The sequence below is a fragment of the Lytechinus pictus genome, unplaced genomic scaffold (assembly GCF_037042905.1).
Source record: "Lytechinus pictus isolate F3 Inbred unplaced genomic scaffold, Lp3.0 scaffold_19, whole genome shotgun sequence".
NCBI lineage: Eukaryota > Metazoa > Echinodermata > Echinoidea > Temnopleuroida > Toxopneustidae > Lytechinus > Lytechinus pictus.
Window position 1 is genome coordinate 18025977 of NW_026974140.1, and position 288358 is coordinate 18314334.

General features: G+C 35.3%; 11 protein-coding genes and 2 non-coding genes across 22 annotated transcripts; 6 read left to right on the forward strand and 7 right to left on the reverse strand.

Annotated features, from left to right (window-relative positions):
* Positions 1-1049: 1049 nt before the first annotated feature.
* On the forward strand, positions 1050-4123 carry LOC135157766 (medium-chain acyl-CoA ligase ACSF2, mitochondrial-like). The gene is made up of 5 exons (XM_064114605.1): positions 1050-1120; positions 1734-1874; positions 2191-2302; positions 2781-2818; positions 4018-4123. The coding sequence occupies exons 1-5, from the start codon at positions 1050-1052 to the stop codon at positions 4121-4123; spliced, it is 468 nt and encodes a 155-aa protein (XP_063970675.1).
* Positions 4124-5367: 1244 nt separating this feature from the next.
* Positions 5368-16255, reverse strand: LOC129260767 (histone H4). Its single transcript, XM_064114611.1, has 2 exons — positions 13142-16255; positions 5368-12518 (listed from the first exon to the last, which is right to left on the reverse strand). Exon 2 carries the CDS (start codon positions 10966-10968, stop codon positions 10657-10659), a length of 312 nt encoding a protein of 103 aa, XP_063970681.1. The 5' UTR covers positions 10969-12518; positions 13142-16255; the 3' UTR covers positions 5368-10656.
* Positions 5368-32109, reverse strand: LOC129260769 (sodium- and chloride-dependent glycine transporter 1-like). Of its 2 annotated transcripts, none has more exons than XM_064114608.1 (14): positions 31449-32109; positions 25812-26064; positions 24891-25022; positions 24020-24254; positions 21967-22099; positions 21015-21149; positions 20549-20652; positions 19949-20073; positions 19116-19228; positions 18487-18627; positions 17823-17922; positions 17279-17379; positions 16655-16828; positions 5368-9907 (listed from the first exon to the last, which is right to left on the reverse strand). In XM_064114608.1, exons 1-14 carry the CDS (start codon positions 31491-31493, stop codon positions 9764-9766), a joined length of 1935 nt encoding a protein of 644 aa, XP_063970678.1. In that variant the 5' UTR covers positions 31494-32109; the 3' UTR covers positions 5368-9763. The 2 variants fall into 2 exon arrangements, with proteins under 2 accessions (XP_063970678.1, XP_063970680.1); XM_064114610.1 differs by lacking the exon at positions 31449-32109 and adding an exon at positions 28035-28102.
* LOC129260766 (histone H3, embryonic) lies at positions 11660-12430 on the forward strand. Its single transcript, XM_054898736.2, has one exon. It carries the CDS (start codon positions 11780-11782, stop codon positions 12188-12190), a length of 411 nt encoding a protein of 136 aa, XP_054754711.1. The 5' UTR covers positions 11660-11779; the 3' UTR covers positions 12191-12430.
* Positions 32110-63745: 31636 nt separating the features above from the next.
* On the reverse strand, positions 63746-163576 carry LOC129260765 (rho GTPase-activating protein 26-like). 7 transcript variants are annotated; one of them, XM_064114480.1, is made up of 30 exons: positions 163274-163576; positions 129218-129313; positions 119987-120048; positions 117952-118023; positions 116879-116980; positions 107763-107873; positions 105293-105335; positions 103869-103930; positions 102024-102086; positions 100948-101011; positions 100429-100526; positions 99610-99647; positions 98272-98328; positions 97513-97591; positions 96507-96546; positions 95923-95985; positions 95296-95370; positions 94762-94849; positions 94293-94351; positions 93729-93834; positions 92948-93107; positions 92196-92439; positions 84873-84992; positions 80390-80443; positions 77780-77863; positions 74461-74503; positions 72822-72890; positions 70639-70710; positions 69268-69353; positions 63746-68226 (listed from the first exon to the last, which is right to left on the reverse strand). In XM_064114480.1, exons 1-30 carry the CDS (start codon positions 163425-163427, stop codon positions 68135-68137), a joined length of 2556 nt encoding a protein of 851 aa, XP_063970550.1. In that variant the 5' UTR covers positions 163428-163576; the 3' UTR covers positions 63746-68134. The 7 variants fall into 7 exon arrangements, with proteins under 7 accessions (XP_063970550.1, XP_063970548.1, XP_063970551.1 ...); XM_064114478.1 differs by having other exon boundaries at positions 91635-92439; XM_064114481.1 differs by lacking the exon at positions 80390-80443.
* Positions 163577-166330: 2754 nt separating this feature from the next.
* Positions 166331-166402, reverse strand: TRNAW-CCA (transfer RNA tryptophan (anticodon CCA)). The gene has a single exon. It is a non-coding gene; the product is annotated as a tRNA-Trp (tRNA).
* A 390-nt stretch (positions 166403-166792) lies between these two features.
* TRNAW-CCA (transfer RNA tryptophan (anticodon CCA)) lies at positions 166793-166864 on the reverse strand. Its single transcript has one exon. It is a non-coding gene; the product is annotated as a tRNA-Trp (tRNA).
* Positions 166865-171048: 4184 nt separating this feature from the next.
* LOC129260764 (thioredoxin domain-containing protein 9-like) lies at positions 171049-181889 on the forward strand. 2 transcript variants are annotated; one of them, XM_054898725.2, is made up of 4 exons: positions 171049-171136; positions 176234-176415; positions 177159-177436; positions 178527-181889. In XM_054898725.2, exons 2-4 carry the CDS (start codon positions 176242-176244, stop codon positions 178747-178749), a joined length of 675 nt encoding a protein of 224 aa, XP_054754700.1. In that variant the 5' UTR covers positions 171049-171136; positions 176234-176241; the 3' UTR covers positions 178750-181889. The 2 variants fall into 2 exon arrangements, with proteins under 2 accessions (XP_054754700.1, XP_063970701.1); XM_064114631.1 differs by lacking the exon at positions 171049-171136 and adding an exon at positions 171338-171545 and having other exon boundaries at positions 176145-176415; positions 178527-180208.
* A 6306-nt stretch (positions 181890-188195) lies between these two features.
* LOC129260762 (protein cramped-like) lies at positions 188196-209821 on the reverse strand. The gene is made up of 19 exons (XM_054898724.2): positions 209329-209821; positions 208643-208941; positions 207323-207444; positions 205551-205643; positions 204184-204244; positions 202510-202630; positions 201993-202078; positions 199655-199766; positions 199310-199391; positions 198337-199047; positions 197823-197966; positions 197061-197405; positions 196735-196806; positions 195941-196193; positions 194180-194325; positions 193254-193785; positions 192574-192731; positions 191350-191511; positions 188196-189897 (listed from the first exon to the last, which is right to left on the reverse strand). The coding sequence occupies exons 1-19, from the start codon at positions 209388-209390 to the stop codon at positions 189703-189705; spliced, it is 3756 nt and encodes a 1251-aa protein (XP_054754699.2). The 5' UTR covers positions 209391-209821; the 3' UTR covers positions 188196-189702.
* Positions 209822-212410: 2589 nt separating this feature from the next.
* On the forward strand, positions 212411-229409 carry LOC129260761 (skin secretory protein xP2-like). 2 transcript variants are annotated; one of them, XM_054898722.2, is made up of 4 exons: positions 212411-212782; positions 218936-219009; positions 223241-223638; positions 224887-229409. In XM_054898722.2, the coding sequence occupies exons 2-4, from the start codon at positions 218960-218962 to the stop codon at positions 225036-225038; spliced, it is 600 nt and encodes a 199-aa protein (XP_054754697.2). In that variant the 5' UTR covers positions 212411-212782; positions 218936-218959; the 3' UTR covers positions 225039-229409. The 2 variants fall into 2 exon arrangements, with proteins under 2 accessions (XP_054754697.2, XP_054754698.2); XM_054898723.2 differs by having other exon boundaries at positions 212663-212816.
* A 2329-nt stretch (positions 229410-231738) lies between these two features.
* LOC129260760 (zinc finger protein ZXDC-like) lies at positions 231739-249693 on the forward strand. Its single transcript, XM_064114236.1, has 10 exons — positions 231739-231878; positions 236053-236153; positions 236629-236719; positions 237815-237903; positions 240297-240370; positions 241568-241651; positions 242423-242469; positions 244222-244305; positions 245239-245394; positions 245722-249693. Exons 1-10 carry the CDS (start codon positions 231753-231755, stop codon positions 246811-246813), a joined length of 1944 nt encoding a protein of 647 aa, XP_063970306.1. The 5' UTR covers positions 231739-231752; the 3' UTR covers positions 246814-249693.
* Positions 249694-251916: 2223 nt separating this feature from the next.
* Positions 251917-257104, reverse strand: LOC129260759 (translation initiation factor IF-3, mitochondrial-like). Its single transcript, XM_064114237.1, has 4 exons — positions 256729-257104; positions 255255-255986; positions 254777-254935; positions 251917-253816 (listed from the first exon to the last, which is right to left on the reverse strand). Exons 2-4 carry the CDS (start codon positions 255870-255872, stop codon positions 253637-253639), a joined length of 957 nt encoding a protein of 318 aa, XP_063970307.1. The 5' UTR covers positions 255873-255986; positions 256729-257104; the 3' UTR covers positions 251917-253636.
* Positions 257105-266648: 9544 nt separating this feature from the next.
* Positions 266649-273136, forward strand: LOC129260758 (uncharacterized). The gene has a single exon (XM_054898719.2). It carries the CDS (start codon positions 268116-268118, stop codon positions 271950-271952), a length of 3837 nt encoding a protein of 1278 aa, XP_054754694.2. The 5' UTR covers positions 266649-268115; the 3' UTR covers positions 271953-273136.
* The last annotated feature ends 15222 nt before the right edge of the window (positions 273137-288358 follow it).

Here is a 288358-nt window from a genome sequence, read left to right on the forward strand (position 1 = left end):
TTAGTTCGCCGTTTCCAAAACTCGGCCTTTTAGAAGATTTGCCTCATCAGCCAAACGTTCATGTGCCCATTTATGATATCATGCTATATTCAGTTGTACAAAATGTAGAAATAATGGCTCATTCGATATCATAAAATTTATCATATTTTGTTTAACCAGATTGCATACGGAATGACTGAGATGGGTGGTATAATGTGCTGTAGTCGACCAGATGATCCTGATGAAATGAGATACTCGACGATTGGACGTCCATTCCCTTGGTGCGAGGTAATGTCTGTCATCAAGGCTAAATAATACTCAGCCAATTAATGGCCAAATTTCTTATTCACGATAATAGTTCAGTAAATATGTCCAAACACAAACGCAACGAATTAGTGGTCAAAACTCTTCTTCAGGATGATACATTTTTGTGACGCATTCTGTTATGGCATGGACCTACTAGGTAGATATTAAGTGTAGTACATGTTTCTTCAGTTTTTCGCCGAGTGTTTGTTGCATTTGAACAAATGAAATATTTTTTTCAACATTTGCGTATTGAATTTCTGGAATAACTATCCATCCCTCTTCATTCCTGGTGCGTATAGTGTTTTGTTGTTTTATATTTACTCTTCTATGATAAATTTCATGCTACAATATAACCCGAGAAATCATATCTGTTGCTTTATCACTTGGGTATAAGAGCTATATAACAACGCCTGATTTAGGTGGGGACCTTTCCAGCCCGTATCCCTTACAATATTTTATTATCCATTAAATAACTTGTTATTCATCCTTTATTTTTTTTAAACTACCCCCCCCCCCCCGAGTAGCAGTCAGGGAAAATAAAAACATGCAGAAATAGCCTTTTTGTAGGCGTACTTGTCATATAAATGTATTTCATATCTAATTCTGAGTATGCCCATGTCCATACAAAATGTTATGAACATAACGCAGCATGGTCTAAAATGTTCATATTTGACGTTCATATAGGTGAAATAACGAATCCCTCAAATGGGGAGATAGTTCCTACTGGAGAGGCGGGAGAGTTTTGCGGTAGATCACTGAGCATTATGACTGAATACTGGCAGGATGACAGGAAGACGAAAGAAACTATCGAATCTACAAGATGGCTTCATTCTGGGTGAGATTCATCTTTCTTTAATATCTTATAAGGAATGAAAAAATGGAGTGTTATTTGGTAGATAATGGTTGAATTCCAGGAATACTTTATATTGTAATAACGTCATCTGGTCATAGGATCTGTTTAAGGCCTTTATAATTATTTACTGGGCCCAGATAATTTTTTTCGAACTGACGGAAAATAAAGAGATTAGAGATAATTAGATAGATAGATAGATAGATAGATAGATAGATAGATAGATAGATAGATAGATAGATAGATAGATAGATAGATAGATAGATAGATATATAGATAGATAGATAGATAGATAGATAGATAGATAGATAGGTAGGTAGATAGATAGATAGATAGATAGATAGATAGATAGATAGATAGATAGATAGATAGATAGATAGATAGATAGAAAGATAGATAGCTAGCTAGCTAGCTAGCTAGATAGTTAGTTAGATGGATAGATAGATAGATAGATAGGTAGGTAGATAGATAGATAGATAATATTGGTTGGTTGGTCGGTGTATAAGGGACTATGTTGACGACCAGACTTGATTACTTGATAATGAACTGCATGAGTCCCCCCCCCCTTTTTTTTTTCCTTTTTAATCTAAATCTCCAGTGATCTTGCTAAAATGAACGAAGATGGTTACATCAGTATAGTGGGTCGTATTAAAGACATGATCAATAGAGGAGGAGAAAACATCTTTGCTGTTCATATTGAAGATCACCTTCACAAACACCCTAAAGTTGAAGACGTTCAGGTACGGCAAAGTTATTTTTTATCGTTATATATTTCATTATGTATTATGTATATCATTTTTATGAGTTTGTTTTTTTCATTTAGTAATGGCTTACAATAACGACCCCTTTTTCTACTTTAAGTCTGAATAATTCAATATTTAAAAAATTACTGGACTTTTTATGTTTGTCTTTGGGCGCATTGCCCTTTAAGCAATTCCTAAATCGACGTAATAACTTTGTTATTTATTTCTTTATTTGGTCCGATTCTTCATCACAATCAAAATCTTGATAATATTTATATACATATGATATTTTCATTGATTCGTCGATATTCGGGTCATTGGGGTACCAGATGAGAGATTAATGGAAGAGGTGAACGCATGTGTCAAACTGAAAGCTGGTGTTACATGTACTGGAGAAGAGATAAGAGATTTCTGCAAAGGACAGGTTTGTGATTTTAATTAATGTATGTCTTAGACAGGACTAATGCAAGATTTCATTTAGCATGTTTACATATCAAATTCACTAATATTGAATCATTTATCAATATCATGATTACAGTTATAAATCTATAAACATGATAAATATGCTATTTGAAATTTCATTGTTTTCAAGAGACTTATTTTGGTCTACATTTTTACATTACTCTTAAAAAAATAAGAATAAAAACCATGGGTTGCGTATTGATGTAATTATCCTCACTATTCAATTCAATTCAATTCAATTCAATTTATTTTCATTCTTCACCATAATACAAATAATTACATGATAAATCAATGCAATTCAAATAAAAGCATGAACAAAATTCAACATTGAATAAATAATATACATATACCATTGTCAGTTTGATTGGTTTCTTGCTATTATTGTCGATCATTTATTATTCTCGTTTTAAAGATTTTTGTAAACCTATTTTTTCACACAGCTGGCCCGTTATGAGGTTCGGGTTCCTCGCTATGTCGAATTCGTCCCGGTTTACTGACGGATGGTCTATTATCACTTGGTCTAAGTATCAGATGGGCTAACAACATTCGGGCTAAACCCACTTAGTCCAATTCCCTTTTGGTCTAATGACCACTTGGTCTAATAGCCAATTAGTCTAATGACCACTTGGTCTAATAGCCACTTGGTCTAATGACCACTTGGTCTAATTTCCAATTGGTCTAATGACCACTTGGTCTAATAGCCACTTGGTCTAATGCCCAGTTGGGCTAATCGTCACTTGGTCTAATTTTCATTTGGTCTTATTGCCATTTCGTCTACTGTATTTTATTGTCACTTGGTCTAATTGCATTTGGTCTAATACCAGTTCGTCTAATAGTCGGATGGTCTAATACTAGTTGGTCTAATACCAGTTGGTCTAATCCTCACTTGGTCCATTATTCATTTGGTCAATATTGCAGTTGGTCTAATGTGCAGTTGGTCTAATCCTCACTTGGTCCATTATTCAGTTGGTCTAATGTGCAGTTGGTTGATGAGCGACTATCTCATCATCGATAGTCCTTCACGGTGAGTTTTTGCGCCCACCAGCCCTACCCCGGCTCTACCCCTCCGGATCCTGGCGATATGTATAACTGATGCATGGTATTTATCCATTACGTACTATATTTCCTAATTCTAAATAAATAAAAAAATAATGAATGATGCTATATTATAATAAATGGACATTAGACCAAGTGTGAATTAGACCAAATGAAAATAAGACCAAGTGACGATTAGCTCAACTGGTCATTAGACCAATTGGCCATTAGACCAAGTGGTCATTAGACCATTTGGCTATTAGACCAAGTGGTCATTAGACCAATTGGATATTAGACCAAGTGGAAATTAGACTAAATGGAAATTAGACCAAACGGTCATTAGACTACGTGGCAATTAGACAAAATGATAATTAGACCAAGTGGAAATTAGCCGAAGTGGAAATTAGACCAAGTGGTGTTAGACCAACTGGAAATTAGACTAAATTATTTTAGCCCAACTGCTCATTAGACGAATTGGATATTAGACCAAGTGGAAATTAGACGAATTGGATATTAGACCAAGTGGGAAATAGACGAATTGGATATTAGACGAACTGGTTGTAGACGAAATGAGTTAAAACTATGTGAAGTTGGACGAACTGATAAGTAGACCATGTGGTATTAGACCATCCGATAATTCACCTTCGTCCCCAGCTTCCCATACACCATGTCCAACAAAGTTCAGAAATACAAACTCCGTGAAGAAATGGCGAAGAGACTCAAGTTAGACAACATTGATTCATCCTAGTCATGTAGATGTCTCTGGCTGATGTACTTTGTTCATTGGCAAAACTTTTGTACATTTGAAAATAATATAAATGTCTTCGCATTGGTTACAGCGTGCCCCCTTCCCCATTGACTTTGGCTGTCTGCCATTTTGGTAAGAGGGTTGGTTCAAAGATCCACCGGGGGAGGGCCCAAAGTCGCCATCACTTTTGGAAGCACTTTCCAATGGATTTTTATATAACAAAAAAAAAAGATACAGAAAAAAGGGTATTCAAGCGGGACTGGATCGGCGCCTGTATATGGGAAAGCAAGGTGGATATATTGTCGGTGCATTTTCAAAGATATATTTCTTTTCCCATTATACACAATTTCCCTTCATTCTTGTAGGCGTATATTATTTCCTAAAATCTATGATGTGGTATATAATGAAAGGTCACATCCCATGTAAAAGATGAACGATGATATGTCTTGTTTTGACAATCCTATTCGACTTTCTGTGAGTTTCAAGACATTTGCTCCGGCGACATTGCTCCACTGTGAATTATACATACTAATGGAATCGTCAACTTCAACCATTGATTTAACACCATACCCTATCCTAAACCTAACGCTAAACCTTAAATAAAACCCTATTGCAGCCTTAACCATATATCTAAGACGAAATAAAGCCCGGAGAAATTATCGCTGGAGCAAATGTCGTGTCACCATTCTGGTTGATTAATGCGTATGGATACGGTTTCATTTAACAAAGAATCACGCGTAATTAAATGCTCTATTGAATTTACCTGCTGATTTTGTGAAGGGAGACAAGGAAAAAAAATCAGGGAAATAAGTTAAAGGATGAAAGAACGAGTAAAGATTCAGTAGTGACCAAGACAGTAGGAGAGGGAAGAGCAAGATAAGAGGAGAGAAACGAGGAGAAAGAGAGAGAGAGATGGGAGGGGTCGGCAAGGGAGGGAGGGGAAGAATATCAAAATTATTTTTATCATGAATAAAATCAAACAAAACTAGCAGCAACATCACCACTATCACCAACACCACCTGTTGTACCTCCACCATCTTCATTCTCCATCTTCATCATCACCGTCATTACCAACCACCACTACCACCAGAACTATCACCCCATTCTTCACTATCATCATTATCATCATCTCGACCATCTCGACTTTCATTATCTTCGTCATCACAATCACTGTTATTATCACCATCATCATTTCTTTTTCATATTTGAAAATTGAATTTAAAAAAATGCACTCAACAAAGACATCATTTATTATTTTGTTTTAATGTACCAATGAGTCAAGATTGATGACTAACTGTGTAAATACATTTATTTACAAAGATCTATATACACGGGGATATCACTTCATATGCTTCCATTTGATTTAAAAAGCGAAAGCAAACATAGGGACACCAATATCATAACTATTACCATTCACAAACAGTAAACTCATAACAATAAAACATCCATACTGAAACTTTTACATAACCGTGTCTACCCTGGAAGACCATGCTTCATTAAACGTGACATACGAATTTGGTTTCAGCTAAGTTTATTTCGATAAAAGTGAAGAGGGGGTGAATCTCTATACATAACTTTAACAATAACAATCAATGAGTCAGAAAAGCGTCTTTGATATTTTAGCTGCTACATTTCCAGTTAAAAGAAAAAGCGGGCATTCAATGCGAGGATATGACGTGAGCCACGTACTAGTAGTACCTGATAAATGCATTCCAATAATGCTTATGCAGAGAAGTATAACATTGTAAAGAGATACTTGACGGGACAACCTACATAAGAACAATAACTTGAAGAATAAATAAACAAAATTTCAGCATATTTCAAAAGAGAGAACTGATGTATCTTCAGCCATGGTGAACCAGATTATTTCAGTTAACATGGTTAACATGTGATTCAGCTTGGTCGTTGAACTCGAATCTTTGTTGTTGTTGTTTCTATATTATATATTTTCCGTATCATATATTTTCCGTATGAATAACACAAGTTATTCAGCTGCGACGGTTCAGATTATTCCTACTCCATTCTACAAAAATCTTATCACCGTAAAACATGCAAATATATTCTATCTTTGACCTTACTTTTCAGTCAATATTATTTACATCACACATTTTACGTTCTAAAAAGGAAAACATGAGAAAAAAGATAAATTTTAAAATGTCCACGAACTCGGTCTTTGTTACTTGACAAGAAAGGAAATATTAAATGGATGTAAAATCACATGAAGCATGACTTCTAACATTTACAACCAATAGATTAGCGAATTCCTTACCATGAACATGATGAAATTAACATCATATAAAGAGGTTAAAACCGCAAGATTCGAATTTTCTCTTAAAATAGCTTTTATAGAGTATGTAGTTAGAACTGAAAAGGTTATATAAAACCATATTTTCAAAAAAAAAAAAACATTTTGGACTATTCTTTCTCAATATTGCGCTCCATATTTACATATTTACAATACAAAAAGAGTATCCAAAAAATAAAGTAAATCAAAACATTGTGATACATTGTAAACATCACAAACAGATAACCTCCTATATTCATATTTAAATAAACCTCAAATACCAATTCATAAAATTCCATCCAAAAGATAATGAACAATTATTATTTTAAGCTTCGTGACTGGACGACCCAGGTGAGGGATCTATTAATCTTTCACCCAATGAGCAACATAAGTAAATATTCATTTGATATGAATGATATCAACCAAGTAAAGTCAATTAATGTATACAGGCACATGGGGTCTTAATATACAAGTGGAATGTGTAGTAAAAGAAGAGAAAAAATAACTTCGCACACCATATAGTATCAATTGACACACAGCACACTACTTCAAAGATTACAAGCAGTTTGTAAAAATCTTTTCAAAATAGAAAATATTCTTTCTACCAATTACAAAAAAAAAACCCCAAAACATTTGAGATGAACATATAGGCCCGTATTCTGAAGGGTTCAATTTAAAGTGTGGTCTAAAGTTGTGGTTTAACTGTAAATAGCCAATTGTGCCACGAATCTCTCAACATTAATCAAATTAATCATAACTCTATGGTAATAATGACTCAAATGGTCTTCACCAGTGAAGCATGGGGAAAGCAAAAACAAGAAACAAACGTTATATACAAAATTTTGATATTTTCAACTTCCCATAACTTTAGCATAGTTAGTCCATGGCCTAACTTCAGAGTACGGGCCATAATCTTTGTGCCTTTCATTAATTGTTGAAATTTTTACTTTTGGAACTGAGTACCTGGACCCCCCCCCCTACATAGCTTGATTGTTTATAAGACCATACGCTGATCAGTGAAAGTGCTATATACATCGTAGAGATAATATAATTCACACAAACACATCGCATGCATTAAAATGCTCAAATCTGAATATGTAGCACATATACCCTGTTCCAAACATTCATATTTGCAACCTTTTTTTTAAATATCATAAAAAGTAATAAACTATAACACAATTTGTAAAATATATACTGTACATGTTACACTGTATCACCTTGTATTCCTATAAATGTTGAAGCTACTTTAGCAATGAAAATCCGCATCAAGGAATAACCGTATATTTATATCATTTAATCATCTTGAAGGATTTGCATGAACGAGATACATGTACGTGTAGAAATATTGTAGTATCCATTTTGCAAATATTCTTCTATGCTTTGAGTATAATCATCTACAAATACATTTAAACAACAAATATCCAGTTAAGCAGGTGTACAGAGCTTTTACAAGCTAGCTTAAATAATTCGGATTGTCCCTAATTCAAAAGAAATAGTTTCCAGCAGCAATGCATGGTGATAAATATAATTTCAAAATTAGAAGAAAAAAAAAACAGATTTACAGTATACCAGACACATTAATCAAGAAGACTTTGAAGTCTTATTAATAAACAAATATTGAGAAAGCTTGATCATCTCTGTATACATAATTTGCTCTTTATCTGGTACCACTTTGATTTATACTGTATTTCAGATACTCGTAAATATATAAGTGTCCAGCACATGTTTGGCAGTTCAGATAGTTTGACCCCAAAGTGAAAGAATAATTCAAGTCAATTCAATTATAAAGGACTTAAAGTTTGCAAGCTTTATTGCACATAACTAATAAAAAATGTCGAAATATGATCCTATATTTTATAAACCAATAGTTTCATACAATCATATCAATTTTATATTTTAGGAGAGAATAATGGGAAAATGAGCAGTAAGGGGCATGTAGGGGGGAATGAAAGGAGAGATTATAGTGTACATAACATTATATCATTTTGTACTTCTGAAATGACAGGATATGTTGAGAAAGATGAGTATGTTAGTATATATCACATTATATTACTTATACATATATTATCAGGGAAGGGGTGGGCATGTAATGTTATAGTGCACATCATATTACATTATTGTTTCTGGGTATATAAATATATCTGTACCCTGATGAACCATATCAAGATTGATTTCATATATTCATACATAACATAATAAATTCATTTGTGTAGTATATATATACTACATATTGACAGCATATTTGAGAGATCAAACTAGTATAATAGATTTCACCTCTCAGTAATATTCTCAAACTATTTTATTAATCTCTCTCTGTGTCATATTATCTCTAAAGAGCTCTTACAAGGTGGCTTAATATTCAAGGGTAAATTGTAATTCTACAAAAATATATTCTTGGACTTCAAAGTCTCAACTTTCAGACTCATCTGCTCAGTCTATTGTAAAGTCTATATTCAGCGAAAGCTTTTAACTTGCAGTCAAGGTATTCATTATTTGCAGCTTACATTTACATGGGTCTAGCTCCTATAAAGCTGCATTTATTTGACCCTGTTAGGCTGTTATTAATATTTCACCTTTAAAGCATTCTAAAAAATATATATATGTACCTTATATGATTGTGAAGTTAACTTTAATACTGATGCTTTATCTACCAGTGTTCCATTGGTAAGCTGAAAGTAAGTAATCCTTTATGCTGAATTATGGAGATCTTCCTTCCATCTTTTTTTAGTTTGTTTTTCTATATTTTTTCCTCATTTTTTCTTTATTTTTCATAGCAGGAATTCTGCATTTTTCATGAATTTGGATGCATTCAAGAGTAGATCACAAAGTCTTATGTTGAAAACAAATATATATTGACAGAATGCAGAGGGGTGTTGAGTTCTGGTATAGCCTACACTATTTCCCGATCCTGCTGGTACCATGGGGGTCCTATCCCCAATAATGATTGTCAAGTAGTGAAAAAATAAGAGGGGAAAATAAGATAAAAGGAATAAAAGAGAAGAAAAAAAATGGACTTGGGTGTCCTTGACATCCCAAAGGATCCTTAAAATCTTAAAATGCCAGACACCTTCCGTGCCCTAATAACAATATTTTAAATACAATTATGCCAATATCCAGTCAATAGACAGATTTGATCAACATCCCCCCCCCCCAAAAAAAAAAAAAATAATAATAATAATGATAAATAAATTCAGCAAACAACAAACATAACATTCTCTTGGCAGCACTTGTAGTTTAATATTCATTTTGTAGGTTTTTATTTTTAGATCCTTGGTTTTCATAAAGGGAGTGGTGTTTTACACCCATTATATTCCCAATCGAATGCACCCCTTAAACTGAATGGTATGTTCCACACCTCAGACGAATGTATTGTTGGTTTCATCGAGCGTGCCGTGGCCGTTCTGAGAGCGGCTTGGCAGAGGTGGGAAACCGGCTTCTTTGCGATGAAGATTGAGAACGGGCCCAAAGTCAACGGCGGGACGAGATGCCATTCGTAATTTCTGCATTGGAAAACAATGATATAATAGGGAGTGAGTATTTCTTGGCAGTTTCTTTATGAAAACTGATGGTTAAATTGCTGGTGTGATAACACCTACAAATTTTATAATACCAAGCCTGTTTATTTTTTTTGTAAAAATAACAATCACATTTTTTATTTCATACTTCATGTACATGCAATGGGAATAAAATAACAAAATTTCGTTTCCGACATTGCCTTGATAAAACACACACACACATCTCGAAACAGTACACGTTCACTTGAAAAATCATTTTGGGCGATTTGCGGGGTCAGGGACAATCCTCAGAAGGGGTGGTGGTTGGTTAAGAAAGGTGATTTGATTTGAAATAAAACGAAAAAGGTCTTCATTCCGAAATGAAGGTGATTTTTTTACTGGAATTAACTCAAATTTATTTTCTCTATAAACTCAAATTCCACGGTGTTGGAAAATGAACAGACATTTTATAAGAACATTCGGGATAAAATTCTTCAGACTTTTTTTGCCTTGCAACTTTTTGTTTGTAATGCAACATGTAATGGTTAATGTCAAGTCGATTCCTCGTCTACCATTTGCTGGAAAATGGGTTTTTGAGTTTGTTATCTATTTTCTTTTGGAAAGGGGATTTGACTTTGAATAACACAAAAAAATACAATCATTGATGACAGAGAAATAACCATTTGATTCTTTCTTGAGTATTTGGTGGCTCTAAAAAGAGCCGTTTTGCCGTTGGTCAGCAGAAGTGTAACTTCTTAACCTCCGAATCCGTAGAGGGTACGTCCCTGCCTCTTCAGGGCGTAGACGACGTCCATGGCGGTGACGGTCTTCCTCTTGGCGTGCTCGCAGTAGGTGACGGCATCGCGGATGACATTCTCAAGGAAAACCTTGAGGACACCACGGGTCTCTTCGTAGATGAGACCGCTGATACGCTTGACACCACCACGGCGGGCAAGACGACGGATGGCTGGCTTGGTGATTCCTTGGATGTTATCACGCAAGACCTTGCGATGACGCTTGGCGCCTCCCTTTCCGAGTCCCTTTCCTCCTTTGCCACGTCCAGACATGTTTAGTTTCTTGTTTGAGATTCAAACTGATACTCAATTCTGCTGTTCGTGCGGTATATATAGCCTTTATGCGCACGTGAGTGACCACTCGACTAATTCCTTTGTTCCGCGAATACAGCAACCCGTCACAAAACCAACCAATTTCCAATTTCCCGCCGACAGCGAAACGCTACTCATGCATAATACATGAGAAAGAGAACCCGTTTACGGCGTGCGCGGGGGCGTGCGTTAGATTCTATATTGCCCCCAAATTACTCGAATGTTCAAAATCAGAATATACCACCGATTACATACGGTGTATTTGATAATTAAGTTATGCTGTAAGTATAAATAATGATGATAATTAATATCTAATCATAAATATTTGAAATAAAAATAATCTATGAGAGATATGTTATGGCCGTACTCCTTTCATGAATAATGCATGATTCCTACGGTTGCCACACATGATGGTAAAATGATAAATTCTTCATATAACTATTCGTTTATTAATAAATCAGTTACAAAATCGTGTTATTTGCGCAGGTGTTTACTTGTGGCAGAGATTGCGTTCATATTTTAAAGTTAATATCAAAGAAAATTCTCCAAAATAAGCAAAATAAGATTCAAATTTTCGTGTTGGAAGCGAACAGATGGACCGCATGACTAATGCGTAATGCATGAGGGCAGCGATTCGTAGAGGAAGCGACCAATGAGGAGTGATCGAACGTCTATTCACTGGTATAAGCCAATCAGCGAGAAGCAGTCTGGAGGTATAAATACGTCGCGGTTACTTTGAAAATTTATCAGTTAACTATCTGAAGAATCAACAATGGCCCGTACCAAGCAGACCGCTCGCAAATCTACCGGAGGAAAGGCTCCACGCAAGCAGCTCGCCACCAAGGCAGCTCGCAAGTCCGCCCCAGCCACTGGCGGAGTCAAGAAGCCCCATCGTTACAGGCCTGGAACCGTCGCTCTCCGTGAGATCCGTCGCTACCAGAAGAGCACCGAGCTTCTCATCCGAAAGCTCCCCTTCCAGCGTCTGGTCCGTGAGATCGCTCAGGACTTCAAGACCGAGCTCCGCTTCCAGAGCTCCGCCGTCATGGCTCTCCAGGAGGCCAGCGAAGCTTACTTGGTCGGTCTCTTCGAGGACACCAACCTTTGCGCCATCCACGCCAAGCGTGTCACCATCATGCCAAAGGACATCCAGCTTGCCCGCCGTATCCGTGGCGAGCGTGCTTAAGTTGTCTTTTCTTTGACTGACAATAATAAACGGCTCTTTTCAGAGCCACCAAAAGCTCAAGAAAGAATCAAATGATCGATCTTCTTCTGTCTTTGTGTTTTTATATCCTTTTTCCCACTGTAATTATCCGTTCATTTTAACACCCCTAACCTAATGAAATTCTTTATTCCCGCCAAAATTCTAATGTGGTGTGATAATATAAGCGAGCGCAAATGACTCCTTAGGTGTTGTTCAGAATTTGATATGTGACGAATTGTCACAAATGTGCCAAATAACTTCCAATGATAATCATTAATCTACTTTAGTTCACAACTTCATTGTAATTATCCTTTACCATAACTCAGAGAGCTCCAGCCCGCGTAGCGGGCTGGAGCCCAGACGCTCAGTGTGCAAACGGGCATTCAGGTGAGAGTACCGTGAAGTTTGGTCAAAATAATTTTGATAATACATAATTAAAACAGAAATTAAGCACTTACCACGATTGTATGGATGATAGTCTAACGAGTGGCAGTTTCCTGACATCGAGGCACAGACTGGAACCTCAAAAAACGATCAGTTCTGTCGCGGTGGCTCTCCTTCTTTCAAAATTCATAGCAAAATGGCCGTTCGAGAGGGTGTAGGGCGCATGCGCGAATTTGACAAAGTCTATATGCGCTAGTGCTATACTAGCCTCGGTCTCGATCGGCCATTTTGTGTTGAATTCTGAAAGAGGAGAGCTACCGCGACAGAACTGATCGTTTTTTGAGGTTCCAGTCTGTGCCTCGATGTCAGGAAACTGCCACTCGTTAGACTATCATCCATACAATCGTGGTAAGTGCTTAATTTCTGTTTTAATTATGTATTATCAAAATTATTTTGACCAAACTTCACGGTACTCTCACCTGAATGCCCGTTTGCACACTGAGCGTCTGGGCTCCAGCCCGCTACGCGGGCTGGAGCTCTCTGGGTTACCTTTACCAAAGCTTTTAATAGACTAGACCAAAAGCTTCGGTCTCTTATGTTGGTTGTTCCGCTTAACTCTGTTGGCTCCACTCGCCAAATACAGAGACCGAAGTTCTAGCTTGATCTGTACAGCCTACAGGGACTCAATGGCCATATGTTTATGTATTAAGTTCGGATAAAACAGGGAAGTGAAGTTGCACGACAGCCTAAGTAAGTCACTGTTTTTTCCCCGTTTTGGTGCATTTCAGGCCAAAACGGAATGATAATCTTTATTTTGGTACAGTTCTTTTTATATATGTTTATGAAATAAAGACAAATCGATGAGCCCCGTCCGGGGGATTGTGCATTGTTAACCCCCTAATGGCAGCTGCACGATAGCGAGCCGCCTGTGTACGAGGAAAAATTTTAAGAAAAATTAAAATGTTAAAAAACTCGAAACAGACGGCTGCCAGCTGTCTAGCTTTAGACAGGCTTTAAATATACTGTCTACTATTCTGTTGTTTTTCTCGTTAACTGCATTACTGACTAAACCTTGAACATCACAAGCTTCACAGCACATTCATGTAGATACATATTAAAAACAACATCTGACTAAACCTTGAACATCACAAGCTTCACAGCACATTCATGTAGATACATAATATTGAAAACAACATGACTAAACCTTGAACATCACAGGCTTCACAGCACATTAATGCAGATAACATGTATTAAAAAAACATCTCCAAATTTGTACCGTGCACACTGAACATAACATTAAAATTCCATCTAACACATACTCATAAAAGCACCCCTGGGGCATAACATCATTAGTGACATGAACATATGGTAGCAAACCTTAATAAAGGTCAGTCAGTCTTGAAGATGCAGATGAATGATGATTTAAATAAAGTGTGACATTTCAAAGGTAGATGGCACTATGGCTCATTTAACCAAGCTTTAGACAGCATCACAGGCTTTTAATATATTGTCTATAATTCTGTCCCTTTTGTCATTATCTGCATCACATACTGACTAAACCTTGAACATCACAGGTTTCACAGCGCATTCATGTAGATACATTTATATAAAAAAACCTCTTGAAATATGCATTGTGCACACTGAACATAATATCAACATTCCATCTAGAGCATACTTGTAATACCACCCCTGGGGCATAACACACTAACATTAATGACATACACGTATGGCAGCAAATCTTAATGAAGACTAATAAGAACAAGTAGAACGCCTCTGGCAGTCTCGCCTGCATTACGCGATTCGATATAGCAGCAGTGCTGACTTTGAAAACAGCTATAGAATAATTTATTATTCACAAAAGAAAACACTCGTATGAAAATAGAATACTATGTCAATTGACCCAACATGACCTTTGACCATGATCATGTCAGCTAAGACGTGTGCAAAACAATACTTGAGTACCCTAATGTCTATGTTTCATGAACTACATGTGTAGATCCAAAAACTTTTTAGTTATGATGCCAATTCAACAAATACCCTCAACTTGGCCAAAGTTAATTGACCTTAAATGACCTTTGATCTTGGTCATGTGACCTGAATCACACACAGGATATTCAGGGCTTTATTTGTTGATTATTTGTCTAGCACTAGAATTGTGATATATTGTAATCTTTTAATAATATCCATGTACATTTTGACTTTGTAAATATGATATGAGTCTTCGGACTTTTGTCATGTACCATTTTCACAATAAAACCAGAATTGAATTGAAAATTGAATTGGATACATGATTACTCTTATGAAGGATTTCATGAACTAGATATATAAACTTTTGAAGTTATGATGACAATTCCACAAATATCTCCAATATTATCAGAGTTTGTTGACCCTAAATGACCTTTGACCTTGGTCATGTGACCTGAAACTCACACAGGATGTTCAGGGATACTTAATTTCTCTTATGTCTATAGTTTCCTGAACCACATCCATAAACTTTCAAAGTTACGGTGGTAATTCAACAAATATTCACAAACATGGCCAAAGTTCATCAACCCTGAATGACCTTTGATCTTGGTTATGTGACCTGAAACTCAGGCAGGATGTTCAGTAACACTTCATTACCCTTATGCCCAAGTTTCACGAACTAGACGACATTTCAAAAACTTAACCTTGGTTAAGATTTCGATATTGATTCCCCCAACATGGTCTAAGTTCATTTACCCTAAATGACCTTTGACCTTGGTCATGTGACCAGAAACTCAGGAAGGATATTGAGTAATACTTGATTACCCTTATGTCCAAGTTTCATGAACTAGGTCCATATACTTTCTAAGTTATGATGACATTTTAAAAACTTAACCTTGGTTAAGATTTCAATGTTGACGACGCTGCCGTCGGAAAAGCGGTGCCTATAGTCTCGCTCTGCTATGCAGGCGAGACAAAAAGGTATGACCAAAATTTTGGAAGATTATGGGTGTGCTCTATGTTGATTTTCAAATTTAAACAGCGACATGAATCAAAATTGAAAACCCAATTACAAAATGCATACAATGAGAAACAAACGTGTGTTGAATGTCCGACTTTCCAGTTGCAAAAGTAAACAACTTTCAGATTGCGATTGGGAGGGAAAATTTAAACACTGAAAAAGGTGCGTTTGGGAACATGATCAGCTGAGACTTTACGACCTTCAACATCTTGAATGCAACATTGAACAGGATTGAGTTTTGAAATGTGTTTAAATTTGCTCACGCAGTGGAAGCCTACACAAGCTGGTGCCAGAATTTACCTTTCTTGTTGGAGGGTCAAACTGCGCAAGATGCGAAATTGAGAGTGGAAAATTTTGAATACGATCGAAGTATAATCAGCTTTATATCTTCGACACTGTACAGTGCACTGCTGATGGTGTTTGTGTTTTGTAGTTTGGATTTCAATCATGATTATGTTGCTGTTTAAATTTAAAAAATGACATTGAACACAACACTCTCTCCACAGCATATTTTCTTAAGTATTCATTTGTTTCTACATTTCAACACTGACACACACCTCTTTGAATTATGTTTCAAAGTTTACATTCACACTTATCTTGTTCCATTAAATGTTCTTCTTCTGGACAATGTCACAAAACATTCACCTCAATCATAACACAAAACAATCTGATTCCTCATCAAAGACAATTACTGCTGTACAAGATGACAGACACATACATCAAGGACTTTCTTGCATAAATATGGAACATCAATTGGTTGTGGCCAATCAATTACTAGATGACATAAAATATTAACCCTTTCAGAACCTGTAAGCAATCACAATACAGGAAAGAATCCTGAAAAATGTCAAAAGGTAGCAAGTGACAAAATAATATTTCTCTTTAAAAAGTATGTTATTTCCATGGACATCAACAAATTACTGTGATGTATTGCCCAACATATCACCTACCAGGACGGGTTTCATGCATGGAATTTTGCCACGAAGAGGAGGAAGTGCGTCGCTTGCTACCTTTTAGCATTTATTCTCTGCACAAGTATCCACATAGTGTATACAAATGATAAGAAAAGGACTTACCTCCTTGATAGTGGATGCATCTTGTTTCCAGATGAACCAGATAGCATAGACAATGATAGGAACCAATGAAACAATAGTCATCATCCATCCCATAGCCTCAGCCCAGCTAGGATAGGTGTAATGACTGCCATATTTACTGGGTTCGTACATCACCAATGAAAAGATTATCACCACCTGTAAATAAAGGAATACATCTTATATTATAACATCAATATCATTGATTAGAGGGAAAATACATCAATGAAATGTAAAGAGAAATGTTAATACCATGACCAGTGGCTAAGGATAATTATAAAGAAAGTAATTCTTATCAAAACATTGTAGACTTTGAACACTACAACAATTTTTGAATAACGGATTCAAATTTGAGATTAATGATATTTTATCAAAATGATCATATGCTTTGAACATTCAATATAAAATTAGTGATTCATTTAATCCGATTTCTTTGTCGGTTCAATGATCACAACAAAATGCTTTCTTTTTTCTTTCTAATGCTCACGATTCAAGCTCAGACACAATTAAGAATTACTACACCACAATTTTTACAAGATTTTTTTCCAATAAAAATAGTCTCAATCAATTATGATCTATAAATATTGCAGTATTATTATTAGAACTTACTAATAAGAAAACAGGGGAGATGTATTTCCAGCAGGCCTTCCAGTAAATATTAGGACGGAATCCAAGCATAGCTTCAATATTATCAAGATATTTGTCTGCACCTGGAAAGGGATAAATAAGAAAGGTGTCTTTTAATGAATAAAACTATTCAAATAAACGTATACATTCATCCTAAAAATAAATATAATTTCACAACTATCAAGTGAGCAAAGTGAGCAAAGTAAACAAAATTATACATGTGAAGAATGTGGAATAATATTAAACAATTTTGACCTGGTATGATGCAGACCAAACATGACAAATATTAATTGTGATAAATTTCAATTTTCTGTTATCAATTTTCATTCTTTAATCAATTGCTTCCATTCATTCACATATTTGTTAAGATATTTTTTTTCATTATTTACTGTTTCTAAACATTTTATCTAATTTCATTGGAATTGAACTGTTTTTATATATTTATTCACATTTTCATTGATTTTTTTTGTAATGGGGAGGGGGAGGGGACAGATCAAATATTCTTCATATCTCTTTTATAACTTACCATAGAACCAAGTGATGACGACAGTCTCAAACATTCCAATGAAGACGAGTGAGAGACCGCCTGAGAAATCATTCATGAGATTAACAAGGTACATCCCTCCCTATCAACAATAAACATATATATAGTTATTGATTTATTATATAAAAATATTAGACATGTTATACTTCAATTGTAATAGACTATGATAAATCATCACTTCTATATAAATGTGAGAAATTATACATGTACAACTACAACAGCTTTGGCAACTCTTGTACTTAAATATGTTGTAAAAGAAATGTCATACATTTATCTACATGTATCTATCTACCTACCTTTCTATCATTATCATGCACCACTTACTAAACTACTGCCTGGAGGCATGCACCCACACACATGGTTGTTCATGGTACAGAACAGAACAGATTGTAATAATTGTTTGAACAAGACATGTGACTCATAAAACAGACAGAAACCCTAAAGGGAGTCAGAAAAAAAAATCCCCTTCGAAAGGGCAGGAACAGAAGAAGTGAGATGGAAATATACTGAGAGATAGAGAGTGGGGGAGGGAGAGGGGGAAGGGGGAGAGGGGAAGCCATACAAAGACAGAGAGGAAGATTGAGAGACATACAGACAGAGGGAGAAAGAGAGGGAGGAGAAAATAAAACGCATTTTTAAAACTCACCTCACAAACTAAAGGTAATCCAAGAAGGAAGCATATGATTGACATTGTAAGAGTTATACACCACTTGTACTTTCTAAAATTTTTGTTGTATTTTTCAAGCTCATCGGCCAATCCTGTGTTTACAGTCTCAAACTGGCAGAACTGTAGTGGAAAGAAAAAAAAAATCAAAATATGAGCAGGCATTCAAGAACAAACTTCCTTTCTAACCCTCTCTAAGACCCCCCCTGTCATCTATTGTCTAATGACATAATGCTTGTTATTTATCATCAAGCTGAGAAAAAAAGGCATTGCTTGAAAAACTAACATTTGAGCAATAGTTTACTGATACTACAGGTAAATTTACTGATAAATTCATATAATATCTTATTCCTCTGTTCCCCCAAAACAAGCACGGTCTCAATCAAATCAGGTTCACAATAGCTGACCTAGTATTTTTATTGATTTTTCCTCATGATTTGTATTCACAAACACAGCTGTTCTGCCAACTTGGAATAAAGACATACATGGAAAACCACTGAGAATACCCATCATGTGTCTATGACACAGCTCTGCTACAACAAAATGAAACTAAAGGCTTAAATCAAAATGATTTTTAAAATGTCATAAGAGTTTGATATTAATTATTTTACCTGACTTCCGAGTCCTAACATGAAGAGCATAGTGAAGAAAAGAATAGACCAAAGAGGTGAAATGGGCATTCTAGCGATGGCCTCTGGGTAGGCTACAAATGCAAGACCAGGACCTGTATGACAAAAGAAGAATGAATAAGATCACTCATTAAATAACATTACAGCAGTAGAAAGATACATCATTTGAATAAAAATATTTTAGCAGTAGTAAAGATACATCGTTTTAACCTCAATTGATTGAAATGGGAAATAAGAAACTGTTAAAAATGAAAGTATTTTGTGATGTCATTCATAAAAGACATATGCTCAAAAGAGGTTTCAATTGTTCCATGTAACAAAACCATGGACGATGCTGATAAATGTAATTACGAGAGTACGCTAAGTAAAGTACCCCCCCCCCATATAAGAGATCCCTGCCAAAAGACTAAAACATAGTGCAATGAATATGACAAAAGTTAATATTTTGTGGTTTTGTCCAATAAGTTTTGATTCCATGCACTTTAAGCTTTACCAAGTACCAAAAAAAAATTAAAAAGAGATATCTACACATATGTACTGTACTTTAACATAAGTATCTTTCCTTTGATGACAAAAAAAAAAACACAATAAAATATCAAATCAGCCTATTAATGACTCCCAAGACACCTCTCTCAATCCATTTCAACTTAACATGCATATACTTTCATTTAAAAAAATGAATAAAGGACATATAACTTTAGTAATTTGAAGGAGGTAATCTCATGACACAAGCTCTAATTATTCAACTTTAAGAATGGGATGACCCTAAGACGTTTATTTTTATTTTTTCAATTATCAGGGAAGTTTGTCCATACCTGAAGTAACTATATCTTCAACTGAAACACCTGCTTGATTGGCCATAAAACCAAGTACTGAAAATATTACAAAACCAGCAAATATACTGGTTAAGCAATTGATGACAGATACTATTAAAGCATCCCTGTTAGAAAAAAGAGAAAAGAAAAATCATTGACTTCAAAGATACCATAGATTGCAGCTCGAGGTGATCTGAGTATATTATGAAGAGACAACTGGCAACTTTGGCACAATGAAGACATAGGAAATTATTAGCATATAACTTAAAAATCATTTTCAAATAATGGCTTAGATTTTTTACTTTTCAAACGTAATTCCTGTGGATATTACTGTATATTTCCAAATCATTATTTTCCATCTACTACTCACAAGTTCATTATTCATACCATCAAGATTAAGAAGAATTCAAAGGTTGTCTAATCACTTTATAATTCAAACACTGCAATAGAATTGTACAAGACCCATACATTCCAAACTCATCAGACCAATAATAGACGGAAATCTCTTTCCATCTTAGCCAGGCTACATTTGTTTATGTGTATTCTTAATCTGATTATCTGTATATTTAATACATAGTAAATTTACGAGAAATACTATACCTGTAACAATTATTTTTCCATTTGTTATAACTTGATAGAGTATGAAGAGAACCAAAAGCCACACCTAAAGAAAAGAAGATTTGGGTTGCTGCATCTTGCCAAACCTGTATTTGTTGAAAAGACATTGGGAATTATCAGCATACACAGAAGTTGAAAACATGGCATAAACTGAATGAATTGGTTTTTACTGGCTTGGAACATTACTGTAATCAGGAGTGTTGTGCACAAGGCCAGAAAGCTGAAGCCAAGGCCGGGGCCAGACTATCCAAGAACAGCTCAAAATCATGGTATTTTCATTTGAAATCTTCATGACATTGAATTTTAAGAACCTAGAAGTAGTGTTATCTCCACTTAAAATCTCTCCTTCATGAGCATATCTTTACTGATGTTGGTAATAAAAACCCAAAGTTAATCTACTCCAAACAGATGATGAAAATGCTACATAAGTATGTGAAATAGAAAATACCTGTGGCTTTGCAAGTTTGACGATGTCTGGTTTCATGTAAAATATGATCCCATCAACAGCGCCCTCAAGGGTGACTCCACGGATAAAAAGAATGAAGAGGACAAGGTAGGGGAAGGTACTCGTCAGGTATACCACCTGGTGAAGACAAAAATACAAAATAGCTGATAAACCTCTTAACAATACTCTCTTGGACAATCAATCAATGATCCTACTGAGGTTGAAGAAACTAATCAAAATACATTATACCTTGCTGAAGGTATGATGAGAATAACAATACATGAAAACCATGTAAACTTGTGTATTTTTAGATACATGTATATCAAGTTACACACATGTGTAACTTGATGGTAATCCTTTCCTGTATTTGATGCATTAGTAATGACAATCAAAGTGAGATCTTCAGCTTGACTCTAGCAGGCATCAATGTTTCAATTAACAAAGTCAAAGGCACCATTATATTAATGTAGCTTGTCAGTACTGAAAAATGTTCATTCTTAGAAAGTCACAATAGTAACACAGTCAGAAACCATTGCTTTTCTGTGTCAATCAAAACCAAGACTTCACACTGAAACTTACAATTTTGCCTGTAGCCTGTGCAATTTTCAAACAACACCCCCAGATGATTTTTTTTTAACTGGGTACTAAAAGTTAGCCAACTGGATACTTACATCATCATGTGTACAGGATCCGCAAGATAATATAACTTTCAAAGATAAATATCTACTACATACATACAACTCCCATAAAGGAATTGTTTTAGAACTCCAGCCAGTCATGACTTGGGTGGGTTTTTTTTTCTTGATTGGCCTTTTTTTTAAGGCGGGGCAGCCCTTGCAGTGATTCCTCATTTTGAGGGCAGCAAAGCAGTTGAGGTGGGCCTTCAAGGTAACACTTTAGGTTAATGCAAGCCCTATGTTAGAGAGGGTAGGATAGTTGATGTACTATAACCTACCTTTCCGGAGGTCTTGATACCCTTAATGAGACAGAGGAACGTGATGACCCATGCAGCCAACAAACAGAGAGCAAGCTTCCACTTGACATCACCAAGATCATGAACACCACTACTGATACCCAATACATGGTTGCTAAAATTAAACAATAAAGACATTTCACTTCAATCATAACATTTTTGGACTACTGGCATTCTTAACTTGAACTTAATAGAATAACAGGTATAGCATACCTAACAAGTGGAATGCCTCTGGCCGTCTCACCTGCATCACGCGATTCAATATAGCAGCAGTGCTGATTTTGAAAACTACTATAACTCGCACAAGATGTTCAGTGATACTTGGTTACTCTTATTTCCACGTTTTATGAACTAGACCAATACACTTATAGAGATATGATGGCAATTCAACAAATACCCCCAACGTGGCCAAAGTTCTTTGACCTTACATGACCTTTGACCTTGATCATGTGACCTGAAACTCGCACAGGATGTTCAGTGACACTTGATTACTATTATGTCCAAGTTTTATGAACTAGACCAACACACTTTCAAATTTATGGCTGTAATTCAACAAATACCCCAATTTGGCCAAAGTTCATTGACCCTAAATGACCTTTGACCTTGATCATGTGACCTGAAACTTGCACAGGATGTTCAGTAATACTTGATTACTATTATGTCCAAGTTTCATGAATCAGATCCATAAACTTTCAAAGTTATGATGGTAATTCAACAGATACCCCCAATTCGGCCAAAGTTCATTGACCCTAAATGACCTTTGACCTTGGTCATGTGACGTGAAACTCATGCAGGATGTTCAGTGATACTTGATTAACCTTATGTATAAGTTTCATGAACTAGGTCCATATATTTTCTAAGTTATGATGACATTTCAAAAACTTAACCTTAGGTTAAGATTTTGATGTTGATTCCCCCAACATGGTCTAAGTTCATTGACCCTAAATGACCTTTGACCTTGGTCATGTGACATGAAACTCAGGCAGGATGTTCAGTAATACTTGATTAACCTTATGGCCAAGTTTCATGAACTAGGTCCATATACTTTCTAAGTTATGCTGTCATTTCAAAAACTTAACCTCAGGTTAAGATTTGGTGTTGACGCCGCCGTCGCCGCCGCCGCCGCCGCCGCCGCCGCCGCCGCCGTCGCCGTCGGAAAAGCGGCGCCTATAGTCTCACTCTGCTATGCAGGTGAGACAAAAAGCAATTAGCATACAGTTTGGGACATAATTATTAGACCACTTTCCTACTAGGCTCCCATACTGTTAGGTCTTATAATTATTTCCCAAGCTTTATGTTAAAACTTTAAATCTCCAAATTTAAAACTGTTGAGTTCAGAAAAAAGCTCCATTCTAAAATTTTGGTGATTGTCTGAAAAAAAGGTCTTATAATTCCTGCGAACTCTTTCAAGGCTTTCTTATAAAGACTTTTCTGAGCTTTCTTGGGTTTTAAAAGCCCAACAGTATGCTGAAATTCGAAGTGGATTGTTTGAACTTGGGGTCAAATTACTGTACCATATTACACACATTTACTACACAGTATAGTCAAATGTGCTGACGAGAGTTAACAAGCCTTTTTTCTCTAGATGAGCATGAGCTCCCCCCGAGGAAAACAAAATGTTCAAGGCCTTCTGCTGACACGGTAATTTGCTTTGCTTGAATCAAGGGCAACTCATGATCATCAGTCCAAATCTTTCTTAGTTCTACCCTTTCTTTGGTACTGTACCTTATCTTGCTCTCTCTCTCTTTCTATCATTTTTTATATTTTTGTTTCTTCCTATCTGCCTCTATTTCCAACCCAGTATTTTTCTGTTTTTTATTGTTTAATTCCTCTGAGGTAGTACAGACATTGTTTCTTGGGCAGTACCATGGGGAGAACAGTATGTGAATATGGTTCCAGTATATATGCTCCGGTGACAACAATTGCTCTGATGGAAAATTTGCACGTGAAGCCAAACATAAATCATATCCTCCAAAACTAACTAAACCCTAATCCTCAGTTTTACTCATTTAATTATGAAGCAAACATGACTTACTAGAAATATTCCTCACTGGGTGGTTTAGGGTTTAGCAGGGTTGTGAGGTTGAAAGTTGAGTTATCATCCTTTATTCTCTCACTGGTGCAGTTATCTGTGTTCCAACCATGTCCACAGCTTGCCCACGGTAGGACAGACGTCAAAGAGGAGAAGAGATAGAAGATGGTGTAGGCCAGGATCACTTGGTAGTAGATCGATACCAAGAAACAGATGATCAACATTCCGTAACCAATACCTGCAATGGTGTTCATAACAGATCAAAATTAACTTTCAGTTGGGTTTCTTCTGCTTTCTTTACTTTCACTGTATAAAGTTAAGCTAAGAACAATCTTAAAACAAATAACAAATCATATTTGAGCTTTATTTATTGTTAATCCCCTGATGTGAGCATATCTAATTTTTTTTTTAATAATAGTACTCTTGACGAGGATAAGAAAAAAGAACAGGGAAGGGGGGAACCAAAGACATGAAAAAACAAGTGGAAGAGAGTAAAAGGGTTGGTTGAGCATTAGTCTGCTGTGCAAACACTTCACTCGAGTTAAGGGTCTGAATGTGCAGCCTACTCATGCCTTGTGTACTGAAGGCCCTCTCGCTCAGCAAGATTTGCATGTGCTAGTCTTTGCATGGAGACGCACTTGTTGATCAAAGTTTCAATCAGGGTCTGTGCCTGCAGACTAGTTGAGGATGCACTGGAATTGTGCATAATGGAGGGAAGGGTAAGAGCGATTGCTGTTAAGGTGAGGCCAACCCTACAAACCCCCGTTCAAGGGGGGGATCGGACTACTAACTGCACTCTTTGCAAACCAGTAGCCAGATTAGAAGAGCTTTAATCAATAAAGGTGACACTTTCCATTTGAGGACATCAACCTACCTTTGAACATGGGGCAGATCTTCCAGATTCCAAGACATCCTACACTAGTGAACTGACCAAAGCTCATCTCAAGGAGGAACAATGGAAGGCCAGCCAGGACCAACATCAGGATGTAAGGAATCAAGAAAGCACCTGAAATAAAAACAGGAATCAAAGTGTTGAATTATATAAGTGTTAAATAATATCTTTTACTCCTACACTACTTGGTCATGTTGAATAAAAGCTACCAGCATGTTAACTACCATATTGATTTTTTTCTTTAAAACATAGAAAATACACAAAAATAAAATATGTACATAATATAGAAAACATCTCAGTATCGTTATTGCTGTCCCTATACATGTTTGTACATATATTGTACCAATGCTGATCAAAGGAGGATCTACAAATATATCATAATGGCATTTAAAACGTCTCCATGTGACATGAATGGTTTCCACTTATCAATACATCTGTTTCTGACTACCCAGTGATTAGTCTCAGACTAAGAGCTTGTCTAATTAAAACTGCTCCAGTTCGCCCACTCACACCAGCACTCACTGTTTACAATGTCTGGTAATCAGAGGAATGATCAGATTCATAGCAGTTTGGAGTCAAAATTGAAATACAACAGAAATCGCAGAGCTGTAAGGTTTTTATGTACAAGTTTATGAAAAATGGTGGAATTTTTAGAAGCTTTAGTATCTAATGAAATTGCACTCTGCTATATTAACATGCAAAAATTTGGCACTGCATTACACTTCTTATGGACTGGTACTGTAATCGAAATGAGGCAAGACAATTATTAACAAACAAAATTCTTTCATTAATAATTGAATCATTAGATATTTATCAATCATTATTTTACAAATTATTTAATTAATCAATACAGTTAAGTGGGAAATGTAAAAATTTGTACTCTTTGAAAGAAGCAACACTTACCACCTCCATTTTTGAAGCAAAGAAAAGGAAACCTCCAAACATTTCCAATACCAACAGCATAGCTCACACAGGAGAGGAGGAAGTCAATCTTACTTCCCCATTTCCCTCGAGCTTGGTCATCTTCGTTGTCATATGGCTCGATGTCTTGAGCGGCTGATACATCATTCAAACTCACATACTTTCCATCAGGACCATTCTTGAAGTTTGGTTTCTCAATCAGAGGATCTGGAGATGCTCCACCATCGAGAGCACTCTATGGATTCAAAAAGGAAAACATGGAGAATGGAAATATAATCATCAGTAGGCATATAACAATTATTTGTAAGACAATGGTGATGTCTTTAACTGGCAACCTGTTATTGGTTCCCAAATCATATTCCTTTAAATCATTTTTTAAAATACCCATAAGCTAAAGTGGAAATCTGAACTTTTAAGATCTGATTCAATTCGTGTTAATGTATTGCTGTATAGATGAGATTAACCAGGATTGACCAGGCCAGTATGGCCAAAAAAGGCCTACTTTTTATCTGATTAAAAATGTTACATTTTTACGCCCCTTCATTTTTTTTTGAAGGTCAAGTCCACCCCAGAAAATGTAGATTTGAATAAATAGAGAAAAATAAAACTAGCATAACGCTGAAAATTTCATCAAAAAATCGGGTTCAAGATGAGAAAGTTATGACATTTTAAATTTTTTGTTATTTTCACAAAACAGTGATATGCAAATTAGACAGTCGATGATGTCCCTCACTCACTATTTCTTTTGTTTTTTAATTGTTCGAACTTCGAAGTATACAACTTACACACACACACACGCTGCATCTGGCACTATTGTTAAAAATCAAGTCTTGGGAAAATATCTGACCATGTCTTGGATAAATTGATGCATGTAGAATATTTATCAAATACAGATCAAATTTCTACAACCATCAACAAACAATGTCACACACACCCACAAATAACCATATATATAAAGTCTCTTAGCTGAATTCCAATAATGAGAAAACAATTACAGCAGCATTCATTAATAGTATGTAACAAGATCTATTTAAAACTCATTGGTCGAGACATCCTACATGGAACATTAATCAGACATGAAAATTGGGTATGAAAAAAAAAGCTGAAAGGGTTTTGGAAATGTCGTTGACAAGACGGTGGGCAAAGCCCACCGGGCGAGCGGCTTGCCGCTCGCTGCTAACGGGTGGGGTCCAGGGGCAACGCCCCGGTGGGGGTCCAGGGGGCAAGATGTCGTATGCGCTACTGCTAAAAAAAAAACTTACCTCGGTAAATATTGTAGTCCCACATGTAGACTTTCATGGTGCTGCCATGAAAATCTACATATGGGACTACATGGGACTGCAAATATTTACCGAGTTTAAATTAAAATCAGAGTCGGGAAAGAGATGAATATTCTTAATTTTTCTGATAGTTTTCAACTAAATCAAAGTAATTTCAAGGAATTATGGAAAAAAGAAGACCATTTCATAGATTTAAAGATGTGAAATGTGAAATTTTAGCAATTTTTTTTTTCTCTTTTTTTTTAATTCTTTTTAAGGAGCGCGGTAGGAGCGCCGGCGCGATCGCGCTCCTCAAAAATGAAGGTCTGAAAAACGCGGAAATCCGCGGAAACGCGGAGAATTTTCATGCCTGATTAATACATAAAGGGGAAATGTTTTTATCATCAACCATCAAGGCGCGGCTTTCATTCATATGAAAATAATCTCAATACTACTTATTGAATGTGAAAACAAAAATCACCACGGATCGGGTTTTGGACGCGAGCCAGCAATACGATTTGCCTTGATAGAAAAAGAAAGACGGCTTGTCTTTCCGATCCGACCCCGGGAGAATGCGAGCGAGACGAAACGGCATATTTCATATCGATTCTCGTGTTATTTCTTTGCCTTCCCCATTTCCCTCTCTCTGAATCATCGACCATGGGCAAAGATATCAAACGATTCACTTCCGGGTTGCATGAAACCCCTCTCAATCACATTTGTCGTGATTGGTAGATTTGTTCTCATTTTATTAACATTTGTCAAACACGCATAGTCGCGCGCGTAGAATATTTGATAGCGCTCTTATAATCAGATAAATTGAACAGTTACCGTTTTAACCATTTCAAACGAAAATAATAAAAAAATCACGAAGTTCATTCGAACTCGTGTAGAGCCAATATTGGTATTGAGAATTAACCTCTAATGGAAATGAGAAAGTGTTTACCAAGGAGTTGTTTGATCAGCGTTTGATTGCGTAGGCGATTCGGATAGCTTCATGCGCACACCGTCTCTTGAATATCGACCAGGGGCCTATTTACCGCATGATGACCTATCACATGCCTACACTTGCATTCATATCTGGGACATTTTCAATATGCATTGTTTCACAATCAAATTACCAAAGAAAATTTGTTGCAATCCACGACTGTCTGTTTCGGACCGGGCAACTGCCCGGTACACAGATCCCATATGCAACTAGAACCCTTTGTCGGAAATAGGCCTCTGTAATTATCAAAAATGTAATTATACAGAATAGAAATATAAAATTATGCATAGATTACCAGTACAGTGGTATCACATAACAACAACAACAGAAAAAAATACATCTACATGTAGTAGACGACATCACTTGAACTTTTACATTTTAATAGTCTATTTGCATTAATATACCAGACTTCCGAATATGACGTTTGTTTGATTAAAAATTGTCTGATTACAGCTTTTACGTCAACGAACACTTATCTTATTAAAATATTTGTCTAACTTTAGCATTTATATAACGCTAATCATATCGTTGGAAATACAATCGGCATTTGGTTGTTTTAATTTCGTGAACAGCTGTGAGCATGAACGAGGGAAAAAAATCAATTCCTCCTCCTTTTTTGACATCATGATAGTTTCCGTAAAACAGCTTGTATTTCAATATTAGTATTATTTTTCAAGTTCAGCAATCCCTGTAATAATTTTTTTTTAAATATCTATTACAGTACCCATCAATGGTGTCCAATCTTAATCAATTCTGCGGTAAAGCAGTAATCATTTCACCAAGCTACATGTATATAATCAAGCCAAATCGGAAATATCCTATACCACGGTAACACGACTGCTTGATTTTTGAAGCAATTTTAAAACGTGAAAATAAATCGCTAATTAAGCACCTGGGTCAAATTTCTACCGCTAGTCCGAAAAACATGGATACCCACAATGTGGTTTGTATTATTTCAATTCAATCTCACCCAAAGCATTCGCCACCATGAGTGGTATATTTGAACAACTTTGTTTAGTGGTCGGCCGTGGAATAATTACATCAAGCACTAAATTTGACCAGAAATCATATCAGTGCAAGAAAAGGGAAAATTTGTTTTTCATGATAATTCAATTTCCTGTATAAATAAATTGAGATACCAGCATCATTTATTTTTCCATTATTATCAGTTCAACGAATCCTTCTAAAATACACATATAGTGTACGTTTAAAGGAGAATGAAACCCTTGAAACCAGCTGAATCCACATCAAAGAGAAAAATCAAAGAAACATATTGTTGAAAGTTTGAGGAAGATTGAATGAATAATAAGAAAGTTATGAGCATTTGAATGTCGAGATCACTACTGCCATGTAGATCCTCTAATTGGCAATGCGACCAAGATCTGTGATGTCACACACGTACAACTCCCTCATTACTTTAGTACTTATTTCACTTATATTCTCACTTTTATAGAGTCTATCACAAGGTGAGGTGTTCTCTTTATGAGAGGACAAGTACAGAGGTTTCACATTATATCATTGATGAATCGTTTGTCATATGATTAGAATGAGCAAAAAGAGATGTTTTGGGGTATATTTTCAGTGTCCAAAAGGGGAGAGTTGTTCATCTGTGACATCATAGATCTTGGTCGCATTGCCAATGGGAGAATCTCCATAGCATTAGTGATCTCGACATTCAAATGCTCATAACTCTTCTATTGCTAGTCCTATTTTACTCAAACTTTTGTTGATCTTATTCTTTGATTTTTCTGCTTTCACAAAAGCTAACTTGCTCCAAGAGTTTCATTCTCCTTTAAAGACTAATTGAAAAATCAAATATAGTGAAACAGCTTTCTCGCATCTAAAATGGCATTTGGTTTATGGCTTTCTGTTGGTCGATGATTCCAAATAATACCCTGGATTAATCAATTAAACAAATTAGTCATAAATCTGTTTCTATTAATGGTTGGTATTTATGGCCTGATTCTGTACTGTACTAAAAAAAAATTCGTACATCTACTGACATGCCTACATAAAGTATAATGCAACATCTGGCGACATGCTTTCATTGAATAAACCATTTGTATTGTATTTGCTATAAATTGAAATTAATACCATTTGCCGATGGTACATACCGACATCCTTTCTTAAACTATCAATTAACGAAAAACTGAAAGATATACATTAATCAAGGTGTCATGATGGTTTTAATTGCAATAATATTATCTTTGAATACCGAAAAACACAAAATTTTATTTATTTCGGAAGTAAAACATTACATTTTTTTAAACAAACATTTTAGGAAACATGACATGGACTGACAATATACCAACAAGTGTTAAATTGTGTATAGTAGCGTTAGTAAAACTTCGAACACTTTTACCAAAAAGTGTATTTGATTTTTTTTTTTTTTTTTGATGTCTGGGCAAATAGTTAAATATCAAAGTTAAAATATACATTTTATTCGATTACAAAGGCAGATAAAATCTGCTTTCTAAATCCATATACACAGCTTAAAACTTTAAAAAAAATCTTAAAATATCTTTCAATCAAATACATCTCAATTTTACTTTTCGAAACGTAATCATATTTTTGTAAAATTTACTTCAATTACATGTACATGAAATACTTTATTAAACTTTATTACATGAAATATTTCATATGTTGTAAATCGTTACCATGTGTTTCAAGATGGAAACGGATAGATCGAACTTAACTGATAGTGTAGTAGGTTTCACGGTACACCATGTATCTTTCTTGGGCAAGTGTTGGTCCTGAAAATGACCATCCAATCTCGACGTTTCGACAATTAATGTGTTCTTCAGGAGATTTCTCCTGAAGACGACAAGAACACAACTGACGAAACGTCGAGATTGGGTGGTCCTTTTCAGGACCAACACTTGCCCAATAAAGATACATGGTGTACCGTAAAACCTACTACACTATTCTTCTTCGCCATGGAAACCTTCAGAAGTGAACTTAACTGAACTGAACATTGATCTACTATGAACATTCCATACACTAGTAAAAAAAAAAAAAAAAAAAAAAAAAGATTGTTCCAATATGTTGATTAATATGTGTCCGACCGAAAAAAAATGGTCAAAATGAACCAAAAGTAATGGTAAAAAAAATCTACCAGGAAATGTCTTGAATTTGACCAATTTTATCGGTGGGACACATAAAGAAAATGATCATTTTGACTAATCCTTTTTTTATAATGTGTATGCATCAATTACTGGAAGTCATAATCATCGCTCGTGATCAACCACCACCACCACAAATATCAACATGATCACCTTCTTCATCACCAACACAACTACCATCTACATCACCATAATGAATATGAGAACGCTCCAATGTTTACTATTTAAATTATTTCAATAAAAATCATACCGTCTTCCCCGGTGTACCATTCATAGCCTGCCCGTTGTGAGTCATTGAAACTATCCTGTTAAATATTAATCTGTGTCTCCAGAAAAAAAATACTCCACTACTGACAATCCTACGACGAAATAATATTCAGCGATGAGAGGAGATTCTCACAACGCCAAAAACTGAAACGGATACGTTCTCCACAGACTAGAGAAAAGATGCTTCTATGTTCTGCGTCTCCGTGAAATATAGTGAAATTTGTCTATTTCCCAGTAAACCAACTGTGGTTGGCTCTAATATTTTTGTTGTTCAATATTCGAGAATTACAATGGTAATGTAAGTAACAGCGCAGATAAAAGAAATCACGTCTGCACAATAAGAAAGTCATTTGCTATCTAAAATCGTTTCTCCTCCGTTGGTGTTATGCGCTCTGAGAAAAAAAAAAGCATAACAAACGCACGTGACCGGCTTGGCGTAGCGAACACGAGCGCCGAAACCAAATATGAATGACGTCAGAATGTCCGATTAAAATGCCGGGCATCTCTATCGCTCTCAGGGTAACAATTCTTTCTTCATCTTGCTTTAACCGGAGCATCCCAGTTTCTCGAAGGATCGCGAATAGAGCTAAAATTAGAAGCTCAATGATTACATTAAGCCTTCTAACCGGATTTCAAAATAGAATAGGTAATATGCAAAGACAGTACCAATTATTAATTGTTCTATTTGTCGTATAATGTAAATGGGGAACTCGAGATTATCATATTTCTTCCTTGAGGCTGGAGGCCAGTACATCCCAGAAAAGGGAAAATCAGGGTTCTCATGTATTTTTTCTTTTGGGTCAAACTCTGCAATTTTTATGATATTCCATGCAATAAAAAAATCATTTTCATAGTCGATCCAACAAAAACTTGGCAAAAAATAAAAAATGCCATTAAGTTTAAATTACTAAATATGTTCATTATTGCGGACTGAAATAATCGCTAGAGGGTATTCATTTCCTAGAAAGCTTGTGAACACTTTTTGCGAGAGTGATCACGAATTTCCTTGTTGACCGTAGATTGCGAGACAAATGAATACCCTCTAGCGATTAAGTTTAAATTATTCCAAATATCAACAAACAATACAAAGCAAATCTTTTCACACCAAGACACTAATCAAGAAAATAAAGCAATCTTACTTGTTATATCCTTTTCTCAACACCTCAACATGTCCCGCCTTTCTAATCTGTTCTATTTGTTGTTGTTGATTTTTGTCTTCAAATAATGTGCAATGATTGGGCTACAACCCGGTGATTTGTTAACAGATCAAAATTTTAATAAAGGTGGATAACAAACATAAAAGCGAATTCGAGCTTACCTGACATAGGGGGTGTTGCAAGAATATATTTTGCAATCAATTGCAAATATTCTGTTGCAATTTAACAATTGATAGATCAATTTTAGCTGTAGCAAATCAGATTACACTGCTTGTTTCAAGAAGCAGATTAGCAATCAATCACAAATTTACAATTTATTACAAGACATATTAATGATTCAGAGATCGAAAATGGACGTGCAATTGATCGCAAGTTTCTTGCAATGCCCCAACCCAATATAAAAGGGTATTAAAGGTGTAAAACTGACGTTAATTACAAGATGCTAAGTTTATGGATATGAGGATCATTTTCACGGGGAAAAATCAAATTCGTAATATAATGATACATTATACCGGGGTAATAAAATGTAACTATGAACTTAACCCTAAATAGACTGGGCTATTTCGACGCCTACGAAGACTGGGGAGGGGGGCTGATTCAGCCCCCCTCCCCCCCCCCCCCTTTATGATCTCGGCCGTCGATCGCGACGAAAACTGGCGCGCTCATATACCCATGGCATAATCTACAAAACTATAAGATCAAAAAGTTCTGCGAAAAATCTAATTGCTATAAAGTAATGATGCTAATTCATGCGTAAAATAAAGAGTTTGCTCTTATTAACTAAATAATGCCCCTAAAATGCTAATCATTGTTTCACAGCCTCTTTATGGGAATCTGATGATATGTATTTTTTAAGAAAAATTAAACATCACATTTATTTTCTTATGTATTTTATCGTTTTCTTTATATCTTACGTATTTCTTTGTTTATTTTTTATTTTTTATTTTTTCAACGGAAATTGTCGGGAATCTATTTTGACCACAAACAAGATGAAATTAATTGATCAGTAAAAGGAATAATGATATTACATCTATGAATTTTGGCTAAAAACATTCTTTACATTGGATTTGTACAGGAATTCACATTTTGAGCAATATTGGGTCTGCATGCACTTACGAAATGTAGCGTAATTTCTTAAGCTTGAACCGGGGTCGCAATTTTGGTGTTAAAAGTTGCGCGAGACTTGACAGTATAAAGTTCAGCGAGCGACGCGGTCAAACAAATTTGCGCGGCGGATTTATCGCGAAAAATGTCGAGGGGGGGGGGCTGAATCAGCCACCCAGTCTTATTAGGGTTAGTAATCGACTTGTTTCGTAATATGAAATGTGAATGGCCTGCAGACCAGCTACCAATTCCAAACCATAGAACGCCTTGCTAAAAATGTTTGATGATGGGTAGATGAGAGACACTTCCGGTTTACGATGAAACATGTGGAGTACTAGTACATGTGGTGTACAACATGAATGAGCAAAAGCAAATTATTATTTCATTTCAGGGGGTGGGGGGGGGGGGGGAGGGGGCATGACTCTTGGAGTAAAGTGCTTAAAATGAAAAAGCTGTCGTGAGCCATGCAGGTGCCTGGATGATATCATATAAATGAAGAGGGTATTATCATCACATGCATGAAGCACACATATGATCAGTCTACTTGAATAGTGATCTCGTGGAAACTTTTGATTAGTATTTTAAAAGGGCAATGACCTCCAATTACTATACTCTACAAAGACACCTGAAAGAATGATTAAGCGGGTACAGTTGGTGGTTGGAAGGGCCAATAAGTGGGTTGCTCAAGGGAGGGGGTGTGCACAGGTGATGAAGAGAAGTTGGCTTTCGTGAGCTATGCTGACACAAGCCCACAGCCACAGGATATGGAGGAGCTGGTCACATGCATGAAATATAAACATACGTCCGTTTTGCAATGACAACGATTCACAGCTCCATTTACTTGTGTGATGAGTGGATAGGTCACCGACATCCTCCCAACTACCCATATTGGTATGAATGTTTGCACAAAAGATGCTTTCACTAACACCGAGACTGTACGTCACAGAGATGGAGCGTGTTTACCCTTTCAGCATGTTCACCCATCAAGCATTCACGCACCCCCCCCCCCCCCTTCCTCACTTCCGACGTCGGAGTTCCCGACTACTATACGATAGTACGTAGTAAAATTACGTTTGTTTACATCGCAATGGGTATGGCGTCGTCTGTTTTCATCTACACAATCGACGCAATGCAAAGCTCGCAGGTACAATGAAAGTCAATGTTAGATACTACTTATCCATAGCTCTAACGCATCCAAAACGTATTCGATTTTGTAAGAAAGAAAATAGATTAACATGTCTGAAATATGAGATCGAGACGATAAGATTATGATACTATAGTAGCTTTGGGATCGAATACAGAATGGCGCCTAAATAATCACAGAAATTCCCGCCATTTCTATTCACCAACGAACACTTAGCACGTGATATCTCCTTGGTACATGAATGTGTCATTATAAAGATAGCATCAGGAAAAGGGCCTACGAAGTAAAATCAAACACCAAAATAAAAAAAACATAAACGTAATCAAGAAAATAATTGTATATAAAAAATAAACTGGGGAGAGGAAGGGAGTATTATGCACGTAACTCATCTTCATCAACATCCCATGACATAAACTACAATTGTTTGATTACATGTACTTGTCATGGACTTACCAAGAAAATAGAAAACATGGATAATATCCACTCATCAATAGAAGGTACTAAATTCATGTTTACGAGAATGAATGTTTGAATCTTTAATGAAAATCGCGCCAGGAAATTAAAGGACGTGTCTGCACGTATAACCCCCACAGGAAATCAGAGACGAGGAGTTTTATCCTTTGAAATTACTTTCGCAGATGATGTACAGATAATGTTAAACATTACTGACGCCTTCATTACATTATCACATCCAACATCGGGCAATTTTATTATCCAGGCCAAATCAAACCCAACAAGGATATAACATTGCGTCTCCTTCTATGCTCTGAGTCAGTCTGTGGACTATCGCTGTCCATTTATACTCCTGGGTGCATGGAGAGGGGTAAATGTGGATTCATGTCCAAGCTAGGATATCAAAGTCGTGGTAGGATTTGAACGTGACCAAGCTATTGGCGTACCCACCAGATCACACGGCTTTTACATTTTCTGAAATATTCTTGCATCATTGCATCAAAATCCTTCTAATATTTCAACGCTCAAAGGGAAATAGAACAAATAAAAGCATTGACACATTTTTTCCTTAATTTAGTCGTTGGTTAATCGCAAATGTTAATAACCCAAGTGACTACCAGGATATTTCATGGTTCATAATCCATTTTTGTATTAATGAATATGACAATTAAGTTACATTTCCAGTTTTTACGAGGAAAAAATATCCTTGCTTTCACAAATTCATGGTGTTCTATATATTTTCAGGTAAATGCCTGGCATAGAAGTAATAATGCACTCATTGTATTCCCCATCTTTTCTTTCCAACCCTCCTTTCCTCTACCATACCACGCATTCCACCCCCCCCCCGAAAAAAAAATCTGAGTAGTCATGACAAGGTCAGATTAGATAGTTCCGATGATAAGTTTCATGGAGGATGTTTCCAATTCCATAATGAACTTCTTCAACCTGCGCCAGTTTTAACCAAGTTTTAGAGCCATCTTTACACATAATCTAATTGTATCGCATTTTCGTCCACAAATATTAGATCCATATTCTAAATCATTTTTAGTAACATGTGCAACCTTAAAACTGGATAACTCTACCAAGTATCAACCGCGCCAGTGTTGCTGACGAATCAATAATTCGCCAATGTAAGCCACATAGCAATGTCTGAAAGAAATGCGAATTCAGCTATATACGCTTTATTATAATAGTAGAAAGCAAAATCATGTGACAACTGCAATCGTATTCATCCTCAACGTCAATGAACTGGAATCTCACCAACAAAACCCTGATTATCCATTTCCACCCCTTCTAATAGGTTCACAAAATGAGAAGATGTGATTTCTTTCTTTCATTCTATTTACATTCCTACTACACTATCTATAACTGAATTCAATATTATGTCTGAAATGCGAATTCAGTTCCGCTTTATAACTGTATAGAAAGCAAAATCATATGACAATTGAGAAAATCGTATTCATCCTCAACGTCAATGAACTATACACTAATTATCCCATGGAATCTCACCAACAAAACCCTGATTATCCCTTACTACCCCTTCTAACAGGTTCACAAAATGAGATGTGATTTCTTTCATTCTATTGGCATTCCTATACTACACTATTTATAAACTAAATTCAATATCCTTATGTCTGAAGGGAATCAAATTAAAAACAATCTTTGCTGTACGAGTGTCCATTATGCATCCCGAGACCGGGATAAATTTGACCCATGTTTTAACTAGTCTCTCTCTCCCTCTCTCTCTTTCTTCTTAGGGGAAGCAGAAACTGACTCAAGAAATCCATCATAATTAAATTGGGTTCTTAGTCAGTGATATAGTCTCCATGGGATGATCTGCATCCGATCACTCTTGGATTAAACAAAACAATATAGAATGAGAGAATGAGGAGAGAGAGAGGGGAGGGGGTAGACTGAAGCAGTAATGACGTCAATGCACGTGAATATATTCATTGAGTACTGTGGTCTTTTAAGTCTACAGTCTACCTGTGAGTGAACTAACTAATGGATATTATAAATGGACCAACACATCGCAAACAGACCGTAAGATCTCAATATATCTAACAAGAAGCGGAAGGCGCGTCTTTTCATTATTCATTCATCATAACACACCACCCTCCAATAAAGCTGCCCCCTATATGTTTTTTTTATTAGTCCTTCCGTGGAACTATTTTTCATCAAAATATAAAACGAAATCACTACCATCGACCTTCCATATCAACCCAGTAGTTATGAATGAAAATGCGTGGGTGCATAATCTCCAAACACAGATTGCAAAGTAACGCTGATCCGTCTGGGTCCCTCCACTCTCGATGCATCTGCATAAAGTGAAGGACTACGTATGTACATACTTCAAAAGTATCAAACCAGGATATCAAAGTACTACACTTTTTTTTCTAATCAATAATGCGGCCCCACCATCCTCTCCCTCTTTCAATTTGTTTGAATTCCCAGTCATGTAACTTTACCCTTGTACCCGTACATGTCTCATTAACTTAATCACATGACTTTATATATCACAGCTGTGTCAATCTGAGGCTGTGTGAATACGTAATAGATTTTAACATAACGAGGGATCATTAATCTCGAATACACATACAGATTAAAAGATCATTATCTCCAGAGCCATATCGACAACATCTGTAGAATGTGAAAGATCTTAATCTGGTAGTAATGTTTATATGATCTGGTGGAACAACATCAGGGAGGGGGAGGGGCGGATAATTGGATACCACTCCCCCCCCCCCCCCAAACAAAAAGCGAAATTTGCTCCTAGACAATGGCCCCTCTTCTAATATCTCTGAAGATGGTTAGCTAGGTTTGGGGTTGTAATAGGGTTTCGAGCACAGGATGATGTGAGAGTTACGGTTAGGCTCGAGATTAGGATGTATGTTGGCTTACTGGGTGGATTTTCACTCACATGACTTATGTAAATGTCATGGAACCCTTTATCTATCACTTCCAATTTCGATTAGACAATAATGAAATAATATTTTTTGCATACCACCGATTCAAATATAGAAAAGAAAGAGAGACCAGTCATCCGTGCATAGACAAAATCAGCCAGGCAGACATTTATAAAAATCACAGCAATCATCGCTGATTGTTGATTCACAAATCTGGACTAAATACATACACAATACAATGTTGGAATAGGGGGTGTGTGAGGGGCTTGGTCTTTTGTATTCATCTGCGTCATCACAATAGCTTACGAGAATGAAATGATGGCAACCGAGGTCTTCTTATGGCACGGTGTATCACACACACATACAAATCCTGTGAAATATAAATGAGATTCACTATGGGCCTATGATGGGAGTTGTTGTTGTATACACTGTCTCTACAAAGGTGAGGAAGGTACGAAACGAGGGCAAATTTTGTGACTATACTAACCTACGCCTTTTTAATTAATTTGATAATTGATATATTATACAAAATATAGCTATACGGGAAGGGATCTAACAAACGATCAGTTTGGTATAAAATTTAATTTCCCTCCAATTATTCAAATTGATGCTTCTGTATTTTGTATATACGAGATAAACCAAATTACACAGGGCCTCGTTGCAGAAAAGCTACCATTATGGTAAATTTGCTGTCCAATGGTAACTTCTATGAAATCATTGATTTTGATTGGCTGTAAAGCGATGTTACCATGGTAGTTACCATTGGATGGCAAAGATACCATAATTGTAAGTTTTATGTAATGGGGGCCCTGGTTTGATAAAGATTGGAACTTTTGCGCATGCCAGGAGTGTGTAGTAAGGCCATATTTACCGCTTGTATCAAGCCTGACACCTTATTACATGTACTTCATAATTGTGTATTAAAAATTATTAAAGATTGGCACTAACGCAAAATAACTTGGCAATGACATTTTGCCAAGAAAATCGAGAGGGTATGCTGAGCCTAAAATGTTTTTAATGCAATCAGAATCCTGAACTAGAATACGTGACAATTCTTATCTCTTTATTCATCCGCTTAAGATTCCTATTCCGCAACAAACCATTAAAAACCAATTACCTTTAACTTTGATAATTTAAAAGGAATGTTTCCGAGAGATAAAATCGATCTCCATGATGGTAATGGTGATAATCATGGGTATGGGAATCAAGTTGGCAGGAATTATTATCACTTAATTGCTATTTCTTTCCTGTATACGTCTGATACCAAGATACATATTATGGCCTACAACGAGTTACTTCACATCAGTCGTAAATAATAAAACTTTGGAGACAAATATCATGCGAAATATGCCCATTAAAATTATGTTCATTCATTGTGAACCAGAAATGCAAGAACTCCCCCTCCCACATAAAATAATATAGGCGTATATACAGTGCATGTTAAATTCATATTAACATTGCACAAACAGATAAAGTACTTCAACAAACGAGGAATCAATTAATTGCAACTCAATACCCTCAAATAAGTATTACATCAATTAATTGACGCAATTTTTTTAAAATATAACTAACTCAAGACAAGATGGATTTTATCAAAACACATTTGGGTAACTTGGTATTCCTACTTGGGCTTTGTAAGAAATTCGAAAAAGCGACTTAACTTTCTTGCAAGTTGCAACCCCAATTCCTCTTAATTTGGGACATAGGATTTATTTGCAAATGAATTATTGGAACACCTCATAAGTACATGTAGATCAATTACTCTAATTGCTTTAAAAATCGCTAATTAAATGCGTGGGTTAAATATGAAAGGTTAGCATAAACTTTGTTGATAAAACGGACCCTGAGTCAATTAAGAAAGTTAATTATTGGTCATTATTGCATAATTTATAGTTTCAGATTGAAATGTGGATGCCGCGGAAATTTGAAGAGGAAACGTTTACACCAGGTTACTTCATCATAAGATAAGAAAAAAAAAACATGCGAAAATGAAGGTTTTGAAGAGACCGTGAGACAATCGGAGATTTTGAAAAAAACAAACTCAAAGTGGAAGATTAGCCGATATTTACATTGTTTAAAATGCACTGCAGCACTGAAAATATGGATTTATCAACTGAATATTATGTTTCATTTATTAATTTTCTACATGAATCTTTAAAGAAAATTAAGCAAACCCGCGTGTACACAAAAGCGACCCCCCCCCCCCCCCCGACGGAAACAAAATGCGCAAGGCACGTTTATGGCGTCAATATCGTAAAAGTGAGGTTCCCGATCAAAATACAATACAGCGTAGAATATGCATCTTTTTGTTCTCATATTCCAATTTAAATGAAAAGGTCATAGCACTTTTGCAAGACAGAAGAATCCAAGATACTCCAACTCGCCAATAGTCTTGATTTAATTCTTAAACAAATGCTTTAGACCGTTATGCTTTCATGTTTAATTTCTTTAAACACACCCTTTAACACACTTGCACCCTGCTATGCCTACATTGTACCTACAAACACCTGTATAGGGTCAAGGGTATGATGTGGTTCTCGGGTTTCCATCTAATAAGCTGTGCAGGTAAGATCAAATGGAGGTGTGTCCAATTCACACACATAAACACTGAAATTTCACAAGCAAAAAGAAAAAAAAATAGATCAACACGTTCAGTTATTTACAAATAATTGTAGGCCCACGCCCTTTATACCGTGCACCAATGAATAGAATGAAAAAGTACAGTTATTCGATGTAGCAAAGAAATGGGAGAGGTAGCCGTACGAATGACATGGAACGAATTCAACGAAAAGTGAAGAATAGTTTTCTTCTGAAGATAGACGCATTCAAGGCTAGACAAGGATTATGAAGAGAAAAGCAAAAACCTTTTTCTTTCTTCACAATCCTTCAAAGTGAACCATTGTTATGAATCAATGAAAGGAACAGACTGTAAAAACTTGCGACATAAGAGTGACCTTCTTCAAGGAATGCATTTCTCTCAAATTCTGATCGAAAAAAAACCGCTATCGGATTATACTGAATATGAAATATCTCTCTACCATGATAGATCTGTATAATCGTTGTCTTCTTATCAGGCATAAAGGATGTCTTATTTGTACGAAATTGTCAGTCAGATTATTGATTTCAAAACGATTCGTATATGTATAGTGCATGCAAATCACTACACATTCTGACAAACTGTAAGGACAAGTCCAGCACCCCAACAAAAAGTTGATTTGAATAAAAACAGAGAAATCCAACAAACATAACACTTAAAATTTCATCAAAAGCGGATGTAAAATAAGAAAGTTATGACATTTCAAAGTTTCGCTTAATTTCACAAAACAGTTATATTCTAATCCTGGTCGGTCTGCAAATGAGGGGACTGATGACATCACTCACTCACCATTTCTTTTGTATTTTATTATTATGATATATTCAAATTTTCTCTTCGTTGTCTTGTGAAACAAATTTTATTCCTCACTGAGCATGTGGTATTGCCATTGTTTTAACATTTAAATGTTAATTCAAGTTGGTCCTTATTGTCAAATCTGTAAAATTGAAAAATTGTATAATTCAAACAATTAAAAAAAAAAAAAATAGTGAGTGATGGACATGATCGACTCTCTCATTCGCATTTCACTGAGTTGTGCATATGACTGTTTTATGAAAAATAAGCGAAACTTTCTTATTTTACATCCGATTTTGATGAAATTTTCACCATTATGCTTGTTTGATTTTTCTCTATTGATTAAAATAAAAAAAATTCAGGAGTGGACTCGACCTTTAATATAATTTTAATGGGTAAATGCATATAGGCCTACTGTTCACCAGGCTTTTCAAAGAAATATTAAAAAATTTTAATTTATTTATTCATTTATTTATTTACTTATTCATTTATATATTTATTTGTTTACTTATGTATTCAATTTTCATTAATTTACTATTGTTTATTTATTCATTATCTACTTATTTTGTATCTATGCATTTATTTTTTCCTTATTAATTACTTATTTATTTCTTTATTTGATTATCCATTTCCTTTTTTCTTCATTTATTCATTCATTTGTTTATTTATTTAGGTATTTATTTATTTATGGAACCCGATATTGTGATTTTATGGTACTAGTACTTTTTTGTTTATGGTTGTTATTTTAGCTTATACGGCGCATATCATTCAGCAGTGAATATTTGCGCTAGCCTAGTTTAATAGTTATCCTCCCACAAGGTTTTTTTTTAAATCTTTTTGGCTAATAACTTCAAAACGTTCTTCGGCGACGTCTCACGCTTTCTCAGGGAATTAGAAGTTTGGCCTACAACTGTTTAAAAAATGTTTAAAAATAATTAACACTTTAGTTTTATTGATTAGTAACTTATAAGCATACAAATGATATAAATTGTCTTAAGTTCCCGCGCGCAAAATGGCAATGCTCAAGTTCTTATGTACAAAACTGGGTTCCAAAAGAAACTTATCAAACTTCACAAGCGCACTACACAAATTCCACTCAGTCAAAATGAACAAAATTTTGACACAGGCTATATAGCTTCAATAATAGTCTGGTCTGTTAGCGGAATTATGTGGACACGGTGGACAAAAGCGTGATTTTTTCTCCAGACCTTTGTTTATGTATAAGAATTAAGAATGGGGTATGCTCCAAAAAATCTGGCTGCAGGAACAGTGAAAAAATGGGTGAAAATGTCTGAATTTATGAGTCTAGATTTGTCTGATATATAGACTAGCGCTAGTGCAAAACTCAATAGCAGTGCATTATTTTGCATTGGATTAGTTCTTGAATTCAGACCCTTTTTGAACAGATCTTCTGTTTGTCCTCGCATGTCAATGCACCAAATATCTGAATGCAGATGCTAACCAAGCCGAATGGTGGCGGTGGAGGGGGTTGAATGTTGGTGTGTATGTACATGCACACCAACCCCATGTCTTGGGGTAAAGATGTGCAAGACACATTTTTCGCATGTGTTGGAAATTGTGTTGCCATGGTAACAGTGTATTATGGCAAAATAAGGTAAAAATCTTGTAGTTTGAAACTACTTCCTCTGTTTTTAACCGATTCTCATGAAATTTGGTGCACACATTGGTCTTGAGGTGAAGATGTCTAAGACACATTTTTGTGTGTCTTTCAGAAATCTTGTTGCCATGGTAACAACATAAGATATGGTGAAAATTGGGATAAAACTTACAATTCAAACTGCTTCATCAGTTTTCAATCAATTGTCATGAAATTTGGCACACACATTGGTATTGAAGTAAAGATGTACAAGGCATTTTTTGTGTGTGTTTCAGAAATTTTGTTGCCATGGTAACAACATATTATATGGCAAAATTTAGGTTTTGAACCAATTTTCATGAAATTTGGCTCACACATTGGCCTTGGGGTATAGATGAGCAAGAACCTTTTTTTTTGCATTTGTCAGAGAGTGCATTGCCAGGGTAGCCTCATATGATAGCCAGAAATGCAGGAAAACTTATTGTGGATCAAACTACTTCCCATGTTTTTAGTCAGTGCTCAAAAAAGTTGGAAGAAATATTCATCTTGGGGTAAAGATTTATATTAAATTCTGAATGTCTTCTGTGCATTAAAATGTTCACGCCAGAGTGTGGGGGTATTAATCACCTTCATTAATATTTCTAGGTTTTAGGGGGGAGGGGCGGGATTGGTCCTTAAAATCTGACATCAAAATAAAGAAGGTCAAAGGCGGTGGCCATTAGAAAAATAAAAATGATAAACACTTTTCAAAAACGCATCCCCTCAAGGCATAGGCTGGAGGTACACTGGGTGAATGTGAAACCTTCCGCTGAGGCAGAGGAGTTCCAACACTGGCAAGCAAAACGAAATGTGCACCCCTTCTACTTTCAACAGCTGATTTTCCAAACCTTAGTTCCACCTTCCCAAGATGCTCACCCCTCCCCATACCACTTGTAGTTCTACCTCCCCATGCTCAAACCAGTCTACACCTTTGCCCCTAAGGGGGTCTTTGCATTTTTAAAGCTAGACATTACTCTTATTTTTTGTGCGGGGGGGGGGGGGTCTTTAGAAAATGACCTCATAAAAGTTAAAGGATTATGACTAGGAACTTAATCCCCCCCCCCCGAAAAAATAGGGGGCTGATTATTTTTTAGCAGAAAATGCCCCCCCCCCTAAAAGGTAAGAAGAATCCTTTGCACTTCAGACCATTCATTTGAAGTTTAATGCATTCTGATTTGATAAAAAATTGTTTACAGTACCCAATTAACCATTGTTTATTTATATTCTCCTACTCAGTATTTTATTCATATTCATATTCCGTTCCTACTCTTTTTTTAAACTTTCAAATCCCTCTTGATTTTGAGCTTCACCATACCATCTCCTTCTGTTTCCTCTCTCTCTCCAAGTATATTTTTTCTGACATATTTTAAAGTGTACCTTTAATCATGCAACTAATTATAGAAATATAAGTATATACAAAAATCTCTGCACTTGTTTTAGAAATTCACTTGCAAATCCATGACTCAATAACATTCAATATAAAAAATATACATATGTGCACAATATATTTTAGCCTTATATTTTCTTTCACTTCATTTTTCCAGTATATTTCTGTCACAGCCCCTGCTTTATACATCCTACATCTCCCATTGTCAAAAATGAATATGTTTCAGTAGCAAAATTGTTGGATGCAAACTCTGACTGTCATAAAAACAAGTGCAAATAATTTTCGATTGGAGTAAAGACAAACTTATAAGGGATATGACTACAATATAATTATATGTAGATAAACTTTTATTTCTCTACATATAATTATATTCTAGTCATATCTTTTTCAGATGGTGGTAACCGCAGGAATGGGAAAACTCAGTGATAAAACTAAAATTTTCACAGAGGATTTTCGGAAAATAACTACATCCATTTTTGTCAAGCAACAGTTATTCCATTCTGAATGCTGCAACCTTGTTAATATGAATTTGAATTTGATGTACCTTTATCAAAATATAATATCATGACAGTCATTTCTTCAAAACTAGACATTGAATATTGCTAATAGTATCGACAGAGTGTAGCCAAAAATGATTATGAAGGGGAAAAAATGTCATGGTATTATATTTCGGTGTAGGTGTAAGCATTCAGAATGGAATAATTGTTGCTAGATAATAATGAATTAAAATAGCAAAGAAAAATGTACTGAGAAAGGGAGGCAAAGAGGAAGGGGGGCAGTGGAGGGGAAACAAAACAAGAAGGTATGGTAAAGCTCAAGAGTGCAAAAGGTGATGAAAGACAGTCAGAGCAGGAACTGAAATGAACAACGACTGAGTAGAAGAAGATATATAAACCATTGATTACTTGGACACCAGAAACATTTTTTTTCAAAGTAGAATGTTTTAGGCTTTAAATTTATATGCTGAAGTGTAAAGGATTTTTCACCCCCTTTTTTTTTTTGGGGGGGGGGTTAAGTTCCTAGTCGTAATAATTTCCTTTTACTCTTTTATGTGGCAATTTTCTAAAGCCGCCCCCCCAAAAAAAAAAAAAATTAAAAAAAATGGTAGGGGTGTTTTTTTAAAGAGTGTTTAAGTTCCTAATAGTCATGGACTTTAAATTTCTATATTTTTATGTTGTCAGTTTTTAAGGACCTTGGCGCCCCCTCCCCCAATTGAAGGTGATTAATACCCTGCACTATTATATGACGTTACAAAGGGGAATCCAACCCAAATAAACACTTGTTTTTAGAGGAAAATTGAAAATCAGACAAGTTTTTATGTCAAAGTTTGAACAATATCGGACAAACCATAAGAAAGTTGTGAATATATAAAACTTGTAAACATTGGTAATCACTATACCCATGAAGACTTCAAGTTGACCGAATATGTGATGTCATGTAAGGCAAGGACCACTCTTCCATGTACTGGAATAATTAATTGGCTAAAATTTCTTTTTTCAAAAGTTTAACTTCAAATTATATCTTTCTTTCATGAGGACATAAAACATTATACTACCGGCTTTATATTACGGCCCCAATGGAATAGGAATTTAGGAGAAAACCAAAAATCCTAATAATTAAGTACAAGTCTTATGGGAAAGTTTTCCTTGCGGCTTCATCCCTTGTCATAATTTTTACCCAGTTGCCAATTTGAATTCTACATACTAGTAGCCTTAGGGATCTTAATTTTAAAGCAGCCATAACTTTATTTTGCTTGTCCGATTTCTTTCAAACTTTCACCATTCTTATTTTTCTCCTTTTCCATGCACATAACATTATGACCAAGGCTGGATTCCCTTTTAACACTGAATATGAATCTTTACCCAAAATGAATATTTGTGTCAACTTTTATCAGCACAGGCTGAAAACTGAGAAGTAGATTGATCCACAATGAATTTTCCCCATATTTCTGGCTATATGTGGTTACCAAGGCAATGTACTCTCTGACAAAGGCAAAAAAGATTCTTGCTCATCTTTACCTCACGGCCAATGTGCGAGTCATAATTATTTCATGAGAATTGGTTCAAAACTGATGAAGTAGTTCAAATTGCAAGGTTTTTACCTAAATTTTGCCATATAATATGTTGTTTCCATGGCAACACAATTTCTGAAACACACACAAAAAATGCCTTGTACATCTTTACTTCAATACCAATGTGTGTGCCAAATTTCATGACAATTGATTGAAAACTGATGAAGCAGTTTGAATTGTAAGTTTTTTTCCCAATTTTCACCATATGATATGTTGTTACCATGGCAACAAGATTTCTGAAAGACACACAAATATGTGTCTTAGACATCTTCACCTCAAGACCAATGTGTTTGTCAAATTTCATGAGAATCGGATGAAAACAGAGGAAGTAGTTCTAACAGCAAGATTTTTACCTTATTTTTGCAATGATACACTGTTACCATGGCAACACAATTTCCAACACATGCAAAAAATATGTATCGCAAATCTTTACCCCGAGACCAAAATATGTACATACACACCAACATTCATCCCCCTCCACCGTCACCATTCAGCTTGTTAAGCATCTGCTTTCAGATATTTGGTGCATTGAGATGCATTGAGATGTGAGGACAAACAAATGATCTGTTCAAAGGGGTCTGAATTCAAGAACTAATCCAATGCAAAATAATGCACTGCTATTGAGTTTTGCACTAGCGCTAGTCTATATATCAGACAAATCTAGACTCATAAATTCAGACATTTTCACCCATTTTTTCACTGTTCCTGCAGCCAGATTTTTTGGAGCATACCCCATTCTTAATTCTTATACATAAACAAAGGTCTGGAGAAAAAATCATGCTTTTGTCCACCGTGTCCACAAGTAGGGCATTTTTGACGCTAACAGACCGGACTATAATGTTTACTAAGCACATCTCAATAATAAAGAGGATGTAGCCCCTCAAATCCATTGGTTGTGTAGTGCGCTTGTGAAGTTTGATAAGTTTCTTTTGGAACCCAGTTTATATAATTTAGTATACGGATAATGTACGTAAGCGCGTGCATGCAGGGCCGAAAAGAGCCAATGGATACACCCGATGACCGAGGTCCGCAAGACCGAGTGCGGTATATCTATTTGGCGAGTCGAGCACAGAGTTCATTATTTAGGTCCTCTATGCACAAGAATGCGTGCATTGTTTGACGTCAGAGTGCAGGATAGTACATTTGGTATGACGTCAGACTGCAGGATAGTGCCTTTTGGATGCCAAAGTGCGTGTGTGTGTGTGTATTTGAGTTTTGTCAGACGTGTATCAATCAGATATATGATTATTTACGTCTGAACCGACCTTTAAAGGGGAATCCAACCCAAATAAAAACTTGTTTTAATAAGGAAAAGAAAAATCATACAAATTTATAGATGAAAGTTTGAACAATATCGGACAAACAACAAGAAAGTTATGAATTTTTAAAAGTTGTAAATATTGGTAATCACTATACCCATGGAGACTTCAAATTGGCCGCATATGGGATGTCATAGTGATGTAAGGCAAGGACTGCTCTTCCATGTACTCCAATACATATTATGGCTAAAATGTCATTTTTCCCAAAAGTTTTATTTCAAATTATATTTTTCTTTCGTGAGGACATAAAACAATATACTACCTGGGTTATATTTAGATTACTGCCCCAGGGGAATAGGTACTTAAGAGAAAACCACAAATCCCTGATAATAAAGTACATAGCCTATGGAAAAGTTGTCCTTGCCCCTTGTCATAATTTTCTTACCCAGTTGCCAATTTGAAATCTACATAGTATTAGTGATCTCAATTTTAAAGCAGCTATAACTTTCTTATTGCTTGTCCGATTTCTTTCAAACTTTCACCATTCTGTTTAATTTATTTTTCTTCTTCCCAACACAACATTTTATGGCCAAGGCTGGATTCACCTTTAACGTCACCATCCGAAAGACGTGACCAGGGCTCGAACCTCTGTATCAATTTGTAACTTCCCCACATAGCATGGATTACAGGCGCACGCCACAACGCCCAGCAATTCGCTGAATATCATGTGATCCGATTTGGACCAATCACATCAAAGAACATTATTGGGAGTTGTATATTGCAAATACTGTACGTTCCAGTCTAGTGATCCTTTAAGGGATATTTTTCCCCGGTATTTTTCTTTGTCTGGAAATCATAAAGGGTGGTTGCACTTTATTAACACACAGCTTACTATCTACAAATTAGTCAATGAACATCGTATAACCGTTTCACGCCTCCGCAAGCCCAAACACAAAGGGGTTTAGTTACATTTCCCATATTAGTTCATCACAATAGGACCCTGTATCTACTTTCCATGAGACCTGATATGAAGTCTCCCTTCCCTGATCGCATTACAAGTGCTCATCCCCCCCCCCCCGACGCCCTGGACCCCGTAGGTGGTAAGAAACGGGATGCTTTTGAATACCAACACGTCCTCAATATATTAGCTGTTGATGAGCAAACGAAACACGATCACTTTTCACCATCATAATCACCCTTCATAACAGACAAGTGATATTATATATTCAAGAATCGCTTAGAAGTGGACTAAATCTCACTAGGACCTACAAACTACAAATGCTACAATTTTGCAACTATTACCTAATTATATTTGAGTAGGAATGATTGTCTACTTTCCCTGCTCAGACTTCCTATAGAGATGTGGTTAGAACAGGAAGTAGGAGTTAGCCAAGAGGTCGACCCAATTTTGGGAAAGGACGAGAGGAGGGAGGGGGGTTGCAGGAAGACATGGAAAGTGTAGTAACGGTGATGGCCCCGTGTGACCTATTGGTGACCCTTCCACTAGAGATGAAGTCCAAATACAAGGCATCTTATCTTCTCCCATGAAATGTCTGGCATCCCGACCGGCATCCCGACGACCTTACCATACACTTTGTCTATCGTAACAGACCCTTGGATTCAAGAAAGGTCAGAACTTCGATCAAGGAGTTACCAGCCACTGACTCGTTGCTTCGATCAGGTCCATGCATGCTTCTATTATTATATCATGCACCCTACTATGCTTTTATACATCCCGAGAAGCACTTGTTTATAAACACAGAATCTGTCTGGTCCCAAGCACTCAATGATGTATTTCGTGCGTTGCATGATAAAGCAGTAGACAAAACAGTGCGATGTGTATACATCATGTACATGACGGCCTATGTGCATTTACTTAGAAGGGCTCCGTGGCCTTCATGAAATCATCCATCCATTTTTTTATATCAATTATAATTTAGATATATATAAATTCACAAGAATTTGATTTTAAGCCTACGGTATAGCTTTTTTACGAGGCTCCAATATCAAATTCAACAGGACGATGATCAACGTTCTTTGGAAACATTGCAATGGAAAGGGACTTCACCCTTATTACAATATGTATGTGCTTGGTATCAACGGGTGAAATTTCTTTCTATAACTGATAGACAATGTTATTAAATGATGCTTTGGGAATTAGTACTAGTAATTCATAGGGCCTATATTCATCTTGGAAATTTAATCATCGCAAATAATATTTACCAAAAAATGGATTTCATTCATATTATTCATCACTTATGACCATTGACCGAATTTCCGGGAAATTCTTGAAAATGACCATCATAAATTATCCAAACCGATTAAATCAAATCAGGAAATATCTGACAACTTAGAGTCTGTCGCAATTGCACGATTAAAAAGCAAAATAATAATAATAATAAAAAAACAACAACGAAGTTCTGAATAATCTAAAGATTTTGAACCCCCTTCGTTTCCCCCATCCTGTCTCCCTGTCTGTCTGGTATCCCACATGAGTATCACCAACAACCCCACTGCAGGGTTGTCATACAACGATCTCATTATAATATTGGATCCAATCCAACACACGTCAATTGTCGTCATCTACATACCATATTAAACATGACTTTAAAGGTGTTAGAGTAGATATATATATGCGTCCATGAATGTTATCTATCGTATTAATAGCTTGTAGCGGTGCCCCCTAACAAGTGTAAAGTGACAGAAAACAAAAGGAAGATAAAGAGAGAAAGGGAAGGGGAAATACCTTCCCCCCCCCCTCCCCCTCCCCACCGATGCGGTATTCCATCCAGGTACTGTGTAAGAGAGTATCGTGTACAATGAAGATGATGTGCCCGGGGATGTGCCCCTATCTCCCACTATATCTAGATATTTTCTTAAAAAGTCCTTTGTCTTTAAATCTACATATGCCTATCTTATCTTCTCACAGTTGTTTCCTAAGAGGATATCAAAGGCGCCAATACCAAATAACAGAAATTGAACTCCTGCCGACGTAAAGGTTTTAATGCCAGATGTTCCTTTTACTTTACAAAATTAAGGTAAATATGGGCAAACACTCTTTAATATTCACAGATAGATGTTTCAGATTTTCACAGGATTCACTTTTCCCCTCAATTTGTCCCTACTTTTAAAACGCCAAATCTAAAAAAGAAATTTGTAAATGCCAATCGCAACTCTTTCCCTTTCTTTTTTTAAAATCATTCTGAATAAATAAATACTATGAATAGTCATTACAAATTTAAATAATTTTATTCTAATCATCTGCATACTTTAATTCGAAAATAATATTTCTCCTGGTATCTACCAAATTGGTTGAGTATTGTGTTAATGTTAAAGTACCGAGTAGCTGCTCATATTAATAACAAAATATTTGAAAGAATAGATGACAAGGTTATCCTATGTTAAAACCTCAAAATATCAATTTAAATTTACATACATTATAATGTACACCTTACTGTATCAATGAAAATCTATAACGGGATCCATCTATAACTACTAATCACATCTTATGTCATTACACAAGTCATGCAAGCAGGCCAAGTAATTCAAATGTAAACAAGTGGAACGCCTCTGGCAGTCTCGCCTGCATTACGCGATTCGATTAGTAGCAGTGCTGACTTTGAAAACAGCTATTAAATAATTATTCACAAAAGAATACTATGTCCATTGACCCAACATGACCTATGACCATGATCATGTGACCTAAGACATGTGCATAACAATCATTCATACTTGATTACCCTTATGTCTATGTTTTATAAACTACATGTGTAGATCTATACACTTTCTAAGTTATGATGCAAATTCAACAGATACCCCCAACATGGCCAAAGTTCATTGACCCTAAATGACCTTTGATTTTGGTCATGTGACCAGAAACAAGCACAATATATTCATGGATACATGGTAACTCTTAAGTCCCAAGTTTCATGAACTAGCTCTATAAACTTTAAAGTTATGATAATTCCACCAAAACTCCCAACATTATCAAAGTTCGTTGACCTTAAATGACCTTTGACCTAGATCATGTGACATGAAACCCGCACAAGATGTTCAGGGATACTTAATTGCTCTTACGTCTAAGTTTCATGAACTAGATCCATAAAATGTCAAAGTTATGATGACAATGCCACAAAGACCCCCAACATGGTCAAAGTTCGTTGACCCTAAGTGACCTTTGACCTTGGTCATGTGACCTAAAACTCAGGCAGGGTGTTCAGTAATACTTGATTACCATTATGTCCAAGTTTCATGAACTAGGTCCATATACTTTTTAAGTTCTGATGACATTTCAAAAACTTAACCTTGGTTAAGATTTCAATATTGATTCCCCCAACATGGTCTAAGTTCATTGACCCTAAATGACCTTTGACCTTGGTCATGTGACCTGAAACTCAGGCAGGATGTTCAGTCATACTTGATTACCCTTATGTTCAAGTTTCATGAACTAGGTCCATATACTTTCTAAGTTATGATGACATTTCAAAACTTTAACCTTGGTTAAGATTTCAATGTTGACGACGCCGCCGCCGTGCAGCCGAGACAAAAATATACACATATTGTATTTCCAATAAATCAGGGTTCCCAGCTTTTCAAGAAAACAAAATTCCCTGATTTTTCCCTGGTGAAGTTTAAAATTCCCTGATAATTATTTAAACCCAATAAAAGTTTCGCATGTTTTCTAAGTTGTTGCAGTGAATTACATGTATTTTCAGTATAAAAACAATAGTGTAAAACTAATTAGTACCACCATAACCAAGTCATTCAATGGATGTTGTTTTGATATGCAAAAAAATACATAACAGAGTCTGACCGACTACCGTGCTCTCCAATTTTGGGCTGATAAAAATTCCGATATTTCCCTCATTTGAGGCATTTTCCCCTGATTTTATGTATTTTTTATTCAAATTCCCTGATTTTTCCCTGACTGAAAAAAAGTAAAACAATTTTCCCTGATTTTCCTGATGGGCTGGGAAACCTGTAAATATATCTTCCCGCGAGTTCATATCAGAAAACCAAAGCCACAAAACGTTATTTTATAGCAGGAGCCGCGGAGACGGGGAAGGTGGGGGCTGGATGGGCTTCAGCCCCCCTTTCCAAAACCGTGTATAAAAAGTAGAACGTAAAAATGACAATCTGATTGTGATATTTTGCATGGTCAGCCCTCCCCCCCCCCCCACAATTTCAAAACCGTTCCGCGGCCCCTGCATATGAAGGATTTTGGAGTGTTTGTATTTTTTTTTATTATCGTGTTTTATACATATATTATATATATTGTTATCGTTTGATTTCTCCGAAAAAAACAAAACAAATGCAGGGTCACAAATGTAGGGCATGCAAGTCATGTCTTGAGACCCTCAGAGGAAGAAGAGTTTGGTGGTAAGGCAATCAAGACAAGTCTATGACGAATCCTACCACATCATCTCTAATGGTTTCAAACGATCTCAAGTGACAACGAAACTTGCAATTTATCTTGGCACCTCCAACACATAACCGGCTTCATTGCTGTTTAACTGTAACATTTACCCAGATATGTAATTTCTAAAGTACGTATTTTTTTTGTATCACATTCTTTGTTTCCCTAATTTGCTTTCCCCCAATATATATCTGGGCGATTCCAAGCAAAAGCGGACATTTTCCAAAAATTAATATTGGCTCTATTTCAAATGTGGATCAATATTTTCTATTAGAACTCATATGGAAGTTAATAAATACAAAGGGAGATCATAAAGCCTCAATTTTTTCTTACGCATCTACTTATAGGAGAATCCGAACCATACAAAAAAAATCATATACAAATTAATACGTGGGACTACATATATTTTTTTAAACTTAATTTAAATTTAACAAAAAACTATTTTTTTTTTTTTAAATATTTAACTGGATAATCTGAAAGTCATCATTTTACATATCAAAAGAAAAATTTCAAATATAGACAGCGGGAACGATTAAAAAATAATTATTATCACTATATTGTTATCATTATCATCATCATTATTATTTTATTATCATTATTATTATTATCATCATCATCATCATTTTCAAGGGACAAAGCGTTCTCCCTGCACCCCCCCCCCCCCCCCCCATCGACACCTGGTTTTGTTTCTGGGTAGATTCATGTACGAATATCATTTTTTAGAGTTTTTATTTACCTTGTGTTATTTTCTATACATCTTGATAAAACATGGAGGGTTCTTTCAACCTCCATGATGTAAATAATCTCTGTTCGACCTTGAACGTTCATGCCAACATCTTCAATAATAATAATAGTGATATCTTATTGAGCGCGCACACCGTCCAGAGACGCTCATGTTAATGATATTTACCGTAAAGTGAGGCAGCGAGCCATTTCCCAAGAACCAATATGCCACAAACAGAAACATATATAAATGCCTACCAGTTTATCAAAATTTCTGTTTAAGATTCAATATGATTGTTTACGAAATACATGTATTCACTAAAAACCGAAAGTTGATTTTCTCATCAGTAACTGTCTCTTTTCTGTTTGTCATGCGCCCTACCCGTGATTAATTCAAAACGTTCTCTTTTACCAGGGGGAGGGGGGAGCCAAAAAGTGAGTCCATGCGTGTGGAGCTTCTAAATAGCACGTATAGTACAAAAACTTCATCAAGTGACCTGTGCGTTCTGTTTATCACTCTACATCAACTCGAACTGTTAATTCAGCATTTTGTTTCCTTGCAGCAGCCTACTTCCCTCAACATAACTAATGTAGCGATAGAAACCTAAAAAAAAAAACATAATAAAATAATATAAACATTGAAAAAACAAACAATCAAATACAAAAACAAAGTTTATAGTGTCAAATCAAATTGTAGTTAGTGGGGAAATTTAAATACTAACGAGAAGGCGAAGGTTGAGTTTCTTTATAAATCATGAAAACTTTACTTTGTGCAGGTAGTTTGTCGCATTTTTTTAATATATCACACCAAAGTAACATGTGTGAGGCCTTGCTCACTACCGATTCTGTATGAATCTTCTTTGATACACCCATGGTGTTATTCTAGCTGTCTGAATTCCAGACTAAACAGCCGCATCTTTGGTAATTTGTCTGGCCTATTGGCCTTGGTGTGAAGCATTTCTCCGACTCAGCAGATTCTCCAAACATGAACTTCTAAACAGCTGCTCAACGTCAATGTTTACAAATAAGAAATGTATCTGTGCGATTCGATGAATAAATGCTATTGAATGAATACTAACAGACATTTTGGGAAATATTGTACAATTTCAAATTAAAGATTTCTTTCATTAAAGTGTAGCCTACATGTAAACTGTCTCACATTCAATATTAATTCATATAGAAAATATAATGGATAATTTTTGAGATATAACAAAATAATTAAAAATTTTAGCATATACGCTCATCTTTAAGACAAATCGTTTCATCTTTCTCTTCGTTTATATCATTCACATTCTTCCCTTTTTCTCTCTACTCTAATTTTTCCATCCAGTCTTTCCAGAAATCCTGGTCTATTTTTTTTTCTCAGGGGTTCAAAGCGAAATTCACACACACACACACACATGCTGCTCAACTCATAACAAAAAGATTCCCGCGCTTCTCACCCAGCCACAAACCACAAATTGTATTCATAAACTCATTCAATTCCCCGATATACACATGTACATGCATGATTAGTAGAGCTCTGTGGAAATTCAAGGGGGAAAATTCTACCATAAGAATACTAACAGATTCATAATTTCGCATTTCATCGATCATGACAGGATTTTCAAAAAGGGGGCACATTTTTCCGAGGAAAAAATTGACAAGCAAAAACAAAAGGGTCTTCAATTTCAAAGGGGGGTGGGGGTCTCACTTCTGTTTTAAATGCATTTTTACATTACAAATTTGAATTTGCTTCTCAAAATGGGGGGGGGGGCATGGGCCGGCTGTGCCCCCCCCCCCCTCCCGGCCTGGATCCGCCAGTGGATCATGATGATCTAGATCTATATTTCATCAAAATATAGGCCTATAAATCTCAACTAACAATTAACGCACTGACACAAATTGAAGGATGAGAAATACCAGAGACTTTTTGTTAAGGATTACGTGACTATTACGTCATATAATAATAGAACCAAAGAATAGGGAATGGCACCGGTCAGAACCAAGTTTACACAGACATTACATGGAGGAAATGCGATGTCAATTCATGATGCTCGTAAAAAAAATCTTCAATGACTTCACACACAAAATATAATGAGACAAATGAAGAGGTTATATGAAAAAAAAAATGAAACAAAATAATAACAGAATAGCTCTAAAATTCAGAAATAGGATACAGTTACATGCCAGAAATATGCTCTGAAAATGGGTACGAGATCACATAAAACAAAAGTTAAAAATTAGATCTAATCTAAAGTTTGCATTTAATATTGCCCATACAAATTACATCATAAAAAACTGGTACATAGGCGAAAGGTTTTAGGGGACAACTGGTGGTCTCCTGCGTTCATTTGTTTATGCTGCTTTTTATTATCATCCTAATGTGAAGTATATGCCCAAATCATTTTTTTCTATTTATGTAATGTGAAGTATATACCCAAACCATTTTTTTTTCTAATTATTATGTTTATGTTGTAAACATTATGGATTGTTTTATATATTGCAAACAATGTAAATAATTTTTGATAATGTATTGAGAACGCAGAAATAAAATAAAACAAACAAACAAACAAAGTCATCACTTCAATTTGTCACTGCCTCTTTCTATATAACAAAATGAAAAGTCTGTCAACCACAGAAAAAAATAAATAGCATGAAGCTTAATTTGTTGTGTTTTTTATTCTGAAAGGGGTGCTCCGGTCTGAAAATATTCAAATATAAATAAATAAAGTGAAATTCACAGAGCAAAGTGCTGAATATTTCATCAAAATCGGAAAAAACGAAGTTATTGAATTTTAAAGTTTAGCAATATTTTGTGAAAATTTTGTTATATGCACGTAATGATGAATATTCATTAGATCGGCTGCTATCACATCCCCACTTTCCTTTTTCTTATTTTATTACATGAAATCATAATTGTTTCATTTTTTCATACATGTGTGAATGATCTGTGCATTATAATGAAATATGTTGCACCAATAAATATCTAATGCACTTAATCAGTTGTCAATCCAATTTTTTTAGTTCTTGGTAGAAAAAAAAATTGAATAATCCAGATTTCATATAATAAAATACAAAAGAACAAGTGGGGATATGACATCAATTTGCACATTCAATATTCATGAAGACATGCCTAGAACTGTTTCACCTGAATAATTTAAATCTTTAAAATTCAACAATTACGTGATTTGTTATCCGATATCGATCAAATTTTCAGCATTTTGCTCTTTGAATTTTACTCTATTTATTGAGATATAAATGTCTCCAGCCTGGAGCATCACTTTAAACATAAAAGAAAAAATGAGTTTCAGTAAACCAATGTCCATTTCTGCACTTTTCATTTTAATGTAGATATTGATCATAGTTTTAACTAGTCTACTGCACTGAAGACAAAAAGCCAAATATATTATTAGATTAATAAACTGACCATGATGATAAATTTGATGTTATGGACTTCCAATTTTAAGAAATTAAGGTGGTTTTTTTTTGGGGGGGGGTAGCCATGGAGCTCCAGTAGCTCTATTGTTTTAGCTGTGCTGCTAATGCTAGGAGAGGCCTATTAAGTATGGTTTAAGTTTAACATTTTATCAACATGGTTTAAACTAAAGTCAGAATATTCCAGATTCGATTCTTCATGTGCATGTCCCCATGAAAATAATGCAGAAACGTATCCATGTAATAGTGTGCAGAATGATGTTTATATAAAGAGACCATCTGTATGCCTGCATACTAACCAATACTACGGGCTGCGTGTCTGCGACTCATTCTATTTACAAACAATAAAATCGCACGTGGTCAGTTCAATGCCAATGGCAGTAAAATCGGAAGCGGTATAACCATAGAGCTATAACTTATAAAAGTACCGTAGTCCGTAAGTAGCTATAATTTTATAATGATGAGCCGCGCCTAGCTAGCCTACCGCCGATATTTTGCTATGAAAGGAAGAATGAATAAGTCTGTAAGTGTAACAGCTCTATGGTCAGATCAACTAGACCTATTCTTCAAATGCCAACTGACTATATTAGATTATAAAATCGAAGAAGTAACATTAGCTGTAGACCTAACTGTCAGCCCCCAATCAGCCAAACAGGCCAATATTACATTGATTGTTAATTGAGCACGGCGCTCGGCGCGCCGGTACTTCAGTTCAAAGATAATTTTCTTGTGAATCTTGGTCACTCATGGTTGAATGAATTGAAGGCCTCCACGAGGCGCGATGGATATGTTCAACAATCAACATAACAATAACATATCATATAACGGTAAATAAAACGAACCAAATAGTAATATACTCTGTAACAATTTCATAATCATATGACATTAATTCATGCCATTAAAACATGGAGCCGGAGGTAGACAAAACACAAAATTGTTGATGTCTGCAAAGAAAGTGACTGAGAGCCACATGGCCTGGCACTGCCACAGACACACACGCGCACAATTCACAACAAACACTCTCGTGCACTCGACACACATCATCACCAACATGCCGGAACCGGCCGAAGCAATGTTTTCTATTTTCCTTACCATTTCTCCACTTATTTCGAGTTCTCCGGATGGATGGACTTCTTCTTGATAGTTCATGGTAATGATAATTGAAGAATCTTCCAACGTAATAGTATTGAATAGGGTAAGATAGATTGAAACTCTCTTATTAGCGACGAGCTGAAGTCGAAGAAATCTACAATTTGCACACGTACACAACCGGCGCGGCAACAGTAAAATGCAAATGATAAATGAATGAATGAAAAAAAATACTACAGAAAAAACTGCGCGTAAGCATTCTGCGCATGTTATCGTCTGCATCATCATTTCAGTTTATATTACCCCGGATATAGTATTCAAGATGTATTTTCACACTGAGTGGCCCATTAATTTTACTCATAACACCTACCATTTTGTAATGAAATTATATGGCAGCTGATTTTGATTATATTCTTTTGAATAAAAACAGGAAAATGGCAGGATATGATAATGAGCAATAAATGAATGTAAAACTTAGGGTCTGTGAAATAAGGCTATCCTATGGGCGCGCCCTTTCAGACCTTTTTTTTTCCTGAGACGACCGACGTTAGCTGGAACAAACTGTGTTGACTGTAGTTGTCTTCTTAAGACTGATTTATACTGGTCTATATAGCTACTTTCCATTGGGTCTAATTGACGTTTCATCCATTTACCATTTAATCTAATTTCCAGTTAGGCTAAACCCATTTTGTCTAATCTTGTACTCTGTATGTTTTTTTTTTCTAGTCACGTCATGTTACGGTGCACTCGTCACAAGCTCTACTTACTGAGTTGCTACCTCCATGTATTGTAACTTTTAGAAATGTATTAACGCTTTTACCTTTGGAAATATGTTACATTGAATTGAATTAAGATCCACTAGACTAGGTCCAATTCAAATTTTCTACATTGTGAGATGCATGCCAGTCTTTTTATTTCACAAAATGTAGGCCTTTTATCAGCGGCGTAGGCCTACCCAGGATTTTCCAAAAGGGGGGCAAATTTTTCAGAGGATATTTCGTCCGCGAAAAAATTTGACAACCCCCCCCCCAAAAAAAAGGTCTTCAACCACAAATAAAGGATTTCGTACCAGAAAAAAAATGACAAGCAAAGAAAAAAAAAGGTCTTCAAGTTCAATAGAGGGGACGTCTGTTTTCATTGCATTTTTACATTACAAATTTTTAATTTTGCTTCTCAAAACCGGGGGGGGGGGGCACGTCCCTGGATCAGTTTTTGTTTTCCTTTCTCTTGAAGTCTTCATTCTTCTCCCCCCCCCCCTTCCCTCTCTTTCCTTTTTCTTCTTTTCTTTTTTCTTTCCTTGTTTTTCGCTTCCTTTTTTTTGCGTGTGACTTGTCAGGGGGCAGTCTGCCTCCCCCTGCCCCCCCCTAGTGCCTATCATATAATAAATATCAAGAGGGTGTTAAACGGACTGGGCATTATTAGACTAATCCTAGGCCTATATAGCTTAGACAATATAGGTTTAACTAATGTCGTGTGAGAAGTAGACCACTGCTTGCTTGTAGACGAAGTGAATATACCATAGAGATATATAGTATACATCTCTATGATATATACCGTGAAACTGATGACAGGTAGTAAATGGATGGGCAGCATGGCCGTACGCAACAGGGGTAAGGAGGGGACAGTTGCCTCCCCCCCCCCCCCCAAAAAAAAAAAAAAAAAAAAAAAAAAAATGAAAACTTAAATTTTTCACTGAAAATTTTCACAAAAGTGTGCACGATATCCTTAAATTTTACTTTAGAAAATGCAAAAGCGCCCGAAAGATGCAAGCTCGGTCCCGTTGCTTTCGGGGTTTCTTCAAAAGTTCTGTGAAGTGCCCCCCCCCCCCCCCCCAGGAAAAAAAATCTGAGTACGGCCAGTAAATGCCATGACATCTAATAGAAAATAACAACATGGAGGCCGACTTTTTGGAGGCCCGAGCAGAGAGGACTTGTTGTTGTTGTTTTAGCTTATACGGCGCGTGTCATTCAGTAGTGAATATTTGCGCCAAACTGATAAGAGTTCGACTATTCTCCTTTTCAGAGCTAGTAATCCTTATGATGTCTTTCAAGGATAAGTAATATGCCAACTTACACTGTTTTCAGGCAGATAAACCATAGACATTATTATAACAATAAAAGGAGTAATGATGATGATGATGATGATGATAGCAATAATGATAACACTATTTAGTAATTGTAATATTAATAATGATAATAGTGATAATAACAAATCAATTTTTTTTTGTACAACGTTCATTCGAATAGAAAACAAAGGGAAGTATACAATCAGAATAAGTCCAGATTTCAAAATCGTTAAATGATAATCAATGAAATCGTGAAAAATATATTAAAATGTCATGACAGCAACAGTTATCTATTCCCGTCTGATAATATAGCTGGATTTATATAGCGCTTTTTGCCTGAGGATACAAAGCGCTTGCTATTATTACCCCGGCTTTAGCTCGGGCTACCATCAGTGGTACTCGGTGCATGCAAGGAATTAATCTTGCCGGGTAAACATTCACCTCACCTGGGTCGAGTGCAGCATGGAGCATAGTGTGGATAAATTTTTTGCTGAAGGAAAACACGCCATGGCTATAGGATTCGAACCCAAGACCCTCTGTTTGAAAGGCAAGAGTCGAGCCACTAGATCACGACGCGCCCACAATACTCTGCAACTGTGTGACTTGCACATAACTTTCATAACATTTCTCTCTCTCTCAGAGTTGGATTATTTCCAATTCGTCCAATTGCCAACTCGTCTACTATCATTTGGTCTACCATCGGTTTGTTCACCATCCACATGGTCTAATTGCCAATTCGTCCACTCACCATTTCGCATAATAACCAGTTGGTCCATTAGCAATTTAGTCCATATACCATTTGGTCTAATTGGGCCAAGTGTTTATTGTGCAAAATCAATGAAAATGAAATTGATATAAGACCAACTGGTTATGAGACGAAATGGTGATTAGACGGAGTGATGATTGGATCAAATGGTTATTGGACCAAATAGTGCATGCTAGACGAAATATTGATGGACGTAATTGTATTAGACTAAATGAAAGTAGACCATGTGGTGAGTGGACGAATTGGCAGAAGACGAATTGGCAATTTACAATTTCCATTCAAAATCCACACTCATCAAGCTGATGATATTAGAAAGATAATTATATTAGTTTTATGCAGGTGGCATGAAAGATAATCTGGAAAGCAATTCAAAGTGCAAATAGTGGAATTCGTATAATTCTTGAAGGTACTAAATATACAGGTATCGTATTATACCTGTAGATATGACATTAAAATGATGATTTTTTTTAATCGAATAAAGACTTGATATTCAGGTGTTGTAACTTCCTGTAATTAAACAGGGTATTCTTAAAGTTATATTATCTCATCAATTTGTTATGGTTCGTGCAGGGGGGGGGGGGGCAACAGTCACGCAAGAACCATAAATAAACATGCCAGGGAGTCCTCCTAAAGTATTGGTAGGAAAGAGGACAGTTGCCCTCCACCTAGGCTCCCACCCTCCAAAAACACTTGCACTTTTCTGCTCGTAATTTTAGAATTCACCCAAAAAGTGCCCCAAAATCTTCCATTTCACTAATAATGGTGCGAAACAAGAGGCTGGGGAACAATAAGGCACCATCAAACTACACAACCTGTATTTAGGGAGCAAATACCACATTTGGTGTTCTACTTAAAACGTTGCAAATGGAGACATATATTTCTGGGGGTTATTACAGAGATGGTACTTATACAGTCAAGAATATTATCATCGTGATTTTTTCTTTCATCTGTTCATTTCATCAATGTGGTGTAAAGAGTAAAAAAGTACAACGAAAATATGCGAATTGATTCACAAAAGATAATGAGAAAGTGGGAAAATCGTTTGAGAATGGAAAAAAACAATAGTCGAAAAGTGGTTTGTTCATTGCAATATAAAGTGAAATAAATAAATTGTCAAAATGTCATCATAAACTCTATACTTTTTCCTGGAAGCATGCATGAGAAAAAGTTTAGTACCTTCTCCCGAATGTTCTTAATTGCATGGGGAATATATAGTTACCTAACCCGGACCTTATAACCACCTTTCCTTTTCGATGCTCTTCTCTTCCCCTCCTTTCTTTCTTTCTCCCCGCTCTTTTTATTAACATCTTGAAACATGTCATAGGATGGCGATCGCCCCCTGCCACCCCTGTAATACCACCCTACAATGTCACGCAGGTGACAATCTGTATGTAATAACGAAAAGAGATACGGTCTTGAGATCTTTGATGAGAGCAATTGAGATCGTATTATACCTGTATATTTGAAATCTAATTGATTTCCAGGTGTTGTAGCTTCCTGTCATTGATTTGAGGGGTCCCGGTGGCCATGGCCCATGGTCGTTTTTTAAAGCAGGGTGGGTAAGCATGTCTCTGGAAAAATATCAAACCAAAACTTTAAAATTCTCCTCGAGTGTCTAACAAATTTCAAGTGTGCAAAAAGGGGATGACATCTTAGTCTGGTAAAAAAAAAATAAAAAAAAAATGAAAAGCAAGGGAGAACATATTTTTGCCATCAAAAGAAAAACATTCTGTGTAGTATAAGACATGGGGATCAGAATGAATTTATATTAGGTTTCATCCCATCATCATCATCATCATCACTACCACCACCACTAAAAACTATCATCACCATCACCTTCACCACCATCGTCTTCATCTTTATCATCACCATAATCACAACCATCACCATCATAATCTCCATCATAATCACCATCGTCATCATCATCACCATCATCCTCACCATCATCATCATCCTCATTGTCATCATCATCATAAACATCATCATCATCACTAAAACTACCAACACCACCAAGTTCATCATCATTATAATCATTACCACCACCATTTTAGTTTATTTTGTTTGGTTTCGGTGGGTCACATACAGGTACTTTACCAAAGATATGAAAGTATTTCAAATAATAATTAAATTTTCAAAATTGGAGCAAACGAGGAGAGATGAAAAGATAGAAAGTTGGTTAAGACTGCCACAAACAAGGGGGCAGTACAAAAGACTTGTTACTGCATATTCCCTTTATGAAATATATTTAGAAGTACACACAAAACAAATGCAAGCCTAAAGAAGCTTTCTAAACTGAAAATTTGTTGATACATTTCAAGTTTTATTGGGGTTAATAGGCTCAATCATCCATCATATCTGTCACAATAATTTGGCAATATATATCATAATAAAAAAGGGATATTATTTTTTTTCTTTAGAATGATTGACAGATAAAATGAAGTGCTCTGTGATATATCTGCTAAGACTAATACATGCAACATAATGAGTAATATACTTAAAAGCTTACAGAGTGATTAAAGCATTTAAGAAAAAAAATATGATTGTGTTAATTATATTTCATCTCAAAACTTAACTGTAAGTATAAAGGCAGAACACGCGCACAAAAAAGGTTAAGATTCCTGATACATAAGTCAGAAGACTTTCTCACAGAAAAAATAGGAAACAATCTCCAATACACCATAAAGCTACGATTTGATTTCAGGAAAGATAAAGAAATCATATAATATATGTTCCTACAAAAATATATCTAATAATTGTATATGTTTCTGATCAAATAATATGATTTTGAATACACGTAGACTTCAGTTAAAGCAAGTTTTTAACATGAATAGTCACTAATGTTACAAATGTCAATAAGACATACAGAATAACAATACAAAGAAACACTCTACAATGAAATAAACACTGCTACATGTACATGTCAGTACCTTTAACTTGATATAAAACAAATGAGTCACTGATCTTGAAATATGAGAAAGATTTATAAACCATGGTTAGATGAGCAACATAATTTAACGTTCACTCTTTAATCAATTCTATAGATTTTATGGTAGGGTTGTACATTTTTATAAAGCTGTGATGTTTTCATGTTCCGTGGGTATACAACTGGAGTATGAAATGTTCAAACCCTTTACTCATATATCTCTGACATACACATGAACTTATAACTTTGGAATTCCACTAAACTTTTATAAAGTTAAGCATAGGTCTTGGTTATTAAGAGAATATTATAATTTTGAATTGCAATCTAATTCAGATATACAAAAATTAGCCATAATATTCAAAGTTTACTGAATATTGGTATTAACTTATTGAGCAGCCCAGGGTATGGGTATGATTATGCCCAAAGTTCTATCATCCAAATTTTACAGAACAATTCTCTACTCCTTCCCCACCAAAAAAGAAATTCTCCCCCTAATCCTTTTCACTTTGTCCCTCAAAAAAATGTCCCCTTTTAAATTGTGTGCCCCCCAAAAAAACTAGATAAACTTGATGAATTCAGGGACCTTAACTCACATGAAATGCCAGGATACTCTATATTTAAAGTATATCCTATTTGAAGGCTAACCCTAATTTTCTGAGTTTTTACTTCACTTATTGAACTACCTGAGCCATCATAGTTTGTGAGCATTACAAGTTTTCATAGGAACTAGAAACAGAGACAAAAAATGATATGAATGATGGTAAATAATTTCAGTCTATGTCTTCATTACAGGGGTGTCGGATATAAATTATTTTATGAATCACCCAGAAATAAAAACCAGGAAAAAAAAAGAAAATATATGAGTTTCATACAACATAACATAAAGCAAATATAAACACTATAAATAAGAACCACATTGTTTAAATTGGTTTGGTATTCATCCTTATTGGATTGTAATTAGATTACATTGTAACAAATTTTACTAACATAAAAGTAATTAATAATCAAGGGAATACAGTGTATAATAGTCCACATAACTGTATACAAAGCAAATCTGTGGAGATTTTAATACCATTGTATAATTCGACTGCAGTATTTTATTTACAACTTCCGAGGAAACAAACTGTAATGTGTGTGAATAATACACCATGAAACCTTCACTCAAGCCAAAGAAATCTCATTTCCTTGGTTTTGTTGAATTTTTAAGGCCTTACAAAATGAGATTTTAAAAAATGTCTGTAATTACATTCAAAGATTAATTTTGCCAGGAACACAAAGTAAGAATTTCCTCAACAATTTTGATTCATTTTCACACTCGATTCATAATGAAGTTTATAATTAATATTATCATAGAGGCGAGTCAAAATAAGTGATATGTATTTGACAAGTGAGGATGGTCTGTACAAACTGAATTGGTCAGTAAATCATGAGGATTTGGCTACACTAATGGACAAAGTATTGTATTTTTAGTTTATAATCTTTACTACACCAAGATTCTGAGTATTATAAAGGGCTATTTTATGTGGCCTTTAGATGAATTTCACCACTCTGTGATCCTCTCCCCCTGAATGAATGACAAAGTCAAGTTTTTTAGAGTCAAATTACAATCTGTAATAGGACAAGATTATTTTTCAAGAAGTAAATAACTCATAGCAAAGATACATATTGTAAAGATATTGTAAGTATGGATTAACTTGGACAGAGATCAAAAGCAAGGTTACAGGTTTAAAAATCATTTGTCTGTTAACTCTGCATGAACTTTGAACTACATAAACATTTAAAAAAAACATCGCATCAAAGCAGACTAACTAAACATATGACTATCAAATGAGCATGTTTGTAAAAAATAAGCTAAAATACCTACGAGGGTCTATATGCATCAAATAAAATCAAAACTTGTAAAAACTCAAGAACTAACTTAGGAAATAGAAGACAAGCGCCCTCTCTCATCGACGATTTATACAAAGACTAGACATGTAACAGTATTACAGTTGGAATGTCACTGATGTGAAAAGCTCATTCAACCTATATTAACCCCTTCAACATGGAGCAAAACAAAGAAAGATAGACGAGGGGGAAGTAGATTCAGTCATCCTTTACAGAATGGCTGCACAATCTCTACACTCTTAGTATATGTACATTTATACAGCTTTGCATATACAGCACTTGTCTTTATAATATTATTAAGATATATTAATTGAATAGCATTGTTTTTTTTATCAAATTACATGTACAACCGTTTGTAAGGTGACAGTGGGGAGCACTATGTAAATCATCCACTCACCAAAAAAAATGTGTCAAAAATTCATCAAACATTTACAGAGAGAAAATGAATCATCACTCACTCATATGTACAATGGTTAATGTAGTGAAACTAACATGCAATCTTGATATTATACAATGCTGATGTGTGTGTGGGTGTCTCTATCTGACCATTCTCTTAATCTCACCTCTCTCATACATTCTCTTTTTCTCTCTCTCCTCTGATTACAAATAGCTGCACACTCACAATTTCTTTATAATTATTACTATTTACAATCTCACTGATGCATATAACAACTGTATCTGAAAATGTTTAAACAGCTGTGATAGAGAATAAAATATATGTACACAATATCATCCATGATATTTTCTTTATCCATAATCTCCCATGATAATAATAGTAAACATAATACATATTATCTGACTTAAAGGCTCAAAGAGTAGAAAATTAATCTCTCATGCCTTTCATAATAATCATTAACATCATAAAATAAATTATCAAAGTCAAAGGCCCAAAGAATAAAACATTTATTTCCTTTATAGGAATGACCTTCCAGCATTGTAAATGGGATCAAATGAAAAATCAAAATAAATCTTTGATTTTGCCAAATACCTACTAATTAGCGGGTATTGTCTTTCACGGTATATTACTGCCCATTTGAAAGCAAGTAATTTGTTTTCACATTGGTCAAATACAAGGTATTTTTGGTTTGCGAGCGAGTCAGAAAGCACCCTATTATGTAATTATCAAATGGGGAGCTCCTTTAATCTTGGAAAATTTGTAATTCATACAACATATTTGCAAAGGTTAGATTTTAAAAACCTGATAAATTTCAGTTGTTCTTTTTTTTTCAACAACAAAGATACACTCGGCAGTAACATTATGCAGATTATTCTGATTGCATCCAGCGATGGCAGTTTAGATATGATGTAATAATGCACGAGTTAAAACATGAACCAGCTTCGCTTTGCAATTCTTACCTTATCAAACTCATCAAGAGTAATCATAGCTAATATTATGAACATTCTTAGAAAAATTCAGAAGATTGAAGATTTTAAAAATTCACTGTCTAATTATTTCCGAGATCAAGTTTGCATTGATATGATTTGCATTGCATTACATTGATATATATTCTGCTGAAACACAACAAAATTAATATCGAATGATTTTTTTTTTCTATAATAGAGCCTAACTTTATGAAATATAATGAAGAATCTGAAACCCCCTATGCAGGTTGCAATTCAATTAACAGAATACGTCTCTGTTCACAAAGTAAAGTATGGGTATTTAAGTCAAAGAAAAAAAAAAAGTTTTAAACCAATTTTGTTTATACACCACGTATCATCTTTCAGTAAGTCCATACTATGTCTTCAGATGTATATAATGCTTGGTGTTTTCACAGCATGTTAGCATCATGCTTCCATTGTCTAGGAGTTCTTTAGGAAGCCCTCTCCCATCTTGGTCTGTTGTGCGCTTGTACAGGGCGAGGGCGGTCTTCAGTGTCACTGCAGCGCTTGGACGTAGTTTTCTGGTACAAGTCCCGTCTTCCCGTTCAGTGTGCCGAGTAACCAACCCCTTTCCTTTGATGAACGTACTATAATGAGATACAAGAATATCATCATTTACATCGAGATTGAGGTAAATTGCCAATTAGTCTACTGCCAATTTGTCCACTTATCACATGGTCAAATTTCATTTAGTCTAATGCCATTCCGTCCATCAACATTTTGTCTTAACAACCATTTGGTCCAATCATGACTTCTCTAATCACCATATCGTCTATGACCATTTCGTCTCATAACCAATTGGTCTAATATCCATTGAATTTTCATTCATTTTGCACAATCAGACCAAATGGTACATGGACTAAGTGGCTATTGGACAAATTGGTTATCAGATGAAATAGTAAGTGGACAAATTGGCAATTAGACCATGTGGATAGTGGACGAACTGATGGTAGACCAATGATAGTAGACGAGTTGGCAATTGGATGAATTGGCATTAGACGACTTGGAAATATCCACTTGATTTGAGGGGCTACAGCCTCTTTGTTATTGAATCAATCTTTTAATTATTGACACATGCTTAGTAAAGATTATTGAAGCTAGCTTGTGTCAAAATTTTGTTTACTTTGACAGAGTGGAATTGGTGTAGTGTGCTTGTAAAGTTTGATCAGTTTCTTTTGGAACCCAGTTTATTTCAGCTCCCGACTGCTTTAAACTTAGTAACTGCTTTCACTAGCTTGTGACTGTCATTTTGCTTGAACTAATATTCATGAAGACACAGAGTAACTTGTAAGGAAAAGCTTTTGATCGTCAGGTAATGAACATGATTTTGATTGCGTCTGCACTAGCTTGACTGATACTATTACCAATAGTTAATGCTACCTACTAGAGACATGATCAAGCTTGTTTTACAATGGAATAGCAGTCAAACTAGTAGGAGGTTTCATTTTCAAATTGGGATACGTAATTTTCAAAGGATTAAAATATTGATAATTAAGGAACAAATAACTAATCTTATATGCCAATTTATAATATTGATAAAATAAACTGCACTGAAAAATTGGGACCTCTTTGTTTTGTATACTAATATATAATTAAAGAAAAGGATAAAATGCTTCCCTTAGGCTTACCATTAACTATGATCTGGTTTGGTTGAAAGGATAGCTCAGACTCATTATCAGCATCACATGCGTATAAAGTCCGCACACATATTCCCCTAAAGAGGGAGGAAAAAAGATGAATGTGATAGGATTAATGTTTAATTCATGGTAAATGTACACATCTCAAAACTGTAACAGGACTGCTTTCCCCTCAAAGAAATATCCTTGTGATACAATTATGACTTAGAAATCCTCCACAGCATAAGTCACTTAAAGGAGAGCATTAATTAATATAATCTAGTAACGAATTGGAAGAGGTCCTTCTCCTACAGTGCCCCGACCCTTTGGAATTCCCTCCCCAGTACTCTCTGATCACAAAATAATCCTGGACTTTTCAAATCCCAACTTAAAACATTTCTCTTTAATGAAGCATTCACATAGACCTTTCCCAATACTTATGCCATATGTAACTGATTAATGTTGATGTTGTTTAAGTGTTATTCTAAGTAATTCCTTATGTTGTATAATTTCATTTCTGTAAAGTGCACTGAGAGTCCTTTCAGGTCTGAAATGCGCTATATAAGAACTGCATTATTATTATTATTATTATTGACATGCATGGATGGGGGTGGCAAAACTTAAGTTACGTTTTCATAAGGCTTTCAGATAAAACAAATGGCATATTAAACATAAATTTACACAGGTTTGTAACTGGAAAACAAAATGATTAATACTGTAATTGGTAAGTATACAAAGTGCTGTGAATAATTGTGTAGGGAGTGGTCAGAAAAACAGGTGGTGTTTTTTATAAAGCTGTTTGTAATTTACTCAAAACTTAACATCAACTGGTGACAATAACTCAGGATCTAAATCAACACCAATGATAATTGGACGTAGACACATATATCATCTAAAAAAAAACTGTCAAAATCGTTTGTTACTTACAAACAGCTTTATTGAATACCCACCAGGGGTCAACAGGTGGGGTCAGCAAGAAACTGTTAGTGGTCAAATTCTTGTTTCATACTAATTTACAATTGAATTCATGTAATATTATGCATGGAATAGGAAGACTTCAGGCATTGTTTCATGAAAGTTGCCACCACTGATTAGTCATCTCTCTCTTTGAGACAGTCATGACAGTTACCATAGCAACACTCAAAGACCACTTCCTCTCAGTAAATCAAAATGTTACTGAAATTGTCCGAGCAACTTGACAGTGGGGGGAACTTCATTAAAACAAAGCACTAGTATCTTTTTTTTTTCATTAATTCAAGGGAAATGTTAGATATATTCAATAAATGATTTGTATTTCCTTTCTGTACCAGACGGTTCTATAGGCATGAGCAATGGCCCCTCCCCTAGAGCATCATGCATGATGAGGATAAGTCAAATACTAACTTCTTTCCAACTGAGTCGTATATAGATTGATCACCGGGTGTTCCCTTGGATGCCAATGGTTCAGTGCTACGTCTGTTAGAGGGCGCCATGTGATAAGCACAGCAAAACAAAAAACAAAATCAAAGGTGAAGTGGTGAGTTTTACTGGTTAGTCTTTCTTACACACACACACACACACACACAAAGCAAATGAAACTAAATCTTCTCCAAAAATAGCATTATTGATGTGTGTTTGGATGAAAGGAAATCTAAGTAATTATTAGTGTAAGCTGATTATAAAAGAGCAGCTATAGCTGATCTATACAATCACTAAACAATGACAATAAAGGGCACAGTTTGGTAAAAGACTATGGCAACTACCATTGTAACAGAATTCAATCACCATCATCAAGGTTTCCATGGTAATTACTATTATGGAAAAGTTACAATAGTTGCTAGCCTTTATGAAATTGGCCCCATACTTCAAAACTGTTTGCATGATAGGGTGCTTCTATTCTAATGAATTTAACAAAATCTTTTTTTCCATGTATTAGTTATGATGTTAGGCAAGCTCTAGATTTTTCAGGAGGTATTTGTTCTGAATACTTTAGTAAACTGATAAACCAAAATAAACAAGGAGAGAAAAATGATAAAGGATTAACTCAAAATTCCAATAAGACAAGAAAATTTCCGTCCCCACAAAGAAAGAGAATATGGACTCAATATGCTGAAAGAAATAATATAAAAACAATTATATTGTTCATAAGAATAAAACCAAATATTGCATATCTTTTTAGTATTATATTGATAAAAATACTAAAGAATATAGATTCAACAATAGGGAAAATCCTTAATTTTATATTTCTTTTGCAAGCATATCTAAACAAATTAAGATCAAGTAAAGTAACAAGTTATATAATTTGGATTAGTATTAGTTGTGATTTGATATGTGAACAATGCAAAAGTATATAATCCATATTGCAAGTATAGAGTTAGAAAAAAGGAGACTCAGATATTATACAAGTACACAACAAAATAGAGACAGGATGAAGAAAATACATTTCTGCCTGAAATCAAACAATATGAAAACTGAAGGAAAAAAACAAAAACTTGAACAATTCAACATTGTTTTCTGTGTGATTTTATTCAAAGAACATAAAACAAACTGAATTCATAACTATTCAATTACTAATAACATAGTCCAAGCAAAACCTATTTCATAAAACGAAGTAGGAATCTATTAAGCCCAGTGCACACTTTGCAATCCGACCAAGACCCAACTTTTCAAACAAATTTTACTTTGCCTTAGATATAAAAGAACAAAACAGTAAGATCAGGGAGTCCAAATCAGCTCCAAATTTCAGCTGATAGCAATATTCTCTGAATTAATTTGAATGGAATCAATTTTGCTTTATTGCTGCAGGAGAGCAAAGCCTGAAATTTTGAGTTTAATAAACCACTATTCAGAACTTTGATTAAGTTTTAACAGGTTGGAATTTTTATATGATATGTTATTTCCTTTTTTCCAATAATGGATTGTGAATAAATCATGTGGTGTGTGCCAGGCTTTACATTTACAAGTTTATAATAGGTAAAGCTAGCCATTGATCTCCTACTAACATAAATGACAGTACATGAATAAGACTGCTGACATTGTTAGTGTAGATCGTACTTTGAGGTGTAAATGTTTTGGTTATAGGTCAAAATGTGTATATACTTGTATACTGACAAAATGTTTTGGCAAGCGTTTTCCCAGCATCATTCACGACAGAGGTAGATATTTTGTGAGTCAATCTCCTATCCTGAACATAAACCTTGAATTGTTTGATATAATCCTACTAAAATAAATCTACTCAGTTTCATCTCATGAAGGAAAAAAATTAATAAATGAAATAAAAAAACCCTGACAATTACCCACAACCAATTGTTGTTGATTTCAATGGTGTCATTTCAATTTAAGGTTGTTCATAAAAGGGTATGGTTAGATTAATGGATTAGATATGCATTTAGAGATGAGAAAATAAAATTATATCAAGCAAATTAAATCTTTTGTTTGTTAAAGGTATATTCTCGTGCATAACTCATAGTAGTTAACTACATGTATGGTTGATGTACATGTAGACACGGGACATGAAAACATTGTAAAACCAAACATGCAAACATAATGTTAGTTATCTTGCTACCGGGCAAGGTGGATTAACGTACTGTGATGATGATGATGCGCTTGAACTAGATGATGAACTCTTAGATCTTATTGGTCCTTCATGATTGTCCCTGTATGGGATTAACCAATACAGATGAGCTTATATAAAGAGAGAGCAGCTTTGCTTGATGCTGGTTAGGCATAAAGCATGTGTGTGATTATAAAGCAGTAGTATAATAGCAGTTGGAGTGAGATGAAGGCATTATGTACCACCAAAATAAACAGTGTCATGTTCTTAATCAATGTGAAGTCTAGCTGAATAACTTAAATCTATGATTTAATATTAACACTATGTGAATTTAGGGCCCTTTCAAGCCATTTACAAAATGTCATTCATTACTAGATAACTGACGGTTGACATTTGACTTTATGCTTAATTGACATGAGCGGTTGCTAAATTATCTGATTACAAGACGAGATTAAGACTAATGTGTAATGGTATACTATTGTAAAGGAGATTAACAGATCATTACTTCAACCAATTGTTCAAATAACACTAACTAATCCACTAAAACAATAGAAAGATGTACAATTTATTTGATTGACTGACAGTCTATTTGGGAGGAAAATGACCAGACGGATGAAGCATTTTATAAAACAAAAATGTCAGTAATTTTCACTGATTTTTATTATAAGATACTGGGAATCCTTGCATCTGATTGGCTGAAAGTAAATTAGTCAGTGAAAATCACTGACAAAATGTTTATGAAACCCTCCCCAGATCGATGCAGAAAGTGACTATGTTGAAGACAATCCTAAAACAGCAATCTCATCTAATTACAATCTATCAGTATCATAATAAAGATACCATTTAGCTACGCATCCAACAAAAAAATATTCATTAATATTTCAGAAAACACATCCTCATTTGTAAACATTACTAGATAAATACAGCATGATGTGTACTTGACTTATGCTAGGAATCTACTCCTTAAAGGACTTGACTGAGGACCAAGATTGAATAAAGTTGAAATCTACCTCTCTCATTCAGTTTCAACTTGTGGTTCCAGCCCATATTAAAAGGAAATCAACTGGCTGGTGGTTGTTAACACAGTGAATAAACTTTAAGTTTCAAACTACGAGTCTTTAAGTTCCTTTTCACAATGGCTAAAACAATAAATGTTTGTGAAACAACAACCTCATACTATGTGAAGAGACTTGCTTTTAGTTGTGTACTGCCCTGTATCATGTGCAGGCGCAGATCCAGAGTTAAAATTTTAAGGGGTGCTACAGGATCCAGGATTTTTAAAGAGGGGTGGCACATTTTACCCATTGGAAATTTGACAAGCCCCCCCTCCCCCCTCCAAAAAAAGGTTTTCACCCACAATGAAGGCCAATAATTCGTCCGCCAAAAAATACACAAGGAAAAAAAGTTTTTCATCTATATTTAAGGTCAATAATATATCCGCATAAAATTAAGGAAAAAACATAAAAAAAAGGTTTTCTTCTATATTTACGGTCAATTTGTCTCTTTGTCTTTTCTTTTTTTGATCCTACTGGGGGGGGGGGGGGTAGCGCACCTTCAGCCCCCCCCCCCCTGGATCCACGCCTGATGTGCACTTGAAGCAACAAGATGTAGACCCTGTAACAAAAGTTATCATGCATGGGTTATTATGATGATAGGCATTTTGGTCTACTTACACTTCATCTGCTCTCGCTAAAGGTGGTCTTGATATCGGTGCCCCTGAAAGGTAAAGAATACACAAGGTTAATCAATCGAGTATGATCTATCAAATTGATGTATCAAATCTCACATTATAATATTTTAATGAATATCAATAATTGCAGAGGATTGATTTTTGTAATGAAACATGTTCATGAGAACTTTGTAATTTTGACGAGTTTGATACTTCTAAATGTAGGCTTCGATATACACATATTACAGAATACACATCGTACACTCAATCACTATCACTCAGTACCAAAATAATATCATTTAATAACTTCCCGTTACAATTTCAATTGTAATCAAAGTTATTTTATTTAGAAGATATTTGATTTTGTTTCATTGGTTTTTAAATCTTATGTTTTAAAGGTGAATATCAGCTAATATCTTTACAGGTGATTATTTTTAGTTGTGCTTAACATTACAATGAATACACATTCGTTAAGATGTAGTGTAATATATTCAAAGTTATTTTCATAATCAACAAAGGACATGAAAGATGAAATGAGAAAGAAAGGACATCTAAGTGCTAAGAAGTGAGGGTGTATATATTATATATATAACAGAAACATAAAGCATTGGTAAAATGTATGTAGACTTTATGAATATATACCCCCTCACCATGTGTGTGAGATAATATTCCAATGGACACTAATGTGCATGCATACATATTAAACAAAAAACCATTTTGTTTAATTGGCAGTATATATAAGAATTTTCCTGAATATACCAGACAAACATATACAGCCAATGAAATAATATCTAAAAGTATGCACTGATGATCCTGATAACAGATGGAATTGTTGAAGAAGTATATTTTAATGATTTCACAAATAACTTCACAAGTAGACAGATACAAATTCACTTTGAGAGATGGAAGATCAATTGAGAGATGACAAAGATGACACAATTTCGGGGTTTTACAAGAAATTTATAATTGCAATCAATTACAAACATCAATTGCAATATATCAAAATTGATGAATTTAACTATAGTAAGTTATTAACTACTTTCTGTTCCAAGAAGCTGATAAGCAATCAATTATAAACTTACAATCAATTATAAGATTTATGACTGATTTTGATTATAAAACTAACTTGCAATCGATTGCACATTTCTTGCAAAACCCCTTTACAGATGTACAAAAATTGATAGTATATATTTCAGGACCATGTATCATGAAATGTAAAGCTCCAACATTTAGCGAGCATAACATTGAAAGATAAAAGCACACAAAATACAACATTACAGAAAATCAATGACACAGTGATATACAGAAGTATCAATGAATAACATTGATGAGAGTTTAACAGCTCCATGAAAGACTAAAATGATAGGGTATTCAGGTCACAATCTCAAGATTCTCGAGTGAAAAGGCAGTCCTGTAGATATCCTTTACAAATCAAATAAGAATATCTATCCAATGAATCCTCTTGAGTTTTAATACATTGTAGAGTATAGGCCTAACTTCATAAAAAGCTTTAAGGTAAGCAGAGGTGCATAGCATTCAAACCCCATTAGGATTCACAACTACTGATGTGGCACGATTTCTACACTTTTTGTTTATGTTAAGACTGAATTCAAATTCATTTCCCTTTCCCTAAAAAAAAAACCTTGTTTATTTGTTTGTAGTTGCCTGACGGATTTTTCCACACGCAGCAAGCTAATGAAATATCCCAGATTTCTACCTTATTTCCTTTTTCCAACTATGTACAACAGCAAACAACTGTGTTGAGTACATCTTGGTTTCAGTGCTCGAAATTTCTTTCAAACGAGAATACAAAGACACCAATTAATTTATTGTATGAGAAGCAAAACTATGTTTAATTTCACATGTGAAAATGTGTCTCAACCAGAGAAAAAATGACCTTTGACATTTCATACCATGCCTTCACCAGTCTGTGCTTCATCTCAGTGTGAATGGTTTGAGGTTGAAATCTCAATTTATTAGTATTTTCATCACCATTTTCATCTACGCATGCTTTCTCCTACAGTCACACCAACGAAACAGACACCAAAACTCAATGGGACTGTTATATCATTGAAAGAGCTTTCACTGAGCGTCGCTGAGTATCGCCAAGCTAGTCAAACATCCTTCATCAAAATGAAAGAAAACATACTAGGTCTTTGACAGAAGTAAAAAAAAAAAGAGAGAGAGAGAGAGAGAAGTGAAATAGAACATCAATTTGTCTGTATTTGAATATTTCTTGGTATGTGAGCTTTATCAAGTTGGAGGATACAATGTCAGACTAAAATAAGTCATCAAACATAATGGATCAGTAGAGTGAACAAACTTTTCAGTGACAAGGCCAACAGACTTCCAGAGAGGAACACAACCTAAGTTTATTCTTTAAAAAGACAAAAGAAGGGGAAAATGTCTATATTTAAGGAAAAGGTAAATGCCTATAGCAGAAACACAGGGAAAATAATAATTGAAAAAAACCCTCTCATATTGATCACAAAAATCATAATTTGAATGTATTTCTTATGATTTAATGAATAAATTGTTTTTGTATAATCCTTTCAAACTTATAATTACTTCAAACAGAAAATAATCACATCTAATATGAATATGACAGTTGATATAACATTATTTTGGCATGGGAGTGAAGGGGGTAATGGTGAAAAAATAGGATGTATAAATCAATATATCACACAGCACAAGACAAATATATGACTGATCACTTTGCTTGAGAGAGTCCACAGGAGTTGACAAAAGCTTGCCCCCAAACTATAGACTGGTAGCAGCTGAGATAATTTACATGTAAATTGTTTGATTTTGTTTGGTGAATGTACGAACAATATTCCTCCCATTTTTGTAAAATTGTAGTCTATTTTCTAGCAAATACAGTTGTAACAAACATAAGAACCTGTAATACTATGGAAAAAACTACGATGTCCATAGTGTACGTGTATGTATGTATAACAATGAGCTAACACAGAATCAACAGAAAATATGCATATAGCAGGAACAAAAAAGAAAAAGAAGTACAGTGAACTGAAATGTCCAGGAATGACTTCCATGGCCTAAAGGCTTCCTTCAATCACATTTTGCATGATGCCCACAACTTCACATAAAATATTATCTTGTTAAAGTGAATAGGTTGAAAGAAAAAGCTGTGTGCATGGCATGCAAAATCAAGACACAAGAAGAAAACCAAAGTTGTAATATATACAAATGTTCATCAAACAAGGTGTATACATAATGACAAGATATCAAGGAAAATAATCTATATCTAGGTGGAGCCAGTGATATACATAGCAAGGAGACGGGTGTGTCGTCTCCATGGTTACCTGTTCTTGGGAGGTCAGAGGGTGATCGGAAGGTTCTTAGGGGGCTAGGCCGGTCCTCTTCCAAACTTTGGGGAGGGCTTTTGCCTGATTCATCATCAGAAGTGTTATAAGATTAAGTTGGAAAAAAAAACATTTGAATAAAGCAGGATGAACTAAAAAAATTCCTAATAAACCATGAAGCATAGACACCCAAAGTCTTGAAAGTTCTAATATCATTCAACAAATCTAGAATGTCATCTGAATCATCATGTTCGTTTTCATTTCAAAATGTTTAACAATAAAAAATCAAATTAGCAACATGTCATGTTCTCAAATGTAGCATGGATCATCGATCGCAATCAAGTTTGGTGGACTTGGTGTAATAAATATGAGATACATGTATGTATGTCAACTTTTTTAAATAAATCCCCAATAGAGAGATAGGCATCAACAAATAAATTTTCAAATAAGTTCCCAATCTATGATCAATTTCTTGGGCAGTATCATCATGTTATCGCTGTCCTATCCATGTGTGAATTTATTGCAGAAGTTTGATGGTTCAATAAAATCTTCATGTACATATATTGATCAAAAAGTTAATTATTAATGTTTATGTTCTGTGTTCGTAAGTAAAGGCAATTATATCTGACAGAAAAATAATTAAACATTTTCATTCAGCATACTTATTTATGCAATGGTTAATTAAATTATATTTTGACAATATATTTAGTAGCTTTTGCCAAAATATTTACTTTACTATCCATCATACTAAAAAATACTAATCAGAGTTAAAAGAAAATCACAAACAAATTCTACAATTTTACAAGAAAAAAAAAACTATCACGTAACTGCTGTGTATGTCATAAAAAGAAGCAAAAATATATTGCTACAAAACATACTAATATTACTTTTAAATATCAACTACTAGTAACACAAAGTCTAAACAACTAAGCGTGATGTGTACATAATTCACTCAAAAGAATAAAGAAATAAAAAAGAGGAATTAAAAATATAAAAAATTACACAAATAAAGTAACACTAACTACCTTTAGATACTTCTTTCTTATCAATTAATTTGTATGATACACTTTCACATTCTTTGGAGATGTATATTGGTAAGTGTAGTATATTTTCTTTGAATAAAATTAGTGAACGAGTTAAAATGTGATAATACTTCTTAGGTTATAATTCATGTGACTAAAAATATGAAACAAAAAACTCTGAGAGGCTTGGAAAGTACTTTTAATCATAATATTTGTCAGCAACATTTAATCCATTCTAGCTATTTTGATATGTCATATTGTTCCCACAATCCTTTTCAAAAGAAAAATTGGTATTAAATACATTTTCATCACCAAAATCTTTAGTTTTTCTTTATACTTTTTCTCTCCTCTTTCAGAAAGTGTTTAAGGTATCTATTGGATTAATATACACAAAACTTGTTTCCATTTTTTTTAGAATGAAAGTTATAATCCATTTTATTTAGCAATGATGAAAAATAAAACTAAAAATAGTTTCTTTGGTTTGTTTTACTTTTCTCCTTTTATATTCATCGTTTTATTTACAATTCTGCTTTGTGTTTAAGGTAATTCCTGGACTAATATACATAGATGACACTAGAAATACAAAAAAAAAAATTTGGGAAAAGGATGAAATAAAAATAACATTTCAGGAAGACACACACATAAAAATCAATTTAAAAATAAGTTATAGCATAAGAGCTAAAAAAAAAAAAACATAAGAGCTAAAAACAAATGTGAAAACCTAAACAAGGTATGACTGGTGATCTTATCATTTAAAAGAAAGGCAGCCTGCCATTGAGGAATTCCAGGGTACGTAAAATATAAAATAAAATCAAGGAGTATTCATATTTTTTGTTTGATTATGCTGAATTAGTAGCGGTTGACAAGTGATCAAATTGAAGCAGTCTTTTGCATATATAGATGCAATGATGATATTCAGTTTGAAATGACAAAATGAATTTCATCTCAGCTGTACATCACATTTTCCTTTTCCACAAATACTTTGCATTTATTTACTTAATAAAAAATAACTATAAAGGTCCCTTGGATAGGACCATAATCAACAAGTCTTCTGCTTTCTTCCCAACAGGCTCTCTTAGCAGTCAGGTAAACTACTAATTAACTCGGAAGGAAAATAAACTGTTGAAAAAATATCTGAATAAACTCAGTAAGAAGTATGATGATGATTTGAAATCTGTTTTGTATTGTATTGTTTACAGAACATAGGTTGAAACTGAACAATAGTTTGCTATGTGATAAATCTAATATCACTGAATTTATTTTGTCATATCTGAGGTGCTCAAGAAACAGCCCAATCCCACCCCTAGTATACATCTGCTTTGATGGAAGCACTAAACAGTCACAGGTGAAAATAAATTCAGACAAAAAAGATATAGGAAATAAAAAACATAGATTTGCTAGGGAAGAGTAAAACAAAGAAATAGAGCACATGACTGTGATAATCAAATCATAAAATAAAAATAAAACCAGACTAAATCCAATGCTAGCAGATAGACAGAGGGAGAAAAGCATTGTACATCCATATCTTTTAGAAGGAAGCATATATATATACATGCAGTTTGGTACGACATCAAACAGTGAGATTTACCATGGTATGTGTGATACTTAGGATATTTCCTCATTTGTATTGATCTCCAAAATACTTTAAGAGATGGTGGGGAGAAGATGATGCAATGTTAGTATGGATCAGACAAACTTTTATCATTTAGTACATTCATAAGTTATGTGATGAGAATTAATAGTTTAGATACGAATGGGGTTTGATAGGTGATTCATCTAGTCTAGTAGTTGCTAGGGGATGATTGACATTCTCTTCAGTTGATGATCATGTTGATTAGACATCAAGAAAATCATAATTACATGATTTAATGGCTGGGGGTGGTGGGGATGAACGTCAATGTAATGGAATTTTTTAATGATCTTGAAGATGATGATGAAGGTGATAGATGTTATTGATGATACTGAAGGTGATAGATGATGATGATGTTATTGATGATGATCAAGGTGATAGATGATGATGATGTTATTGATAATGATCAAGGTGATAGATGATGATGATGAATGTGATAATGATGACAAGAGTAGTGCTGGTGTTGATGATGATGGTGGTGAAGATGACGACGATGATGATGATGATGATGATGATGATAAGTATCTGTTCTAAAAACTCTTAAATTATTTTCTTTATTCATCAATATTAAAGATAAAATATTGTAAAGTAATATACAATTCAATCAGATGAACGGACAGGTGTGATAAGGTTGAAGGTTAACAAAATTAAATAGAAGATATTCAGTTCAACAATGAAAAAAAGATGATGATGAGGGATTATACATGATAGTCAAAGGGAGTGAAATGAAAGAGATAATGGCAAGAAAAAGTGAAAGGTACTGGGTGTTGCAAGTAACTATTTCCAATTAGCTGCAAATTCAGGTGCAAATTTACAAGTGATAGACCAATTGTAACTAAAGCAATCAAAAATGAAGTTGTTAATGTAAGAAGCACACCATTTATCAATTGCAAGTTTGCAATTAACTGCAAAAACTTAATGATTGATTTGGAGACCTAAAATTGATTTGCAATTGATAGGAAATTTCTTGCAACACCCTAATTAGATCACCAAACAAAGTCAGGGCATGTGTTATCAATGTTATGGTAATGACAATAATCAGATATAGAGATGCTTACAGAAAATAAGGGGAAATAACATGAAATTAAATATTTACCAATAATGTTTGTTAATACAATAAATGAAGAAGGATTCTGAGGGATATAGGGATTGTTAGTTACAATTCGGAATGATGTGATCACGCATTGAATACATTCTAGTATTGAGGCAGATAGTGCCCTTTTAAACATCACACTTCAGTACACAAAGTGATTCTTGCTTTATAAAGCATTAATCTAATCGTAAGGGTCAAAATATTATGAAAATAAAAGTGATTTCATACATCCATTTCAGAATTGTAAGAAAAAATGTCCAAACATGTGACAGAGACTCTAGTGGATCAGACATCATCATTCAATCTTATACTATTTGTTCTGATTTCCATTTTTATATTGAAAAAAAAGTTTCCAGGTAACATTAGGATATTACAATTTACTGAAAAGGAAAAGTCTGAAAAACAAGCCTGACATTTTTGCCCAACTGATGATAAATATTTAAAATGTATTCCTTATTTCTATTGCACATTACTCATCCCTTTCACTCATTTGATATGTAGCAATATAATAAAAAAATATTCAGTGATACAATTCCCTATGCAACTAAGAACAGATTCCTTTAAAAGTTAGACCACATGGATCAACTCTTCATATACAGACAATTAGGAAGACATACTTTAAAGTTTCTTTACTGAAACCTACATAGCATGGCAGACAAGATTCTTGCTAAACCTGAATGACACTATTTCACCCCTCCCTATAAACAAACCCCCTTGATATATCATTCCAATTATAAACAGGTGTTCCATAAAGCTGTTCGTACAGAACTGCACAACTTAAAGATTGTGTGGTATATGGCAGGCCAAATGTGTGTATACATAATTGAATTAATTAAAACTGACATAATATGCAGTTGTTTGTGAAATGGTTGCAATGATAACCCACACCATAAGTCTCAATGAAAAAGTACCAATAATTCCAAATCATAAAGCTGATTATTTGTCACATTACAGTTAAAATTTTAATATAAAAAGTTAGAAATAACTTTGGGCCCATAATTGGCAATTCATATTCAAGTCAATCATATTCCAGTCAATCATAAAACCATGCCTGCCTTTGTGAACAGCTTTGTGAAACCACCCACTGGACATTACAAATTAAAATTACTTCCAATCTATGCATGCAACAGTAAGATGCAGTGCATGAATTATCACTATGTGGTGTGGTATATATCCATAGGACTGGACATGCTTTATAATCTCATTCAACTCACATAGAGTTTACAAAACATTTCAGATTCATCTGACAAATTACAAAAATTAGACAATTATTTCTCAGCCCTGAAATAACGAAAAAAGGTATAACTTTTCTTTGTCAATTAACCAGACAATACATGTATATCTCATTCTCTACCAAGCTTCAGTCATACATGTAAAAGCAAAATCCATTTTGAGATAGAGAAATAAAATACTGAAAATTCAGATAATCCCAGAACTATTTTCATCCCCACTTCCCATTTCCTACATATTTCAAACCTCTAAAGATTTTCTTTTTTAAATGAAAACTCAAATAAACTCCATTATTTCTGCAAAACGTCCTAATGCCATGTCATAAAAAATGCTTTTTGCAAAGTGGCCCTAACTGAAATTATTCTGACTTCATGGTTTTGTTATATTAAGTCTTGCTTCAATCTACAAATGAAAAACTCTAACTTTATTTAATTTATGGTTATCCAATGTTCTCAAATGAGAACACGTCCACCATGTTCTATTTATTGAGAGTTTTAGTAAAAAATTACACGTAACTGAGACAGCGTGATTGCTAATTTGTCATTCCAACTACACAGATATGTGTTTTCCACATTGTATAATGTGGCTATCACATATAGTGCTACAGCAGGCAATGTATTAAAAGCATTGATTACTTCTTGCAGCTTTTAAAAGATTCATTTGAAAAAAAATCACAAGAATAAAGCTGATTTGAAAATATAAGAATATTCATATTTTTCAGAAAATCTCTAATAAAAGAAATGTATGAACAACTAAGATAAGACTTTATTTAAAATGAAGTTGTTAAAGTTAGATACTGATATTTAAAAAAGTAGTATATCTATCATGCATAATAGAAAAGCTTTTATTCAATTTTCAACCTACTCACTGTGTATTTCTATGTGTTCTTGCTTGTCCCCTCTTTTTTATCTCTCTTGGTCTATTTCCCTCTTATTCTCTCCCTTCTTTCTTATCTCTCTCTTTGCATCCTTCTCTCTCACACCTTCTCTCTCTATCTCTCCTTTTCTCCTTAGTTTTTTTCTATGGACATCCTAATTTAAAAATCCTCTTATTTTCAATAGAAATATTGACTTGAAGAATAAACCCCTTTTATCTGTGAATTCATCTCAATATGACAGACATAAAACAGACTACTTACCTCCTTTCATTTCAAGTAAATATAAAAATAAATAAATGAAAGTAACAAAAACACTGATCAAAACTAAGAATCTTTATCAGTCTGAAAATAAATCAGAATTGTATCCACTTGGTCTACTAGCAGATGGAATAATTCTCAGATTGTCTAACACCATCATGGTTAACGCCACAATTGGATCTAATTCCAATTTGGTCTAATTGCTGTTTGGTCTTATTGCTGTATGTTCGAACCATCACTCGTACTATCTGGCATTAACTCTGATGCCCAAAATGACTAATTTCCACCATGTCTTATTTTGAAATTGATCCGTCTAATCATACAAACCAAGTGAATATTACACAAAAAGGGTAAAGCCGAACTGGAAATTAGACAAATTGTTAAATGGCCTACATGAAAGTGGCAATTAGACCAAATTATTAGTATATAGATCAACAGGTTGATGAACTAGGATTAAACGATGTGGGATAAGACCAAGCAGAGTATACAAAGTGGCTATGTGCCAAGTTGTAATTCACTTATTGGTGATGAACATTAATATCATGCATGCTAAGCTATATATCTGTGATAACTTGGTCAGGTGAGCGAGTATAAAATGAATCCTAATGATGTCCCAATACTTCATGGAAACACAATCATGATAAATATTGCTACAAGGATCCTTATTCGATGAATATAATTATTCTTTGAACCAAATATCCATCCTTTACGAGGGAAATTAATTCACAAAGAAATTAATCATAAGTGACTAATGACCAACAGAATCTATGACAAAATAATGAAGTATATTGGTGAATAGAAAAAAAATCTATGAACTGTGATATTTTGAAGAGCATTATGTCTTTCAAGAACATTGTACTGTTCCAAAACAAAAGATAATCCTATTTCAGAGATAAGGAGTAAAATGAATATCAAATGTGATAATATAAAATAATAAGGAAAGGTAGGGAGGTGAGACAGCATGCAACGGTATGTAGGCCTACCTGTCGAGAGAGAGTTTGCTTTCTTACTGGTCGGTGGTGAAGAATTTGAAGAATGCGTAGACAGCGACGATTGTGAACTTATGGACTCATGGCTGCTACTACTGCTGTATTGAGCCTCAACTGTTTTCATTGTAGGATTAGGGGAGTATAAAAATACCATCAAAAATAAATCAATAGTAAAACATTATATAATTATATAGAGAGCAATTTACAAGATTTCAGCATGCTTTTAGATCAGTAGCATAGCAAAGTTACACTTGGGGAGCGTTTCATCAATATTAGTGCTCTGACAAGTAGTCCTTGGTTTTAATTAGATATTTATGAAGTACAACTATCTGACTGTTTCCATGGTAACTGTCAGATAATGGCATCTTGTCAGCACTGACAACTTTCATGAAATGGTCCCCTGAATATAAATTGTCATTTTGCAAAATGCTAGGCATTATCTATAACTACGAAAGTATTGCCTCATGCATTACTTATCCTACATTAAGTTGCAACCAAACCAAATTAATCTAAGCCTTTTCTTTTTTGTCAATGCTGATTTATAAAAAAATTAATTACCTATCAGACAGCCATGATAATTCTTCTTCACAGGCCTTGCAAATACACAAGCCATGCACTTCTTTGGGTGCTTTTTAATCTCTTAGAAAGTGCTTTAATCCAGACTTAAGGCTATTATGTACCTTAAAACGTGATCGGTAAAATAACCTAGCATACTTTTATCCTTAATCTCTGCTTTCAGATACTTAGTCCTAAAAGCAATTGACTACAATATACACTTCTTTACTCATAAAAAAAGGTAAAAATATATATGAGAATGAAGGGAAGTGGTATTGGGATAGCCAATGAATTGTTTTTATGATCTTATTTTCATGCCTTAAACATTTGATTTGATATTCTTTATCCCATATGAATCGTTTCCCATTCATTTAGAAATGATTTGTCAGCAGTCTTCTTCACCATGCACAATAATAGTGGAGATACAGCTAACTGAACCAACGTTTTAGAAGAAATCTCCACATGTAATTGTAAGTTATTCTCCAATTATTGATAATATTCACAAGTGAAAACCTAGCACTAAAACGGTCAAAAGAACATATGACCTTTCTTTCCTACCATTTACTAATTCATTTCAGTTAGAGTATTCATAATAAAGAAAAAAATATAATTCTCTTATAAACAGGATAAATATATCTGCTGCAATTTGTGTGTGTGCTATGCTGTTTGGTCAGGGTTTCAAATCTTGGTCAAAGGTCAAAACCTATAATATCGAGGGAGCTCATTGGAATATAAAGGACGGTCAGGGGAAGTGTTGGCTCATGCACCTTCTCGTTCTAAAACTGGTCCTCATATATACCAAATAAACAATTATAAAATCCAATTTTTAATGGAGTTCCAATCAAAAGTAAATAATAAAGAAACATGTCGGTAAAAGTAATTTTGGAATGAAATGAATTATAAATTTAGACCTAGATAGAGGAATATCTAGCCTTTACATTAAAGGAAAGTGAGCAAGCAGGTACAGATATCAACGTTCCTACATAGAAGTACAACCTGAATATTAATTTGTTTTTCTAAATAAATTGGTCACAATAAAAAGAAACGGTTTCTTGAATTACTTTTTTCCAAAGTACCTCAATAAAAAAGTGTCTGCATAATGCACGCTAAAACTAAACCGAGAGTACTTTTTATCACTTTTCTTTTAGTTGAACTGCCTATTCTCGATGAATATAATTTACTTTATGATTGAATTGAAATTAAGCCCAGCCCAATCTTACAATAGAAAAGAATTACTTCATGTCATAGAAACATTTCTCTGTCAGACTTCAATTACAAATCTGTCCAAAACATGAGACAATTCAAATTTCCCAATCAACATAAAACTCTTTTGTATTAAGCTTATTAAGCATCTACAATCCACATAGTAAATCTATATTCTGAGGCAGATGCAGGATTTACCAGGGGCACTTTAAAAAAATCTCCAAAAAATATCTATTTAATAATACATCTGAGAAGTTCAGGGCCCCATGAGTCTTCAAAAAAATTATATTGTTTTTTTCAAGGAAAATCATCAAAGAGGCTCATTATAAGATGAATACCACCCTCTTGAGGAGTTTGGTAGTAAGCATGGTCATCTGAAGACTGAACCATAGCATACTTAATGAGAAAGTTGTGACATACATACATGTACAGATTCTAGGTTACAACCACATATCTTAAGGTTTCCATTCTATAAAAATCTTTGGAAACCATTTCAGGATGGTAAAAGCTAATCGTAAGTTATGCATGACTTTTTACATGACCATGGGCGTAAGAGCAGAGGAGTATCTTGAAACAATAGATGCCCCCCCCCATGAACAAATGATAATCCTCCGCGTCATCGACCCTGATCATGACTGATGACCCCTTCTTCTGCTAAATCAGATTCTCAATCATTTGTGTTTCTATCAGCAAAGGTAGAAATCTGTTCTTTCTAGAATATAACTTCTTGTTAGTAACAAGCATCTGAATGAAAACCTTATAATCGGTCAAAATTTCATTAGAGTTTATAGGAATTTCACTCTCACAATCTAACTTAGGAGTGCTTTGAGCACATAACAAGGTGGACAATATAAATACCCTATATTATCATTATTATAATGATGTGAAAACAGGTAATATTGGGGATTTCATTTAGCACAACATATCATCAGTCGTGCATCAAGTCCTTCATAACTTATGAACAACTTCATGAAACATCACCCAACACTCCATGAATGGACCTTTGACATAATGTCACAACTCTCTCAATACGTGGGCTATGGTCTGGTGCAACTAGTGTGATAGGGTGTGGATCGGAGAGAGTTAGAACACTGACAAAACTACTCTAAGCTATACTGGACAGGGAATGCATGGCTTTACAATGTTGGAGTCACTCACTCGTTGGGGAGCATTTCATGAAACGACTAATGATGTTCACTAACAAATTCCTTCCCAGCCAATCAGATGCAAGGATTTCAGTAGCTTATAACATGTCAGTGAAAATCACAAGATTCTTTGCTTCATGAAACACTCCACCAAGCAAATCTTTCCTACAAGGTCAAGGGCATACCTACTACACTGATTCAGGTATTCTGATCACCCCTCTACAGATCAGTATAAATGACCAATGAACTATACTATAATGCATCTAACCCATTGGGTTAATTCTGTGCTTTGACAATGTAGGAATGACCATAATCCAAATTCTATACCTGAAAACAATATTCCATCTGATTCATCTCATTATTTTCCTCTAGAAAAATACCAAATAATTCTGTATTCAACACTTCTATGTAGCGTTTTTATGCATGCTATTTTTTAAAAGAACAAGGCATTGGCATATCAAGCCAAGTTGGATACAACACCATTTCCAGTTGATGTTTCATAAAACTGTCCGTAAGTTACAAATGACTTTACACACGACTGGTTATCCTATCTTGTGCTACATGATAGATCCCTATGTAGCTGAATTAGCACCTAAGAACATGTTCCAGTCGTGCGTAAAGTCACGGGTAACTTTACAAGCAGTTTTATTAGTTTTACGAAACTCCCACCAGGGGCCATATTGTTTGTGCACACTAGTCAGCCCTTCAAATATTTTGTGTCATACACGGCTAGGCCGATGCCTACAAAAAAAGAAATCCAAATTCAATTTCTTGATCTTATAAGAGAAAGGGTACAGCTGATTCAGGATTTACAAAGACCATTGCTTGCAGATGGAATATAGCATTCAGGTTTTGTGCAAATGGCTATTGTAGGCATCAGATTGTCATGGCATACCGACTGGGGGAAACACACATATAATGACAAAGCCAAGTTTGTGAAGCTTGGTGGAAGAACAGATCTGGATTAATGATGACTGTGAGATTAGTATAATCCCCTTGCGACCCCTAGCAATGGATTAGCTTCACCCAATGCCTTAGCCCCTTCCTGAAATAGCTTTTCACCTGCAAGACTACATATACCAATATATCCATCTTTTTCTCTCTTCAATTCTAATATTGTATATGTGAATAGGGTATTTGAGAAACTTAAAAAAGGAATATCAGTTCTTAAATGTGATATATCATTCATATATCACTTTCTGCGTCTGATGCCTTAAACTCAAACAACTATCTGGATTACTATCCGACCTGAATTTATTCAATTAACTATACATCATTACATCCCAGTTTTTGTTGAAAAGGACAGTCTGAATTAAAAAAACAAATAGGTTGGTATTTTTGATGATTTTAAGCAGTGGAAGAAAAAAATAACATATTTAGGCAAAAAAATTGATGAAGGAGAAGAGATGGATATATATGCAGAAATGTTACTATGATGAATGGTAGACAACTGTTGCTAAGATGATGATGATGGTGGTGGTAGTGGTAGTAGCTTAGTGGTAGTATAGGAACTTCTGGTGGCTAAAACTATAATACGAACAACAGACGCACAGCAAGTTTTCTGTTTCTGGTATGACAGAGCAGAGGAGCACACATACAAAGGGAGACACATACAAACATGCAGGAGGTAAGAAACACATCAGGGGCTGGTTACATTCAGCTTAGCAATCAATCGTAGGGCTGATTTATATGATCAATTGTATTCATTAATGTATATGATCACTTGTAAAAGTCAACCCTACAATTAATCACAAAGTTTTATGTTACTGAGCCTTGAGGCACATTTCATTAGAACTTAAGATTAATGCTAACTTCAACATTATTGTTACTACCGTGGGAGCCTTGATTTTGATTGGCTGCTGAGCGATGGTAGTTACCATAACGACAAGGTTAATATAATTACAAGTTCTTTACGAAAAGGGGCCCTGGTAGAGGAAAGCAGGGAGGGGGAGGGTAAACGAACAACGATAAAGCATTTAGCATTGGAATACAGAAACAAGGATGCAACACTAGATAAGCAGAAAACAGATATATCTGAAAAAAAAGTCACAGAATCAAGGAGAAGCTAAAAATAAAAGATAGAGAGAGAGATAAATCATATTGCAAAATAAAACAGAAACACACAGCAAATCATATCAACATCAACACAAAAGGTCTTCTATCCACCCTCATATGAATTTCTCACTGAAGTATTTTGCAAACTTTTGAAAGATAATACTAAATATTATTCCATATCATGTGTACACTGTGACTTTTGAGATCTGTATTTGCTTTTCCAAAAAATCCAAATAAATCTATATAAAAAACGACTACTCTTTGTGTATATTGGTTATATGTTAATTTCTCTTTTTCTTTCTCTAGTAATAAATCCTTTAAAATCACAAGTGAACTTGACAGCATTTTGTCAATTTTTTAGGACAAACATGATTAATGCATTCAATAGAATGAATCAAATAAACAAGTTAAGAAGAATCAAAATGCTAAAATTATGGCATAATTTTAAACTGAATAAAGCAGGGGGAGATGAATAAAGAGATGAAAATTAAATCAGAAATGTAAATGAATGAAATCCTAAAAATTTTATTCAATTAAGTAATATTAAGTATGTGTAGTAATCATTGTCACTTTCAAAATCTTAAATCAAAAGTAAACCTTTATGTTCCTTCTAGATTACTAAAAATTACTAGCTTACAATTACAGCTAAGCCTATACCTGGGACTCTTACATTATAAAGAGGGGATAACATACAATACCACATGCAGGCATTCATCACAACATATACCCAGGCAGCATGCATATCAACAAATCCAAACAATATCCAGCATGAGAGTTATGATTTAATACTGCATCATTTGGATGTTACTCATCAAAAGAGAATTTTTAGAGATGAAAATTTTGCAGGGGATGGTTAAATGGAATTGAATTATTTGATTGAAAGCATTTTTTCTGGTAGTGTATTCCATCTGGGCTTCTTCAATGAATTTTGTTTCTGTCCTCCCCATGAAAATATTGTTTTTTTCCTTCATATGTTTAAGAATAATAATCAGTTGTGTTATAGCAATTTATCATTGTATAAAATGTTTTCATTTTGTAAATAAGAATTCACAAATGAAAGGCTTTAATTCTATCTTTTGTTATCTCTTGCCTTGTTTTAACAAACTTGGTGCGAAATGATTTGTGAAATTATAGAAAAGGGGCCATGCGCCATATAATTTTGCAGTGGTTCTGCGGCAATTAGAAAGTTTGTAATGGAGGGATTAGCATTTGGAACAAACAGAGCAAACAGAGCAATGCACATATTTTTTGTCAAAGTTTGAACATGTAATTATGAAATTTTGAAAATTTTGCTTATTACTCCACAAAAGACATTCAGATGAACTTCAATTTAATGTACAAAAAATATGGTTCATTGAAAGAATTGTTCTGATTGTAGAAAACCAGAAATCCTTAGACTTTGTCTGAATGATTAAAAGACACTGATGCAGCATGAAATAGAATGAGCTCTCATGAAGAAATATTGTATTGTATTCATGACATGTACCTGGCTTGCCTTGCATAACCCAAGAAGGAAGACTCCTCCTACGAGGCTTGCGGAGGATCACACCAGCTTTACCACAGGGTACATCACTACAACCACCACTATTACTACCACCACCACCACCACTACCACTACTACCATCCACATGTCTACCACCATCATCACCACCATGGTGTTTAGTAACACCAATGTTAGTGTTCCCGGACACCGGTCTGGAGGGCTTGCGACCCTGGTTAGGTTTTTTCTGGAAGAAGCGGGCTAGTGAGGCGACAGAGGAAGTGGGTCGGGGGATATCCACCGCTTCGCTTCGCAAACCTGGCTTGTCTGTGTGAGGTGAGAGCAGGAAGCGCCGTCTGAGCGCTGCCACTCGTCCTGATTCCATCAACATGGATGATTCCCCCGGTCGGTTGCCTTCCAGACTGTGCTGCTCAGGTGGAGGACTCTTCATTGATGTTCCATGCATTGGTGTCTCTTTGGGTTGGTTGGTATTAGGGTCTTTGTGAGAGCGATACGTCACAACTTGACTGTAAACAGGAATATCACTGTAATTAGTGTCCGTGAGACTAGGTGCGGTAGAACCCGGGCTGGGGGTGACACTACGTGGGAAAGCATCATTACTAGGGGTAGGTGACTGTGGTTGGGGAGTCCTAGATCGGAGTGTCACCGGTGGGGGAGACTTGGGCTTCGGTGAAACCGGTGGAGGGGAATTCATAGGTCTGGTATAGAACATGCTATTACCCATCGTCCTAAAAGGTGGGGTACGTGGGAGGGTCTGTGTCACGCCCCCATTGTGCAGGTGCGTTGCATTATTATTGGCCCGATTGGCATGGTCTGTCCTCCTAAATTTATCATTCCACTTGTTCTTAAAGGTTTCACCTGGTCTCCTTGGCGATGGTTCCCTTGACACCGTGCTACTGCTACTATCCATGGCATGCACCTGTCTCCCGTCTTTAGGTGTGGAGTTGGGCGTGGCTGATTTGACATGCATGGGTGATGCCCTGGATGATGAGGATGCACTCGACGAGGAGGAGATAGAGGAAGAGGCTGAATTGGGGAAGTTGGTCGTAGGTATCCTGGTTGATAGAGCTGGAGGTAAACCATCTGGAGTAGTCTTGAAGATCTGTCATAGAATTAGGATTTAAAAAGATTAACAAATCAATATATTCCTCAAAATGCTTACAGAAATATATACAGGTAAACGTCCATAATTTGTCCTTCCAAAAGTCAAATATTTGCCCAAGTCAAGGCAACTTTTTAGACCAGATTATGCAAAACAAGCATTATTGACCTCTTCTATGTCAGACAGTGGTCCCAAAAGATTCAAATTGGGAAAAGATACCCATAGTAATTATTTTAATGGAAATACAATTAGGGGAAACTCACACTGAGGCTAGCTATAAAAAGCGGCTAGGGGCCCTTAACCACATATCAAAAATAGCCCTTTTCAATCGCTTATTGGTCCACTGGAAAAAATCAATACAAAATGCATGAGCATGTATGAATTTTCTCTCAAAATGGTAATGGGTTAATTACAAAATTTAATACGGAATGCAAGAAAAGTAGAAAATAGAGCCCCCTCCCCATGAAAGAATATATATATATAGAAAGGATGAATATAAAAATGGAACCTTGTGATAGTTTGATATGAGTATCTCAATGATGATGTTAGAGAACTTGATATCCATGATTGCTTTCATCGTCTCTTCTTCCGGTCTCATTAACGTTGGTCCGAAACACACGCCAAGGTTTGCTACTGTCATCAGGTTCTTTTCACAGTTACCTGCCACTCTGTCAAACAAAGACAAACAGATATGAATGGTTACCATGGTGAATGCATCGAAATGAAGGATTCACGGTACATCATTACGATTGGTCCTAGATAAGACAACCAAGACTCTATGTGTATGTTCTTTCATCTTCAGGAGAATTAGGAGGTCCAGGAAAAAAGACATGCTCAAGAAAGATACACAGAGTAACTGTAAAACCTCTACAAGGATTTTAAGTGACTAACAGAATTCTGATCAGTCATTCAGTCAGTCATGTATAATTCATCATACAAACAACTATTGATACCTACATTTAGTACTTAATGTAGGTTATGTGAGGGTACAAATCCTTACTAAACTCACTGTCATTGTCAAATTGGAACCGCGATAAATATTAAGGACATATAACCCCATACTTTGTTGCCTCATGTAGAGTTTACATCAAATTATCTTTTGCATTATAAAAAGTACCAGATAGCAACAACAACAAATTCACAATCCCATAAAATGGCTGGACACCTCAGATGACCAGTGCCTAAGCTGAAGAAGGCCTATCCAGTCCATATGTGGAGAAGCAATTTATTTAATTAAAAAATTAAATAAAGACAGGATACTCGGAGTCAGAGGAATGTGGAAGTCTGACCTGTTTAAATGACCTATGACTAGATCAAGCATCTCAAAGTTTGGTTCTGGAAGAGTGTGTATGATGGCATGGATATCATTTACTCTCAGTGTCTTGGATTCTTGCTCTGATGAAGGGAAGATAAGAGAAAAAGGGAAATATTTAATATTAAAGAGAAAATTGAAGAAAAAAAAAACAGTAAGGAATTGGAATATAACAAATGAAACACAATGAATAATACCAAAGAAAGTTTAATATAAAATGTTTAAAAAGTAAAAGATCTTATTTTGTTAAATGAAATGAAAACATAAATATATCAGATTATCAAAGTAAAACTTTTCACTGAAAAATCAAACATTTCCTGTCGTTACAATCATTGCCCCTGATATCATACCTATGACTCTGCAACATGAAAAAAAAGTATATATAAAAAATCATCTTCATTATCACTTCGATCTGGTTTTCAAATCACAGTATCCAGTTCATGAGAACTCCCCTAAAATGATACAGAAATCTATATTAGTCAATTAATTGCATGTTATCAACATGATTATTGTAAGGTTCAGGTTGATGATATAAACTTACTTGCTGCTAACATTAGTTCATCATGGCACTTGTGTGTCATGAGAGGCTCTGGTAGATTCCTATTGATTGTTGATAAATATATGAAAAGATTTATAAATACAAATTAGAAATCAATCAATATTACATACGGATTCATATTTATACTACCTGCTTAGCAAAAAAAAAATACAATAAGAATGGTTTATTGTTGTTGCTTTACAATATTAGAGATTTACTCAAATTCAAATGGTCAATAATATCCATTCCCCAGGGCAAAACCCCTTCTAGACAAATAGATTTTAAGATAAGACTTTCAAAGGAGGAATAATTTGTATTGTAGAATATGTTTGTGACCAATATAAACATTGTAGAATTTGTAAAGCAGTGTCAATATCTATAGTCATACCACAATGGAAACATTACATATACCTACTGCACTGTTCATAATCAATCAAATACCATACAATAAAATAGTAGATATATATTTGACCTGAAGTAGTTCTTGAGAGCGCTTGTGATTGTTTTGATTTCCCATTCTCCAGAATCAGATAGATTCACATTCTGAGGTTTCCTCTTATCTGTAGAACAAATATTACAATAAATCAAACTACATTATTATATTCATTTATACAAAGATTTTTAAAAAGTTTGCAAAAAGTCTACCACAATGAATAATTACATAAATTTTTACAAAGATGAATAAAGGATTACAATTTTTTTTTCAAAATACATCATTACACTATTTTGCAGAGAGCCGAATACAGTTTTACAAAACATTTTCACCATATTTTTCTTTTCCTTTTTTAAACAAAATAATACCAATTTATATCAATTTATTTTGATTGACAATACAAGTTAGAACTGGATAGAAATGCAAGCAAATGGGAAATGAAGGAGAATTACCATTCGTATCAACTATTTCTTGGGTGAATTTTTTTGTCAAAGTGTAAACAAAATGAATTTCAACTATGTAACACTGTATTATGGACAAAAAAGACAAATCAGAATGTAAAGATTGACTTACCTAAACAGAGTGAGGTTAACCTTAGAACTTTGCTGTTGACTCCAACTACTCTGTACAAACCTTGATCATCAAGACCTAATAAAACAAATAAAAAAAAACCCTGCACTCAGCGTTCTACCACAGTATAAGAAAAGAGAGATTAAGATTTCACAACAAATCTTCTCTCCTGTCATCTTTCCTTATTCATGGACAATGAGATTGAATCCCACATCAGAAGATTCTATGTCGTGGATTAGTAATCTCAAACTTCCTATAATGTCATACAAAATAAAATTTAAAGAATAGTTTCACCACACTCAATCCACAATTTATTTGAAAATATGAAAATGAACACGATGAAATTGGAAAATGCAGATTCTCATTTTGAATCCACCTTGTGTTCAAATCATTACAACAACAAAAATCCCACAAAGTTTCTGATATTCTGACAGATTGCATTCCGAGCCTATAGGCAGAGTTCTAGTGGGCAACTTTTTATAATCTTTGACAAAACAAATGGAAAATAAGCAGCAGGAGAACATATCAATACATTTTTTTTGAAGTTGGAGCAGTTGATAAAAGTTTTTAAGAATAAATGAGAGAAGGAAATAGAGCATGAGTTAAGAAGAATAAGAGAATAAACATTACCTCTACTCTCAATAGCTTCTATGCATTTCCTGATAAAGTGGAAACCAATGTCATTGAGAAGATCTGAAAACACGAAGCAAACAACAAATTTAGTTACATAGTTGACTGATGAAGTAAATGATGCAAACCTTATCACGTTCTGTTTAGCTTAATATTACAAATACAAATCCAGGAATATTTCTTACACTTACTACCACTCAGAAACATCGACATATTTTGATGAAAATGAACAAAAAATGTGTTGAAAATTTGACGAGAACAAATAATCTATAGTCAAAATCTAATTTAGAATCACTTTTTTTTATTTGATAGAGACAAAACAAAAAAAGATGCAAATATTTAAAGATTTCACACTGCTAAACTTTACAAACAAATAATTGAATCACTCTATTCCGTATCTCTACCAAAACAAGTTATTCAATATCAACATTAGTGAACTAAATTTGTCACTTTAATTTGTCCAGCAAACTCTACAATTTTTCAAAAATAAGAAATGCATACTGATTTAAATTTATCTTCTTTTTAACTGCATAATATTCACACAAAATATAATCCTTATCACAAAATATAACCCATATACTTACTTTCATCTGAATTGGAAATTTGTGATGGATTTAAGTACACCTATAAATGAGAAAATTAAACAGCATTCATATCAAGAAGTCAGTCTATTTCTTTGTCCATTTCAATTCTACTATCTTGGAAGACTTCTGTGCCCTTGGGATATTCTTATTCTTTTCTATTCCACAAAACATACACCAAAAAGGTAAACCTACCTACAAAATCTTTCTTAAATATTATTGGAATGTTTCATAATATTCAAAGTTCCATGTGTCCAGACTAAACAAAGATCTATTGAGGCACAGATGACTAAACCTATAACTACCCAAATCTTATTGAGAATTGTTACTTCCCATAACATGCATTTGTGGACTTCAGGGAAAGCACCAGGGTAATTTGATTTGATGGGGAGAGGGGAGATGACCTTAAAGTACCATCATGTAATATGAAGCAACACAAACAACATATTTCTTTTTAATGTACTTCTGTCCCCCCCCCCCCCAACTCTGTAGTGCTGCCCTTGTTTTCTTTCTACTCACCGGTTCTTTTCCACCCATTGCACGCATCCATTGTGTTCTTTCTACTCACCGGTTCTTTTCCACCCATTGCACGCATCCATTGTGTTCTTTCTACTCACCGGTTCTTTTCCACCCATTGCACGCATCCATTGTGTTCTTTCTACTCACCGGTTCTTTTCCACCCATTGCACGCATCCATTGCGTTCTTTCTACTCACCGGTTCTTTTCCACCCATTGCACACATCCATTGTGTTCTTTCTACTCACCGGTTCTTTTCCACCCATTGCACGCATCCATTGTGTTCTTTCTACTCACCGGTTCTTTTCCACCCATTGCACGTATCTATTGCGTTCTTTCTACTCACCAGTTCTTTTCCACCCATTGCACGCATCCATTGTTTTCTTTCTACTCACCGGTTCTTTTCCACCCATTGTACGCATCCATTGTGTTCTTTCTACTCACCGGTTCTTTTCCACCCATCGCACGCATCCATTGTGTTCTTTCTACTCACCGGTTCTTTTCCACCCATCGCACGCATCCATTGTGATCTTTCTTCCTCTGTGATAGCTTGCAAGGTTAATACGTTGGGTCTGAAATACACAAAAAAATAAAGTCCAACTCATTATTTAAGTTAAAATCAGGATGGTCATCTCATCATGTTTAACATTTTTATACATGACATTGAACAAAGGATCATCATCATCATCATCATCATCATCATCATCATCATCATCATCATCATCATCACCATCACCATCATCATCACCACCATCATCATCATCACCATCATCATCATCACCACCATCTTGTGATACAGGAGATGGTTCCCATTATCTCTATGATTACAACTTATAATATCAGAGAGATTTAGTTTAGCCACTCGAGTTCTCTATACCGTAAGATGTAAATAGTGATTATCAATGTCTGCATCATATAGATTTAACTCTAGCTCTATCATGTTTACACCCTTCACTAGAAGAATTGTCTTTCTATTTTTAAAACAACCTTCATACTTTTCCTGAACTTGTGTTATGATATATATTTGCAAATAATAAATATGAACTAATGAAATCATAATTATGGTACCAATCCTCAAACTACATAATGAACTTGTGTATATCCAAATTAATCAAGATACTTCTGACTCATGTTACAATCAAAGAATAATTTAGCAGTATTTGAATCATTCAAGTTGAGCTCCCCTTAATTAGGATCTCTACTGTTTACACCTTTCACTTTCCATTTTAATCACTCCATCAATCAAACTTACTTTTCCATGATTGTGATGTCGAAGCAGAACCGCTTTTCTATCGACTCTGACATTCTTCTGCAAATGATAAATTAAAACCAAACAAAAAATTGCCATTTCATACTCAAATATTTTTCAGCGAATACAAATATATGATTTACTCAAAAATTCATTTGATCTGAACTTTAGTATCCACAAATGGATAGGACTCTGTGAATGTAGCTAGCCAAATATTGACATATTTTTCAAAATAATTTCCTAGCAGTTAACAACTAAAAATGCAAAATTAATTTTTACTAGACATCGCAGACTAGTAATAAATTTATAAAATCAAAGTATTTCTTACAATAGTCATATTTTAAATTTCAATTCAATTTATTTATAAACTTAAAATAACATGAGTAAATATAAATATATATTAGAATGTAAGCAAACATCCTAGAAAAGCTATCAACTTGCTGCTTGGCATAAGGAGCATTAGAGGATATTGGTCTACTACGATTCATTAGAATGATTTGAGACAATTGTTAGCAAGGGCTAATCAGCTTAAAAACAGTCCCTATATCTTACAAGAGACAACAAGCGGAATGCCTCTGGCGGTCTCACCTGCATCACGCAATTCAATATAGCAGCAGTGCTGACTTTGAAAACTACTATAACTTGCACAAGATGTTCAGTGATACTTGGCTACTCTTATGTACACGTTTTATGAACTAGACCAAAACACTAACAGAGATATGATGGTAATTCAACAAATACCCCCAACATGGCCAAAGTTCATTGACCTTACATGACCTTTGACCTTGAACATGTGACCTAAAACTCACACAGGATGTTCAGTGATACTTGATTACTCTTATGTCCAAGTTTCATGAGTCAGATCCATAAACTTTCAAAGTTATGATGGTAATTCAACAGATACCCCCATTATGGCCAAAGTTCATTGACCTTTGACCTTGGTCATGTGATCTGAAATGCGCACAGGATGTTCAGTGATACTTGATTACCCTTATGTCCAAGTTTTATGAACTAGACCAATATACTTTCAAAGTTATGATGGTAATTCAACAAATACCCCCAATTTGGCCAAAGTTCATTGACCCTAAATGACCTTTGACCTTAATCATGTGACCTGAAACTTGCACAGGATGTGCAGTAATACTTGATTACTATTATGTCCAAGTTTCATGAACTAGGTCCATATATTTTCTAAGTTATGATGACATTTCAAAAATTAACCTTCGGTTAAGATTTGGTGTTGATGCCGCCGCCGCCGCCGTCGGAAAAGTGGCGCCTATAGTCTCACTCTGCTATGCAGGTGAGACAATAAAAACTGAGCATTGAATGGTTGGATCATACCTTGTGCATGTTAGAACTGTTACGGTATCATCTGAGGTCTGTAAATGAAATAAAAAAGCACACAAAACTTTCATTACAATATCAATCCTCTATCAGATATCAGGGTACCAATTGACGCATATAGTTCTGATGGTAGCCTCCAGTTACAATCCTATTTTGGTGGAAATCAACCAGGTACTAAAAACCAACTAGGAGTACAGCAGAATATCTTAGATCTCTGAAAGAAGTCAAACTTGTAACTACTTGATCAAAGTTTACTGAAGAGTTAAAATAATCAGTAACATTATCTGTCTTTTAAAACAAATCAAAGTACTGAGATGAATCCGAATACTGATGCACTTTCATTGATTTTACACAGGGCTAAGATACAATACACATTACTAATGAGAGGCCAGTCAATATGAAAAAGATCAATTTTCATTATTTTTTTCATATATCTAAAAGATAATGATAAGCTTAATTTATATCAAATTTCTCTGAGAATTATTTTTTTTCTGAGAATTCTTTATGTGATTATACCACATCTACCATTTAGCCAATTGACTTGTCCAGAGATTAGATGAAGCTTTTTAGATGATTCCTTTCCAGAAATAAATGTATACATTGAGGGCGGGGCTACAGACAAGCCAGAATCTGACTACCAGGGCAATAATATATCTGTCAAGTGCTTGGAGACATTTTTGCGGTGTATCAAGCACTATAGAAATGTGGAATATCATTATTGGTATATATTTTGAGTATCCTATGTTATGTGCCTTCTTTTCTTGAAATATGCCCTAAACCCTTTCAGATACAAGATATCATAGAGAATAAACTTACAACTTTTGGTAGGGTCTGTACATATTGTTGCATGACAAGTTTCTTAGAATCCTTTTGGTAGTGACAGTACTGTTTAATCCAACTGGAACCCAGTGCTCCTGAAAACAAAAACAAACATTTAAACATATTTAATTATAAGGAAAATGTCTATATTGACAGATTGACAGATGATAGCTTCCTTCTTTTCATAGACTAATTTTTATTTCATTTTCTAAGATGTGCTACAATGACACACATTTTTTCTTCTTTGATCTTAGAATCATTTTTGAAAAGAGGTATGTATTAGCTCTGAGCTGCTAATCAAGTCAAATTGCAATACATTTATATTTTTTACTAATTGATATAAAGTAATTCATACAATGTCCACAGTCAATTGTGACTTAGCATTAGGAAAATCAATCCTATTATTCAAACATGACATCTCATATACATGCAAAGGCCTTGCAGGAATGATCTTTGACAATGTGTAACAGAATGTAATGGAGAATGGAAAGATTTGTTAATGTTAATAGAACTTACGTTTTTCATAGAGAAATAGATAGCCTTCTTGTGTTGACTTGTTCTTCCTGTTTTCATGTGGTTTCTGAAAATATAAGACAGACAAAAAGTTTCTATACTGCCCTACATCCTTGAAAAAAAATATCTTTGCATGGATCAGCTTTAAAAGACTAGAACAAAATCAAATTGCTACATGACACTAGAAATTTAAAAACTGACCACAGCCACATTTGAAGACTGTTCAATTACAAATCTCCAGCACTCCATCTTGGAAAAAAAAGGTTCAAATCCATCTTTTTTACTCTCATGTTTTTCTGGTCTATTAAAAAAAGTGTGCAAATTAAATCAATAAATAAAGCTGTAAAAAGTAAAATCATTACAAGTTTAGTAGTGGAGATGAAATACATATTTGATCAATTAGTCTCACAAGAAGTTGCAACTATGGAAACCATCAATGTCATATTTCTTCACATATGAAATAATGTCCCTTTGGAAAAAAAGAGGAGCACACTGATTTGTCAAGACAATGATGAATACGTCACTTTTAGAAGAAAGTTTGAACTGGGCCCCCGTCTTAAAAACAGTTGCGATTGATCCGATCTATCACTACTATGGATGGCCGGCAAAGTCAGCAGCTAAAATGCAAGTTTGTCCGAAATATTTTCTAGATATGACCTATATTCATACATTCATCATTTTCTTGAAGATTCAGTTTGATTCTCTTTATTTACTAAGGAGATTTGACAAATTTTCTGTCGAAAAAATTATGGTATGGATGGATTTCAATACAGTTGAGATTTTTTTGATCAATTGCAACTCTTTGTAAGACGGGGCCTAGATCTACACATTCTAAATATTGGCGTGGATGGCTTTCTATAGTTGTCATTGATCAGGGTCCCGTTTTATAAAGACTTGTTGTAGAAACAAATGCAAAATTTCTGTAACAAATTTACTACCAGCCAATTAGATTGAAGGATTTCAGTAGCTTTTAACTGTTGTTGTAAATTTGTTATAATAATGAGTTTTATGAAGCGGACCCTAATCAATCACAATTCTCTGAGACAAGGCCCTGGATAGGGAAGAATGTATGAACTCACTTCCATCATCTTGTGCATTAGATTCTCAGCTTCTTCTTTCGTTGCATCAAAACCTGCTCGAATCTGAAAATGGAAATTTGAAAAGGTATGAAATAAATGGTTAAGACGATAAAATGGTAAGGAAAATGCATTTTATCGCAAAGCCATCGAGTCACAGATAATGTATTTGAGTTCCAAAGTTCTAAAGCAAATATTCGCATTGTTCAAGATGCTAAAGTATTTCTTGAGACACCATATACTTACATACATGATATTTCTGCAATGTTAAATCTAACTCCCAACTCCCCTGGTTTCATTTATGAATGCCCATAGGTCTTGTAAAGTATTCTTTGCAAATACTAAGCACGCTTTTGATTAAATTCTAAATATTAATTAGATATTTACCTTGTTGCTTCTTTTTATGAGAATGCATGTTTGGAAATGAATTTCTGCTTTCCATGTTTATACATCATCTCATTTCTTGAGACACCTTGTATTTCGTTTCATCTCCATAATCATGATGTATAGCTTGGCAATGTTTGCTAATGTATACCCAGGTGGCCACGTGAACTTGACTTTGTAAATATCAAGCCGCATTCCTCATGTATCAAATTGAAAAAATATGTTTGCATTCATCGGTTGTATCAGCTGTATCCCAGTATGGCATGCCCCTATGCAGTGTGAGGAGCTTATACAGAGATCATACATGTAGCCATATTCCATCAAAGTTATTGTTTGCTAAACAAATGATGAACTCATCATTATTTTAAAAAGGAAGATATTGCATGTATAGGATCTTTTTATAGAATGGGGGAAGTTTAGATGTGATTTCTGAGATATGAATCAGGGCCACTTAAATTCCTAGTTCACTATCGAAACACATCTTTCCATGTTTCATCAAACAGAGTGTAAATGAAACATTTCATCTTTGGATACATTTTCAACAACTGTATACAACTACATGTATATGCAAAATTATAGCGACAAAGCCAGTCATTAAAGGAGAATGAAACCCTTGAAACCAGCTGAATTCATATCAAAGAGAAAAATCAAAGAAACATATTGTTGAAAGTTTGAGGAAGATTGAATGAATAATAAGAAAGTTATGAGCATTTGAATATTGAGATCACTAATGCCATGTAGATCCTCCTATTGGCAATGCGACCAAGATCTGTGATGTCACACACGTACAACTCCCTCATTACTTTAGTACTTATTTCACTTATATTCTCACTTTTATAGAGTCTATCACAAGGTGAGGTGTTCTCTTTATGAGAGGACAAGTACAGAGGTTTCACAACATTATATCATTGATGAATCGTTTGTCATATGAGTAGAATGAGCAAAAAGAGATCTTTTGGGGTATATTTATAGTGTCCAAAAGGGGAGAGTTGTTCATCTGTGACATCATAGATCTTGGTCGCATTGCCAATGGGAGGATCTCCATAGCATTAGTGATCTCGACATTCAAATGCTCATAACTCTTCTATTGCTAGTCCTATTTTACTCAAACTTTTGTTGATCTTATTCTTTGATTTTTCTGCTTTCACAAAAGCTAACTTGCTCCAAGAGTTTCATTCTCCTTTAAAGAATTATGGGAAATAATATCTGCCTTATGAGCAGTTACAACTCCAAAATGACACAATTGAAGTACTAAAACTCCATCAACTGTATAAAACCCATGAAAAATATATTGAACAATTTATCTCCTACTTTTGGAGGAAATCCAGTAGCAATGTTGAAACTAAAACAAGGATTGGATATCATCCAGGGACCTCCAGAGAGGAAGACAAAACAAAACTGTAGATATATACCAGCTACAGGAGCTTTGGTAGAAATAACAAGATTAGACATTGTTTTACTCACATTTTGTAATTTCAGTTGAAGTTCTGTCATGTACGGTTTGAACTCTCTTGATACCTCATGACCTAGATGTAAAGATGAAACCATGCATAAACATTGATTGATATCAACTTTCATTTATTTCCATGTCAAAGGTCAACCATCGTCATGTTCAGATATCAACATGGGAGCAATTTTCTGTAGGGAAGTATGGATATGCTTCACTTTTCTACCACTAATTTATCATTCTCTCTCTCTCTACCTACCCTTCCTTTCATATCTTGTTTATATTTAATGTCTTTTTCACTTCAGAAGTATTTTCATCATCTTTACAAGGCTACTTGGTTCTGTTGCATGCGTACCATTAATCATTAAGGTATCTTTGTCATCCAGTTGCAACTTCCATGAAATCCTTAATGTTGATTGGCTGAGGAGTATTGTTACCATGGTAGTTACCAAATTTGTAACTTTTATGCACAAGGCACTTGCCCATCATCTTTAAATCGGTTTGTTTATATTTTTTGTCTTATTTCTTCGATTCCTCATAAGAGAATCATAAATTCTTAACTACTCCAAATACCTTTTCACATGTTGATGATATAGCATTCATTTATTGTAATCTCTAATAGTTTCCAAAGCCATTTTGATCAAGATGGCTAGAAAAATCAAGTTTACCCGTGTCTATTTCACAATACCAAGTAAGTATCAAATTTTTTGCAATCATTTTATTAATTTGTATTCATTGAGGAACATGAGAAAACCCTTTTTTCATGTTGTTTCTTTTTAAGTAAAAATATTTTTTTAAGAAGAAAACAATCAATGATATACCACATGCAAAGTGGGGGAAATCCCCATGACTCATCAATCGTCAAAAGTAATTAATAATTATACAAAAGAATCCTGAGAGCATTGCAGACAGTCTAAAGTGATTTATGATAATGATATCTCATCATTCAGTTTCTTGTTTTTATTCTCTTCCCATACATGAAGGAGAATCGATAAGCACTACTCTCAAACATGTCTTACTATACAAGAATTTCAGTTGAAAATGGTACAGATGTATAATACAGAATTACTTGATGGAAAAAGTCTTGGGCCATTTCATAAAGATGTTAATAGTTACGCATGACTTTATGCAAAACTTTTGACCTGCTCTTGTGTTCAATGATATACACTTCTGTAGCTGACTTTGTTCCAGTCCTGCGTTAAGTTAAAAAAGTATGTGACTAATGAATAGCTTTATGAAACACCAGTTAGATAGGCTTGGTGGTAGTAATCAAGTTTGTATCTTCAACAAGTACTTTAATATCAATTGTCTATAGAAAATGGATATCCGCGTATCAAGCAAATAGAAAGTTGAAGTACAAGGATACATATCCATATTAGGAAAATGAAACAATCCGGTAGTTCAGGGGTAATTTGATAAAGGATTTGTAATTCCAACTAACCTTGATGGTAGAATGTAAGCCAGCTGTACATGAATCCTAATAACTGTAGAAAAACAAAGAAAAGAAAAGAATTATTAGTGGACGGTTTCACCAACATTTTCGTCTGACAAAATCTGACAACTTTCCTTAATTTTGATTGGCTGAGAAGCACAGTTCCTAAGGTATCCGTCGGATGAAACAGGACTTGTCAGACAAAACTTCTGATAATTCCTTAATCATGAAACGCTCCCCTGGTCTTAGAGATGTTATACTATGCAATAATATATTTCAATATTGAGTTTCAATGCTATAGTCACATTAATGTTTCTAATATCATTGGAAGCTTTGTTCAGTTTGGAGTAGGTGTCGCCAGAGTGACTATTGTAACACAAGACCCTGTAGCAATCCAAAAGGATATTTGTTATCTCATACTGTTTATCATCTGTTTATTATTCAGTTTATTACTCAATCTTTTCATCTTTAATTATTTTCAAGTATTGTCCTTTGGTGGTGGTTATCTCAATAGATTCCTGATAATTTTGATCGAATTAATCAGGGTCGGAATGAAGCAGCACAAGCTGAAAATTGTTTCATTCCTAGTCAAAGTAACTCAGAAAATGAGTCAGTTTGACTAGGAACAGAAATAACGCCAGCTGGCAGCCTGGCACCATTCTGAGTAAAATTGACAGCATGTAGTGTGAATTTAAGACCGAAGAAAGCTGAAGATAGGATCTCATATATCACAGCCTTTGTAACTCATAGGGTATGAATTACTAAACTTGTGCTGGTACAAACAACAGTATCTTAACACATAGAGGTACATGTATTTATAACATGAAGATCCTCAAAATGGCAAATTCATTTAATTTTCTATTAAATATCATACTTTTTTGAAAAAAATATGGATATAACATCAGTCAAAATTTATCATAAGAGCCAATTTGTATTTTTAAGTAATGATTTTGTTGTTTTTCTTGCATTGCCAATTTTAAGTGTGTAATGTTTAGTTAAAAGGCTTTTATAAATAGTACAACATACATGTACTGCTCCAGAAATGGTGGTACCATTTTCAGGACATTACCTCTTTCTAACTTATTATATGATTGCTAGCATTATGGTTAAAGAGAAAGTGCAAGTAAAATATGTTTTCTAACAGAGACATTGTAACTCTATAGCTCCTGAAAATAACGTTGTACATTACTCTGGCTAATCAAACATACTCTGTGTATCCTATCCATTTGAAAAGGAAATAAAATGAGTTTCCATTCAACCCATCCTATCCATAAACACAATATTGTATGCCTTCAGGGCCGCAAGTAGAGAAGTCATGAATTCAACTCCTGTTTGTGATTGATTGTATGTAATATGAAAATACTCTCATACAATACAAAATATGAAAGAGTAGGGCAAATCTCTACTGCTATTTTGTAAAATACTTTGCTCTATAGTTTGAGGGCAAGGTTCTGCCATTTAAATGGTATAGCTCAATTTCATATTGCCTATTGTCAGCTGACTATATATGTTTCAATGCTATCGCAAATGAACATATATCATCTTGTGGTAATAACTCAACTGCATGAGGTATTAAACCAGGAAGTTGATAAATATCAGGATATTTGGAAAGATTTCAGTCTACGAATTAGAGGTAGTTTGTTCATTTGTCCAGGAATCAAAATCACCTTTCCGGGTTCTGTTGTATTACAGACAGAAATTGCTTGAGCTTCAGTGACTAATGAGCAGTCTTTCACATGTCAAGATATTTATGATAGAAAATTCATATTTCAACAGAGTACCACGATACCATTAATAATTCTTCCATTAGGCAAAGCTCTCTATGTGTTGCTACCCTGACTAACACACATGCTCTGCCTGTTGGATGCTCTTAGATACGATATCTACACCGTACCTCCATTATTAGTATTCAACACTCTTTCATTTATTTATTTTCTTGATAGTTAATGACTTTTATTTCATCAAAACTTTCAGGTTATCTCTAATTCTGCAAAAAGCATTTTTTGTTTACTTTTTATTTTAGACAATGTTTATTCATCCCTTTAAGTAGGTAGTCTAATTGTATTAAATGAGTGTTTGTACTTAGGTATCAATATACTCAACTACTTTACCAAAGCAAGCAAATATTACAGTTCGATTTTGTGCACACATTGCTGAGTTTAATTGAAGCAATCACTGAATGCCTAAAATGAAAATGAAAGAATGAACCAGGAACATGAGTGGATCACATGAGGATGAATGTGAGAGTAGAGATTGGTACGCAGATAAAAGTACATGAGAAACAGACATGAGAAATCCCTGCCAACAATTGGGGAGCATTTCATGAAAACAAATAGTCCGTGATTTTCACTGATTACTGTTAAAGGCTACTGAAATCCTTGCTTCTGATTGGTTCAAATAAAATTAGTCAGTGAAAATCACTGATGTTTTACAAAGAAAAAAATCCTCTGATATAGCTTCTTAAAAGATGAGAACTTACCGTTTCTACGAACTCAAACTTTTTCTTTTCTTGAACTTGTTGCATTCTAAAGACATAGCAGAGTGAGTCTTTGTGAAACTGTCTTCTTTCCATATCAAGGGCAGCATCAGCCTACAAAAAAAAAACATTTCAAAAATACTATAATAATATATAGCATTTGGAGTGCACCTTCTATCTAGTTTCCTATCCATAGGCTCTGAGTGAATTATTATTATTTGATAATTATTTGTAATTATGATTGATTCAGAGGTGCAAATCAAGATTGTTTAACTTTTATTTTCATGCAGGACTGTACTGTCATTTCAATATCAAATGAGTCCTTGAACTTTTACATTGTTTTAAAACATATCAAATCCTTAATAATCACTTTTTTTCAATACAAAATGCAAACTGATTTCATTTGAAAGCATTCATAAAGCTAAGTCACGTCTGAATAAATAAGCCAGGATTTATGTCACAGAATTAACAGATATCAATCTGTCATCTATAATCTACATAAACAATGTAAATTTTTAAACACTCATCATTCAGGAATTCAAACACAGCCACATCAAAACAAGATAATCTATTTACATTTTACAGTATCAAATATATTTGGACTAGAAAACAATCACAAATCTAATTTGCATTATAATGGCCTGCATTCCAATTTTAATCACTTTCTGCTCCATATGATATCCATGACCATTATATTATGATCAATTTGGTTTATTATCCATGAGTATGTAATTATGAGTCATGATTATCCTGATCTTAATGACCTAAACTGAAGTATTTTTATGATCAGCATATAAGGAAAACATATTCTGTTATTGGTATCTTGCTCAATTATCAAGCCATTTACCATATTCCACTTCTAATATAATTTAAATATCATGTTGGATAAACTGGAATGTTTCTGAAATATAACCTCTTCCTCTTTTTGTCATTGCATACCCTTTGTTGTTGAAAATATAATTCCTATTATGTCATTCTTCTATTCGTCTGTCAAATCAATATTTATCATTGCATCAATGTGTAATTCATTGCTTGTTTATGAACTCAAGAGTAATACATGTGGAGGTATACAGACCTCTGTACAGAGAACATGTGATTTTGCAAACCAAGTGCAAATTACGACTTGAATAAGCAAAATATAATCCAGACAGAGAAAGTGATCTTGCAATTACAGGGGATAGAATTTTTCCTTCTGACGTTATTTTCCAAGAAAAGCTACCTAGACCAATTATGATTAACCTAGAATTAGCTAGAATTAGACCATCTTGTAGAACCTTTAATACAAAGTTTCGTTTCAGAAATGTTACTTTGTTGAAGAGGTAGAAACTGCAAATACAGGATTTCCCCAGAGGCAGACGGCCAGAATTTTATGAAAACCTTGAATAAAACATACTTTTAGAAATGGAGTTACCTGGGGAAAGATTAAGGTTACGTTTATGAAGGGGAGTGAGCTGAAAGAGATATTGGAATAACTATGCAACGATGACGCAAGCTTATTGGCATTAAACAGGGATCTTATACCAGCAAACCACATATAGACAAAGATTGCATCAAAGAATGTCATTCAAAGATGACTTCTACCTTGGAAAAGGTTGAAAGTCACAAAGGAAAATAAAAAGAGAAAAATGGAGACAAAATATTATAATTTACCTACAGGTTACTTTTATATTCAGAAATATCAGACACTCCCTCTTCCTTATATTGCCACCCCCCCCCCCCCCCGGCAAAGTGCAATCAGTACTTCTACTCAGCACAATCCATACATATAAGATGTAGCTCTCAGGAATTATTGCATATAATTATCTTTGTCAGTATACAAATAGTGATAGACATATATTGTAAGGGAGACGATACATTTTGTATGATCATCCATGATTGTCCCGGGGTTGATAGCAGAAAGAGTTGTATCTTAAAATGCAACTAAAAATATCAAGAGCAAATCTTAAACATTCTCATTTGATTGGTTGAAAATTAAGTTGTGTTTAATATTCTTGGGGTTGTGTTTGATTACGGTTTTGTTTGATTACAACTCTTCCTGTAACAGGGCCCCTGTAATGGGATGGGAGGTTAAAGTACCTTGACACCACAGGAATGTCATTAAGTGGGACTGCAATGGGACTGAGACAGCTTTGAAGTAGCCATGAAAACAAATGAGGGTAATATAAATTGTTTTCATGAGACAACAGCGAGATAACATTTATAAATCCCTTTTTTTTTTATATTGTAATCACCTTTAATAGAGCCTGGCTAAATGAAATAAATGTTACTTCATATCATTATTGATTGCAATCAACTTAAGTGGAATCTAGAGTATAGATTTTATTTCAGAGATCCAAATTTTCAAACAAACTGCAATTTCTTCATCTACCTTAATTTTCTTTCTGCACAAAGGCTGCTATAGAATTTTCAACCTATTTTTATGAAAAGAGGGAAAACTCAACTTCTAATTTTAGTTAAAGAAATTGATACGCTAAGAATGAAAACATCAAGGCTATTTAGAGGCCCTCTCTGGCTATTTCAGACAATGCAAGACCATCCTGAACCTCCAAGGTATTTTCATATCCTTTTATAGATACCATCCACTAAATAGTTGCAAGGACGTTACATTATAGGTCATACTGTGCAATATACAAAACTAATACCCTACTGTTCATGAGGTAATATCATTTAACATCACATGGTGTACAATGACAATAGCTGATTTCCTTCAAAACAAGACCTATTATCAAGGGAGCGGTCAAAATTAAAACTGGCTTAGAAGTTTTAATTAGTTCACCTATTTATAGAGAGCCAAAATATTGACCTCTGGATATATATGTAATCATTTATTAACAATGCTTTGAAAGAATGAGGGAATACATGAAACAAAATCTTCTGTTATTGTTATGATATTATTTCATTATAGTGTATGAGTTTCACCTGTTTGATTAAAAACAAACAAATCAAATCTACAGGGGGAGAGGGAGTAAGTAATTGGTACTCCTCAAATGTAATGTATGTATGCAAGGCTCCACATTAACTTTTTTTGGTGGTGGCCCGTTCGGGCCACCAAAACCATCAAATAATTTTTTTTTGGTGGCCCGATACTAAAGTTTGGTGGCCCGAAAAATATAAAGAAACACATTAAAAATTAATAAAACAAACTTATGAAATATTAATTCTGCAGCCACTACCACTAAGTTACTTTCACTTTATCATCTTGTAATGTAAACCTTGTTTGCTGTTATTTTACTTTGCTAATTGGCTTGTGGTAAAATATAAATTGTTTCTATCGTTGTAAAAATGAAATGATTGAAAGAGAACAAATTAATTTTATTGTTCGCAGTTTGTGTGGACTTTTTTTTAATCTCCGTATAGACACACACTCATAATGGTAAAGTAAATAAATAGTGCATAGCAAACTCAGATAAATGTACAAAACAATGGTTTTTCATTTCTTCCTCTTTAAATCCTAAAACCTAGATTATGCAGGCCCCAAATCCAGTTTATTTCTGTTTTCTCTTTTGCAGCATATTATAGCAGGAGAAATTCACAGAAAAATATGCTGCAAAATTAGAACAATGCATAAAAGGGGGAAACAAATGAAAATAATTTTCAAAAAGTATATTACAAAAAGAAAACAAAAATAATAAAAGAAATAAGTGAAATAAAACAAAAGAAAGAAAATGAAGAAAGAAAAAACAAACCGGGATAAAAGAAAAGAAAAAATTTAGAGAGAAAAAAAAGAAAAGAAAGTTAAAGAAAAATGAATAAAACAAAATTAATATAAACATGGGGAAAAGGGGAAAATTAAGAAGCCATTACGAATATTTTTTAACAGCTGTGGTAACAGTCTATTCTGACTGGAATATAATTAAAAGCCAAGCAAATAATTTTCACTTACCTTCTGGGAATGGCACATTTCTATTTTTATATCCTTTAGTTTGTATTATTTTATTTTCAGTAGAAACATATATTTTAATCAGGCATATTCAATGGGAAGGGGTATAAATGGTTTAACCAAGTGCTGTAAAAAAAATGATAGGAAAAAAAATAAGAAGAAAACGGCAAAAGCTATATCTGGAAAAAAAAGTGTGAGAAAAGTCCTTCCCTATATTTGCCAAAATGTTGGAAAAATTCACATTTCATATCAATGAAATGCCTTCCCAAAGTATTTACTTTCTCAAGAGTGATTTAAGAAGTCATTTATAAACAAGAAAGAAAGAAAGAAACTGTCTGTTTATTTTTGGATAGAAAAGACACAGCTTCGAAAGAAACCAAGTATCAACATACATACAAATGCACACGTGGGACTGTGATGTACTTGCCTATGTGTTTTTATGTGTATTAATTCATTTGGAAATCTGTCTTTTGTAGTCAAAAGAGAGGTCATAATTCCTCTTCTTAATGCTTGCAAATAATCAGGGTACACCAAATTTTCGTAATATAGACTGTAGAATGTCATTTCATTGGTGTAAAATGTGACTTTGACTCAGATTTTCAAAGTTCTGTGGAAGATTTCTTAGCAACAACATTTTTTATCGCAGCTCCCGGAGTCTGAATAGGCTGAGCTAGATCTAGAGCACAGCTGTATGCAGTGGCTTCATGCAAAGCTCACGCCAGCCGGCCGGCGCGGCTGGCTGGATAATAGCTACTGTATGCTATAGCTGAAGGCCTAATATGCAAACTTTGTGTGTGTGTATTTGTGTGTAGATCAACAAAAAGGGCGCATGTCGAACTGGGTTGCAATTTGAACTGTAGAAAGTTGATAAATGCGTGCAAAATCGGGAGAAAAATTGCGCTACTTTGACAATTATTGGTTGCCCGATTCGGGCCAGCAAAACTTAACATTTTATCAATAATGGTTGCCCGAGGTGAATTTCTGGTGGCCCTGGGCCACCGGGCCACCGCTAATGTCGAGCCTTGATGTATGTTGATGAACCAAGCACACATATCCAATGCATGGGCCTAATGGGGAATAAAACTTGTGAAACAGCATAAATTGGCCTGTGAATTTTACGATTCTAGAAACACAATCATATTTTAACAATGAACATGTGCAGAGCAGCCCTCTCCCATTTCATGATATTCATGAAAGATCACAGCAAGAGTCATAATAAGATCAAGGAGAAGCAATATCCTGAAAAATTAGGTAGAAAATATGAAACATGAAAACATCCTCCTGCTAAAAACATAAAATATGTGATCGTCAAGCACATTCTACCCAAAACAAACAGCATGCCATATCTATGGTCTATCAGATTATGAATATACTTGTGAAATAGATCTAGACCAAAAAGCTATAGAATGTCTTATTTATAGAGATGAGAACTAGGTTTCAACTTTCGATTTGACAATTTTTGCATCCAAAAAAAGAACTAGACATTTTGTGAGTTGGAGGGACTCAGAAGGCCCCTATATTTGCGTTATAGTAAGATTTTAAGTTTCATTTAACCGATTGCAAAACATCCATACGTCACATAATATAGGTATTTTCGCTGATCATAGTTAGCTATTGATCCTATGTTGAATATTGCCATACAGAATCAAGAAGTTGAAAATAAAAACCAATAACTTTCTGATCATCAAATTAATGACCCTATCTCTTTTAAAAAGATACAAAATGTATATCTGTATTTACCCCCATCCCCACCACTATCTAAAAAAAGGCAAAAAAACAACAATACAGTTTTAGATTCTGAATAAAGCCATTAAAGAGGGGAAGTAAAAACAATCAGTCCTTTGATTTTAATCAAACTTATGGGGTATTGCTAACAAGAAACTCACAATCAATCGCAATTCTAATTTGGGGTCCCCAAATCAACCATGTATATCTTGAAACTCATTGCAAATATGAAATTGATTGCTGGTCGGCAGCAAGGAGTTACAGCTAAACTTGATCCATCAATTGTAAAACTGCAAAAGAAATTTGCCATTGATTGCAAATATTTATCAACACCCCCTTTGACCACTGAGAGATATCAACATCCCCTTTGAGATATCAATAAAGTCATTAATAGGTTCATCTGTGAAAATAAAACAATATGGTTTTAAAGAGATCTTGAAAGAACCAAATTTCCTTATTTCACTTTCCAAAGCGACTGTTTCTTATTCTGCAAGTTCAACGTCACCCTTTCTTTCAGTTCTTTAACTTCATTTGAGTACCGGGAAAAAAAAAAAAATCAATTTTCCCCAGGTGTCACATGAGTCACAATTCACCATGGAAACAAATTGAGATAATATGTCTGGCAGTGTAGGCTGGCTGGGGATGAGATAAGTAACCACAAGAATATGGAGATATTATTTCTTATACTTGCATGAGGAGGAGAACGAGGGGTATAAAATAAGACCCTCGATTGTAGTTCATGTACGGAGATGATATCATCTGTTGGAGCAAGAAGGCTTTTAAATCTATATCAGAATTTGGACTTTCTTCTTCTCATCATCAGTCTATAGAGATAGTCACATAATCATAGACAGTTCCAGAAACAATGGTACTGATCTACAGACTGCCAAAAGTTAGAAGATGAGAATGGTTTCTTTAAAAACATAAAAATCTCAAAAGTCAAAGATTCTGTCAAATGTTCAGTTAAATACAATCAGTATAATCTACACGTATGCACTTACGCAATAAAGAGTTCCACCATACCACTTTTCCATACCAAAAAGTTATCAAGCATAGTCTCTATGTCTTGCATGCATGGCGCTTCACTAGGCCATTGAAGTAATCTGCCCATTGGAGATCTCAATCCAGGTGTGAGACAAACCATGATTAGTTATCACCTTTTTTTAATATCTTAACTAACATTTCAACTAAAAATAAGTGTGATAATACATTTGAAAGAGATTCAGCATACCTCTCATTCCGTCAGGAGCCTTTTTTTATTTCGATGAATGAAGTTAATTAATCCCTTTAACAAGCGATATCCATCATCCTACACAAGTCATGTGGGTAGTCATTGCTGCGCCTTCTCTTTTATCTTTATAGTTTATCAACAAACATTATTATCACACTTTGAACTTCTGAATTGATAGTCATGATAAGATCCAATCTCTGATACTTTATCACATGTTTCAGAGTTTCAACTCCATTTGCATTATGCTGAAAACATAAATTTTTATACTGAGCTTGTATTTGGCAACTAAAAAAATCCCCAAGATACTCTAAACTTAATTGAGCTGAGATAAAAATCAACTGTCTCAAAAACTCTTCAAACTTACATTGCACACCAAATATCTTTTAAGATTTATTTGAATATATGACTAACCCCTCTAAAAAAATGTCAACAGGTTTTCTTTATTGGTGTTTCAACAAGCAATTTGTTTGTCCTGAGTCCATTTCTACGTACACTTGAGCAAGTCAGGTAAATCATGAATGTCAAGTTGTATACCATAGAAACTTAAAGGGGTCATTAATAAACCAAAAATAGTGTTAAAAGCATGGTTACTTTACTACCTTTAAATAGAGGGACTAAGATAGTGATATAGATTGAAGCATGATAGGGTGTGTGTTCCTTCCCTAAAAAAGATTGAGCAAATTTCCCTTCACATATTCTCATTAGGATCTTCAACATGATAATGCAAAATCAAACAGGTGGGGATGTAATATGTCCTTCACCTGACTAGTCTATGAAGCAAGGAAAAAATTACACAGGGGCTGGGGCAATTTAGCCCTTAAAGTGCTGGAAAGGACCCTGGAAATCCCCATTCATTGCAATGTTAAAGCTTATCCAATGTTGCAAATTTAGGCAGCTGTTGTGAAAAGTAGCCCCGTAAAAAAAAATGTACCTGCTATGAAAAAAATTGTCTTAAACTAACCACCTTTTAAAAGTAAAAGGCAGCCAATACGGCTCTAGTACTAGAAAAATCACTAATAATCACAAGAGCTGATATAAAACTTGCCCCACCAAAAAAATAAATAAATAAATAAAATGGGAAAAAAAGACAAAGGACAAAATATACTAATAATCTGTGATAATCCTGACAAGGGTCATTATAATATGATTCAAACAAAACCAGGGCACAATGCTGAAAATAAAATGAATCATCCACTGTTTAAATGCTTAGTACAATGCAACAGATGGAGGATTTTAAAAGACGTCTTTCTCTTCACTCTTGTTTCAATTTATCTTCCATAATCATTGCCTATTCCAATCATCCACCCACCCACAACCCATTGCTCGATCTCTATCTCACAGACATCCATCAAGCCAACTACAGTCGTACCGATTTACCAAAGTGTGGATAAGGGCAGAATATCTAGGCCAATTTCCTCCACACATGTGCAGCCTTCATAACTTGTTAATAGACCCGAAGCTGTCAGAGACCCAATGAAGCAGGGTGGAAACTTGTTTCCTACCCGTTTCCTGGATATTCCCTTTGACCCTACGCATCTTACTTTCAAAGTATATCTTTATACAAAATGTCCACTAGGAGATTGTTGTTTTATTTAAATATACATGACCTTGCCCTTCGCATGAAAATGAAGAAAATTATACAAATCGATAAAGACAAGTTGACGTTTTAAAGACCTGAAGTGGTAACTCATTTATGACCATGATTCTTAAAGAGTCAAATCCATAATTAAGGCATAGACATGGCTCATCAGAAAAGGGAGTTCATTGACCCGTATAGTGCTTTAAGTTGAAATGAAATTGAATACTTCTTTCTGATTTGCCTGTTTACTACTCACTGATCAATAAGTAAAGGATTTCCCAATTATTTCCCAAATTCAAAATGTTTTATCAAATATTGACAGGATGGTTGGAAACATCATGCTCTAAAACGATACAATTACACACATTGGCCAAGTTGTGAGAACTGGGGCCCGTCTTACAAAAAGTTACGATTGATCCAATCAACCTCAACTGTATGGAAATACATCGATGTCACAATTTTTGTCAACAAAAAATCTACACAACATCCTTTGTTAACAAAATTCAAGAAAACAATGAATGTATCACTTTAAAGCATATCTAGAAAATATTTTGAGCAAACATTAATATTAGATGTTGATATTGCTGGCTTTCCATAGTTGAGGTCGATCAGATCAATCGCAACTCTTTGTAAGACAGGAGCCCAGCACTTCAAGATGACATCGTAACAGTTTCCTGTATAGGATAGAATTCTGAGTGGATTACCTCTTGCAAAGAAGCTTCCTTTTTTCTTGTTGATAAACTGACATATGAATCCAGAGACTTGCAGAACTTCTCTGTTTGTCTTTCAAAGTCTTTCTTTCCTTCCTGTGTACACAAGAGGAAAAACATCAATTATTAGAAATAACTATAGGTAAGGCAGTATGCCACTGTACTTTTGCTATATGAAGGGAGTTAGAAAATGAAATTAGAATATAACACGGCATAATAAAATATAATGGATAAATGACAATACAATTCAATATGTACTACTATTCATTATTTCAACTTTTTGTGTCTTTCCCCTTATGTTTTAGTCAATCTTTTTTTTGCCTCCTCTCTTGAGATTTGCTTGTTATAATGATCTTCATTAAAATCTCAATGGTCAGTCTTAATGATATAATGATAGATTAATGGCAGACTGCAGAGCCCTTTGAATGTTGCTATGGAATATCGTGTATCAGCTTTCATTTACCTATCTCCAAACATTCATTATTCATTGATTTATTTTAATGATAATATTTATATTATATTGGATGGCTCAGAATGGAATACCAAAAGTATTCCAAGAGTTTGGGCAAATATTCCATGAATCGCAGATGAGTGGAATATTGGCCCTAACGAGTTGAACATTTCTGGTATTCCATGAAAGAAAGCCATCCAATATAATTATTATCATCTATCCCACCCCTAGCAATTAAGAAGAGGGAGAAATTTGATTAAACATGTCTTATCACTTCACTTCATAAGATCAAACTTGGTAGTTGACATGCGACTTGCATGTAGTTAATTATAACGTAATCGAGTGTCGTTGTGCTTATGCTGCGCACCGCATTGCTTTCATTGTTGTACGCGTTGTATATTTCACGCATTCGCATATGTGCACTATACTGTTGAATATGCTCTCATATTCAATAGCAAATTTTGTACAGGAGCCTTTACAATATTCTTCGAATTTCGGGCATTCTAGGGATACACTCTGATACTGCACAGGCAATTGATGCAGACCAAAATATGCGTTTTAAATGTATGGCTAAAACGCTCTATATACAATGTAGATGATAATAATCGATATTTACCTTAGCAGGACCAACTTGTTCTTTCCTAAAGGCTTCAAGTGGCACAATGAGCTGATCTTTGGCATGTTCAAGCTAGAGAAAAAACATACATATAAAACATAATCACAAATGTATCATATAATTTTTTCAAGATAAGTACCCAGGTGTTTGATATTACTTTCTTCTGTTTGATGTTCACATTATGACTGTATTAGATTAACCCTTTGAACCCTGAATTATTAGGGGCGGCGGTGACCCATACCCTGAATTATTTGCACGTATCGACCACATTCACAAACTCCCATGATTCGAGATCCAACGGCATCTCCCCCCCCCCCTGCTAGTACCCGGACCGAGCTGGCTGAAGTTGTTTACCTTCTCGTAGACCTAGTCTACAAACAGAAATATCAACTTTAGTGTCTATTTTGGGCTCAAAATCACTGTTTTCACCAAAGTCAGATATATCAATTGCTTCCCCATTGCATCCAGTGGTAAACAAAAATGAATACAATGACCTCACACAGGGTTTCCTTTATTGCATTTTAATATAAAAAATTGTACATATTGTTATAAACACTAAATTTCATATAATTTTGAATATTTAGCACTCTCTAGGTTGTGAGTTTGTTTCACTTACTACATGTATTCCTCCCTTTCTTCTATGGTAAGCCCTTGTACAATAGCATTTAAGGACACCATTTCTTTCATTATCTTTATCTGTTTATGTCATATATTTTAGTTATATAATTTGATGCAGATATATACTATGCTAATATGCCAATCTTGACTTCTGTTTGTTTTTTATTTTGTATACAGTCATGATACTGGGAAAAGTATATGAAACCTATACATATGCTCTCCTTTTCAATCTATCAGTTTAGAATTGTTTTGCAATGTCATGGATCAATGAATATGACCTTAGTATTAATTGATCTACATTGGTCAATACTCATTTCAAGAAAAGACACTCCGTAGAAATCCATACAAGAGGTTCAATGAACTCTAGAATGTACAAGGCTGTGGTTTGTCTCACCATTACATCATAGTTTGGCATGGATAGTCGAAGATTGATTTGAGAGAGAGAAGGGGGAATGGTTTGCAGCATAATGACCGCAAGAATCTTAGGATGTTTATTAAGGTACAAATCTTTATGTACATCTGTTGGTATAAAGAAGGTCATTAACTCAGAAGTACTTTACTTAGAGGTTACACCTGGATTTAATTTAACTTCCACATGAAGATCAATGTTAAACCAATCTATGAATTATTATTTTAAGACTTAGCTTATCTTGGCACTGATTAAAATATTACTTTTTATATTCGTGCTAAATATACAGTTGGTAACCACACCCTTTAATAATGCTCTTTTATTGTAAGTATATAAAGGACATTCTTTTTATACATTTCAGCAAGAAAGAAAAAATAAAACAGAAATGACTCCTGAATCTGATCAGATGATTCTGTAAGATTACAGCAGAATTACCAAAGAAGTGTTCCATCAACTAGAATTGGTTTTAAATTGATTCCAAGATTGATGAACTCCTCCAGGATGAGTCAAACATCTATCCAAATCATTTTCAACAATAAAAAAAAGGATCAATCACAATAAATGTTTCCATATCAAGCAAAACTTTTACAAATCCATTCACCAAAGAGGACCTTATATTGGGTTTGAACCAAGAAATTTCACTGAATAGCACATAGGCCTACAATGCTGCTTGAATCTCAACAGTTCAGGACGTCACCTTTAATATGGGCGAAGCATTCACAACATCAGCCTTTGAAGGTTGTCTGTAGCGAAGAGGAAACATCTTCACACAACACACAACATGAATCCCTTATGGGTTTGAATTAATCTGAGATTTCCTTCTCGTACCCAATCTTTTTCTAGTAATTTTTGTCATTTTCAATGCTATAACCATCAAACTGTCAATAATATCTTTCTTCATGTACCACAGAGTAACACATGGATGTGCTCATTAATAACCATCAATGTCCAATTATACTGGCCTTACTATGCCTTAAATAGAAACATCTTAGTGTATGTATTTCTTACCATTCGATCCCGCTCATCTTCAATCAAGGCAATAAGACGACCAAACTCCTTCAAGGATTGTGCTGTGATTTTAAAAGAAGAAAATCAGGAAAAGGGGGTTAAAGCTAAATGAAAGTAGTTGCAGTAAAACACTGATTTCGTGAGAAAGTCTGTAAAACCAAGGTTAAGTATTACTAAATCATCGTGGATCTAGATCTGGTACAGTTACATATTAAAACTGAACTTTGTGAAATCATAAAATCTAAGCTGAAAAACGATCACACTGAAGATCGCCAACACAGATAGGCACATGTGGGACAGTGTATATTATTATTGCTGGAATAAAGACCCGACGGAAGTGCCAGAATCCACGTTTATTTCGCTCATTTTTCAGCAATTACACAATTTCTTCCAGAATCCTTTGGCACATATTTTTATTCATACAGACACTTGGGTGGTCATTTTATTGGATTCTATAAAAAGTCATTTTGGGATCGTTACCACAACTGGCATTTATCTTTAAGCTTTCATTACTCAACATCTTTTAAAGTTATATTCTGAAGTGTATGCATGTGATGCATAAGAATTATATGCTCTTGGTGCACAATTTGCAAGATCTGAAGATTTTATAACAACAAAATTCTGTTTCAGTTTCCATTTCTATCTAAGATGGTAATTTTCTGATAATAAAAACAGAACTAAATGTGCAATCACCACCTGATAAAAAATATCTATACACCAAAATATCCAATTATGACTTATCATTATATCTGATTTCTTAGGAAATAAAAAGTAGTGTTTCACTTTCTGGAAAACATAGATACTGGAGATCGCTATTCCCTTGGCATTAGAAAATTGTAACTAGAGTAATTTAAACTACACACATGAAAACAATCATACAGTATGTACATGTACATGTAGCTGCCAGCATTGGATTTAGTACATGGCCTTGGATGAGGAAAATGCATGTTGTATCAGGAAATAACTCCTAAAAAATCACTAGCAATTGGAAACTTATCTATTTAACTGATGATAAAATCATCATAGCATTTCCAACAACTTTCCTTCATCTTATTATTATTATTTTGGATGTGCTATACATGTAACACGCTATAGGCCTATCTGTTCTATCCTTGATTGAGAAACAAATATAAAGCTGTGAAGTTTGTATGATATTAAATAATTCCCAAGGCTATTGACTGACTAGATTTGGATTATCCCCCCCCCAAAAAAAAAAAAAAAAACTCAATTAGATGTATGCAAACATTAGTGACAAATTGATTGATGGAGGCAATGAAATCCCTACAGAACACTTGAAATGAATGAGTCATTGCCATCTATCTACACGCTCCTTTTTTAGCCGTTCTGTTACGACGACGACCTGATCACATACTTTACATTGAGGTGCGCCATAGTGAATAACACATGCATATAGAATAGGCCTATTTATGAAAGACTATAATACACTGACATCACATCTTATATACTTTTTCAACCTTTAAACCTTTGAATTTCAAATAATCACATTTCCATTACCAAGGGACAAAGGTTTGATAATTTGATTTGAATCTTCTAAGCACTAAGCCAAATTATTTGGGACGAAATTCAGTTATAAAATACAATCAAAAGAGGAAAATACCAAGGTAACAGATTCCTGAGAATCTGAAAAATTACTTTCTTCACATGAAAATGGCTCTAAATAAATTCCACCTTTTCAACACAAATTCATTGAAATGAACCACTACAAGCTAATTATACTTTTCCATGGCAGAGCCTGAATATGAAAACAACAATATTTTCATAAAATCTGAAAATTGCAATAAAAAGTACCCAAAGGCATATTCAAATTCTCAGAATTACAATGAGAGTAGTGTTGACAAGGACAACATTCCTAAGGTATGATTAGTTTCAAATCAGCACAATGGCATCATTGAGGAAATTCTTTTTATGACAAAATAAGACTAAAATTTGACCCTAAAAGTCAGAATGTGGTATAGAAATAGTATAAATGTGTGAGAGAGGGGGGAGGGAGGGTATGAAATAAACTATGATATGAAACAACAGGCAAATAAAAAAAAAGTAAATGTTAATCGTAGGGGGAAAAGGTCAGGCACTTGCTGGAATATGTTCAAACTCCAATACGATTTTAGTCCGGATTTATGCCAGAGTTTCCTTCATTATTTTGTGTATTTTTTTACTGTTTCATTTGAAATTACATGTAAAAAATTAAATTCTCATAAATAAACTTGTAAAAACCACCCCTTCAGTAGGCCTATATCATTTAGTACTTCCCTGGCCCCGTAACACAAAGGTTTGCAATGGATATAAAATATGAAAGAATACAACTGATTGGTTTTATGGGCATGAAACAATGATCTTGATTGGTCATCACTATTTAGCAATTGATCCCAAACTTTTGTGTTACAGAGCCCAGATTAATTACAGAGTTTCATCAGGAAGTACACTACCTTTGCCAATGGAAATTTCAATTTATTTTCAATTTCATTTTCCCAACATATCTTTCCTGTAAAATTATGCATGTTATTGCATGGGTGGATCCATAAACATTCCAACCATAATCCTTTCATAAAAGAAAATCTGATCCTATTCGACAATGGGAAAGAGAACAACTTTTGTTCCCATGGGTAAAGTTGAATTCTTACTAGTTATCTGTGAAGTCAATGAATGAAATTATGTATGTATTTCAATGGCCCCTTTAACATGAGATCACTCCTGTTGAACATTTTCACTGGATTCGGTAATTACGCAGAGATCTGATTTTTATTGTTCAATTGTTGAATCCACATGTCTGTAAAATCATCAACAAAAACCATAAATATAAGTTAAAAATATGTATAGGCAATATGTAGGTATGTCCATTTAAAAGGGGTAAATCTAAGTCCACCCAAAGATTTATAGAAAAATTAATAAATGTAATAAGCATAAAAAATACTGAAGATTTCATTTAAATTGTAGCATAAAAATTCAGAGGACCTTCTATTTGTTCAGTTTTCTATCATGTTATAATTTCATCAAAATGCAAACGACAAGGGCAATAACGCTGTGGGTCTACACTACATGTTTCAGTTCTCTGGTTCCATATAGGCCTACATGTACTTTTGAGGTAGGTTAGTTGTTTCAGAGAAATATGTACAGTATGTATTGTTTTACATTGAATATTCTCATATTCAGGAAGTTGGAAAAGAAAATTGGATTTGAGCTCATCTCATACCATCATCATCATCTCAATTACATGCATCACTGGGCTTAATAATCAGGGTACTAATGGATAATTCGTTTTTCATTCCCGATCATCGCAGAGCAAAAACGGAAGTCAACCTCATGGTTCGGTCTTTGAAAACACAAAAACGAAATCACAACGAGAAAAACCTGTTGTGATTTCGTTTTTGGAGATCAAAAACAGAAGAATGAAATCAGAAATACTTTTGGGCTCTTTCTGATACCTCATTCTATACTTGTGTTTGTTATATATCAAAAACAAAATCAGAACACGCTTTCTACCCCCTGATTCTGTTTGGAAAAACGCAGACAGCGAAAACATATCGGGTACTCGCTTTCCACTTCCTGCTCTGTGATTTTGTCTTTCGCACATACACCGGCAGGAAGTTGGTTGGATGTTCGATATCCGATATTCAAACTGTGAAGTTGGTTTGATATTCAGGTTCGATATTCAAACACGTGTGAAGTTGGACCAATATTCGATATTCGATATTCAAAAATTAGGGGTCTTGAAAGCTAACTAGGGGGTTAAACAGGCGCAGCACGTCTCGGGCATCCACATCACTTGCCTGCCCTAGTAGGAGGACATTCAGGGGACAAACGTCAGTGAATAAAAGGACAGAAAATTTTATTTTTTTTATTTTTCTTTTCAAGGGGCCCCCAGAGATATCCCGACGGCCTACCCAGGACAACCATATATCCTATCTTGTAGAACTCGACTCGGGCAATCAGATAAACACTAGCTTGACCCGGCGCATGCACATTTAGAGGGCTCAAATTAACAAAATAAAAAAAATAATGGGCTATTTATCGCATTTTTTAAATTAAAATAAAGTAAGTTTTCAAGGGGCCCCCAGGGATATCCCGACGGCCTAGCCAGGGTAACCACGTACCCCGTAACTTGTAGAACTCGACTCAGGCAACCAGATAAACACTGACTTGACCCGGCGCATGCACATTTAGGGGGCTCAAATTAACCAAATTAAAGGGAATAAAGGGCTATTTATCGCATTTTAAAAATTAAAATAAAGTAATTTTTCAAGGGGCTCCCAGGGATATCCCGACGGCCTAGCCAGGGTAACCACGTATCCTAACTTGTAGAACTCGACTCGGGCAACCAGATACACACTAGCTTGACCCGTTGCATGCAGTGGCGTAACAGGGGTCGGTGGCTGGGGGGGGGGGGGGGTTTGGCAAGAACCAAGAATTTCCCGGTCACATCATAAAGCAGGCAATGGAGTCATAAGGCAAAAATTTTGAGGGGGCGATATTATGGAGTATCGGACAAAAATATATATATGCGAGCGAGCGGAGCGATCGAGCAAAATTTTTGACATTTTAATGGCAAAAATCCAATTTTGTGATAGATTTTGACATAGTGTTAAAAAGATAATATAATATCTTTTGTACGCCACGGTGAAAAGGATTTTTGTTATGATTGTGCCCATCAGGGCGAAGCCCTATATGCTCGAGGGTGCCCAGTATGGCGCTTATGGCAAGAAGTAGCTTAATATAAGTCCGGAGCGAGCGAAGCGAGCGAGATAGAAAAAATACCTTTTCATGAGAATCTAACATGAAGATAGATTTTGACGTGATATTCAGAAAAATATCAAACACTTTTCCTTTGCTTTTCTTTCTTTCCTCTTTTTTTGTTTGGTTGTAGAACTTCTGGGGGCCATGGTCCAAACTCATACAACAATGCTTTATGAGTGGGAACCTCTTGATATTAAAGCCATTTTGATATTAAAGCCATTTTAAACCTTACAGATGGCCACTTGAATTTTAATCAAATTGCGTGTATATTTATATAGCTTTCACACTACACATAAATTCAGTGCTGCAGTTGTGTACCGTAATCATCCAAATATTTTGAGGGGGCCTACCATAGCAAATGTGGGAAAATTTGTAAAAAGTCGCCAGCGAGCGAAGCGAGCCAGAAGAAAAATGGCCTTTTGAAATAAAATTCAATTGTGTGATAGATTTTTACATCATAGCAAATATCATGTCTTATATTTTTTTTTATTTCATTCATCTCATTTCGCTGCCTCCTTCATATTCTTTTATTTCCCCTTGGCTGTGGAACCAATCCACCCCCCCCCCCGTACGCCAGCGCTTCAACGCAAAGGTTAATGCAGGAAGGGTCCATATAGGGGGCCGTTATAGAGCCCTTTAAAAGTTACAGGTTAAGAGCCTCCACTGCACGGGGTCTTGACTCTTGGACAGAGCCCCCGGTAGCTTTGGATATTTAGCAAGTTTATAATAGACTTTCAAATTATGCTATATACCCCCGGTATATACCATCCATCTTTTTTTCCCGTTCGTTATCTTCAATCCTCAGCAGCCCGGTAGTAATATCTTGTCCCTTTTTTTTTTTTTTTCCAATTTAGATTTTGCCTCATTCCATTCTACCTTCACTCGCTTTTGTTTGCCTTTTTGTCATCTTTAATTTATTTCCCTGTCTTTTAAAATGATTTTGAAATTAAATTCTAATTATGTGATAGTCGCTTTGGAAATTTAGTCGATCAATCAATCAATCAATGCAGTTGTGTACCGTAATCATCTAAATATTTTGAGGGGACACACCATAGCAAATGTGGGAAAATTTGTTTTAAAAAAAGTCGCCAGCGAGCGAAGCGAGCCAGAAGAAAAATGGCATTTTGAAATAAAATTATAATTATGTGATAGATTTTTACATCATAGCAAATATCATGTCTTATATATATTTTTTTATATTTTATTCATCTCATTTCGCTGCCTCCTTCATTTTCTTTTATTCCCCCTTGCCCCCCCCCCCCCCCGGGGAAAAAAATCCTAGCTACGCCACTGTCTGTGAAGGTCCGAAAACGCTGGAAAAAGCCATGTTAACGTGAATTTGTGTTGCACGTGGTCGTATCATGCATGAACTGTACTGCGTGCACGTGTGTATAACGTATTTCGATATGGCTGTTGGCTGTGCGAAAGACAAAATCACAGAGCAAGAAGTGGAAAGCGAGTACCCGATTTCGTTTTCGCTGTCTGCGTTTTTCCAAACAGAATCAGGGGGTAGAAAGCGTGTTCTGATTTTGTTTTTGATATATAACAGACACAAGTATAGAATGAGGTATCAGAAAGAGCCCAAAAGTATTTCTGATTTCATTCTTCTGTTTTTGATCTCCAAAAACGAAATCACAACAGGTTTTTCTCGTTGTGATTTCGTTTTTGTGTTTTCAGAGACCAAACCATGAGGTTGATTTCTGTTTTTGCTCTGCGATGATCGGGAATGAAAAACGAATTATCCATTAGTACCCTGATTCTTAATGTCTCTATAATGTGAATCCAGGATAACTTGCCATCCCCCTAAAATTACAAAATTCTAGACTATGACTCAAAGTGGTATTCCGATTCTGAAATCATAAACGATCACAGAAGACCTGAATCAATCAACCCGTCCATCAGTTAATAATTGGATTCCATTTGAAATGCCTCCACTCAGTCAGTTGAGGGAACACGGGGTGTATCACAACCATTAGGTGGTTTCAAACCGCCTCGATCACAAGAATCCCCATTAAATTACGAGAACTTTTTTAGGCTGAAAAATACCCATTAATTATTCCTGCATTCACACCGCCTTGAAACATACCCTTCGGGATAAGTTCCTGAAGTTACGAGCATGCGCAGTATGGTCTGATAAGCAGCAAGGCGCGAAATTCAAAATCACTAGCCCAGCAGCAACCCAACGACACGCTGGGCTAAAAGTTCCCGTAATTTGCTTTCAGACCGCCAAAATACCCACGACCTTGGAAAAATTCCCGCGAAAGTTCTCGTAATTTCGCCAAGTACCTACTATTTATCGGGTATTTTCTTTCGGGGATATTACGCGTAGTTTGCTTTCACACCGCCAAAATACCTGGTATTTTCTGATCGGGGTAAATTTTCCGATCAGAGAATACCTGGAACTGGCGAACTTCGAGGCGGTCTGAAACCACCTACTGATGTCCAACTAAAGTCATGCTTTAAACTAAGGCCATGTTTATGCTTCCACTTTTCATGCCAGAATCAGCGTTTCCAAACGTGATTAGTCCAAAACACGGTTGCGTCCATGCTTACTTTCATTTAAACACTGTTTCAAAACGCCGATCGTAAACTCACAAAAAGGTGCGTTTGTAAACGTCGTTTGACCAGAATCAGGCTTTCTGGGGAAGTATAAACAGAACCACGATCGTAAACGTGTTTAAATGACGTCATTTGGTACATGCTTCCTGTGAGATGAAAATCCGCGGGCTAATACAGTCGCATTGCTCCATGGTCGCATGTTACCTCCACGGAATTACCTCTCATCTCCCTTGTTACATTTGCATGTGTGATAATTGATTTAAGTAGTATCACTAGTATTACTCTTCCAATTTGTCATCACGATAAATGTTGAAGGATTTACAAAAAATAATGAGGAGACATCGCCAGATGCCCCAGTAGCATAAACAAATAGATGTTTTATTATTTTGTGTACTTAAATATTCTTTATTTTTTCTTACTATTATCCTCACCATGGTGGAAATTATATGGCTATATCAAGAAGCTCCATGCAATGACTAAAATATCGGAAATTGTCCGATGTTTATATAACAGTCGACGTACCTTCCCCATAACAACACTCGGAAAAAAATACTTTCGAAAAAAGGCGCGCCCAATTTGACCTCGCTTTCCTGCTCAACGAATGCGAAGCCAGCTAGGGATCGTGATTTCGCCTCTGAAAAGTTAAGCATAAACAGCACTCCCAGAACCACGTTTACGATCGGCGTTTTGGATCGACGTTTGAAAACGCTGATTCTGTCCTCGCAATGGAAGCATAAACACACCCTTAGAGCGCCCGCACTGAACATATCATTCCAGTGATGATTGCATGATACCACATGCCTCAAACCAATGCAGTGATGCGTTACATCAGGGGGTTATAATCAAGCTGTTCGTAAGATAACAGCAACTTTAAGAACAATTTTTTAATCTTTCTCATACGCTTCACCATCGCCGATAAATATTTTGGTGTAGGCCTATACCATTTACCACAAGAAAGGATCACCAGTCATTCATAAAATCACTCTTAACTTACATACAGCTTTATGAAATGGCCCCAAGTGATACCACTTGCAACTACTTATTGAAATACGATTATTAGTTTGTGAAACACTCCCATGATCTGTGGGTAGATAGGGAGTACCAATTGAAATGTATTCACTACTGTTCTCATAAATAAATCAACCTCTCTAATGGGCTGCTATAAATAATCTCCCCAGAGATGTAAATACTATTCAAGCAATGGTTTATAAATGCATGGTATAGAGGATAGTAAAACCTCAATGAAATTCTTCTACTTCACTCTGCCACGCTATAACGTAGGGCCTGCCATTCACACTTTCCAAAAATACATTGACATACCGGTAATACATAGTTTCTCTAAATTACTGAATTAAAAAATTAAACGAGTAAGCAATCAAAATGGTACAAGCATTGTCTGTAACAGGAAAGTACATGTATGGATGAAGATTACACAAAGGGAGAGAGTACAGAAATCAATGCTATGACTGTACTAGTATAGTACTATGTCTTTTACAACAGATTACTTTGTGCCATTTCATGTTCACGTAAGAAACTCTACATTTTAGGAAACCTTAATATTGATTTATGTAAATATCCTTTGGAACATGATGCCTGTACTTTCTTGAACATCAATTCATCTTTTGGTTTATTTTTGTGCATTTCTAATTTGTTTGCATTGTACACATGTTATTCAACCATTTTGAATTTGAATGAATAAAGAATTGAAAAAAATTGGAATAAACACTAGACCACAATGCCCCCACAACTTGGCATTCAAGACCATGGGCCATCAATGTCATTGAACTAACGGCCTTGAACTAAAAAGTAGTCCTAACAACTATGCTACATGTAGAAAAGGTGGCTGGGCTTTGACAGGCAAACCTGCAGAACCAACATCAGTAAAAATTGATTGAATGTAAGAATAGATTAAATACTTACAGATATCAATTTCAGCATCTGTTTGTGAAGTACCTATGCATTCAAAGTTGAAGTTCAAAAGGGTTTCTGAGAAGGCTCGCTGTGCCTTGGACAGATCTGAAAGACAAAACAGCAGGAAAGATACGAGTCTAGTAAAAGAAAAAATATTCAAATTTATAGCAAATAGACACAAGTGTGATAACACAAAATGTTTAAAGAGTGATCACTCTTATCAATGAGGAGAAGCAAAGACAGTTGAATAGATTTTTTTTCTTTCACTGCATACATCATACTTATACTATTGCATGAATAAGAATGCTAGCTATTTGCATAGTATAACACCTCAATAAGAAGAAAAGTCATTTCAATCTGGAAATATTAAAGTTCTTTGTACAGATATCCATCATAAAGTTAAATCCTTACATATATAAATGAATATAAACATAATTTTCCAACAACAGACATGAAGATAATCAACAAATAAAATTGAAGAGAGAAATTACATGTAGGAGGAAGAAATTCAACCCATTTGCATGCATTTTCATTTTCAACCCAGATCATTTAAAGGGTTGATGGCCTCTATAAACTCTGAAAATATTATCACACCGTCCTTTACCTTCCAAGTATTAATATACGTCACTGCTTGCCTCACACCATGGGGATATGAATGAAAATTGTATATTTTAAATGATGATTTTACTCTCCATCGATCTATCAATCCCGTTACGAAGGTCTTGAAAGTTCAAAAGGATTTACCTGAATTTCTAAAATTAGCTAAAGATGCAAAAGCAGTTATCCCTGAGAAAATGTAATTTATTCCATCATTTTGATAACCCCAAATGATTGACGGTTTTAAACCATCTTTCTCCTTTAAAAAGAAGTTATACAAGGGAGCATTTTAAATCACAGAATCATTCTTCAAAGACGGTTACCTTCAAAAAATATTTGCATCATTTAAAAACTGCAAAAATGAAATACTGAAAAAGGAAAGTAAACACAGATGCAGAACCATTTGCTAAATAACGCTGGAATGCAACTACTGTATGTTATACACAAAACGTGTTTAAAAGTGTGACTCTAAATTTGAAAAATGGTAATCTCATAATCCTTTAAAATTATTGAAGTGGTCTCCTTCTAGTTTGGACATACCTTGCCTATACAATATGACCTAGAATTCCTGGGTCAAACTGCACTGTAAGCTCTACAAGTGTACTTGTACACTGGCATGTCTCAAAATCAGCTCTGATGAAAAATCAATTCCGTGAAAATCATATTTTGTTGTTATTGTTTTGTGGATGGGTGCCATTTAATGGTTCCAAGACATACGTGTATGCTCCAACGACAACTTCTCTAGAAATTCCACACACTAAAATCAATGACAAACTTAAACCCAGGATTTAACACTATACCCTACCCTAAACCTAAACATAAACCCTATTGCAATCCTAACCCTACATTGTACATCTTATAAAACCTGGATCAATAGTCGCAGGAGTAATGTTGTGTCACTAAAAAAAATATCTTAAACTAAAGTATCCCAGTCTTCTGGGACCCAGTTGTGTTTGAAGCCCCTTGGTGTTTAATACTAACCACCCTTTCACACAGTAAATTTTTTTCGTAATTTGAATGATGATTCCTGTGAAAAATACGGCTAATGACGAATATGTAGCACGTGTGAAACCAAACTAGAACATGATTAGAATCACGAACACAGTCACGATTACAATAGCAATCACAATTATGATTCAAGATTCACATGTGAAAAGGCCCTAAATACTCCTATTCAGCCAAGATTTACTTATCATCAATGTAGTCAGTGACTGTCAAGTGCAGGGCGCCTTTGGAAAGCAGTTTTGCATAACTGAACAGGCCTACCCTGCAGTATAAAATAATAATAATAATAAGTGTAAGCCCTTTTCTCTTTAATGTTTAGATATCATGAATTCTTAATAAACCATAGATTTTACAGTAAATATATTTTTTAATAATGGAATGAAGACATGAACAGGTTACTCCAGACATCATTGATAGAAATATATTACGAGAATATGAGTGCTACTGCTTATGCTCAGGATCAAGGCAAGTCCGGACTTGTTTCCAGTTGGATTACTCCCTCGTTTTTAAATTTACATGATTTCCTTGAATCAAGCCTAACCAGAGGGTTCAAGCAAGGACAACATGTAAACATGACAGAAATTAATTAAAAGCTTCGCAGAAGGGACAACAAATGTCATTCATGTTTATGCTGTATGGCAAACATGGTTAATCAAAACATACAATTTACTACGCATGGATTTGTTATTTTTTATTGGTAATACCTTGGTCACATTTGCTCTACGGCGGCCGTGCGGCGAGTGAAAACAGCCATTTTAACATTTTTTGTCCAAAATACATATAAGTGGTTTGAATTAAAATTAATAAAACGGCTGTTTTCGACTCGCTGTACGGCCGCCGTAGAGCAAATGTGACCAAGGTATTAGGCAGCCCACCCTTACTCCTTGAAACATCTATAAAAAAGTATATGTACCCTGCCCTACAAATATATATTTTTCTTTTTACACATTTATAAAAGGTCATAACACTTTTCAGGGAAGGAATTGTACTTCATGCCAATATACTGTAACTGAATCAATATGTCACACCTCCAGAAACCCAGAACGGATGTATGTGGTATTCTTTCATATGACAACTACAATGTAAAGAATGCAGATGAAAAAATATGTCAACAACAGCTACAGTACATGTACATGTCATGTATAATGTTCAATATTTATCCATCAATTCAATAAACATGTATACATGTACTGAATTGTGGTTGGTAATAGTATCACTGTGAGATGACAACCCCCTCACTCTACCTCTAAAACGCAAGTCACTTGAATAAAGAAATTATTTGGGATTAAGCAAGGAAATAATTATTTTTCAATAATTTTTGTCTGAAGAGTTTTTGGTGACATAATGGACAAGTGCTACTCGTACATTGCATCAAGTAATTCCACAAGACACTCCTATTGAATACAGTTTCCAAAGCTACTGTAAATCACATGTTGGCCTGTTGATGGTTCTTCCTTTTAATTATCATAATACTAAAGTCTATGGCCCATATTCTGAAGTCTGGTTTAATTTAAACTCTGGTATTAAGTTGTGGTTTAGCTATGGAAATCCAGTTCTTACATAAATCTTTAACAGTAGAGGTTCAATGTACCGTATCAGCTTATTTGACTCCCAAAACATTATTAACTGCCTGGGAAGGATAAGTATGATATTTGTCTTCACCATTAACCCTTTGCGTGCGACGGGCTTCCACAGAAGCCCAGCGAGTCGTTCACTTAGCTACGACGGGCTTCTACAGAAGCCGAGAAATGTTTGGTTTAATTCAATTAAGTTTTTCAGCTTTTTCGTAATTGTTATGTACTAAAACCTCTGCCACTATTTCCTTCATAAACCTATTTCGATAACAAATTGAAAAAAATATACAGCTACGTGGGGAAAAATCCCGAAAATAGGAAATCATTTCAACTTTACCCGATTTTTTCGTTGGAGTCGGACGGGGAGGACAAATTTTGTGACGAGCACGTACGCGCGCGCATAAGGCCTGATCACGTGATTTGTTCTGATCACGTGATTTGATCCATATTGTTGTTCTGATAAATATACGCTAACATCTTTTCTACAAGATCGACACGTAATAAGCTACGCGTTTATTCACCATTTTCGTCTTATTTGTTTAATCAAGAAGATATCACTCTAGATAGAATGATATCTCCTTGGTTTCATCGATCGATTGCATTTTCAGAGAAGCAAAAAGCTTGTAATGTCTTAGTAGGCTACTTTGAGCTTATCTCGGTGCACTTTTGAACCTTTTCCCTCCCCATCATCCCTCTTCTTCTCATTATTTTTGTCTACTATTCTGAAAAAAGGAGAAAAGAAAGCAGTTTAGCACACCATTCATCTTCTGCTCTTTTCAAAAGGGGAACGTCCATGTAGTTCATGATATTGGCACTACCCGAACAAAAGAATGTCTGGGCGGCCACTCAAACAAATTCCTTCCGAAAAGAGCAGGATACAGATGGTCAACGCCCCGAACAAAAGGAAGATTACTGTTTATCGGCAGGATGACCCATTGAACGCTTTTCGTATTTAGCAATACAAAAAGCTTTTATGAATCCTTTTTTTTTCGACCAACATACCGTATCTAAAAAAAAAATGTCTCATTACCGACAACACAGGTGCTTATGACATCCGTCAGTGATTCATATTGCAAAAAGGCGCTTCCCCTGGGTGATGATGCATATAAGGAAGAACGAATAATTATTTAGGGAAATTATCGAAAAAAATATGTTCAAATGTCAGGGAGGACGAGAGAGAATGAGAGACAGAGATAAATGGGGAACAGACAAGTGCGCTTTTGCTAAAATTCCATGAATATCTACTTAAACGAATTACAATATGACTTATTTTTGGTTAGATTACTTTAAAAAATATCCCACAATGTTTGTTTGTTGCAACTCGGTCCTCAGACCCTTGCCAAACTGATGACTTTTTATCATTGTTCTTGTTTGAGCCCCCCCCCCCCCCCCGATGGAAATGTTCTGACCTACACTCTAATGTTGCTTGTTTGTCTCCTCCGATTTTCTGTTTTTAATTGCGAGTAACGCGGTAGAAGAGATAAGAATAAATACCGTCCTGGGGCCCTTTTTTCCCCCGTTACGACAAAAAAAAAATCGCATTTTGGGCGCTTACCATGGTTAGCATCTAAACCAAAATGTTTGGAAAAAGATGTTATACAGGGACAGCAATGTTTTTTATGGTGCAGGTGTTGAGCTGTGAGACGGGGATGAAGCGGCTAAAAAATACAATTTGTTAATTCATGTCATTTTACAGAATGAATTTATAATAGGATAGGTTTTAGAAGCTCTTCATCTTATTTCCTTTTCTCACCCAGATGAAAGCTTTTGCATTGAAAAGTTGACGGAAACATAATTACTTCAAATGATAAAACCAATAATGAACTAAAAGTTTCCTCGCGCGAAATGGAGGAAATAGAATGATACAGGATGATAAATTACGCTATAAGGCACCCCCTATAAAGAAAACACGTTTGTATGGCGTGTCACCCGATAGAATCCTCTCAATCCTACAAACTTTTTTTCATGTGTAACCTACACCCCCCCAAAAAAAAAAATGTTGACACCGACCCAAATTTTATTGATTTTCCTACTTTTTTGCCAATTTCTTTCTCATTTTTTTAACTGGCGAATAGCGTGGTAGAAAAGATTCATAGAGGAAAAAAATTGTTTCCGTGACTGAATGTGGGAGGGAGTGGACCGGCCGAAAAAAAAAATCAGAAATTTATATAGACTTCGGATTTTTTGTACATGTTTGCTGAAAGGGGTGAGGACGGTGAGGACTGAAACTTCCTACCAACTCCGCCGCCTCTGTACTATTAGATTGAACGATTAAAACGATAGAGACAATAATGAATTTTAACTATTGTGAATGTTTTTTAATGATTTATTATCGGTTGTGAAATGAAGGAGACAATAGAACAAAACGAAAGAACAAATAAAAAAAAACACTTATGATTGCGGATGCTATAATTTATTCAAGAAAAATACTTCCTTTTACTTTCAGTAATTGCTTTGCTCTTTTTGAGGGAATAGTAAGATAAAGAAACGTAGAAAGTGACAAGAAGAGAGTTGGGAGGTACGATTTCAGACTTACAATTTTAGTCACTTTTATTCGTTTAACTCTTTGAAATAATTTCAGGATATTACAAATCGAATACCGATGCGCAAACTTCAGGAACAAAATTATTTTATTACTATAATATCTGCGTGGGAAATCGAATTAAATGAAACATATAATTTATGAAAAAATCTAAAAAAGAAAATTACTTTTAGTGAAAGATTGAGGCCTCTGTCTTGCCATAACCCTAAATTGTTTAGTCGTGCATTTTTATACGATGATGATGATCATCATCATCATATTGTCTTTTGCGGAAGATATCTACCCACGTTATCAATATAGAAAATGGAAGATGATATAGAGTTTAATTGTGAAATGACAGTTACAATAGTAATTTTAGAAGGTTTTTCGGGACATTATTTGAGAAACGGGGAAAAAAACCCAAAATTTTCGACCTGATGACCACGATGCAATAGGACGAGAGGCCCACAAATGCAACCACCTCCGATCAATACAAGTTGGCAAAAACGAGGCATTCTCTCGGAACCGTTACCGATGAAAAGAGAGAGAGGGGGGGGGGGAGATGTTAGATGTAATGTAAAATGACAGGTACTGAGAAGAAAAAATCAGAAAGAAAGGATTGAGGGGGTGGGGGCGGGTATATACCTCGTAATCCAAATCGGGAAGAAAGAAGACGATACATATATAATTCAAATGAGAAGAACTCAGAGAAAAAATGTGTAGAAAGGAGGGGATATAGAAAGACGACAGATATAAGGGAATGAAAGCGGTAGATAATACATTCAGTTACAGGTTAGAAACCAGAGAAAGGGAAAACGAGGAAATCCCTAATTGGTACCGTTTTATAAATACATTATACTTGCACATGTTATATTGAAAAGTGCGCAATAATTTAAACAAATTTACCATCCGCCAGTCAAATAGAATGATATAGCTTTCAAGTGTTATTGAAAATTTGTAAACAAATTTTTATATAAAACGGGCCCCTGGAAAACTTTTGAACCCCCCCCCCCCCGCTTTCTCTCGTTCTCTCATCCGATATTGCTCTTATTTTTGTCTTCAAAGGAAACAAACAGAAAATAAAGGAATTAAGAACACCGTTTATCCTCTGCTCTTTTAAAAATGAACAAAAGAAAGTCATGGCGGACGCTCAAACAAATTCCTTATAAAAAAAGAGCAGGGGACTAATAGCCAACGCCCTGAATAAAAGGAAGATTAGTGTATTTCGTCAGGATTACCTAGTAAATGCTTCTCGTATTTAGCGATACAAAAAGCTCTTAGGAATACTGCTTTTCATATTACGACAGTAACAATAAAAAAAGTAAATGTTTACTTATTTAAAACATGCAGGCGCTTAACCCTAAATCTCCCGGGGTATTTTGATACACATAAAACACTTAGATGCTAAAATTTCAATAGATAAAAATAATTTACTTTCTCTCATTGTGACGAACAGTAATCGGTAGCATGGTTATTTTGGAGGGAAAAGGGAGATAGAAAAATGAAACGTAGAACGAGACGAGGAGAGCGTTGGGAGGTATGATTTCAGATTTGAGTCACATTTACCCCCTTCGCTCTTTGAAATTGCAACAGGAAAACAAATCGAACACTGGTATGCAATCTTCAGCAACAAAATTATTTTTTTATTACAAACTGTAATTCATGAAAAGAAGAAACCAAAGGCGATTTTTAGTGAAACATTGATGCCACCGTCTTGAAGCCCAGAAGCCAAAAATCACAAAATAGTTTCGGACATTCGTTGCGCAGCATCATCATCGTACTTGCAAGGGAATATATTCACCCTTTTTTATTCATTCTGGAAAATAAAGGTATTTGGTATGCTGTGATTTCACCCAAAATGGATTATCGTCGTAATTATACACTTTGCAAATGACCTGAATACAAGGGGATAAAGAGACCATTCATGAGTAGCGTTACAATAGGCAATGAAGAAAGCACTAGAGCAGACAACAAAGCGGTATCGATCGAACCCGACTTGTCCGCGCGTGCTGATTGCCCTTACGCATTTTTGTACACAGTGCCTATTGACTTGGGAAAAAGCGAAGATTTGACAAAATAACACGACTTTTTCCTCGTAAATTTCTTAACTATTCAGTTGATTTGAGAAGCGAGACCTTTAATTCTAGAAAGAAAAATGTCTGATCTTTCATCTTTACATTTACTAAAAATCCTGAAAATACTTCAGTTTGGCGCAATTAGCAATAGATTAGGAATACACCGCCACAGATCCAAAAACCAGCAATGTACAAAAACGGCTCCGCCGCAGGGAGAGGTATCCGGTTTCGCGGGCCCGCACGCAAAGGGTTAAAGAATTAGTAAAGAGCACCGTAAACATGAGAAGCATTCACTGTAAACAAAATTTTGAAATGTTTTGCTTCCCATAAATTTAGCAGAGTTAGACCATGGTCTATTAGGGTGCGTTTATCCGCCACTTTTTTACCCTATAATCATGATTCGAATCATGATTCAAATCATGATTCTGCAGAATCACGATTGCGTTTAGTCGAAATTGAATATAATCATGATTAGAATCACAAACATGAAACACGAAAAAAGGGGCGTTTGGAAAGACGTTTCTGCAGAATCACGTACGAAAATGTTCGAATAAACGATATCGTGATTTGAATCATGATTATATGACCTCACTGTGTCGGGCTACGGCTTTCGGTTTGACTCTTGCCAAGCTCAAGGCTCTCTATGTGCTCATTGTATGTACATGATTACTCTGCATGCATTTCTTGTCATGTTCAAATTCTGTGTTGGTCTTCGCATCGTCCACTACTTTTCATTTTTTGGTCATGTCTTCAACTTCAAGTTCTAGTAAATGAATTAACTGGACATACAATGATCTCAGTTGTTGTTGAGTATAGAGTGTCAATATTAAATTGGATCTACGCTGAAATTCACTTCCGAACACCATTTTGGATTAACTAACAAGATGAATAGAAGCATATGGACCCTATATGATAGAAGTAAACTTAGGTTGAATTCTGGAAGCAAAATATTTTTCGAGAGCCGAAACACGTGCGAAAAACTTCCTCTGTCAAACTGCGCACTAGTGATGCGCACTGGATTGGCCCGAATCTGAGGAGAAACAGCTTTGGAATGAAGGTCGTCTAAACGCTGATTCTGTGATATCGTGATTCATGTTTGTGTTTTGAATCATGATTCAAATCATGATTCTGGCTTGAGGTCGCATAAACGCAGCCTTAGTTAAACCCAACTTAAGGATATGGACCAATATGTTTGCCTACATGCATACCACCTCACCCCCCCCCCCCCCCCCCCAACACACACACTCTCCCTCCATGGCAGTAAATAGAAATACAACAAAATATTAAAACCAAAACACAATATATTATTAAAATCATCAAATCAGGGGAAAATTACATGGGAGCTTGGGATGATTTCAACCCCAAAACGCTCAAAAGAGCACTGGAAAATCCTTCATTTTATACTGCAATTCTATAGATTATCCAATGTTGCAGATTTATGCAATAGGTTGTGAAAAGTATAACCTCCGGAAATTAAATAATATACATGTATTGCCTGCAGCACATGCATGATTGTATTTGAGATTGAATTCTTGATATTAAATGACTTGACTTCATCACTGTCATACGATCTAGTACCTTTGTGGACCTTTACTGTACTTGGCTGTGCATAATTATAATTGCTGTATACTGTCAGTTAATACTTCTTTTTGAGGAAATATGGAAATGGATAATTCCCAGAGTGGGGTCTATTTTAAGGCCAGGGAGATGATAGGATGTGAAGACAGCGTGAAATCTAATCTCCATCTCAACCAATCTTGATTCTCTTATGATTACAAAACAATAATTATACGAGTTTGATCCACTGCCATTGACCTATAATGACACTGACTCATACACAATGCCAATGGGTGATGATACTAAGATTGATAAGATATTTACTATCAAAATCAGTGGTCTACATTTGTCAACTTTTTTAGTTGGAAGTACATTTCAAAATACCTCTCCAAATGCCTTTCTAAAAATATTTTAAAAGGGGCTGCATTAATCTGATAAAATAAAGTCAGAAAACCAACCATGAGCCTGCTTGAACCAAGGAATAGAGGTCAGTCAATTTGTTGTAGCTTCAATATTAGAAAAGCAATTATCGAGTGCTGTATCACTGTTCAAGTGTTAAAATTCTAAATCACATACCTGGAAAATTGAGATAAAATTCACAGAAATCTACAGCAAATACAAGGATTTTGTTCTTTCCGAGATAATCTCTCCTATCTATTTTCGGCTAACCAAACCTGAATGCTTATCACAAACAAACCCTTTGTACTGGATGCATGCATTCAACATGCATTAAAGTTCTGACTACATACACATCCCATATGCTTATAGACTGTAATAGTTAGTGACAAGTTGATGAAAAAAACTGCCTCTGCTAGTATTACAAGCTCATAAAATCACCACTAATGGTTAAAGTTGTTACTTGAACTTACTTCTATTATAGATTCCTAGAATTTAGAAACAAAATCCCACTCACAGAGCTCATAGTCAACAAAAAATAACTGGAATATTTGGGTGATCATTTGGGCCTACAATAGGTGGTTTCAAACCGCCTCGATCACAAGAATCCCCGTTAAATTACGAGAACTTTTTTAGGCTGAAAAATACCCATTAATTATTCCTGCATTCACACCGCCCTGAAACATACCCTTCGGGATAAGTTCCTGAAGTTACGAGCATGCGCAGTATGGTCTGATAAGCAGCAAGGCGCGAAATTCAAAAACACTAGCCCAGCAGCAACCCATGCACGGCGCCGCACCCAACGACACGCTGGGCTAAAAGTTCCCGTAATTTGCTTTCAGACCGCCACAATACCCACGACCTTGGAAAAATCCCCGCGAAAGTTCTCGTAATTTCGCCAAGTACCTACTATTTATTGGGTATTTTCTTTCGGGGATATTACGCGTAGTTTGCTTTCAGACCGCCAAAATACCTGGTATTTTCTGATCGGGGTAAATTTCCCGATTAGAGAATACCTGGAACTGGCGAACTTCGAGGCGGTCTGAAACCACCTAGAGTAGTCCTATTCATGCATTTCATTTCTGCATGCAGCGCAGGTGGCTCTCAGCAGAGTCTTATAATTTTGGATATAGTGTAGGTCTATAACAAACCTTTCTCAATCACTGATCATTCCTTCCATATTTCATATATCATTACCAGCACTATAAACTATCTTTACATGGCTGACCTTATGATGGCAGAGGGGTAACTTTGGAGTGACATGTAAACAGTCAAATATGAAAGTAAACAAGCGATCCATAAAATTATCTACATAATGCTCTGAAATATATCAAACTCTGGACTCTGTCACCCTGGTATACAAATTTATACAATCTAATCAACCTGGAACTTTTCATTATAGTCCCACATGTTTGCATTTATGTTTGATAAGAAGTGTTGATCATGTGAGTCATCATCTTGAATGCCATTTGAATGGAGGAGATAGCTATCTTTGACTGGCTTCCCGGGAGTCAATGTCCATCATTGTGAAACTAAATGTCTGATTGCATTTGAACCAGACATATTCTAAAAGCCTGTCCAAACTGCCAATTTTCATGAACCTCACCAAACAGGCTGATAATTGTTTTTCAAAAAAATACAATCACTCTTTACCATTGATCATAATGCTTCTACATAGTGTGTCATTGACTTAGCATTAAAATAAGTTTTAAAATTAATGGTAAATAATAACAGGACAAGTCCAGCAATTACAGTAGGTGCCTGTCCTTCTTGGCCTACTCAGGTTTTGAGCTACAATATTATGCCCTAGACCTTATCTCACAAACTTGTAGTTAATATGTTATTAACACATCAAATCAAATTAACAGTACTTCAAGCCTGATGATATTTTCTCTACAGAGTACGCAGATTTTCCACTTTACGATAAAAAATTGTCAATGTGAACATTCTCATCATGAATCAGGCAATTCATGTTTGCGCAAATATTGAAATTGAAAAGCAAGTTGGATCATTGTTACATTCTGAATATCACAAATATAGGGATTTCTTGTTTCATGTTCATAAGGAAAGATATCATGATTGAATTGATTTGTATTTTGTAGTTTAAGATATAAAGCTTTGAAGAAAATATAGAATCTATAGGTGCAGATAAAAACCAAGTTTACACACTTTTTATTACTTGAATGTGGAATACTACAATTGTCAAGTGAACATGAATTGTCTGGTGAATGTTCTTCAGAAAAAAAGTTTAATACTAAACATGAAAACATGAAACTGACATTTTTCATCAAAAATAAGACAAAAAATCCTTGACACATCTTGTAAAGTGTTTTTTTTTCAAGTATCTTACAAATATCTTTATTTTACTGAGTATTTCCATTAATCAGAGGAGAAAATGGATTATGAAGACATTTTATAACTGGCATTCAAAGTACAGTAGACAACTAGACATACTGTACAAGTATGACACAGAACTGACAGAAGAAAATGAAAAAAGTAATAACATTAGCAAGAAATTTAAGGGTATACTGTATAAAGGTAAGAGCCAACACTAACTTTTAACCACTATTTCAGGCATATGTTGTTCCCTCACAGTATGTGCAAGAATAAGAGGTGATAACATATACACTTTAGCTCCATTAAACCTAATGGCTACAATATATACAACACTATCAGCCAAATATAGAATAGTGGAGAGACATAGAAGGCCATAAAGATATCCTACAAACACTTTCACCAAATGTCCATTGACCAGAGCGGATAAATATAGCGCAAATGATGGCAGGATGTGATTGAACGTTTCCTATTTTTGGCTCTGCTTGGCAAACACATTGGATGGCAGTCAAAACTGTGGATATACACAGCTGTTTATACAGGTATAGCGAGCACACCGCCACCATGTATAGACTAGTCGCCAAGTCGCCATCACAACATTCTACATCTTACTATGATGTGCATGTCTGTGTTTATGGTGCGCCGGCAGCGGCCGATAGCTTGGAGATGAGTTAAAATTAGCAGAAACAGGTGTAACCGTATTGATCAGTAAATTCATTAGCTGATGCCAGACAGTCTATTTGGGCAAGAATATTGGATATGGTGATCAAGGTGATTTTCAAAAAGGAACAATCATATAGAAAATAAAGTAAATTTATGTTTAATGTGGTAAGTTAACATCTTCTGTAGATCACTTTACTCATTACTATCAAGTGTAATCCATTTCTAAACAGAAATACCTTTAAAGATAAGTGATAATACAAAGTAGCAGATTGGTACCTAATATCGAGGGATCCTAATATCAAGGGATATGGCTTGAATTTAGAATTGGAATATGAGCAGGTCCGTTAGCATTAATCTTCACCTCACAAAATGGCCACCTAACCTCGTCTAGCTATCACATGTCATGTATTTCATCAAGGCGCAAAATGAAACACACATGTTTACTTTCAAAGCAGAACATTAACAATGAAAAGTAAGAACTCACCTTCATGGTCATGACATTAGAACGAGAGTAAGTACAGCTTAAGTGACATGTGGAAATGGGTCTTTATTTAGAGGGGGAAATATTGGAGGTTTATTCACCTCAGGGTATGGTCGGACACTACAGAGGTACAGGGATTGCGTAGACATGGACTTCCTCCATACTGGCACTACTACCTCTGATAAGGTCTAGCCTACATTCTAAGCATATAGGCTAGTAAAGCCTACTCTCACTTTGGAAGTTCTCAAACACTTCAATTCATGAATTTCAAGTATTAAGTTTTTTTAATCTCTAGTGAAATGTCAACATTCCAAAGAAATAAATTTACAACTTTAAACGATTAATTATTGCAAATAATAAATCATCCAAAAGACAATCCTCAGAGAATTTTTTCTTGAGAGATTGATGAAAAACAAAACTATATTATCTCCATTAGTTTCTTACTGTAAAATAGAGTCAATACCAAAGACAAATAGAAATCAATTTCAAAACAACAGACTTGATGAGTTAGCCTTTTTATCTTTTTCTCACATCTATACATCCTAATCCCAAGCCCTTCAGTCCCACTTCAATAAAAAATTTGTCCTGCAACCCACAGCAATCCAAAGAAAACCAACAGTCTGCTTTCACTTCCTTCTCTCTAAAGGAAAATAAACGAAGACTGATTGTAATCTATCTAAGATTTCAAGTCACTTTAACCCACTACCTACCAGAAATGGGATGGGGCAATTGAGAAGTGAATAGCTTAACTCTGCCTACATACAGTATAAAATAATTCATGTCTCTTGTGTTTAGAGTAGCTGAAATACAACCAGTAATTAGTAAGCTATCATGATCTCTGTGATCTTTATCAAGAATACCCACAGAGACGTCACATGATAGGGAGTGTGATTTCTATTGGATGCAACAGTTAAATTATTCTCTTCTAATCGATCTAGAAATAAGTATGGTATCTTAGACTAGACAGAGAGTAAAAATAGACTTGATGGATAAGATAGAATATGAACTTGTGACTTTGCTTGTAACCTTCTCCTCGCCTTCCTGTATCCCGTAACAATATTCATATCTTCCTAAAAGCTCATGTGATGTAGGCATATGTAGGCCATCTCCCTTCATCAGTCAAGAGTTGAAATGAATGTTCCGTTTATTTTCACAATGTTTGAAAAATATCCTGATATAAAATATACAAGAATTGAGTTTGGGGCACATTACCGGTATTCAGCTTTCATGAACTGAACTTATCCACCATACAAGTTAATATTCCAACATACATTTATTTTCACTAAAATTGCATTTTTCCTTATTTACATGTATCATTCAGTGCATTCATGTATTGTTATTTTCTTGATCCAATAGTTTTTCATATCACGGCAATGGCAATATTTAAAAGAGAAAACATTTTACACCTTAGTACTTTAATATTTCACAATATGCAAGCACAAAATTAATCAACTCTGAATCCTATAATTTTCATGGAATGAAATTAGCCACACATGAAATGATTTACAGAAAATTGTCAGGTCTCTATTTATTTTTTTATGATCACAGGTCCCACTTTTCCAAATATCGGATGATATATATGCCCAGACCTTCTTTAAGCCTCTGTTACACTGGAATATACCTCATGACTGCTATATGTATCCACCCTGTATGTGTCCACCTGGATGTGTGAATAGGCATTAGTCAGTATGACAGAGTAATGAGTTCAATGACAAAATAGGTAATTCAAAAGTACATATAGTACAGAGGCTATCTCTCTATGATAAAAAGGCTTATTAATTAAGCAGAAGGCTATATTGTAATGGATGATACATATGAGTCATACATCAATGACTTTCACTATCCTTCTACCATTTTCACTGAAGAACTACCTCGGCATTTAACATAAAGCTGATTAAAAGTGGGCTGCATTTTACAATTGATCAAATAGTCAATGCAATCAATCATAGAAATCAGTTTGTGATCAATTGATAAGCTTTATACACATACATGTAGCAATAAGAAATAGCTCATATTTTTCATGGTCGTTTTCTTAAAAAATAATATTCAGTGTTTCAGCGGTTTTTCTTTTATAACCAGAAGCATATAAAGAAAGAAATCCATTCATTTCCTGCTAGCAATGATACAAAACTTGAAATCATATCTCAATACATGTCCATCATTCAAGGGATGCTCGGGGTTGAAGATATTTATATTTCAATAAATTATAAGTTAATGAATTTTAAAGTTTATCAATATTTTGTGAAAACAGTTCTAGGCATGTCTTCATGAATATTCATTAGGTGGGCTGATGATGTGGCATCCCCTCTTGTTCTTTTATATTTTATTATATGAAATAAGGTTTATTCAAAAAATTTCTACCAAGAACTAAAAACAATTGGATTGACAAACAATTTCCTGTTACAACATTAGAAAATGGAATGATGGGGATGTGACTTCATCAGCCCACCTAATGAATATTCATGATGACGTGCATATACATGTAACTGTTTTCACAAAATATTGCTAAACTTTACAATTCAATAACTTTTTTATTTGTTATCCGATTTTGATGAAATTTTCAGCATTTTGCTCAGTGAACTTTAACTTATTTATTTAGATATAAATATTATCAGCCCGGAGCATCCCTTTAATGGTTGTCAATTATTAAAGCACAATGTAACCGCTACTGTTGTTGTACAGTGTACTTGTAATGGACCGTTAATTTGTCATGCATGTTCACAAATAGTTTTGAAGGAATAAAAAATAATATGATAACTGAATGTTTGATATTAAAGCATTTGCTTGTAGTTGTATTTGGTTATTTTACTAATACTGTATTCTGATTGATAATGGCAACTGATAAATTAAATGCATTAATAGTATATGATAGTCAGGTGATAAAGTATGTAGGCCTGTATGTAGACTGACATGTACAGCGCTTCATCCTATTAGAATATCAAATTCAACGTGTGTTTTTTTCAGTATCACTAATAGCTATTTAATAGACCAATTTCATGAAGTAGAAATATTGAAATAAGAATTGATGAATGTGCAGTATTTTTAAACCTACAGGCGACAGGACTACCTCAGTGTTTGGGTCATTTTAACAGAGCCATCATCTTAAAATGTCAAGGCATCAGACATGGCTGACTAGCTAGCATGTACCGGTACTCTCTGCCTCAGCTAATGCATCGGCACTCCTCCTATAGGCAAGACTCTTCAAGACATGCCTTATTAAAGATGCACCATATGACCAAACCCAAGATTTACTACTGGATGGCAGAGAGTATTAATGAAACTGGCTCCATGCTCTAAACATCAGTTGGCTAGATCGTAAATTTACACCCTACATTGTACATGTAGTGAAAGAGGAGTACAGGGGGCTTCAATTTATGCGCTCATGAGGTTGTTCATGACAGATGCCTACCAGATGCAGAGAGCCTTGGAATGTATGTACATGTACATGTACTTGAACAATTTGAATGTTCTCAGGGTTCCATTACATGTAATTACATATACATGTAGGCCTATACAAGAATGAAAAACATTTTTTCACAGTGAAACAGTTAGCATGAATGTGCTTTCATAAAAGTTTAGAGAGATACATGTACATCTCTGCCTTCACATATTTTAAAAAGGCAAGAGCTGGTGTTGTGGATTATTTATTTTCAGAGCAAGATGAGTCCCCTAAACGATTCTTGGATATATCCCAGTAAAATACAGATTTTTTTTATTTCATATATTCCTCATGGACTGGTGTCTAATGTACAAGATGTTCAGGGAAATCTCGTCACTTCCCTGGTAGTCTGCAGGCACAGACCCTTTGATTTCACAATTTCACATAATGCAGAGTCTGAAGCAGTGAGACTAGATTCACTATGAACTGTGGCTGGCTCAGAGATAGACTTTGGAATCTAGTCTTCACTCTAGACATGGTTTTAGTGTTAAATATGAGTCTGTGCATGCAGACTATTTCCCTGGTGTAAGTGTGCTTCTCAAGACTATCAAGACAGCTGGGGGTATGAGAGTACCCCTGACCCAATGAGGTGAAGGTCAACGGAGGTGGGAGGAGCTCAAGCCCTTATCACTGGGGACCCCTGGAGCAAGATTTATGACCCCAGATACCTCAGACAAGGGGTGCTGTAGAGGTTGGATGTGTGGTGTATCATCCAGTTGTGGCACATACTATAAACATTATAGGACTATGATGTGTGATCTGATCATAATATTGGGATTCCTACGCAATAAACATGCCCTAATATTTTGGTAGTAGTCTGGGCTCTTTGCCCTCAGCATTTGACAAAAAAGGGTTGAGTCAGGTTTCATGTACTTGTAGCATTCACTCTCAACAGCTTTCATATGCAATGTTCAATACTTTTCATATAAAGATACATGTACTTGAATCATCTAGGCAAGTAGTACAATGTTACATGGTAAGACTTTATACAGTGACACATGTTCATATTGGCCTATGTGCATGTATTTCAGAGATCTCAGATACATGTGTAGTTTGGGGAGCAGGATCCAGACTAAACTTTCCAGTCTAAACAGTAAAAACAAAAACAAAATTTAAGTACTGGAGTATCCAGACACATGTACATCAAGGCAATTCTGACTTTCACACCTCTTCATGCAAGCCCTGTCTAAAAGAGTTTTACAGTTTCATGATATTACATGTACATTCTCCATTTGAATTGCAGCATTAAAAAAGTGCAAGAAAGTTTGCAAAACAGTGCACATCACAGGCTGTACGTCCTCTGTGTACTACGTCCCCTCCAAACTTTCTCACAGGGATGTCCAATGCATTCCTTACAGTTCAAATGCTTGACCAAAGTGCAAAGATCAGAAAATAATACCCTTAAGAACTATATAGGCCTACTAGCGGTAGCGTCAATGTACCTGGCTCTAAATATACATGTAGGCCCTACACTGCTACAACATAACTCAAGATTAATTGCAAAACAGATTATGTATCTAGTGATCATACAGATCTAATGATAAATCCACAATTTCTAAAAGAAAACAAAGATCACAGAATAAATTTGTCAAATGTCGGAAGGTGTCTAGCTCTCTATATACATGAATTTATTATCATTTATAACTAGAATATGAAGGGCCAAGTGTTTCGAAAAATAACTGGACATTCTAATTTCATTATAAAGTGAGGTGTGGTAAAAACATACTTTAGACCAAGAAAGTGCTCTTATGGTAAGAATGTTGATCAAAATCTTCATTATTACATGTACTAGTACTTAAACTGCAGCGAATGCCATAAGTGATGAATGATATACATGTACATGTACATGTAGGCCTACCCATTGGACTTGCATTGTTCAAGTCTAAAACAAAGTCATTCAAAACTTATGGAAAACCTTCACAAAAAGCCTATGGACTGAATACATTGATTAAAAAGGACGTACAGTGTAACACTGTTCAGTGTTAACTACAGGTTTGAACAAAACTATCTGCAGAACAAACATTTAAAATTCAATATGAACATGAAGTTAGGCCTTCTCAATTTGAATAAAACACACACTTTCATAAAAACATGTGGTCAAGTGATAAAAAGGTAAAGCTGCAATAAATTCTAAAATGTTAAATTTCTTTTAAATGAATTCAACTACTATTTTTTCACTGACTTCCATCTGCTTGTCTGAGTTGTCTCACCTTGTGTTTTAGACATGACCTGTAGTCATGAGGTCACCTATAGATCTGGTTTCACCACAACCTTGGAATGCAGGTATTCATTTCAGACTTACTCATTTTCCTCTTGTCTGTCATTAATGTAATATCAAAAACCAAAGAAAGTTGGACTATCAGCTTCATGATATACATGTACTAATCTACAGAACCCTGTTACATATTAAAGATACAATCAATTATATAATTGATTGTAAACAATGTCCATTGCAAATTCATTCAAATACTACAATCAATTCAATTAAAATTGTTGATTATATGTTTTTATGTTTAATAACTTATCTATGAATACCATTTTGAAATTGAAACCAAAGACAAGTGCAATCAAACTTCATAAATGTGTTCTCTTCTTTTTTTACTCTTAATCTAATATCATTTAGGCCTATACAGTACGAGTGACCCATAAAGATATAATTGCATTACTTCACGTGATAATCCAACATACAAAAAGAATTTCTGGAAAATTATGTGGGAAGTAGCTTATTCATTAAAAAAGAGGTTTATGATTTCTAAAACAAAAGTAAAAAAAAAACATGAAGTCAGCCGAACGTATTAAAATTACTTCATGAAAAATATAAAATCAAGGTAATTAAAGACTACATGTACTCACTGTAATGCTATCTTACAGTGATCTCTTTAATATGCTCACATAATGAAGCTGCACCTTGAAATGTGGCAAGTGCATTTGCATTATCCGCATGTTTAAGCACGCGTTAAGATTCTACAAATAAAGAATTAGAAAATTGTTCACCTTTTATAATAAAGTTCAATGAGAGATGAACTTTAAACAACATCAAATTTATTCACAAATTTATCTTATTTTTGATAGTTTGAATTGATACCTTCTCTGTCCTAAGGGCTCTGGCATACCTGTAATTCTTTATGGAAACAATAATGATGCGCTTCATACAATGTATGAGATATACAAGAACTTGCCTCATATCAAGAATACAAAAATCTTGAGAATGCTATAATAATAAAGTTGATTAATGATTATATTTAATACGCATTTCACCTCTGATTTTACAGTTTTTTCTTCATCCTTTGTATCAATTGAATGTGGCAAATTTTGTTTTGTTTTGACCAGTTTTTTATATTACAGCTTTATATCTAAAGCAGGGCGCGACAAACCCGCTTGCCCGGGGCAAGTGAAATTGACGTGCGGGCAAGCATTTTTCAAAGTCAATTGCCCGATCGGGCAAGTGCTTGTTTTGAAATAGAAAAAGATGAATTATTATTTCCTTCATTTTCCCCTTCATTTTTTCTTTCTTCTCAATTCATCTCTTTTCTTTCTCTCCTTCATTCTTTCGTTCACCCTCCCTTCCGATTCTGTATATTTTTTTCACAAGTCTAACACTGTGTAGCCTTCTTTCTTGATCTTTTTTTTATCGATTGTCCTGTATTTCATTTTGTGAAATCTTGTCACCCTGGCCAGGACTCGGCTTAAACTTCAAACCAAATAAACAATGAGTCGTCAGACTTAAATAGGCGACTTTTGTCGTCGTGATCGGCGACCAGAACAACTTGAACAAGAGTCAAGAAAAAGAAATGCCAAGGGCAGCGCCAGATAATCAAGTTCAGCCAGGACAGAAAAGAGTTTTAGAAAAAAAATCGGGCGAGCAGTTTTTTCTATAGGGCAAGCACATTTTTTTTTTGTAGAGGCCTGTCTAATGCGCATCTCAGTGTTAATAAAATTATCACATTTAAATAAATGATTAATTGCATGCAATGTACATGTAGTTGACAACCCATTGAAAATATGTCTCCATTATGCTAAACACTTGTTTAGCTCAGATCTAATCAGACTACAAGATATCCATATTAACACCCTGGATAAAGAATGGCAATCAAAGATTAATATCTTGCCAAAAGGCAGTGGTGCTATAGTGGGGTTGGAACCCAGATGACAGGCTTTAAAGTCCAGGAATAAATCCACTGAACCACAGCACCTGCACTAGTGAATGACAAACAAGTTCCATGCAACATTCAGATTTGTATTTTGTCAAACCAAAAAATGTTACTTCCTGGTCAAATATTTAGCTCTACATAATTGGGGAGTACCACACAGTGTATACATACATATGCCAGAAACATTTGGGGGAGGGGTAATGTCAGGGTGTACATTGTATACCCTAATAAAGATGATAAATCAAATTTAACCTATGAATGTCTATTCTCTATTACAATGCAGCTCCATTTTGTCAATGCTGTTTGAATTACAATGTAGTTTATGATAAAAAGAGTTTGAAGTTCAATGGTCCATGAGTTAACGAGATTCTAAACAATATAGACAGCGTGCAAACTGCAAATATTAATATACACATGTAGTCACACCCTCTATCAAACTGGCATAGTCGTCTTGGATATATTGCTTACACACGGTGTTTTGATGTCTTCATGATAGGCGAGGTTAAAAGACAGCGTGCATGGGGTTCCACCCACCATGGCTCCTTATGCTAGACTTTGTAAATGAATTTCCTGTGCAATGACCATGATGGTTTATTGCAAGCAGGTCCAACAAAATGAAATTCTGTTTGCATTTTCATCAAGTCTTCTTCCACCAAGACTTGCACGTCTGTTTCCTTGCTGTACAGAACTGGATGGATGCAATCCCCTCCTGTGGCGTACATGTACATGTATGTGCTGACTCCAAAAGGAGTATGTGTTGAGAGTAAATCCCTTTTTTTTTGCAGGAAATACTTGATTCCATTTATGACTTCATTCTCCTTTCAATATTTGAAGAAATGTGGTAAAAAACAATGTTTAATTTTTATAATTTAAAAAAATATATATATATTTGGACTGTTTGTAACTTCCTATGTACAATGTAAGGGGAAGTTCACCCTGATGAAAAGTTTGTGGTAAAAATACTGGAAATTTTTTTTTTTAAATATTGGTGAAGATTCGGGAAAAATCCATTAAAGATTAAGAAAGTTATAGAATTTCTGTTTTTTTTTTTGTGACGTCATATATGAGCAGCTGCCCCATATGTTATGTAATAAAACATGGATAAATTTTAACTTTTTAATTGTCCACAATCAAGGAGCAGGCATGAAATAATTTGTCTATTGATATACTGAAGGTACAATAAAAACCATTTTCAATGAGCCTGTTCACGGTTGTAAACTGCGCACGAGCAGAAAAAGGTCATTTGAGATAAACCATGAAGGTGGCTTTCAAATTCACTGACATAGGCATTTGTGATTTGATGATTATTCATGTATTCCTTTCAAAATATTCAATTTATCACATCCAAGCTGAAGAGTAATAAATAGAGCCTTCATAATCACTGGTATTTGACAGTAGCCTAAACAATATAGTCAAATGTGCCAAAGGCAGACAATAAAACAGATTTCTAAACTTCATCCCTGATGTACTATTCTAGTCACCTGGTCTATACAATGCCTTTTGTTCTTAGAATTTGAATACTCTACGGTGAAGCTTACGCAACATCTACATTTGAAAATGATAGTGCTTATCCTAATGAAAAATCACAAAGGTCATTTTAGAAAAGTTTATCATGAGCTAACCGTGAACTGGCTTATTTATAGAGAAAATAGAGACATTTCATTGATTCACGATACATGGGAATCTGCTAGATAACTTATTAAATCTTTGAAGGATTTTCCTTTAATTCTAACTGATGTTATATTTCTGCTATTTTTACAAGAAACTTTTTGTCATGGTGAACTTCCCCTTTAAATGTATCAGGAAACAAACTATTTGGAAATTAACATTTTTGTATTACAGTCCCAAGTTAAGCCTTGCAAGACCACATATTGTCAATATGAACAAAAGGCAAGCTTTGTGGATTTCCTTGTTATTTTCAGACTAAATATTAAATGGACAATATACATGTATTTACTTAAGTATTACACACATTTCTACTACTGTTGCTTCCAAAAGTATTAATACATTACATGTACATGCACCTAAACGCACAGATAAAAAATCAGTGTCATTTCCAATATTGAGGATTAATTGATTAAATTCGGAAGATTATTTTCTATGACTGTATGCTTATTTCCAGATCAGCCATGGATATAAGGGATGATATAGATTTGAGGGTTTCAATTTGACTCATCCTATTTTAGAGTTTTCAATAATTTTTAGGATCTACAGATGTCAAACACAAATCACTCAAAAACTGATCATCTTTTAATCCATTCCTCTGCATCACTGTTTGAAAAGTGTAAAGATTGTTTACTATTTTCGAACAGATATTATCAAACAAAGTAAATCATATAAATACAGCATTTCTTTTGTGACCCAAATCTGAAATCGGTAGCAACAGGCTTTGAATTGAAAATCCCAGGTTGTGTGAAATTATTAAAGTCAAGCTGCATTCAATGGAATCTCGTTTACATTATAAACAATTTTCTGAGGCTTTAGTTCTAAATGTTCAAAACACAATTGCGACGTAAAACATAATTGCTTTTTAATTTGCAAGTATGAAACGTTGAAAAGGATCAGTTTGAGATTTGATTCTGTGGAATCTTTATAATTAGAAAAAATACAACAGATTCCTCAATCGTGTATGGGCCTTCCAAGAATCATCTTTTTTTTCTTCTTCAATTTACTGTGCTGCACAGAACATGAGCATAATTGTAAGCCAAACTTCCCAAAAGACCTACTGGTAGCCTACATACATGTATACTATAAAAGGTTAATGAATAGATAGAATAAAATGTAGTGGCATTTGCCAAGTAGCAAATCCAAATATATTAGTGTGAATTAGAGTTCAGGAATCCCTAAAGTGTCTGAATTGGATTAAGATCTTAAGATCTAAACTCTGAATTGGATTACATTACAAATGATCTGTACCAGGAGCACTTAAAGGGAAATTGAGAGCTTTAGAAATAAATGAACTTGGAATCATAGTGAGGCCCCTGCTTTGCTAAGTGTTTAGGAAATGCCACTTTAAAGATAAGATGATAATATTAACATCCATATTGATTGCACAGGTATTACTTTCAAGTGCTGCCAGTCTCTTCTTGCATTTTCTTGTATTTTATAAATTTTCTTGAATGTTAAATGTTGAATGTTGCAAAAACCACATACATGTAAATCTTGTGATGTTTTTCTTATTGACCAACAATGACTAAAATCACCTTTACCAGAGGCTACAGTAAGGTTATTAAATCAAAGTTGCTAAAGTGTACAGCGTATGTATACACACTTTATAGCTTTTGCACATGCGTAATAATATTTTTTAAATTGTGCATCATACATACAGTGTACATGATGACAAGTATTAATCTTTACTTTATACTGTTATTTACCTTATTTTTTAAAGTATTTGGCCATAACATAAGCAGTGGAAGAGACCATCATTATTGTATTGAACTAAAAAACTGATCATGTCTCGAATCAACAATTAATCTTGTAAAGAGCTTTTGGAAGAGCAAACGCTTTTCCTGATTTTAAGTTTGCATATCATATGAAGCAGTATGGTCAATGAAAAACAATTAAGGACTCTGTGAAACTGATTGCCGGTATTTATTAATCATAGAAAGTGGCATCATTCATAGGGCTAGTGTCAGAAAATTATACTGGGAACCAGCTGTTAGACACTTGTAAATCAAGCCCCCGCAACCCACTTTAGCAGCAATCTTATGCAGACTATCCCCCCACCACACCACACACACACACAGCCAAGTCTACCACCATTCCTATCACACACACGTTGCAATTGTCGCATGTAGTAAATTGCACGGGAGTACACCCACTGGCTGCATTATCCCCGACTACTGATGCAACGCAAGGAGAGTGCATGCATAGAATCTGAGTCATCTTACTGCATTATGCAAATATACGTCACCAAACAATATATCCAGCGACCAGGCGACGACGGTGCATCGTAATGTACCACAGCAGCATACATACGCATGAATGCATGCCGGGCAAGCAAGCAAAGCAACTTGTCTCCGGTTTAAGCTAAATCGTATTACGACTATCTTTGCCTACACGCTCATGCTGTAATTGCATGGGATATGATAGGGCAGTAGTGTTTCTGTATGTACACACATAATTTGCTAGAAAACAAACGTGAAGGCCATACATTTATTTCATAACATATTGTGGTCCCACAGTCAAGCAAACATCTAATTGTAACTGCACAAGTAGGCCTACAACTTAGATCTGAAATGCTGCATCCAATTTTAATATGAATCTGATTTATATAATAAATATGAAGCATCCTAAAGATTGTTTAATTTCAAAAATTATATTTTTTTTAGATGAAAATGAAAGAGTATATCATCAAATAAATGTTAAGTGGGAGATACACTAGGTAAAATTTACATTCAAAATTTTGTGAAGCCTACATGAAGTACATGTAGAACATGTTCACATAATAAAATATTTTAGAGGTCCTTAAAGAGATGGTCCAGGCTGAAAGTATTTATAGCTTAATAAATAGAATAGAATTCACTGAGCAAAATGCCGAAAATTTCATCAAAATCGGATAACAAATAACAAAGTTATTAAATTTTAAAGTTTAGCAATATTTTGTGAAAACAGTCTTCATGAATATTCATTAGGTGGGCTGATGATGTCACATCCCCACTTGTTCTTTTGTATTAGGTTTATTCAAATTTTTTCCTCCAAGAACTAGAAAAATTGGATTGACAACTGATTTAGTGCATTAGATATTTATTGCTGCAACTTAATTCATTATAAGGGAGACATATTATTCACACAAGTATGAAATAATGAAAAAAAAATGATTTTATATAATAACATAAGAAAATGGAAAGTGGGGATGTGACATCATCAGCCCACCTAATGAATATTCATGACTGTTTTCACAAAATATTGCTAAACTTTAAACTGCTATAACTTTATTAGTTGTTATCCGATTTTGATGACATTTTTGGCATTTTGCTCAGTGAATTCTAATCTATGTATTAAGATATAAATATTTTCAGCCTGGACCATCCCTTTGATAACATTTTTTTCTTCTTGTATAATAAAATCACTTCTCAAGGAGGAAATGGAAAGCAAATTTTAGAATATCACTATCTTCATAAACACCAGTAGCTCATTAAGCTCAATGTACTGTTCAAGGGCTATTTATTAACCCAAAAAAAAACACATTAAGAGGGGGAGCCAGATCTGTTCAATAGCCTCAAATTAATGCCCCCCCCCCTCTAGAATTCAAAAGATGAAAAAAGCATGTCCAGTACTCTTCTGAAGTAATTGGAATATTAGAATGACAGTCCAATATAACTCACATTTATACTGAACCTATGTCAAAGCTTACACAGGTTATAAACAAACTTGTTTCATCAATGTAAAAAAACTTTGTATTGAATCATACAAGGAATTCACATAACATTCAAGTTAATAATAATAATAATAATTAAAAGGCACCATTTATTTACGGGTACATGTATAAAACTAAATTTTTATAGTTATTACCAAGGAATATTTTACCAAGATTACTGTGATTAAGAACTTGTGGGTTTAAGAATGTTTAAAGAGCAAGTATCTTTTGCACAAGATCAATAATATCATGGCTAATTGAATGTATTATTGATGAATGCTCAAAGATCATACATTGTGGTAATTGCACACGCCTATAATTCTGTAATTTTTCAAGCAATGACGAGCACCTCTGGCCGAATCCTCTTCGTCAAGTTCAATTCTCTCAAATTCTAGTAGCGAAGTCTCGTGGTGGGCATGGTCTTATGATAGCATCTCTTGGAAGGCTACTTCCTTCCTGATATCCGCCATTGTGCCACCGTCAATACTCAAGAAACAAGAGCGCACAGCTTTCAGCCGACAACCATGTATCTGACTCATGCACTCAACTTCATTCTTAAACTCACCACACCATAGTCATCTTGAATTTGTTATATGAAATCTCTGCACATACCAAATGATGCAAAAAAAAAATGTACAGTGTATGTAGGCTGTAACATCAAGGTTTCAATAGCAATCACAGTCAACTCAGTTCCTTTTTAAGCTCTTTTAGGGAGCTCCAGTTTAAAGTATATGTACATGTAGGTTAGTCTTAAAGTTTATTCCAGTTAGAGTTTCATGTTGATCAGTAAAGTAAAACAATTCAAAACTACATGTATAGTGACTGTAAATTTTCTACTTTCCCACTGTATTATCTTTTAAAAACAACTGGCAATGTACAGTACTGTACAGTAGTGTCTTATAATTCAGTTAATTCCCTTCAAGTTGCCCATGCAACCCACCAGGTCACCATACAACAGTTTGTGTAATTTGCCAAAAGTTGATGTCTACATGTATGTACAGTATGCATGGACAGACAGTTCCATGACATTTGCTCTGGCGACAATTGCTCCGCTCTAAATTCAACACACTAAATCGAATGACTAACTTCAACCCTGGGTTTAACACTATGTAAACCCATGGACCTATTACGAATGGACATTCAACGAATCCCCTCCCTTGACCCAAAGACCGTCACCGCTAATCCTTTTATAAACAGAGCGCTGGCAGCTGACACCCATCAAGCCGGTCGTAAAACACGCTCTCACTGATGGACAGCGGAAATCAATTGTACGCTGCTCCTACCCATTGCGATGTTGTTCGTTCACTTTATCAAAAGCAACGCACAGCAGCGAACGTTAGCGCTATGAAAATGATAGCAGAAACAAGAAAACAGGCGTGCATAAACGTATTTTTTACGTACATCGCTAACAACCGGAAATGAAATGCAATGCATTGACATCACCTTGCAGATCCGTATATCTACGGCAAAAAAGCAGTTGAAATTTGACGAAAAAATCTGCGGAAAAACGTTAAAATTTCATCTTTTTCGGACAGTATTGATGTCGATAGTAGCGCTTACCTTCGGTCAGAAGTTGATTTTCATTTGGGCATAAAATTCCACAGGATTGATGAAATTTAACGGGATTTTTTTTTGATGGACAGACGACAATCGCACAATATAAACAGCCTAAAATAATGTACTCAAAAACCGGATATGAATTGCGCATTGCATTCTAGGTAATGTAGGGACTTTCCCTATTGGCAATCGGGGCTACAACATGACCGTCTTTGGTCGAAAGAGGGCCAGTGATCGATCGGTGACGATCATCGGCCGAAAGGAGCTTGTGTAAACAATCGCCCCGGGCGGTCGTCGTAAAAACCGCGTAAAGAGAAAGTTAAGGGTTAGACAGCAATTTTGACAGCTGGAAACAGGTGGTGGTCATAAAATGCTCTCGTTGAATGTCCATTCGTAATAGGTCCATGGTAAACCTAACCCTAAACCTAACATAAAGACAAAATCAAGCCCAGAGCAATTGTCGCAGGAGAAAATGTTGTCACTGGACACACATGTATGTGTGTAATTTCCTTGATTTACTTTTTCCCCAAAGCCTCTCCTAAGAGGATTAACAAGCCTCAGGAGTCTTCATACATGTCCAACTGGCTATACATGTACTTCTTCCTAGTGATAATTGAAACTACAGTATAAGCTACTTTGAGATTTAACACAACACATGACATAGGTTGTTTTCAATGTTGATGCTCTAGACCGTTTCGGAAAAATATTAGAATTGACGCATTTGAAGAGATAGATCTAGAGCTAACTTTTATATTTCCTTGATTATGATCTGTAAATTTTACTTATATTAATATTACCCATTGGGTCTGAATATCAGCGTTTTAAATTGCATTCAATCAACTTTCCCTATCTGATTTAGGGCTGATTTACGAGTGGCCTGAGCCTCTAAGTGTGAAAGTGCCGTGAGGGACCTCGTAGATCAGTCTTTTTAAAAAGTCAAATCAATGTTTAATAGCCAATGCCTTTAAATGTAATGGGTCAAACTGTTCAGAGACGATAGACGTATAATATTTATATTTTTACATTGAACGGTCCATCGCTGATCATGTTTGTGTTCTGTGTAATTTTTTTTACTTTTCAATCATGTTCATGATTCATGTGGCTGTTTAAATTTGAAAATCAACATTGAAAACACACCAAGACAAGTGGAACCGACAGGCTATCTTGAAATCTGATTGATATTTCCCAATTCTCATTTTGAGATGACATACATATGTACATTATACATGTACATGCACATGTATGAACATGGCAGGGTGCATTTGTACAGAAATTTTTGAATTTTTGAAAATAAATTTGGATGAATGCAGCATACAGTGTAGTCCCAAGACAAAAACCAATATTATTGTGCCAAACATTTACTGAAATCAGTTTTACATTTTTATATAAAGTACCTTGATTACCTTCATTGTATTTATGTTTATACATGTATATTATGTACAGTATAGTACTACAGATTGCTTTCTACAGGATATTTTGAGTTAACAATGCATTGAATAGGGTTGACATTTGCAGTAGACTATAGCATTACATTCCATAGGGTTTTAATGAATACAGAGCTTTGCTGTTTACAAGCTTTGTACTGAATTCCAGGACCAAAGAAAGATAATGGACATTTATAAAGTTCTGCTCGTTCCACATGGTTAAGCAAAACAAAGTAAGGACAGGCACCTCTGAACGTAGAACTGCACAGGAAAATAAATTGGAAATGATAAAATCTATTTGGTATTTTGTTTTTTTAGCTACATGTACAGTACATGTAATTCGAATAAAATTCTTTATCTGTTCATAGTGTAAGGACAGTTGTTTGTCTTCTTTTTTTTAAAGGGTATTTTTTGTTTTGGGCTTTCACCATGGAACATTCTGACAAAATAAAACCTGAAGTTTAAAATGACTGTGCATAAGGAAAACTTATGGAGTATATACCTGTCCTGTCTTTTGACTCACCACTACAAGGTATGACAGGAAGTAATTAATGATTAGAAAGGGATAACATGTTGAAGGAAGGGGACTCAAGAGACCCTAAATTAATGATCAGGATGAGGTCAGTGTAGCTGAACTGTAGGATTACAGACTAATAGTATAATTTAAATTACCTGTATGTTATTGTGTTTGTACATGTAGATGAACAAGAAGGTTCCATTGATCAGGCTACATGTATACGTATGCCTAACACTTATTTCCAAATCGGCCTATTTGATATCCTTAAATTTGATTTTTTTTTTCTCCTTCTTTTCTCCTAAAAGGGGACGGAAAACATATCAGCTAAAACATTTGTTTGAAATACCCATATCAAAGAATATCAATAAAATAGTACCAGTATACATGTACACGGTACATGTATGTGAGGTGATATTGGTGTATTATATAGGGTAAAAACATTTGTTAATGATAGGATATTATTGATGATATACTGTACAATACTCTTGTACTGCCACATATTTCATTTGCAATGTTCTTTGGGCTACATCTAAAGTGTCAACTACCAATATATTTCTCCTGCAAAAGAAAGCAGTTCGCATATGTACTGGGTCTGGTTACAGAGACCATACGAATCCCTTAATTGTAAAGCTGAACATGTGAAGTGCTTGAAGGTAGAGGATATAAATTTTTTTGAAAACTGCCTTTTATGTTTCGTTTTAATGCCAATATGCTGCCTGACTCATTTTCTTCAATGTTTCAGCCTAACAGCACTGTCCATTCATATAGCACGAGACAGTCATCGAACATACATTTGGTTAATACCCCCCCCCCCCAACGCATTAGCTCATAAATCAATCAGACACCGTGGTTCAGATGTTTGGAATTCTCTTCCACATAATATTAGAAATTTGAAAACCTCACATTCTTTTAAATTGGCTGTAAAGCACAATCTCCTTTCAAAATTACAGAATCTGTAAAGTGCTACATGTAGTAACGTATGCATGTAAGTAATTTTGTTTTCTTTCTTTCTTTTCTTCGTAACTTACCATATATTCATAACAATTTGAAACTTAATTGTTATATCTCGGCAGTCTATCACTTTTTATATTCTTCTCTTTCTTTCCTCTCTTCCTTATTCTTACATTTTTATTTTGTTTTCTTAGATGCAAAACCAGTTTAAAGGTGCTTCAACCAATCAAGCTTTTAGCTTATGTTGCAACACCTTTGTATGTTCATTATTTACTTGTTTCATATATATATTTATATATTATCTGTGTATTCTTTTACATTGTCCATTGTGAACATGCATGAATAAATAAATAAATAAATAAAATATGGTGATAAAATGCACTCGCAGGATTCCTGTGGAAACAATGTGACTTTGAATTTTGACTTGTAAGGTGTCTAAAATATAACTTTAACAATACCAGAGGCAGATTTCAAATACTTGTTGTACTACAGTACATAATAACCCCATTCGGAACTGTATTTAACATCCATATTTCTCATATTACTGTACATGAACATAAAGTAGGCCTTTAGTAAGTGTAGTGTAGGTCTTGTCTTCTGCATGTAATATCAGAGACCTGAACCAGAGTCTTCCTGTCAGGCTATCATATGACCTTCTGAGGTCAACAGCTGTCATCACTTCAACATATATCTTGCCGACATCTTAGCTCAGATGATATGCATGGGATCTACCTCTACCTGTACAGACAGGACGTTCAACATATCACCATTGCAACACAAAAGGTTGCTGAAATTTATGAAAAGAAATTGAAAACCATTGCAAATATTCAAATACCCAGAAATGGACAATTTCTTGACACCAAAATATATGTACAACTCAGATTTCCCTAGCAAAACAAATGAAAAGTACAGAGACATAATGGAAGTCATATCATCATGTCATGATAAACTGATTGAACTCAGTGCACTTTTGGAGGAAGGTCACAGGTAAACATGTTCTAATGCATCTTACATGATCATGGGCATAGAAAAAAAATATTCTTAAACATGTGCATGCGAGCATACAATGTAGATATTTTTGGGGGAAAATTAATCTGAGAGACAAAGTATGAATACACTGTAGGATATGTGTAAAATACAGTTGTGAATCAGATTTTAAGGTTTTGTATCAGCTTGTTCACCATATGAATTGTTCCTCCAATCTCAACAAAAACATATGGTGAAAGCTAACGGTCATTTGCTCATGCCGCCCGGTTTTATACAACTTTTCAAATTCCCTTATTAAAGCAACTGATACAGTAGACAAATTGAAACAGCTCTTATAACTAAGTTTACATGTCCTCAATTCAATAAAGTGATCTCGGATTCAAACGAGGGTTGATGCACAAGTGGTTTCTGACCAGCCTCAGTATTGATTGTTAATAATCTGCCATGCATGACAGATTTTATCTAAAATCTAAGAGGTTGGACGCCATCAAATTGTGAATACCTAAAAATTATTATTTTTCTCTCAGATATATACTGTATACTGTATTCATGAGTAATTATATGATCACCATGTTTGAAAAATATAGAAACACCTCAACAATGAAAGATGTACACTGTACGGTAGGCTGATTAAGCTAAAATTAACATCTGAAATTTAATTACTTGGATTAATGCTCTTTTTGTCAAGAAATCCAAAGGAGAAGAAGAAACATAATTTCTTAAAGATTAGATTAGAAACTATTGTTTATCTGTAATTATTCAAATATGAAGAAGTAAACACATATTTTGCCAAAAATAAATTGTGGTATACTTCACACAATCTTCAATAGCTTCCAGTGTGAAATTAACTAATGTTTAAAGCTACACATAATTTACAAAACATACATTATTCGAAGAATAAAAAAAGTAATGGTAATTGGTCAAATAACGAAAATAGGGGGTAGGGTTTTTTTTCTTTCATTTTTTTGTATTTTCCCTCTTCAGTCCTTTATTTCATTTCATCTTTGTTCCCTGAATATTCAATACTAAAAATACAATTTCTTATCCTTAGAAAAAATGAATGAAAGATGATTTTATTTTCCAGGTAGAAAATTTTACTGTATGCATGTCCAGTGCTAATAAAGACATTCAAAATTCCACTCTGGAGGCTGTATTATAACATAAACCAGAATGATGCACAGATATGTCTCCATTCATCATTCATTACAAATTTGCTATACACCCGATTGAACATAATCCAAGATTTTGGACCTGAACTGAAGTTGTGAATGACAGATTTAATAACATTTCCTATTTCCTATCCATGAGGAGTCATGGAAGCTCAAAGTCAACTTCTAAAAGGTCTCATTTTCCTCCTCACTTTCTTCCTCCTCCTTTCATCTCCTTCTCCATATCTTTATTATCCTTCTCATCATCCTCCTTTTCCTGATTCTTCTCCTCTTCTGCCAAGAGCCTTACATTTTCCATCTTCAATAAATTTTGCAGACAAATTGCTGAACAGGTGCATATGGGGTTGGATTCTTCTTTAAATGTGCGCAAGTAAAAAACAGTATCTGTAATTTCATTTTGATACCAAATTTTGCATTTTGGTAGATCTAACTTACAATTTTTACATTGTCCAATAATTGGTAAATTTTCACCAAAACGTGATACCAGTAGCCTGAGTAGGATATTTATTGCCAAAGCAATTCATAGAGCACCAACTAAATTCACAATAAAGAATAGTATAAATATTGAATTAAAGACTAGATCTTGTCAACCTATCTTTAATCTGGTGAAAACTTCTTATTCTCACTGTATTCCTTTCATATTCTTTTGGATCTACTATAACTTGGTCAATCTAGACTCTTGGCATTGATTTCCAGTTGACACTTGTCTTGGTACAACAAACTAATCAATGATGAAGATAATTGAAGATAATTTTAGCTAATTAAGACACAAGACTGATGGTTACAGGTTTATCTGCATGCAAATTTTAACTTGTACTTGTAGACATTGAATTTATTTTTCAATTTACATCTAAATTTCAATTTATTCAAATCTGATCCCTCAACTTCAGGAATAGATTTATTACAAAGTACATTAAAATTAATACAAAATGATCCAATCCAAGGCATTAACTTAATAAAGGGCAACAATACTTGTTGTGTTGGAATAATTGGTACACACCTTCCCTGAATTTGATCAGAAAAAAGACTGAGTTCAGAAAAGAAATCATATCTTACTTGTCTCACTTAGGCCCATTTCAATATATTATAACAACTAAGGCTGCAACTGATATTTTAAAACGTTTAAATTCTGTCAAAATTTAACCAAAGCTCATCAAGTTAATCATATCCAAATCTATCTATATGCTCCAACTTCACCTTCCATCTGTTGGCTGAAGAAGGGTGGTCTACATAAATTGGATGCGTGCGCATCACCATGCACAACTACATGAACAACACACAACACACCAATGAGTGTATGGGACTTACTTCGTGCAGCAGTGAGGAGAGCCTTCCCGTCACGAATGAGCTCTTTGATTGCCTTGTTAGTCCTCTCAAGTTCATTCTCATGAGCTCGTAATTTCTCCCGAAATTCAGGACTATCTAGATAGCATTCACTGAATTCAAGCGGTGACAAAACCATGATGATTGTTGGATAAATTCCATGTATACTGTAAAAATCCTAAAAGTGGGCGCTTCCCGACTTGAGCAGCAAGCAGTAAATTGTACTGAGCTGCGCTGCGCGTGCTGCATATGCGCTGGATGGGCGAAATTATTACACGCAAACTTAATGAGATCCGGGAACTTTTTGTGCGCGCGTTAGCAATCAAATCGACCGCGCGCACCCCAAATAAAATAGATAGCATAGATGGGGCACTTCCACTGAGTTTATCAGCGCATCTAAATGTCATGGAATTAAAGGTGATACACTATAGGTGCAATTATTTGGTATTTCTGGCCCGCACCCCCTCTCATTCTACCCAAAAGAATACACACCACTTTTTAATGAAATTAATTGTCCCTCCACTTACTAACCCTGAGCGATTTCGTTAATCTTGTCCTCAAATAAAAGTTGCGCCCTTATTGAAATGAGAATGGCACTTATTTTCCTCATAACTTCATTCCAGTGCTCCATTGTTAAAGGTCAAGTCCACCTAAAAAATGTTGATTTGAATCAATAGGGAAAATCGGACGACAAGCATAATGCTGAAAATGTCACCAAAAACGGATGTAAAATAAGAAAGTTATGAGATTTTGAAGTTTCGCTTATTTTTCACCAAATATATAATTGCACAATAGTATTTTAGTCACATGCAAAAGAGATAATCGACGATGTCCCTCATTCACTATCTCTTTTTTTTTTTTTCACTGTTTGAACTAAACCTCATATCAATTTTTACAGATTTGGAAATAAAGACCAACTCGACTGAACTGTAAATTTTTAAACAATGGTTACCGTATTCCACCTGGGAGAAATAAAAAAAATTTTCACAGGACAATGAGAAGGAGAAAATGTGAATATTTCATATAATAAAATTAAAAAAGAATCGAAATAGTTAACTTATTAGTTGAAGCACTAGCGTACCTACGGGGGAGGGGCAGACTGCCCCCTGACGAGTCACAACCCATGCAAGGGACATATCCCTGCCCCCTGACGAGTCTTGAAGACCTTTTTTTTTTTTTTTTTTTTTTTTTGCTTGTCAATTTTTTTGGCGGACGAGATCCTTTATTTGTAGTTGAAGACCTTTTTTTTTTTTTTTCCTTGTCAAATTTTTTGGCGGACGAATTTGCCCCCCCCCCCCCTGTGGAAAATCCTAGGTACGCCACTGACTTGAAGTGATGTTTTGGAGTTGATCCAAATTATAAGAATAAAGTCAGCATTTTTTCACTGTCAATTCTGTCTTCATTCTAAAAATCAGTTAGCTCCTACATTAAGCTTTCTTAAAACCGAGATCAACAGTTCGGAAACCAATTTCCAGAAAATTTTCCAATTCACACATTCAGGAGGGGGTAGAAGAAAGGACAATTTGAGAAGAGTTTTAATTCTATTCTATAATACCCATATGGGATTTCTCTCTTGACATGCTTGACGCAAGCCATTTAACCTGTTAACAATTTTGTTACAGAGCCATACTAATATTGAATCACCACTCGTTAAGAATTTGTTTGTCATCAGTGTTGTTTGTTTTCATTATGCATTCATTATTAATGTTGTTTCATCATGACTTTATTCAAGTTCAAAGACACTGATATACAATATATACATAAAGAGACCAGGTCCATCGTTTCCATTCCAAACAAATGGCAGGTCAGTACATGGATTACAAGACAAGTAATACGTATATATACCAATATAGAGAATTATTTAGAGTAACATAAATGCAGGAAAATAATTAGTTAAAGCTGTCGTTGATATCACGTTGGAAAAAAAACACTCAATCAGTCTTCTAAATCAGAGCTGGATATGTAAATGGAATTAATCAACTACTGCATACAACCTGAAATGTACAGACAACATTACGAGAGGTGTTTTGTACCCAATTTCCACTACGGTATCTTCTTAATTATTATCATTATATATACGGCTGTGATTAATACAAAATTTATCCCAAAAAATAGGACTGCAGGGATTTAGTGATATTACCATTTACTTCTCCCAATTTTATTTAGGCCTACTAGACACTCTGACGTATATAGTGCTAAATATAAAGGGACTTTACATTTAAAATATTGTCTCACGTATTTTTTTCTAGGGCCAATGTGCTATCAATTTTGTTTAAGTCATTAAAATTAGGCCTAATATATGCTGGGAATGTATTAAAGGGATGGTCCAGGCTGAAAATATTTATATCTTAATACATATAGTATAATTCACTGAGCAATATGCCGAAAATTTCATCAAAATTGGATAACAAATAATAAAGTTATTGAAGTTTAAAGTTGAGCAATATTTTGTGAAAACAGCCGTCATGAATATTCATTAGGTGGGCTGATGATGTCATATCTCCAAGTTCCGTTTTCTTATATGTTATTACATAAAATCATAATTTTTTTCATTATTTCATACTTGTGTGAATAATATGTCTCCCTCATAATGAAATAAATTGTAGCAATAAATATCTAATGCACTAAATCAGTTGTCAATCCAATTTTTCTAGTTCTTGGAGGAAAAAAAATTGATTTAACCTAATTTCATATAATAAAATACAAAAGAACAAGTGGAGATGTGACATCATCAGCCCACCTAATGGATATTCATGACGACTGTTTTCACAAAATATTGCTAAACTTTAAAATTCAATAACTTTATTTGTTATCCGATTTTGATGAAATTTTCGGCATTTTGCTCAGTGAATTCTACTCCATTTATTAAGCTATAAATGCTTTCAGCCCGGGCCATCCCTTTAAACACAAGAAGAATGCAAATGATGTAACGGTAAATATATTAGGAACATGCTAAGGAACAATGTATTGATATGAGTATTGTGATCATAACCGTTTACTGTAAGGAATGAAAAATAAAATGATTTAGTAAAAAACTACAATTGATCCCGACGTGATTTGAACACGCAACCTTCTGATCTGGAGTCAGACGCGCTACCGTTGCGCCACGGAATCATATCGAATACTACAGTTGTAGTTCTTATCTAGATCAAACAGTATATAGGCCAAACATGATGCAATATTTGTCATTCTTCCATACTGATTTTGAACAATACACCGATTCCAAAAGTCCAATACAATGTCTGAGTGACAAATAAAAAAAGTAAGCGTTAATTGCTTTTAAATTCTTATTTACTGTACAACAATAATTTATATATCCTCTTTTATTCTTCTACCAAAATGTTAAGTAAATGTTTGTCACTCTGATAAGAGTGGCAGCCCTTAAAAGTAGCAATTTAAATGTTCTAAATCCCATAGGGAAAGGAGTAAGAGAATTATAAAAATGGAGGGGAGGGAAAAGGGAAGAAGAAAAGAGGAAGAAGAAGATTTAGTAAAATCTAAGATTGATCCCGACGTGATTTGAACACGCAACCTTCTGATCTGGAGTCAGACGCGCTACCGTTGCGCCACGGAATCATGACGATGAAGAGGACGACAGCAAAGATCCATGGTGGGGATTTGCAGAAATGCATAAACTAAGTTTGTATAGTGTGCAACTATTTGGAAATGGCAATCCCCGTATCTAGTCTGCAGACACAGACCCTGATTGAAACTTTGATCAACAAGTGTGTCTCCACGCAAAGACTAGCACATAGGGCCTTCAGTACACAAGGCATGATAGGCTGCAATTTAGACCCTCTACTCGAGTGAAGGGTTTGCCCAGCAGACTAAAGAAATTGACTAAGGCTTCAGAAGTGGAAACAATAGGCTTATCCACTTGTAACTGTCCGATTGCTCCAATATTGTTGTCCCCAAAACTCTTGGAGCAATAACATGACTGTTTGTGGATATTTTTGATATTCTACGTGAAGTATGTTAAAGGGATGGTCCGGGCTGAAAATATCTATATCTAAATAAATAGAGTAAAATTCACAGAGCAAAATGCTGAAAATTTCATCAAAATCGGATTACAAATAACGAAGTTATTGAATTTCAAAGTTTTGTGAAAACGGTGACATGCACATCGTCATGAATATTCATTAGGTGGGGTGATGATGCCACATCCCCACTTTCCTTTTTCATGTTATTACATGAAATCATCAATGCTTCAATTTTTTAATACATGTGTAAATGATGTGTCTCCATTATGATGAAATAAGTTGCGGCAATAAATAACTAATGCACTTAATCAGTTGTCAATCCAATTGTTTTAGTTCTTGGTAGACAAATTTTGAATTAACCTAATTTCATATAATAAAATACAAAAGAACAAGTGGGGATATGACATCATCAGCCCACTTAATGAATATTCATAAAGACATGCCTAGAACTGTTTCACCGGAATAATGCAAATCTTTAAAATTTAATAACTTTGTTATTTGTTATCCGATTTTGATTAAATTTTCAGCATTTTGCTCTGTGAATTTCACTCCATTTATTGAAACATAAATATTTCCAGCCAGGACCATCCCTTTAAGCAATGTATTCTCTCAAGACTGCCCATCATGTAAATTATTTCTAAATTCGGCTTTCTTCTTTCTTTCTTTTCCATTTGTGTAATACTAACCCCTCATATTACCATTACCAAACTTAATTTGTATATAACAGGAAATTGGAATATAGGGGGTACCCGCCCCAGGGGCGGATCCAGCCTTCGCCAATAGGGGGGGGGGCCCGGAATTTTTTTTCAGCCATATTTTCCCCGATCGGCCGCTCGAAGATGATTTTTGGTTCCTTTGAAGGGGTTAGTCCTAATAGTCACTTCTTAGTTTTATTCTTATAAATCAACAAATAAACAAATAAATAATACCATAATTCTTATTTATATAATGCGAGCGCGAAGCGTGAGCTAGATTTTTTTTGAAATTTTATGTATTTTTCCTAAAACTTTTATTTGAACATTCTGGGCAATGTTTGTTATCCTGAAAAAGATGTGTATGCAAATAAATGATTACTACGAACGCGAAGCGCAAGCAAAAATGAACTGATGGAAAAGGTACCTGTTAATGACTGCTTGCAGTTAGCCATGAAGACGTTAAATACTTTAAAAATCAAATAATGCGAGCGCGAAGCGCGAGCTGAAATTATTTGACATTTTTACTTACAGAATGGAAATTCTTAGCACTTTTGTAACATAAACAGAATAGGTATATAACTAAACAATTGATGCGAGCGCGAAGCGCGAGCGGAAAATTTCAAGATTTAGACCTACTGAACGAGACACTCTATTCATGTTTTGTAAATCATGAAGAGGATGAGTAATTGCGGATCTTCCTTACATTAACAATGCGAGCGCAAAGCGCGAGCAGAAATTTTTTATATGTATACATATTAAAGTGATCGAAAAGGTACCTGTTAAGGACTGCTTGCACTTAGCCATGAAAACGTTACATATTTCAACAATATTCGCGCTCGAATGGAATTAGACCTACTGAACGAGACACTCTATTCATGTTTTGTAAATCATGAAGAGGATGAGTAATTGGGGATCTTCCTTACATTAATAATGCGAGCGCAGAAAGTTTTTTTATGTATACATTTTAAAATGATCGAAAATGTACCTGTTATGGACTACTTGCACTTAGCCATGAAGCCGTTACATATTTCAACAATTCGCGCTCGAATGTAATCGTGAACAGGATAGCTATATAACTAAACAATTCATGCGAGCGCGAGCGGAAAAATCGAGATTTAGACCTAAAAACAGGACACCCTATTCATGTTTTGTAAATCATGAAAAGAATGAGTAATAAGGGATCTTCCTACCTTGATAATGCGAGCACAAAGCGCGAGTAGAAAATTGTTGATATTGTGTCTGAAACTGGATAATGATTTAAATAGATTAAACTTTTTGATATTCCGACTGAAAAAGAGCAAATTTCTGCTTTATACGTCAAGCTTGCACTTTGTAGGAAAATTGTGAGGTGGATATGGATCGCACTTAATAATGAGCTGATATGTTCCATTATTATTACTTTGAGTTTTGACATATAGGACCGAAGGACATATCATCATATGAAAATGATGACTATCTTCCTATCCCTCTTGCTAAGCGCGAGATAAAACAAAAGGGACAATTTAATTTCTAAATTAATATCTTACTCATTAATGCCTAATGAGGGCACGAAATATGATGATATTATGGCCTGAAAACTGGACATTTCAAGCACTTTTGTAATCATAAATAGGATGCATCAGTTAATATATTTTTAACCATTAATGCGAGCGCAAATCGCGAGCCAAAATACATAACTCTCCAATCAAATGCGAGCGCAGCGCTAGCTGATACGTTTTGACAATCAGACCTGAAAAGGGATATTTTGAAAACTTTACGGAATACACGAAAATAATAGGTACCTGATAAATCAAAATTTGCGAGTGCGCAGCGCGAGCAGAAAATGTTAATATTCAGACCATAAAACTGACATTTTTACAGAGCACTTTTTAAAAATGAATTTGTAAATCACACAAAATAATGAAAATTCGATTTCCGAGGTGAAATATGTTTTGTATATTGACTTCCAAACTTGATATTTAAACTCCATATTGAACAAGATATGAAAATCACCTAACAGGCAATGCGAGCGCGAAGCGCGAGCGAAAATTTTATATAGTGACATGAAAGATTCTTTTTATTTTCAAAGTCTTTCCCTCATCTTATTTTATTCACTCGTCTTCCTCCTCTTCTTTTTTCTCTTCTCTTTCCTCTCCATTTTTTCTCTTTTTTTTCCTTCTTTCCTTTTTTTCTTTTCTTTTTGCTCTGCCAATAGGGGGGGGGGGGGGGTCCGGGCCCCTCGGGCCCCCCTGGATCCGCCTATGCGCCCCCCGATCGATTCCTATATTATATTGTTATTTGTCATGTAGTTTGTATGTATTGAGTCAAAATGCGAAACACATTGTATTTGTTTTGCAAAATAATGTAAGTTTGAGGGGTCCAAAAACTGCTATTGAGTGCATCCCTCTATATTGACAAAAAATAGTATCTTTTTTATTACCGGTAGGCCAATGCCGGTACGTATCTTTATATGATCATTTTAAATCATATGCATTATATTTGATTTCTGTTGGAAATAAAATGAAAACGAATTTGGTCTTTCTTTTTTTCCCTTTAAAAAATTATGAGTCTTGAAAAAAAAAATCGATAGTAAAAATTGATGTGAAATGTTTAAGAATGTTCAGTAAACAAACCCAAAATGGATACTGAGTTTTATATTTTAATGTATAATTAATTTTGTCATAAAAGGCGTTTCTCTTTCTGCATTGAAGTCATTGAGAAATAATTTAATTTAATTGAATAGTTTACTTTAAAGCATGGGCGGAAATCCCAGGTGGGCGCGTCCCCCCTACCCAAAATAGTAGGGGGACGCAATATCAAATGTCCCCCTTCTATTTTTGGTCTTTTATGATGGAAAGAAATTCAAGATCGAAATAAAACATGTATTTTGGACGAGATGACCTTACTTTGTGGGTGATAACCTTCTTTTTCTTTTTTTTGCTTGTAAAAATCTTCAGCCCCTGGCCCCCAATCTTTGGGGAGAGATTTCCGCCCTTGCTTGAAAGAGTATGTACTACCTCAAAATCTCAACAATTATTACAAAATTACAAGTTTCCCAAACCTTCCTTTCTCTGCTTCGCCGAAATCTGAACACTAGCTGGCGCCAAACCAAATTTTATTATGACTCATCGATCAATTTCGGCGACACGAACTGAACTCTGATTCTGAAGTCAAAGTTCTCGTTATCAGGAAAGGTATGTAATCTTAAATTTTATTATCCGTAGTTCCTGATTTGTGTTGAAATCTCTTAAGTAATTTCTGTATTTTCATCAGAGACTCGTTTTTATAACCCAACAACAATATACTCAAAGGATTGTTATGACGCGAGTTTAATTTCTTAGCAACGCCTTTTGTTTAGTCCCGTGTATTAGACTTGACGTCAATGACAATGACTCGCAGTTAATATATTTGGCCGGCCGTTTTCAGTTAGCCCGGGGGGCCGGGGATCAAATTATATTTTGATGGGGGTTACCTCATGTCACTCACGCATAGTGCAAGGTAGACAGCTGGCAGCCGTCTGTTTCGAGGAGTTTTTAAACATTTTTATTTTTATTTAATTATTTTTTATTTCTCCTCGACCTCGTACACAAACACAGACTAACGGTAGGGTGTCTGGAGAAAAATATTATTTTTCTTATTTCAAGAATATATCACATTTTCTTTGTGAATTTGAAGAGAAATAACCTTCAGACTGACAGAAATGTAACATTTTTGAAAAAAATCCGATTATTGGCTGCAAAAAAGAAGAATGAAATTAGGTCAATTTTCAGCATTTCTCTGCCATAGACTGTGTAGTTAAGAAATGGACACACACAAATCCAAATTTTTAGCATCCGAGAGCTGTTATAAATTCATTATTAATGCCAAAAACTTGTCCATAAAGAGTCCAATAGGATTTTTTATGCTCTTTCTGATGGTATGATTTTTATAAAGATTTGGAAACCAGATCACAATGAAAAATTGCGACAAAGTGAAAAAATTGTGCAAAACAGAAAATTAATTTTCCCATAGAAAACGCATGGGGAAATGGCAATCTCAACACACACAAAAATAAGGGTTTGCAATTTGTCTCTAAATCCTTATTTAAAATGATCATATAAACTTGTCCTTACTGTCAAAAGAAGCCCCTGAATTTTCTCTTTCCATACATGCCAAACACAAGTTAATAATCAATTCAGATCACATTTTTCTAGTAGCCTGAACTTCCCGAAAAAAATGTGCCATATTTTCCCCTAAATCAGCCTGTCTTATGCTGACACTTTTCAGTGTGGCTTCAGACACCCTACTAACGGACGGCTCGCTATCGAGTATCGAGCAGCCGCCATGATTAGGGTGTTAAAAATGCGACAGGGCTCATCGATTTTTGTCTATACTATATTTCATAAAAATAACAAGAACTGGACCAAAATCAAGATTATATAATTAAATCTGCTTTAGCCTGAAAATGAAATGCACCAAAACAGGGAAAAAATAGACTTAAATTAAGAGGAAAAAAACAGTGACTTACTTTGGCTGTCGCGCAACCCTCACTCCTGCTTTATCCGAACTTAATACATAACGTATGGCCATTGAGTCCCTGTACAGATCTAGTTAGAATTTCGGTCTCTGTAATTGGTGAGTGGAGCCAACAGAGTTCAGCGGAACAACCAATATAACAGAGACCAAAGCTTTTGGTCTAAGTGCAAGATTAATAGCTATACTATCGACAGTTATCCGACAGTTTTTGTGGTATTCATCAACAATCTCCCTGAGGTAGTAAGCAGTATCGTAAAGATATACGCTGACGACACCAAACTCTTCAGAGAGATCAGAATGGAAGATGACTATGACAGGCTACAAGCTGACTTAGACAACTTAGTCTTAGCTGAGTGGTCCAAGAAGTGGCAGCTCCAGTTTAATACAACGAAGTGCAGATCCCTCCATCTAGGTCATCAGAATACCCATCATCAGTATCATCTAGATGGAGATTTGCTGGAGGAAGTTTCAGAGGAAAGAGACTTGGGAGTCATTATGGACTCTCAACTGAAATTCCATTCCCAAGTAGCCAACGCAGTCTTGAAAGCTAATCGTGTGCTTGTGATGATTCGACGCACTTTCTTGCATAGAGACAAAGAAAACATCAAAAGGTTGTACAAGTCACTCGTGAGACCAATTCTTGAATATGCGAATGGAATATGGTACCCAAGATATGCTTCTGACTTGAAGGCTATTCAGAAGGTCCAGCGACGAGCGACCAAGCTAGTACCAGCCCTGAAAGAAATGGACTATGGTAGAAGACTGCGTGAAATGAAATTACCCTCCATCAAGTACAGACTGCGCAGAGGTGACATGATACAAACCTATAAAATAATTCATGGCATTGATGATGTGAATAGAGACCTATTCTTCACATCAGCTACCACTCAAGCAACGCATGGCCACCCTTACAAGCTATTTTTGAAAAGGAGTAGACTGGCAGTGAGACAAAACACCTTCAGTGTTAGAGTGGTTAATGACTGGAACTCTTTGCCTACTGAGGTAGTCACAGCATCAACAATCAATGGCTTCAAGACAAAGTTAGACAAGTTCTGGTCTGCTTGGCATTATGTTCACGCATGGGAATAGTGCCTTTTTCATTTCAATACATTGGCACAGCACATTGCACAAATAGCACAGACTCAGTTTTCGAATTTATTCAAGCTAGGAAGACAACAAGATAGACCTGGAAACTTGACTGCAGGAACAACTGTATTTTTCCAGTAGATGCGGTATAAAGGTATACTAACCTCGCACTACAAAAAGTACAAACATGATTTCACAATGGATTTTTAAAACTTTTTTGAAAAGGTCGGTAAACATCGCTTAAACAGAAATTTGCTGAAACTCGTTTTCGCTACTCACCGGGGCTCTTTCCGGTGAGGGGCTATCCATTTTGTTCATTTAAAATATGTTTTTAACATAAAAACACATAAAGAACAAAATCGCTCACCTCGGCCTGGAAAGTGGGTCCGCATATCTCTTCCACAGATTAAAAGGAAGCTCGATGGTAGCGCTAATAAAATTCACAACCTTAATTTAGCTCGTCGTTGGTATCGTTTCGCATTTGCATCAGATCTCGATCTATAGTTCTGGCTTCTGCTCCTGAATATTCAAGAATTGAGCTGCGATTTCCATGCATGCGCAATTTGCGTTTGCGATGTTTTTGAATTGGCAGTGAATTAATTATTATTAATACGTGTGAGGAAACCGATACTGGCTCAAAATCACAAATTTTTAGACTGATAGAAACGTGGAGACTGATAAAAGTAAATAGATGTAAATAAATTGTAAGGTCATTTTTGTTGCATGAGTTTTATATTTCCCCCCATAAAATCCCACCTTTGTCACTTTATCAGAGCAAGTTTTGTACCTTGGCTTGATGTTCGGGTAGGTGTAGCATAGTGTAGCGGTAGCGGGAGTTGAGTGGAGCCGACACAAACATCACTTGAGGTAGATGGGGGTGTGCCTCACGAAACCCTGAAATGGGTGTGTGTGTAAAATGGGGGTCTTGGGAACTAAATATATACCTGGCAGTGTGGAAACCCCCCCGGGATCCAGTGAACATGGACATATCAAAAACTGGCGGGAGTAACCGTCCCTCATTTCTCACTCAGTCTAGTCCAATAATCACTTTGTCTAATCACCAACTCATCTATGTCGACCATTTCATCTCATAACCAGTTAGTCTAAAGTTTAACTCTAATACATAATACCATTTTTTTTCCATTTATATCGCCAAAATAACACTTAGGGTCTAGTCCAATTAGACCTAATGGTACATGGACTAAATGGCTATTGGATCAACTGGTTATTAGAGAAAATGGTGAGTGGATGAAATGGAAATTAGACCATGTCATAGTGGACGAACTGATGGTAGACCACATGACAGTAGACAGGTTGGTAATTGCACGAATTCGCATTAGACCAATCATTGAAAATAAACTGGTGGGCATGTTTAAATAATTGTAACCTTTATTATTTAATACCTTAGTTTTTGTACTAATTTATGGAATGATATCCCAACACCAATCTATACATATTTCTATAGCCTGGCTTGTTCTATTTAAAAGGTGGTGGGGTACATGTATTCTACCCTTTTTCTGATTTTTTTGTTTTAAGTTGTTATTCATCCAGCACATCAATACAATATCACTTTTTTTTAGTAACATGATACAAATAAAATATTTCGAATCAACAGTTAACTTTGCTCATTCATACTACAGAACCTGGCGTAATTGATCTGTCTTTTTTGATACAATAATATACACAATACAACACTAGAGTAAGCGATCTACGCACATTTAAATAGATAATGAAAAGTAAAACAATATAGTCTATTACTATGTCTTCATCTGTGCAAACATCTGCATCTCTGCTATCTTTTGAATCTACGACACCAGCTGAGATTGAGAGACTTCTTCGCAATATGCCACCAAAGTCCTGCGACTTGGATCCGAATCCTACTGCCTTAGTGAAGGATTCAGCAGGCATCGGTTCTGGGTTCACTGAAGTTAGCTTACATCCACCCAGTCTTAAAGAAGTCATCTCTAGATGCTGAAACTCTTCAGAATTACCGACCTGTGTCAAACCTCCAGAATATAATGTTAATTTGATGATGCCATACAATCCTCCTCGACATTTAAGATCTTCTGATTCAACATTGCTTGTAGTTCCAAAATCCAAGAAATCATGGGGGATTGGTCATTTGCACATGCTGGACCATCCTTGTGGAATCAGTTGCCATATTCCATTCGTTGTATTTCAAACATTGATTGTTTAAAAATTGCTGTAAAAACCCATTTGTTTAAAATTGCCTTCCAGGAGTTTCCTCTCATTGTCATGACTGTGATTTCTTTTATCCTTGTCTCTCCCTGCTCCATGTAATTTTCTTATTTCCTTTTTGCAGCGCCTTGAGCACATAATCAATGTGGATTTGGCGCTTTAGAAATGCTCTATATTATTATTATTAAATGTACATAGTTGTGTCATCATTCATTTGACTTGATCAAAAAAGAAATATCTGCGAGAATATATACAGAAGTAAATATCAAACCGATATTAATATGTAACTCATATATTGCGTACTACCTAGTATTGAATGAATTAAATTTGAACTATGCAAAGCAAAATCAGTAGACAATCTAAGGCCTTGTAACATATAGAGATATGGTAAATGTAATTTAGAGTTGATTGTAAATTGTTTGCATATTCCTATCAGCTTCCATGTATGCTTACCATAATCTTGACATTTGATTCTGTATCTTTTTTCTCAGAAATCATCATGGATCAGGTATTAGAACAGCAGTTATCTAAAGCAACAGAGATCATTGAGAGTCAGGTGGATGCTGAGATACAACGTCTTGATAACCTAGATGGAGATGAACTGGAGATCTTAAGACGGAACAGATTGGCTGCCATGAAGAAGCAACGAGAAAAGGAGGATGAGTGGAGATCGGTGAGGAATTAATGAATGAAAATAGAAAATTCCTAAGATGAATAATTTTTTGGAAGTGTTGTAAAGATCATTTTTTAACTAAATCATGATGTAGAAATGTAGGTAGGGATTCTACATGCAAACATGAAATATCTTTGTTAGAAATTATCCCACCCCCGGACCCCCCCCCCCCCCCCCAATAAAAAGGAAATCCCAAGAATCCCAAAATACATACAAGATATGGTTGCAATATATTGAAGTTCATAATGCATGAAGACATGGGGGATACTAGCATTAATGTATAAAATATGGGAGAGGATAAAAGAAAATAAATATTCATTGATTTGGGTGCCTGTCTTATAGGGACATAAATGTATCCAATAAACAGAGTTTACAAGTCATCTGTCATACTACAGAATAAACAAATATTCTAGTTTCTTTCTAATCTTAAAAAAAAATTGTTATAATCTCAGACTTACTGCAACTTCCTCCTGATAAGATTATTCCACTTACATTTAAGAAACATTTTTAAAAATGATTGAGAATAGGCAGAGATTTCTTATGATAAATATTCAGAGGATTTTTTTTGTCTTTCAAAAATAGACTTGCAGAATTTAATGTGATATTTAATTAGTGAAATTGAACAATGAATTGTATTTGTAATTACTTTTAATTTGAGTAGCAGAGCTGAAGAATAAACTGTCACAGATGATTTAAGGAAGCTTTGGTATAAAGATGTTTCCTCTCTCATATCAATCTCTCAGTTAGGACATGGGGAGTACCAGGAGATCCCGGTTGAGAAGGATTTCTTTGCTGAATGCAAGAAGAGCACCAATGTGGTTTGTCACTTCTACCGCGACAGCACTGAACGTTGTAGGATAGTTGACAAACACCTGCGTATACTGGCTGCTAAACATTTAGAAACACGCTTCTTGAAGATCAATGCAGAGAAGTGTCCCTTTCTTGCTCAGAGACTGAGGATAGTCTTGATTCCTACCATAGCTCTCATTAGGGAGGGGAAGACCAAGGATTATATAGTAGGGTAAGCAATCGATCCTTGAAAATAAAATATTCACCTATCTTGGTTGAGATCTTTGTATTTCAACCGTTCTTTAAAATACTTGTATCTTGTTATGCAAGGTTGACATATTTCCTAGCCAATGTTACATATCCCAGTTCATTGAGTGGGAAATATCTTTCTGTCCTGTCCATTTTCTACACAAAAGCTTAAACTCATATCAGCTGGTTTCCAGACCAGAGTGGTGTTATATGTGTTACATTTTTCAGTATGTGCAGTTTGCTTATTTTGTCTTCTATAAAAGCATACTACAGGGAATAGTTTATCAGTGGAGTGGGGATACCTTATATCCCCTCCAATTAAATGATCAGGAGAGAAAAACATGGCTGCGATAAAACTGTATTGAATGAAATTGAGAGGTAAATTTATAACTTCAAATAACTTAGAAGAAAATTGAGATTTCCTATTCGCAAGTCTTCTTTTCATGGCTTGATTCCATCCATTCTAGCTCTAACATTTTTTAGCTCATCCGGCCCGAAGGGCCAGATGAGCTTATGCCGTTGCGTGGCGTCCGCCGTCCATCCACAATTTCAAAATGCTTCTTCGTCATTTCAAGTCCGGTTTTAATTCTGTTTGCTTTATATGATAGCACTAGGTGGGGGATTCAAAACTTCTTCACAGAATTTCGAAGCTCATTAAATATGCTAATGTATGCATATTTTTCAAAACTCACAAAAAATGCTTCTTATTCATTTGTTGACCAATTTTGATTTTTTTTGTTGCATCTGAGAGCTACATGAGGTTCCCCAAAGTTCTACACAGAATTTAGAAATTTTGACTAGAAAATTATTTGTTTATTTATACGAAATTTATTCATAAATCACAAAAAATGCTTCTTCTCTGTCATTTCTTCATCAATTTCAATTCTGTTCCCTCAATATATGTCACCAATATAATTCACTCCAGTGTCAACTGGGCTGAAATTAAAAATTGTGTTTCTTCGCGAGATGCCGGATGAGCTCCACATCATTGATGTGCTAGTTTAATATGAATAATGAAATTTATAAGCTAAACACCAGTTCCTGACAGACTTGTATTCATTTGATGTTTATAGTTTTGATGATCTTGGAGGACGTGATGACTTTCCAACTGAGATGATGGAATGGAGATTAGGGTGTGCTGAGGTGATCAATTACAGTGGTAGTCTGAGTGATCCACCCACAGGAGGTAAGGGAGCTAAACCAACTTCCAAAGCTTCTGATCTACTGGGTAGGAGAACACAGAAGATCATCAAAGGAGGCAGGTATGATGACTCAGATTCCGATCTGGAGGACTAATTTTAACTTCATTCACACAGTGAGTGCTGGCTTCCAGAGGAACAGCATTCTGCCTCTTAGCAACATGATTCACACAATGAGTGCTATATTCTTGAGTTGCATCCCAACTTCCGCCCCCAGTAACAAACTTTTTCATTTTCGTTCCTGCCTTGTATGCAAAGCATTTGATGGGATCTAGTTAGCCCCCCCTCTCAAGATTTTGGGTGAAGATCATATGGTTCATGGATTCCTATTGTTAAGCCTATTTTATATCATGTATTTCAAATGCCTTGTTCAGATATGGTATGACAACCCTTTGCCCAAAAGCTCAATGACATGATTTATTCAGAGTTTGTTAGGTGGCAACAAAATAACATTATCAAGGCAGAAATATTTGTTGAGAAGCTGGCTGTGTAAAGTTGTGGACCAATCTGTCTGTTTTGTATTGAGCAAATTTAATTAATTTTCCCACACAATCTTAGATTTATTTATCTTAAATCTCTTTTTTGTAATGGGTGTGTACATGTATGTGCACCTTCATGAAACAAGTGGGGCAATTTGTCATGCCATGTCGTGACACTATAATGTACCTGTATAAGGTGAACCCCTGAATCCTTTTAGAATAAAAAAGAAAAATAAAGATTTCCATTTAGATTAAATAAACTTAGAATATTTATCGGTAATATGGAGTACCGGGTGGGTTGGGGGGGCGGTCACTGCCATCAAACAGCAGCCACAAGACCGTACTGGAAAAAGGTCGCTAGGACACTCATACACAGATTTTGTGCAGTTATCCCAGATTAGCAAACTGTAAACAGGGATTTCATTAATTTTCAGAATAATTGATACCCTAAACCAGGATATTCCAATTTTCATTTCTAAGGTTACTGGATTTAGGCGAGTTAATGATGCATGTATCATGGATGGGCTGTAGCTTCTGGCTAGCTTTTTACCGGCTAAGAATAAAAAGTAAAATATTTAAAGGAGAAGTTCATTCTGATAGTAAAGTAGTTTTTGAAAGAAAAGAAAATGTTGGTTAAGTTTTAGGAAAATCCATCAAAAAATAAGAATGATAAAAAATATATTGAATTGTTGATGTCATATCTAAGTACTTGCCCAATATGGTATATAATATATATTTCAAATATTCCCATTTAATAATGGTTCATTGCTTAATCATAACTGAAAATATGTTTGTTATAGAAGCAGATATGAAATGATTTGTCTCATGATATGGTAAATCATTTTCAATTTTTTTTCAGACAGATTTTCTCAAAACCACTAATACTTAGTTTTCCATTTTTCTTCAAACCAACTTTCCATCTGGGTGAACTTCTATAAAATATGAATAAATTAACAAGCTTGATAATTATATGTCAAGAATGATATGTATGATTTATGTTTTGTGTTGAATGTACAGTATACATATATGCTTGTTTTGATGTGACTTTTTATTAAATTATTTACATGTGAAATATAATTTGATCTGTTATGATTCTTATGTGATGTGAATAACTTAAATAGATATACAAACTGCAAATAACCACACAGAACACATTAAATTTAGCTTTGAGATAAAACATTCTTTTGTTCAATTTATAACAAATGTTCATATATACAAGTATACCAAAAGAAAATATGTTTTATATCAATCAATGCTTTGGGCAATAAAGCGTACAATACTCAGCACTGTTTAATATATGTCCAACTAATAATTATATATAAATAAGCCAATTTTTGTTTCCTTTTGTTTTTGGAATACAACACTAGCATACCAATGATTAGCAGAGATTGTTCACACTGGTGTAATTTTCCTGTTAGCTATCATTAGCCAATGATAATATAAACTTGCGAATGGATGCTCAATGGCTAGGTAAAATAATAGAAACACACCCTCAGAATTTCACATGGCATCTACTTACACTTTTTTTTATCTGGATGTCAAAAAGAGGGCAAGCTTTTATGATAATTAAAGAACAAGTTTTAATAACTGGAGTCTATACTCAAAGGGAACTTTTTAATATCTCAGATACAAGGCCTAAAATAATTTCCAGGTTGTTTAGTGTCAAAATGAAGGCATAAAAAAATTTATGTGCTATGTGTGAGACAGGGGTGTTGAACTGATAGCATCTTCATGTGCTGAACATGATAACATTATTTTCCCAAGAGTGTAAGGTAGGGATGAATATCCTTAGATGTCAACTCCTTGAATTGAGCACTTAATCAGGGAAGCCGTGCCAAAACTGGGTTAAAAAAATTTTACACAATAAACTTTGTATTTTACTGCTTGCTAAAAACAATTTTAATAATAATTAACATGATATGCAACATAGCGCATAATACAATGTTTCTAAGCCTTGCATACTATTGCCCCAGCTTTACCATGACCCTGATTAAGTGCTCAAGGAATTCCTACTGTATGCCTGTGTGGAGAGTGACAAAATAAATGCCTTGCCAAAGGATGTAAGTGCCATGGTTGGATTTGAACCCCAGACCCACTGGTTTTAAGTCTGGAGATTTATCTACTGAGCCAGAACATCTCTACATAAACATCACATTTTCTTTCAGCTAATGGTACTTAAACGAAATGTGATTTAGGTCCGAAGAACATGTCTCATTCTCAAGTTAAAATCATGTGAAACTGAAAGTTCACAAATATCCTTCAAACATCACCAGGATTGCATGAAAACATGCGATGTTTTTAAAATCATATTTAGGCTTCATTTACAATGGTACAGACACTGATGACATTCAGATTAACAGAAGCTACTCAATATCTTTAAAGGCTTTTTCAAAATATTAGTGGATAAGGACATGACTTTACGCCAATACTTTTGCAAGTCTTTGTTTTACCCCCAGATAAACAAGTCTTCATGACTACTTCATGACTACAAACATCTTGTATCTACTGAACAGAGCAATATATGACCATTCTTTGCTTTTTGTTTATGTTTTACTATCAATTGTTAGCTCCTTCCATATTTTGTTGGAAAAAATTAATTGTAAATGTTGTCAGTTGATGTATCAGAAATATAAATTCACCATTAGTAGCGTATGCAGGATTTTTGATAGGGGGGTTCAAGCTGAATGAAATGTTGACAACGAAAAAAAAAAGGTATTCACCACATCACCACAAATTTTAGGTCGTTTCTTCCCCCCCCCCCCAAATTTTTTTTTTTGAATTTGACAAGCAAAAAAAAAGGTCTTCAAATTTTTTTAAGGGGGGTTTTGAATTCTTAGGGGAGGGGGGGTTAAACCCCTGTAACCAACCCTCTGCGTACGCTACTGTTCACCATATTCGAATACAAAAATTGATTACAAATGGTCTAATAGAATTGTAAAAAAAATTATAGAATCAAGATGATATACACTATTTAAAAAAAATATTGTGAATAGTCTATTTCAATATTGATAAGACCCAATGCAGCAAATGAGAATACCTATTCAAACACAAAATATTTCCATATGTGTAGTGAGTTGTGTAAATAAACTGATATTTCATTTTTATTCATGAAAAATGAGCTGACGGCAGTGACTAGTCAAATATCATAAAAGCAAAATGAGAAAACATAACTCTCATTTGCTTAATTTTAGAATTTTACAATTTTGAGGTAAAAAAAAATTGTCAACTTCAATATACTAAATTTGATTTTTTTTTTATTTGATAAACTTCAACAAAAGAAAGGGGAATATTCGTCCATGCAACAAACTTTGGGTTTTTTCCCATTAAGAAATGTGTGGTGATTCAAGGCTTGTTTTTACAAACAAAATGTCATCTCTCCTACCATTTGTAAACTGTAAAGAGTTTAAGGCAATTTTGAGGAGCATTAAAATGAGTAGTTTTGGCAAGGTATCAAGTAAATTTGGTAGCACATTGCAAAATTACTTCAAATAATATCAAATACAAAAGTTACAAAATTGCATACAAAAATATCAAGCTTCTGCTCTGATTTTTTCCTTCTAATTTAGGATATTAGAAGTTTACTTTGACACATTTTCTTGTTGTGGCTTTGCAACTTCATGGCAGGACTGTTAACAAGTATAGTATTAATATCCACTGGCCACTAAGGATTGCATGAAGTTAACACTCCATTTTAATTGATAATGCATGCATTTAATTCCTACAAGATCATGTGATCTGCCATGTGATGAACCATACAAAAGCTGTCCACTTGTTTTGAACTAACTTTGCATGGGTCAAAAAACTTATTTCAAATATTTCATACTTAAAAAGCCGGATTACACACCATTTCAACACAAACATACATGTGTCAATACACAACCTATATTTGCCTATGTAATCCAAACTATCAACAATATCTAGTGAGAATGATAGACTGTAGCATGAATATACATGGCTGGTAATAGAAACAATAAATCAAAAGATAATGCAGCATTTCAATTGAATTTTACTTTAACAGCATACTTAGCCAATTTGGGTCCTTATTCATGCTGCCTCTTGAGAAAATTTTGGATTTCTGACAGGCAGATTGACATTTTTGAATGCCAATGTCACGAGCCATGAACCCATGTAGCGTTGTCTGATATTTTACAATGATAGCGCAATGTCACACTAGAATGCTTACCAGAAACAAAATTGGCTTGATTTTGGCTTACAAAAGTAAATTCAAAGTATTGAAGTGAATGCAATTAAATTGGATTACTATGTTAGCAAATTACCAATTAAAAGATCTATTCTGTTTTCAAAGCATTAAATTGAATACCAGGCCTGATGTTTTTTTCAAAATGTAATTAATTTGGCTCAAGAAATTTGACCCTCAGAATATTGCACAAGCAACTTCAAGAAAACACAATTTGTACTAAGAACATCATATACAATACACACCTTGGTAATTTAACTTGAAGTAAACAATGACCTCAAAAAAAAATATTTCAACATTTTCCATTGATCTCATGGAAAAGAAAATTCCTTCTCCATTATCCAAATCACCTGTTCAATTTTGTAGCAGAATGAGCAAAAGATGAGACAAAATACCATGTACATTTATTTAGGTTGTAAAATTAAACCCCTCAGTAATAATACCTATGAATGCCATAATTATCCATCAGTCAGATATACTTAACTTTCAGTTAAGACTCATTAAACAAATACCTATTTAATAAATATATTCACATAATACTGACATTGGTTCATAAACATTTCTAAGGGTAATCTCGACTATAGAGGGAAAATTAACCTACATAAGAGGAACAGAATTCAAAGGGATTACAAGAGGACAGATTTAATGAGATGATGTATCAGGTAGTGCAATACATAATCATACTATTCATCTTATAGAAAAAAAACACAAGGGCATATGCAATACTTAATAGCATATTTCAATCGGTTTTCATGTTAGTAATCCAGACAAGCAAGAATGACAAACAATTCTGAATTCACTCAATAATTTCCAAATTTTAATATTGCTTTAATCAATAAACCTTGAATTATTTTCTCTTAAAATGTACTCAAGGAAAATAAGTCCCTTTTATTTAATTCTATTTCTAAGATATATATTGATTACTATACCTAATAAATATCAGTGCATGTTCTCTTTGGCTCAAGTTGAAATAAATCAATGAACAAAGTGAACGAAAATATATAAAAAATATCTTACATTAGTATTACCCCCCCCAAAAAAAAGATTACGGATGTTCCACAGTTTAAGTTTGTGTGCATCATGATCTGTGCATATTTTACGCTTTGACGTCACAATGGACGAATGGGAGATTTATTAGCTATAAGTGTCAGTTGATTTTCCCTTGATCTGCATTCTAACGGCATATCAGATGTGTCATTTGATGAAGATGAATAGCTGGAAATAATCTATGGAACCATTTTGTTCAATACTTCTACAATTTCAGAAAAAGTTTTTCATAGCATTACTGCAAAGTATGACGAATATGACCTCAAGTTTGAATAAACGGTAGAGCATTTTGTGATATTTCCTTACATAGATACAAAGCATTTGGCACGATATTGGTGTTTTATAAAGCTAATTTCCGCCAACAAAAGTAGTGATAGTTTAAGTATACAATTTTTAGTTATACTGTGAAATTTAAAGAAATTTACATGGATTTTGACTGAGTAATAGATGTTTAAACTCACTGTAGTAATCCCAGGAGGTATAAAACTGCCCAAACCTTTTGAATGCGCAATTCTCAAGAACTTCACATTGGGGGAACTTCAAAGCTCGATAGCAAAGAAATCAAGCACATGAACCCATGTTATTGCATATTTGGAATATTTAGGTGCTGAATTAACTGTGGAACGTCCTTAAACTGAATTGTCGGCATTCAGATTACATTTATCATTAGCCATGATTTTGATTTTTCAATTCCTTGTATTTATGTAACCAATAGAATAAATCAATCGTGCAATTAAGAGGAGCATTGAATATATATCATTTAGTGAATAAAGATTCTAGTACTATACTGCCCTATTTTGACAAAAGGAAGCAAGTGATTTATTAACCGAAATTAAGTTTTTAATATGTTTATCGATTTATCCTTCAAAGCCAAATTTCATAGTTCTGATCCCGCTATGCAATATGACTGGTTACTACTATTCTTGATCATAGGCATCTATGTAAATGACAAACACAGTTTTACTCTTTTCCAATAAATTATGCTTTTATTACTTGTTTTCTAAAATGTTTTCTACATGTTATGAAATAACATTTATGCTAAGCTTAATTAAGCAGCCTCTTAAGATAGAAAACATGACAAACAGTGACACAAGATGAAAGACTAGTTACCAATTCAAAGATGGGTTATTCCATTCGTTTGGGTATGAAAATGACAAGATATCAATGTAACATACATGTAGGTACAAACTATTCTATTTCACAGTGAAGATAAATTTAGATGTGGTTTAGTGTTGATGTATCTATGTGAGGAAGGTATCTGACTCCAACCAAAGAAATTCATGTTTGATCTTGAAATCTATTCTGGATTTGTTGTAGTTCAAATCAAGTTCCTTTTTACCATCATTAAATGAACATCACATTCATATATGATCAACCGCGTAGCCAGGATTTCATTTTGGAGGGGGCGGTAAATGCACGCGAAGCGTGCCAACAATTACAGAGCGCGCGAAGCGCGCTCCCAGGGGGTGGGTGCAGGGAGGGGAAGCTTTTGGTGTTTCATAAATTAAAATGAAAATAGGAGCCGTCTCTCTTGTCTCTAGTACCTATATCAGCTCCAATTCAGTCGACTATATTGTGATTTTGAACCTTGTTTTCGAAAGTGATTGTGAACGCACAAAAAAGGAATACAATGGAGGAAATTAAAGTAATAATAACCCCGCGCGAAGTGCGGAAGCTAGAGCGTTTTATCATTTTTTTCAAAGAAAAGGGTTCCGAGAAAAGGGTATTCTCTAAGATATATTGAATACTTCCCTTGGAAAGATCAGATTTGATTACAAACAATTAGCGACAGTGCATATCTTTAATTCGCAAAACAGAGGAGAAGTGTATATGCCGGAGGAAGATATTCCTCCCCGCGCAGAGCAATGAAACTCTGAAATTTTAAAGGGCGGACGTTTCATCAAATGCAGATATCTCTAATACCACATCGGCTCTAATTCAATTGATTATTTAAGATTATTGAACTTCATTACAAGGAAAATAGTGCGCAAAAAGTTGAAACTTCTGTGATTTATTGAAATTATATAAAAAAGGATGCCTAATTTCTTTGACTTATCCTGAAGCGCTTCATTTTGAATGATAAAGAAACTTAATTGTCATTCAAAATTTCAATCTGAGGGCGCAAAACAGGAGATGAATGTGCAGAGAAATGACATGAAGTTTAATAGAATTTGATGGAAAAATATTGTACTTTTTGTCTCACCTGCATAGCAGAGTGAGACTATAGGCGCCGCTTTTCCGACGGCGGCGGCGGCGACGGCGGCGGCGGCGTCAACACCAAATCTTAACCTGAGGTTAAGTTTTTGAAATGACAGCATAACTTAGAAAGTATATGGACCTAGTTCATGAAACTTGGCCATAAGGTTAATCAAGTATTACTGAACATCCTGCCTGAGTTTCATGTCACATGACCATGGTCAATGGTCATTTAGGGTCAATGAACTTAGACCATGTTGGGGGAATCAACATCAAAATCTTAACCTAAGGTTAAGTTTTTGAAATGTCATCATAACTTAGAAAATATATGGACCTAGTTCATGAAACTTATACATAAGGTTAATCAAGTATCACTGAACATCCTGCATGAGTTTCACGTCACATGACCAAGGTCAGTGGTCATTTAGGGTCAATGAACTTTGGCCGAATTGGGGGTATCTGTAGATTTACCATCATAACTTTAAAAGTTTATGGATCTGATTCATGAAACTTGGACATAATAGTAATCAAGTATTACTGAACATCCTGTGCAAGTTTCAGGTCACATGATCAAGGTCAAAGGTCATTTAGGGTCAATGAACTTTGGTCAAATTGGGGTATTTGTTGAATTACCGCCATAACTTTGAAAGTGTGTTGGTCTAGTTCATAAAACTTAAACATAAGAGTAATGAAGTATCACTGAACATCCTATGCGCATTTTAGGTCACATGACCAAGGTCAAAGGTCAATGAACTTTGGCCATAATGGGGGTATCTGTTGAATTACCATCATAACTTGGAAAGTTGATGGATCTTTCTCTTGAAACTTGGACATAAGAGTAATCAAGTATCACTGAACATCCTGTGCGAGTTTCAGGTCACATGATCAAGGTCAAAGGTCATGTAAGGTCAATGAACTTTGGCCACGTTGGGGGTATTTGTTGAATTACCATCATATCTCTATAAGTGTATGGGTCTAGTTCATAAAACGTGGAAATAAGAGTAACCAAGTATCACTGAACATCTTGTGCGAGTTAGAGTAGTTTTCAAAATCAGCACTGCTGCTATATTGAATCGCGTGATGCAGGTGAGACGGCCAGAGGCATTCCACTTGTTTATTTAATACGACACGAAATTTATACCTTCCTCTTTTTAAATTAGGAACCTGTTTGCCCCCAAATTATGGTTGTTTAGTAATGAGATGAAAAGCGGGAGAATTTGCCTATATGGAGGTGACGGCAGAAATTGATATAAAGATTTTACCCGCCCGGAGCCGACCCGACCAGAAGTTGCGCGATAAATTTAAAAAAAGACAACTTCATATTTCGGCCTAACCTTACTCTAATTCCATGCCCTAATGTATACATTTGAACTTTAACTGGCAAGAAACACATATAGCTGAGGTGGAAAAACAGGGTTAGAGAAAGGGTGGGGGAAACAATGGAGAACTGCAATATTGTCATTTAACCGCGCGCAGCGCGGAAGCAAAAATATAAATTTAGAGCAAGAGTGAAGGAGTTTCTCTTTTGAGAAAAAAATAAAAGAAAAAGAAAAAACCCACAAAGCTACCCTTTTCCCTTTCTTCCCTTCGCTTTTCCTTTTCTCTTCTTTTTTTTTTCTTTTTGGGGACGTTTTGGGGGGGGCGACCGCCCCCACCGCCCCCCCCTGGCTACGCGCCTGTATATGATTGGCAATAGAGTGTCAGCTTTGAAATTGCAATACGTCATGATACTTAATTAGTAAACTTTGGTGGGACACCATTTTTTTTTGCTGGAGTGATCATAGGAAGGTATTTTCCTAGATTAAATGAGACACATGTTTTTAGTTCTGGTATGTCACAAAAATGGACCCAACCCGATGGAACGACCCAGGTACCTCTCTTGTCCACTTTCTAATACATGTTGCTAATACTGTCGGACATTAAATACTTCTTCTTTCCTATACAAAAATAAGACTCCCATTTGTTAATGATGTGATGGAGAGAGAAGTGAGGAAAGACAAACATTAGTTCTAAATGAAAAGACTTATCTCTCTGGTACATGTATATATAGTAATCATCAACCACTGGCTGACACAGAGTAAGCTGCAATTATTCTTGCCGAGATTGCCAAAAATGGGTATTTTCCAACTCATGATAATTATGCAAGAGATAAAGAGCTCAAGCTGCATTGATTTAGCCTAGCTTGGTCTTGGCATTGAAATTCACCAAAATTCTTGGAATCTACAAAGCAAGAAAGAGACTTCAGTGAGGTCAATCAGGTTCTGTCCATATGCATTCCTCCAAGACAAGGATGGTTTAATGCGTGCTTAAATGTAGGAAATGAAGAAGGCATTTCATCAAGATTGGATCTACATAGCTGATGAGAAGTTTGTGTTAAGGTTTGGTTCTGGTTGTTTGCTTGATCTTGGTGTGCTCCTATTTACTACAAGGAACCTTTTCAGCCATTTTGATCCCTAAGACATGCCAAGATTATCAGAGATGGCAGAAAACACTTGACCAACCTGGACATGACATACAAAGTGACAACCAAAGCTAAGGACTAGAAATGTCTAACAGGAGCCATACTTCTTTGGGGAATAGTGGGCTATCCTATTTCGCAAAAGCAATGTTGTGAAATCAACCTTAAGGTAACAGCACAAACAACCAACAAGGTTCAACTCTATTTAGAATATGATAGCTGTTAGCCAAGGAACACCGGATTCTTTAGGTGACCTCTAGTCAGCTAACCTCTGCTAAAGCCTTGTCAATGTTATTAACCTCAACAGCCATCCATCAAGGGGGAACTCTATTTAGAAGTTAAAAGCTGTAGCTGAGGATCACCAGATCCTCTAGGTGTGCTCTTCTCTGACAGAGTCTTGTCAATGATGCCAATCTTGGAAAACATCCATCAAGATTGAACTCTATGTAGAAGATGAAAGCTGGAGCTGATGGGCACCAGACTCCGTAGGTGAACTGTCCTCTGAACAAGCCTCGTCAATGATGCCGATCTTGGCAGACATCCATCAAGATTGAACTCTATGTAAAAGATGAAAGCTGTAGCTGATGGGCACCAGACTCCTTAGGTGAACTGTCTTCTGAACAAGCCTCGTCAATGATGCTGATCTTGGCAGACATTCATCAAGATTGAACTCTATGTAGAAGATGAAAGCTGTAGCTGATGGGCACTAGACTCCGTACGTGCACTCTCCTCTGATAGAGTCTTTTCAATGATGTTGATCTTGTGAGGTGTGTCTGGAGTCGCTGAGATGTGGGCCGCTAGTTCAGCAAACTTAGTTACATAGTCTATGCTATTCTCATTCAGCATCACCTGTAGCGTAGAGTCAACCTGTGAGATAGACGATACACAAAGTTAGATTGGACATCTATTCATGAAGTAATTAAAAAAAAAAAGAGGGCATATCCATCTAGTAATCAACCTTTTGGTATGTCCAACCTCCAAGTTTTTCCTATTCTTACTTCACTTCATGAACAACTTATGCCAGGATAATTTGAGGGCATTACACCTTTCCAAATGAAGCACCAAGTGGAGATGAATTACACAAAGGTCTTGTTAATAGAAGTTCTGGTGGACATACTTTATGGAATTGCCTATGATTAAAGACATGTTAAGGATGGAAAATCATACCAGGATATTTTTTTCCAGTTTCGTTTATCTCCAGCTTTTCATGCTGAATATAGCTTATGGTACTACGGAGATAGAGGATGGGAATAATGAGGAACCACAGAGACAAAAAATTAGGTAAATATAAAGAAGAGTTGTGACTGGAAACCTCGAGCCAACAAAAGAAAACACAATGACCATTTCAGCCTTGTTTTTAAAACGGCATTAATGATCTTATAGCAATAATAAATGCACTATCTGGTTGACTAGTTACACATGTTGATGAAAAGAATGATTTGTGCTAGCTTCCTACCTCTCACACAGGTGCTTGGTAATCTTATAATCTATTCTGATGATTCTATAATCACTCACTCAGAGAACAAAAACCAGGAAGAACCATAGGACAAAGGAAGGTCTAAAGTACTTACATTCACAATATTTTTCTGAGACTGGAAAGCAAGTAATTACTGGTTGAACAAAATAAATGTAATGCTTAGTTGTAATATACTTCTTTAATGGGGTTTTGCAAGAAACTTGCAACTGATCGCACAGTCAATTTCAGTTCCCCAAATCAATTGAAATTCATGCATTTCATTGCAAATTTGCAACTGACTGCTGAGGGTCTGCTTCTCGCATCAACAAATGTAAATTCATTTGCTTCATTTAAAATTGATATATCATTTCTAAAAATGAATTCGAAATTTTGCAATCGATCGCAAATATTTTCTTGCAACACCCCCTTAAGAGGTTTGTGTCTTAGGGGAGTTGCAAGAAATTATGTTCAATTGTAAATCAAGTGGAAGTCCCAAAATCAAGTGAAATAAGACCTTAAAAGCAAATTCAGTTCAATTGAATACAAATGAACTACAAATAATACACTTAATCAAAAGAAATTGTTCTTGATTTTTTTTACTTTAAGTTGATTTGGAATTGAAGTATCCTGCAGCATTCCATAGAATACATATTACTGACCAATTATTATAGTGAAACCTGTATTATAGAACCCACCCAGGAAGATAAGAAAAGTGGTCTTTATAATTTATATGAACATGTTCTACATGGATAGAACCACAGGACACATATTTCAATAGGGAAATTATTCAAAGGGAAACCAAACTTGTCAATCTTATAGATGATCCTTCTGGTACAGATGATCGCTAAAAAGTAGGTACTTACATCTCTTGTGATGATAGAATCTCTTGATGATTCTGAGAGTAGACCAGGAGGAAGAGAAAGAGGAACTACCGAGACAGAAGTAGATGTTGATGGTTGATTCTTCTCTTTCTTCTCTGGTGATTCCAAATGACCAAGAAGACTGGACATAGAGATGTCTAAACTCTGCACAATCAAAACAACACATATTCAAATTTCCAGGTGTATGCGCAGGGAACGGGAAAGTTGATAGGCAGCATTGTCCTAGTACAGCTAATATTGACAGATTTTTTACTTCCAGATTTGACACTGCACTAACTCTCGTTTATTGTAAAAAATTAGATTTTTCACTCTGACATCCGTTTGATCATCCCAATTTAGTCTGTTAAATATGCAAAGATTATATTTCATATCTTCTTTACTCTTATTACATAAAAAAAAACCTATTCATTACTTTTGCCTGATCACAAGTCATATATAAAAAAATAGCCTCGTCCGAATGGAAAAAAAGGCTCAATTATGTTCATTGAACAAATGTCAACATGAAAAAAATAATAACATTCCTTCAAGAGAGAGAACAGACAAATGTAAATTTAAAAACGGGAACCAAAATGCAAAGAACTATTTCATGAAACCTTTGTACATCTAAGTTCTTGCACATCCTATTTAAATTGATGCTAATCATAGAATACACCTTTCTATAGGTTGAAGAAACAAGACCGATAGAAAGTTCAGGGTGTTGCAAGAAAATATGTGCAAACAATTGCAAATTCTGTTGCAATTTGATGAATAATATGATAAATTAAGCCATATCAAATCAATTAAGACTCCTTGCTGTAAGAGATCAGATCAGAGTCCCATCTTACAAAGAGTTACAATTGATCCAATCAACCTCAATCCTATGGAAATCCATCATTGTCATAATATTTTCTACAAAAAATTTGAACAATGTCCTTTGTATGCAAAGAGAAGTGCATTGAATTTTCAATAAAACAATGAATGTATGAATATACATCATAGTTAGAAAACATTTTGAACAAACATGCATAATAGATGTGGACGTTGCTGGCTATCCATGGTTGTGGTTGATCAGATCAATTGCAACTCTTTGTAAGATGGGTTCCTGGAATCAATTGCAAAACATATGATTAATTTGTAGACTCAAAATAAATTTGCAACTGACTTTAAGTTTCTTGCATTGCGCATTAGGGAGACAATACCCTTGGTACAAAGTAAGAATTGACATACCTCTCCATTAAACCACTGTGCTTCAGGACCTAATGAGTTGATCTTAAATGGTGATGATGTAGGACTAACATTACCAATATCTCTTGATAGGGTACTACTGTTCAAAAGCTCATTGGAAGTGGAGTTGGGACTGATAGATGAGATGTTCTGTCCAAATGCTAAGAAGAATAGAGTAGGGATGATAAATCAGTTGATAACAAAACTAATATATTACACACAAAGAATAAAAAAGCAGGATGACCACTATGAAAGAGTTCAAGTTGGTTTTTAGGTTAAGAAAAGATATTTTCCCATTGAAAATTTAGTGTCATCCCATAAGTCAAAGACAGAAAGAAAAAAAAGAGACATTAAATACTTTGCCAATCAACTTTATTAATTACATCTCCAAGATTACTCATGAACAAGTGGAGTGACCGACTAGCTACACTTTAGAACCCAAATCATCATCTAAAACTTCATCAAACTTGATGCTGGAGACCCTAAACTGATGGCTCTGAGATCATGCAACCAGCTTCTACAATGTTGCTGACATCAGCACTGTATCAGCTCTTGCTGTTCTTTTGAATCCGTCAGATGCCTGGAGAGGGGATTTACTTGCACCCTGGAAAGTGACTATATTGTAATTGCAATCAAAACTTCAATCTTGAGAAAAAAAGGAGCTGAGTCTTTCATGAACTTACTCTTAAATGTTGATGAATCCAATGATATTGAGATGTTGTCTCCACTCTCTGATGCTGGCAATGAGATGTCCAACAATGCTGAAATCTCCGGCGGCGAGATAAGAGGGGTGGTCGAATGCGTGGTGGTTGTTGTTTCAGATGTCACACCACACGCCATAGAACTGTTCAGCAAGGATGAGTCAGCCATAGTTACTGCTGGTGTCAAGGTTTGATCAAAGGTTGAGTCACCGAGGAGTGTTGAATCCATATCAGGTAACGACTGATGCGTCTTATCAACCATGATGGGAGTGTTGAGTACGGATGATTCCTGGTTGTTGATTGGCTGAACTGGTGTCCCTGGTACCTGGTTGTTGATTGGTTGAGCTGGTGTCGCTGGTCCCTGGTCGATGATGACTGTAGCGTTGAGAAGGGAGGAGTCAGCAACTCCTAGATGTGGTGACCCTCTTGCAGGAGTAGATGATCCCAGGGGTTGAGGGGATGCAGTGGACGGTGAAGGAGATGTAGAAAGCTGAGATGTGCTCACTTGATTTACCTATTAACACAGAGAAATTCAACTACTTAAAAACTGCCTTTCATTAAAATATTTCAATAAATGACTAGTTCCTTGATTCTGTACTTGATCTTAGAATTTCCTTCTCTTCTCTACTGCTCTAAACAGGGCCATGACACACACTTCAAATAAAGTCGAACCTGTCCATTATGCAGAAATTAACAGAAATCTTGGATACTGGGAACGGGTGACCTTTATAGCAGGTTCTATAACACATATTCCTTTCAAATGGGAGAAAATTTTGGTGGCCACTAAAGTTTTCACTGTAGGCAATTGACCACTAAGACAGGTTAGACTGTACTAGTCAAAATGAAAAAAAAAATCCCTGACTGCAGTTGTTTCATCTTGACTATTGATGAGACTCTAAGCCGCATACCTGTGATTCTGGTGCAGGACTACTTGGCATCATAGGAGAATGAACTGGTGAGAAGGATACTGGTGAATTTATCAGGTTTCCTGCATTCTCTGGTGAGTTGGTGATGTTGACTGGGATGATCCGCCTCACTACTGTCTTTGCTGCTCCTGAAAAAGACCAGGGGAAAAAAATCAAATGGGGGCTCATGGTATTTCATCCCCAAAATGCCCCTCACCTAAATTCAGGAATACTAAATAAAACAAGTGGAATGCCTCTGGCCGTCTCACCTGCATCACGCGATTCAATATAGCAGCAGTGCTGATTTTGAAAACTACTATAACTCGCATAAGATGTTCAGTGATACTTGGTTACTCTTATTTCCACGTTTTATGAACTAGACCAATACACTTATAGAGATATGATGGCAATTCAACAAATACCCCCAACGTGGCCAAAGTTCTTTGACCTTACATGACCTTTGACCTTGATCATGTGACCTGAAACTCGCACAGGATGTTCAGTGATACTTGATTACTATTATGTCCAAGTTTTATGAACTAGACCAACACACTTTCAAATTTATGGCTGTAATTCAACAAATACCCCAATTTGGCCAAAGTTCATTGACCCTAAATGACCTTTGACCTTGATCATATGACCTGAAACTTGCACAGGATGTTCAGTAATACTTGATTACTATTATGTCCAAGTTTCATGAATCAGATCCATAAACTTTCAAAGTTATGATGGTAATTCAACAGATACCCCCAATTCGGCCAAAGTTCATTGACCCTAAATGACCTTTGACCTTGGTCATGTGATGTGAAACTCATGCAGGATGTTCAGTGATACTTGATTAACCTTATGTATAAGTTTCATGAACTAGGTCCATATATTTTCTAAGTTATGATGACATTTCAAAAACTTAACCTTAGGTTAAGATTTTGATGTTGATTCCCCCAACATGGTCTAAGTTCATTGACCCTAAATGACCTTTGACCTTGGTCATGTGACATGAAACTCAGGCAGGATGTTGAGTAATACTTGATTAACCTTATGGCCAAGTTTCATGAACTAGGTCCATATACTTTCTAAGTTATGCTGTCATTTCAAAAACTTAACCTCAGGTTAAGATTTGGTGTTGACGCCGCCGCCGCCGTCGCCGTCGGAAAAGCGGCGCCTATAGTCTCACTCTGCTATGCAGGTGAGACAAAAAAAACCTGTGGAATTCATAAAGGTTCCAATCTTAACTGTAATACAATGCAGTAGATTTGGGACGGTGAGCTCATAAAGTATCTCCTGAAGTAAAAAATCTTTAACTTTTCTCCCTGAATAGATATTATTTAATAAGAAATTAGAAAAATATCAGTCATAAACAGCTAAATGTACAAAGAACAAATTAAACTCTAAAAGAAAAGGCTTTAACCTCTTCAGCTCCATCTCGCTGGAATGCTCTACCACAGAGGATGCTAGCCAGAAATTTGAATTTTCAACATTAAGGATCCAATCAGTAGAATTGCTTGAAAAAATCGAAAAGTGTCTAAAATCCTTTTTTTTCTGTTTTGTTTTGTTCAATATTGTAAAATAACATGCACCTATATATAGGCATAATTGAACACATCACAAATTACCTACTTCTATCATTTGTAAATCCCTTACTCATTTAACTTTATATCCCTTTACACCTCAGAATAGTTAAATTTCTGATGCCTTGGGGAATTTTTATAAGAAACTGCAATCATGTCTGCTTATCACATCACAATCCAGAAGAAAATACTTTACCTGATGGTGGAGCAAAGACAGTCTTTGTAATGGTCTTGCCCACCCCCGCAATGGTATTGGTAGAGACTCCACCAACGTTGGGTTTAATGGGCCTAGGTAAAGCTCTGGGTGAAACCACTGTACCTAGGGAGGACATGTTCACTTTGAAAGGCATGAACTGACCCATGTTGGCTTGGGATGAATTAATTATCGCCATGGAAACCATGCTATCCGTCAGACTTTCTTGGGGCAGTGGTCTTGGAAGGATAGTCCTCTGCAAAATAAGACAAATATCACAAAACTTGCTGAGAACTACAATCTACTGATATCAAAATATGCACTGTGATGCCAAACATGCAAAAATATCCAGTTTTGCATGTTGCATAAAAAGTTTCTCATTATTTTCATTAAATGTATTATCTGAAACTGACAGAGTACTCAAAGGGCATACAGACTAGCAGCCTTAATAGCACCATCTCAACTACACATATCTGACCAGGTTCACTACCCACAATGCAGCAGTCTCAGCAGTGTAGTCTTGTAATGTAGACTCACTTGAATGATAACACTAAATCACCACCCAATGCATTCATACCACACTAATTGTGTTACCAAGTAGCAAAAATGGGTGCTTTTCCTCTCAAAAACGTTTTTAGTGTCTCTACAAAAATAAAATTATAGAATAATTCATTCTCTGTATTATCAATATTTATCTCAAGAGATATATCTAATAATAGTCTTTTACAACACACAGTCAATAAGAGACCACACAGTGTTGGTCAGCCACCCCCTTATTTGTTCAAAAGTTGTCTTACCTGAACTACTAGGGGCTTCACTCCCCTTTGTCTCTTCTTCATTCTAGGAAGTAAAAAGTTTGCTGGTGGCCTCTGAAATGTCATAATATAAAATACAGAAGAGATAACTCAGTGAGTATTTATTAAAATAATCACTATGGTATATTAGTGGAACACTTAAAAGTATGGAAATTTCAGAAAATTTTGTTTGGCTTGATATAAAATTATATTTTGTTACTAAGAATCAACAGCTGAAATATCAAACACATGTTAAATGACACTTCACATTATTGACCATTTACCAATTTGCTTTTATAGATAGAATACAAGTACATGTATGAACAAACCTTCATCTGTTCTAGTTGATTAAGAACCTCTTGGCCCTCTAGAGCATGGCTTGGTTCCTGGTTCCTCCTAGCAGCAACAGGTGCAGCAGCCTTAGGAACAGCAAAATGTACACCATCCTCATCACCTTCCTTCTTATCATTAGCATCAGACTTACTGGCAATGATTGACTTGGTTTGGTTCTTTGGGTTGGTAGTGGGATTATTACCCCTGGTGGTACCCTTTGATCCCGCTCCACGAGGGCTACGGCTGTTGGTAGAGGGGCTCCTAGTAGAGCATGATTGGTTGGCTTTGGAGGGTGGTGTATTGGTGCGAATGGGTGAGGTCACAATGCCAACTGACACATACTGTACAGATAAAGGGATAAAAGGTTTGAAATTTTTTGCCATTTTGAAAGTGATACATCAGGACAATTCAAATCGAATCGGGATCGTTGGCAAGTCTGAAATAGGACAGAAAAAACCCTAATAACAAAACTTACTGTATCCCCTACATTTTGTGTCTGATAAACTATTAATAATTTTAGGAAGAAAAAGACAATGAAATAAATATTTAAATGCATAGATTGTCCAAATCATCATGTACTAACAAAGCAAGGTTCATAATAAGGTTCATAAGGTAGTATTTATTGTCCAAATAAATAAATAAATGGAAATTTGCATTTTTACATGGTATTGAACATAGAAAACATAACATAAAAAATAAACATATTTACAAAAAGTCAAACACTGACTGACAAATACAAGTTTGTAAAATATATTTACCTCTTTGCGATTGGATACTTCCACGTAAGAAGTTTTGGCAAGATGAAGAAGTTTCTTCATCATATGACTAGAAGATACATCATGAACAGGATGCTCCTTCTTTACAAAGTCATACTCAAACTTCAACATTTCTGGCTGCCCCATCTGAAATTATACAATCATGGGAGAAAATTAACAGCATCGATATCTTTCTTCAATTCTCTTAAGATTCACATTAGCAAGTGGTTGTCCAATTTGTAGCAAAAGAAAAATCTTTAGGGAATTTAAAGCATCATTAACAATTTTACCAATTCATTCTTATATTACGTAGTCAGAATAATCATCATAAACAAGAATAAACCCTTTTGATTTAACATGGGTATTTAGACACACAGAAATATTTCACAATGTACCAAATTGCTTTGACTCTACACACATGTACCCATCATTTTCAATTTATATTTGAATATGCATTTGTTATAGGTTAATTGCAGGAAGACAAGATTTATGAAAAATGACTGCAGGCTTGACATACCATGAGATAGATGTCTGTAGCGGTCATACCAACAGCAGTAGCAGCAGTTAGTCCTTCCTTGAGCAATTCATCCATCTCCTTTTTCTCTTCCTCCAATTCAATAACATCCATCTTGATACAATCATCTGATGAGTCTTGTTCTACTCCATTACTAACACCCCCATCCCCAGCTGGTCCTACCAGTGATGAGGATGCAGGATTGTTTGTTTCCATGGAATCATGCTGCATCAGGATATTGCTTGCTGGAGGTGCTAGTAACAGAGAGTTCTGATTGGTTGACAACGACAACGATAGGTTGCTGAATGAAAGGTTTCCATTGGTCTGCTCCAACGATCCATTTGCCATGTTAGACAGGAGATCCCCTATGGAGTTACCATCGCTGAACATAGATGGCATCGTCTCCTGCAACAAGGTTTCTGAAGGATGGTGGTTGTCCAGGAGATCAACCTCCATCTTGATATCGTTATCAAATTCAGGATGAAGTATTCTGTCTGTGATATCTTCCTTGGAATCCTCTCCTCTTAAATCAACCTCTCTTGATTCATTCTTTGATGGTGATTGATCAGTAGCTACCAGGGTGAATGGTGTCTTGCTGTTGGCGTGGATGAAGCGACCGTGTAGCTTCTTGTAAGGGATGACAGTAGAACCCTTTGGTAGATGAATCTTGACTTGGTTAAAGTTACTCTTGTCCTCTGGTTTCAATGAATGAAGCTGAGATCAATTGTGCAGTTAAGGAATACCATTGCAATAATCCTAAACATACTCTTACAAATTACCCTCCTCAACTACACAACAAAGATTTTATTAGGTGGAAGTTATCACTCTTCAAATTTAACAGGAATAAAAAAAAAGATTCCCCATTTTGTTCCCTAATCACGCATGATTATTCACGCAACCCACTTACTAAATCATTGGAGATATTTCTACAAATTCTTTTTGAAAAAGATTACTATTTTGGCATGATTAAGGATACAAGTCTGAGTCTATGAGGAGTCCATTTCTCTGACAGGAATCTCAGCAGATTCCCCATGTCCTTCTGGAGTGGTACCACCAATCTGAACAAAGAAAATTACAATAAATGAGGAAAAAAAATTATATAGTTTCCAAATATTGTCTGAAACAAAGCAAACATCCATTGTTACAGATAACCAATGGGAGCATTTCATGAATTTTTGTTGGTGACTTTCACTGACTAATTGCTCCCAGCCAATCAGATACAAGGATTTTTGATAACTTATAACACTTGTCAGTGAAATCGGATTTGAAATTCTACATAAAATGTTCTTGACTTTTCTCTCACAGAGAAGCATTGACTTACCTCAACCTTGGGTTGTGTGCCACTCCTTGAACCTCTGCCCAAGCTGCATTGCTACGTGGCTGCAACTCCAGTAATACCCTGGCTGGTAACTTGGTTGGTTTCTCTTCATTCTCTGTAATCAAACATCATTATGAAATTTAAACACCAAAAGAAGAACATTTTAAAGGCAATGAGCAAATCTGTCCAGTGCCCCATTGCATAAAATATACTGTTAATGTAACTTTGCCAACCAACGGTAACTGTCATGGTAACAATGCTCAACAACCAATCAGAATCAAGGATTTCAAAGAAGTTACCATTGGATGGCAAAGTTACAAGAATAGTAACTTTTATGCAACAGGGCCCCAAGAATAACAAGTGGAACGCCTCTGGCAGTCTCGCCTGCGTTACGCGATTTAATATAGCAGCAATGCTAACTTTGAAAACTACTATTAAATAATCATTCACAAAAACACCATTCATATGACATAATACCACGTTCATTGACCATAAATGACATTTGAACGGTGACTTAAGACTTGTCAACTACACCCATGTCCACATTTCATTCACTCTATCTATAAACTTTCAAAGTTATGATGGCAATTCAACAATTACCCCAACATGGCCTAAGTTTATTGACCTTAACTGACCTTTGACCTTGATTTTGTGACCTGAAACTCACAGGGGATGTTCAGTGATACTTGATTACTCTTATATCCCAAGTTTTATGAACTAGATCCATAAACTTTCAGAGTTACAATGTTAATTCAACAAATACCCCCAACACGGCCAAAGTTCATTGACCTTTAATGACCTTTGACCATGGTCATGTGACCTAAAACTCGTATAGGATGTTCAGTGATACTTGATTACTCTTATGTCCAAGTTTTATGAACTAGATCCATAAACTTTCAGAGTTAGGATGGTAATTAAACAAATACCCCCAACACGGCCAAAGTTCATTGACCTTAAATGACCATTGACCATGGTCATGTGACCTGAAACTCGCACAGGATATTCAGTGGTACTTAATTAACCTAATGTCCAAGTTTCATGAACTAGATCCATAAATTTTCAAAGTTATGATGGTAATTCAACAAATACCCCCAACTTGGCCAAAGTTCATTAACCCTAAATGACCTTTGACCTTGGTCATGTGACCTGAAACTCAGGCAGGATGTTCACTAATACTTGATTAACCTTATGTCCAAGTTTCATGAACTAGATCCATAAATTTTCAAAGTTATGATAGTAATTCAACAAATACCCCCAACTTGACCAAAGTTCATTGACCCTAAATGACCTTTGACCTTGGTCACGTGACCTGAAACTCAAGCAGGATGTTCACTTATACTTGATTAACCTCATGCCCAAGTTTCATGAACTAGGTCCATATACTTTCTAAGTTATGATGTCATTTCAAAAACTTAACCTTCGGTTAAGATTTTGAAAATAATTCTCCCAACATGGTCAAAGTTCATTGACCCTAAATGACCTTTGACCTTGGTCATGTGACCTGAAACTCAGGCAGGATGTTCAGTAATACTTGATTAACCTTATGTCTAAGTTTCATGAACTAGGTCCATAGACTTTCTAAGTTATGATGTCATTTCAAAAACTTAACCTTAGGTTAAGATTTGATGTTGACGCCGCCGCTGTCGCCGTCGGAAAAGCGGCGCCTATAGTCTCGCTCTGCTATGCAGGCGAGACAAAAATCAAAGGAAAAAACATTTAGCTGCTAATTCAATCATTACTGCAATCTTTCAGGTCAGAAAGAAATGGCCAGGGTATTATATATGCCAAGGAGTCACTTATTCAAAAAGATATTCACAATGTCTCAATAACATTAACTCTATGATCTCATTAAAATTTCTCATGACAGACATGGTCTCCATGTGTTGTATACTGCTGAACTGGACCACTTATGGTCAGAGGAATGGGTGCTCTCAGGCACAATGTAAGATGAATTTTAGGCTTATGGAATAATAGAATATTTTGAATTTTGGACCGTAAGGGCCTTCTTGGTCGAATGAAAATAAGTTACAAGGACTATTCCACATGTTCACTCAGAAACCAAACTTTTTTTTCATAGTATTACAAGGAAAGAATTAAAGAAATTCATATTTCAAATAACATAAAAGAAATAGACTGTGACACTATCAGCTCACTCATGTATATCATTATTGTGTTGTGCATATAACTCTTTTATGAAAATAAACAAAATTTAAAATGTCATTACTTTCTTGTTTTTTAAAATCCATGTTGATAAACATCATGCTTTATTGATTTTTCTCTTTTTATCCAAATCAACTTTTTTGTTGGGGTGGTGTTCCCCTTTAATGAAAACATTACTTACTATCTACGCCCTTGAGTTTCTTAAGAGCCTTGCAGACAGGAGTTTTCAACTTGAGGTTTCTACCTTTGAAACGAATTGATGTTGACCTGAAAATAAACATTATAAGAAATGAATTGAGGTGTATCCTCATTATCGTCACTGATCTAAAAATAAGAAATAAAATCAATTGATTAAAAAGACGATGAAATAAACATATTAATACATATCCAATGATCTATAATCATTATAAAAATGTGGATAATGTATTTTAATCTATTCAATCAACAAAATTTTAAAATAAATTAATCACTCTGACACAACTTTACACATAATTCATTACTCCTACATCTAGATCAAACTTGGAGGTGATCCATCAAATGGTCCTTTCTTCATTGTAAGAACAAAATGGGATGTATAAACAAGAAAACATAAATTCATCTGGCAACCAGTAAACAAAAGCATAAAAATATACGATAAAAAATAAGTTGGCATTACTGATTGACTTTACAATGATTTTTTAAAAACACAAAACACTTACCCCTGAGAAACTAACTCATTTAGTTTCTGACCCCATTTTGCAGTGAGGCCACCCTTGAGTTTCTTACGTAGCTCTCCATAGTTCACCAAGGCATACAGTTCGCTATTCACTCTCGGTTGATCTGTACAAGGGGTAATTAAAAGAGTCTTATAACTATAGTTAGGGTACTTCTTTGAAAAACATATTAACTGTTTCTAACAAAATGGCAGAGGACTTATTCTAACAAGTGGAACGCCTCTGGCTGTCTCGCCTGCATTCCGCGATTCAATATAGCAGCAGAGCTGACTTTGAAAACAGCAATTGAATAACTATTCTCAAAAGAAAATACTTAAATGATAATAAAATGTCCATTGACCCAACATAACCTTTGACCATGATCATGTGACCTAAGACATGTGCCAAACAATCAATCATACTTGATTACCCTTATGTCTATGTTTCATGAACTACATGTGTACATGTAGATCCATACTCTTTCTTAATCTGACGTCAATTCAACAAATACCCCCAGCACAGCCAAAGTTCATTGACCTTAAATGACCTTTGATCTTGGTCATGTGACCTGAAACATGCACAGGATATTCGAAGATACATGGTTACTCTTACGTCCAAGTTTCATGAACTAGATCTATAAACTTTCATAGTTCTGATGCCAATTCCACAAATACCCCCAATATTATCAAAGTTCATTGACCCTAAATAACCTTTGGCTTTGACCTTCATCATGTGACCTGAAACTCGCACAGGATGTTCAGGGATACTTAATTACTCTTATGTCCAAGTTTCATAAACTAGACCAATATACTTTCAAAGTTATGATGGTAATTCAACAGATACCACCAATTTGGCCAAAGTTCATTGACCCTAAATGACCTTTGACCATGGTCATGTGATGTGAAACTCATGCAGGATGTTGAGTAATACTTGATTAACCTTATGTCCAAGTTTCATGAACTAGGTCCATATATTTTCTAAGTTATGATGACATTTCGGTTAAGATTTTGATGTTGATTACCCCAACATGGTCTAAGTTCATTGACCCTAAATGACCTTTGGCCTTGGTCATGTGACATGAAACTCAGGCAGTATGCTCAGTAATACTTGATTAACCTTATGGCCAAGTTTCATGAACTAGGTCCATATACTTTCTAAGTTATGCTGTCATTTAAAAAACTTAACCTTCGGTTAAGAATTGGTGTTGACGCCGCCCGCGACTGTAATTGCCTAAGTGGGATTACACCAGTTACAACATTGACTGTGACTGGAACAGCAAAAACCATGAAACATTGCCTCCAATACCAAGACACTAAATATCAGAGCCGAATATCTACTATGTGTAGCAATTTATTTGTTTGGATTCTCACAAGTTTTAACTAACAAGATTTTTTTATATTTAAAAGCCAATATCCTGTCCTTTTTATAGAGGGTAATTTGGTAAATAATCAACCTTTATGTACATCCGACCCCAATTTTTCTCAGTTTTACTTCACTTCATAAACTGACTAAAGTCATGCTCATATGAGAGCATTACAGACTGTCAAAAGAACCAGAAATCAGAGACAGAAAATTTAATGAGGGTCCCCCATATATGGGGTCGGATGTACATATTTCATGGAATTGCCCGAGAGTTAATATTTGCCTAATTAAATGAAAATGCAACCCTGAGATACTTACCAGGCAATGGCTTGACATACTTCAGGAGTTTATGACAGGTACGATAATACAAATGACGAACCTGTAAAACAGGAAATAAAAATAAAATGAACATCAGCAAAGAGAGTGTGTATGGTACTTGCAACAAACTCTATGAATTAATCCAATCCAAAAGTATTGTCAGGCATTACATATGATAAATAATTCTACAATAATATCAATTATTATTTAGATGTAGGGTTTTAGAGGCGCAGATATTTCTTAACGTCTTGCGAGGTTGTTTCACAGAGACAAAATATTAAAACTAATTTTTAACCTGTATGCCTATGAAAACCATCCAATATTTTCTAAATTAGATGAAATGAATATTTTACCCGGGCCTACAAGATTATCATTGGTTAATAAATGATTGTGCGCATGAAGGTATTGTTACATCACAATGAAATTGCATTGCGTATAGGCAAAGGAGCGAGATTGCATCAATTTATTGAATTCGAATGCGCTTGCACTATACGCTAGTGCATCTTTAAAGAGATTTCTTTTTAAAAAATACTCACATACTGACAATACTCAGTCGCCATGCTCATGATTTACAGGATTGACATAAAATGCTGAGTAAAAACATTTTTTTTTTGCTTTATTGATTTATGTTTAGCTTTGTGGGGGTATCTAAATAATAATAATATTGGATGACCAATTTTCGTGGGATGCGTAGAAATATTGTTACTCGCTGAAGAACAATATTAGATTAGTCTCCGACTCATCCAATATTGTTCTTCAGCTCGTACAATATTTCTACGCATCCCACTCAAGGCCATCCAATATTCCCTAAATATTAACTCGTTATCCAGTGCTAGGAGGGAATCCTTTCAAAGAAATTTGAAAGAATTGTTCTTTGTTAAAATGAATTTCATTTCATGTTAACTCTTATAAACAAAACTACTATTCTGTGTACTTTTCACCTTGATGCAATACTTTCTGATAGAATTCTTCAGTGATCCAATGTGTACTAATGACCTAAGATCCCTGTCTCCCTGAACAAATTAAGTTCAGGTTGTGAGAGAGTTCTGGATCAGAATAATGTAAGGATTGGAATTAGGTTTAGATCAGTGATTAAGATTTAAGATTAAAGCTTATTCACAAATTTTCAACGGCTGGACCATTGTTGCCAAAAGAAAGGTCATGGAATCAATAAATTATATTACAAGCATGATTAATTTGATGTCATCGTAACCTTTCTAGGGAGCATTCCATGAAACAAAATAGTGTGTGACGTTCACAGACAACTGTTATAAGCTATAAAAATGCTTGTATCTGATTGGCTGAGAGCAAATTTGTGAGTGAAAATCACTGACAAGATGCTTCATGAAAGACTTCCCATATCTTACCTGATCTTTATTTTTGTTTTGATTTGGTGGATATCCAAGCTTCTTATGCCTCTGCCCAATATATCTTTGAATGGATTCAAAATCTTTACCATGCTGTAAAGTAAATAAAAAAGACCAGTGACATAGCATTATTCATTTACATCATATCTGCTTTATCAAATAGTTTTAAACTTTTAAAATCTTAACAAATTAAACTGCAGTCACCTTAAAAGATAACCTTGAAAGATGAATGAGATATTAAAATACATTAAAACTAGTACAAAAGGTATCAATTACGAAAAATCATCATAACTTCGAAAATCCTTAAAAAAACAAACTTTAACAAGACTGAAAAATAATAGTGACAGTTGAATGTCATTTTTCAATTATCATTACCTGAAGAAAATGAATACAATACAGGTGTGTTTGTCAAACCAATAGATAGGAAATAGGGACCAAAGGTACACATGTAATTGTATTCATTTCAAATTGACTAAACTAAAAATATTGAGGGGTGGATAATGTATTAAATATCAAGAATTTAAACTCATTAAATCAATTCTTTTATAAAACATCCCATTCCCCAATCCCCCATAATGGGAATTCTGAAGAACATGTATGTGGTATTTTACTGGGATCAGGATGGAATAACATTTGTCATAAGAGTCTTGAACGTAAACTTTAATGTTGACCTCATAATGACCTTTGACCTTACAATGTGACCTCTGAACACAATAACATGCAGGTTTCCTACATGTAAGTACAGCTACAACCCAAGTTTGGTTCAAAAGTGACTTACGGTTGCGGAGTTATGTCATAACAATTACCTCAAAATGACCTTTGACCTTACCATGTGACCTCTTACTGTGCCATGATCTGCAGGTCTCCTACATTGTGAGTACATGTACATCTACAACCCAAGTTTGGGTGAAAAATAAATTTTGGTTGCGGAGTTATGTGTCATAAGAGAGTCTTGTATGTAAACTTTAACATTGACCTGAAAATGACCTCTGACCTTACCATGTGACCTCTGACTGCACCATGACATGCAGGTCTCCTTAAGTATATCTACAACCCAAGTTTGGATGAAAAGTGACTCACAGATGCAGAGTTATGTGTCATAAGAGTCTTGCACGTAAACTTAAACATTGACCTGAAAATGACCTTTGACCTCACCATGTGACCTCCAACAGCAGCATAACATGCAGGTCACCTAACTACATCTACCATCCAAGTTTGGTTGAAAAGTGACTCACGGTTTTGGAGTTATGTGTCATAAGAGGGTCTTTCACGTAAACTTTAGCGTTGACCTGAAAATGACCTCTGACCTTACCATGTGACCTCTGACTGCACCATGACATGCAGGTCTCCTAAGTACATCTACAACCCAAATTTGGATGAAAAGTAACTTACAGTTGCAGAGTTACGTTTCATAAGAGTCTTGCACGTAAACTTTAACATTGACCTGAAAATGACATTTGACCTTACCCTGTGACTGCAGCATAACATGCAGGTCCCCTTATCCATCATCCAAGTTTAGTTGAAAATTTGCGGAGTTATGTGTCATAATGTTTGTGACGGACGGACATTTGGATACTAGTCTCGCCTTCATCTCTGGTGGACGTGGGCAAGACAAAATTGATAAATAATGAGTACTCTTTCTAACTCTCTGATTCGTATTGTATAAATAACAATCCTCATCAAAAAGGATAAAAACTTATCAAATGGCATGGTGTTCAAGACACTTCAATATGCATCAATTAAAAGGTTAAGAATATCCTGTTGGTTTTTACCTCAGCAACTGCTTCAAAGAAAAGGTTTTTGTCTTGGTTACTCCAAGCTTCCCATCTCTTTCTTTCAGCCTTCGGTTGTTCTGCTTTGCCCTGTTTCTCTTTATCCTTCTCTTTACTTTTATCTGAAAGTAAATCATAATGAATTTTAAAAGAAACCAAAAGAAGAGATCATTCAACGACAGAAGTGCAAATACTGGTCTAAGAAAAAAGTGTGCCAAGCACCATTTTCTACAATGTTGACCATTGATGTTGATCAAAATCATGATCTCCTGTATAAGAAACTTTAAATCATCTTTCAAACACTTGTAAGTTTATGAGTATGGTAGTGGATCGTATTACCGAACACTTTTCATGAATTCAATCATATCAAACACATTATTCTCATGAAATTCACCAAACTTTCACCATAAATACCAATTACCTACAAAATATCAATATGTAAAAATTTTGCCGAAATCGTTTTTCCTTTTTACGATATTAGCTTCCAATCGGACCCCTCTTCGCATGTGAAATATTTGGGTCACTTGAAAAAGGTATCGTATTACCGAACGTGTGTTATCTATGGGAAAAGTTGAGAGACAACAAAATCACTGATGAGCTATTTTGACCATATTTTATTATTTTAAGATTATTATGACTTTGAAAATGTGTTTTTTACAATTTTTCATCATCTTTCTATTCAAGTTCTCTTTGGAAGGATGTTGCAAAATTTTGAGCGTATAAAATTATTTTCTGATGCGTATGATGCGCGCGTTCGGTAATACAAGGCCGGTCGGTAATACAATCACTCACTATACCATCAAATTTAGGCTGATAGATATACCAGGGGGGTGTTTCACAAAGATTTAAGTATGACTTAAATCGCATTTAAATCCAGACGCGTACATGATATGCAACTCGCGATCTTATTGATCAATACGCAGTAGTGCGTGTCCTCTTGGCATAATCTGACCAATGCGGTCATGCCTTTTATACTGCACACAATTTCTCTGACTACACTCCTGCCCTAATCTTCACTGAAAAAAAGTTTTAAAAGGAAATTAATTTTGAACGATGTGAAAATATCAGAACAAAATAAATCAAAAAAAGATTGTGAAAAATTTAATTTAATTTAATCACATACGCTCCCCGATTCCTGAAGATCGAGGAAATTAATTTGTTTATGGTTTATGGATAAATCTGCTGGGACATATTGCTTGGAAATTTTTTTTATGGAAAAGTCCTGAAAAAGAAATGGCATTAGATCTAATCAATGTCTATCTTATTTATTTTTATTTTTTGGTAGACCTCCATCATGTCCATGTGCTCCTTAAAATTTACCTTGAGATGGTCCAGGCGGTGAACTTTGAATTTTTGCGGGTTTCTTGACAGTTGAACGTAAGAAAGGAAAACTATATCTTGATGGAGTTGTTATGATTCGAGTGGAAGTTGATATTGTTGTTCCTTGGCCTTGATCCTCGGGCGGTGCCGACTCAGCTTTAGGATTCACGCCTCCACGCCCAGTTGATGTCTCTCCAGCACCAGTCCCATTAGCATTGACTTTTCTTTCTCCAGCAGTACTTTTCTTCTTACTTTTACTGGTTTCTTTTGTATTTCCACTCCCAGACGTCGCAGGCATTCTAAAAATACAGTGAAACAATGATAATAGCGGTTGGAAATCGAATACTATCAAATTTCAGTTTTTGTCTCGAGCAGCGTTGACAGCCAACATTTTCAAAATGGCTGCCGATGTGTAATTTCAATGCGAGAATCACTTTTAAAATACGGATTTTCAAGCCTCCATTAAACAATCATAAATTCACAAAACGAATGTCAGAATGAATATCTCACATCAAAAAGGCAATGCGATTCAATCGGAAAAGGTTTCATATCATAAATTAAATGGTATATTCATCTACCGATGATCTTATTTTACAATCGGCCAACAACGAAAAGAAAAAAATATTTTTCAGAAAATGGGAATCTCAACAAAGGCTTCTTGCAGACCTCACAAAATCACAACTTACCTTCTCGTAGATGCACATTTTGGTGATTTAGTCTCTGAATTCACTTTCTTGTGCCGACCCATGACTTCAATAAGCAAATATCAAGATACAACAATTTTCCAAAAGTCACATTTTATGGTGTTTTTCTCACAAAAACATCAGCACACTGCTGACCAGTATAGAATCAGCAACGCACTGGCCCGACGATCGAGCGCGCCGCTGGGATCCGCGACCGCACGTATAATTACTGCCAAAGTATGTCTCGATGGTAAAGGAATCGGGTTTGGCTAATTTCGTTTTGCTCTTCCATTGAAAATTGAATTCCAACACTTTTTGATGTTTAAATATTGAATTCGTTTGCTTTTTCTTTCACAATATTATTACATCTACGATTCCGACGTGGGCTCGTAGGTACTTGATTTATGAAGGAGTTGAAAATATCACATTAAAACAAGTAAACTGCGACAAAAAGCGAATGTTTTGTTGCGGGTATACCCAGAGTTATTATGGTGTTGGGTATTACCTGTTACCGACACCGGTATGCCCTTTTCTCTTATTGTATATTAAGGGTCTAAGTCTTAAAATCATACTTTTTACATTGAAAACAATTCTTAATTTAGCTTAAATTGTGTTAAATAACAAATGATATCAAATTAGATATTTGTTTTGTGCTACATATGCCTATAGATAATCTCATCAACCGATGAGCTTCAAACACGGAGCCATGATGCTTAATTGGCAAGGAAATAAACTATTGTCTATCTATTATCTAGTAATTGAGAAGATTAAATGTGAAATATCTGCTTGTGATATAGGCGGATATGTATGGCTATATCACAAGGTCCTGACTGAAACATATTCTGAACTCAGTGTGATAATGATATCAGAGCAGGGTGGCTTTTTGTTGTGCGCGTCGATCTCTATAATGATTCTCGAGTGAACCATGAGAACATAAATCTTCACAAAAAAGTGATTAGAAAATGTCAGAAATCGGAAAAATTCTTCACTTTCTTTCTTATTCTTCACCGGCCTGGAAGAAGGAAAAGCAAAAACTGAATTACAGGCAGAATTATAGTGTGAATCTGAAATTTAGACACAGGCCTAATTATCAGTAATAAGGCAAAGTAACTATATAAGATGAGCGAGCTGTTTTCTGCCTGTGGTGTATATTTGAGCCTATTTGTTACGGAAATGAAATATCAATTTTATACATTTAGGCCTATGAAACAGCAAACAGCATCGTCTAATTATAAATGATTAAATTTTTATCTTATTGGAATAGGATAATATATTTTGGTCCATAAAATCCATGCGCACGTTATCACATGACAGTCATGACAGTCATGAAAAGACACTAAAAATCTAAACTGTATTATATTATTCATGCAACACTAGTGTAAAGTCTATATAGATTCTCATGCACGGCAGAGCATACAAAAAAAGATATATGCAGGCCTACAACAGTTTATTCACGATGATCCCTGCCGGGGGGGGGGGGGGGCACGGGTGCCTTCGATTGTCGAATTTTATACAGCAGCCTAATCTCGGCCGCCATATATATGCAACCCCAATATACCCCAAAATCTTACGTTATCGCAGTATATGGGATGGGACCTACACAAAATTATTCATTTTCCGTTAACAAAGTACAAACAAACATTACAAAGTCAAATATTTACAGAATTTTCAATCAAACATAAAAATAGGCCTACGTTAAAAAGCCTTCAATAATCAATCAGGGATTATAACGTAACCAATCTCACAAGGGGGGGGTGAAGTGTAAAGCGGAGGCGGCCTTAATTGCCTGAGCTAAAAACGATGATCCGTTTCCAACTGCATTGGTTGATCTTCTGAGTGAAGGCACTGTCAAGTTATAAAAAATGTGTTTCCATTGACGTAGCCCATAAGGCCAATGTAATGATTTTCCTCAGTCATTTTTCCGACAACAGACAAACTTTGTTAATCCATTCGTATGTTATAAGGTTTAGTTGAAGGACAACGGTCTATATAGCTAACGGTTACTTCAGTGCTGTTTTTCATATTGCTAATTTAGAACTAACTTCAGAGGATCTAGGAGGCCGTAGAGATGGGTGTGGTCTATATCCTCAAAACGGATCTATATTATGCAATATGGTGCCCAGAGAGAATTCTACTCCAACAAGATTATTCAAACAACTATAGAGATTAGAGAAAGTATGCATGAAGCACTGACTCATTTGATCAAAATCGGATGTGAAATACTTGGTACTTGGTAGGAATCCTCCAAAAGACGCCATAAAGGTGTTTAAACTGGAGGTGTGTCGTGTACGGTCACCAACTTAAGGTTCCGGTTTTAAGGTTTTTTGGAGTGCTGACTTAAATAGGAAAGTTATAGCATTCTAATATTTTGCTTACAATGACAAGAGTGAGAGCTTATTATTTTCCTTATAATGTCATTATATACCCTATGCAGACCTATTTGAAATATCAAGTATCAACTTCTATATGATACTTTTCTAACAATCAAGATTTTACATTTCCATGAGGAAGAGGCCGAAAACCCATTTTTACATGGGCATATAGGCCTATTATTGGAGGGGGAATTAATGAACTACCATATTTCATATCCTAAAATGCAAAAGAATGAGGTTCCCTCTGCGGCATCATCATTTTATTTATAATTGAGAGAAACTTTGAAATATCTTATTTTCCATCAAATTGTCATAAAATATACTTTTCTCTCTCGGCCTGACATGAGATGATAGGATCTCGATCAAAATATATACTGTATGTATAGGCCTATATACATATGTAATTTACTAAAATACTTTTGCTCGCCTCTAGGTCTGCGAATCTAAACTAATATGGATCTATGATCGAGATGTAAAAGGATTTATTTTTTAAATAAATACACTTTATGATTCGCAATTTAGGCCTAGAAGGAAAGCGGCGAAACTCGGCTCAAATAAAATATCACTGAAAGATAAAACACCGGCTCTTGAATTCGTATGTATAATGCACATGTAGCAGCTGTCGGATGTAAACAACAGCTAAACGCGCGAAATCCCTGGGAAAACCCCTCTGATCGGATTGGTCACCTTTGGGGCGTGTGACGTATTTGACCACGTGACAAATGATGTCTAAAATTGAAATTTAGTGAATAAAGGGAATTATGTATTTGATTTTAAAAATACGACCGATTAATTTCACATTCTTGAATTGCATATTCGTGAAAAATATATTTCTTGTCAATGTTAGGGCGTGTCAATGCCAAAATTCTAAATAGGCCACGCCCTTTTGCGCAACTAACAAAGTTGTGGATACCGCTTCCTATACAAAACACATTACAATTGGTTGAATTAGCATTGATATTACTGCCTTAGCCCATTCGGAGCAAGCGTTGCATTTCATTCATTCATTTTGCATTGTCGATCGAGTGAGCAAAGCCGGTGCAGGAGAGATAGTGAGACAACTGACATTTTATCATCTTGTTTTGGTAAAGAATTAACTGATATTTGATTGCCGGATTGGTGAGCAGAATGGTTGAGTGATATTGTGGTGAAATTTTGAAAGTGTTATAAACTGTTAATGAACGATACTTTTTGTGAAAAAGTATGTGAACTCTAGTCTCTAGTCTAACTTCTAACTTACTTAGTTCTTCGGTTTCCTCGATCACGACGTCCATGATCCCATGACCGTCGATTCTCCATTCTGAGCCGAGCTCACTCAGACAGCCTGTCAGTCAGTTTCTTTCGTTTCGGCGACACTTGTCACTGATTACCGTACGGTATTGTTGTAACTTGTGTACGGAAAGATATACGGTGCAGCTGCGCATGTGATGTGACCGATCTAACTAGTCTTGAGCCCTTGGCTTGCTCTCACTCTCACTCACTCTCAGACACTAACGTTAAATCTGCCAGATTATTTTACTTAGACTTTAGTTTTAGAGTCCGGCAGTTACTTGACTAGTCTAGAGAGTAGAGTTAGACTAGTCAAGTTTTTTTCAAATTCTTTTTTTTTTATAAATTGATTTGATTTTATTTCAGGTCACTTTTATCCAACGTAACCACCGGAAGGCGGTACCGGTATTTAAAAATAACATGTCTCAGGAAGACAAGAATTAAGATGTTAAATTTAAAATAGTAAGTTAAGTGAGACGAGACTTTATGATGAGACCTAGGCTACTCACACGTATTGCGAGGTTAGTATTAGTATACTAACCTCGGCCTCGCACCATGAACCGCGTTTGGCAGTGGATTTCTAACTAGTGGGTCGAGCGTGTTGGGATCCCACTTCTGGTGTCCACAACACAGAGCTACCAAGTCTCACGCATTGTGCGTGAGATTCACGCATTCAGGGTCCGTCTCACGCACGGCACCCTTTCTCTCACGCAGAGGGACCCGACAGAAAAAAAAAGAGAAAAAGTAGCATTATTCGCTAGATTATACGCACTGGCCAACCGCCTTCGCACGCAGTCGCGTGTACCCTGGCACGCGAGACGAATCGAGAGTGCAGTCAGCGCACAGCTAGTACGTGATAAGATGAATCGCGTGCGTGCATCGCATGGTTTTGTAGTATGGATCGATATCATGATGAAGCCCATATCTCGCGCGCGCGCCTTTTCGAAACGTACAAGTGTAAGTATTGGCCGCGAGCGCACAGAGACGCCGAGTCATGAAAATCTCACGCATAACATTTTTTTTAACTTGGCATCTCTGACAACACACGACTTCTATGGCTTGATTTTTCTGTGCTTGGCGGCATGTAATGAACCCTTGGGTGAGTGAGACCACCACATATCGACCACCTTTTTTTAAATTGACCACCTACTTCGAGCGAAGTTCGTGCAGGCTCCACTTCACTACCGGAGTACCGCTACACTACGCTCCACCTACCCAAACTTCGAGACCGTGAACTCTATCTGATATTCCGAGTGGCAAAGGTCTGACCCGGTACCTCGCGCATATCGCATGCGATACGGCAGCGAATTATTTATATGTTATACCGAGGTTGTTTTACCTGACTGCTAAGAAAGCACGAATGCCTGTGAGCAAGCAACCAGGGGACCAATGGCTTAAGGTCCTCTCCGAGGGACCTGGTAATGAGGATAAATGCCTTACCAAAGGGCACTAGCGCACCACTTGGGAATCGAACCCGGGTCACCGGAATCCGAAACCCCCGCTCTACCGACTGAGCTATCGCGCCTCCTCAATGTATGTGTGAGGAACTTTATGTTGGCTCTAAATCACCAATTTTGAGACTGATAGAAGCATGGAAAAGAAAAGAAACTTGGTGTAAAGTAAGAATATTAGTTTTAATTGTTTTTAAAGATCGTGATATTGCATGAATTTTATATTTTCCCCCCATAATATCCCACCTTTGTCACTCGGAATATTATCAGATCGAGCCTGTACGAACTTCGCTCAAGGTAATTGACCACCTAATTGCACGCATTAAAGGGGAATCCAGCCTTGGCCATAAAATGTTGTGTTGGGAAGGAGAAAAATAAATTCAACAGAATGGTGAAGGTTTGAAAGAAATCGGACAAGCAATAAGAAAGTTATAGCTGTTTTAAAATTGAGATCACTAATACTATGTAGATTTCAAATTGGCAACTGAGTAAGTAAATTATGACAAGGGGCAAGGACAACTTTCCCATAGGCCATGTACTTTATTATCAGGGATTTGTGGTTTTCTCCTAAGTACCCATTCCCCTGGGGCAGTAATCTAAATATAACCCAGGTAGTATATTGTTTTATGTCCTCATGAAAGATAAATATAATTTGAAATAAAACTTTTGGGAAAAATGACATTTTAGCCATAATATGTATTGGAGTACAAGGAAGAGTAGTCCTTGCCTTACATCACTATGACATCCCATATGCGGCCAATTTGAAGTATCCATGGGTATAGTGATTACCAATATTTACAACATTTAAAAATTCATAACTTTCTTGTCGTTTGTCCAATATTGTTCAAACTTTCACCTATCAACTTGTCTGATTTTTCTTTTCCTTATAAAAACAAGTTTTCATTTGGGTTAGATTCCCCTTTAAGATTATTGGGTATACATACAATACGTGCGGGAGAGTCATGAGAGTAGGGGCAGAAGGAACGATAAAATCATAATCGATTTTACGAGAGAAAAAAAAAAGATTAAAAAGGTTATTTTTTGGGAGAATTTATCAAAATTGTATTGACCTGGGGACCGTTTCATCAACATTTTTGTCTGACAAGTTGTCAGATCTGACATCTTTCCTTGATTCTGATTGGCTGAGAGGCACTGTTACTATAGTAACTGTCGGATAAAATGGGACTTGTCGGATAAAACATCCGACAAGTCCTTTCATGAAACGCTCCCCAGAACTGAACCCCGGCCTCCCTGCAAAACAAACAGTTGTCATGGTTATTTAACCAAGCAATCCAATAGGAAACGGCTGTAGGACAAATATCTGTCGAATCATGTGCCTGAGTTGGCACTGGAAGTAGTGAGACAATCATTTAGCATGGTGACATAGATTTGGAAGAGTAAAAAATTTTCACCACCGCGACCAGAATCGGCCGTAAACATAGTTTACAGCGGGTAGTTGGTTTCAAAAGAAGGGTGCAAATGTGATATCATCCCATTCTTTTTTTGCCCATATATACGCGCATAGAATCAGAGTCGATCTTAACATGGGCAACTCATCTGCTCAATTTTCTGCACAAATGAGACAAAAACTAGGTAAAACTGATAAATATTTTCGCAGATACGATGCTTAGAAAATTAGGTGGTAAAAAAAAAGGGGGTAGTTCCAACCATACAACAAGCTTTCCTGGAAATCTGTAGACTTTTCTACAGAAATTAGACAGGAATAACTGTTGTTTCTGGGGATTCATTTAAATATTCAACAATCAAGCACCAGCTGAAAAGGATGGTGAATTGGAAGACCAGAAAGTACAAGAGAGCGAAGCAGTCAAACTCCTGGGATGACTACAATTCTACAAAGCCTTTCAGCACCTGTGTTAACATGAGTTCAGGAGGGCTGAAAGAGACCGCCTCACTTCCTCCATCGTTGTCTTCGTTGATGAACTCGAAAACATCAAGAACCCTAAACCCTTCTGGAGATACATCAAGGCAAAGAGGAATGAAAGGAATGGATTTCCCCCTCTTATGCAGGATGGAAAATTGGTAAAGGAAAGCAAGACAAAAGCAACTACCCTCTTGAAACAGTTAACATCAGTGTTTACAAGAGACCTGTCAAGCTGCATGCCTAAAATCAAGAGTTTTGACTGCTCTTACCGATCATAGTTGATGGATTTCATAAGCTGCTACAGAATGTTAACATCTATAATTTAAATTAAATCTATATTTAATGCAAAGAAGTGTTCCACCATGAGTATCGACAGCAAGTCGTCCTTCTACCAACTAGGTGACCATATCCTGCAGCATGTCCAAGATACATGCTACCTCGGAATTACCATCTCAGAGGACCTCAAGTGGGAGAAGCATGTTGCAATGTCTACCTAGAAGGCAAACTGGGTCTTAACCCTCCTTTGTAGGAATCTCCACTTCTTCCCTGCTGACGTCAAACGCACTGCCTATACTGCACTTGTAAGATCCCTTCTCGAGTATGGTGCAGGAGTATGGGTTCCATACCTGCAAAAGGACACAAGCAGACTCAAAAGTGTCCAAAGGAGAGCAGTTCGCTTCATCAAAGGGAACTATGTGTCTAGAGATGAGAGTTTCATCACAAACAAGCTAGCAGAACACCATCTCCCAAGCTTGAAGGAAAGAAGAAGGAACCTCAAACTCACCCTCTTCTTCAAAGAGGTCAAGGAGTTGGTGCCAGCTCTCCCAATCCAAAATTTTGCTCAACCTATAAAATCCAAACAACGTATCCATGCCAAACAATTTGAAAACTGTGATACTACAAATATTATAGATAGGCAAGTGCTACAATCTAATCAGAGCACGAACTGAACAATACAGGAACTCCTTCCCATCCACCATCATTGAGTGGAATCACCTGAGTGACGCTGTCATCAACTCAACATTGACAAGCTCATTCAAGAAGGCCATTAACAGAACCTTCTAATCCTCACTCCACCCTCTCTCACCCGATGCGTTTATGCCCAGGAGGGCCCCGCATCGTATACATCCAGACCCTGATCCAATTTCTGACATTTTGGAGCCAACGTAGTTTAGCAGAACAGAAGTAAGCTAGACCAAATACACCAACCGCCACCCCGATAACCAACTTGCCTGATTACCCTCAATCCCATGCCATTCTCTAACCAGGTCTTAACCCTCCACCACTCCACACAGAGAGAGATCATGACACACCCCTCCTCCGCTCAAGATTACACAACCCAAAACACCTGACAAAGAGTAACAAAACATATCATTAAAACATAAATACAGACGAAAATGATAAAGTATTGTTGGCAGATCATTGAAACAATATAAAAACAAGTTGAAAGATAAGTGAATGGGAAACAGGAGTGCACTATAAAGCCATGAGGAGACTTTATAAAATACGAACACCCAGAGTAAATTGATTCTTAAAATTGCGATTTGTAGATGCGGCAAGTACCAAGTCTATCTTATGTCTAATTTCCGATGTACGAATCATACTCAAGTTCCTTCAGAATTACCTAAAGTTGTCAAATTTTAGGTTTAAAAACATTCTGGAGCAGAGGTGATCAAATTCTAAGGTCATGAATAGTGTCTCGATTAGTCCATGGACAGCCTAGTGTACTAGCAAGGTCTATGCACCTTAGATCCTCATTGGAATGAAAGCAAATTAGCAAAATCTTTATGAGCCGAGATTTTCTGAATTAAAATTCATCAAGACTATTGTGATTGTTAATTTGAACAAGTGTGTAAAAGTCAAAATATAAAATTGTCAAAACTGTTTGAATATCAAGACAAGATTAACTGATTGTAGACAAACAAAGAATTTTATTTCTAAAGATATTGATGACTGCATTTGGAACTTTCGCTTGTGATTTAAATCTTTAGAGAAACTAGTCACATTTTTAAAGGAAAAACCATTAATTGCTTTAATTTTTTTTCTTTCAACAGTATTTAAAATAGATAATTTTCAGTGTGGTTAAAAAAATTCTTATCAATCACACAAAATGAGCACATACAACCATTGTATGTGCTCATTTTGTGTGATTGATAAGAATTTTTTTTCAATCACATCCAAATTTACCCCTAAATTCATGTTTGAATTTTTTCCCAGCATTTCCCAAAGGTCCTTTTAAATTTGCCATAATGGTTATGTATGGTCAAAAAGTGGACAAAATGGTTATAAATAATGAGTGATTCTCCCATCATATGTCTGTCAACACTGTATCTTTGTTAGCTAGAAATCAACTCAACATTGATTTTTTTTTTTGGGGGGTGGGACCTCCTTAACCCTAAAACATTGGGGGAGGGGTAGGATCACCCCCAATATTTTCCATGACCATTCTGCTGCACAATTTTTTTTTATAGCAGAACTCTCTAACTTTTACTTCCAAGTAATGTGCATCTTTTGAAACCAAATTTGTGATTCCGGGGTACAAAGTCAATGCGAATAAAGTTTTCTCACCTTGTTCACAAATCCAAAAATTAACTCCCCGTATTAATTGCATGTTCTTTTTCTTTTATCCTCATCAGATCTATCAAACACACAAATTCAAGATGACTACTACTGTGATGTTCAGTGGAAAAGAGGGCAAGAACACATCAAAGTAAGTGCATATTGGGTTTTTAACTAGATGTACATGTAGATCTGCACTGAACCTTTTCCTACTCTAAGCAAACTTTTCTTTCAATTTAAAGCCTTGATTTCTGTTAGTACAATATACAATGAAAATTAGAACTATTGGTGCATGTAGACTTAACATTGACAAACATTGTTATTTTTACCAACTTGCTAAGATATTCCAATATTGATCATGTACGTTTTCATTCCTGTGTGCAACATTTCATAGGGCAAAAAACATAATGTGGTGCCTGAAAAAAAAGAAAATCAGGAAAACGATGTTGGGTTATATTTTTAGGTAATAATTTCAGCTTTATATAATCTTATGTTTTCTTCTGAAGATAAAAGTAAGTCTGATGGTAGGGTTGATTTTATTTTATTAATGTGAAGATTTTAATTGTCTTATGATAAGGGACCCATGATTTGAGTCATGCATATGCTAGTTGGTTTTCTACATGCTCTTTAGCATACAATTTGTTGCTTAACAGTAGCTCATGCTTAATATTTTTTTAACAAAAATATACAAAAAGCAATTAAAATACCCTTTTCATCTTTTATTATTTAAGAAGAAACCATTGTATTCATCTTCACAGTGGAATAGATACATGTGCATGTACAATCATTTGATAACATCTTATAAATCTTTGAGCCCACCATTTACAAAGGAGTTTTGTCATTCAATTAGATATTGATCTATTACCAAGCAGTCAAGGTCATTTTAACCATGATATTGTTTATTCTTGCATTTCAATCAGAGGAAATGAAACCCCCTTGTTTGTCCTGTCTGCTCATATGTGAATGAATCATCAATTAAATTATGAACTTTAGACAACCTAATCTGTTCACATACATTCATACTACATGCATACTGTACATCAGTACATGAGTACATGCACTCGTGCTGAGTTTGATTAAAGGCTGTTTCCAACCCAGCAACCAGCTGATCTAAATAAGAAGAGAAAAATTAGACAAATGAAGAAATTTTCGTAAAAAATCAATTAATAGGGCCCCTCTCCATGAAATCACTTTGCTCACACAAATGCGAAGTTTGACTTTGTGATTTCATTTAGATGAGAGTAATTGTGCATTACACTGCATTGCTTATTGCATACATTGTTTACTTTACAGATTTGTGCATATATGTTATATAGTTGGGAGCAGCAGGTTTTGTACATAGCCTCGATGGGAAATTAGGCAGATTTGGCTTGTTTCTTTCCTTATGATCTGATTTTGCAGGGCCAAACCATGCAGGCCAAAGTTATGTGGTTTTAACCCTATCTCGGCCGGGGGGGGGGGGGGGGCTCAACTAGTCGCGCAATATTTTGACTACGCCACTCGCTGACTTTTTACAAGTCTTGCGCATCTTTGGGTCCAAATTTGTGATGCCCGGGTATGCGGTATAAAGTACAAGTCCGACCCAAAATTGCTGACAACCATGATTTCATGTCCAAAATCAATGGAATTTGTGATTTCAACAAAAAATTATAAATGTATCATTATATTTAGTTTTGCTGGTCAATGATCTCAAAAGAGTCCCTTGACAAAGCTCATCAAAAAAAAACAATGAAAAAAAAGTAAAAAAACAGAAATACATATGTACATAAGATATAAGAAATTGCAAAAAATAATATAACACCTAAGAAATTGGTCTGTTATCGTAATTTTTTTCATGTACATCTGCTAAGAACTCCACAAAGAGTATCTACACCAAAAGCAGCTTTAGAAAGGGAGTTAGAGGAAAAAGTATGATTTTGCATACTAATTACGCATAAATTAGCATGATAAATTAATCACAATTTGCATAAAATAAATTACTATACAAGTTTGTAGATTATTTCCCAGACAACCTGCGTACCAATTGTTGGCGCGGTCGACAACCAAAATATTGAGGGGGGCTTCACAGCCCCCCCCCCCTCCCCTGCCAGCCATATGATCTCCCAAATTACTCCAGCCTAGGTAGGGTAAATGTGTCGATAATAGCTATTGGTTAAAACTAGGTACACGTATATAATATTATGTTTACTAGAAAGGAAGAGAAATGTATATACATAACTTTAAACTTCAAACAAAAAATAAGGCCTGAAAGTCATTAAAATTGCTGTTATGATGAAACTTGTACGGTACTTGTACGGGGGGGGGGGGGGGGCTCAACTATTCGCGCAATATTTTGACTACGCCACTCGCTGACTTTTTACAAGTCTTGCGCATCTTTGGGTCCAAATTTGTGATGCCCGGGTATGCGGTATAAAGTACAAGTCCGACCCAAAATTGCTGACAACCATGATTTCATGTCCAAAATCAATGGAATTTGTACGGGGGGGGGGGGGGGGCTCAACTATTCGCGCAATATTTTGACTACGCCACTCGCTGACTTTTTACAAGTCTTGCGCATCTTTGGGTCCAAATTTGTGATGCCCGGGTATGCGGTATAAAGTACAAGTCCGACCCAAAATTGCTGACAACCATGATTTCATGTCCAAAATCAATGGAATTTGTGATTTCAACAAAAAATTATAAATGTATCATTATATTTAGTTTTGCTGGTCAATGATCTCAAAAGAGTCCCTTGACAAAGCTCATCAAAAAAAAACAATGAAAAAAAAGTAAAAAAACAGAAATACATATGTACATAAGATATAAGAAATTGCAAAAAATAATATAACACCTAAGAAATTGGTCTGTTATCGTAATTTTTTTCATGTACATCTGCTAAGAACTCCACAAAGAGTATCTACACCAAAAGCAGCTTTAGAAAGGGAGTTAGAGGAAAAAGTATGATTTTGCATACTAATTACGCATAAATTAGCATGATAAATTAATCACAATTTGCATAAAATAAATTACTATACAAGTTTGTAGATTATTTCCCAGACAACCTGCGTACCAATTGTTGGCGCGGTCGACAACCAAAATATTGAGGGGGGCTTCACAGCCCCCCCCCCTCCCCTGCCAGCCATATGATCTCCCAAATTACTCCAGCCTAGGTAGGGTAAATGTGTCGATAATAGCTATTGGTTAAAACTAGGTACACGTATATAATATTATGTTTACTAGAAAGGAAGAGAAATGTATATACATAACTTTAAACTTCAAACAAAAAATAAGGCCTGAAAGTCATTAAAATTGCTGTTATGATGAAACTTGTACGGTACTTGTACGGGGGGGGGGGGGCTCAACTATTCGCGCAATATTTTGACTACGCCACTCGCTGACTTTTTACAAGTCTTGCGCATCTTTGGGTCCAAATTTGTGATGCCCGGGTATGCGGTATAAAGTACAAGTCCGACCCAAAATTGCTGACAACCATGATTTCATGTCCAAAATCAATGGAATTTGTACGGGGGGGGGGGGGGGCTCAACTATTCGCGCAATATTTTGACTACGCCACTCGCTGACTTTTTACAAGTCTTGCGCATCTTTGGGTCCAAATTTGTGATGCCCGGGTATGCGGTATAAAGTACAAGTCCGACCCAAAATTGCTGACAACCATGATTTCATGTCCAAAATCAATGGAATTTGTGATTTCAACAAAAAATTATAAATGTATCATTATATTTAGTTTTGCTGGTCAATGATCTCAAAAGAGTCCCTTGACAAAGCTCATCAAAAAAAAACAATGAAAAAAAAGTAAAAAAACAGAAATACATATGTACATAAGATATAAGAAATTGCAAAAAATAATATAACACCTAAGAAATTGGTCTGTTATCGTAATTTTTTTCATGTACATCTGCTAAGAACTCCACAAAGAGTATCTACACCAAAAGCAGCTTTAGAAAGGGAGTTAGAGGAAAAAGTATGATTTTGCATACTAATTACGCATAAATTAGCATGATAAATTAATCACAATTTGCATAAAATAAATTACTATACAAGTTTGTAGATTATTTCCCAGACAACCTGCGTACCAATTGTTGGCGCGGTCGACAACCAAAATATTGAGGGGGGCTTCACAGCCCCCCCCCCCCTCCCCTGCCAGCCATATGATCTCCCAAATTACTCCAGCCTAGGTAGGGTAAATGTGTCGATAATAGCTATTGGTTAAAACTAGGTACACGTACATAATATTATGTTTACTAGAAAGGAAGAGAAATGTATATACATAACTTTAAACTTCAAACAAAAAATAAGGCCTGAAAGTCATTAAAATTGCTGTTATGATGAAACTTGTATGGTACTTGTACCTCAAATTTACCATTGAATGCTTTGCATTTCAGAGTTTTAGCCCCACCCGGTGGAAAGACTAGTGTTAGTCTGTTTGGAGGGTATGGTGAAGATCCAACTCCTGCTCAACCAAAAAATCAGAGACAGAGCAACCCTCCTTTTGCTTCTGCTGACATGACTCCTCCTGCTCCAGCCCAAAATCAGAGAAAGAGCAATATTGTCTTTGGTTCCGAAGAGAGTCCTGCTCCAGCCCAAAACCAAAGGAAGGCCCCTTCTCAGTCTCCATTTGCTCAAGATAGTCCTCCCGAGACCACTGGTCAAAGGAAAGCACCAAGTCAATCACCATTTGCTCAAGATTATCCTAGTGGTCAAGCAGCCCAGAGGAGAGCACCTAGTCAAGCTCCGTTTGCTCAGGATTCTACTGGACCAGCTAAACCTTTCAAACCAGTCTGTGAGTAACATAGTTTGTTCTTACTGTCTTGTCTGCATAGCAGGCCCCTTCGCATAAAAGTTACTATTATGGTAACTTTGCCATCCAATGGTTACTACCATGGTAACGATGCTCAACATTTAATCAAAATCAAGGTTTTAATACCATTGCAAAAGTTACTATAATGGTTACTATTATGCAACAGGGGCCCAAGAGCGAGACAAAGGCACCACTTTTCTAATAGCTGTGGTTGCGGTGTCACCAACATCAAAATCTTAACCAAAATTAAGTTTTTCAATTTGTCTTTATAACTTTAAAAGTATACGGGCCTATCTTATGAAAGATGGATTTAAATTTCAAAGGTATTAAGTTTCACTTCTCATTTGACATTCTCAGGTCACATGATTAAGGTCAATGGTCATAGGGTTAATGAACTTTGACCATGTTGTGTCAATATTGCAATTTAACAAATTTTAAGATTGTGAATTTTCAAGATAATTTGAAAGTATGATTTCTTTAAGTCAAGATAGTATTAGCAATTGGATAAATGTAATTTAAGGTCACTAGGCTAAGATCAGTGGCCATTTGCAGTCAATAAAATTTGACAAAGTTGGCGGAGTACAGCAAGTCTGCATATGCCGACTTAACCCAAGACAAGACCACACTGTCATTAGCATTAAAAACTTGATCAAAGGCAAAGAATTTGAATTTTCAAGATAGTATTGTGCAGGTGTGAAAATTTAATTTAATATTATGTGTGTTTCATGATTATCTGTTTTTAAGTGAGTAGGATTTCAAGTCATGGGGTCATGATCATGATCATTATTTAAAAAAAAACCTTTGATAAAATTTAATGAAAACTTGCGTGAGGTGGTTATAGGATATGACAAATGAAATGTAAAGAAAAGGGGTGAAAAGTTTGTACTTTGTAGGAAAAAATATAGTATCTCGGAGATCCATGTACTACTTGGGCTCTATGCAGTGGCACGATAAGTCAAAAAATTGAGGGGGCCAAACATGATGCATGCAGTAAAATTTCTAGATCGCTATGACATTCTTAATTCAAAAAGGTGATTTTGTGTTTTTACAATATATTTTGAAGATATACAATATTACACCTTTTTTCCATTCCTTTTCTTTTTCTTGGTTTTTTTTTTTCTTGTATATGTATATGTATATACGCTTTTTTCCCTAAGAGTGTACTCAAACAATGTGTACATTATTTTCATACAGTCTCCTTATAAAATTCTCATATTTTTAATGTTACAGCTACTTTCAGCCTATCTGGTTCACCCAGTGCTGCCCAGCAACAACAGCAAACACAAAATGCTTCTTCTCGTCAAGAACCAAACAACCCAGACAACAAGACAAGCATCAAGATCGCAAACCCTCCTGGCGGTCGATCAAGCATCCAGTTTTAACCTGATAGTTCTGAGACAGATCCTTCCTTCTACTTTGATCATGAGGTAGAATAGATAGAACACATTCTCTTACAGATATTGACTTGTTGACAGTATACTTATACCTTCATTCCAATATGGGCACAGCTTCAACATAATGGTGTAAATCTAGTAAACAAATCAATGAACATGTACTGGTGAATGATAATGAAGTGAATATTTTACACCCTTTATATGCTGTTGAACTAATTAGGTGACATTTAGCTTTCTTTTCTCAATATTGCACAATTTACTAAACGTTGACATTGATTGAAAAGTGCTAGATATATTCACATGTAGAAATTACAATGTAGGATAAGCTTGAAAATATTTTTTAAAGACAGATTTTAGTTTTAATTCGACTGTATTTCATGATCGAAGCAGAATGTAAGTAAACTAAGTTTCATTTTACACTAAGCTTTATGATGATATATTTGACTTGAAACTAAAACTAGTCGTTTTCTTCCAGTTTCCAAAAAGCAACATTTTTTATTGAATTCTGAAGAGGAAATCATTTACATTCCGGCCTTTTTCTACCGAATTTTGATAAGCTGTTTGGTGATTTTCTTGAGGAAAGATTTTTTTTTTCATTTGCTTGTTTGTTGCCATTTATTCCTCTTTTTTTTTTTATTATTCAAACTGATTTACCATTGTACAAATTGAACTGAGTGCTTGGGAGGTTCAGAGAATTGAGAATGTGAAGGGATATTAGCCTGTTGTCTGTGATGTGATAAAACAATATACTAAGTCTGAGTCTGTCATGTAGAAGCTACTAAATTAATCTGATGTGATAGGATTCCTGCAACATTGTTTTCCTGTTCTGGTGTTCCGACAAAACAAATGACAGTAGCACAATTTATACTGATAAATTCTGTTTTGAGAGTAAAACTTTGTTATTCTGTACATGTTTAGCTCTCTCATAATACTGACAATCAAATCAAACCTTGTATCAAGGAAATCTAAATTATATGGAAGTTGGATGGCATTGTGAAGTTCTTCGTATTCTTGAATGGGCTTGTCTGTGTCTTCACATCTTCCACGAACACTGGTTTGAGAGGAAGTGAATTAGTACTTGGGTATCTAGTTTAGCATCACTGAAATGAGCATGATATTGCAGGAGATATGCCTGGCATATCATTACATATATTCAGATTTATGTAATGCATTGATGATTTAAGAGGATTAGGTGAAAAGAAAAACTTTTAACATTAAATAACAGGCTGATTTGATACAAACAGGGGTCTCTTTATGAATTTCAAAATAAAGTGATGTTAGTCTATGTATATTTGTTTTATTGTATTGTATTATTTATTTTCAAAGATATGAGGAATGTGAAGGAATTTAAATATTTGCAAAGAACAAATTGATATTCAATGAAATCCAAATTCTTGAATATTTGAATGCCATTTGATAATTAGATATATAGTATTAAACATTATCTAAATAGTGAAATTTTATTTAAAAATGAATAAATGAATTCTTTATCATCTAATATAAGATATAAAGTAGATAATATTACTACTTAGCGTCATATAAGTGTTTGGTTTTCAATAGCTTTTTCATGTGGCATATACTTAATGTGGTTTGATTTAAATTTACCTTTGCATGTTATTAATTTGTTCATTAAAGATTTGGATAGTGTAATTATTTTTATAGAATAAGCTATTATTATCAAGCATGCTTATCACATTGCACAGAATTATGTATGTATGCATAGAGGGTAGGAGGGACAATATGTAGTAATTTCCTTATTTTCTTTGAGATAGAATATACTATGATTACAAAATATCTTAAAACATGATGCCGTACATGTTATTTAGGAGAAACTATGGATGGATTGATTATGTAACTTATGCTCCGGTCGCACCGGTATGAGTTGCTGTGTATTCTCACACGCAAACAAACACAGGCATTCCTATTAAGTGCAGTCACATTAACTATAACACAGAGGCCTGCATTGTGGCTTGGCTTTAATTCTTAAACTGTTGTAGTGAAGTGAAATCTAAAATTGCTGCTTTCTGGAGCTCATGTTGCTGTATTTCATGCATGATTTACATATACCTGGCTTGAGCGTGGTCTCGCTCACTTGATTGTAGATATTGTTGCGCCTTTGCTCGTATATTGCTGCTGCAGTAGCCATTGTGATTTAGCAGGCTACATTCAGATACCAGCTGGTATGTCATACATTGTAGCTACAGTTAGGTATGCAATATTATGAATGTTAGAGTACAATGTGCATTTCAGGCTTGATTTGTTCACTGCATTTATAGAGCACAGCATAATACTACTTGCTATGCAGACATGTGAGCTAGGCTTGGTAGTCTTTATTATTAAAGGCCACCCCACACCTTACGATTGGTCTGCAACCCGATTTTGGAATTAAACGTTGTCAAAATGTATGCGAATACTGATACATGGAATATCTGATTCTTAAGTTGTAAATCATTGTATGAATACTTATGTTAAAATCTGTGACTATATTACCATCCTTACTAGAATAAAAAGAAAGTGAATTGGAAATCAAGTCGTAATGACGTCATAGTAATCGTAAGATTGGCTATGATTTGAAACCAATTTGATCTTTACTCCAAAATAATGGCTTGCAATCCTACAAAATTGTTAAATTAGTATTCTTACAGTTAATTTGAATCTCAAATAAAAAAAATGAGATTTGTTCCAAAATCGGATCGTGGACCATTCGTAAGGTGTGCGGTGGCCTTTACATGGTTCATCTTGTAGATCTGGTGTGCAATGTATGAATACATACTATTTTAACTCTTCTTCATGTTTACAACATCACATCAATTTGGCGAATATACATCATTACTTGAATAAGAAGATTTCAGGTTTCAACAGCTTTGTGCAATATGCTGCTGAAAGAAACTCTTAATTTATTAGCACAATCATGATTACATTAAATCAATTATTATATTACAAGTTGCATTGGCATGAAACATTAATAGAGAAGTGTACTTAACAATTTCTTCTATATAGAAGAATGTCTTCACACCACTCCATATGCAGTGACAAGTTCAGTTGCGCAATATTAAATGTTTTCTTTGATGGAGTATATGATATCGTCTGAAAGTGTTGATGAATATGTACATGTATTCATGCAAACAAATACAAAAATAGAATTTTAAGTAAATATAAGCTTCTAGCACCCCTCAGTTCATGACAATAAAAGTCTAGAGTTATCGGAATAAACAAATGTACAAGTCATGGTCTCAATTTGGGACATTTGTTTGATACCTTTGTTAACAATTTTAATAGTACAGCATGGGTTGTTTTTGATAGTCAGAAGTATTTGTTCTTGAACCTGCAAAAATCTGTGTATTAAAATAATTAACCAAATTCAATCATACGAATTTGTGTAACAATGTTGCCATCGATATAGCACTTGTTATTTTTAAGTGTTGGAATATTGCATCTGTCAACTAACTACCGGTACACAACCTTCTGTCACTGAAATTATTTCAAATATTAAGCACTTTGATGTGATGTTCAGCAGATGAACTTGGTTTTTTCTATTCAGTGATTTCTCTTCTGAAGAAAGGTATTAACTTAAAATTTGTCATGAAAATTGCATATTGCAGATGTGTATGTGAGCAACTTATGGTAAGTTTAACCACATACATACAGGAGGTCATTGGTTCATGGCCATTACTCACAAACGCATGATTCTATATGCACATGTGTAATCAAATTATGCATGAGCTAAATCACTTGCTACATTGCATCAGTTGTGGGAAGTTTATTTACTGACCTTGCATTAATTGTCAGGAGGCCACAGATTAAAAAATAATACCGTTATCCTACAAAACTGGCCAGAATGTGCAAAAAAATTTGTTTTTCATTTTCTGAAATATTCAGTTGTCAGCTTTATTGAGTGTTAGGAGCTTGTAACGTTTTGAATTTCATTTCCACACAAATATCAATATTTGAATCTATACAGATTTTTGTCAATTTTTTCCTTTGCTTCGTGAATTTTTAGTATCTAGCACAACCCTTGTGCATACTGTGTGTGAATATCTTTTCCAGACTGGATTGACGTATCATTTCGACTATTTCTATTTATTGCAATGTTCCATACATTTGTACTTTTCTGTGTCAGTTTATTTGATGTGTATAACCTATGTGGGGATATCAGCCTAAGTGAGCTCTGGATAACATACATCAATGTTAATGTATAACAAAATGGTGTTAACTATATGGCATAATTTTGCTTGTCACGTCTTGAGGGATAACTTTGCACAGATTCACCCATGCAATATAACTGAGAGTGACTATATCAATCGATGTGATATTGATATTCAATGATTAATGCTAGAATTAAAATTCTTTGCTATGAAATTGAGAAGCTAGATGACTTGGTGATTGTGGTGTCCACAGAGTAATGATAATGATTTATGCGGAATTGTGTAGTATAGAGAGTGAGATGAGGGGGTGGGGTAGGGGTGTGGTATATGAATGACCAATGTGTGATGGAAATGGAAGTAAACCTAACTCTGTCCAAATAAAATCTCTTTGACCACCAAAATCTTTTTGCCTTGGGCAAAATTCGACTTAGAAGAAGTAAATTTCATTACCCAATCTGATATGGGAACTTGCTTTGAATTTTTGACCTATAGAAAATCAACCCATGCAGAGTTAACTGTATTGAGAAGAGAAAAATAGCACCAAATTTTAAATAAAAGGTCAATTTGCTCTTTTTGAGAGAGATGGGCTTAAAAAAAATAATTTTAGATATTCAGAAAGAAATACAGGGATATCCTTTGTATACCTTTTGTCGGTCTTAAAATGGCTCGGGGGTTACAAAGTTTTAATATAAATTTCTTATGTTATAGTTCATTCTCACATCATAGTTCACAGACTTTTTAAGAATAACGCCACTTTGATGACTATATTTTCATGATACTCCCATTTTTCCAATAATAAAATCTGACATGTAACCAAATTTGAATAAAGCCACAGTGTTTTCCTAAGCATCTGTGACAAGATAAAGCATTATTTCATGATAAATGTACCCTTGGTTCTATACTAGACGAGTTATTTCATAACATGACTCCTAAGAAATTGAATCCCTAAATGTTTTTTATTATACTTTTTTAACCTTTAATCATATGAATTCTAAACAAATACATTTTTAATAATGAAACTGGTGAAAAGCTTACCATTATTTACCTAAAATTTTATTTCCAACTTACATTTCATTTCGGACCATGTTTTTAAAAAGAATGCTGTATGTTTTTTATGATGGCCCCCATGATCCCACAGACAGAATTCTAGGTGCTCAACTTTCAATGTTAATGCATCTATTAAAATTAATATTCATGTCTAGCGAATTTAGAAGTGGTTGTCAACTGGGTGCTATTCTTTTAAATCATTATTTCCTACTTAATTTGCATTATTTTTTTAGAATTTCTTTTATTTATTTATATCTTGTTTATCTATTTTTTTATTCATTCATTTATCCATATATCTATTCTTTAAGTATACTTTATTCAAAACAAAATATTATTTTTTAGAGGAAAATGAAACCCTTGGAGCAAGTTAGCTTGGGTAAAAGCAGGAAAATGAAAGAATGAGATCAATGAAAGTTTGAGTAAAATTTGATAAGAAATAAAGTTATGAGGATTTGTAGATCCTCCTATTGGCAATGCGAGCAAGATATGTGATGTCACATATGTAGGCATACAACTCTCCTTTTTGGACACTAGAAATATACCACAAAACATTGTTTTTATCATTCTAATGTTATGACAAAAAATTCATCAATGATATAATGTTAGCAAACTAATACATGCCCTCTTATAAAAGCGAACACCTAATCTTGCGATAGACTAGATAAAAATGAAAATTAATGTAAAGAATGGGAGAAGTTGTGACATCACAGCTCCTGGTCACATTAATTGCCATTTTATGATTTTCAGACCCTCCCATTGTGATATTCAAATACTCAAAACATTCTTTTTATTCATTCAATCTTCCTCAAACTTTGATTGATCTTTTTCTTTGATTATTCTCTTTTATATGAATTCAACCAGTGGTGTACAGTTTGGGGACCTTAATGGTTTTTACGACCAAGAAAACCAAAGGAGGAAAGAAATGGAAAGATAGAAGGGTGAAATATTATATTATTTTCTGAATATCATGTCAAAAGCTATATTAAATCTATATCATGTCAAAATCAAGATTTGATATTTGTAATAAAATGTTGAAATTTTTGCTCGCTTGCAATCTTAAAAATTTGGCCTGATACGCCATATCTGGCCCCCTCAAAATTTTTTGCTCATTATACGTGACTGAATTCAACTGGTTCAAAGGTTTCATTCTTCTGGGCCCCATGATTAACACGAGCAGATTTTTTTAATAGCTCCCATTTCATTAAAATAGGCTTAGAAACTCAATCCTTGTATTATACTCATCCAAAAATATATTGCGTTTAATTGTCTGAAATTTATACTTGCATTCTTTATAGCAAAAAATGATTTTTTTTTTTAATTGGCCCAAAGACTCACAAAAATATCAGAAACCGTATATTCCAAATTTTGTTTCATAAACCCACCAAAATTCGGGTAAGACAATTTTCCCCGGCATATTTTTTCATCACTATCATTATGCCGCACCCCTATTTTTAAAACTCCTTTTCCCCTTTGCGATTGGATGTTTTGGCGACACCTAAAATGCAGTTTGATGAGCGAATTTTTTCCTCCGGATTCGCCGAAAGAAATCATGTTTATTTGCACCTTTGAGGACTGTTCTGCCAGCTTTAACAAGAAATGGAAATTGGTTGAACATGAGTCCAAACACACCGGCATTGTGAGTTGAAAAAAAATCACAGACTTGAATTAGAATTGTATATTTTCACGTGCTCGACGCATTCATTCCTTCTTTTAATTCCAGTCCCATTCGTTCTCATTCACGTTTGTTGTTGGTGACGCACAGCATCACATCCCGTTCGTCTTCTCTCTCACAAACACATGCATGCACACCTAGCCAGGAGGCTCCTAACAAGTTAGAGAGTAAAAATCATTCATGATCATCATAAGTATGTCATTGTCATCATCATCGTCACCATCATCATCATTACCATTAGACAGCTGGCAGCCATCTGTTTCGAGGAGTTTTTAAATTTTTTTATTTCTCGTTAACATTCAATAACAGACGGCTCGCGATCGTGCAGCCACCATTAGGAGATAAACAATGCAAAATCCCCCAGTCCCCGATGGGGCTCATCGATTTCTGTCTTTATTTCATAAAAATATGTAAAAATAACTGGACAAAAATAAATATTAGATCTAGGCCTATTATTCCGTTTTGGCCTGAAATGCACCAAAATGGGGAAAAAATTAACTTAAAAGGACAAAAAACAGTGATTTACTTCAGTTGTCGCGCAACTTCACTTCCTTGGTTTATCGGAACTTTATACATATCGCCATTGAGTCCCTGTACAGATCGAGTGAGAACTTCGATCTCTGTATTTGGTGAGTGGAGCCAACGGAGTACAGCGGAACAACCAATTTAACAGAGACTGAAGCTTTTTTGGTCTACATAACCATCACCACGGGCACTATCGTCATCTTCATCACAATCATCAATGTCATTACCATTACCACTGTCGTCAATATTACCATTGTCGTCATCATGATCATCATCAACATTATCATCATTATCACCATCATAATCATCACCACCATCACCACCACCATCATCATCGCCACCATCATCATCACCACCATCATCATCATCATAATCATCACCCTAATCATCATTATCATCACCATCATTATCATCAACATCATCATCACCATCATTATCAACATCATCCTCTCAAGGTTTCCATCACATGTTTCAGGAGCATTTTGGATGAAATAAAAAAAAGTGAAATAGTTTGTCTTAAGGCTGGTTGAAGCAATATCATTTTTTTTTTATACACACAAAATGAATATAGGTGGGTGATGTATATTTATGTCCAAACACACATTAAAGACTGATATTTACATGATCTATCCCTCAGACAATCTCCCTTTGTTTCCCTAGCTCTTCTTGTCTTTCATGTGTACATTTCTTTCTCATTCTGTATCTACATATTGTTTGCCTATAATAAATCATGCTTGTTTCAGTTAATAGTCATGTTTGAGCTAATAAGATTTATATGTATGATGGTGGTACCCAAGTCTGCGCACCTCACAATTTGAGTTAAGATTTAACATGAATTTCTTTTATTTCACAGAATCTTTCAGTTGATAATGTTCCTTACATCATTATGAGTTGGTGTGCCAAATACAGTCAGTCCGCAAGCCCTGAAAAAGTAGCTTCTTTTATCCAAGTGATATTCATGACTAGAGGGTTTTTGCATAGTTAATGAGCTTGGTGCGAACCAAAACACCTCTTTCTATTCGGCCATTGCTGCTCTAAATATTGACAAAATTTCATGTTTTTGGTATCTTTGTAAAGAAGAAGAATCATTCTTTCAGGTCATGTGTTTGGATTTTTAAAAGAATGTTGTAATATAGGAAAAACTTTTGATCTAAAACATGAAACAAAATATTTTATTTTCATGCAACAAAAATTGTTGTTTTCACACTTAATTTCTATTTGGGCACAAATGATTTTTAAATCATGATAAAGCTGAAGATCTAAGCTTTAATATGTTACAATTTTTATAAGAAGATGTATTTTAGATGGGTCAGCAGCCAGCTTTTCATAGGCCAAGTACATTTTGCAGCTCAAAAACAAGAATACTGCGCTCTGATTGGTCATAGAGACCACACACCCACGCAAATTCCAATGTTCCCCACACTGGGCCTCTGCAAGGTCACACTCACCATGTGGTAACCTCTTCAAATTACCCGCGCCTGTTTGTTTTGAAAACAGTATTCAGCCAATCAGAACTCTGGATTTTATGTTACTCAGAAATTTCAGAAATCTCATCTTGCATCTTGATGGAAAAAGCTGGCTGCTGACCCATCTAAAAGATGCCACATATCAAGAGTGACATTGTAAGAAAGTATAGAGTTTGAGCTTTCTGATGATATAAGTAATGTTGGTGCCTAAAACACAAAATGTTGCACAATTTGCAAGTGAAAACAGAGGAAGAAAATTCTGTTTGATGCATCTTTTCAGGTAAAAAATTCACTTATTTATCAAAATATTTCATTTAAAAGAAATGACCAATATAAAAGAGTAACATTTACTCTTGCCCATGGTACAAAAATAATCAATATTACTAAAAAAGAAAGTGGTTAAATTCTTTGAGAAAGAAAGTCTCACAATTCACGAGATTTTGAAGGGACATGAATTCAGCCACGAGAGGACTTGGATAAATCTTGCTCATTAACACGGGCTTGCGGACTGACTGAATATCTCATAAAAATTTGAAAGAAATATATGATATTCTTTGAAAAAACCTCGGGCAGTCATTTTCAGATTGAACAAAAACATGGTGCCCCATGTCTGTGCACCCATTCACTTTGCACACGAATCAGTGATTTTGATGAGAAAGGCTGCATTTTGAGGCCATCACAAGAAATGCCCAAATTTCATTATTTTTCCACCATTGTGAGTCGGATTTTGTAATCAATATCTGTCTATGCATTAGATGTGTAAAGTTTGTGTTCGTTGCGTATCTTCTTTTACTAGAATCGCGCAGATACGTGTATGCGCAGACAAGGGGGACTGTGCAGACTTAGGGGAACTTGCCATATATATACTTTAACAGGAGACACAAGCACACATCATCCAAGGCAACCAAGACAATGGCCATGTTTACCTTGATGTCCTGCCTTAATACCCTTGACATTGTGGTGCCCCTTTTGATTTGGTGACACAACATTTGCTCCTGCGACAAATGCTCCGGGTTTAACTTTGTCATAAGATGTAGGGTTAGGGTTGCAATAGGGTTTTATGTTAGGTTGAGGGTCAGGTAAAGTGTTAAACACAGGGTTGAAGTTGGTTATTTGATTAGTGCGTAGAATTTAGAGTGGAGCAATTGTCGCCGGAGCAAATGTCATGGAACTTTTGATTTACCCCATTTTATATTAAATAAATGTCCCTTTACTCCCTCATACTAGAAACTTTGCCTTGCACTAGAAATAATGATGTTGAATAGTAGGTCAAGTCCACCCTAGGAATAAAATGATTTTCATCAAGAGAGAGAAAATCTAAGAAACATAATGCTGAAATTTCATCAGAATCAGACATACATGTATATTTATGACCTTTGTAATTGTTCTTTTTTTTTACAGAATTGCATGAATAACTCAGTGACATGCAAATGAGAAAGTTGATGTCACTTGCTCACTATTTCTTGTGTTTACTAAATTGTATGAATTATACAATATTTAGATTTTGTACAGATTTTATAATAAGGATTAAACCACAAAATGTTAGCCAATAACAATACCACATCTTCAGGGAGGAATTAACCTTTGTTTATAGTGAGGAGAAAAAATGAAATATTTCATATAAATTATAATGAAATGGAAAAAAAAAATAGTGAGTGGTTTATGTCACCATTTTCTTGATTTGCATACCCACCAGCATGTGCCAATAGTTTGGGTTTTTTTTAATATAAGTTAAATTTTCAAATGTCAAAATTTTCTCAATGTTACATCTAATTTTGATGTAATTTACAGGGTTTTTTTAGCATGGGGTATTGTTTCCTCTTTTTATTCCACTCAACTTTTTGTTGCCCAGGTAGACTTCATATTTGAGTCCTGTGTTTGTCCACAGTTTTCAGAGTAAGACATTGATATAGGCCTACTGTTCCATTTTTCTTTTCAATTTTAATAGATAGTGTTAAATTTTCATATTGTCAAAATTTTCTTTCAAAAGATGGTAAATTGGTAGTGACTTGAAGACAACAAGGCTCATCAATGAGGACTTGACCTTGTCCATTCTCATGTAATGTTGCTTTTACAACTAGTTATGCATTCCTAGCAAATAACAGGAACTACAAAATGTCATGATATTTGTTTTTTTGTTTTTCTAGAAACCGTTTGTATGCACCCATGAGGGGTGTACCAAGGCCTTCACTAGAAAGCCTCATCTACAGAGACATCTTGGTTCTCACAGTAATCAAAACGATTTCTTGTAAGTATCTGCTTAATATGCAAAATCCCCCAAAATTTTGTTTGCTTTATCATTGTTTTCCCTAGGAAAACCCTTCTTCAACAGCAAGATTGAATACATCTAGGCGTAGTAAGTTCTGACTTACTGCTTATGTTAAGTTCTGACTTACTTCTGACTTAATCAAGTAAAATGTGAAATAATGACCACGTGCTGAAAATCTCTAATACAGATTAGCTGGTTTATTTAATTTCATCAATTAATAGCTGGGGATAAAATCTTCTGACAGATGCCCTGTTTGTTTTCATCACTATTGTACATGAATAGCAAATCCTCATTTTCTATCAGAATAGTTTGGCATAATTAATTTTAGTCATAGATTTAACAACTTTGGTGATAAGTTTGTTTGATTGGTATAAAAAATAATTTTGTAATTCCAACAACTGGAACCCCTGAATGATATTGTGTAAAATAATATTTACTTGCTATTTTTAAACAGATGCGAGGAGGTAGGATGTGGGGCAGCATTCAACAACAAAGATAATCTTAAGAGGCATATTAAAAGAGTACATCAAGGCAGACAATACAAGGTGAGATCAAGCTCCTGAAATCTCGTAATTTTTTTAATGTAAAGTCTTTACATCTAAAACATTCCTTTTTTTCCATCACAACATTACACCTGCTTTATGGTAATTTTTTTATTGCTAAGCCCCAAGCTTCATGACCCTCTCATCAACTTAAGATTATAGTATGCCAAAACTTCTTTATGTAGCTCCAGCAACTACACCATCTTTGAAATCTTAACTAAAACTGGTTGATTTTTGCGATTGTGGAAAAGAGAATGGGTGATTTCAAGTACGGTGTTCAGTGTTGGTGTTGGTGTTGAGAGCGTAAAAAGGCAGCTGAACCGAGCTCCAACACCGAGCTGGGTTCAGAGGAACGATACTGATTGCATTGTCGATAGCACATGACGTCACGCCTCTGCGCTGCGCTGCTAAATCATCTCAACTTCACGCGAGAAGTCTCGACGACGAAATTGAAATCGGAGAGAAATGCATTAATTTCTCATCGTACAGAATACAAATGCTTTAATTAATTCAAGAATTCGACAGAGTGAACATTATTCTTCATCAAAATATATAAATCTCTAATGATTTGTACTCATCTTAACTGTAAAAGCTAATTTTACGGGGGTGTTTCATCGTGTTCGCCGCCTGTTCACGAGCTTGAGATTGCCAACACCAACACCGAACTTGAAATCATAATTTTCCCAATCCCTGGGGGTTAGTGTTGGAGAATGGGGAAATTGCACGTAGATCGTCAACACCAGCCGCAGTGCTGGGTTCAGCAGACGACATTCAACACCATCCTTCAACACGAACTGCCGGAAATACGTCGTATATTCCGAGGTCAATCCCAACACCAGCCTGATTTCAAGTACACCGTACTTGAAATCACCCAATGTTTTCTGATGTCATCACACCAATCAGATGAACCTTTTCATTAAAATAATTTGTTAATACATTAGTAATTACTCATTTTCTACTATAATCTTATAAATTTCATATATACCTTCAAATAATGTGATGGACATTTTGATAGATTTTGTAAGAATTAACGTTACCACAAATGGGATTTTTTTTTAATACTAAATCAGTAATTAATTTGTTGTTCTTTATTTTCAGTGTGATCATGCAGATTGTGGTAAAACATTCAACAAACATCAGCATCTCACTGTACATCAGTATGTTCATACAAACATCAGACCATTCAAGTAAGTCATCAGGGATACACTAAGAAGTTTGAAAGTCTTAGAAGTGTTGGAATTTGTGGGTTAATTTCATTAAAAAAAATTAAATTGCTGTTTCAAGTGCTACATGAATTTGATATAATTATCTTCTAATGATTTGAATTCTTCTGCTTCTTAAGAGTACATGGGTCATTCCATCTGGATTCACCCAGTGGTTGCACCCGACCGTCTCAGAATTCATTGTAATTTGTTACACATAAAATTCACCATGGCCCACGCACAAAACAAAAAAAATAAGTCCAATTGGTCCGTCGGTTCTCGCGCTACAGCCCGCCCTTTTCTCCATGTTTTGACAAAAATGGGCATGACCTTCAACTTTCAATGGCCACTGCGTCGTAATGTGTTGACCAATCTTCATGAAACTGGTACCATTTATTAGGATATTCAGAGTGGAATCCAAACATGCATCAAAAAATGTATTGGAGCGATTTATAAGGTCGTGACCTTTGACCTTGAATTTGACCCCCGGACAAATAATTTTTAAACTTGATTTTCGTGTATGTTAATTATTAGTATGATATTGACAAAATATGTTAAAACCAATGATGATATTTTATTTCTTCACCTTTAAAAACTCTTCCAAAGATACCATGATATTTCACTCTAGTCCCACATACTAATATTCATGTTAGTAAAAGTGTTGACCAGTTACATGATTTCTTCCAATCTTAAGTTACGTATGCAAACACATGAAAAGAAATCAAGCTCATCAGTTTACAAATGAAACATTAAACATTTATGCTCATGAAAAGGTATCTGTTTAGGCATTTTGATGTTCAGCAATATATATCATATATATATATATATATTCTTGTTAGTAAAGTGTTTACTTTTATCATCAAATTGTTGAGTATATGCCTATTTACTAACAAGAAGATATATATATACTGATGTGCTTAATATCTTTTCATGTGCATGCATACTGTAACTTAAGATTGGAAGAAATCATGTAACTGGTAAACACTTTACTAACATGAATATCAGTATGTAGGACTAGAGTGAAATATCATACTAATAATTAACATATACGAAAATCAAGTTAAAAAATTATTTGTCCGGGGGTCAAACTCAAGGTCAAAGTAAAGGTCAAGGGTCACGACCTTATAAATCGCTCCAATACATTATTTGATGCATGTTTTGGATTCCTCTCTGAATTTCCTAATAAATGGTACCAGTTTCATGAAAATTGGTCGACACGTTATGATGCAGTGGCCATTGAATGTTGAAGGTCACGCCCATTTTTTGTCAAAACAAGGAGAAAAGGGCGGGCCGTAGCGCGAGAACTGACGGACCAATTGGACTTATTTTTTTTGTTTTGTGCGTGGGCCATGGTGAATTTTAAGTGTACCAATTTACAACAAATTCCGAGAGGGTCGGGTGCAAAATTGCACATTCATTGGGTGAATTGGCATGGAATGACCCACATGTGAATTTTTTTTTTTTTTTTTAAGGGGGGCCCCATGTCTGCGCACCAAACTATTTATTTTACAAAAATTTTAAGTTGATAGTTTTCCTTGTATTCTTATTAGTAAGTGTGCCAAAAATTTCATAAAATTTTGAAAGAAACATATTATTAGTATTTTCTTGGAAGAAAACCTCAGCCAGCCATTTTCAGATTGAACAAAAAGATTACCCCATGTCTGCGCACCCATTCACTTTACACACGATTCAGGGATTTGATGAGAAAGGTTGCATTTTGAGGCCGTCACGTGAAATGCCTGAAATTCAATATTTTCCACCATTTTGTGTCAGATTTTTTAATGATTATCTATGAAATGCAGGTGTAAGGTTCGTGGTCGTTGCCTATCTTCTTTTATTAGAATCACGCAGAAACACGTGTGCGCAGACTTAGGGGACCTTACCATACACGAGTATAACTAATCTTTTGTCATCATATTGAGATTTTTCTGGCTCATTTTCCCTTTTTTATTATAATTTTATGGATATCCATTGAATCACCATTTTATGTTGTAACTGATTTTGTTTCTTTATTTTTTGTCTCGCCTGCATAGCAGAGCGAGACTATAGGCGCCGCTTTTCCGACGGCGGCGGCGGCGGCGGCGTCAACATCAAATCTTAACCTAAGGTTAAGTTTTTGAAATGACATCATAACTTAGAAAGTATATGGACCTAATCGCTCGAGGGTATTCATTTGTCTCGCAATCTACTATGGTCAACAAGGAAATTCGTGATTACTCTCGCAAAAAGTGTTCACTGGCTTTCTAGGAAATTCGTGATCACTCTCGCAAAAAGTGTTCCACTTGTTTTACATTTTGTTGCATAACTTGCTTATTCTGAATTTGTCCTCATCATTACACTAGTTATTCATCTATCTTTGAATTTTTTATTTATTTTAGATGTGAAGAAGAAGGATGTGATGCAAGTTTTCTAATTCCAAGCAAACTTAAACAACATATGAAAGTTCACCAGGGTGAGAGACAGCATTTTCATTACTATTCAGTCGTGGATCTAGGAGGGGGGGGGCGCAAAGAGCAAATTTGAAAAATGGGGGAGCTGATGATAAAACCTGGGTCTTGTTTCATGGAGACTTATGATATCAAACGCACAATTACTATAACAAATTTTCTCTCAGCCAATCAGATTGAAGGATTTCAATAGCTTATAACTGTTACTGCAAATTTGTCATTGAAAACAAGTTTTATGAAACGGGGCCCTACTTTAGCAACCACCTGTTTATAAAGATAGATAACAAAAAGGATTCCCCATTGAAACCTGCATTTCAGGTACCTGGACATAAAGACCCCGCCTGCTCATGAAGACCAATCTTTTGTCTCTCATGGGTGGTCTTTATACAGGTTTGACTTTATATTTCTGTTTCTGTTATGGTAACTCCCATAGGAACTTGACAGGTCAGCTTTTTGCTGGTATATAAGCAATAGCATAGGAAACATTTTACGTCTTAGTTAATCAGGCATAGTGGCTGACCTTATAGACTACAGATATTACTCTCTGGTCTTTTTATCAAAGTGGAGACAATGGCAGAGTTGAGATCTCACAACCTTACGATCATCAGTCCAATGCTCTAACCACTAGACCAAATTTTGTCTTCCTTGAGCAATCTTTATATTCAGTTGGTGATTCTCAGACTATAGAGGGGCGTGTCCCTTGCAACACCACCTTGATTTGCCTCTGCGTTAAATGCTTATTGTTTTTAGTATATGCCATTACTGCATCTTTGTTTTTTTTCTTTTCTTTATAAGTTTATTCACAATTGAATTGATAGATTTACTGGAAAGCCAGAGCTGTTAACATTTGTTGTTGTAGTGAGGAATAATTCAAAAACTCTGACATAGTTTAAGCAGGCCAAACAATTTCTAAAAATCATGTGTAATGACATGATTAGAATGTTTTGACTTGGTATTTATCAGGAGCGAATGCATTAATGAATAGAAGACAAAAATCCCTCGCTCTTGATAAATTGAAAGATTCTCAAGAAAATAGTGTTAAAAGTGATATTACTTCCAAAAAGTTCATGCTGGGCAGTTGCTAACAAATAAACTGGCTAAGAAGGGGTTGGGAAAGATTGATGACTTTTCTGTTTTCTGATTGGTCGGATGATAAGTAGCGTAATTCGATGGATATTTGTTTATATTTTGATTTTATTAAGGGTATACCTGCACAAGAGAAGGATGTAATGACTGGTTCAGTAAATGGAGTGAACTAAGAGCTCATTTGGCTACCCATACATCCGGTGAGTGTTGACTAGTATTCAAAGCCTCTCTCAATTATCATCATCATCATCACCATCATCATCATCTTCATCATAGTCATCATCATCATCATCATAGTCATCATCATCATCTTCATCATAGTCATCATCATCATTATCATCATCATCATAGTCATCATCATCATAGTCATCATCACCTTTACTGTCACTGCCATCGATGTCATCATCACCAGCAGCAGCGTCATCATCATCACCATCATCATCATCATCATCATCATCATCATCATAGTCATCATCATCATTAGTAAACCTGTACCAATTCACATAAAAAACGATAGTACACAGAAACTCAAATCACCTAAGCAGACAGTTGTGTGTCTGGTCCATGCAACTTGGAGGTATCCATCTATTGCATTCAATTGTAAAAATTTATGAAATCCAACGATTACCCTGATAAAGATCTTATTTATCTAAAGATTGATATAATTAAGCAGTATAGAGAAGCTATGACCATGCTGTTTCATTTAGCAATCATTTCTTCCACCTATTCATCCAGGCATGAATCACCAGCATCACTCTTTCCAGGAGTCATTTTTTTGCTGTTTATATTTATTTTCTTAATTTTTTGTTTTGTGTACACCATACAAATCATTGCCAATAGTATACATCACCATGATGTAGTATATTGTTCATATTCATTCACTGCTAGCCCTATATGTCTGATAATCTTTTGCTTACAGTACTTTTTAAAAAATTCTTTAGTTATCCTGTGTCAATTGATTATCATTACAGAATTTCCTTGTGATGAATGCAGCATGGTGTTTAACAAGAAACACAAGGTAGGTGTAGTAAATAATAACATTAGATTTGTTAAGTTAATCTTGTTCAAGATTGAAATAATAATTATAATAATAGGGATTTATATAGTACCATATATCTAGAAATAATCTATTCCAAGGCGCATTATTATTATTGTTATTACCCCGGCTTTAGCTCGAGCTGCCTATCAGCGCTCGGCGTATTGAAGAATTGATCCTGCCGGGTACTCATTCACCTCACCTGGGTTGAGTGCAGGACATTGTTGTTAAATTTCTTGCTGAAGGAAAACACGCCATGGCTGAGATTCGAACCCACGTCCCTCTGATTGAAAGATGAAAGTTGTAACCACTAGAATACAGTGCACCCTCATAAGTATTTTTTATGAAACTACATGTCGAGCATCAGACCTGAAGATTCTCTGACAGTGCAGCATGTGCTTGCCTATGTAATTTCTTAAAAAAGAATCAAATCAATGAGAGTACAGACTGAAGTGAAATATTTCCAATAAAACATCGCTGTTTAATGTTTAAATTGAATCTAGAAAGTGAAATATCATATTTCAAGAGAGTCTCAGCAGCAAGAAAACAAATATAAGAAATAATCTAGTTGAATTTGTTTGAGGTATGTTGAGTTTTGCTGTATGCAAGTTATTTTTGTGACAATGAATTTAACCCGGGGGGGGGGGGCACTTACATTGACAAATGGATACCATGCGTGACCAAAAAACACGTAAAAAGGATGTCTTTTTCAAGATAGGGCACGTTAAGTATGTAACGTAATAAGGGTGTCAAAAACACTAAAATAATGAAAAAAGGGTATCCATTTTGCTAGGAAAGCTACGTGTTAAGGGTCAAATTTGCAAGGGTATAAAAAATAAAATGTTTCATAAAGGATGTACTTTTTGCCCCAACGGTCAACACTACGTGTTTAGAGTACGATTTGCGTGAGGTGTGGGAGGTGGGGCTGTACTAAACCCAATGATGTAGGTAAAGGTAAAACCCTAAAACCTTACAATTAAAATATCGCTGTACTTGTTTAGGGGTTCAATTTAGGGAATGCTTGCCAAGAGTATCCTTTTGTTTCCAATACTTGTTAAGGGTAGGGTTTCACACGCCAATACTTGTTAAGTGGTGCATTTTCAGTATATGGAAAATACTAGTTTAGGGTGCTTTTCGAGACCCCATGGTCGCGCATGGTATCCAATCATCAATGGAAGTGGCCCCCCCCCCCCCCCCCACCGGGAATTTAATAATTTTATCACAACTTTTGAAATAAAATAAAAAATCTGGACAAAATAGAAATAAACCTTATTAATAAAAGAAAAAAAGAATCTTTTGGTTTGAGGTATGAGCATATAACTTACTGCCCATTATAAGTCCTGGTATGTAGGGCAGCAATGAAGGATCTCCACTAGTAACATAATAGCTTGGCAGTGGCACCGATGTTGTTTGGGGGTCAGAGGTCAAGCGAGTGAATCAAGTGTCGGAAGTCAAATTGACATGAAATCTCAATAAATCTATATTACTATGAAAGCATAAAATGGGTAAGATAATTTTAACTATTGTTGCACATACAAGCCACTTTTACTATACAATTAAACCTTGTATTAATTATCCTTCCAGAGGTTTGCTTGTCTGATATACCTTTAAAGTGCATCCAATATTATATGATTTTTGTTATGGTTTACAGCTGTGAGACACTTTCCATGCTAAAAAGAGTCGTAATTGAGTTTGTTTATCTGTTTCTTGTTCCCCGTCCGGTCTGAAATGTAGCTTCGTAATCACATGATGGTTCATGCTACTGAGAGAGAAGTCTTTGTCTGTCCTAGAGATGACTGTGATAGAAGATTTATGAAGGTAAGCATCATGAGAGCATCCCATGAAACAAGTAATATGTGATTTTCATTGAATACTGTTATAAGCTAGTGTAAATCCTGTTCTATGATTGGCTTAGAGCAAACTAGTCTCTGAAAATCACTGACACTGACAATGCTCCCCTGAAGAAAGCAGTAAAGGGAAGAAAAGATGAGACTGAGAGGGGGGACAAGAAGATATGATGGAAGATAAAGAGAGTAAGTAAGGAGTACTTCAGTCATCTAGGATGAATGCATCTTAAGATGATGGTATATCAATTTTGCAATGTCGATGATTGGATATGTGAAGCATTCTGTAAAACTTTTGTTTCTCAGTAGGCATACTGCTTATTCACTTCAGATGAAAAAATGTTTGACTTGTAGTTTAAGATAATTTATTACAGTGATTTTGGAAAGATATCAATTTTAGTTGAGAAAAAAAGATATTTTGATAGAAAGGAATAGTGGAATGTATCAGAATTATAATAACCTAGAGCTGCAGATAAGAAAGCAAAGACATTGTCATCCTCTTGGATAATCATTGAATCAATTAATAGCACCAACATATCCACACAATAGTGTAATCTACTTGTACACTGTATATACATGTAATGAGAGAGCAAAAAACAAAACAAAAACTGTATCCCTCAAAAATTGTCAATTTGATAATGATAAAAATCTTGTCATGGACACAAAACTATTATATAAGTCCTGAATGAGTATTTTTTTCCTCAATCTGATCCCATTTTCATGTGGTGTATGTGTATGTCAATGCTAAGGGGTATTGTTTGCTATTTTGTAAAACTGGGTTTGTACCAAAGTAAGGTATGATTATGATGAATTAATCCAGTGTCAATTAAGACATTCTACAAGAGATGCACACAAATTAATTGTAAAATACCTTATTATTATTTATTTGTTCTTTGTACTACTACAGCATGAAAGCTTGCGGCTTCACATCAGTAAGTTCCATGAGGGCGCTAGACCATTTTCTTGTTCTCACTCTGGTTGTATGAAGACGTTCAGCTATAAGAAATCATTAGTTCAACATCAAGTGGTTCATCAACCAGGTTATCAAAAACCACCTCCAAAGGTAGACACCCTCTTTATCTATTATCTGTCTTTTATTGATTAATCTAATTATCTGTATTTATTTTCTTGCTTTAAATGCTTTTTACTTGTGCTTACAACCATTTTCCAATGTTATTGGTAACTATCTGGTAAAATAATTTTATGATAGTTGAAGTATGCAAAGCTTTTGATGTTTTGACTTCACTTAAAATTCTGTGAGCAAACTGACGTAAATAATAATAAGTGATTCAGGAAAGAATAGAATTCATAAACTTGGCTTCTTTTGTACTTTATTTATTATATGTATGTCTTTATCTACGTTTGGTATTTTGTAACTTAACTTTCACAGCCTCGGAAGAGACGTAGTCTTGCTTCAAGACTTGCTGGCCATGGTGACGTTGATGAGCCCGACCTTCTCTCAAGTCCTCTTCATACATTGACCTTTGACCCTGGAAAAGGAGACCCTCAAATGAGCCCTAATGTGAACACTGCACAATCCAGTGATATCCCATCTACTTCAACCTCAGTGACCTTTGACACTACTAAGGAAGATTCACCAAAAAGGTCAAAGTTGAATACTGAATGTTCAAGTGAGATCCCTTCTTCATCAACCTCACTGACCTTTGACACTGGAAAGGAAGACTTGCCAAAAAGGTCAAAGTTGAATACTGAATGTTCAAGTGAGATCCCTTCTTCATCAACCTCACTGACCTTTGACACTGGAAAGGAAGACTTGCCAAAAAGGTCAAAGTTGAATACTGAATGTTCAAGTGAGATCCCTTCTTCATCAACCTCACTGACCTTTGACACTGGAAAGGAAGACTTGCCAAAAAGGTCAAAGTTGAATACTGAATGTTCAAGTGAGATCCCTTCTTCATCAACCTCACTGACCTTTGACACTGGAAAGGAAGACTTGCCAAAAAGGTCAAAGGTAAATACTGAAAATTCAAGAGAGATCCCTTCTACATCAACCTCACTGACCTTTGACACTAGAAAGGACGACTCTCCAAAAAGGTCAAAGGTGAATGCTAAACAATCAAGTGATTTTCCTAGTACTTCAACCTCAGTGACCTTTGATACCAGAAAGGAAGACTCTTCAAAATGTTGGAAGTTGAATTCTGAACAATCGAGAGTGATTCCTTCTACATCTACCTCAGGACAGAAATGTCTACCTTCAGCGACTTCGTCTAGAAAGGGCTCTCTCAAAGCTGACAAGAAGAAGAAAACATTATCCCAAGTTGATGAAAATAATCTTGATGTGTGTGCTACAAATATTCTTCTCAGCATGCAAGGAATAGAATACATGTCACCTGATTTTGATTGGAGGTCACCTGACTTTAATGGGAGTAAAGACAAGGAATTCTCAGAGACAATTGATCACACAGACACTCTATCAATGGACTGTTGTTTGACAAATAATGAGAGGATAAAGGCAAAGTAACTTCCTGTTTTAACACAAGTTTTTGTAAGATGTGAAACACAGGTCTTGCCATTGACTTAGAATCTTCTGAACAATTTGAAATTACATTGGATATTATTTTTATCCTATCTAAACGAAAGTAATTCATAAATCGTGATTTATATTCACCAACTGATAAAATCAGTCTAAATCATGTTAGCCATACATTCAGACTGCCATGGTGCAAGTTTTAGGGATATTTTCTTCTTTTATACTGAAAGTTATGAAAAATTAAACTGATATCATTGGAAAACTTAATTATTTTTCTTTACAATGGTGTGGCATTTTTGTGGTATTATGTGGCATTATGTAATCCTAGAATATTTAGTTTACCAAGAATAAAGGGCATAGTCAAATGTTGCTAAATGCATTGTTTTCTAACCAAAATCTCCATTTCTTTTAAATGTGCAATGTACTTTGAACTATGTATGGGAAACTGTTTTGCAAAATTTTATTGGTGTAATGGTGCTTTCTTTAAAGAATAGAATTTGATTGAATAAATGTTCTTCAAAACAGAAACCAACATTTCAAACTTGTTTAAAATTGATCAACATTATACCAAACACATTTGACCCATTCTATGAGAATACACCATGTGTGGATTTCCAGCATCGATGCATCAACATCATTCAAACTAGGTCAATCTTTCATTCATCCATCATGAATTGGGAATTCAGAAATGAAAACAACAAATTTTTGCAATATTTCATTTTTATATTGTTGCATATTCATCACTCCATGAGCATAAGACGTGACAGATCATTGTAAAGAGATATAATCATGCTTTCCAATGATACCATATTCACATATGACAGAGCTTTAGGATTTATATTTGCCCCTTACTCTTTGAGTTACATTATTTTAAGGGTTTTATATTTTTAAGTATTTAGTTCCTTTTGCTATTAAGAGTATTATTTCATTAAATGATACAACAAATTCCACACTGGTGCCAAATCATCGATTGATATTTTAATAAACAATTAAAATATGCATTGAAATTTGTCAAGTTAGGGTGATGTTTTCTATATTAACTTTGCTTTAGAGTGGTGAAACATGATCATTTTAAGTCCAAGAAAATGTTCTTTCTAAATGGATTTATCTTCAGTAAAAATGTAGGAAAGTCAAGTTTAACTTCCCTATCTGTAATCTGCTGGTACTGGTCAAATAACTTGTTATAATTTAACTTGTATGGTTAAGAACATTAATTTTATGAGTAAATAAACAGGGGCATGTTTCTCAACACTTGGACAAGTTGGTCATATCTTTATCCACCAACCATGGAGTTAGTTCCAATCTTACTAAACCCTTTTCACAAAAGTATTTTAAACTTGAATCCATTGATATCGATACTATCAGTAGAAAGTACATACATGTACAAGACGTAGCCTTAGTCACAAAAAAACATAATTTTCAAAAAGTAAAATCATGATAAAACTGCAATTATTGTGATGAATTTGGAAATACATCTAATCAAAATAATAGCAGAGGCAAAATATGCATCAAACATACTTAAACCATGCAGACATGAGCATTAAATTGCTGAGAAAATAAAGTTATCACTAATTCATTTCATGACTAAAAATCGCATGTGGACGTTGAGATGCGTACCCCGGGATATCAAATTTTAATAGTTTACAGAAGTAAACCATAAAGGCTTTCTTCATAAAATGATAATTATACAGGTTTTTATGATTCCAAACATCATCAAAATATATTGTATAATAAATTGCTAAACTCTTTAGATACCGAAACATACGATTTGATAAATTATATGCATAAATTAGAAAGAATTTATCAAAATGTTGATAAGGGTCTGAAAACAGCGAGTACGAGTCCAGTTATGGATGGCCTGACATGGTAGAATCTATCGATTCAATTATTTTACTTTTTCAAAATGATTGGTTTTGTGGCGTTTTACCAACACTTGTTATAATTTCTGTGCATTACAATTATTATTGAATGATTTATCACACTTGTTTTGCAATGTAATTTCATCTTCTATGAATTATTACGTAATGTTATAATTTTCTAATTTCGAGGCACTTTTGCGTGTCATAGTCTACCCATGTGATATCACTACGTCATTAAGAAAGAAGTTATGACAGGTTCGGAGGTGTCGTAAATATTTAGTCAGGTTGTTGTCCCCGATCTTGGCAAAGAGGGCTCCGTGAAACGGTTAGCGGACAAGTAGCTCACTATCTCCGATTTAGTCAAGAAGTTAGACTTATGACTGTGTTGAGAAATGGGCCCCAGGTCTCATTAGATGGAAGGGCTGTGGTGTGATATTTATCAACCTTGTAATTGCCTTTGATACCTTCTCAAACCATTATCACTCTTTAATTGATCCCAAAGCAGGTGCCCTGCTATCTGGAAATAATCAAATGCCATCTGAAGTCATTTTTACTGCTGTTTGATAGTTATAAAGAGCACTTTTGTTTTAGGGGAATCAATATAATTACAGACTTCTTCAAATCATGTATTGTGGTTGACCTGGGGAGCTTTTAATGAAAGGACTTGTCGGACATCTCATCCAACAAGTCCCATTTTATCCGACAGTTACCATAACATTACTTTCAGCCAATGAAAATGAATTAAAGATGTCAGATCTGACAACTTGTCAGACAAAAATGTTGATGAAATGCTCCCGTTATCAGATGTGTGAGAAGACACATCATATATCATATTACATGAGTTTAAGCTGCTAATGGGTATGCTGCAGGTATAACTACTTTGTATTCACTATTAAAGGTAAAGGATTCTATTGTTTTTAATCAAAGGCATTGTGCAATCATCATTTCTGGCATTAATGGATGTCCCAATAATCATCCTTGTTTTCAAATAAAACTACATGAATATCATGAATCTGTTCCCCGTGTGTGTCTTTCTCTGAATTCATATATATGAAATTATGTTAATAGTTAAGTTAAATACCTTGAAAAAAAATATTGGAATAATGAATTAAATAGCCAGTAGACATGTATTGGTGCTTAATTCTCTGGCTTTAATCATATCACTCTCCTCAAGCTCAAAAAATAATTAAAATTCATCAGTCATTATTTTGCACTCCCTCGATGATAATTCATACTTGGCTTGTAAAAAGCTGTTTTAAGGCAGGTAAAAATCCTTTATAAGGTCAGGTCAGGATCAGTTTTCATTAAGCCCTCCTACCCGCTCTTAAACTGTTACCCATATATGGTTTGTATTTGCTTGGTCAACAAGCAGATTGTTTCATTCTCAGATCATCAAATGCCATCATGGACAAACCCCCGGAGGGGCCACTTCCATTGACGAGTGGATACCATGCGCGACCAAGGGGTCTTGAAAAGCACCCTAAACACGTATTTTCCATATTCTGAAAATGCACCCCTTAACAAGTATTGGCGTGTGAAACTATACCCTTAACAAGTATTGGAAACAAATACTATTGGCAAGTATTCCCTGAAATGAACCCCTAAACAAGTAAAGCGATGTTTTATTGTTGTCACGGGTCCGTCGGTCGTCGGTTTTACCTTTACACACCATTATTATGATTAGTACGGCCCCACCTTCCACACCTCGCGCAAATCGGACTCTAAACACATGTTTGGGCAAAAAGGACATCCTTTATAAAACATTTTGATTTTGTTTTATCATCCCCGCATATTTGACCCTAAACACGTATATTTTTCCGAGCGAAATAGATACCCTTTTTTCAATATTTTTGTGTTTTTGACACCCTTATCACGTTACGTACGTAACGTGCCCTATCTTGAAAAAGACATCCTTTTTACGTGTTTTTTGGGTCGCGCATGGTATCCACTCGTCAATGTAAGTGGCCCCCCCGGGGACAAACCACATGGTCTATCAATTTGGTCCAATTTCCTCTTGGTCTGTCATTTTCATCTACTTACTTTTTTGCACTTTGTCAAATGAAAATTAATTTAGCTCACAAAGTAGACTTCAGTGAGTGTTAGACCAAGTATATTATACAAAATGGGTATGGATGAATTTGACTCTATAGAGCGCTGTAACTTATAACTTTGGGGCTTACAAAGAACAGTATTTTGAATGGATTATGCAATGGGCTAGATGTTTTTCTATGTCGGTTTGTAACTTATCTTTTGTTATACTTGAAGCCCCATGTTAAGAAGTTACAGTACCCAAGCTGAATTGGTCTTTAGCTTAACAGGAAATTGGATGAAATGATAAATGGGCTAGTGGCAATTCAAGCAAACGGAAAGGTGTAGACAAAGTACTAATTGAGCAGAGTGGATGATTCCACAGGGGCAAGGGGCGGCCCACAATATTTTGATGGGGGCAATCTAAAGATGTACTGTTCTCAATTGAATTATCAGGGTATAAAGTTACACGGCCAAGATCTCTCCTATTTTATAATCGTCTTCCTTTTTTTCTCCCCCATTTTATCACGACTTGAAAAATCATAGGAGAGACTGCTGCCCCTGCACAGGGCAGTAAAGTTTATGTGCCTGTTTTGTACATTGCTTAATTTTTACTATTAAAAGCTACACAAGCAGTGCACTGACCATCCCCTAAGAATTGAATTAAAAAAAGGAAAGGAGGTATAAAGAAAAAAAAGGGAGAAAAAGAAAGGAGAGTAGAAAGGAGGTCTGGTCCATAAAACTCTTATAGTACCCCTATAATTCAAGTGGGAAAATTATTATACGAGCTATATGATTTCCAACACCCATGCGACCCGGCCCCCCATTAAAATATGCTGGTGCCACCCGAGGCCTGAGGTATTATCTCTATCACCCGAACTCTTTCTTTTTCAACAGTTTTCTACTTGCATTAATGATATTTACCTTGGTAATGGAATCACTAGAAATTTCAAATCCAGACATGTTCATAGAAGCAAAAAAGTTTAAGTGCATTATTCAGACTACCATGGTGTGATACCTTTCTATATAAGCATTTTTCAATTCAATGATTTGGGTATTCACTATCTACTATGAATATAAAGTGAGTTCAATTGGTATATTTTCTTCTGTGGAACTGCCAAAGTATGATTTATCAATGACAACTATTACATGTTTGTAATGGTACTATTACAAGTTCTATCGAGAATGCCAAGCAGTACAGACAAAGTCCATTTGTCACTCGAAATTTAATATTCATGAATACAATGATTTGCTTTTGCGTACTGAGAATCATATTTCAAATATGTAGGCCTACTAATTATACCCTGGATAATACAACATACATTTATAACCAAAGTAAAGTACAGCACATCATGAAATCAATTCAATATTTCTTGAATATGTGAATGTCCAGATTATCTAGGAGTTCTAGTTTTAAAAAGAATATAAATTCACTATCTTGCTGTTGTTTACAACAGTGAATGAATTGGAAGACATATGTAGTTACAAGTTTTCTTCAGATTTTGTGAAAATAGACTGAAAACGAATCTTGACGTCAAATGGAAATTTTGTAAAGAACTTAAATAAGTAAGCATTTCAAATACAAGGACACTCTTTGCATTCTAATTTTTACAAAACCAGTAATACAAGATAAGTTTTGTTGCATGTTATCTATAATGTTTTTATTTCAATGACACGATAATCAGTGATATCCTGTGCAAACCTAACTTTCTCTCTCAAAAGATTATGAGATGTCAATGTGATACCTGTACTGTCCACATAACTGGTCGTGCCTTGGTAACACATACCATTGAGACTTGAGAGACCAATCCATTGAACAAAAAATGTTTTTCACCAAGACACTTACTTTGTTATAATTGAAATGCCTGCATCTGGTATATTCAAAACAAACTAGTCAATGAAAATCACTATGTCATGTAATGCTTCCTTAGTCTCGTCTACAGCCTTCACAAAGATGCACTACATGTATTTTAAAGGTCAAGTCCACCCCAGAAAATTGTTGATTTGAATCAATATAGAAAAATCAAACAAACAAAACGTTGCAAATTTCATCAAAAACCGTTGTAAAATAAGTTATGACATTTTTTAAGTTTCACTTATTTTTCACAAAACAGTTAAATGCACAACTCAGCGATATGCAAATGAGAGTCGATGAATGTCCATCACTCACTATTTCTTTTGTTTTTTATTGTTTGAATAGTACAATATTTCAATTTTTACAAATTTGACAATAAGGACCAACTTAACTTAACCATAAACTGTTCAAATAATGGTAATTCCACATGTTCAGGGAGAAATAAAACTTTGTTTCACTTGACGAGAAGAAAATTAGAATATTTCATATAATAAAATACAAAATAAATAGTGAGTGGGTGACGTCATCAGTCTGCCAATTTGCATACCGACCAGGATGTGCATATAACTGTTTTGTGAAATTAAGCGAAACTTTAAAATGTCATAACTTTCTTATTTTACATCCGATTTTGATGAAATTTTCAGTGTTTTGCTTGTTGGATTTTTCTCCTTTGTTTCAAATAAACTTTTTGTTGGGGTGGACTTGTCCTTTAATGACACATAGGATTATGGTTTTCTTCTTTTCAACCATACTCATATTGCCCCCACATTCTTTCATGAAAACATAGTTAGAAAATTCTTTATTCTTTCATTATGTATGTTTATTTAAATATAAACTTTTAATCTTATTCCTCCCCAAGTACTATACTTTGTTGTTGCTTAAAGAAATCAATTCAAGAAATCAATTCTCAATTTAACTGATGGACATTCAAAAAGTTGTGAAATCAAATGAAATATTGTAAGAGTTTTTGCTTTGCAAACTTTGCAATCACAAAAATAATGTAGAAAGTGATGCTTATGAAAAATAAATTATTTATATTCCCGAATTATAATTATATTTCAGGCTACTATATCTATTTAGGCCTTTGAGGCACTTTTTCTGATAAACCCTTTTTATAAGCAGCTTTTTCTTTAGCAGACATGGTGCGTATTGTAACCCTAAGGTTATTCATGTTCTTGCCAACCATCTGAGGGGGTCCATTCAGAGTTAGTCTATCTTCAAGTCCATGAAGAAGCTGATTCACAACAGTCATCTGTGAACGGAAGATAATACACAGGATTTCATTTTAGAGTGACAAAGAGAGGTGAATAGATAAAAAAAGGGATACACTCTTCTAATCTTTATATGATGCACAGTATTCTATATATAAAGTGAGTGAAACCTTAATATGCCTTTGAGTTGGCTTAAACAATATTGTAATATTAGCTTGCAAAACTATACCAGGCCACAAATGTGCAATCACATACTTCATAATGATATGTTTCTAAAGAGCAAACAACTGCTGCTAAGTAAAACATTATTGCATCTTCAAGCATGCTACTTTTAATATAATGATGATGATGATGATGGTGATGATGGTGATGATGATGGTGGTGATGATGATGGTGATGACGGTGATGATTTGATGATGGTGATGATGATGGTGGTGATGATGATGGTGATGACGGTGATGATTTTGATGATGGTGATGATGGTGATGATGGTGATGATGATGGTGGTGATGATGGTGGTGATGATGGTGGTGATGATTTTGATGATGGTGATGATGGTGATGATGATGGTGGTGATGATGGTGGTGATGACGGTGATGATTTTGATGATGGTGATGATGGTGATGATGATGGTGGTGATGACGGTGATGATTTTGATGATGGTGGTGGGGATGATGATGATAGTCGATGATGGTGATGGTAATGATGATGGTGATGATAATTGTTAAGAATAAAGATAATGATAAGTTCAATAATAATAATGATGATAAAGATCATACATGTCGGCAAAAACACTACCTGCAATTTTTTATTTTCCTGGGGAGAGGAAAGGGGAGGCTTTGCCAACAGTGTTAATTCAAGTACAAATTACCACTCTTGCTTAGCTGATTTAGCATCATGTTGCTAACTTTTTTGTGTGCTTTCAGGTATATTTGTTAATGTATTCTGTATTAAGCTCTCTGAGAAGTAGCCAACTGTTTGTAGTCCAAGTGAATCTGTACCTGTTTCTCCTGAGGTACTGTTTCAGTTCCTTTGCCACCTGTGACTGTAACTCTAGCATGTATATTAGCACTCTCATCAGAAAACCAGTTTTCAAGTTGACGCTGTCTCACTCCGATGTCATGTTGACCAATATTCCATGATGCTTTGATTTCTTTTAACTGAGAGGGAGTAAGAGAAAAATGGAAAGAAATATAGATGTACAAAACTCACAGCAAACAACAAAGTAGTAACAAGGAGTATGGTTTTGACCGACGAATTAGCGTGCAAAACTTTTTATAGTTACTGAGATTTCAAAATTTTAATGGAGAAGACATATCAAAAAATTTAATCAAATAAAAAATGACGGATGTTTAATAGAATAGAATCCAAATTATTTCATCACATCTGAAGCAAATTATCTTTCAAGAATTTAAGAAGCATAATTCTGACTAAGTCTAGTGATGGGCAAGAAATTAATACAAGAATCATCCCTCTAACCTGCGTAGGAGTTGTCTTCTTTTTGGCTTTCTCATTGCGCTTCACCTGTTCCTCATGAAGTTCCTGTCCTGTCATCAACTTGTAAATTGGCCAAGGTTTAGCATTAGGCTTCAACAACACCAACTTAAGTTTCTTCTCTTGACTTAAGGCAATTGCTTGACTCCTATTGACTGATCCAAGTGATGTTCCATTTTCATCAATCAATTCAAGAATCTTGTCAGTCACAAACCTTCCAACGTTGATCATAGAGTTCTTTGGGTCTGCTGCTGCACGTTTCTGCTTCCTGGAAAGTTTGTTTGCAACTTCTAGTTCTTTCTGGATGTGAGCAACATCTAAATCTGATGAATTCTTTTCTTTCTGATTCAGATATGTATGCCTGGTAGTCAGAAATCTAGCATTAATTCTAAGTGTTTTTATATGAACTGTATAATGAAAGATTTTGAAGGGAGATCTGGGTCCTGCATCTGATGCAAAATGTATATGATTAATCTTTCCTTGGGTGCTTATGAAACTTGTACCAAATATCTTAGCTGTATTGTAAGACCATATCTGAGGAAGGTTTGGCAAAATTTTCGGCTTTGTAAGAAGCCTTCCAGTGCTAAAAACTGGCAATGCCATCTTGATTCAATTCTGTCTGATTTGCATTAAAATCACAATTTCATTTCCATCAAAAGATAGGCGTTCCATAAGAAATAGCCAAGTTCATTTTTTAATCTTTCCCTTGTCCTGTGCCTGTCATAATAAAAGAAAAGATTAATTAAAAAACACGTTGATCAAGAATCTCTATCAAAATATATCACATTCATAAGAAAAAATATCATTTTAAACAACAGGTAAAATCAGAAGATAATAAATTCAAATTCTTTGAATAATTAGGCAATCACTTTCATAGTCTTGGTAGCCTCTATATTACTAAAATTATAATTACACACATATCAGATTGATAGCATTACAATTTTTCGCTGAATTTATTTTGGAACATTCCATTCAACAGTTTTTTTAGTGATATACCACACTGTACTGACTGTAGTATTATTAATAATAACATGACCAAAAAGCAAGACCAAAGGCAAGACAAGAGACAATTATTAAATTAGTAATTGGAAATTGGGACAATGTCTCAATCTTGAAGATAGAACTCATCCAATCAGGACCACCTCATCCTCCGTTTTCTCCCTCTCCTTTTGTTTACGGTTCTTCGTACAACTTTATATCCGAATAAAAACAGAAAAAAGCCAGCCAGCCAGCCCACAAACGTTATAAGCCTTGCGCCTGTGCTCTACTTCCAACAAATATTTGTATTAGTGGGGCTGCATCAGTAATTATTTTGAAGTTCCTTGCAAGTTTTCTCGAAATACACAATTCCAAATTTCCCATCAGCTTACATATACATCAATACAATCGAGCAAACACAATCAATCAATCAAATAATAAAGTATTTGAAATTTCACATAGCATGGGTATATGGGCGTACCTTTTAGAATTAGAATCTCAAACTCTCAGCTCTCCCTGACGCTGGCCTTCTCCGTCACTCGTGACTAGTACCGATACCGGGTACGTCTGATCTGATGGCCGTCCAGACCCATCAGATCGAATGACCAAACCTCGAGCTGCGCTGCATGAACAAACTTCAATCTCACGATCTTTTGATCCCATATATCACGTCATCTGGGTCTGAGAAAAGGTATTCGCTATCACAAATCTTTCAAAATTATATAATATAGCATGCTCGTGTAGGTGGCTAATTGGCCAGCTCCAAGAAAAAAAGTATCATTTTGACACATTTTTCTTCTCTATCTCTTGGAGAAAAAATGAATAAACATGTTCTCGAATTTTATCAAGTGTGACTCTCAAGGGTGACTCTATATAAGCTAACTGGAATTCGAGAGAAAATAATCATCAACTCATTAAAGGAGGGTCCAGTTTTTCAACATAAAATTTGGCAACGTTTGACTTTTTTTCAAACTACCCAAATTACAATGAAAAATCATTGATAGTATATTTGAAAACTATTCATTTGGGGGATTGAAGTTTAAAAAAAAACAAAGAAAAAACAGACATCCCGTTAGGGCACAAGGGGGAAAGGGGATAAACCCGTTAGAACTGGTATTGAATCTGAGTAATATGAGATAAATGTATGCAAATTAAAATATGTAATATTCGTTGTGAATTGATCGTTAGGAGGGTCGGTGTGAGCTAGGGGGTGCCAATATATTTTAAAGAAGGAAATGATCGACGACCTAAAGGTGATGTTGACCTCTTATTTTAGAATAATCGGGACTCAGGGGCGACCGCCCCCATTATTTAGAACGATAGGGCAATGATCAGCATAGATGAATACAGAAAGAACAAGGAAGAAATGCGAAGGAGAAGAAATATAACAAAAAAATGGGAAATTGAGAAAGAAAAAAGAAGCGGGGAAAGGAAAAATATACAAACGGGTGAACATGGAATATCTAAAAAGTTGACAATATACTCAAATGAATCAAGGAGGTAAGAAGCCAAAAAATTTAGGGGGGGGGGGTTCCACCTGATATTTTGGGATGGACACAGGTAAAAAAATTTACAAGCAAAAAAAAATGGTTATCAACCAAAATTTCAGGGGGGGACCACCAAAATTTTTTGACAAGCAAAAAATTTAAAAAAAGGTTATCAACTAAAAATTTTTGACAAGCAAAAAAAAAAAGTTATCAACCAAAATTTTAGGGGGGCCGTCCCCCACCTCAAATTTAGGGGGACAGGACCCCCCCCCCCCCGCCGCCTATGAGTGTGATAGTGGATAGTCAAATATCAATGAGAATGAAGGGGATACAAGTTGTAATAAGAACAGAATTAATCAGAAGAACAAAAAGAAAAGGATGTAAGGGATAAGAAAAAGAAAGAGGAAGAAGAAGAAGAAAAAAAATGAGAAGAAAGAAGCTGTAACGGATAAGAAAAAGAAAGAGGAAGAGGAAGAAGAAGAAAAAGAAAAAAATGAGAAGAAAGAATACAGAAAAGAAGAAGAATATGAAGAAGAGAAGGGAAAATGAAAAGGAAGAGAAAAAAGGGAAAAGGGGGGAGAGGAATAAGACGAAGGTAAAACAAAAAGGGGAAAAGAACGAAAGGCGGAAATAGATAGAGGTAAAAAGACAAAAGGGGAATGAAGGGGATTTAAGAAAAGCAGAAGAAAAAAAAGAAATAAATAAAAAAAAAGAGAGAGAAAAGAGGAAAAAGGAGAAGAGAACATAACAAATAAAATTATTGACCTGGAAAATATGGGTTTATTGTACATTATCCCCCTTTCAATATGATTTTGGAAATACAAATTACTTGGTTATACAATATTAGGTCACAAGATGGATCTGGAGCTATTAAACACTCCATGGTCTAAATCAATAAATCACTCCAACGTCTAACCCGTAAGATACTACACTTGCTATTGAAGGTTGTACAAACACCAAGGGATAAAACTCTGCCTGTACCTTTTTGAGATTTCTGAAATGAAATACTAGTAAACATTGCAGAACAAATCCAATATTACTTGGTACTTCATGCTAAAAATATTTACCAACAGTTTACTGGCTCGCAAACAAAAACCTATTTCATGATTCAATTGATAACATTAGGGAAACCGATCGCGTATACTCGCTTAATTTTATTGATTAACATCGGCGTTAATCCCAAGAGGGCGGAGCCAGGAGAACCCACCCCCCCCCCCCACATTGTGGCCTTCTGTATCAGTTGGTGAAATTTGTTATGAAAATGAGCAATGGTAATTTCAATTAATATATATTTTCTACTTCACTGTCTCTTCATCAATAAAAAAAAGTTTTAATTTTGTGGAATAAGAAAATTACATCTGTGTATGTGTGTGGATGGGGTGGGGGGGGGGGGGTCTGCAAATATGAGCAAGGGTACAGGTATGTATTATAATTATGTATACACTCTAAATTATAAAGATTTGAACTAAATCCAGATAGATTGTAATTTGGGACCAATCGAATAATAGATTTACTTTAAATCTTGAAGATTCATTTTATTTCAAATTTCCTCGAGATTTAAAAATAATTCGTTAGGATTCAAACAAATCCAGGATTCGATTTGTTCCTATCAAAAGTCTTAAAGGGATGGTCCGGGCTGAAAATATTTATATTTTAATACATAAAGTAGAATTCACTGAGCAATATGCCGAAAATTTCATCAAAATCAGATAACAAATAATAAAGTTATTGAAGTTTATAGTTTAGCAATATTTTGTGAAAACAGTCGTCATGAATATTCAGTAGGTGGGCTGATGATGTCACATCCCCACTTTCCGTTTTCTTATGTTATTACATAAAATCATATCATTTCATACTTGTGTTAATAATATGTCTCCCTTATAATGAAATAAGTTGCAGCAATAAATATCTAATGCACTAAATCGGTTGTCAATCCAATTTTTCTAGTTCTTGGAGGAAAAAATTTGAATAAACCTAATTTCATATAATAAAATACAAAAGAACAAGTGGGGATGTGACATCATCAGCCCACCTAATGATATTCATGACGACTTTTTTCACAAAATATTGCTAAACTTTAAAATTCAATAACGTTGTTATTTGTTATCCGATTTTGATGAAAATTTTGGCATTTTGCTCAGTGAATTCTACTCTATTTATTAAGCTATACTTTCAGCTCGGACCATCCCTTTAATTCACGCATGAAAATGTTAATCAACCTCATAAATCTGAAGCACATAATGACACCCCCTCAGTTAGAGAGTTTTGGAATTACGAACCAATGAAATAAAGAACATTCGGAATAACGGGCTGTAGCCTTACCACATTCTATTTTCGATATTGCCAACATACAGAAAAAGTTACTTATTAGCAAAGAAGAGTTAGGAAAAGGAAAAGTTACTTATTAGCAAAGAAGAAGAAAAGAGAATTGCATTAGAGCGTAATACGTTAACGTGACACTATAAAAAATGGGAATATTTAAAGGTTTTAAACTTAACCAAAATAAAAAGGATGGGGGAGGGAGGGGTGCCCCTCGTCTGCCCGTGCATGGAATCGATCGATCACTGTCACTGTAAACTGACATCTGTCCTGTCTGTTATTGGTTCGTTTTTTTTTTTGTTTTTTTTCCTTTTAATTGTTCCTGTCTTTTGTTTTGTTTGTTTGTTTTTTTTCTCTCCTTTATATGTATGGTGTTTTTTTCTGTCTATTTCTCCTGTTTGTTTTTGGTGTGTTAGTTTGTTCAGCTTTGGGGTCTGATGGGGGGGGGGGGGGCTCATGGGACGGGAGAATGCTCATATACATTCATTCTTTAAATTTGCGTAGTTGTTACGTCTTTGTTTTATTATTTGCTTTAGCTGCATACCACTGGCGTAAATCCGTGTTGAGGGGTGGGGGGGGGGATGACTGAAATATTTTGGCATTTTTTTTGCAATCATGTTTTTAGATATGCAAGGAATTGTAATTGATATGTCCACAGTGGCGTACCGTGGGTCACGGCATTGTGGGGGCACCAGCAAAATTTTTGAATCACTGAGTCTCAGTTGCTAGTTATTCTGACCTAATAGAGACATTTTAAGGACAATGTCATTGAACGGACATGTATCTCACTGATCAAATAATGCGAGCGCGAAGCGCGAGCTGAATTTTTTTTATATTCACACCTAAAAAGGGACATTATAATCAAATTTTTGTAATCATGATAGGTACCTGTCTCACTAAACAATGCGAGCGCGAAGCGCGAGCTGAAATTTTCGTATATTTTGACCCCAAACAGCGAGATTTTAAGGAATATATTTTAGGAATCCATTAAGAGTATGCATATCTCACCATAGTCATCTAATGCGAGTGCCAAGCGCTTGCTGATTTTATTAGAATTACATCTGAACACATGAAACACTTTTTGTAGTCATTGCAATGATGATTATCATAGACGCATCTCACTAATCAAATATTACGAGCGTGAAGCGCGAGCAGAAAATTTAGATAAGTTAGATAATTCAGACCTGAAGTGGGGCATTCTAAGGTTTCTTTGTAGGAATTAACTTGGACCATACGTATTTCATTAAGCAAATGATGCGAGTGCGAAGCGCGAGCTGAAAATTTTTGATATTCAGATCAGAAAAAGGGACATTTTAAGGATCGACTGATTTTAGGAATTCATGAAGAGCAGACATATTTCACCAATCCACTAATGCGAACGTAATCACGGACAGGAAATGTTTTTATATATACGAATACCTTCAACATGGGGCAATCACTTTTTGAGTCATGTAAAAGAAGCATATGTCACTACATAAAACAATGATAACTCAAGTGCTAGGAAATATATTTGGTTTATATTGACTTGAAAACGGGATGTTTTAGTATAACAGGATTATATATCTCGTTGAACAGACAATGCGAGCACCAGGAACAATGAAGACGTAGGCCTTGGGCAAATTATGTTTCATAAAGTTATGATAAAAATGTTTCTTATGTAATGTAACATAACATAATTATAATATAATATAACATTATAATGAATAATACTTTCTTCTTTCCCACTACGTTTCTTTTCCTTTCTTCCTCTTTTCTCTTTTTCCCCATTTCCCCGGGTTTTTTTTTTGTCAGCCGATGGGGGGAGCATGTGCCTCCCATGCCCCCCCCCCCCGTAGTTACGCCACTGTATGTACATATGGCAAATACGGTATCAGGACAACTACCCCCTGGACAATCACCCCCCGGACAACTACCCCCCGGACAATTACCCCCCGAGGACAATTACCCCCCGGACAATTACCCCCCGGACAATTACCCCCCGGACAATTACCCCCCGGACAATTACCCCCTGAGGACAACTACCCCCCGAGGACAATTACCCCCGGACAATTACCCCCCGGACAACTACCCCCCGGACAATTACCCCCCGGACAACTACCCCCGGACAATTACCCCCCGGACAACTACCCCCCGGACAATTACCCCCCGGACAACTACCCCCCGGACAATTACCCCCCGGACAACTACCCCCCCGGACAATTACCCCCCGGAAAATTACCCCCGGACAACTACCCCCCGGACAATTACCCTCCGGACAACTACCCCCGGACAATTATCCCCGGACAATTACCCCCTAGACAAAGGGAGTGCACAGAGTCATACGTCGGCCGTACGTTTGACGTAAGAAGTACTCTAGGCATTCTCGAGTATCTTGAAATCAAACGTACGCCGTAAGAAAGCTGTAAAATTGAGCTCCATCCATAGGCGGATCCAGGGTGGCCGAGGGGCCCGGCCGGCCCCCTCCCCCCTGTCCTATCGGCAGAGCAAAAAAATGAAAAAAAGGGGGAAAGAAAGAAAAAAAGAAAAAGAAGGGGAAAGAAAGGAGGAAAAATAAGAGGTAAAATAAGAGAAGGGAGCCGAGTGAAAAAAAAAAAAGGTCAGGGGATGACTTGGAAAATGATAAAAAAATATATTTCATGTCACTATATGAATTTTTTGCTCGCACTTCGCGCTCGCATAGCCTGTTCGATGAGATACACATCTTGCTAAATAGGCTGATATGTAGCTTAAAATATTAAGTTTTGAAGTTGATATTACAAAGCATATTTCAGCTCGGACATTATTCATTATTTTGTTTGATTTACAAACTGATTTTTAAGTGCTCTGTTTGATGTCCGTTTTATGTAACAAACTACTTAAAACCCCCCTTTTATGACAGCTTACCAAAAATTTCGTCTAACGATTTGCGCTCGCATTTTTGTTAAAAATATATCAACTCACAAATCCTATTCATGATTACAAAAGTGCTTAAAATATCCAGTTTTCAGGCCTCAGTGTCAACACATTTTACTCACTCATTTAGGCTTATTACATTAATAAATATGATAATAAAATTTTCATGAATTCTTAATGACTAAATTGTCCCTTTTCAGAAAAGAATATCGACAATATCACAGTTTCATATCGCACTCAGGAAGAGGAATAAGAAAGTTGTCATCATTTTCATATGATGACAAAATGTCCTTAGACCTAGAATGTCCAGGTCCTAGGTCAAAATAATAATGAAGATATCAGCTCGCGCTTCACACTCGCATCATTTATTAAGTGCTTACCACATCCACTTCACAATTTCCCTACACAATGCTTTAGATAGGGCTCAAATTCACCATTTTCATACCGGAATATCAAGTATTTTCCGCTCGCGCTTCGCGCTTGCATTGCTTTTTCGATGAGATTAATATCTTGCTCAATATAGGCTGATATGGAGCTTAAAATATCAAGTTCCGAAGTCAATATACAAAACATATTTCATCTCTTATATCGAGCTTTCATTATTTTTAAATTTACAAATTGATTTTTCAAGTGCTCTGTAAAATGTCCGTTTTATGGTCTAAATATTAATATTTTTAGCTCACGCTGCTCGGTCGCATTATTTGATTTGCATAGGCCTACTTCTTTATAAATTCTTACAAACCGTCCTTAAAATGCACCTTAAACGAATTGTATACTATCATGATTGCCAATTTGTATAGAAAAAACACTGTATTTGATTATGTCATATTGTTTACAATTTAGTAAATTTGGTACTTAATTTCCTTCTTTAATGTTTCATTGCTTTCACCCAAGAATAATACACACAAAAACACCTTGTAAGTTACAAGGTGTTCTTGTGTGTATTATCTTTGCATAAAGTTTTTTAGCTTGCTGTATTAAGTTATAAAGCCACATCTTAATCTGGAATGTGCACCAATTGTTTCATAATTCTTAGCTTCTTGTTAGTTGAACTGTTTTAAAATAACAGATTTATAGGTCTACTTGACAGTGTTAGTGTTGATAGTTGCCTTATCGACTTTCAATATTTCTACCTATGAAGGTGTCTTTTTACGTTTTATCTATTTGCCTGATTTCATTCCTGAAATTAAACCCAAAATAGATATTTTAAAAAATCAGATCAGTTTGAATCAGAGATATTCAGCATTTGTGATTATTATGACTAATCGTGTTCAATTGTTCTATGAAAACTTTGAATGAGGGCCAGTTTACAAATTTTCTGATGTATATATGCATAGCCAAACGGGAGGTTTCGGGTGCAAGCCCCCCCCCCCCCCCATTTTTCATGATGCAGAAGGCGCCGCTAAACAAAAACAAAAAAGGAAAAAAGAAGAAAGTGAGAGAACAGGAGAAAGAGCAATATAAAAGAGAAAGAAAAAGTTATTAACGTAAGATAAATTAGAAAATATTTCGGAAACCTGTGCCACCGACCAAAACTTACAATGGGTCCCGCTTAATTCTAACAATGATGCTGGAGAGAAAGGGGGATTTTCTGAAGGTAATTATCCGGGGGGTAGTTGTCCGGGGGGTAATTGTCCGGGGGGTAATTGTCCAGGGGTAATTGTCCGGGGGTAGTTGTCCGGGGGGTAGTTGTCCGGGGGGTAATTGTCCTCGGGGGGTAGTTGTCCTCGGGGGGTAATTGTCCGGGGGGTAATTGTCCTCCGGGGGTAATTGTCCGGGGGGTAGTTGTCCGGGGGGTGATTGTCCAGGGGGTAGTTGTCCTAGAACCGGCAAATACCCCTCCACTATTATCTTTTTACCCCATGATGGTTTAATGGCTTTATTAGAGATTACATTTTAAAAAATTTGACATTCCATCTTAATCCCTTCCCAAAGACCCCAACATTGATGAATTAGAAGAAACGGGGGTTTCTCTTCAATGTTATAATAAGGACATAAGTATTTCGTTTGGAAATGGTGAACTGGCTCTTTATTTGCATTTTATGATTCAATAATATTGTTTTATTTGTTAAGCGGTATTTTAGGAAGAATTTTCACCAATAAAACAATTATCTCTTGTGATTTTTTTTTCATTTCTTTCGTAAAAAATGGGGGGATGATTGTACAGGCCGGGCCCCCCTCCTCGAAAAGTGGGGGGGATATATCCCCCCCATCCCCCCGGGATTTACGCCAGTGCTGCATACATAAGTTGTTGAAATGTTATTTTTGCATGAGTTCGGATTATGTCTCTGTTCTGATACAATTTGCCTGCTATGTTTATTACACTGTTATTTAATTTGTGTATTGCACTGCTGCAATTATCATTTTGTTCTTGATTATATATGTATGAAATTTATTTGAATTAATAATAAAGATCACTACAAAACAAAAATACAAACATAGTTCCGAACGAAGACTTGAAATTTGATGAGCTGTGTTTATAAATTGATATAGCGCCATCTCCTTTCATTGACGTGAATTCATGACACTCTTTCCCATTGAGATACTCAATAGATACGTATATGTTTTATGTTATTTACCATTGATAATACTAAAGTTAACAAAAATATTTTGAAGAATATATATTTCCATTTTCTTCATTTATAAACATGGTGCACCTTTAAACCCTTTTTTTTTCTTTCTCTGATGTCTCCTATACTTCTTTTATAATTATTTTGCATTAATAATATTTTCACAATTATATCCTTGAAATATATATGAATATGAAAGAAAGAAAAAAACAATGCGGATAGTTATCAACTGCATGGTTCATTGTTTTGAAGAAAGTGTGTTGGGCCCAAAATTATTGCATGCTTATGATGAACTTTTTGTTGAAATGTGCCTAGATGCAACCAAATACCAAATTACGAGCTATACATCAAAGTTAATACGCTTTCTAGTCCAAGGAATGTGGCATTATTGGTGAAATTAGAATCCCAGCGTTGATCTCTCTGACCCCATAGCCCATTTTCCACAAAAAAAATTATAGACTCGGACCCAGTTAGTTACTCTAACAAAATGCAGGAACGGTGATGATGGAGGGATGTAGAAGAATGTTTTCTTTCATCAATAATTCGAATGACTTCAGATACTAATTTCATGGAGTGATGATCATCTTGGTTAAGGCCTATGTTGGCATGCATGGCTGTATAGGAACAAATTAATGGGAAAGAAAGTAGTGGCATGACTGCGCTTCAGGGTTTATTTCTGTTTTGACATCAGATTCACAGAATTATCGTTGAACCTATGATAAGAAACATTACTTTATCCCAATATAGTATAAACCCATTTCACCCCCATCTTTTCGCATATTTTCGGAAGACATCGATGCCAGACACTAAAGTCCCGTGGTACCCTTAAATTTGCCGCCAGTGCCATGTCGGATCTCTCCAGCGAAACGAAGAACTCGAAAATGATAGAATTTCTTTGTCATTTGTCATTTTGTACCCTAGCATGTGTTCCTTGTTGAGATTTATAGTCCAATATGTTTGCCCAAATCCCCATCAATAAATTCCATTTCTGACCCGTTTGCAGGGTGACGAGATGCAACTCTGCGTACGCCGGGAGGGGAGGACAGATTGGGGTAATAAAAAAATGCGCCAGAATCGAGGCAAACTGTATACATTTTTATAAATATCACGGTCTGCGTCACTAAATTACAGTTAGTGATCACTCAGAGTTAGTTGTCTGATCAATTTGGCAAGGAAAGGCGATTTGTAAGGTGTGAGCAAGTGAAGGAGTGAGTCAGCTCGACTTCTTGCAAACCTTAAGATAAGGGATTGTAGGCCTGGTGAGTCCAGGAATAGCAAATCTAAATTTCAAACTCCCGGTCCAGGAGGATTACAAGTCACTTTTAAGGGCGGGTTACATGAAAAACTCTTCTTCAAAGCCCATTGCAACTGTGAATGGATTACACATCTAGGATTTAGAAAGTGGTCGGTCCGTCACTCGTACATCAACAGGCGGTTGTCTGTTACAGACGTGTTGGTGAGATAGAGGAAGGGGGCAACACAGGGGGTATAACATTTCTTCTCTCGTATCATGTCCGCTTTGTACGAGATTGGCCGGATGACTCAATCTGATAAATCTTGCCTCAGGAACATCATTTTACAAGCCAAGCAGCTAGTGTCCATTCACGAGTCGAGACTACTGAACATTTCCTGAACTTCGTAGATTGTTTCCAATGACATCAGAGAACCCGCGCAAGACTGAGGGATCAGAACCGGCCTTCTCCACCAACTTTTCGGTTAAAGTCTAGTTTGTTTATTTATCCATGTGTTCTGCAGTGAAATGAACATGTTTGTCTCAATATTTTCCCCTTCGATGATGGATCTATCTGTTTTGTTATTGAAATATGGATTTTATCCAAGTACGGAACATGGGAAATTCTGCTTGATCCCCTTCGAAGGAGATCGGACTGTGATAAGAACATTTAGCTTCGAAAACCTTTTAGCACATAACTAAAAAACTTGAAGACTCCACATTCAACTGGATAACTGTAAGGAGTAATATTTGAACTCTGAAAAATACCGGAAAATTCATACGTTTGGATACTTGCAAATTGTTTTTACTGAGTTGTTATTTCCTACCATAGGAGCCAATCGCCATTTCGGATTATATAAAGCCCGCTTGAGAATTTGGATACTTCTTTATGATGCCCATTAGTTGTCAAATATCAACTTTGTTCGGAAATGGATTTTGGGGAGCCTCTAACCATAAATCGACCGGGGAAATTTACATTAATTACACTTTGTCTCTGTTTATGAAAGTTCAACTAAACCACGGAATCATAGTGCACCAATCGCCGCATCATGAGCAGACTGAAAATGAATAATTTGCGTAGTGAAAGGATCTAAAAACAAGTTCATAGTGTGATGTTATTGTTTCGTCGTAACGACTGTCAATACAAAATTATATATTGATTGGAAAATAATTTTTCACTGCTTTATACAAGATCACAAGGATTGGAGTGACAATTCATTTCCCATTGTAGGCCAAAAGTTGGTAAACAATATTCATTTCGGCGACGATGTCTGTTCAGGGATATGCAAATGAAAAGGCTAACTGTTTTGTATGGGATTATTCATGCTTTTAATTAAATCTCTACACACAAAGGAAAGGATTATCTCAAATGGCTGAATGTAACGAAATATACGGTATAGGGGGTGATGGCCCCAAGGGGTCGCCCGTTTCAGGGAGTTCCCGCGCTGTCTCGAAATTAACTATTGTGCTCGGAAATAATGGGAACCAAAATTCGCAAGATGCAGAATATCACACTGAATATCGTACCGAACGGCGAATAGAAGAAACTTATACGGAATACTCATCTTCAACTTTCCCAAGACGACATGGGTCTGCGAAGAGTCATATGAGGAGGAGGGGTGATGGTCCAGACACAGGTGCTTATTCGTACGCCTTTCGGAGAGGTGAGTGTCGGCCTGTGCATACCAATAACATATCGGCCGTCGGATCGTACGAGTCACGTGGCACGGACTCAGCTGATTACGGTAAAATTCAGTCGTCGTACACGCGAGTCGAAAACGGGACGGAAGTAAGATTCGCTGTCTCGTCCGCCGATCCCAATGTTCGCCTCCGCATTATTCCCTCATCCCATCCACAATCGCGGCATGGACATGGGAACAACAATATAGCTACAATCACTCATGTCAATACAACAAACGAGCAGCCTTTATCGGGATCATACCAAGAATTGAATAGGTGTATTGACGAAACTGAATTAAAAACCTCGTCTCGCACCACTGATCGCTCCAATGTGGGATCGTATGGGGGAGATGAGCGACCCGCTGCACCAAACCCGAGGTACGATAATGATGATACAGGGATTAGGGCGCAAGGTGTATACAGTGGCGGTGTTTTTGTGAAACCAAGATCGGAATGTTTTGTTCTAAAAACTGCTCGACAATTTGACAGTAAAAACGGAGCTGGAGGTGTGAATGTTAACAGAACTGGGCCTTCAATTAGTGAAGATGCTAAAGGTGGGAGATTTGTTTCGCAGCAGGAAAACCGTGAAAGAGCGTCGGTAGAGAGGAGTACCGGTAATTACATGGTTGATGGACTCAAGTCAAACTCCAAAACATCGTCGCTAACTTCGAACTCCCGACCTCACGTTCAGCAAATCGTTCAGCAATTAGAGGGGGATAATTCTGAAACGATTAGGAATCGAGGTAGGAGTTTTAGTTTTGTACGTCACCTCGGAACAAACGTGGATTTGAGTGAACCTTGTGTGGATAACAAACTAGGCAGGAATAACAGGAGTGAGTCTGAAGACCCAGCACCACATCAACCGTCATCATTAACATTATCCAATGCCGGAGCCTGGGGCGGCAGGTACCCAGACAGCGTGGATGCCATGCATAGCTCCCGCGCACCCAGCTGTGAGGGGCAGCGTACCGCTGGTTCAGACATGTCAACCTCAACATTTGCTGCATCTAGTGACTCAGATGCTGCATCTGGTGAAAGAAACTATTCTTCTAGTTTATATTTGCAGGGAAACCAGTTAAGAGATGTGGGAGCATCTCAACGCGGTGGGTTGTATGTTCGAGATGGAAATAAAGCTGCCAGTGCACCGGCTACACCGTCTAATGAACCAGGATATGAATCGCCAGCTGATGAACATTATGACAAGCAGACATTGGGAGATTTAACTTCACAATCACATGATCGCTCTCAAAGATATAGATCAGACTTTGAAAGGCAGAGGAAACAAGGTGGTATTTTCTCAAGCTCTTTCCAATCTGGTAATGATTCGCGAGATTATTCTTTTGGGGGAACTCAACATGACTCCTCAAATACTGCGCATGCACACAGAACAAGAGTACTTAGTCCAAATCGCATTGGTGAAGGTGAATCAGGAGCTAAGCCTCTTACCTCCCCTTCAAGTAAAACATCACCCACACATAAGCTGAAGCCCTTAGCAGTGCAGAAAGTCTCCAAGCGTTCACTACAGACTTTTGATTTCAGCCCTATCAGTTCTCGCTCGACCAGTCGCCGGTCAAGTGTGTCGAGCCAGAGCGGAAATGATTCAAAAGATCTTCAGAATCTAGCTAAGAATCTCAGTGAGGCTGTAAGTAGACGTAGAACTGAAGGCATGTCGTCATCATCTCACAGCTCACAAGGATCAAACAATGACTTGACAAGTGTTCATAATACTGGGAGTCAGGCAGAGGGAAAGCATGTAAGGTCAGAATCTATGAGCCCTGTATTCCCTAGTGAGCAGAACACAGGGCCCTCTCCAAATCAACTAAAAACTCCTACAAGCCCAGCAGATTCAACTTACCAAAATATGAGTGGAGATACGGTGACTATACGTAAGGATTATAGCAGTTTGAAAGTGCCTCGGCCCAATGTGCTTGTTCCTTCTGGCTCACTTTCGCGTACATCGCGGTGGGCGTCAGCATCTTCATCTCATACAGAAAAACCAACAACTAAGGCTGTGAGTGCTCCCACATCACCAGATCATTCAAGAAATCTTCAAGATCTGACTGCAAAACTGATCAGGGACTCGCCTGCAAAGAGTCCAAAACACCCAACTGTCCATCATACTAAACAAGACTCTGGTCTTTGTTCACCTGATGAGGAAGATCAGGGATGTGTAATGGATCTAGATCATGAAAAGGAACAAGAAATTGAAGTCCAGCCTTCTCACTTTGGCAGGAAAAAAGGTATAAATCTTCCAGAAGTTCCTAAAATATTGTCAAAATTCAATAACCGTGAAGATGCCTCCTTGAATGAGGTTGCATCTCCAACCAGTATAGAGAAGTTCAGTTTGAAAGCTCATTTGAAGCCTTTACGACCAAAACAAAAGACTAGCATTAGTGAAGATGAGGATAGTTATGCAGAGAAGGAAGAGAGGGAAGCAGAAAGTGGACAGTGGGCGAGGAGGAGAAAAAAGAATTCTGCCTCTGCTTTTCCCTCGTCTGAATTCTCAGGTGGAGGGGCGGAAGGCAATGGGAGATCTCGGAGTGATCCGACACAGGAACGTAAGCGCGGAGGAGGAGATAACTGTGAACCTACAGCACTGGATGCAGATATGTTTGGATCTCTTCAATCTAGTGGTCAAGGTTTGCCCCCACTGACTGATATAGGAGAGGTGAATCTTAGTGAAGACTCGCTGTCAAGTCATAACACCTCTATTAGTGATGCAACAGCAGATGCCATGTTTATCAATGTCTGTCGGGATGTCACAAGAGGAACTGATGTTATTATCAATGCATCAATTGAAAATGAAGAGAAAAATGGGAAGATGATCAAAAAGACCAAATCTTTAACCTGGCCAAATGGTGATAAGACAACAAATGAGTTGAGTCAGTACACACAAGGAATACAAGAATCAACGAGTGCTCCAGTAGTCTCTGAACGTCAGGAGGATGTGGCTAAAGCTCAAGAGATTAATAGACGATATAGTCCAGGTCAAGCTACGCATCTGTCTTCAGAGTCTGAAGATAGTGTTTCCAACCAGCCACTGGGACGAAATGGAGGAAACGTTACTCACGGAAAGCGGCACAGCAGTTTATCAGATCCGACATCGGAAGTTCAAGCCATCAAACATGTTCGTGCTGCCAGTGAACCTGCGACAATGCCAGTTGCTCCAAAGAATGCATCAAGTAAAAATGCAGGAACACCACCACAGATGCACGAGAGAACCAAAAGTGTCGGGGAGCAGCAGAAGCCCCGCCCAGCTCGTCGTCAGCCTATTTTACCAGGACAACACTTTCTTAGACCGCAGATGCTTAACATTCACATGTCTACACCGGACTTGTCGAAAGCTAAGACCCCGGATTCTCCATCCTTGGCACCAGGACCTAAGGCAGGATCCTGTGCAACTCTACCACGTGCTACATCAGACAAGAAAGGAGGAGAGCTCTCGCCTGCATCTAGGAGGAGACAAAAACAACAGGTAAGAACAAATACCCTGTACCAATACACCCTTTATTATTCAGTATTCTAATAACCAAATGAATATGTACCATATAAAATATTATTAAAGCAAACGGGTTTGTTGAAAATGAAAGAAAAGGAGGAGTACATGTAGGCCTAATTGTTATTGATACAGGAAGATGTGGGAGCTTTTGTTTTATTTTAAATTCAGAATCATTTAATGATAATAATGATATATTCATTTTATGATGCATATGATTTGTTTCACTTGATTCTGATGAATCTGAATATTTGACTGTTAATTGAAACTCTGGCCTGGTAATGATAACCAAGTGTGTGACATCAAACTAAGTTCTAGTGATGGATTACAGGCGGAAACATCAAGAGGAAGTAGTGTGTAGGTCAGTCCATTTATGTGAAGTATGCAAGTTTAACCAGACAGAAGAGAAGAAAAGGAAGAAAGAAAGCAGAAATATAGGCTTATTATATACATGTATTAAAGAGAGAGAGGGAGAGTTGGGGGAGGGTTGTCGCATTGGATTTGATAATTGTTCAAGATTATAATTTTCTTATTCTCAAGATGGCTCTGCAATCATTTAACTTTTGAAATAAAATGTTGGTGTTGAATATGTAGGCCTATATCAAAACAGTTTTTATGAATTCATCTTGTATTAGCCACAATGAGGATTACATGTATGTTAGGTCCTACTAGTGAGTGGTACATTTCTATTTAACCTCTGTGCGACATGCATGGAGAACACGTGTATACTTTATGAAGTATTACTGTTACAGAATTGTATGCTAAACCGCATGATTGATGTACTATGTAGACTGTCCTTATACTTGTTTACGCAAATCCATGAAAAACAGGTGAATAGAAGTCATCCTAAATTTCAACTTTTCAACTTGGATCTGGGGGAACGTTGTTCTTCCACTGAAGGATGTTGGGATGAAAAAGTATTCAGAAAGTCTGTTCCATATACCCCCCCCCCATCCTTTCTTCTTTTCTTCTGGAATTTGCTATTACACAGAGAGGGATGGACAGGAAATTTGCCTGTCTCTTTTGATGAGCATACCATGTGGAAAGGGCACTTTTGCTTCGTGATATAGGCATCTGTCACATTCTGTTGGTAGAGATGTCAGGGAACTAGGGCACAAACCTGCTTGGGTAATAAGAAAGGGGAGAATCACATTGGTTGGTGGATTACTTGAGTATGTGTTTTTGATTGGTGTTTTGGCTGGGCCTGATGCCATTGGGAGAAAAAAATAACAGGAGCCCCCCCCCATATGGCTCAGTTCTTACTGATTTTTTTTCTTGGCAAAATCATTCACATCAGCTGATGTTGGCAAAGGCATGCACTGTGCCAAAATGATGGGAAGTAAAGAAGATTTATGAACAATCTGATTACTGTCAAGACTTTGCTTAATAGTATACTTTAGAAGTGTTGATGTCCTATTTTGGGAGACAAACATCCAAAAATAGACCTATTCTTTTGATATACATGTACATGTAAATTATTTATTTTTCAAATACATGAGATTATTTCAAGAGGAACGTTCAGAATATATTCACTCTAAAATGTAGTGTTACATAGTACATGTACAATATATGCATATAATACATGTACATGTGGGCCGACATGTACATGAAGGTCTGTGTTGATGGCTCTAGGCCTACAGTACATGGATGTTTTAAGGGGGAAAAATCCAATTTCTTTGTATTATTTTCTTGTTTTGAAGTTTCTTCGTCTCCATTTATGAGTCAACTTGTGTCACCCATATAAGACCCAGTCATCCAATCTTTCCTAGCACTCAATTTCTTCTACTTTTCAGCTGATCCAATGCTATTTGACCTTTGTTCTTCAAGTCTGCTTTAGGAATCCAATCATGCATGGCTGCTTTCTTTCTGTTCACAAGTGGAGTAAATAAGGTCTAAAGGGTTCTCCCTTTCATGCAAACAATAAGAAGAAACAGATAACTCTTCCAACTACTTTTGTGCTAATGCAAGTGGTGCAGTACACTTTCTCAATCAGGTTGTAGTATTGTCCATTCTTAAGTACACACTGCAAGTGTGTATTCTTTCTTGATTTCTGGGTCATTTTACTTTGTGTTCTACACAGATTTATGTACATGACCTTCCTCTATATTTTGATGGCTTGGATTTTTCTGCCTGACTAAACATTCCAGTTATTTACAAAGGATCAATTTTTTGCTATAAAAAGAAGTTTTTTGATAAATTTTAAAGTTTTGATAATCCACTGGCTTTTAATCTTTAAACCTGGATTATTCTTCCTATTATTGTGTTGTTATTGTTGTGTTTATCATTATTGTTCTTATCAACATGAAGATTATTATTGCAATCATTGTGAATATGATTTTTTGTTTTAATACATGTAGCTGTTCATGACATTGTATTTTTTCGGGTTTCATTATATTACAGAATGAATGTGGGCATAGGTCCATGATTAAACATTAATAGTAAAATACACAGATGGAAGAAATTGGGTGACATTGGCAAAATAGATGCTTATCTTGAGTACTGTAGAACTTAAAAACAAACTTGAAAAACAAGTCTTGTGCAATGTTTCAATTTCATTTACTGTCTGTGGGAAGAGTAGGGATGTTACTGTTTTGTCTTGGAACCAGTCAAATTTTGACCATATTTCCTCCTAGATATCTAGACTAAAATTCGAATTCTTGAACCAGAAATGTTTTGACCCAAAAGCATCTAAAGTTGTATCTTTAAACACTTTGTTTAATCTCCAATTGTTGCTTTCAAGTTTGAAAGCAGGATGGATGGATGCCCAATATTAGCTTGGGTGTTTGTGTCAGCCTACATGTAGGGCCTATATTGTTCTTGCACATAACTTTGTGTTGCAATATAGAGAGAAAGAAGAACAGATGCCCCATGGATAATTAGGGGGCTGCCCCAAACATTTAAAGTCCCACCATCTTTTTTTTTCCTAACATCACAAACAGTTTTTATTTTTTGGATACCTTTTTTGTATAAAAAGTTAAAACCTGTTAATAGTTGAATTGAGTTGTTAGGTATGTAGGCCTACATAAAATTGCTATACATGTAGGCCTATATTAAAAATGGAATTGTTCTAGTGCATTCTGATTTTTGACCCCCCCCCCCCGTGCTTTATCCTGTAGCACTTTTACAAGTATATGAGGCCATTCTCATTACGCTTTCTAAAACTAGTACATATATACTGGAAACCGATTCAGGAAACCAGTTTGGAAGATCGCTTTGCTAGCGTTCCCTCTTGATCACACGAAAGTAGTTTTCAAAATCACTTCACGTAAAGCGATCTTGTTGCTATGGAAATGCTCTCAGTGGGGTGACACGTTTTCTCGCGAAATTCGAAACCGAAGAATGGTTGTGTCCTCACGCTATTCCAGTTTAACGAGGCAAAGCGATCTTGAAAACTACATCGCGAGGTGGTTTTCTGAACCGGTTTTGAAGATCACTTCGAAGATCGCTTCGACTGTTCTCACTGAACGTTAAACTAGTTTCCAATTAACTAGTTTTAGGAAGGTAGCGAGAACGGTGTCTATCTTGCCATGTGCAGGCAATCACCATATTTCTTTAAAGATGAATGAAAAACAATGTGCTATCATCTGACAGACTCGCCTCTTTGTACTCTAGTGTGCATGTGTATAAACTTTTACTATGCGTGTATATTGATTACTGATTCATCCAAACCTTCACCTACATTAGTACATTTCCATTGGTAAAGGACTTCTGGTTTATTGCTGTGGTTTTATTTGTTATTCTTAAACTGAACCACTTATTTATTCTTGGTCACAACTAATTGATTGAAGTAATGAGTTCATTGGCCATAGAATTACATATCCATTGTATACAACAATTCACTGGAACAAACTTGAACTTTAAAAAAACTACTAATCTCTGATTGAATTTTGATTTTTCTTCTCTTGATTGAATGAAAGAGAAAACATACAGGATAGAAGGTTCCATGTTGTATCATGAGAAATATATTTGTGTTATGTTGAATAAGGCCTAAATAATTATAGGAGATTTGTCTAGTTTTTCAGAGCTTTGTAAAGGAGACAAAGGGTTGTACCTTGAAAGTTTAATGTGATCCCTAGAAAGTTTGATGTGATCTCATTATGCTCAGGATGATAATAGGGGGAAAGCAAGGAGGCTAAATCAATTTGCTTGAAAAATCAATCGATAAACTTGCTAGTGCTAGGGTGTGCCCTTGTTTCAATAACTTTGTCTATAGTATTATGCCACATAATTATACAATGTGATGATTCATGTACATGTAGGCTACATTACCCCTAGATTTTGGTTAGCTGAAGGAATGTCTTGCCCCAACTCAAATTTAAAGATTAATAAATGTAATTTATCACTTTACGGGACTGATAAAAATTACAATTAAAAATTATATAATGGTAAACTAGTAACTACTGATACACATATACATATACCTGTACACTTATTGCCACAATGGGATTATACTTTTTCATTTTCATCTTGGATTTTGAATTATGGTATCTGTTATTATTGAGCCCAGATCCATGAATTCACAATTTTATATCAAAAGTGTGACTTTAAAAATGAAACTACTTAAGAAAAATATACTCACTTTGATAATGTTTGAGTAGATTATTTTTATCTTTGGCATTTAATATCTGAACTTTTGAAATCATGAAAGGAAAGAGGGTCTGTGTAGAGATTTAATGTCACAGAATGTAGAAAGTATTCTTTACATTTGCACCTCAAAGAACGAATGGCTGGAAACTATACGTGTACATGCACATGTTTGCAACCACGTAGTTTTGTGATATATATTTCTCTTTGTGGAGGTGGTGTTTTTCCATTGGGTGCATTCAGAACATGCATAGTGATTATCATTGTTTGCATCTTATTGGCAATGCAATTAATTGATACATTTGTAAGTTTGGAGGAAACAGGATGTATTAGCGTCTACCTACTGATCTCTTCAAGGGAATGTATAATAAAGTACATTACTTGTACCTAAAAATACTTCTACTAAAACATTGAATACTAAGAAGAAATTGTTCCTTTTTTTATCTTACTTGTACATGTAAATTTGTAGATCACTGGGGTAAAGATGTTGGGATATGGGAGTAATTTGACCCCTCCCTAAAAGGTCCATGACCAACCAAAGAAAGAAGATGAAATACGACATTACTTTCCGAATAATATAAAAATCTCTTGCAATATTAGGTAATAACTTTGTAAAGGTCTATATATATTAATCTGTTAGCGAGTTTTTAGAAAGCTTGGCCCATAAATCATGTTCTGGACCTCAAATTTCCTGGCCTTATAATTGCAGTACTACATCTTCAATGTATAAGTACATGATGGTGCTGTTCAATCTTTGGATTATTTGTAAATAGGTGGGACTAAAGCAAGAGGAAGAGAAATTACAAGGATAAGGGCTAGACAGCATATGTTATGAAGAGATTAAGAACATACATGTACATGAAGGAGAAGGCTTTGCACTTCAGCTTTAATACACATCTTGTAACCATAGGAAGCAACAAGAATGCTTCAACTCTATAATACTGGTCTGTGTGTACATGTATGTAGGCAGTAATTTTCAGTCGGTACATTCAACACACGAAGCTTATACATGCTACAAATTTCCAGGCTTTTCAGGAATTTTACGTCATAGGAGGTTACCCTAATTGAAATTGGATACACGTATGTCTGAGCCTGCAATTTTTCATCAGGCAGACGCTTGTGTGCTGGGATATCCTTTTCTTCAAAGAACCTTGGGTAGAGCTTTGCATTGAGTACCATGCCTTTATAATGCTCTTAGGAAAAATCAAACAAAAACATAATTAAGCTGTGCAGCAAGTGAATGTGATCAATAGATTCCGAGTGTAACCTTCCCACTGCTACACAGGAACTTGAACAAAACATAAAATAGAAAAGATTGAAATTACATTCTATGACTGAAAAGCAATCATAGGTCATATACCATTTTGTCATAATTGAAATGGAACAAATTGCTTTTATTTGCAGATTAAGAGCAGCTTAAAAGTTCCGTGAAATTTTAGGTGTATTTGCTTTACATCATGGACCTACTGTTGTAGTGTAGGACCATGTTTGTAGGCTTAGGACAACTTTGCTCAGACATGGGACTTTATGAATTGAAATACATGTAGAATGTAATTTTCCACTGAAAAGATGTTTCCTTCATTAAAGAAATTAAAGTTGCCTTGACTATCCATTTATAGCTTTTTAATTTAACAATCTTAATTATAACATGTCCATGTAGTCTTCGGTACTATGTAGAAATTGGTTTTACTCTGGAATATGATAATACCCCAATTCAAAAAAATAGTTTGCACTGTCATGGTCTTATTGATATTCAAGAAGAGGTGGACATATTGAATCTACATGTACAGTGTACATGTAAGATACATGTATACATATTTTTGCTGGTTGTATGGTGCCAATCTGGTGCCTGTACATCTTCATCATCATAATGAATATGGTAATTATAATGATTAATGTTGGATCTATGAAATAATAGGCTATTGTACAATCTTCAAGAAGCAATTTTCTTGTGTGAAAAGGAAAACCTATTTTTTTCTAATACTGTAGATTCACAGTATATAGGGTGTGTATAGTTGGCCTTGATTTTCATTTGCTCAACGTTAGGCATGTGTGATGATTTTGTGAGTTTCCAAGTTACAAACCACATTCATTATTAGTATATTACACTATACCCTGGGCCTTGTTATTCACTATTTTGAGATAGAGTGCCTGCCAGGCGCTCCTCTAAATGGTCTTTTTGTTAACGTGCAAGAAATATCAGTTATGGTGAAATCAGTTTAAACCACAATAAATGACTGTTTTCAGTGTGTTTCATGCCTAAATTACTCTGGGAATAAAAGAGTATAAATAATCAGTAAAGAAGAACCAAAGATAATTTATACCCGAGAATGGAGAGGCATACAAAACGAGGCATTTGTGGTTTTCTTGTCTTTTTGCACATTTGTTGGGTTCTGAGTGTTTCTGTTGAGAGCAGGAATAAGGATTCTTAACACAGTTTACCTTTGTGACATTTGTATATTAGGCTGTCATGCCAGCTACCTTGAGAGAGTGTGGGCATGCATTGCTATATCTAGCTGCGGCTTTTGCTATTGAGGGGAGTATAAAGCCGACTATGAGACAGTCAGACGGGGATAATAATAGAAGTAATGAATCAGAAACTTGCACTGTCCACAATCCTGTTTCTTTTGAGTTACCTCACACTAGCACCTCCCCTGAGGTGGTGAGAGTTTCCTTTCAAACCAACCAACAACCTGCCTCCAATAGCCGCACAACCTATGTTTTCATAACATTCAATGGTATCATATAGAAGCGAGTAAATGATATGATTTGACGCATTGCGAATACAAAAGAAACCAAGCCAATATTATTCTACACACAATAAAGCCGGGGAAGAATGGCACCCTTGTACATGTAACTATTTTCTTTCTCTGTTTATGTTGCAAGTTTAAAACCTTCCAAGGGTTTTAAGATTTGGATAGAATCCTTGAACTGTTCACTTCATCAAGTGCCATGTTCTGTCTCATTTGGCATTCGTGCTTAAAATGGACTATTTTTTCCTTTATCCTGTTCTAGTATTGAGCATCTGTTCTACATATGTTTCACACTTCCTATAAATGTTAAAGGGTCTCTGTTATAAAAACCTATAGGAAGGGACCAAGGAGCTCTTTGCACGCTGAATTAATTTTTTTCGGATAATAATGACAATTGTTTCCATTTTATTTATTTTTTAATCAACATTTCAATTTTGAACCATTGATACTGATGATTATTATATAGATGTTACATCCAAGAACTTTTTGCAATTTATTAGCTTCTCTAATTAATATGAAGTTAGTGGAAAAACGAATTATTACGATTGTTGAATTTAATTGTACGAATGTGCAAAATTGCAACATCAGCGTGCAAAGGGTCAAAGCTCCTTGAAGGGACCATGCAATGTTTAAATTAATCCACCTCTTGTGTAAAATCTTGACAACTCTTGAGAAACTGATACCAGGAAGGATTAAAGGGGACAGGTGTAGGGGAGGGGTAGGGGTGATGTGACTGCCCCATGATTTTTCAAGTAATGAGAAAGTTTTAGAACTAACTTCCCCTGGATACTACTGACTTTGACGCCCAGGCTCCAATTCCTATATTTTCTGTTTACATCCATAAGCTAAAGAGCATGTCAAATCGGATCAGATAGGTTAGTTATGTGCCCTTTTGTTATGCATGTGGGATTTTTCAATAAAAGGTGGACACAATAAACATATTTATCTATTCAAAAAATCATTCCTTTTTATTGTATTTTGTGAGCAATAAATAATTTTGTTTTATGGTAACTTTTGACAGGCCTGCTGTACTTTTAATTTCCCCTTGACCCTTCTGAAGACCCTTCTGAATTTATAAGTCAAAAGATTAATACAGTATACATATCATGGGGGATATGGATATATCAATCTTGACCAGATTTAAACTAATTTTTTTTGTGCCCTTTTCACAAGAGAAAAAAAAAATCAAGATTTTGATTCATAGATCTAAATTTGAAGGTTTGGCCAGACTCAGATGGGAGATAAAAGAAAGATACATGTAGTGTTATTTGAATTGGAATATGAGGATTTGCCAACTTTATTTAAAGTTGTATTATTTCTAGTCAAAGAAATAGAAGCTATAGGCCTATACATTGAATGAAATGATGCTCTCTATTTGCATTCAAATATTTACTAATTTTTGTTAATTTTTTGACATCTGTTTATTTTTTCTCAGTTATTGATCAATATTCTTTAATTATTTTTTTTTTAATTTAAGCAATAGTTTGTAGGTGCCCTTTCAACAAAATATTGGCATTAACATAGGTCCTATGCATTTTTACTATAAATTCAGATATTACTAGTCTCAATGCAGCCTTAAACCTGTTAATTGTTATGATAGTCCTGATCTTGGTTCAAGTACTTAACTTGTAAATGACACCCCTAATATTTGCATGCATCACCTATCTTCCACACTATATAATTTCCATTGAATATTTCAAGTACCTACCATTGTGTGAATGGGTACTCATCCTCTGCTGTGTGAGTCAAGAAATCAAAATCAATCTAAGCTAAAACCCCATGTAATCCATTAATCAGTTAGGGTGAACATCAATTAAACCCCTACACACAGCTGAGCACACACACCCATCTTCAAATGGCCACTTCGGTCAATCTTTACACTTTAATAGCCTCAACACCAGTCAATATAGGATTGGATTTTTTCACCCTTTGTCTTTGTTACATCCAGGCAATAATAATAATTATTATTATTTATTAAATAATTATTTTATTTTAATTATTTATTTATTATTATTTTTTTTTTTTTGGGGGGGCTACTTTTCATGTCTGTCTACATTTAAATCTGCAAATTTGCGTAAAACTTTAACATTGCAATGAAATGGGGATTTCTAGGGCTCCCGGCTATTTTGATCATTTTGGGTGCTAAATCACCCCCAGTCCCCATGTAATTTTTTTCCCTTGTTACACCTTAAAAGCAAAGTAATGGTATATGAACTACATGTAGATGGACAAAATTCACAAGATTTGTAATGATTAAAAATCCTTATAATTTAATGGAAAATTGCTTTATTATTTATGAAGAGATTTGTTGAGTGAATAATAAAGGTTGACCAGACCTAGAAAGAAATAGAAATTATATGAAAGAGAAATTATATTTCACCCCACTTGTGAATGTCATCTAAATTGCACATTTTGCTATATAGTAATAATAAAAATAATAATATTAATATAAATTTTTTAATCCACATGCATATGATAGAATGATTCCACGTGTTGATAAAACAGTTTAAATACCATTTTATTAAAAAAACACAAAGGAAACACCCATAACAATACATACCCTGTTCTATTCAGTTTTACAAGTTATGAACCATGTTTAGATCAGACGTCACATAATCACAACTTCAGACCCATGCACGTACAGTACATGTGTAATTGCATAAGCACACCAGCCATTGCTGAACCTCAATTCCCCAACCTCATCATCATGCCAATTTTAGGCATAATGACTGTTCCAATTAGTGTAACAATGGCTAAAAATCTGATTTACCCCCCTTTTCTCTATTTTGGCCACCTGCTTGATGTGTACTTAAAAAACTTTAAAATTCTAAATTTGGGCTTGAGGTTTTGTGTAATACATGTACATTATGCATGCACAGTTGCACATACATGTACCATTTACTTCAACTATTCAATTGTATTTTCATGACCTCACAAAGAAATTACCAGACATTCTTCAATGTACATGAAATATATATGTTTTAAAAATCATTCAATATTTTTGTTCACACAGAAAAGAAATGCTTACAATTATTAATTCATATTTACTTTGACTCTTATACGATTATACAGGTTGTGAAGATTCAATGTTTTCTCCTGCAAAAAGCAAAATAAAAACACCTGTAATTATGATTTTATGAATTGTTGTATAATTGTAATGATCAAATATATTCTTTTTATTCTCTCTTGTAGAAATCAATTTGAAATGTGTACAGCCACTTAGCCAGTCATTTATGGGTTTTCTTCATCAATTTTTTTTTGGCATGACTTACCATGGTAATAAATATCCAAGGTATCTGCACTTCATATTCTTCTGAAATGTTTGTTTTGCCAGAGAGATGAAAAGGAAAGTAAGGGCCCGAATTCACAAAGGTGGATTCTGCAAAATACACTGATTAATCCATGGATTTTGCAGAATCCACCTTTGTGAATTCGGGCCATTGAGTTTGACAAATTTTGTTCCTACATGAAGTTCCATGTTTTACTTTTAAATTTCAAGAATGCTTGTAGTTTTCTTTCACTATCTCTTTCTCTCTCAGTTTCTCTTTCATTCACCCTTTCTCTCTGTTTCTTTCTCTGTCTCTGACTCTGCTTGTCTGTCTGTCTGTCTGTCCTTCTCTCTCTCTTTCCTCTTATCCTCTGCACTCTCCCACTCTTTCTCGTTATTTCTCATCTCTCATTATTTTCTCTCCGTTCCTCTCAGTTTCTTTCTGGCTGTCTCTTACTCTGTCTCTCTAAAATGCTTTTCACATTGCATTTCCTTAACCCCATACTATCCTTAACCCCGGACTATCCTTAACCCCATATTATCTTTTTTTGGATTCACACTGTCTTTCTTAACCCCATACTATCTGCTTAGCCAGGATTAACGCCTTAACCCCGGACTATCCCACAGCTTATGAATATTGATGATTTTATCATACAGAGCGTGATTAATGTGCAATTTCGACTTCTGTGATTGGCTATTGCTTAGCCCCACTTTTGCTTAGCCCAGTTTCGTTTCACACTGCATCTCTTCGCACCGCAATTGTGGTGCTAGCACCACAATAAGCCTGCTAACCCTGCTTTTTTACAGGGCCAGATAGTACCGTACTATTTACCGTGCTAGCCCACTTTGATAAAACGTAGTGTGAAAACGAAGTGGGCTAAGCTTAACCTGGGGAAATTGTTGGGGCTAAGGCCCCCCCTTAGCCCCACCAATTTCCCGGGGTTAAGGTAAAATAGTGCAGTGTGAAAAGCATATCAGTTTCTTTCTGGCTGTCTCTTACTCTGTCTCTCTCACTCTGTTTCTCTCAATTTCTTTCTGGCTGTCTCTTAACGTCTCTCTATCTGCCTGTCTGTCTTTCTTGTTCTCTCTCATGCTGTAAGGTTTCTAGACAAGAAAACTTCCTCCTCCCTCCCAATGATCTAATGATGGATAAATGTTGATGCAGCGCTGAACTGCCAGCAGTAATTCTGTAATCAAGAGCTGCTTAATTCTGATCGCTTGACGTCATTCTTCTTGGTGTGTTGCGAGACGAGCTTCATGACAGAACCAAGCAGCCAGGAGTAATCCATCTGCCACTGCAGTTCGTGGCATCGTCATTGTCGTCGATTGGGAGAAAAATATTAAAAGATGCTCTGCTACGTGTTTATGTCATGATCTCTTAAGCAATCGATCATTCATATGAATTACATTTAAAGTAACTGACTTCACATTTTGCTAGAGTTTATACCAAATAATTTATCCTTCATTTAAGAGTAAAATAGTTTGTTAATTCTGTGTTCAGTGATAAAATGACCAATGTAAAGCTGTTTTGGTTATGAATAAATGGCTTTTAAAGATATATCCTCATGAATAAACCATAAAAAGAAAAAATATATGAATATTTAAAAAAGGTAACATGTGTGTGTATGTCATTTGCATTGGTACAATAGAAGTATACATTTGAATGAGAAAAATAAGAGCTGAGAGAGTAGACCTTGAAATTATGTAAAACACAAATGGCCATAGAAACAATGACCTTGTTCTATGTTCAAAGTACTCTTTTCAAAGTTTATTAAGTTTGAATGCTGATTTCAAAGTTCATGTAGGCCTCTCAAATTAGGTCAAATTCAATTTAAATGGAAAACATATATGAACAAATAGAAATTGATGGCATGTCATTTAATGGAATTTGCTTGGAATACAGAATAATGGGCTTACAATAGTACATAGAGCTGAATGGAGGAAGGACATCACAATTAATCCAAAAGACGTAAAGACCTTGACATTCACATTACACATGTCAAGCATGGAATTTTATCTGCCTTTCATTCTCTGGTAGTAAGGAAGGAATTCCATATTTTCTTTCAGTTTTGATATCATCAAAACAGACTGATGAGATACATCTACATTTGACATGCGTGTGGAGTATCCCATTGGAGACGGATCATAGAGTACATGGCCCCAACAATTAAAGGTTTCTTAAAAGTGAAGAAACCTTTTTAAGAAAAGTGATCTGAAAATTGTCCTTTCTTTTTTCTTGTTATTGTCGAAGAAAGTCATATAGACTCTTTCCAGATTAAAAAATAACAACCTAGTTTTGATTTTTTTGGGTGCCTTTTGGGGGTTGGGGTTGGTAAACTGGGATGAAACGGCTACCGGGGGGGGGGGGGGGGGGGGGGCTCAAATGAAAATAATTAAAATCTACTCTACATGTATGCTCAAAATGTGTTTTCGTTGTAAATCTTCTGAACATTTGTTGGTAATAACATAAAATTGCATATAAAATAGAGAATTTGAGCTTGCTCCCATTCTATAGATGTAGTTAGTCACAGCTATTAGCCAATCCATTTTTTTGCGTCAAACACATATCATTAAGCATGTCTGTGTTGAGAAATCAAGGCCAGGATCTGTGTGTTCTGTAATTTGCGTGTTCATGCACAGCGTAATAAAAATCATCTTCCTGCAGGATTTCTTCCAACTGAAAACAAGTCGTCCAATTAAAATTGATAGACTTGACCTTCAGAACTACCTTGTGTGAAGCAGTGCATGAGCGCTACACTATACATTCATGTCCTTGGAGCAAGGAGAAAGTAAAGGAAAAAAGAGAAGGTTGGTTATTTCACACAAATACTGTATATTGGAAGGAGAAACTACCTCATTGTCCTGTGAAACAAAGTTTTATTTCCCCCCCCCCTGAACATGTGGAGTTACCATTGTTTAACATTTTATGGTTCAGGCAAGTTGGTCCTTATTGTCAAATCTGTATAAAGATTTGAAATATTGTATAATTCTAAAAAGAAAAAAAAGAAATAGTGAGGGACATCATCAATTCTCTCATTTGCATTTGACTCATACCCCTTTCATAAACCCAATAAAACCCAATTATGCGGCTAATAGCAGCATAATTTGGTCGTAAAATCAGAGGAGGACAAGAGTTATCCGCATTATTCTGATGCTGCTATTATCCGCATAATAGCGGCATCGGGACAGTATTTTGAGTTTATGAACGTATTTCCAAATAATGCGGATAATTGCCATGGTGCGGTCACAAGGTCACCCTTTTCCAACACAACCGCATCGGTGGGGGCGTGTCCAGTTGTCATGACGATTATCCGCCTTTTTCAGGACGGGCGCTCGTAAAAATAATGCGGATAATTTTCGGAGTTTGTGAACGCAATTTTTATTGAATTATCCGCATTACTCTTAGGCGGCTAATTGGAGGATAGGTTTTATTGGGTTTATGAAAGGGGTATAAGTTGTGCATGTACATATAACTATTTTGTGAAAAATTAGTGAAACATGAAAATGTCATAACTTTTTATTATTATTTTACATCCGATTTTGATGAAATTTTCAGCATTACACATGTATGCTTGTCTGATTTTTTCTCTATTGATTCAAATCAACATTTTTATGAGATGGACTTGACCTTTCAATTTGTTTGAGAAACCCTTGGTCAGATTTTAAACTTTGACAGTGTGTAAGTATGTAAGTGTAGTTAAAATGCAAAAGTTGCCCATGAAAACCTAATTTGACCAGAGTCTGCTTGCACATACATGTATATTGGCATTACTTTAAAAAAAATTCCTAGATTTATAAAATCTTTCCAACTTTTATATAAATCTTCATTTACGATATTAGGCCTACACACATGCTTTCCTCTCCATATTAGCAATACACAACTGCTTTCGTACAGTTCTGAAAATGTCACCCATGACCCTGGTCCACTCCCACTTGTTCAACAGAAACTACAAGTACATTCTTTTCAACGTTTTTCATTGGGTGTGAACGGTACCTTGAGGGAAAAGATGAATGTGAAGAGGAGGAGGAAGAGCCTTGAGTGATTTTACTACATGTATCTTGAATTGGAATGAATGACATTGGAAAGCTGTTAAAAAAACTTCAAAGAAAACAATTTTCACCTGAAGGATGCCGCAAATTACAGACAAAAATGACAAGTTATGGCTGTGATAGGTTTTCATTAGGGGATGGTCAGCAATTTAAACATGAAGGATTTCTCCTGTCTGATTGATTAAGGAAGGGTTATTTATTTTCATAATTGATGAGGTTTCTATGTGATGTTAAAATTCTTTGGAAAGAAACAATTTAAGAAGGAAAACTTTCTTTGATTTTTTTTCTATGTGAGGACTATTCCCTTCTTTATTGGAGTCAAATATATTTTTCTGCACAGATTATATATTTCACACTTATTTATATTAAAACTACTTTTCATAATGAACAAATAGCAATAGGCTCTTTACCAAATTTGTTGATGCATAGAGGTTGTACTGGTAGTCTCATCCTTACAGAGGGGGCAGGGGCTTGAACGTTCAGTGAAGAAAAAGAAAAAGGATAAAAAAAAGAAATGAAATGAAAGGGAATTATGGAAGTATTAACTGGATGTTCTGTCAAAATCTGTCACAAAATTCGATTTTGATTTTTGAAAGTTAAAGTTTTTGCTTGCTTGCTCATGATTTACAAATTTCCTCCCCTACACGATATTCTCCCCTAAAACTTGTCTACTCATTACACCTCTGGTAAGAGTTCATGTCTGCAGAAATATCATATTGAAAATTGTCAACAGCAGGTTTTATGATGCATGATTTGACATTGAAGAACATGAACATTTGCACATCCACAAATAATGTTTTCTTTGCACTTTCCCCTGTTTACGGAAATTTGCATCCATGTCCTGGAAATGCATCCCAGATGATGTTTTGTAATTGTGACATTTTGAGGAAGTCTTTATTTCCTATTAAAGAATGTGTTAAACATTTTGATGCCAGGTACAATTTGATGACAGGTTTCATTATGTTTCCATATCCATGTTTTGTAAAAGGTCACATTGAAATATTTGGTAAGCAAAATCTAATATCAAATTTCCCTAAATACTTAATAGTAGTAGTCGAGAATGCAGAATATTCCTTTTCCTGGCCGTCACTGTCACAATTTTACCCCCAAAGTCTGGTTTAAGGTACATAGTTGACTGCGTATAAAACACATCCATGCTAGAGAGTGTGCATAGATATCTGGAGATGAACTTATCTTCTAATGAAGCTGGATGGTAGTGCCTCTCTCCGCTAATCATCACTCCTACAGTTTCAGGAAAGGCTTTTCCAGGAGACCATGTAGCTTCTGAAATACAAACCTACTCGTCAGGGACGCGAGTAAAGCAAAACCAGGTGGTCACATTAATGTTGATATCCTCCAGAGCCTTCCCTAGTCGACAAACTTATGAAGACGGACTTATCAACCGTTCACACGTATGACTATGCATTTCTTGAAAGACTGCGAGATGCTCAGTTAAAATGAATTGTGCAGATTCATTGTATTTGCAGTTAGGATTCTCTTCTCATTGCCTGTATGATGAGGGGGCTGTGCACAACATAAGTGTTCGGCATGGTCTTTATGAATGCAATTTATGGAAGTGGGAGTTGGCTGAACACATCTGATCGTTTCTCAAACCAAAGGGATCTTTGGTTTGGGATTCAAGATGGAGCCAGTAATTACCATGGGGAGTATTCACATGGAGTCTTTGTTTGATATCCATTTGGGTGTATGAAATGAAATGATACAGGTCAACGTGTACATGCGGAAATCTTTTCTAGGCAATCTTTGGTTGAAAAATGATT

Excerpts from the sequence above, each read along its gene's own strand:
- LOC129260765 (XM_064114478.1), bottom strand. The coding sequence starts at position 163,427 with ATGGTTTTGTCACCGCTTGAATTCAGTGAATGCTATCTAGATAGTCCT. Across the intron at positions 107,874-116,878 it reads AGGAAGCTTCTTTGCAAGAG|GCTGATGCTGCCCTTGATAT; the intron begins GTAATCCACTCA and ends TTTTTTTTGTAG. Across the intron at positions 68,227-69,267 it reads AAACCAGATCATAGTTAATG|TACGTTCATCAAAGGAAAGG; the intron begins GTAAGCCTAAGG and ends ATCTCATTATAG.
- LOC129260762 (XM_054898724.2), bottom strand. The coding sequence starts at position 209,390 with ATGGGTCGGCACAAGAAAGTGAATTCAGAGACTAAATCACCAAAATGT. Across the intron at positions 193,786-194,179 it reads GTCCTGCACCAGAATCACAG|GTAAATCAAGTGAGCACATC; the intron begins GTATGCGGCTTA and ends CTGTGTTAATAG. Across the intron at positions 192,732-193,253 it reads GGATTCATCAACATTTAAGA|CATTTGGACAGAACATCTCA; the intron begins GTAAGTTCATGA and ends TATTCTTCTTAG.
- LOC129260767 (XM_064114611.1), bottom strand. The coding sequence starts at position 10,968 with ATGTCTGGACGTGGCAAAGGAGGAAAGGGACTCGGAAAGGGAGGCGCC.
- LOC129260769 (XM_064114608.1), bottom strand. The coding sequence starts at position 31,493 with ATGACTCACAACGGGCAGGCTATGAATGGTACACCGGGGAAGACG. Across the intron at positions 20,074-20,548 it reads TGGAAAAATAATTGTTACAG|GGATGCTTTAATAGTATCTG; the intron begins GTATAGTATTTC and ends TTTTTCTAACAG. Across the intron at positions 17,923-18,486 it reads GATTACCTTTAGTTTGTGAG|GGAGGGATGTACCTTGTTAA; the intron begins GTGAGTTTTAAA and ends TATTGTTGATAG.
- LOC129260766 (XM_054898736.2), top strand. The coding sequence starts at position 11,780 with ATGGCCCGTACCAAGCAGACCGCTCGCAAATCTACCGGAGGAAAGGCT.
- LOC135157766 (XM_064114605.1), top strand. The coding sequence starts at position 1,050 with ATGACTGAATACTGGCAGGATGACAGGAAGACGAAAGAAACTATCGAA. Across the intron at positions 1,875-2,190 it reads CCTAAAGTTGAAGACGTTCA|GGTCATTGGGGTACCAGATG; the intron begins GGTACGGCAAAG and ends CGTCGATATTCG. Across the intron at positions 2,819-4,017 it reads CGGGTTCCTCGCTATGTCGA|CTTCGTCCCCAGCTTCCCAT; the intron begins ATTCGTCCCGGT and ends CCGATAATTCAC.
- LOC129260758 (XM_054898719.2), top strand. The coding sequence starts at position 268,116 with ATGGCTGAATGTAACGAAATATACGGTATAGGGGGTGATGGCCCCAAG.
- LOC129260759 (XM_064114237.1), bottom strand. The coding sequence starts at position 255,872 with ATGGCATTGCCAGTTTTTAGCACTGGAAGGCTTCTTACAAAGCCGAAA. Across the intron at positions 254,936-255,254 it reads AGAAGACAACTCCTACGCAG|TTAAAAGAAATCAAAGCATC; the intron begins GTTAGAGGGATG and ends ACTCCCTCTCAG. Across the intron at positions 253,817-254,776 it reads CAGTACCTCAGGAGAAACAG|ATGACTGTTGTGAATCAGCT; the intron begins GTACAGATTCAC and ends TTCCGTTCACAG.
- LOC129260760 (XM_064114236.1), top strand. The coding sequence starts at position 231,753 with ATGAGCGAATTTTTTCCTCCGGATTCGCCGAAAGAAATCATGTTTATT. Across the intron at positions 236,720-237,814 it reads ATCAAGGCAGACAATACAAG|TGTGATCATGCAGATTGTGG; the intron begins GTGAGATCAAGC and ends CTTTATTTTCAG. Across the intron at positions 240,371-241,567 it reads ACATATGAAAGTTCACCAGG|GGTATACCTGCACAAGAGAA; the intron begins GTGAGAGACAGC and ends GATTTTATTAAG.
- LOC129260761 (XM_054898722.2), top strand. The coding sequence starts at position 218,960 with ATGACTACTACTGTGATGTTCAGTGGAAAAGAGGGCAAGAACACATCA. Across the intron at positions 219,010-223,240 it reads GAGGGCAAGAACACATCAAA|AGTTTTAGCCCCACCCGGTG; the intron begins GTAAGTGCATAT and ends TTTGCATTTCAG. Across the intron at positions 223,639-224,886 it reads TAAACCTTTCAAACCAGTCT|CTACTTTCAGCCTATCTGGT; the intron begins GTGAGTAACATA and ends TTAATGTTACAG.
- LOC129260764 (XM_064114631.1), top strand. The coding sequence starts at position 176,188 with ATGCTTACCATAATCTTGACATTTGATTCTGTATCTTTTTTCTCAGAA. Across the intron at positions 176,416-177,158 it reads AGGAGGATGAGTGGAGATCG|TTAGGACATGGGGAGTACCA; the intron begins GTGAGGAATTAA and ends TCAATCTCTCAG. Across the intron at positions 177,437-178,526 it reads ACCAAGGATTATATAGTAGG|TTTTGATGATCTTGGAGGAC; the intron begins GTAAGCAATCGA and ends TGATGTTTATAG.